At 37.1% G+C, this 221,774-nt stretch overlaps 1 protein-coding gene across 1 annotated transcript; it reads left to right on the forward strand.

The window, feature by feature from the left end:
• The first annotated feature begins 87,884 nt into the window (after nt 1–87,884).
• gpc6a (glypican 6a) lies at nt 87,885–217,578 on the forward strand. Its single transcript, XM_072380756.1, has 10 exons — nt 87,885–88,314; nt 115,228–115,386; nt 152,649–153,040; nt 167,571–167,736; nt 186,891–187,021; nt 190,618–190,761; nt 193,678–193,707; nt 211,741–211,871; nt 215,515–215,690; nt 216,580–217,578. The coding sequence occupies exons 1-10, from the start codon at nt 88,110–88,112 to the stop codon at nt 216,801–216,803; spliced, it is 1,758 nt and encodes a 585-aa protein (XP_072236857.1). The 5' UTR covers nt 87,885–88,109; the 3' UTR covers nt 216,804–217,578.
• The last annotated feature ends 4,196 nt before the right edge of the window (nt 217,579–221,774 follow it).

The following is a 221,774-nucleotide window of genomic DNA, read 5'->3' on the forward strand; positions in this document are numbered from 1 at the left end:
CCACCCACACTTCTTGACAAGTTCAAATACAAACAGAGAGCTCCGAGGCAGACATTTACGGATGGAAACACAATATTGTTTTAGGCACTGGAATTTATGTTTGTTTCTGTTCTGCTTATTTTATTTAGGAGTTTTATACAAGTGTAATCTCAGATAACAGAGTAGAAGTCAGTTGTTTGGCCTCATACCAATAACCTTCAGGACACTGGTCTGCTTCTCTAACCTCTGCACCACCTTACAGATCGAATTCTCCCTCAAGCCCACCTAATATAGCAGCCTAAAAGTGGATATGGCACAAAGAATTAACTGCAAGGACAATAAATGCAGGTCATTATGATTGCCAACCAGGGAAAGGAATGCGGTAGCTATCAAGCTGGTAACCTTTCTAATTAACTTATGGAATCAGCTGCAAACAATGACTTAATCACTATTACTTTTGTTGTTCTTATGTTTGTCTACTGTCCGATGCTGTAAATTTGAAATGGTCATCAGGACACTGCAGGATATGCTTTTTTTCTCCCCTACATTTTAAAACTTTTTTCTTTTTCTGACATATTTAGTCAGACAAAGTTGAACACTTTACTTTGACATAAGCATTTGATTTTCGTAGCAACAGGCTTAGTGTTATTATTCTAACAACCACTTTTGCAGTAGGATGATAAAAGAACATAACCATTAAAGTCATATCTATAGCGAAGCTGAAATTTTGTTTTAACAATAAATGATAAAATAGGTTTAAGTAATGACTGAAGGTAATAATAAATGCAATTTATTTAAGAACATGAATTGTCAGCTGCATGGAAAAATACTTCCAGCAATACTATGCAGTTAGTTAAATACACAGCTTTATATACCAAAAGCAATTTATTTTCCTGAGTAAAAACCACTGAACCAATTTATAAGGCTACTAACAAAGCATGTCATACAACATATACTATGAAGAGGATGGGTTTTTGAACACATAGTGATTATATGGTCTTTTTTTCTTCATCGCATTTATGCACCTCTGATGTAAACCAGTTTTCTGGGGATGTGTTGCAGACCTACGGAGAGTGATGACATCTGCGTTAGTGGAGAGAAATAAATGAACAGAAGTGCTTGTGAGTGGGCATGAGTGGAATGGTAAGAAAGGTGCTGCTCCTGCTCTGGCACTGCGTGGAGTTGATGCAAATTCAGAATAATGGTGGATCTGAGAAGAAGAGCAGAGGAGGCATCAGAATGCGTCTGCACCTTTTGTTCTGCAGATGAAGACAGGATCAGAGTTGAGTTCAAATGGATATTTAAGTTACAGTGTCTGCTACATGATTTTGTTTTTTAGATTCAAAGGCAAGTGATAGTTGCATCTCAGACTGGCAGTCATAGAATATGTAGAGTGCTGTGTCTGTAAACACTGCATTACAGTCATACATTCAGCTGCTCACTAAAGCTCTGAAATACTCAACATAGACAACATGTAGCAGAATGGTACGAATGTAGCAAGAACATGCAGAATTATCAGACTACCACATACATTTGTCTGTAGAACCAGCAGTTGGATGAAATTATTTTGAATTGGTTTTAATTTCTAATGGCATGTGAACATTGTACACCATATGTGTTTGAAGCTTGGAAAGGATGATAGTGAAGCATGGACGCAGTGAATTTGGCAATTTTTCATTTCATGTTAGGCTATGGTGTTTCATGTAGCTCAAAAGCTCTGCTCATAGTTGTGTACTTAAAATGTTCATAATATCATATTTCAATATGCAACGCATGCTCTGAAAATCTATCCATCTATCTGAAGATCTTTTGACAAATCTAAAGGACTGACAGTTCAAATTATCAAGCAATGCTGAGTGTAAAAAAAGTGCCCTCCTTCATTTTACTGTTGAAGGTCATTTTTGCCCACTGAAGGTGGTAACACTGTGCTCTCCTGCAAAAAAAAGGACATGTGTTATTTGTACTTTATCTGTAACATAACTAGCAACAGTGCCAACCTCTTCTGTAACCTCATTCCTTAATTCATTCATTCATTTTCTATACTTGCTTTATCCTGTTCAGGGTTGCAGAGGAGCTGGAATCTATCCTAGCTTCCACTGAGTGGGAGATATTGTACACCCTGAATGGGTCATCAGTCCATTACAGTGCTTCATTCCTCAAAAATGATTACTCAAAATTCTGCCTTTGTCAAACACTTTACACATGCAATCATTTATCTTTGTTTGTTTTTCTCATATTGGTCAGTCCCGTACTGAAGTTTTCTCTAAGGTTATATATCAGGATATAATGAAAATTTGGACCTGAAAAGGTCTTAAAATGAGGTAAACAAGACATATGACATCATGTCACGACTTATTTAACAAAGAATGACTAAATGCAGAAGCAGTGTGCACAGAACTCAGCGCACCCAGTGATTCAGTAGCTTGTAGAACCAACTTTAGCAGCTTGACTTTGAAGTACTTTTTTGTAGGACATTATCAGTCTCTTACATCATGTTAGAAGAGACAAATTTACCTTTTTCTGCTTTTTTCCCCCCATTCTTTTTTTCCACCCTTTTGTTGGACATTTGCTTCTGTCTTGTTTCATGACCCAGTTTTAGCCAAGCTTTAGCTGTCAGGCAGATGGCCCTGCATTTGGCTCCAGAATATTTTGGCATTTTGGATTTTACGATTGACTCAATGACTGCAAGATGCCCAGGTTTTTGGGCTGCTGAACAGGAAACTGCACCTGACAGCTGGTATGAGGTGTTTGTGCTGATATGCTTAGGTTTTTTCCAAACTTGGGCCTATGCATTCTGGTCAAATGTGTCCACTTTTGTCTAGTCTGTCCAAAGATGTTTTAAAAGCTGGTGGTTTGTTTGGGTGCAGCCTTTGAAAATCTAGGCCTTCATGTTCTTTTTTGATAAAAAAAAAGAAGCTTTAGTCTGTCAAAGCTTTCAAATAAGCCTGTCTTTTTCTTACAATACTGTCATGAACTTTGCCATTCATGTTATCTGAGGCTTGTAGAGTCAGAGATGTAGCTCTCTTTTTTTTTATTTCTTTCTTTTTTTCTCCACCAATTTCTGTCAGTGCTGGACAGTCTGAACTTTGAGATGATCATACTGGGACGTTCATTCCAGTGGTGAATTTTCTTTTTCATTGGACAATGATGCACTTCAAACAGTTTGATAATGGTCTCAGAAGCTAACTACCACCTGAATAACTATCTCCAAATCTTATCAGCCAAAACTTTGCAACCATTGACTGATGAAGTGAATAACATGCATCAACTTGTCACAATACAATATGCATCTGAGCAGCATTTTTGTGGCTGTATAGGTGATAGACCAGAACAAACTCAATAAACAGCAGCACCACCCTGCAGCCCACAGGGATCTTATGGATCATCAGCGTTGTTTGAGTACAAACCGTGCCCACACAGTATGGTGGTTTTAATGTTGTGACTGATTGGTGCGTTTACGACCAGCAGTAAGAAAGAGAGGAACTGTTCCTACTTCCCCTGGGCCACTATGACCTGCAGATCTCAAAGCTTATCTTAAAAGATGAATCAGCATTCCGCCTCAATGTATTACCATCTTGAGTGTGTGGGAGGACCATTTCTGATCAAAGACAGAACGACACAACACAGATAATTCTAGTAAAATGACTTGTTGTTAGTTTCGGATTTAATTTGTGCCCCATCCCAAGATAAAACCTGATCAAAAATGGGCCGTACACCCACAAATGACAACCTGTGACAATGAAACAGGGAAACGGACATGATCTACCATTTGTACTAGACTGTCACAAAATGAGCAGGCATCAGGTATTCTGTTGCAAAACCATATCATTTCAAGTCAAATACAAAATAACAACAAAACAATCAATAGGTTGTCCCACTTTTAATTGTGTGGTATATTTGATTGTTGGTTGTTAGTACCAGAAGAGTGCTTTTGTCTCTTCATAGAATAATTGGGTGGTTGCTGTGCAAGAATACAATGACCCAGTTGGAAAAAAAAATTACTCCACTGGATATCCATGTAAACTATCCATGAATATTCTCATTTCACATTTTGGGATAAATAATTTGTATGTGTGGTTTTTACTATTGTCCACATGTAAATACAGTTTTGGGCTCTGGAACTGAACTTCTTGAGAGACACCTTCCATGGTGAAGATTTGCACTGACTACAACTGTGATGTTCACGTGTGAAATGGTCAGATTGTTTGCTGCTGTCTCCTTGTTTCACCGTAACAACTATGCAACGCGCTGTCCTTTGCTTCCATGGCAATGATAATCTTTGGCAAGATGGCTCTGGTGCTAGTGATCCTAACAGACTTTTGACATGTTTTGCACATAAATGTATAGTTGCTGGCCAACTGTGTTAGGAAACACAGGCTTCAGAAAGCTTTACGCTGCTACATAACAATAATAATAACAACCCAATGTAAATGTTGCCCATTTTGTATCAGTACAAGTTGGACTTTGAGTTTGGAGAACAACAGAACTATTCTTTGACTATATTAGAAAGAAATATGCTTCACTGTCAAGTCATTGTTAACTAGAAAATGTCATATTCTGCCAGCTTTCTTTAAAGCCACTGGTCTATAGAAGCTGTCACAGCACATCCAAAGTTGAGGTAGGAATAACCCTATCTGGAATTAACTCCTGATTCAATCTTCTCAAAAATCCATTCTCTAATTTAACAAGAGAAAGTTTACATGAAGTATTATTTCACTGTACGTAATGTCAGAGAATCAGGTCAGTAAGAAAAGATCATTTAAAAATAATGGTGCAGGACAACTACTATTGATGTTAGAGGATGAAAGAGGAATTTTAACTGGATTGACTGGAGTCTAGACACTGGTGATGGTGTATAGTGGTCTCTGAGACAGAGTCTTCAAATCATGATGACAGGGTGGAAATAAGGAGGAGGGTTGAGCCCGAAGACAGTATGGAAACTGGTATTGTTGAAGAGAGTCCCAGGAAAAAGACCAATTAAATTAGCTCATTACTGAAAAATGGGTGCAGTCCTGAGACATACAGAATTCCATTGTGTTCCTGTTGTGCCAACAACAGTTTGAACACAATGTACAAACTGGTGTAGGTACACCAGTTTGTAAGAAAAGGACACAGATGAAAATAAACGTTTTCACCGCACATTCTATGATGCTTTTGACCAAATCCATATAAATGGCATCATAGTCTGTTGATTTCTTGGCCTTAAATGATTCAACTAATAATTCAATTAATTTACATGCAAGAGATTTAAATGTAATAGTAACTTCAGTGAAATATTGTGATAAATAAACCACAAATGTATCATTTCTTACTGTGCTCACTCTGTAGAAAATGAGATATGTAGTTTTCTTTTCTTTTCACTTACTAACTTTAGATGTAAAGATTGTCAGCATCCAGCTGATGCCAATCATACAAGCTAAGCCAGCACATAATTTTTTTAGGAACTGTACTTCGTAGTTGTGCCCAGTCAGGAATTAATGGACCAGCCAGGCCATGCCAGTAATGTCTGTTTATCTGATAATGTCTATTGATTTCTCTGAAAAGACGGAACTGTAGTAAAACAAATCAAGGATTTTTAAATGGGCTCTCTTATGGCTCTGAGATATAAAACACCATATATCTGACAAAGTGACAGCAAAAGGAAAGTTGAAACTATAGCAGAGTGGTTGATATTGGCTTCAATAAAGGATTTATTTGAAGCTTTCTTCCAAGATTTTTTTCTTTTTTAGTCTAGACCACCATTGCTAATGCCTTGCAATTTTTATGAATCAAGGTAAGTTTACTGTAAGTGTGAAATGTGTCTCTGTGCAGCAAATGCAAATTCTCTCATATTTCATGAGTGTGGATGAAGATGATTCAGGCTCAAATGCCTCCCACAAAGCAGGATCTCTATCTGTTAGTTTGCTTTACAAAACCTAAAGTTCCAGTCCGAGATGATGAGTTATCGATTTTCCTTGTTAAACCAAGCTTTCAACTTCAGGCTGTGTGCAAGCTCCCAGTAAAGTAGCTCTTCGGTACGAAAAGCACCAATTGCCTGTCACTTTCTTCCCTCAAGAGCAGCAGGTTGCTGTAACTGAGAGCTGTAAGGAAAATATAAAATTGTTCCTGAAAAAAGCAACACCTCCACTGAAAATGAGTCAAGAGAAGGATTCTAAAAGAAAACAGATTTTGGACATTTTTAAGTTTATGTTCCCTTTCTTTTTTTTTTTTACCACTCAGTGCCAGTTTATCATAACATGGCATCAGTCCTATAGAGGTCTTTAGCTTTATATTTGATATATCTAAACATAATACTCTAAAAGGGCATTCATATTTTGTTGATGACATAGATGACATCTATGTATGATTTCATGTAGTAGTTCATGTAAGTGCACAGAGACGTTAATGCATTTTTCAGTTTAACAAACTGAATTCATAATTGTTCCCATTGCCGTGTGACAGATGTAGCATTGTAAGAGCACAGATTTGCATGTGTATGTGTAACCCGTAATGGATATGAGCAAAGTAAAAACAGCACAATGTGTGCACTTTAGACACAAAACACAATAAATGGGGAATAGAAAAAGTAATTATCAGTAGGTCTGAAATTCATGGAAGAAGTAAGTGCACTTTTCCAAGTCTTTCACCTTTCTTTACGTATAAAAAACACACAGCCCCTAAGTGTTTGACATTGTAAGAGAAAGCATCAGTACCTTAGCTTGAGCAAACACAAAGTGCGAGTGAGCATGAGACAACATTAAACCCTCCACTGTACAGTAATCTCAATATTATATTAAAAAAAAGTCAGTTAGGAATTCAGCCCGTAGCCTCGTCCAACAGATATCTGTACTTTGGAAGTTTGTTCTAAATTTACATTCACAAGGAAAACTGTTAAATTAACAAGTTTAGTTGACTCTTATAAAGTATATTATAAGTGTTTCGAATGTTCACAACCGCTGAGGCCAAATGCATACACACAACAACCATGTGTACACATTTTTCTCCTCATGAACTGGTATTTATAGAGGAAGAATGTGAGCACCTCGGATCTTGTGTATGCTTTCACAAAATTTCACAGACATTGCTCACTATGATAGTAATTTATTTTCTTTATTTTTTTATTTTCTGATTATATTTCTGATCATCGCATTTCACAATAGTCTGTACTTTGGAATAATTGTGAGTGCTATAGATATCTGCTGCATAATGGTGCCCCCGCCAATGACACTTTAAAAACGAATATTGAGATTGTTTGTATTTTCTGGCACAAAACTGTCTCACAGAAAACAACATACCAAGATGCATCTGGACATCTCTGTCTCCCTCCTGATCATAAACTGGAAACTACACAGGCTGAATGTAAATCGGTTGAAAATAAAACAGAAGTTGGGCCCCTCTATAGTCATGATGTGATGTGTGAACTGACGGGTGTTTCGCCACTTCAGATTGTAAATTAAGTATGTCCTTTTTATCTCTGCAAAGGCATCTGTCCTTTGCTCTAAATTTAAAGGACTGATAACGTTTTACTTTTTAGATTTCCATTTCCTTTTCTCAGTGATTCAGTGATTAGTGTTTCTGTTTTACATTTGGTAAAACCATTTCTTTCACTAACTAATTTAGTCGTGGCCCAGACATGTCTTACTAGGCAAATGACAAATCAGGGGAGTTTCTACAGCCATTTATCTATTAAAAATGGGAGAGGAATCCAGGTGCATTGTTTTTTGATAACTGAGATTTATATAAAAAAAAGAACCATAAGTAGACACAGCTTTATAAATCTGGCTAAAAAAAATGTGTATTGAATACAGGTAGTGTCTTGTGCCTGTATTCAATGTAAAAAAGTGCATCACATGAGTTTAAGGAAATAAAATATTTCAATATTCTAATGCTGTAGCAGCAGTGTTTGTACTTCTTATGTAGATTGAAAATTCAGGGACTAAGATAAGATACATGAGATGTTTATCAGCACAGAAAAAGATTAAAGAGTACCACTCAAAATACCCTTTCTTAATTCTATGAAGCATTCATGTCTATTCATGGCTGGTTGTTGCTCAGCTGGTAATGTTTGTCCTTGAGCTGGAAAGTTGGCGGTTCAATCCCCAGCCACTCCCCAGGCAATGCAGTTTGGGATTTTAGAGAAGAAGTGCTGAACATATGGCATGCAAATAAATGATAAGAAGCTTTGTGTGAGTGTATATGAATGGTTGAATGTGAAACACACTGCATCTCTTAACCTTGTTTGTTGGTTTCACAAAGCTCTTTGCAATCTAAATCCAGACCGTGCCTTTCCCATTGGTCTGAATCTTTTAATACCTTTCATTATGAAGCAATAGGGCTGCTTAGACCCAGAAACCTTTCTGAGAGTGTCTCAAGTGCTTCATTATTTTGAAGTCTTCGTTATTATTTTGTATTTTATTCATTTGTTGTGAAACGCAGGGATGCTTTATTAGTAGCTTGCAGTAACTACATGAGTGAGCATAGATTATCTAACATCCGATAATGTCTCATCTGTGTGGGTGAATAGTTATGATAGAATAGTGCAAACCGAGTGCTGCATATATATAAAATTAGACAAAATAATCAGTGTTAATACGGACAGTTACCTGTTTAGGTTTCATTTGTGCAAAAACGATCCACTAATAACTGCAAAGGACAGACATTTTTTTGCATTAGACACTAAATTTGGTAGCGCTGCTTAAATCTACATCAAAGAAACAACATTTTTTCACTCTCATCTGTAGCCGTAACGATAATTTAGTAAAATAAAAAGTACTTTGTGGAAAAAGAAAGGTTCAGTCATTTTTTGATGAATTAATTTTAATAAAGAGCCCAAATAAATAATTTCCTTATTATTTAGGATAAAACTAAATTGCCATTACATTACCAAAGCCATTATCAGTTATGCAATGAAGATGACTTAAATAACAATGTGTTAAGCTGTACTTTGTGCTGACTTCAGTAAACTGACGATCACCTCCCAAACAAAGGGAATGGCATTTTTGCAAAGTCACACTGGTGTGCCTAATTATGAAGTATGTACACACTTCTTCAAAGAAAAATAAATTAATTAATACATTGACTTAAAAGTCTGTGACGGACTGGCGACCTGTCCAGGGTGTACCCTGCCTTTCGCCCGATGACTGCTGGGATAGGCTCCAGCCCACTCGCTACCCGGTTAACGGATTGACGGTATAGAAGATGCATGGATGACTTAAAAGTCACAGTCTGGAGCCCTGCTTTAGATTCAAATACAAAATATTAAGACATGAATATTCTCATACTGTCTGGTAGATTTGCAATGCAGAATAGTGGCATTTGTCCATTCCACTGCCTCAAAATCGAAAAGGTTTCAGGTAAGGATACAATGTTCAGGGTTTTGGTAGACTGATAATACAGTACGAGTCACATGTTTCTTTGGAGTGGAAGCATCAGAATTCAGAGAAATGGGCAGGGAGATCACAGTGGAAGCAAAGAGCCATTATAAAGCCATTTACCAGACAGCTCCCTGCACAGTAGCAAGGTAATGAACAGGGTTTAGCTGAAGAGCTTCTTCTCTGAGGAGTGCTACATTTACTGCTTCCACTGAGACTGATGGAAAAACAAAGGATTACCCAAGATTCAGCTGAGACAGGCTTCATTTTATAGCATGGTGTGTCTCCCTTTCTGCTACTACAACTCATCCTTACTAAACTGAATGACGCCATAGTTATGTATTTGTCTCAGCAACTGAAAATGTTTTGTTGAGATCTACAAGCAGAAAGGACTTAATATTAATTAGTGTACCATTTGTTGAATAAATCTTTTTAAAAGGTCATGCATTCACCCCATTATTTTTCTTAAACTTTCTTTCATGCTTTAGGACGTTGTGTTGATATTGAATGTCAGAGAACAATCCATGCGCTCCAGGTCATTATCATTCCAACAGTCTTTTCAGGAAATGTTTTTAATCAGGTAAATCCGTTACTTTTGGGGATTTAAAAAAAAAATGCATTAAGGAGTTATTTCTTTGTCTAAAAATTGTAGCTCATGCAAATTAGTTATACACCGGACCTCATTACTGTTCACAAATCAGATTCTAATTAACACCTTAATTTAATGCCAACAACAGTCTAAATTGCTGAAATTTTTTTTTTTTGTCCTATGACTAACTAGAGCATTGTACGGCCTTGAAATCTGAGACGAGATCGTGAATTATGTATGACACGGGGTTTTCGCTCTGACCACACATCAACTGCAACACATTCCCAGCACATCTTTAACAGCTGCACCTTCTGTCTGTGTCACAACATGCTTCCACAGTACGTTCAGTTCCTTCCAAGTTTCCTTTAAAATAAAAAGCTGCCGTAGAATAGACTATTATAAATAAATGATATAATGTATGATTTACAAACAGACCAGACACTATTTGATATAATAAGAGTAATGCTTGCAACTCTAGCTCTTAAGTTAAAGTATTGTAATTGGATTGACTTGCTTGTATCGCGTAACTACTAGTTTTCATAATTCCACCAGACACGCACTTAATATTTGTCTAGCAGGAGGTCTGTCTTTCCAAAAAAGCCGCAATCTTAGAATCTCACCAGTTATTTCCATCCTCTCTTGTCTCTAATGTGTTGTAATATTTTCCACCTGCTCTTGGTGGGGATTCCATCTGTGGAGGATCTGGGGGCGTCTTCACACTCATCTTGCTGCCTCATCCCACTGTCAGCTTGAAAGCCTACAGCAACCACTGCCTTCATTTCCATTTCCTTCATTTCCATTTCAATCTCTCACTCAACCTTAGTGTTTCAATTGTCAGATTTAGCCAGACACGGCGACACGCATGCTCCAGGCATTCAAAATGAGGTGACAGGGGTACAACAACGCAGCTTCATATATAAATAAGGTAAAGCATGTACCTGGTCTAAACTTGATATATGAGACTCTCGTTGTGTACTTTGTGTGGCAAATAACCTGGGTAATGTCATGAATATATAAGTGAAATAAAAAAGATGATTTCACAGTTAAACTGAACCTGAAAATATTGACTGCTCTTTTTAGTTTGAGAGGTCAGGTATATATTGAGCATTTTTACGGATCACCTCGTGCTCTACGTAAATGCCACTCAATGCAGCCGATATTTCCAATGAAAACTTTTGTATTGGTCTTGTTTAACTCTGGAAGTTGAAGTTTGTATTCATTCTGCAGTTACAATTACATTTGTTCTTCTAACACTTTTTCAGGATTTTGTTCCAACCTTAGCCTTGGCACAAAGTAGCTCCCCCATGCATTTCACCACTGTGTATAGGAATGAATATCGAAAACGCATGTTAAATTGGTATTTGTTTCCGACTGGGTGGTACCAAATATGTTTAAGCTCCCTGAGAAAAATTTGAACATTTAATGTAAGTAGTATATGTAATTACTAGTTTCTCTGTATGTGGTAATGAAGTTGACCTTTCAGGGGATTACATTTGAGTTTATATTCTGTTCTTTTCTGGACAGAGCCAAATGTTCTAAAGTGCTGGCTAACTCCCCGAAATGTAATGTAGATTCGGAAAAAAAATGCATAAAAGATAGAAACCCAAGTTTGACAACAAACACATACGCTGGTGCTTCTCGAACAATACTTAAACACCATCATTACAGACGCCTGAAAAGAGATGTGATGAGTCAAATTTGGAGAATGGAAAAATATGCAGAAACAATAGATGTTTCAAAATTTGTGAACTGATTCTAAATCTTAAAATAAGAAGCCTAATTCTTACGTGAATTGATTCATGTATGTATTCATTTATTTTCTCTCTAACGTCCATAAAACGCTGCAACCATTTACCTTTATAAATCTAATCAATGTAGAACCAAGACTAGCTCCTTTTTGGATTGAGCAGATAACCTAAAGCTTCATGAAGTGTTCTCTCCATGTATCCAAGTAAATAATAAAGCTAATTTTCAAGCAGGAAATTGAACTAAAGTTTAAAGTGGAGATGTGTTGCTGAATTAGGGGATTAAGAGTAAGACCTCTTATGAGATTTTAGAGTCATATCTCTTTGTGTATATTGAAATATCAAGAATGTTTCAGTAGGAAATTCTGCCACTAATAAATTCAAATGTTAGTATGTCACATACACCTGCTTAATGTCAGTTTAAAGTCTTTAATTTGTCTATGTGACATGTATCATCTTTCACTGGACTTTGTCATATGAGCAGATTTTGCAAGAGTAAGTATTCCGCATTCATTTTCTGGTTCAGATGGGAACTCATTTGATCTGTCGCATTGATTGCAGAGTGGGTCACATTACAAGTATGGATGCTAAAATATGGCTGTATCCGTGTGTGTGTTTATTCACATACTGTATGATAAAATTCATAAAATAACTGTTAAGCGTAATTGCATTGTTTGATGTTTATTTCAGAAAAAATTATTGTGAGAAATTAAATAAACTGTTGACTGTAGGGAATTAGGTTACTCTGGGTTACAGTCTATGCAATTAAAAAGAAATGAGAAAACAAAATCAATGCAGATCACTTACACTGTAGTGACAAAAGATTCAACAGGGGACAACGCTGACCTAAATCTTAATTAGTAAGATTATTGATGCTGCAACACAAAAGGACAATCCATTGCAGACCACAATGTGCCCATTTGATATTTTTGGAACAAACAAAAAATTAATGGAAACAAATATCTCAGAAGTTAATGAAAAATTATATTTAGCATAAAATTAGCTAAAAAGTTAAACGCTCCAAGTGCTAAAAAAAAAAAGACCATCAGATTTTTAGTCCATCTGAGCCATTGTAACTACATTAACTATATAATGAATAGGCAGCTTCAGCTATTAGCTCCCTATTCTTTCATGAATTGTCAGAGAGGAAATGGTTACCAAGAGAAAAGAGCGTTTGATGGTAGAGAATAGATCAATTAAGCAGGTTTACAGTGAAAGTGCTTGTACCTACTCATTGGCTTGGACTTCTACAGTTCTGTAATCAGATCAGTTCTGTTTTTCTCAAGAATGTTTCTAATCAGACTGCCGCAAGTTGCACAAAATGACCAACTCAATCGATTTTTAGCTGCGATGAAAAGGCTCAACAAGTGCCTTCATCATATTCCAGGTAGAATGAAGAAAAAATCTGTGTGGGATGCATTAATGAGAACTGAGTCAGTCATGTCCTGAAATTTGACATACTTTTGATCTTCTTTAACACCATGTCTACTGATAAAGGTTGTATAATCAATCAGAATCACATATAAGTTTCCTTTTTTGTCATTTTTCCAACAGGTCCAAAAGGTCATGATGAAAAAGTAAAAGTTATTATATATTTGAATTAATAAAAATCACAAGGGATTAAATATCAGATGCCTTTGATCAGAATATCCTCGGGGATTGACAAGAGCAACCTATTTTATATAAACCTTTGGCATTGAATGTGTGCATGTCCTCCTTGATATTAAAATGTGAAGTCATCACTCTCTAAGGTCATAAGAAAAAAAAAGTTATGAAGGCCTATGAAGTTGTTTAGAAAATTATCCACAAATGAGCTAAATGTGTGAAAATATCCAGAAAAACAGTAAAACAGAAATCCTAATTTGGTTTAATCTGTTGGAGGTGTCCCAGTTTTGATCTGTAGGCTTGTGTCTGAAGCAGCAGTTTTTATCCCCAGTCTTTTGATGTTGTGGAGCCTCAGTTCCAATAAAACCTTTCTGAATTATCTCTTGCAGAATGGTTGGTCACTGTATCTGAGAATGTGACATTTGCTGGAGGTTTTAACGGCTTAGGACACACCAGCAGCGTATCGCTGCAGCAGGTCAAGTACTGCCGCTTGCATCAATAGGAGCAAGAGGAGCCATGTCATGAATCTTACCGCACACACAATGGGATGTCAAGACAATAATTAGAAGTCCCCCAGCGTCTACTTTTATTAATTAGTTTGAAATATATAATGGACGGTTATCAGTGTGACTTGATATGAATTTCAACTATAGGTGCAAAATACGCCACGTAATGACTTTATACTACTGAAGTCATTTGTATCGCACAGTGAAATGTTTAGCATGAAACGTTAGTTTTTAACTTCTGTGTGGATTTCTGCTACTTAAATTCTTTTAGTAACCTTAAAGCAATATAGAAGAAGAGCCATTATGCAATGAGGGTGGGGGTGTAGGGTATAGGCTTTAATTTAAAAAAAATTAGGTTTTTCAGCTTGAAAATAGGAAAGTGTTGAAGTGATGTAGGGCACTTTGTCGTGGGGGTGGGGGGGGTTATATTAGAGAAAAAACATAAGAGAGGCTGCTTTGACGTGCATCGTTTGGTGCCAGTGTCTTCTGTCCTTGAGGCTTCTTCAAGGGTGCTTTCTGGATTGTTGACTAGCTTTACAAACGTCCTCTGCTTGTACCGCTCCCACATTGATGAGTTGCAAAAATCTGACAAAGAAGCTTGAGTTTGAACATCTCTGACTAGCTTTTTCTTTCTTTTCTTTCATATTTGACACAGCTATTTTTGTCACCAGACAGTGCGAACCACAGAGTGTGACACTATAAATCCCTTCCAACAGTCACAGTAGAAAAACAAGGTTGTTTATTGTTTTTCTCATATAAAAAAAAATGTATATGTGTTTCTGATCCCCATAATGCAATATTTTTCTGTATGTGATGCTGATATTTTTATTTGATTTCAACATGTTCTTGTTCTGATCAGTTATCACCTCTATTCCAGAAACAATCACCTTATGATTAGATCTATCCATGCTATCTATGCGTTGGGTGTATTTCCCCCCTTGATATTTAATACATTTTTGACATTTTGTAACAACACCATTTTTCAAACGTGAGCAGTTATCGTGAAGAAAAGCAAATTGTGTGAAATGTTTGATCATTTTTGCGATTTTGTAACAATAAGCCACTTTTCAACCAGAACAGCCCTTTATCCTTCTTTTTCTCCAGCCATTTCCTCAGTCAATCACACATACTTGATTTTTAAAATATTCAGACTTTTGCAGATATTTCTATATATTATGTTGATAGGTTTGATTGTATTGACACTGCAAGGTTTCTTGAAAGTGGTGCTGCCAGGTAAGAACTGATGAATAAAGGTTTTTTTTTTCTTTTGGTCTGTAAATTGGATGAATCTTGCTCTGCATAACAGAGAAAACTGAGGTACCCAGTATAATGACATGCAGGGCACATAAAAGACTCAGAGTCTGAATTGCCTGCAGAGCCGAATGTGTTCATCGGTCTATCCCTGTGAGGCAATCGAAGAACCGGGACCCCTACAGGCTACACCCCCTATTATAATCAAAAATCCTGGGAGGGGTCCTGCTTTTTGTGGATTTATTGCATGGCCCAAGAGCCAGAAAGTAATCTGTTTACATGGTAACACTTATCAAAAAAATAATACAACGCAAAATATTTTGTTTTTGTTATTGTAGTAGAGGTCATTATTTACATTAACTGAAACCAAGGTGGAACTTTTTTAAGCAGAAGAATTTTTTAATTGCAAAAAATCAATTGATGCAAGTCTCAACACTCCCACATAGAAACAAATGACTTAGAATAATTATAGATTCTCATTCTAGAAGTAAGGGTGGGGAATACAGACAGGATAAAATGTGTAATTTTTGTGTCTTGATGACAATTGTATAAAGAAATATTCTAAACTTCAACTAAAAAAATAACCTGAGAACAGTTGAAATGACATACAGAGAAACAGAGAAAATTACATACTTTGACCCACACCCACTCAGGAACAAGGAAGAAAAGGAATGTCGAGTAGGTTGAACAGTACATAATTTAGAAACTGTCTCAGTTTGTTAACCTAAAGACATTGAGAACTACATTCATATAGTTTTTTTTTTTTTTTTTTTTTTAAGAATTCTTTATCAAATAAGTTACTGTTGGCCAAAAATATGGTTACCCGGTTTAAAACTGCCAAAACGACAACTTGAAGTCTATAAACCTATATTAGCAAAAAAGAGAATCCCTTAATGCTTCATACAACTGAATGTATCTTTAACTTTAAAAATTTTTTTCACAATGTCATGCTGTTAAACTGGAAACAAAAAAGGGTTTAAAAAGGTTTAAGGCCTCGCTTTCATGTGTTTAAAGGTGCTCCCTGGAATGAAGGTAACCCTCAGAATGTAACATTGATACGGCTTACCTAACACAAAGAGCAGCCCCGTCTCTGAGCCTGATTTTCCTTTAGTGACTAGATTTATTTGGTACAACTGGACCTCCCAGACTGCATTATCTGTCAATGGCTGAAAAGCCAGTGCACCAAAATGTCGCAATCTCAAGGAAATTAAAACTGTCTGCCCACAAGTCTATTTTCTGTTTATTATGGATAGGATAGCTCAAAAGATTTGTATTGTTTCCCATTTTGCCTTTTGAAGGGAAACTATAGCCAAAAGAAACACAATGCAGCATCGTGTTGATATTTTCTTCACTCGGCCTACTGGTTGGCAAAAACTGTGACATTATTCAAACGCTGAAGCACAACCACACAATGTCATTGATCTGGAATGGATTATGTGTGAAATGTAATTCCAACCTCCATAGCAGGAACAATAAAAAAGAAAGAAGAATTTTATGATAATATAAATATTTCAGGTGATTTTAACACATGAAAAGAATTTTATTTTGAGGTGGTCTTTATAGCTTAGTTCAATGAAACCCATTACAGGAACAATACATACATGTTTGACCACATCTCAAATATGTATAGGGAATAATCCCATTAAGTCTCTATGGCATGTGATCATAGCTTTTTTTTCATGGGCAGTTCATTCAGTTAAGCAGGTGCTCCATGCATACAGGTTTGAGGCCTGTACGGACTAAGCCAGCCAGGTTTTGTGTCTTAGCTCGGAAACTTTGCCACGTTTCCCTTTAAAATGGGATAATTAAATGGATAAACGCCCAATTAACTTATTGATGTAGCTAAATGTGAGAATTTACTGTGAAAACATTTAATTCAATTTAGTATGTTTTTGAAAAGAAATACTATACTGGCCATGTATTCTATAGCTTACTGGGACCATCAATTGATATGATGTAAGATGATGGTCAAAGGATGAATTTGTATAAATGCATACAACATCCTACATTACAAGCTGTTTTAATCGTACTTAGCCTTACTTATTCTTTAAGTGTCAATAAAAACAGCAATGCTTATCGTTTGTGGGAATTTTAAAATTGTAGATTTATATTGTAACTAAGCAACTACTACTAACGGGTAGTACATGGTTGAATCAATTCATTTTGTTTATTTCCAGTTCAATATCTTTACAATCCCTATTAATCATTCTGTAAATTAAACTTGCTTTTATGGACACTGTTTTAAGCCAATGGTTGCGGTCGATGATTATGAAGCTTGCTGGCTGATTTACAGTTTTCCTGTCTTATCGCTTACAGAACATATGAACTTACTGATCTATTTAGTAAGTTATGTTATCGTTACTGGAGCCTATCCACCTTCCATTGGTCAAGAGGGAGGCTACACCCTGGACAGGTAGCCATCACATCACAGGACCACACTAAGACAAATGTGACAATGGGAGAAACCAGGAACCCATGCATGTACTTTGAGAACATGGAAACTCAATCAAAAAGGCCCCGGGCCGGGATTTGAAACCCTCTTGCTGTGAGGCGACGGTGCTAATTACCACACTATAATGCAGTCGTGATGAGATCAATAGATGCTGATCTCGATTTTCATTGTTCATTTGCAAAGTATATTTCATTATTTTCATATCCAGCCTATATGAAACAGATTTTAAGAAACTATTGTAATATATTTTCAATTGATACTCTATAATATCTCTATAACATATTATATATTCATTTTACCCCCCGTCCCCCATAAAACACTATTCTGATAAAACCAGAAAGCAGAATACCGCCACTCAACTCAACATGATATAATCAAAAGAACTCAAAGTGGAGGCACAGACCAGTCAAGCTCAACATTCAACATTTCAGCTTTTTTTCTGGGGTTGTAGTATAGAGTCAGAAAAGCTTTTATCTTTTTGGGCTGCCTGGCCTCAGGATGCTTGATCATAGAGTTATCCTAATTGCATGGTGTCACAGACGGTCAATTAGCTTTGGGTTTAATAAAACCTATGTCAGAGCCTTCAGTAAAACTGTGTGACATTAATTTCATAACATTTAATATTGGATCAGGAAAAGCATTGATGTACTCTCGGAAATGGTTATTGTAGTAATATAGAGCAATAACCTACTCGTGATGAATATAAGAGACAGAGGCGCTAAAGAAATCGGCATTGCCTTGATGGCAAAAACAAATCTATTTACATACATGTATATATGATGGAAATGGATCATTTATATTTCAATTGATTTGGAATATGGAGAGTATTTATAACAAATAGTCTATGATGCAAGTTTGAAACAGATTTCGATTATTCTGAAATTGGCCACTGTGAAGAAATGGAAGCAATACAGAGTTGAAGAGCACCTGTTTTACCCTAGTTAAGAATGATTATATTCAAATATCATGAATCAAAAAGGATGCGTTCTGCGTGACATTACCGAAAAACACAAACACTGCTTTATTTAAATTTTTTTCACGTGTGAGGTCCACTGGTTTCCTTTACTGTAAAACCTTCTGCGCTGACTAGTAATGGCTTCTTGCACAGGAGAAATTCATACATACCTCTCAGCTGTTGGATGTTGTCTTTGCATTGTGCTCAAGCTCTATTTTGTTTGTCCAGACAGCTTCAGCTATCGTCGCTGTTTCTTTATGTCGGTTTAGTGTATTCGAGTGCTTACAGTCAAAGGTCCCAGTTTAATTAAAACCTTGCTCTTTCTACTTTTGGTGTGGTGTTTGGGAAGTATTCCTCATTTCCATTTGACATTTACTTTCAACATCCACCTCCAACAAAATGAGATCTGTTATTACAGATCAGTTTGTCACTATATGTGACAGTGAAAGGAATCTCTTTCAGTATGTAAAGAAATTGCACATACAGAGAGAAACTAAAGTTTATATAAATCGTCTATAATTATTATTGTGGTAAACATAGATTACTTATACCGTTTTTACACTCAAAGTAACCTGTTCATATGGAATTTTTTAACACGTGGACACTTGCTAAAGCAATCAGATTAAATTCTTTCCCACTTACAGCAAGCAGTAGCATGTTTATCTTCACTGTTTTAGGTATACAATATACTATCTCAACCTCCCAGGTGACAAGCTTGTCAATACAACATCATGCCATTAGAATAGTTGCGGACCAATTGGGAGGCAGCAGTGACTTGCATGTTTTCGTGTCTGAGCTGAGGCAGGAAAGGAAAATAGTCAAATAGAAATTCTAAACATTCAAAATGATAAAGAATATTATAATAGGACTCTATCCCAGATTTATAGCAGTTTATTCATTTTTTGTTGTATCCTGTTGGATTTCTTAACCAAGACTTTATTGTTTGATTTAGCTTTTTGGCACAATTTGTGCTATTTCTATTGATCTGAGTCCAGTAACTATTTGAGTCAGCAATACATGTATTTCAGCTGTGGTGCTGCCCAGCTTATGGCCATTCCTTCTAAATAGAAATCAGCCCAACTGGCAACAGATCAGCCCATCTGGTTGCCAGCTCACATGGCTGACAAGAAACGATCTTACAGCAGACAACTGGGATTTCACTAATAAAATAGAAAAAGGAAACGGCATCACAATCTTTTGGTGACAGCAGAATTATGCAGGACATGTATGTAAAGAGTTACATGAGACAAGCATCCATCTTGCTGTGAATCAGTCCAGGGACTTAACGCTGAGTGACTTTGCTACCATGTTGTATGCACCATAACAGCTCACTTATCAGCTGATTTCTTAATTATGTTGACTGAAATCCCCTACCAAACTATACCTTAAAACTGAAAGCTGTAAACTGTACTTAATCACCGAAGGTTGACTCCATAGCTCTGAAATGAGAAGTTAGAACCTTAAGATTGATTTCCCAAAATATTCTGTGGAGCGTACTATAATGATCATGCAGAGCAGTAGTAGCGTAAGAGGCACAGTGAGCCGTTTTTATTGCATAAGATGTGAAGTTGTGTTGTTTAAGTATTTTTTTATCATTAAAAACACACTTCTTCCACCACTGACACAATCGGATTTAAAATCACGTGACAAACCCGACCTGCTGCTGAAGTGCGGTCTGCCAATTAATGCTATAAGAAACTCCATGCACTGCATATGGGCTCTGCCATGATAGCTGACATAAAATGTATTCATCGCGATTCAGAGTAATGTAATGATTCTGTTGCTCACATTGAAGTTTGCAGAGAGCAGTCATTGTTCAAATCTTCCTGTTATTGCTGTGGTCTCTCCTGTTTCGATCTGCAGAAAACGGTAGCATAATTTCAATTTACTAACGAAAGTGAGATAGTTCTGTGAAACGTGATTGGCCTAAAAACTTGTCAGTCACTTGTTTATGTCCATGCAAGGTCATGCATGCATTGATACCTAACAGGGAAGCTGTGCCCCATATCCAGGTACAGATCGCTAGTTGACCAATCATAAAAACATATTACTCCAACAAGATTATATTGAGAAATGAAGCACCCAGCTTCATTTCACTTCATAAGACATTAAATCACTGTGTGATTTGTGTCTTTTGTGAATCATCTTATTTATGCAGTGCTTTATCTGCTAAAATGGCCCCTGATGACACGACATCACAGTATTTTGCAGAACAATGACTGATTATCTTCAACCCCAGCATGAACAACACACACTGGTTAACTTGCTGTGCAATACCAGCTTGTTGTTTGCTTCCAACAATAATCATTTTCAGAGCAGAAGGACAAAATACAAACCACAAGTAAGTGATGATGGCTGAAGTATTATTGAACCCAATCTCCTAACTAATAGATCATAATAAAAAATGATAATCCAATAACTGCTTTACTTTTTTTTTCTATTAATTTCCTACTTTGTATTCCTTTGTCTGCCTTTAATACATAAGGTCCAAAGTGTAGTAATTGTATCCCTGGGGAATTGGGTCACACTCCCTATTTGTGTGTTGTAATCTCAGCATCTCTGTTCTGTGTTTTGGTTTTAAGCATGTGTCCATATCTCTAAAACTGTCTCTAACGCCACATTCTAAAGGTGAAATGTCAGATTGCAGTTCAACTCCAGATGAACTCTCTATCTTTTCCTTTACCAAAACACTAGTTCTTTTGCAAAAAAAGGCCTCAGGCAGTAAGGTAAAAGTGAACTTTGGTTTGGCATCTTGAGATGTCGAACACTCTAAGCTGCTGGAGACACCATGTTGCTTTTCCTTTAAAATAACAATACAACAATTCCAACCTTAAAGTAGTGGCATGAAAGGGACCTTTGTTTTGGTTAAACTGACTTAAGACAGTAAAATTCAGTATGGCGATAGTATTATGTCACAAATGGGATTAACATATAGTCATATTCACTGCAGAAATAACATGTAAATGGAAACAGGTTTTTCATGTTTTGATGAAGTGAGATTCTCTTTAATTAGCGCAGATTAATAATTTATAAGGGAGGTGACAGGCATAAAAGATGTAACAAAGTTACAGAGAGGGTGGTAGTTTAATATTAAAGGCAGAGCAGAAAAAAAACACATATGACAAAACTAAACAGGTCTTCAGTCGATACATCCCCATAAAAGGAATCCCTTTGAGACGGTGTTTCTCTTTTAACAAGTTTAAATAAACCTGTCTAATGAGACAAATTGCTTCGTTTTTTTCTCTGTGAAACAGAAAACCTTTTCAGGCTTGACAGTCCCACTATATATTCAAAAAGAGGCAAGGAGTGGTTTTATTACTTCAGCTTTATTCTAGTTTTTTTGTGTCTGTGTCTTATAGGCATACATCTTCATCACATCGAGTTTTATCAAGGTTTGTCACATTTACATTTAACCCCTTAATGTTCTGACGGGGGAAAAATTCAGTGTTCTATTTCAAAAGAGACCTAAACCATGCTTTTACTCCAAAGGGTTCGAGAGCAGCTCTAAATCTACTTTGGGTATGATTTTATTAGGCGTTTAAGGCAAAAATTACAGGAATTTTAAGGGGTTAAACCGAGGAGGATTGCATTTGAGAACAAGCCAAAGATGCAAGTAACAGAAAACTAATTTGCAGAAAGTCAGATCTCAGGCATGGGAATACGTCGAATTAACCAAGATGGAAATTTCAGTCTGACCATACAGTGATGTGATTAAAGTATGAATAATTTCATTTTTGCAACTAAAGACAGTGTAGCATTTAATTATCATCTAAGAATGGCTATGGCTTTCCGTTGTTTTCTTCAGTGGAAACAACTTTTTTTTAGGCAAGTTTGCCCTAAAACTGCCCACTGACTTACTGGCATTATAAAAAACTCTTCTTTGCCAATTTCCTTCAGTTGCTCTATGTTGGAAGGTTTTTCTGCATCCACTATGTGTTTTAGGTCCCTCCACAGCACTGAAATGTGATTCATATCTCTTTCAGCCATTCCTTGGTGGATGCTACTGCTCCGCATCATTATTCTGTTGAAACCTCACTTTCACGTTCAGCTCCAACTTTCAAACAAGTGGCCTGACAATACTTCAAGCATGTAGTTCAATGATTGCAAGCTATCCAGTTCCTGAGGCAACGGAACACCCAAGCCACAACATTTCTCGTTTCATCTCCCAAAAAGATGTAATTTGCCAGCGTAAAGCATGTTTATTATTACTAGGTCCAAAAAGCTGTTAATCATTTGTCTTCATTGAGCTCATTATTCCCCAAGGACTGGCCTTATATAGTCCTCTCACATTTTTGACAGCAAAAGCTTTCATGCAGGTTAGATTTGTGGAATCTCTTGTAGAAGTGGGTTGTGACAGCAGGAGCTGCAAAAGTTACCTGCAGATCTGAATTTGGGCTGACTTTGTAGGTAGCTATACGTCGACAGACTGGCAGTTCATATGATATGTACAGTAGGTGATTTTTGCAACTGTAGAATTGTTCATTTCAGGTTCTTAGATCGTTTTAATTCCCTTGCCACACTATCAGGCACCCGCAAGTCTTTTTCTAAAACTGCAGAGATCTCAAGACACCACATGCACTGTATAAAGTTTTGGAGGGTAGTAGATACTAACCATTCAAAATCTTACTGAAGTAGATTAGTTAGCAAGAAAACTATTCAGTGGTTATATACTTAGCAACAGCTGCTATTTCTCTTTTATGATTAGGACATGTGACCTAAAAAAGACTGATTCATCACGAGTGGGAATTTTTCAAATAAAGTTTTACTTGAATAAATGAGTAATGTTACGTGAGATATTTTGGTTAATACTGACAGAGCAAACCGGTAGCAAAGTTTATTGATTTTTGGCTTAAATTTTACAAGTGCACGTTTTATTAGGTTGTTACAGTCTATGTTGTTCCATTTTGTTTATGACTTATTTGCTATGTACAAGCTATAAACAAGCAGTTGTATTTAATTTCCTTGCAATTAAAGTTTCTAAAGCTATGACACTATCAGTGTCAGAGGATCGTTGGATTGATGGACACCCCTATGGTCATAGAGAAAGATTCTAGAGAAGATCTAGAATTTTTATGAGCTACCTAACAGATATCTTCTCAGATTTGATTGAAGCAATTTCCCTGGTATGTATTAAGAATGAGTCGATATTGACTTGAATATGTTAACATGAAACTAAAGTCAGTGCTAAGACAAGTGCAGCAGTTGTTTGATATTGAATGTAATGTGTTCCAAACATTCTAAATCAAAATGGTTTGACTGCTAAATTTAGGTATAATTTCAACAAAGCAATAGGTTAGAATATACCCCAAAACACAGTGCAAATTACAATCCTTGCTTAGAAGAAAACACCAGATACTTGTTGTTCCACTTATTACTTATTATTTGTTTATAAGGTTCTAATTGTAGTCACCTCAACTGTAAACTATATCAAGTATAAATGATAAACTAATTTCATTGATCACAGGGTTTTTTTTCTCATTATCTGAATTAAGAAAAGGTGAATTTCACATGTTTCTGTGTAGGTTACATTAAAGTGAAACGTTTTGAGGAGGATTAAATGCCTGCTTGTGCAAATATGCCAGAAAAGCCATAATCTCCATAATCCACATAATGTAACATGACTATATCTTGAACAGTAGCCCGCATAATCACACACTCACTGCTCTTCATCTGCACAGTGACTCAATGTTCAAACTTAACAGCAGCTTTCACATTGAATTTTACAGTTTTGTTTTATCCTTCCATTGCACAGGAAGATGAATACCATCAAGTTTTAGCTTCAACTGTTGTGACATATTCAGAACTCAGACAGGGATATTTAATTATCCTGGGAAACCATTTTTATGGATGTATCAGTTTAGAAAGACTTCATAAATTATTTCTGTTAAAATGACACGTCTCAAAGTCTCTGCAGTTATCGCTCACAGTACTGCAAGAAAACATCCTCAGGAGAGAAAACAGTGACTGACTTAATGCCATCCGTGCTCTTAAGTGGACAGAAGATGACACTGCTATGAAATTGTAATGATCCATCCTCTTCTGCAAAGAGAAACAGTGACTGTTGAGACCAAAAATGAGACTTTAATGGGACGGTGGAGGCAAAGGCAGATGGACATGAACCCAAGAAGCCATATGCATTCATTGCTCATGGGCATACATCGCATGCATGCATGCTCATAATAGTGACATAAACTGTAATGGTGCATGTCTGTTGGGAGCAAAAGGGAACAACTATATGTGGGAATACAGGCAGCCTTGCCATCACCTCTACAGTGATGAGACTACAGATGTAATGGAAGGATACTGAGATGGAAAGTGACAGTGATAGAGCAACTGCTTGGTGATTGTCTCTCGGAGTCTGTTTAATAAGCTTAGATTGTGAGTAATTTTCTGTGGTTGGTACAGCTGCTGTGTCAGGAATATTTTGTTTTGCTGCAGTGCTTTATGGTTCGTGTTAGTCTCGCTGGCAGGACAGCACTGTGGTCAGAAGTCCCACATGTCTGGTGGTGCATTAATTATTAACACCTAATCTTTAATTACTTGTCTTTTTGCCCATGGTCACAGTTAGATAGAGGGAAATACACTTGCAAACTTTCCTTTTGTGATAAAAGATTAGTGTAATTAAAAGTAATAATGCGGATCAATTCTAAAGAAAAAGGTGGTAAAGCGTCTCATTATTATTCAATACTCTCTGTGACCTTCTCTCTTTTAGTTTTAGAAGATTCCTACTTGCAGTCATTTGCTGTTTAACTGTCTAAAATTAGTCTACAATTCTGAGTCAAAATAATAATGTTCTGGCCAAACAGCATGCCAAAGCAAAGCAACATACTCTAATCCCCTTAAACAGATGTTTCCTTGGTAAAGATGAGTCGGTCTGCAGAAGATTATTGGAACTTTTTCCTCTTTGCCAAATCTCAATGCATATTGATTGTAACTCTGCAGGTATGCTTTTAGATAACAACAAACAAGGCTCACCTCATCCCACCTCCCTGTTGCTCCCTTTAACACACACAGGAGGTTGCACCACACGATGAATGCATTTCTTTCTTCTTTCTCTTTAAAGTAATATTCATATGTCCAGTCTTCCAGGGGGCCAATGGATCTAAATGTAGGATATGCACAGAAATGACACGTGCCTTTTCCTTTCCTCAAACAGGTATTTTCTCTGTAAAAGAAGAACGCAATGTGAGAATCTGTTAACCTCACCCATTCCTCACACAATGCATGCACTTGTTCTAGGAGCAATCAAAGCATGATATGGTGGAAACGGAAAAAGAAACAATTTAACATAAGACAAAAAGCCAACAAAAAAGACTTACTTTTAGACTTTAAATAGTTAAATTGTTTCTTATAATCCCTTTTCAGTGTATACTTATTGTGTGCCGTGCATAACTGCAGCTGTTTGTAATGGTCATGCTGCTCTGGCATTATCATGGACCTCATGCAAACCTCATATGAAAATGCTGATGATTTTAAATGAACATATAGTAAAAACTGAACTGAAGCTTTTTCTCCTTGGATTTTGTGAACACAGATAGATACCTTTCTTGGTCATTTTTATGGTTCAAACCTGACTTATGGTTGTCAAGAACTTTTCAATGATTTGCAGACCTGTTGCCAAATCTGCTCTCGATCTTCCAGCCTCTTCGGTAGTTATGGTATCAGTGATACTATTAAAATCTTGGCGCAACCAAAGACCAAGTACCATCATATTTTCACAATTTTGATATTGACTTAGCAACATTTTATTTTACAAAACACCTGTGTGTCCTTGAAATGTTTGGCCTTGTAGGGAAAGAGAAGGCTTTTTCATTGCAGCTGAGTGGGAAATTGTGGGTCTGAGCTCTTCATTTCTTAGAATACTTCACTGTGAAACTTTTACTCCAGTAAAACTGTAAATTTTGCTGTATTATTTGGGCAGAGAGGTTTGTTGACTGTCTAGAGACAGACATATGGAACCAGAGTTTTCTGTATTATATAAAAAAATCAGGGCCATGCTCTGCACTTTTCATTAAAACTGACTTTCACTGTGAGGCTAAATAGATGCATTCTTTCTAATATATGTTTTGTATCATATAACAATACGAGAAGCATGCAGTTGTACGGTAATTCCTTCTTGAGGCTGTATTCTTATAAGCTGTAATTTATTGCACAACACGGATGCAGAGGAAAAGGTTATGATCAATAATCCCCCATCAGTCTCACTGGTCATTATTCTCTGTGTTTTTGTGTTGCTATAAAAATCAATGCATGTATACTTGAGAACTAAGAGGAGTCTAAGTACTTGCTATCCTATCTGTATGTAAAATACAAGATGGACAAGATTAAGACTTGTATCGGGTTAAATTTCTGCAAAAATCAATGCTGGTCTTGAAATCTTCTTCCATAAAGAAACACTGAAGATGTTAGAAGTTAACTGGTATGCCACATGATTTGTTGTACACAGCTGTCCAAGGAATCCATTTGGGGAAAAAAAAGGTCAGCAAAATTCAGTTGATTGGATGAACTGTTTGTCACTTTCTATACCTTATACAAGTTGGACCAAAACATCCTTTACACCAACAACATTCTTCAGAGTTATTTGTTGCCCTCTCCACTTAAGGCTGATACTGTTAGCATATACACTAATATCTTTTAGAGCTGCCATTGCTGAGTGTCATCGCTCATAAAACTTTGGAGCTGACCTCCTGCTTCTGTATTGTTTTTTAAAGCACTTCCTAGTGGTAATGTCCACCTTTTATTTACAGTCTATGCTCATTTTTGTCTATCATTGTGCTCCTTTATGGTTTAATTAGCCTATTTTTTTTAATGATGATAACTCGAAACATTTGATACAATTCATGAAATGATAAACAATCTAAATAATTATTGAAAACATACCAGTGACATTAATATTGCCTTACTGTTCCAAAAGCTCAAATCGTTCCAGAACTCTGATTTAAAGTGCCTCAGCCTTCCTGTACGACGTGAGGGGAATGTGCATCAGTGTGACAATTATGTAGCACAACAAAGACTTCAAAGTAATATTTAGCAGCATGAAAAGTCCTTTTTTAAGCAGGGTCACATCTCTTGTAGTGATTGAATTGGGAGACTTTTGTGCATTCGGTACATTTTGCATTGCTGTAATATTTACTTTAAATTTCTGTCAGAAACGTGTGTAACAAAAGCAAAAGCTGTGCTTGTGCTTGTTTACCAAAGAACCACATCTTAAACTATTATGTGTCCTATTTATTTGAAAGGAGTTCCAGCCACTAAAAAAATCCCTCACACAGGGAGCAATGATGTTCAACACAGCTTGACATTGTATGATCTAGAATTTGTCTTTTGTGCGTCCCCACCTCCCCATCGTATCCTTGCACACACAGCCAGCCATATTAAAATAAGCATGATTAATAGATGAGAGATTGCTCTGGAAAATGTGCAATCCCATGAAAGACTGCCGGCCTCACTTGTGTAATGGGAAAGCTTATGTACTGTATGTCATCCTTATTAAGTGAAATGAATATATTTAACAACAGTATTCCCCTGAGAGCCTGTTGCAAGATGCCTCAGTTGTCAAGGTCGCTGTGTTCTCAAGAGGATGCAAGTCTGATTGACAAAGCTTTAGTGGAATTTCGTAAAAACTGAAAGCTGAATATCATTGGACATGTGATAAGCTATTTTCAGTTAATTGATGTCATTTTGAGGTATGTGAGCTAAGTTCAGAGTGACTGAGCACATTTGATTATTTTTGAATAAATCTTTCTAATTTGAAGCAGAAGTAAGTTGTCAAATGTACAGATCCAGATAGCATTTTAGAATCAAACAAGTTGAAAGCACATCAGTTTTGGGGGCTAAATTTCATTCATAATGATATATAATGATAAACAATTATCATTGTAGCATTTTTCACACACAAGATACATGACATTATTGGCTTTATCAGTACATTGAGGCAATGCCATCTATTCACAAATTAGTCGCTATTCTAGTAATGCCTGTGAAAGTGAAACTAATTGCCACAAACAGCCACAATATATTTGCCCTTTGAGCAAGATTAGATGGTGTATGTGATTTAATATAATATGGTGCATTCCCATTCAGAAAAATCAACTGGAATGCAAAGGTAGGGTCCCCACTTGTAAAGTTGGAGGTACCTCACCAACCGTGAGTTTAAAAATCCAACATCACAGCCACTCACATGAAAAATGTTTGATAGCTGCAGCTACTCACATGAAAAATGTTTGATAGCTGCAGCTACTCACATGAAAAATGTTTGATAGCTGCAGCTAAACACTGTTTATAATCAGTATTTATAATTCGTCTGTCATCAACAGTACAGTCCAACCTCTATCAATTTACAGACTGCTGTAGTGTTTGCCTGTGCAACATGCAGTGTATTGCATTGTTCTCGGCTTATATTGCTGATAATAAAAAGCCTCATCAGTCAGTATGAGCAAGATTTTTCACACTTGCAACTGAAAAACAATCAACTCGGGTGTGACATCATTTCCAGCTATGACAGAAATGGAGCTCTCCACTAGTCTTAAAAAAATATAGTCTTCTCACAACATGTCAGATGTCCACAACTGTTCATATTATTGTGCTAACCACATAGTGGTTCTGTTAAACATGGCAACAGTGGAATAAAGCAACTGAGAATGTCGTGTTTCTACATGTTGAAGCTGGCAGAACACTCAGTGTTATATTTGTTAAGGTTTAACTGCACTAAAGTAAGAGCGTAGTTGTTAACAACAGTTGCTTTTTTCTCATGTAGTTTTTGCCATATATGTTTATATCAAGTGTTAAACAAAACAGCAATGGATGGGAGCTGCTGATGATATGTACGGTCAGACAGAGCAGAATCTTCAGTGACAGCTCAAACATCTGCTCATTTGGTTCAGAAGCTAAAATAAAACCTGTTTAGTGCTACATCTATTTCCCATAGGTAAGATCATGGAAGAGAAAAGTTTGAACAGTGCTGTTATTATTCTAATTAAAAACACGATCTGTCGCATTCTTCTGAACTGCTTTACATATGTCAAATTAACATACCGCTGCTGTGATTACTTATCAGTTTATATGACTGCAAAAGTTCACACTTGAGCCGTGCTGAAAGTGATACTTATCTGTTACTAAATTTGACATAGAGCTCTGTCTTGAGATGTTACTAAAAAGCAGCAGGGGAGCAATTCACACCTGATACCAACATGATGAGTTACCACCGGTTTAATGGGAAGCACCACATGTGTGAAAGGGGGCTTACTGTATCTAATTGCTTTAAAGTAGTTTATTATTTGGAGAAAGATAGTCCTTGTTGATAGGTTGTGCCATATATTATCTCTTTACTTGTATCTGGTGAACAATAGTTATGATGTTTGCTAAAACTCTAGCATTTTTGCTTTGAACTTTTCAGTCACTGAACAACTAAGTATAAAATCTAAACCGACATAGCAAATGAATCCTTTGGAGATCCCCCAGAAGTTGTAGAGTTCCTACATAATTACAGGTTTCTCCCATTGCTCAGACATAGCTTTTGAATTAGTCTTTTGTCTGAAGTGTTGTATTATGCATCCTTGTATGAAATGTGAAAGATAATTGGACACCTCAACTTGCCTTACTCTTTTGAAACACTTCATCAATTCCTTTTCTTTTACTTCTGATGGCTGCTGACCAAGGGGCAGGCAATGATATATTCAGCCATGTCACATCCTCACTCCTTCACATACCCATAATGAGTGAGTATTCCTCTGAGCGCTCACTTTCTCCCTTCTAACTCCCACACTCACACATGCCCTGATAGAGATGCGTGCTCAAAAAAAGCTTTGCTAAATGTGGCTCTCCATCACATCTGCCACTGTACAGGTCCCTGGTTTCCTCTGCTGGCACCGGGTCCACCCCTGGAGTCTACTGCGAAGCCCTCGAAAAAATCAACAGTGTCAACAGAAGGCCACAGTGAGCCTGCACACTTTCACAACAATTAGTGCTGCACGTTACTTGCGCACGTGAGCTAATGGTCCTACGCTGTGGGTAACACGTCAGGAGACATGAACTGTATGTTGCATTTGAGACATTCAGTTAAGCAAAGCATCTGTACTAATTTCTGGTAATGTTTAACTTTACTATTTATTTCTCTTATACTAAAATTTTTAGCAAATGTTGACAAAAAAAGTAAGAACTGAATCATTCCATTTTAATGCTATCATCCAGTATTCAGTTTTTCTTTTCTGAATGCTTACAGTAAGTCATGTGCTGCATTGCACAGTGGCAAATCTAATTAACTGTGTGACATGACTGACAGCGCTAAATGATTTCTTGCGTTTTAGTGTACATTCTATCATTGACAACACCCTTTAAATATAAACTCATTTAGCAATTATATTCTGAGCAAACATCATTTGATGTCCGTGAGGGGTTGAGAGCAAATGCTGCAGGCAGTTACAGAGAAGAATAGCTTTAATAGAAGTATATAAAAGTCTAAGAGTCTTTCGAGATGAATGAATAACTCAGACCTTTGCTTTTTATCTCAAGGCAGGTTCAAGGTTTTAGTTGAAATTAACAAACTTATTATGAACATAGCCTTCAATCATATCAGTTAGCCGAATGACTGAATCTGATGGAAAAACAGCAGAGGTGTGATCAGACTGCAGAGCCCATGGATTTAAAGAATGAGGCTTTTGTTCAGTCTACCATGCAGTAATAAAAATATTCTATGAGACAAACCATCAGAACTAAGCTCAGCGATTGACCAATAACATCCTAATTAGTTGTGGATCTTTCTTTCCCATGTCATAATCAGCTTTGAGTGTTCGAGACAGAATAAGCTTATATGCCAGAAAATTAGAAATACCAGTGCTCCCAGTCAAGCTCTTTAGATGCTGAAGATTCATTTTGTACCTAAATGCACACAGACCGACTTCTGCCACAGCCATCTTTCAACACTACTTTCCCCTGGTGTGCTATTTATACTTTGACCTGCTCTTCAGTTAGTTTGTATCCCCCCCCCCCCCCCCCCCCCCCCCTCTTACTGTTTGTCTGCAGTGTGGAGGGTGTATTCTTTGCTATCTCTCTTGCGCTCTATAGATTTAACTTCTTCTTAATATGTTTAGAATGTGTTTAGAATATGTTTAAATTTGATTAGAGCTATATAGTATCCTCTGGTATGGAGGACTAGATGTCCTATCTAACTTTTTAGTGCAAGTGCACCAGAAGATCTAGTAGATCTTTGTGTCTAGGTAAGAAATTTGGGACTTCTGAATTATCTGTGCTTTCTAAAAATAATATGGACATGGAGAATGTGAAAGCATTGGTATTTCAGCTACACACGATCACTGCAGATAAACAATGAATAGAATAATGATAGAAATGACGTGAAAGTCAACCTGTATGTAACACATACTAACCACAACTATTTTAGTAGCACACTTATTTTGTATTCTGTTTGAGCTAGTGCTATGAAATGTATTTATGAAAACCCCATACTTGTGGATCAGATCCTTGTGCTGTTATTCCACCAATTCAAACACTGCAACAGTATTATATCACCCTGTGGATGCTGTACATGCTGGTCTTAGGCTCAAGGAAACAGACCGTTATTGTCATCAGTGTAACCCACCATCACCATCATCGCCCTAATTTGTAGGCAGAAACTACAGAAATTATGCAAAAACTACGGAGGCAGTTTTCTTAAAACTTGTTGTTGAAGTGAAGCGTGGCCCCATAGTCTCCCTAATTGCATATGCCAAATTTCACAGCTGACATACTCTTGGATTCCCACTGTCAAGTTCAAAACCTCTTCTTCTTTTTTTTTTCCACTTTTGAACTACTGCCAAAATCTAACCTGTTCTATAATCATGTCCGTTTTCTTTTTTCCTCTGGTTCTCAGTCCTTAGCTTGTTCAAAAAAGTGCAGCTTGAGTCTTGATAAGAACATTGTATCTGATCATGTAGCACCCATTGCCTTGTCTCTCCCTTGGTTGTCAGAGAAAAGCTTTTACAGTTATTTTTTAATTATTATTCTTAAACCATAAGGCCATGTGTTACTTTTTCCACTCTTACTTAAGTTTAAATGAAAAATTGCTTTAGATGATTTGCTTATGATGCCCCTTATCTTTGGAATGGCCGCTGGAATTTAGGCAGACATGATTCTCCAGCCAAGCCTCACAAAAGTTGCAAAAAGCAGTCATCTGTTAAACCTGATTGAAATAGTTGTTAAAGTTACCAGACAGGAAGCAATATTGTATAACCGTAATGTTTTGATCAATCAAAACTAAACAGGACTTTGTTTTTGCGCGCACACTGGAATATTGTAGCGCAACACACTTTTTACCTCATAAGAAAGCTGTGCTCAGCACAATATGTGGAATGTGGTAAATTGCCATGTAAATGTGCGGTGACGCATTACAGATGTAGTTAGAATATTCACTGATATTACACAAATTTATACAAATCTACAATAAATACGTTGAGTATTCTTTGTTTTGCTGAAAATGAAACATCAGCCAAATGAAGCTTTAAAGTTTTCCATTTACAGAATGTGTCATACAAAACTCATCAGAGCTTAGATTGCTATGCTATGTGTGGCGTTGCAGTGTGGCAGTCATTTAAAGTCCATTATTCCGTTAACATTCTTTAACACTTTTTAACAGTTCCATGAATAAATCTCCACAAAACTAATTGGAAGTCACAGTCCATGCCCCTGGTAGAAACCCCTTTGGGTAAACGGCAAGAAAAGGTGTGTCCGTGGTAGAGCTCTTCAGCGAGTGGTAGCAGTGATGCATACACACCACGGTAACAGCTTTACGCTATACAGATTTTATTCCTGATGTAAAGATGCTTGACACCCAGTTATATGGTGCATCTGCTGAACAAGAAAAGAAAAGAATAATCATCCTGAACATGAATAAGGTGTCTGTGTTGGTGTATTCTCAGAAATATTTGTTTTCTACAGTAGAGATTGGAGAATGGAAAAAAAAAAACAGTATTTTATGAATATGATCATGCATAATGTTTATATCAAATAATAGTGTTTAAACACTAACATCTGCCTTGTGCCTGCAAGTTCACTTCATGTAATTAGTTTCTGTTCATCCACCTATGCGATTCAGCATTCAGAAGAGCACGTTCCTCCAACTTACTGCAGAGTAAGATTATTTTCTGCTTCAATGGGGTCGATCAGCAAAGTCATTACTTCCCATTAGCATACAAGTTTTGATTGATTCCTTGGGTTAATGTGAAAATGAAGCTTCATTACATCAGATTGTGTACTTCAGATTGTGTTTTTGAAAATAATGATAACCAGTTTTATTACAACTCCATCAGGCTTTAGGGAAGAATGATTCCACTGAGATATTTATTTTTCTTTTTAATTTTCATAATGTCCCTCACATTTGTTGAAATTGAATGTGACAGGAGATGAAACGGGAAGATAACTTTATACGTTCTTTGAAAAGTTGATCTGTACCAAATAATGTCAAAAGATTGAGATTTTTTTTACTAAATTTCTCAAACAGCTATGACTGACAACCACCCGGAGGTTAGAAAAGAAAAAAATCAAAACATTTTGATTTCCTTATTCTATACAACTAAACAACATTTTTCTGTCTGACTCTGAGATATTCGCAATTTATCAGTAAAATATAGAGAAACTATATTAAAAGATATGTGCCCATTATGTAACTTATACTAGTAGTATTAGTACTAGTATTATTAGTTGTAGTAGCTTTGCTCTTTAAAAAATGCTCTGTTACAATGTCACAACTGGGAGAAAATTTGCAGACTGAGAAATTTATACATTCCTATGTACATGCATACATACAATCACAGATGTTAACGTCCACACAGGCGACATATGTCAACATATGAAAACATATGTGCAAGTGTACACACAAACAGCAACATGCTTTTTTGTAGTTATGTGATACAAACCATAGATTCACCAGATCTGATAAAACAAGAAAAGCTAGCTGCTGTATTTTGGTCCAACTGAGGACAGGTTACAGGTAACTGAGTAAAGCTGATAAATAGTGAGTTCCAGTATCCTAAAGGGGAAAAGATCCAGGGTATGCACAAGAGTTTCCAGGAGGTTGACACGAAGTTGAGGTTTGATTGTTGCAATATTTCTTGAATGGACTGCATGGGCTTCTTAATGTGAAGTTTGAAATTCAAATGTTTCAAAGACAACACAAAGATTTGTAGAGGTTACTTTATGTTGTCAAATAAAGTAACTGACCCCCCTCAGCAAAGGAATACCAGCCGACTGTGGTTTCAGCACAGTCTCACCAGAAAAGTCATAGGTCTCAAACCTGGCTCCTCAGCATTGTGATTAGTCGTTCAAAGCTTTTCTCAGCTTCTCCCTCCTTTTCTAAAATGCTTGTGGCCAAATCAACTGTATCAAACGTGTGCATCGTCATATAGTGAAATGTCGTACATTTTTAGCATTCAAGTTATTATCCTTCAATGTATTTAAAGTCAGACACAGCCAGATGTTGAAAATCCTTATCATCATGTTGCAAGACAAAAGTGTCTGTCTATGATAAAGGAAGTTGGCAAAGAAAACATAGTCAATGCACAATTTTAGATCCATTATTGTGAGACTGCAGTGTTTTGCACTTTGGACCTAAGTAGCTATGAAACTTTTATAAGTTGTAAAATTGAAATGTCAGTCTTGTCAGAGTTTAGATCAAGTAACATTAATACACTTATCGAGCATTTCATTTTTAATCAAAGGAACATCACGTCAATTAATTCAATTAATTATGCAATTAATTTGTGGTGGTTAATTGCCTCAGATACTTGATAATATTTCAGCAGTGGATAAACAACATCTTTGAATTGAATATATCTGCAAATTGTTGTCAACCAGCAACTGAGATGTTGTGTTAATGTCGTGCTGCCTTGACCTATGACCTTTCTGTTGGAGGAAAATGTCACATTTCTTTTATAATAAAAAATGTTTTACCAGTGAGTGCTATCTGTGGCCAAGTTACATTTTCTTAAATCATATAATGGTAATATAAGGGCATTTTATTGAAATAGTGTATCTTATTTTATTATTTTATCTGACCTGTTCCAATCGACTTCTTCCTCCATTCTTTGACCGATCTTTTTATGCGTTTTCAAGGACGAAGAAGAAGAATATAGTCTGAAATAAAAAGCTAAACATACACTTTTTCTTGATTTGCTTTCAAGTAATTTTCAAGTATTTTACAGACACTCCAAAGTAATAGTGTTGCTTCACCTCATCTATCGTTGAAAGAGGAGTCACGTCTGTCAAACTAGAATTTTCTGATTAGTGGGTGGACCAGAGGATAAAAGGTTTTCATTTAAATGTAAATCAGAAGGATAACAAATCCATTATAGTCATTTGAAAATGGAATGTTCTCGTCACCTTCTATGCCATATCTGTGACTATTCCCAGGCAGCATGTTATCCCCCCCCCCTTCTTTTTCTGACCAAGGAGATACCAGTATCTAAAAGCTTCAGTGACAACAAATTATAGATGGACACTGGAGGACAATGCTTTGAAGACTGATTCATTTAGATTTCATAGTTTAATAAGCATCTCTCTGGATGAAAGAAAGGCTGTTATTAATCAGTTGTGCCTCAACAGCTTTGTTCTTAAAAATGTCAATCTATGGGAAATCCATTAGTCTGCTCTACCACAGATCTCATAAACTCTTTTTTTGTGCTGGATTGTGGAAGTTTCCTGTTTGTCCGGTTTTAAATGGGCATTATTTCCTGCTCATGACCTCTATAGATAAATAAGACATAACTATTATAAATAATAACTTAAAGTTAAATACAGTAGTACATTACAGAAAAAAATAAATGAATGATCATTTATATTCAAATTCTCTAAATATCTATTTGTATTATACTTATAGCATTTATTGGCATCTTTATTTATCAAGACATCTGAGTATTTTTGTATTTATTTGGTATTTCGCTATTCAACAGCCCTCCAGTTTTGAAACACTTTAGAATGAACAGCTGTCTGGCATTCCATCATGTTTGATCGATCAGGTAAACAGTCACAACAGATTGTGAGTTACTTTTGAAAGGGGGTGGGGCTTAAAGACTCAGGTGTCTTTCACACAGAAGTTGACAAAAGGTCCTGCTACAATGTACAATGTGAGAAAATCATGATTTCTAATTTAACATTCAAGCATATTTAACCTCTCCTGGTAAAGTTTAAAAATGAACCTGCGAATGAGCATAGTATTTTCCTGCTGGAATAATATACTGGTGTGAAAAATCATGCATAGGGCAATTATTCATACTACACTAAAAAAAAAATTGTTCTGAAACTTTTCATGAGCAAATAATCTTGGTAAAGATTTCTAAAGTGTTCTATACCAATGAGCTCCTGAGTCCATTCAAAACGTCATTTTTTGCAGAACAATCCTGCTACATCTGCAGTTTCTAAAAAACACATAGAGGTGATTGAATTGTTGGTCAAATATGTTAAAGTGCAAGACAGATGTTACTTTTTTTAAGAAAAGCCAAGCATGTTGATTGCACAGGTACTTTTATCCATTTAAGTTCACAGACAAGACCCTTTAGGGAAGCCTCACAAAGGCAGACAGAGACTATTTTCATTTGGTTGGGTTAATGGGGTTACTGATCATTCTGGTAACTGCAACATTTCTATAAACCAAATGAAACACTTCCTCTTTGTGCTTTGTCAGAACAAAACGGCATTTATATTACTTAATTCTGCAAAATCTGATCTGATTCATCCATCCATCCATTTTCTATACTCGCTTAATCCGTCGGTCGGGTCGCGGAGACAAATGAGACAAACAACCACACACATGCTCACACTCACTCCTAAGGACAATTTTAGAGTCACCAATTAACCTAACATGCATGTTTTTGGACGGTGGGAGGAAGCTGGAGTACCCGGACAGAACCCACGCATACACGGGGAGAACATGCAAACTCCACACAGAAAGGCCCCAGGTGGGGATCGAACCTGGAACCCTCTCGCTGTGTAGCCCCTCCTATATTCATATTATCCCATATAATAAAAAATACAATTTGAAATGTGCCGGTTATGTTGCCAGGCTTCTCATTTATCCAGTAGCTTGAATTGTGTCTGTCACGAGTCATAATGATCAAAGCCTTTGGTGTCAGTATGCTACTGTAACAGAATACATTAACATTTCTAACTTACAACAGTTACAACAGTAACTGTTAATGTAGGTTTTCTGAATTACCGGGGGACAATACAAGTTGTGAATTAAATCAAACTGGTGTTCCAGATCAACCATTAGTGATCACATTAGTGTAAAGGAGGATACAAGTCTGCAAAGATAAGTCATCCATCAAAGTTTCTGTTAGTTAAATCAGGATCAGTGACGTCAAAGGTATTGCCTGAGGACTTGCATGCAGACACCTCTTTGAGTTAAACTTCAAGACATCAGAGTTTTAACCCATCAAACTCACTGGAAAGTGATGTTCAGCCTTCTCAAACTGTCAGCTCTTGATCTATGTTTTTCATTTAATCCCTTAGGTGATAAAGGTTGGCACAGCATATAGTAGTGACACTGATAAACTAACATAGGCATGTACAGTTCCAAAAATATGAATATTAATAACTGACTGTAACAATAACATCAGGAAATTATGAATTATTAGCAGACTTGTCATGTTTATTTCATATTGCAGCTAATATGTAGGCTGCTTTTCTGTTTTTATTTGTTTATTTATTTTTTTAACCCATGTTATTTGCACTTGAAAGCACCTCCAAATATCTTTCACAGATTGCATGTATCACAGAGAGGAATAGTAAAAAAAAAGTGGGACTTGATGTAGAAAGAAGCTTGCTTCTTTTGCGTCTGATCCCAGCAAGATTTAGTAAAAAATTATATGACAAGTGCAGCAAAATTGGAAAAGTTGAGCAATGCTTAAAAAAGAAAGACATGAAATAAAAAACAGCACACTATCTAACTATTAATTAGGTTAACTGGCAGCTGGTCAGTAAGATGGTTGGGTTTCAACAAAACAGAACAAAAGTTTAAAAGATTTCATAATACTGTCTTGCAATGTTTTGTGTTCAGTTTTTTTGTGCAGCACCAATTCACAGCAAAAGTCATCTCAAGTCAGTTTAAAGAGAAAGTAAACAAAGAAGTCAATTTAGATACAGTTCAATATAACCCAATTATTATTAAGTTCCATCCAATTTAGCTCATTTTTTTATTATTCTATTGAGAATAATTTGTGAGTGTTATCACCCATGGCACATATTATTAAAAAATGGAAAAAGTCTGGAGAGATCTTGGTGCATAAAGAGCAAAGCTGAAAACAAGCGCTGAAAGGACTTGATCTTCAAGCCCTCAGGCAGCACTACATGCCACGGAAATCAGTGCATGGGCCTAGATTAATGAACTATGTTGTCAGTGAATACAGTCTGCCACTGCATCCACTAATGCAAGTTAAAACTCTGCCATGCAAAAAAGAAAAAGTACATATACAAGGTCCAGAAATGTTGGTATTTTTGTTTGGCATTGGTTTATTTAAGATGGACTGAGGTGAAGTTGAAAGTTGTTTTGTAGTCTGAAGCATGAACAATTTAAATGTGGAAGTTGTGTACACAGTGTCCTCTGGCTAGAGGGGAAAGAGACCATCTGGCTTATTATCAAATCAATAAATCAGAATCCATAATGATATCAAGGTGTGTTAAGCCTAGTTTATGCTTCTGCGTCACGTCGGCGGCGAACCGTGTGGCTGTGTGTTTGTGTGGTTTCACAGGTTATAGCCAATTCCTTGCTTTTTCTTCCGGTCACATTTAACAACAGTAAACACTGACAATCGAGGTGGAGCAGCTGTTTTTGCAGTTGGAGCTCATCAATATTGAAGAACAAATGCTTATATTGCAAATTGCTTATATCTCTCCTTTCGAAGAGGAGTTGTAAAGGTGGTCATATTTCCTGACCTTCTCGATGATTCTGTCTTCTGCTTGGTCCATTGTTTAAAAATGATGGTGTCGGAAGAAAGACTGGAAGAAGCAACTGCCAGAAATTACGTTCTGAGCCGACCAATGCAGCCCTTGCAGTTCGCCTCAATGCAATGCATAGTTAGGATTTTTTGGAAGTGGGCGTCAGGCTACAGCATAGCTATGCCGTCGACGTGACACAGAAGCATAAACTAGGCTTTAGTGCACGTGAAATCTGTAACTTTGACATCTAAGAAGGGAACATTCATTCTAATTGACATTTTCAAGTTTTGGAGAAACATATGCTTCCATATGTTCCATATTATTTTCCACTGAAGGTCTTGTTCACTTCACCAAGATGATGCCAAATCACATTCTGAGTCCGGTTGCTAAACTGGCCACCCTGCAGTCCAGCCCTGAGACCCGCTGAAAACATGTGGATCATTATCAAATGAGAAATACCTATAAAAAAATCATGATTGTGAGAAGCTGAAATCACATTTCATGCAAGAATGAGAAATGATCTCAAATCAGCAGCAAGTGGTCTCAGTTTGTCAAGAAAAAGAAAAAACAAGAGTTTCAAAAGAGGAGGTGATGCCAAATTCAGGTAATAACCTCTTTGGCCAAACCGTTTTCAAACATGTTTATGGTGTCAAAACCCTCTACTATACTATATACTCTACTAACACTATATGTAAACACAATTAGATTTTCTCAGTTTCAACAATTTTGTTTTGTCAGATTCTGTTTACAGTGTACACACTTTTCCTACTTTTTCAGAAAACAGCTGCAGGACAGTATATAAGATATTCTACTATTATTCATTAGAATAAAGGTTTTTTTGGTATGCGATATCATTTTTTGGATAGATAGTTTTAATGCTGCATCTTCCCTGCTTCAGCAAAGGGAACAACATGAGTTTGTTTAAATGAACATTTCTGTTCCAGCAGCCTGAAAATCAGCCCATTCAGTAGCGGCTGAATCAGTCAATTTGACAGTCACCTACAGTCAATAAACTAAAGTCAGTGCTGGCGGGACATCCATTAAAAATTGTCCACCCCACAGTCTCCAGGCGCTTCTAAACCAGAGCCACTGCTGCTGGCTCTCCAGCTGTATGGGCTCTTGTTCTCCATTTGTTCATTAGTATTGACAGATATCATGTTGACATGAATCAATTTTCAAAGACTGTGTCAAATCTAACAGATGCACAGAGAATATCATCTTATCACACGGGAGTTTATTATACTGACTGCTGCTACCAGTAACACTGAAAATGTCACATTGTTATTGTTTATTCAATTATTTATTGTTCATTAAAGAGCTGTGACAAAACTACCAAAGGTCATGAATATTTCAAAACTAGGAAGCGCCTTTGATGTTGTTATTCATGATAACTTTACTGCAAGCAGTACATTCAATTGATCTGCTTGTGTTTTCAAACAAAACAGCACAGGATTGGTTGGGTTCAAAAGTTAATCTTTGTAATTGTTGACGATGCAACTGGAATGAATTTTCTGTGTCAATAATTAAAAGAATCACCGCCTTGTTAATCAAATCCTAATGTTTTTGTAGAGTGTGTCAATACAGTTTTCTTAAACCCATCCCAGATAATTAGTTAACATTGAATGCGCTACAAAGAGATGTTTATGGAGCCTCAGAGTTCTCAGAGTCGATGTAATCCTTGAGGCAAACAGAATGTCATGTCAGCCTTTGTGGAAGTTTTTAAATGACTTTTGTTTTTGACACACAGCCACTGATATCTTTTAGGACCAAAATGAGAAGTTAAGCCTTCAGCGTTGCTTTTAGCTTGATCTTCAGTCAAATTCCATTTAACTGACTAAAAGGCTGACAGAGGGGACATAGCTGTATTGATAGACATCTCGGCTGGCTATGTCTCTTTGTTGCCAAGAACAAAAGCAGCAGAAATAAGTCAAACTACTCGAGACTTTTGTTGAAATGCATTTACTCTTTTTTCTTAATGCTGGTTGGAAAATATGTGGCATGTCTCTGAAGTCTCTGATTGTGTGTCACCTAGTGCTGTAATGATTAATTCATTGCACCGATGATTCAATTATTAATAAAGCAGCTTCACCTGCATTGATCTGCTAAAATAAATAATTCCATTGAATGGCTCCATGTCTTCAGTTAAAATATATATCAGCTTTTTAGATGTCACATTTTCCTGAGTGGGCTTGTGAGGGCCATATTTGCAAGTGTTTGATCAGTGTCAAAAGAAGCTGAATGTTTCAGTTAAAGGCAAAGTTCTGCTGATTAATTGTCATATTGGGTATTGGTTGCACTCATTTTTATTTAAAGAAAACTGTGTTTATTTGGCATTTGTCAAGATTCAAGAAAAACATTTCCTGATGAAACTTTTATTCGTCATTGTGTTGGAAAACATTATTCTAAGAAGTTAACCCTAGTAATATGTCCCCTTGTGCTCCTTCTAATTCATGTAGTCTTCCTTACAAGCCCACCTCATCAAGCTAAAGAAGAATATCTACTATATCACACCATACCCTAAAACTTATTAGGCTGACAGCTTTGCAACCTCTACAGTTCTCTGCAAGTCTAGCAGGAAGCAGAGACTGTGAATGAAATGTGATCCCTGGTTCTGAAGGTGTCATCTGGCCCTGCATGGTTCAGCGGCAGACACACAGACTGCTCATGGCGTGAGGGTCGTGCTGTAAAAGATGTCCGCCAGACACATTGGCAGCAAGAGAGACACAAATCGATTTCCTGTGAGATAACATAGAGTGCCTTAGTGGAGGCCAGCCTCTTTAGCAAAGCTCTTATTAATTAATAGAGTCTCAGGAGAGGATTACATGATCTGATTCCTGCTTCTTCATCACAGCACAGCAGCTAATGATATCTGAGGGAGCTCCTCTGTGCAACACACCTCCAGCCAGCATCGTATATGATCATTACAGTGGTGTGTGCAACACTAGCAGGGCATCTTCTCTTCCTAATCATGAGTCTCATATGGTGTGTCCTGTTTCATGTGTTTCACCAGTTTAGAACGCTAATTAACACAGAGTACGCCATTCAATGCATGCAGTGTAGACATTAGACATTCATTTTGAAAATACATATATCTTTACGTTAGGTACACACCAAACCATTTATTCTCTGCTGGACAGCAGAAAACATGTCCTGTTCCAATTTATTACCCGCCTTCTACAGCCACGTCTTGGTGAAAATCTACATAAAACTTGACATTCTGTGTCTGGTCTACATTCTGATGAGTATTTAAAAAGATCCTGATAATCTCTTGCAGTTCACTAAAGCAGAGAGGGAGATTTCGCACATGCAAACAGTGTAAGCTGTCCTGTATGACATTATTTTCAATTGTGTTTGTTAGAGCCAAAAGGTGGCAATGGGTAGGTTCACATGGAAACAGTATTTCAACCTCGGCCCCATTTAAACCTTATGCTGAATGAAACACCATGTGAACAGCATTTTCTGATCACGTTGACCCAAATATGGTCACATTGGGAGTAGGCTGTACTCAAGTTTAGCTTTATGCAGTATTTTATACACCTTAGCACAGTTTTACCATGCACAGAAATTGCTGACTGCTTTACAACACATGCCCTACTGTGGGATACATAGTGTGTACCTAATGGAAATACTGTATTCTGTATATTGTGTTATTTAGTTTATTGCTTACTAAATGTGGCCAAAGTTAGGACTGTTAAATCCCCCTGACAAAGCCCAGCTCAGCACCAAGTAATGCTCCTGCATAAAGAATTTAATGTTTAATGTTTCATGGTTTTTTTTGTTTGTTTTTTTCATAATGTAAATGTAGCCCTCCATTTTCACAGTAGACATTTAGCCTTATTATAGCAGTAAACACAGAGCACCATCTAATAACATCAGCATTAGGTTTCCCAACAAGCTGTATGTGTGAGTCACCCTCTCATGCAGGGGGCAGAATCTGGCGAAGGTAAATGGAAACCAGCTATTGTTAATCTTATTAAATACATCTTTGGCTCCTGCATGTCGATAAGTCCTCTGAAAAGAAATCGCAAATAGAAACCTTGGTCACAAAGGATCAGTCATTCTTATTCATCCTCCCAGTGCATGTGACATGAATGCACATTTCTTATGCATCAATATCTGCAGATTGTGTGGTACCATTCTGAAGCTTTTTGTCAGATTGATGTGATCACACTAGGACACCACAAGTGTCCAATAAAGGCCTCTGTGCCACCAGTTATGACTATGCTCTTTCATCTTTCATTGTACTAAGAAATGTTCTTTTAAAAATGTGATAACTGGAGAAAGAACACACTCCCTCTAGCTACCCATCACTGACTTTACAGTTGCACAACATAAAATTTTATATCAGTGTTATCGACATGAATATTGCATTTTAGTCATCTCAGCTGCCTTCCTCTGTCCACATTTCATGGGCAGAGGAAAGCTGTGAGCTGCAGCCAGCACACAGGAGAACACATCAACATTAATAAACCATGAAAAGGTCAATTACATGTCATTCCATGAAATTGTTGTGACCATTTATAATCATACTTGTGTCAGACATACTTTAGTCCCCCTATAAAAAAGAATTCTGGCACCATTAGCAGATGAATGAAGGCCATTTTCTCTAATTTCTTGCCCCTCTATTCTGCCAACATCCGTAACCTTTATCTTGGAAGGAGCAGATACTGATTAGTGGTCGGATAGGCAGATAAATTTGGCCTTTCCATTGAAAATATGCTGACATCTTGGGTTCTTCATTCAAAGTAAAATCCAAGTCGCTTAGCTTTAAAGCTGTTGTTTAATCAATCTACAACATCCCATTATAAACTCTGTGATTAGTCACATTAAAGGTCCTGTAAAAATGCATTATACTTCTTTGTTAGTAATGGTCTTCGAGATATTGAATTTTGTTAGAGTTGGAGAAAATAAAAATAAAATACTTGTGAATTAGTTGGCTTCTTTTTTTTTCACATTGACACTTATTCTCAATGATTTTTATAGGATAAATATGTACAAAAAGTTTAGCTTGCTCCTTTTTCACTTTTTGTTTCTTTCTAGAAATATGATAAAGGTTTCCACGACAATGTTAATATTTGGGGCAGGCCGCGCCAGTATATTATAGCTACGCAAATTTATTTGACAGCCCACTCACATTTTTTCATTTTTTACAATCCAAAGTAATGAAATTTACTACTGTAAAGCCACAGGGAATTATATGAAACAGCCACTGCCCTTTACTCTGGCACACACACGAGTCCTGCTTAATGCAATCGTGCGGGATCATAATGTAGTCTCAGAGGCAAAGAGGCACCCTAATGGCCTTTCAGTGGTGTGACAACATTTGATTCGAGTGGCAAAAACTGTTGCAACTTTGTTTTAACAAACACTGATATTCTCTTAACACCAATGTAAGGTAAGAATGCCAATTTATATCTGAAAAAAACAAGCAATAATTATTTTTCTTCTCTTTTGTTGGCTGATGAACAACAATATGAAATAGATATACACTTTTTACATAGGAATTCTACGAAAAGCTGAACGGGCTTCGTTGTTAGTGCATCCATGAAAGGAGGATCAGAGAATCAGAGTTGCTTTCTGCTAGGACTCCAAAACTAACAAACTTACATCTATTTAGCTAGTCAAATTATCAATACATTATTAAAGCATATTCCACACTATTTTGGCTTTGAATCAAGCAAATATCCACAATTACTCTTCCTGATCCCCAAGCTTTTACTAGCTAAGTCATTCCATGTTAGCTACACTGGCACTACTTCTCTTTGGAGGACATTTCATGATAAAAAAGTTAAAAAAGAATTTAAACGCCAATCCTCATGACATTATTTCTGTTCTTGGTTATCCAATCATAGATATTGGAATTCGTGTTGAAATGTGTTTTAAGTAAATGTTTAACTCTAGTTTAACGACGAATGAAAATTCAAGTTGTTCAGGTTATATTTATTTCAAGTGCTAAGTTTGAAAAAAATTAAACAACCAATAATTAGTTGGAATCAATTTGACTGCAACCCAAACTGGACATGTATGTATAGTCAGGGATTGTTTTCTTATGGTTGGAAACTTTGGATACAACTGCCATGTGAATGGCAAATCAGTATTTGTTCCAATGTATAGAATACGTCTACAATAAATTGATCCAGAAAGAAAATCTGAATGTGTATCAATACAGCCTAGAAGATGGAGAAAATATATGTTTTTAACATAAAGCTAGCAGACTCACTGAGTCAAGTGTAGAACTTGCAGTATTCTTTGCAAATGCTGCAGTTCCCAAGGAGTTAGGAGTAAAAAAGACCCACAGTTAAGAGGTAATTGGCTGTGGAGGTGTTTTCATTGCCCTGTTGTTCACTTGGATAAGTTAAATTGCCTTCACCGTGAAAAACATACGTTAAGTTGTCTACTTCATCTATTTGATCAACATATATATCAATTGACAACATCTATCATTTAGATACGTGACCCGATGATCAGTATTCACTGATCTTTCAACTTTAATCTTGTCTGCATCGTTAATCGTATCAGTCGGTCAGATACTTCACTTGACCAACCCGTCAATATTTTGCTGATTTGTTTTTTTGCTGGGCGGGGAATGTACAAGAACCTATTTGCTACGACTGAAACCATTTGTATAGTTTGGACTCCAGCCAGCTTTGCTGTTGAGAGGATTGCTGGATGGACTGAGAACATCTCACAGAGCTTACATGCCATACTAACCAATTAAGATCATTATTTTCCTCCACGGACTGCTTGTTGGAAAAACAACTGGAAAAAGAAAACCTAAACCAGCATTTTTTCATTTTTATCTGATGGCTTGATTTTATTTGCTCATATAAGTCAACAAACTTTTCTAAGGCTCAGTTTATACATGTAATGAAAAGCTTAAAGAATAAACATCCTGCTGGAATCTGTTTAATCAGCTCTTGAGGTGTTATGAAACATGCATCTTAGAAAATGTGTCTATAAAACAATCTGTTTTGTCAATACAATAAAAGAGGATTTCTATTTATTTATAATTTGCTTTCCAATTTCTGAGGGTCACAAAGGTATCCACCATACATCACCACACCGTGACACTCAATAAACTCATATAGACTTATGATTTAGCAGAGCCAGATACAGTCCTCAGAATCACCATGGAATAGAAGGGACACACACACACACACACACACACATTCCTCTTAGATGTCAGATAAAAGATGAGAGTAAGTGTGGCTTTATACCTCTGTCAGGACAGCTAAGAACAGCCATTTAGCTGAATGGGGCTTTCTGACAAACGAGATCCCCTAAAGAGCACTTTCATTACATTAGTGTTTGTTCTATGGGGCTTTGATAGAGTATTCTTCAACTTGAATATTTTTGCTTTCATTTACAGTGTCATGCTCTGCCTGATCATCTCTGTTTAATGTTTGTCCATCGTGTTCAGTGCCGTTGCCACCGAATAGCAAAGATGATGTGCTGAATATTAAATAGCGTTAAGTTTAGGTTTCTTTTTGCTGTTTGTAGAACATCTGAATTAAAAGCATGTCTTTAGTTTCCCTTTAATCTTTTTAATTTCCTTTAATTTCCAACATCTTATTTCCTTTGGATCAAACGAGTATTGGTTTCTGAAAGGGGTCCCTCATTACTCTTGATATGACTTAGGTCTTTAATGACTGAATTCTAATTTTGCTCTCTTTCTATAAGTGAGGTATCTTAGCATTTATTTGATCATCCATTTAATATGTTCTATCAGCAAGAAGTCATATTATATCCACATTTTAGAAACAGTTTCCACTGGCCCCTACAGACATGAAAAAAATCTAGGAATATACATTTATTTATGGATGGCTCCAAGTGACAGTCTGGACTTTTGTCTCCTGAATCTTTCCTGAGCTACATGGACTTATCCTCTTGTCCTCCGTTGGTTAATGCAATGACTGCTGTCAGAAAAGTCTATTTAGTCATGACGTAGAAAATTACCAGCTACAGTCACTGAGAAGAAGCTAAGGAAGCTTTGCACCTTTGACATGTTAAAAGACATCTTCAAACTTTTAGCACCACTGATTCCATAAATAAAGGTGAGTGTATTTACATGTTTCAAGTCTGAATTCAATCAATAATGTATGATGTACAATAATTCTACCTCAAAAAAGAAAGGAAAAAGAAACCACCCAACCTTATTAACAATTTATCTTTATATATTATTTGCAGCATAATGAACACATTTTCGGTGCAATACAGACATTCAGAAGGTAAATTAGTAAAACCTTAAAAAGACAAAGTTATTATTTACCCTCGACATGCTTCCCCTCTGTCACTATTCTGCAGAGAGCAGAGGTTATGAACAACTCGGTGTCCTGGTTACCTACACATTAGCATTTCTCATAACAAATTATTTAGGTGACTAACCAGCTCAGTTATCATTCATCACACTTGCATGAATGTTGTTAGATCACTAAAGAACATGAAGTGAGTAATTTCATAAATCTTTCGAATACCCCATTGAACAGTTTGATTTAGAATGTTCTCACTGGTAACTACAAAAGATCTGCAAAGCCTTTTTTCCACCTGCTTACTGATCAAATGGAAAAGGGTAATAATTTAGTTGCTTACAATTTAGTGTTCTATTCAGGAAATGCGAGTGTTGTGGAGAATTAACTGTCATTGATTAGGGACCATGTGATTTGAATCTGTCCCTACTCCAGATTAGTAGCCATTGATCTGTGACAGCAATTTCAAGCTTGTGATCAACCAATTGACCCGGTCATAATGTGAGATTGGGCATCTTCATGACCTCCTCATTTGTCATAGGGCCACCTACAGTAACATGTACCCTCTCTTTGGATGATGAAAATTACATACACCGTCTTCCATATGTTAGGAATGCATTTCTTTGTTTACAGTGGTCTTGAAAATCAAGCAGAAAAAATTGCAGAAATGTTTGTGCTTAGTATTTGGAGATTGCCTCTGCATATCGGTATTTCTTTAAAAAATGTGATTCCAGCCTGCTGATTTAACATTGTCAAGTAAGAATTGGAAGCTCAGTTTCCTGTTCCCTAGCATAATAGGGTGCCTACGCTGCCTTGAAAAATATTGAAAGGATGGAATTCATTTTCACTATTCTTCTGGATAAAGGCAGGGAGTGAGAATATTTCCCCTTTTCATTTTCTAAGAAATAAGAGAGAGAGGAAAGTAAAACAAAATAAGAAAAAAAAGCATGCCTGTTATTACAATGTCCATACAGAATATGAAAAATGTCAGTTTATACCACTTTTATCAAATCAAACAAAGTAAAATAATCAAGTTGAGCCTGGTGTTCTGGATCTATCATTTGTGATTGTTACTGTTAGATTCCTTAATTTTAAACCACTTTGAATCAGTCTGATAGGCTGTTGTACGATATGGATGCACTTTTTCCATAAATCCCTGCTGTGAACAGGGGTACTCTATCCAAATCATTTTAGATGAGATTTTAATTTGATACAGTGCACAATGTGTTAAAAACTTCAAACTATTTAACTTGTTTGTTACTTTCTTTATCTAACTTTACATCATACTGTGCGGACTCTTTCTACAATCCGCCACATACGTGAAGGTTTTTCAACATAATTGGGGCCAATTGTTGAGGTGTTTGGGGGAAACAAAAATGTCAGCACCATTTCACAGACTTGTTCTGATTACGGAGCTCCACATAGGAACGAATGGATTTGCGCTTGACGTGCATATGTGAAAAAATATGACTAATAACCATGAGCATCAGCAACAGAAAAGTTGTTAACCTGTTAGAGCGGCTAACTGAGCTTTCTAAAGCTTAATTACATGAAAAATAAATAAAACTTTTTCAAAAGTCCAAGTAATGCCTTGAATAACATCCCCAAATCAAGATGAGTTGAAGAGGAGACATTGCTGCTGAATGGGAGCAGAGCGGAGAAGAAGGTGAAAGCGGGTTAAACCATTTGTTCCCTTGATCGTAGTCGGAGGTGTGGGATCACTGGAGGATGGAATGGGCAAGCTTGGACCCCTGATGAGGACGCAGCAGGAATATCAGGAGGGTGATATTATTTTTTTTATCGAGACATGGCTGCAGAGACAGCTCTAGTGCCTCTGCTGAGCTTTGGGGCTGTGCAGGTGGGCGAAGAATGCAGACAGAGATGCTGAACTGTCTGTTGTGAGTTCCTGTCCATGTTATCTACAGAGAGAGTTCACCTGCTGAGCAACAAAAACACCCCAACCCATTTATGACGACCTCTGATGATATCTATAACAATAGCATATCTTTAATGATAATTAATACTGCACCAATATAATTTCCCTCCAGGATTAACAAAGATTATTGAATTGACCTGAATTTTAAACAAAGACCTGCCTCTTGTAAAGGCCTGATACCCTAAGTGGTTAAAGTAAAAGAAGAGCCTTGACCTGTGTTTGAGGGAAACATATTTTCTATTTAGCATTTTCTTTACCAATCACCATCTTAATTTTTGAGTGTGGTTTTAGCTATTAATTGAGAACTCACTCATATATACACATCATACAGCATATGACAATAGATAACAGTGTTTTTTAGTAGTTTGAAATTCTGCAGTATCTGTTTAGTAGTACTGTTCATTTACAAAGGGTAATAACACAACAGTGATAAGTCACCAGAACAACATATTATCCAATAACTATGATTTGAAAACATAGTGGGAAATAATTATCACATGAGTCTTGTTTGCTCAGCGAGTAATTCTTCCTTTCATTTTCAGAATTTATTTGATAGCAAATCTCCTGTTCAGATGTATCAATCAATATGACAAAAGGAAATTGACATCGCTTCAGCAGCCCATTGCTTTCATGGTTTCAGTGAGTGTGTCTGGGTCTGTTTGTCCAAATTAGTGTTGTTCAGTTTGAAATTATATTTATCTGCTGTTCTTTTTATTAATTGGAATATAACATATCATGTGATAAAACAGCATTCATGAGTAGGTTGCTATCGTCATGTAAGGAAATACCACAGCAGAAGGAAAAAAGTTTGAATGTAAGATTCTATTCATCGTCAGCTGAAAACCTGTCTGCTTTATAGTGACAGAGACACAGATATGGTTGGTGGAATTATTATGTTTCTATTTTAATGATGCTCAGCTGTATTCCTGGAGAGACTCCCTTTTAATGTTTGCATGTAGGTGTTCAAACACTGCGCCCTTGGTTAGTTCATTCAGTTTGTCGTGCCAGCCTCTACGTCTAGAAGTTGTCACTGGATAAAAGCAAAGTTTTCTGGGTGCACGCACAGCCTTGTTATACTTCACTGACTCCCAGTCAACTGGGTTAGAGCCACAGAATATGCAAATTATTATTATTTTATTATTTATTTTTTTTGGAGATGCAAGAGACTGATGTCTTACACAGACAAATGCCCACAGTAATGTTATCGAAGAGACGGAAGACATTAAATTGTTCTAGCTCATCACATTCTGACAGTATTTCATGAGTTAAATTGATTGAACTCAGTCTTGGTTTTCATAGTGAGATTACACAGAGGATATTACAGAAAGGCTGTTTTCCATCACAGAGAAGACGCAGAGGCTCCTAAGCAGATGGAATTTTTAATTAACACAATACCACAGACTGTGTTAAAACACTTGCAGCTCCGATGGGAGCAATCACAAAAGAAGTACTGTTACATGCAGTTGATACTCTATTATGCAGTGTGTATGTACAATTATCTGAGATATTTTTCATCTGTTTATTCAGATATTTTAAGCTTTTGGCAAATGAGGTCTCATGACTTTTTGATTACTACATTATACATTGTTGCAGATGGATTTTATTTAAAGCTGGAAAAGCTTTTTTCATGCTTATTACAAGAAGAAAAGATAAACATTGATCTTTAAGGGTAACACACACTTGCTATTTGATGTATTTCATGTGATGTCTGTTGCATTATCTGGACAGGCAGCTGGGCCTAAGGAGACAGGCGTTACAGGTGTTAACATGGTAAATAAAAGTCATGAATTTGCCAAATCACTGTACTTCAACACCTGCAAAAACCAACATGTCCTACCGCAGAAATGGTCATCTATCTGTAGTTTGTTCATACTGTTAAAGACGGCCTCTGCAAGCAGCATGAGAGAAATGCAGCTCATTTAAGCATTTCAACATCATGGCAGACATAATCATCAAGCCTATTGTTTAAAAAGCCAGAAAGTCTTCATAAGGAGGAAGATGCAGCGGTTGGATAGAGCAGCCAAATTCTACGCTTTCAACCATCAACCTTTGTGAAACTTGATATCAAGACCAACTGACATTGCCTTTGTATGTCGTTTTTGGAAGAATAAAGGTCAAATCAGCAGAAACTGATTTTTCTGGCTTTGATAAACAAAACTAAATGAAAAATATGCTTTTGCATTTTAGAATGGGCTATTTTAGCAATCTCATAGACATCAATAACCATGTAGCGATGTACGCTGCCAGGTTCTTCAACATGAAGACATTGCCTGTGAGAAGGCATCTCTCTCAGGATGTCTGCATTTATCTCGGCATCTAGCTACAGACTATTGTTCTCCGCGTTGTCTCCCGTCGTGCTCTGCTAAAAGCAGCATGGATTCTACTCAGCACTTCTGTCAGACTGAATTTGGTGGTTTTGTATTCAGTATTGCCGCTGACATATACACACACGCACACAAAACACTGAAAAATCTGAAATAATAAGGACACATGATGCTTTTGGATTCGCCCTTTCCTTCAGCAACTTTTATTGTTTATGTAAAGTGCCTGCATAGTTCCAAATTTTATGTAAGAGATTCTTCTTCTCTCCCACAAAAGACACTGCTCCTGAATAGCCTGAACACCTAATTCATAGGTCTAGGCTTTTCTTCCAAATTTTCTTCACCATTTATTTGCATAATGCCTGCCTGGTGGCTAGTTTGACATGGCTCAAGCAAAGATTAGGCCAATTCTAATCTATGAATCATGAAACCCTGACATACTGACGTCACAGCTATCGTACTTAAGTATGCAAATTTATCTGAGTTCAAAATGGTATGATAAGGGGAAACACAGTATACACCCTATTGCAATACTCTCATTGTTTAGAGAAAAAATAAAATAACATGATCTTTTAGAAAAGAGTTTAAAATAAAAAAAGTCATCTTTCCAAGTAAGTTTTGCATTCACTGCTTTTGGACTAAGTAAGCAGTTAACATAAATGCTATGTCGACTGAAGACGCAAAAAACTCCACTGTCATGAAATAAATAAGTAGAGATGCGAGTGGGGAGATGCTCTCACTATTATATAGCTGCTTTGTATTTTTCTATGACTGACCAATCAGAGTAGAATGGGCCTTTTATGAGGGGCACCAGGGGCATTAAAGGAACAAGCTTGCCAAAGTGGAGCATACCTGTTAGAGCGTGATGAGAGATGCTGCAGCAACATTCATTATGAGAAAATGAAAGTGTTCTTTGCACACTTTAGCATGTCACCCAAACAAATACAATTGTGAAACTGATAACGAGCATAATATGGGTTTATTTCACCACTGACATATATGAGTGCTGCTGTAATTTCCTTCTACTTTACAAACTCTAAAATTCAGAAATAAGAAATGAGAACTAGATTAATCCTCACGGGGGGGGACTCATTAGCCACCAGTTCACAGCAATCCTGGCGCTAACAATACCAGCTCACACATAATATCATGATAAACACATATGTCACATAAGTCTGAATACATGCCCATTGGGATTCCCCATTGACACAACAAAATGTCTTAGCCCCTTATTGTAACCTTAACCATCAGTAAGACTAAATTTGAATGCCTATGCCTAAACCTAACCATAACCTAATTCTAACGCTGACCCTAAAACCAAGTTTTACCTAAAAAATGTATTTTGTGGCCATGGGTAAAGAAAAAAAAATCCATCCATCCATTCAGTCATCCATTTTCCAGACTAAACTCCCTTTTAGGCTCACATACAGGCTTTTATACCTCTTCCTATTAGACAAGAGATACACCCTTGACAGGGAACCAGTCCATCACAGGGCTCTCATAGAGACACACGGGTCCCTCACTCTTGTGGCAATGTAGAATAACTGGTTGAGCTAACATGCATGTTATTGGACTGTGGGATGAAGCCAGAGGAAAGATGCCAGAAAACCATGCAGGCACAGAGAGAACATGCAAACTCTACTCAAAAAAGTCCCAGCAGAGATTTGAACTGAAAAACTTTCTTGCTGTGAGGTGACAGTGACAGGATGGTAGTGATTTTATATAGTTACCCATCTCTGGAATTTATTTATTTTTTGTTTTCTTACTAAATTTGTGTCTGCTGTACAGCCAAAATGCAAGGTTATGAATTTAAGAAATATAATGTAAAGATATCAATTGGTTTAGTTGTGCAGTAGCTACATCATTTAGCTCCGTAAATTATAAACGTGCACTGAAATCTCAATACTTTGATTACAACAATGTTTGGGCTCATGACAGCAGAGTGACAATGATGAGTTTTCAGTCCCAGATAAGGAAGATGACAGGTCTTACTTCTTCCGAAACACAACTAGTTTCTGACGGCAAACGGGAATTTCATGCATCCCAATAGTGATATTTACATCCCATGATGACTAAAAGTTATTTCTTTTCTCTTTGCTCTCCAGACTATATTCTGATAGATGTTTTTGCCTTTGTGCTCATTTCAAGTTAATGAATATGGTCACCAAAATTACACCACAAATGATCAAATAGCGCACTTGGAGGAGTACTGTAAAACCAACCAAACATGTAATATGAGTGTGTGGGGGATACTCAAAAACAGGCATACATGCTGAATGGATGCTTGTTGGGGCAATAAAGCCCAAAAACCATTTGCTATTACTTTTTATGGATAATACATGCTGTCTGAATGTAGGGTTTTTCAAAATCTGCAGTGCCTTCTGGATGTGAGGCTGAACCTTTCATTTACAGATGCTCAGAAAGTGAGAGTTCAACATAGCTCTCCTAACGCAGAAGTAAACGGAGGGCAATTGCTCAGTGTGAACACTGCAAACTAACTAATCAGCAAAATAGCAGCCTGCCAACCCAAGACAGCAGCCTGGTGTGGTCAGGTCATGCTTTTCAAGAAAATTACAATGAAGAAGAGTGCAATCTGTAGAGCACAACTCTGCTCATCAAAACTGTGCATCCCTGAGAACAAATTGGGTCTTCCCTTGGAACTGCATGCTGTAAACAGATTGCTAACTCTGAAATATGTTAGGAACATGCACAGTTCACCAATTTAAGTACGACAACTGTAACTGTAACAGCTCAAAAATGTCTCTCTAGCCATGTGAAATGTGAGCATTTGAAAACAACAATGTGCAGATCTTTGCACAATAAAAACAAGACTAAGTCACAGGAAAAACTATGTCAGTGCATTAACTTCTGCACGAGTGTGTGATGATGTATGAATCATTCAGGTTCTATTGGACAAAGCTGACTGAACTCAACAAATTGAGTGTGATGTGGTGCTGCAGAGAGATGCATTTTAAAGCTCAAAGGGTTTTTTTGAAAAACATTTGCCACATAATCAGAGATAGCTGGACAACTGACACCAGAATGTAAACTTCTCTACAAATCAGATTAGAGGTCATACCATGTCAGTATCTAAATGCAGTGCATAGGGTTGGCATTAGTATGGTGCTTGTCCAGGAATACCTCATTTCTCTCTCTTGCTCTTTAGTCAACAGTATATTTTTTTAGACTTCCAAGTGGGAAAAAATTTAGAGCAAATGCTATATGCTTGTAGCTTGAGAGAAAGCGATATTACCAAAGTTTGTTGTTTTGTATTCTTTTAGAGAACTCAAATACATTTTAAGGATGCATAAGACCCTGTGGGTTGCATCAGCAGTCAGGGGTGACTGCTTTTTGCAGTCAGATTGATGCATGAAACAAACATGTGTGATCTACGACTAGAAAAAATGTCTTGCTGGTCTCTAATACATGACAAAGATGCTTTCTAAAGTGGAAACAATTTGCTGGCTGTTCTCACTCTTCTGGGAAACAGTTTCATGGCCTGACATCACTTGCACAACAAGCAAACTTTTGAAACTGATTTGACTTGAACTCTGGAGCCTTTCAGTCACCAAAGCAGCTTGCCAGCTTTTACCACGGGAGCACAGCCTATGATGCTGTGATGAGAGGATCACAGTGCTCGCAAGGGCTGTGCGTCTTGCAGAGAGAACACATCTCCCTTACCGGCTTGGCTGAAATTGGACCACCAGATGGCATCTCTGCATCTCTCCCGACACTTGATTAGGAGCCGATGCCTGTGGTCTATCCTCTTCAGAATCACGACTCATGTGGAGTGGAATCAATATTTGATTTCCTCTTTAAAGTTATATCCCCTTCAACATTTTTTCATCCATAAAGATCTTTGACACAGATACTGATGTGTTCAAGGTAAGAGTTTATTCAGGTATCAGAGGCACTGCTTCGGTGAAAAAGTGTGTTAGAACTGCTGTAAACCACGTGAGCCTTGACACTACCATCCCTCTAAAGTCATTAGAGAAAATAAACACACTTACTTCAAAAGTTAAGGTTTTAGGTCTGATGTCATAATTAAAAAAAAGTATCTGGTTCTCACAAGGATCCTATAGGTTAATACTACTATAGATGAACAACAATACATGACTTATTACAGTGTCATTAACAATCAAAAACTTAAAACTAAGCCTAAATGGTTGTTTTATCAGTCTCTGACATTGCTGCTTTAGACCCTTGAGGTTTGCAGGCATTAATTAATGCAGAACTCTCTCAACATCCCACCACAGCATTTCAGTCAGGTTGTGGGATGGATTATAATCGTCTTGCCAGTGTGATTGGCATAATTGTACTGATGACACCATTTTTCTGAAGCTTTATCTGTTGGACAGATAGCCTCAAATTTTATTAAAGTATACAAAGGAGTTAATGGACTCAGTGACTGCAAGGTGTCCAGGTTCTGTGGCTGCAAAACAAGCCCAAATCATCAGCCTTCCACCACTGTGCATGACAGTTGGTATGAGATGTTTGTGCTGATATGCACATATGTGGCACTGTGTATTATGAACAAACACCTCCACTTTGGTCATGCCTGGCAACTACCTTGAATGTTTTACACATGTGAATAATCTTTCTTACTGTAGAATGATGGTCTACAAATGATTTGGAAATGAGCTTATAACCTTTCGGCAGTTTTATGGGCTGCAATAATTGCGCTTCATAAGATCACTGGTGACATATTCACTTCTTGGCATTGTGTCAACACACGTCTAAATGTCACAGATCAGCAAATGGCCAATGTCAGTCACCTTCACCTTTTAGGGACAATACTTTTCTGGCTTTGCTTTTTACAGTTCAAGCACAAATTAAATTCTAGCACATTTTTGTCTCATATTCTAATTTCCAGTTAAAGGTCAAGCACTGTCATTGTGTGCCATGAATATTGCTTGGTTTATTTTGACAACATTTAGAGCAGTGATATGTTTACATACAGCCAGTAATGGAACTCATAATCAATACGAGAGCAACACCATTCTCACTTTCAACGGGTCAGTAACACAATCTCTATCCTAGATATTCAGAAATGGTCATTAGAACTAATTTTTATTCTGTAAAATCCAGAATGAATAAATGGTATTTAAAAATATGTAAAAAGAAAGATGGCTATTATGTAACTTCTCCCCACAAGAAAGGTGTTGTTTTTTTTAATGTCAATTAGAGGATTTGCACAGTAGTTTGTACTGTCACTTCGCAGCAAGAGGGTTCCTGGTTAAAATCCCAACTGGAGCCTTTCTATTTGCATGTTCTCCTTGTGTATGCATGTCCAAAAACGTGTATGTTTTGGGTTAGCAGGTTATTCCAAATTAACCCTAGAAGTGAGTGTGCATGGTTGTTTGTCTCTGTGTGGCCCTTAAATGGATTGGTGACCTGGCCAGGGTGTACCTTGCCTCTTATCCAATGGCAGCTGGGATTAGCATCCATGCGTCCCTTAATTGAAAAAGGAAGGTTTAGAAAATCGATGGGTTGACAGATGGAGCATAAGAAAAAAAGAATCGCCTTATTAATCCCAAAGGGAAGCTATTAAGTTGCAGTATTTTTTAGTATGTTCAGTTTCTTTGAGTCACTGGCTCTGATGCTGCAGAGCAGATTGTACTTTCACAAATTTATAGAAGATATGCAAAAGTTGAAACAGATCTTTTCTTAAAGATTAGTTTAAAAGCAAAAAGGATTTGGTTATGGGAACATCAAGCATTGGGTTAAAGTCATACCACACACTCACCTCTCTGACACCAGAGGGCTGCACTATGAAGTAAGATTAATGGCTTGGAGAGGTATGTCATGCCTAAAGTCAGAGTTTTCAGTACCATGAGGCTGGTAATCTGTGACCCCTTTGCTTTGGGGCTTCACAAATACATGTCTACATGTTATAGTGATTTGCAGCCACTTGGGGGAAGTCTTGAAAATATGTTGAAAAATTTGAGATATGTAATGTTCTTGGTTGTGTTGGTACTTTAGCTTTACACTAAAATCTGCTTTGTGATGGAAATGTTAAGTGATTTAAAATGATGAGGATTCTCCAGTGCAACTGTTGTCAGTGCTCTTCACCTTTGCCTTTTTTTCTATTTGTATTTTTTATGTTTTGTTTGTTTGTCTTAGTTACAACATCTATTGTTGTTGCCTCTCACAGAATGAGCTAACTTTCAGTGAATCAGCATTTTACCAACGTTTAGTATAATATCCAAAGCCTATTTGCTGATAGGTTTTCATAGCATTGCATGCATGTCCATCTATGCTCAAAAAAGATTTGTGCAAGCATAAATGTACCGTTACGCTGATTACATAATCTACTCCTGTACAGTATATATTCAGCAGTTCAGACTAAATTGTCTATGAGAAGTGCCCTCCTCTTAATCAAGTCTCTCCTGCAGTGTATGGCTACATGTCACACTAACATGGACTGCAGTTGGAAAATCTAAATAGGCTATATGTGTACAGCCACAGCAACTGGCAAACATTATCTTAGTGCTCTCCATAATCAAAAATGTTCCGAGTGCAGTTCTCTGATTGATGACAGTATTGTAAGTGAACTCCAATTGGCTTGAATTGGACTATACTATTTAAGTGCTTTGGGATGACATTTGTTGTAATTTGATGCTATACAAATAAAACTGAATTGAATTGAATTAATCTAATTATACGATCATGCAACATTTCTATGGTTTTTATGTTCTTCTCGTCTGTCCAGTCATACAACCTGATCATCGTATGAATGACGTGACACAAAATGTATGCATTTTGTGTGATAGAAGTATTGAATGATGTACTACATCCTTTTTTATGAGAGCGCTAAAGGGAAAAGCCAGGGTTAAAAAATTAGGATCATAACAATTGTTCGACTACACGTTATGTCTGATTTAACTTTTAGATTTGGTAGAATCAGCTAACACAATTAAACCCTGGCTTTGTTAAAGCTACTTCATAATACATCCCATTGGATGCTGAAAATTTAGCCTTTCTAAATCTATAAACCCCCTGCTGATTGGTTCTTACCTGTTATCATGCGGTTTATATGGGATATTCATGATTACACTGGCCTTTAGGATTTAAAAGGCTTTTATTTGCCTCTGGTAACTATGCAAATGCTGCTTAATCATATTTTACAATTTGACATAGTACAACAGAGATAAAGAGAGAACGCCACTAAAATTAAAAGAGAATAGGTCATTTCACAACACGCATAGTGCAGGTTTTCATGGATCTATGCTCTAAAGATGCTGTCTTGATAAAAAAGATGTGGATAGACAGCAGTCTTCCAGCTGGTTTGTGTGCTCGGGCATCCCCAACTAATCTGACTCGAGACTGACTGCGGTTCAGAGCACATTATTGACCGGACTTAAAGTGTAATAGTGGAAACAGTGATGGGATAAAGGAAATGAATGCTCACTGCATTCTTTTTCTATTTACTGGAGTTACACTGGAAGTCCTCCAGCAAATAGGAAATTGTGAAAAGTCCACTTTTTCTTTTTGTGTCATGTCTTGAAGACCCAATATTTGTGATATCAGATAGAGGTCAGTGCTTTTTCTATATTGGTCTGTGGGGCTGATGTACTGTTTACAGTTTCTGATAGTGAATATCCCATGACAGAACAGTTATTAATATGGCAAGTGAAGTTTTTTTCAATTTTAAGCTTTATTTCTGTGATAATCCTCGTGACCAATCACATGGTTTGTGATGGAAAACTTAGCAACAGCGATGTCATACTTTAGTGATATACTTTAGCAACCATCTACATGTACAAACGCTAATCTGAGAAAAATAAGGAAATGTTATATAAAAATTAAAGAAACAAAAATTTTACATCCTTTCATTTAATGAACAAACACTTCCAAATTTGCTCACTGGGAAGCAAAACCAAGACAACCTCAAAGTCCTTGTCATGCTCAGTATGAATATTTAGTCCCCGCATCCCTTTAGCATTTAGAATATTTTAAAATAAAAAAGCTTGAATTAAGTTTAAGAATAATTAAGTTTAAGAAAAAATGCTCTCCTAACTGGTCTCCAGCCTGTACTATGAAACCTCTGCAGATGGTCCAGAATGCGGCGGCGCATCTGGTCTTCGATCAGCCTAAAAGAACACACGTCACCCCTCTGTTCATTGAACTCCACTGGCTACCCTTAGCCGCCCGCATCAAATTCAAGTCACTGATGTTAGCCTACAGAGTGCTTAATGGAATGGCTCCCATCTACTTGAATGCTCTTGCAAAGGCTTATGTCACAACTCGGTCCCTCCGATCGTCCCAGGATTGTCGTCTAGCAGTGCCTACACCACGCCTAAGACAATCCAAACTCTTTTCATGTGTCGTCCCACGATGGTGGAATGACCTACCGAGCACTACCAGAGCAGGGTCTATCTGTCTATCTTCAAGAAACTCTTGAAAACCCAGCTCTTCAGAGAGCATCTCCTATCCTAGCACTTACCTGCCCCCTCTATCTTTGCACTTTATCTTTCTGCACTTCCTTCTATGCCTGCACCCTATCTCTACTCTGTCACCTCTGACAGAGTCAGACTAGTGGGTTCCTCCTATGTAGTTTATTGTTAGCTTTTTATATAGCTTGTTATATCTTCATTTGTAAATCGCTTTGGATAAAAGCGTCTTCTAAATACATAAACATAAACATAATCCTCTGAAGCATTCTTCAAAACAATAGTTTAGTGAGCAACACTATTTTATACTCTCTGAGAAAGTAACTTTTTAGTTATTCTTCACACAACCTTTCTTATCTCCAGAAAGGTGGATAATTCAACCTACATGTCATGTCAATGAAGATCTCCTAATTTAAAGATGATCTCAACATCCAGTTTTCTAGTAAGCAGAGGTGCTTTTTTTCATTCAAAATAAACTGGAGCTTGTAAAGGAATATCACCTACTGTACATGGGATGGCAGAATGAGCAAATGGATCCAAACTCAAAGATCTAAGTTAATAATTCTACAGTAATTATATCTCTATTATTCTGTTAGATATACATATTTTAAGTTTTGATTCATCAACACGTAGACATCTTGAGTTTTCCTATACTTGATAATGTTTCCCAACAGCTATAATGAGGTTAAAGAGGATGGCAGAAGGGCCTAAAAGCTCATCTTTGTGAATTAGCATGGAAAAGATCACTGAACTCAACATAATATTTTCAATGGTCATAACACTTTTTTAATTTCTTACCCTCTCACAGTTACTTATTTTTCTACTGAGGTCTCATGTTGAATGGTTAAAATGAGGCATTAAAAGTTGCTGGCTGGAGTTAGATTTATGTACAGGTTCGGTCTACATGCTACAAAGTACATTACACAGTTACAAAAATATACATGTAATGGCTTACACAGTTTTATATCCATGTATTGCAGTTCCCATGGTGTCACTTGAATTTTGGGCTCATATATCACCATCTCATAAATTAGAACCATGGAGTGTGAAACTGCTACTTATTGGAAAAGTGGAAAAGAAATATGTATTTTATGTTTTCTGTTGGGGCTGAGTTGATTGTTGAGTCAGAACCGTTTACTGAGGTCACATATAAAAACTAGATTTTAAGTTATACAAAAAATGTACTATAACTGGCCTTATTTAGATTGCTAGAGAACATATCTTTTTGTTGTTTCACTCATTTGACTTTTAAATAGTCTTAAGAGCAAGAAAATCCCAAAAAGACAAATAAAGAACATTTTTTTAAAGTTTTGCAATTTACAAATTAGAATTGGAATCCTTCTGGAATTCTACAGGTGCATTTTATGTTTCATTTAAAACACTGTGGCTGTTAATAATATCTCTTATTACTTTGTCCATTTACAGGATTTTGATCTTTTGTGCTCCATTAATGCACAAGATGGTTAGTTCATAATTTACACTTCATCATGTTCCATGCATATTTTTCCAAAATGGACAGATCTCCTGTAAGGTAGCTAAAACAAATTCAGTGTTGTCAGCATTAATGGTAACTTATCCCACTATCCCAACTGAGGCCAAATTTGTGAATTCAAGGCAAACATGAATTTTGAGCCACCAAAAAAACACAGGGTAGTCTGGCTTTCATTAAGTCATAACCTGTTAAGCATATGATCACATTCAGATAATTCACTCTGCAGGGATGAATCAAAAGGGTTAAACTTGTTTGATGCCATGCAGTTCGAGCGAGGTTGCCTTTGATGTTGCCTCAGGGTGCTGAGTAGAATCCACAGTTTAGTATGTGTCTTGAAAAAGCTTGAGGAAAAGGCTTATTTAAGCACCATGACACAGAGAGTGAAGTAGGAGGCAGAGGATAAAGAAGCTAATCTTGTCAGCCCAAAGCCCGCTCCGCTTTCTGAATAACACTGCAGTTTGGTATTCTTTGTCCTGCCATTTAAATGGAAATATTATGAGACTTGGGCCTGTTGAGGAACATTTCACAGCTGTCTCTGCCCTGAGAGAAAGCAGACAATTTGGCATTAAGCATTCTGCAAATGTGCTGCATGTGTTTATCTGTTCTAATGACCTTAAAAGTATGGGTATTACCAGCATACTAATCACCTTTGTGTGCTGTGCTGCTGTTTTGCATTCAAAGGGCCTGTCAGGCACAACTTACAATAAGGCAACGCCACTTGTTTTTATTGTATATCTTTATTTTATTGTTTTTACCCTTATCTATTTCAGAGAGATACAATACAGACTGATACATATTTGGGAAGAATTCCTCACAGTGAACATGGGAGATTCAGCGAGCTAAAGCTCCTGTCATCACCAGAGAGAAGGTGCAATTAGGCTGCTTTGCAGCGATTAAAGAGTCAAATGAGCGCCTTTCTGTCAAATCTTGTGGGTGACAAAAATATGACTCATATGCAGTGTAAGGCAATTTAAAAACCTACAGACTGTTGCTAGGTATAATTACTAAAGCTGAAAAACATTGCATGTATCGTCATTTCGACAATTTTAAATACTGCCTTCTTTCTTCTTTGCCATCTTTTTTTCATATTGTGGCGTAAAAACAAAAGAAAACAAACAAAAGACAAACTTCAACCATGGTCTTTAATTTTTTTTTTTTTATTTCTAAGATATTATCTACCAACTCAGCCATAAAAATGAAATGCTATTCACATTTCTGGAAATATTTTGCACAATATATCTATTTTTCTATTTTGTGTTGCTCTGGCAACAATATGCACAAGTATTTACATTATCCAGTATGAGTGCAAGTCTCAATAATCAAGTAAGCTTTTGGAGTACAGTAACTACAGTAATTACTTGACTTTGTTTTGCCTGACACACTGGGGTCTCTTGCTGGACCATTTTTCACTGTTACTTGTTTGGGTAAGTTTAAGCAACAGCACTGGTTAGGTGTAGGCAGCAAAACAACTTGGTTAAAGTCAGCAATATGACATAATTAGTAAAAAGTTCCGCCTGTCAAAACTTTGAATGGTCATTCAGCATGTTTGCACGACACTTGAAAGAAAAAAATTCTTGTGTTACTCATACTAAAACTGCACTTTTAAAATGCCTGTGAGCATGTCAGTCTAACCAAAATCAGACAAAATCAAAGTGCTTCCCCTGATGAACATCCTAAACAGCAGAAGAAAAGCTAACCACCCAATATCCTTACCAAACGTAGATCTAAAAAAATCTGTAAAGCCCTTGCTAGAAGATGAGTAAAAATAACCCCCTTCTTTATACACCCTGACCAAACAAGTTTTCTTAAAGGTAGACATTTCTCCACTAACACACGCAGGGTAATTAACATTATAGACTACTCCACCATAAACAATTCAGAAATCACAATCATCTCTCCAGATGCAGAACAAGCATTAAATTTGAACTGGAAATTTTTACTGGCAACTCTGCACAAATTTGGATTTGGATCATCTTTTATTAACTGGATAAAGACACGATACACAGGCTCCCAAGGCTTGTGTCAGCACAAATGGTCAAATTTCTCCAAGCTTCAGTCTGCTGAGAGGTACCTTCCTCCCTGTTCGGGGGCTGTGTGGCTGGGCTTGGGGATGGTGGGTCTTGGACTCAGGCCAATGTGTATCTTTGTTTGAATGTAAATTGAATGGGAAAGTGCTTTCTTGGAGGTGCGGTGTAGCTCTAGGTTCAGGCTCAGTGGACCCAGAGTCATTCTGCCCAGTGGAGAATCACAGCCAAGTCAAGCTATAACTGTTGCTCAAGTCAACTGTTCATGTCACCATGCAGGCTACAGATGGAAGCGACACCAAGCTATTTATGCTCAGAAGCAGGGAAATTATACATATCTGTGGAATGGAAGTCTAAGAAACAATAATATGACACGTGTCCCTGGTTTCTACAAAACTCTGGTCACTGGGCTATTTACACAGTAAAATATTTTCAAGGCACTCTCTCTGCTACCGCTATTAAAAATTAAGCAGGGTGGAACCGTTTACTACTTGCCTTCTGTGAAATATATGTAATTCAATTTCCTTCCTCTGCATTTTGTTCCATCACTCAGTCTTCTCTGTATTCTCAGTACCACTTTATAAAAGCAGCCCTATACAAAAGTGGTCAACCACAAAAAAGGCAAACCACAGGTCCATAAAGAATTGCTATAAAACAGTGCCAACAGAATTTTTAATAACCTCAAAGATATATACGGCAGCTATTGACACACCATTTTATTTTAAGATACTGCAACATAGTCTTGGCTAGGCATGTATTATTCAAACATTTAAGCAGCACAATAAGCAGCCGTAGATTTTGGGCTGCCAGTCATTGGCAGTCTTTAAGTGGTCTGGCTGCTCATTGAATGGGAGATACATGAGGGTGGGGTGCTCCATCACTGCTTTCCTCGTCCACTAAAAGCCTCTGACATATCTCCCTGGAGTCCTACAGCCAGCATGATGCCCTCTGTGCACAATTTAATGGGTGCTGTCACTGCACAGCTCATCCATGATATCCCGCACTGAAACAACCCAATTACTAGGTTTTGGACACCATTCTGAAATAAGAGTGCTTCATTATGGTATCATTATGGTATATATTCCAAAATATTTTTAGAGCGAGAATAAAAAATAGTGTATAAACATTACAGTCCAACCAGTACAATTTACATCTGCATTTAGGCCTTAAGCCCTAATTGTAGTCAGGTGTAAGCTACTGAAACAGTAGCTAGGTAAGGAAACAGTTATTGTTGTGTGAATTCTCTTCACTTGTGCCTGTTAAACGTAAAGAAAACCAACTCCCCAAAGCAGGCCTTATGAGTATCTGACTTGTGGTATTTCAATAGCAGAATAGTTGTCAGTATTTGAGCTGACAATAAGTTTACAGTTACCCTTCACATTTGTGCAAAATGCTTGATGAAACTACAGAAAGTCACATTTCTGTCATTGTCTTACACAGTTGTAGATCCAGTCAAACTGTCTTACACAGTTCAACAGGACTCTTTCTAATTATGTTATCACATCGCTTTCTTCTGTTTTTTTTGTTAAAGGCACCTCAGTAGACATTTAGTGCTACCAAATGTTGTTCCTGGATGGATGGATGGATGGATGGATGGATGGATGGATGGATGGATGGATGGATTCATCACTGGCAGGGAAAATGCAAAAAAGTGGCTAATTACACCATTGTTATAAAAAAAATAAAGAAAAGAAAATGTGAGTTCTAAGTTCGGAAAGAGACATGTTCCTCCGGATAAGAACTCCAAAGTAAATACCTTCATAGGTTGCTTGTCTTGTCATGTCAGATGTTGACCCTATTAAGCATTTCTGAAATGTTCACTAGCTTTTTCACTTTCAAAAAGTGACAGAACGTCCCTCTAAAAATGTCGGAGTGGCTGGTTGGAACAGGTCGTGGAAATTAAAAGCTGGGGAGTTGACTTTGCAATCACTTTGAGACTTCTTTTGGAAATATATTTTTGTTTTCACCCACTGTTTACTTTTCACTTTAACTTGCTGTATGGTTAGGTTTAGGTATCTAAAATACTAAGTTTAGGATGGGTCAAAATTCTGACTGGGGTTAAATTTCAGCTCTATGCCCTGGTTGTCCTGCTGTCCAGTCCACCAGAAAAGACAATGTCACTGAGTGTACAATTTGTGTACATTGAGCAGGGTTTTTTTTAAACATTTGCTGGTTTTTACAATAATCATAACAAAACAATATCATTACACCAAAAATAATATTCAAACAGGTATAAGTAGATTTTTTTGTTTTATGTAGTTGCTGTTTGTAGGTGGCCTCTCAACTACACAGAAATCCCAGGCATTATATGATCAAAATGAAGAAACTCCTAGTGTCTAGTCTTAATTTAGAGCAATATGCTGTGGAACTATCTCTGTGCTCTCCCTTAAAATAGCTGTCTTGGGGACTGCTCTGTACTAAATCAATATCCAGTTAATTTCAGGCCACACTCTTATCCCCCTACAGGTATCCTCTCTGGAGGAAAACTGTCAATGAGCAGAATGCCTGCTGAGGGTATTGGAATAGATCAGAGCTCTGGACAAACCTGCTGCTGGTTTCTACCAAATGAACTGGTCTTAGCCTATTTTCTGTCATTAGCCTATTACTTTGCTGAACAACTGATTATTTGAAATACAACATACTAGGGTAATTGCACTGTAGAGAGACTTTCCATGGTAATCTTTTGAATTGCAGCGCATTACATTGTTTATAATAGAATGTAATCCTTGGATGTGAGATTTGAATTATTAGACTGGAATAATTTTGTTATCAAGTTAAAAATTCACCAAAATGTTTTTTTGTAAGTTCTCACAGTAGGAAGAGCCAAACAGTTGCAACGCCTACACTGAGAGGGCAAAAACATGTGCCACTTCTTTCTCTACCAATCTCCCTACCGGTGTATTTGCAATAGAAAGTGAGTTCTATCAAAAGGTTTGTCTGAAAGGAAGCACTTAGGCAGTTAAATTTTCTTCACTATAATTAATGAGGGAAATCCATTATTTCTGTCTTTACAGTGCAACTCATGGTACCAATTATTGCCTCTCATAACCCTAAGGAATGTTGGTGCTCCTCAAGCTTTGAAATTCATTTGCTTTTCTTAAAGGGCAACTCGACTCAACAAATTGCATTGGTTTGTTGTTACTCACACCTTAACTTGTAATATCGGTTTTCCATGAATATGAGCAGTTCTTTAATTTTTTAGATGAAGCAGCTTGGAGTTAGACCGCAAAATGGATTCATAAGAAATGTTTTTGAATGTTTAGTCTTTACAAGACAAATATTAAATGCAACGTGTGACAGTGACAGATATAATGTTAAATAGACATTTTATAAGTTTCTTTGTATTATGGGCATGATGATATCTTGATTATGTTTTGAGGCTCAAAGAGTAATAAATTCAATGATAATGTTTAATTTCTAAATAAATGTATGAAATGCTGCTTAAATCTTCAAATCAAATGTAGTTTTACCAAAATATTTCTCATGCGTCTGGATGATTATTAAAAAAAAATTCTGTTTTTAATTCAATTGATTTACTTTGAATAACAAGATTTGTTGTAGAAATGTTCTTATGTCTTTTATGTATTTATTTCTAGCAAGAAAGGTCTTTCAGTCATACAGATAGCATGGCCATCTGCAGAGTGTGAGACAAAAGGGTTAAAGCTGCAGGGAGTCTTCCAAAAAAAACTAGAAACATCCAGCGATCCAAGAAAGGGGAGTCCACAAGCAGGAATCAGGGTCAGGTCCAGAACAGGAACGATAAACTGAAATTAGGCTCAGGCGCAGACTGGTGGAGAGTTGCTAACTGAGGTCAGAATAGCAGACAATCTGGTAATGAACTGGGCTGGTAGATCTGCTTAAGAAGGGAAAGGAACAGCTGAGACTGATAAGGTAATTAGTGACTGCTTCAGAGAGCAGGAAATGAGCAGAGTGAGAGGGGAGAAATGACCACAACAAAAAAAGATAGGCTGTTGATTGTAACAATCCAGGTGCTTCACTTCCAGCATGTAAAACATTTATTTTTGACATTTGTAAATCCATCACAACCAATGCTGTATTTTCCAAATTTTACAAAAGTGTTCTCAATCAGTTCCAGGAATTAAGATGTTTGTATCTTTTTACCATGCGCAAACCTATGAAATATGTTTCAGTCCATTCCGTGCATTTAGGACAAATGCAAATGATCATATCCATTCGTTCATTTTTCCCTTTTTCCATACTTGCTTCTTTTATGCAAGGTTGCCGAAGCCTATGCCAACTAACATCTGTGAGAAGCAGGATGATAGATCATTCAGAGCAATAAAAAATAGAATATAGCACATTATAAGTATAGTCTGTATATACATATACCATATGATACAAACAGAATAGTGTTACTGTATTCAGTTATGGAGGCCAATGGAGAATTTATTGGAATTTCAAAAGACTATATTTACAGGTTTGTACAAGAAAAACAATCACTACACAATCAGAATGACTTCCTATTGGAGAAAGATATTTCTCGAAGAAAGATTATTTATTCATTTATGATTGATTATGATTGATTGATAATCCTTGTGCGGTGCAATAGAGGTTAATGGAAGGAAGCAGAAAAAACAGCAGGGTAAGGAGAAGAAGCGGTCGAAAATGATGAATGTCGCCCAGCTGTTTGCCAAGGCAGGAGGTTTCTCGAACAATTGTTGATATAAAGTCAACTTGGGCGTCATCCAGGAGAGCTGAGTGTTATTTATGACAACAGCGGGAATTACTCGCTCATCATCAGGTGGAGAAGAACCTCCACAACAAAATTAATTACTTTCTTAACTGTCTGTCCATTGCCTGTCTGTTTTATAAATGGGGTGTTAACAGAACATAGCTTCAAGATTGATTTTTAAAGTTAAATCAACACTTAACTGAATATAACATATTTTATTCTTAGGGATCGCATTAGCTTTTGCTCGGTGTACCTAATAAATAAAACAACTAGTTTCTGAGTGTATATATGTACATGTCTACAGATCTCTCTATGGATGCAAATAAAAACATACCCCATTTCCAGAAAAGTTTTATAGTTTTCGTTAAGCCAAATACCAGTTAAACCAGTACTTTCTTAATAATTGAAACGTTTAATAAACAGACAGAAGCATAAAGGAAATTGCTGTCTCTCACTTTGCTGACCAACTTTTTTATTTAAAAAAAAATTGGATATATTATTTGTTGCAAGCAACAAGCTCAAAAAAGTTGTGAGAAAGGCGAAAAAGAGAGATTTTAAAGATTATGCAATCTGCAGATTGATTTGTGACAGGTGAGGGTGTCAGAAGCACAAATGAGCATCAACCAGATACTCTCAGTAAAAGATAGAAGAATCTCAAGCCAACATTGTTAATCATTTCTGTCTTTGGACACCTAGAGAACCTAAATCTGTAAAAATATCCAGAGAGTCTGGGGAAATCTCAGAGTCTCAGAGCATAAAGGCCAGGGCCAGAAACCATGGCTAGAAATGAGTGACCTTTGAGCCATTAGGTGGCACTGCACGAGAGACTATCATGTAATCAATATAGTCATGTAATCTCAAGGAGTACCTGAAACAAATTTTACCTGAATCCATATCATACAAGGAGGAAGCTATTTATTAACTCAGTGCAGAAAACCCAGTTCTCTGAACACAAGCTCATCTCCGATTTATTTGTTCTATCATCAGTTGAATTCAGCTTTTGTAGGTGAAATGGATATCTGGCTCTACATACCATCAAGACCCTACAAGCTGTTATCGTTAAAAGGATGAAAAACATTGTTTGTCATGTTTGGGATTCATATGTGGCCATGGATTGGATTACAGGAACGAATATTTGAATTTTGGTGATATGTCCTGCCATCAAGGTGATGAAAGTTTGTAATTATTTCAACAGGACAATATCAGTGTTGATTCTACATGATTTGGAATAGCACAATTTCATAGAAACACATCTAAGTTATTGTAGGCATCTGCTTTTACAGTCACTTAGAAGTGCCTCTCCCAGCTAATTTCTCACCAGAGGAAATGGTGTTATATTCATGAATTTTGCTCGGGAGGGGGTGGTGGTGAGGGGGGGTGGGGCAGCAAAAACATTCTCAACTGAGCAAAAAAACTTTTTTTCAAAGATTAACTTTTTTTTCTAGTTTCAAAATATGCAGAAAAAAAGCCATTGATGGGTACGGGATTGTCAGTACGGGATTCTAATGATAGGTTGTCTCCAGCTGCACAGACAATAAAATTACAGTGATCATGTTAAACTGCAATGTAAAATAATCTACATTCCTCATTTTGACCACCTTTAAATCCATTACTTAGGACTGTCCTCGAATGACGTGCAAAAGAATCATTTAGATTTATTTTGCAAGCAACAATCATTTGTGAAACATGATGCTTTCACCATGTGTGATTATTGTATGAGAAGTACTTGCAAAGTGCTTTTGTGAAACTGTCAACTCTAAAAGCATTAGAATAACTTATTTCTATTTGCTGTACTGTTTGTTTATGTGTTGCCAAACCCAAAGTAGTGGAGATGATGTCCATTGATAACTGTGGTGACATATAACACATTAAGCACTCGGTAAATTGGATTAGCTTTTCTCGGATGGTGCTTTCCGATGATGGTCCTCTGGATTCATGGGTCGGATGTTCCCTGTTATGGACCTGTAATACAATCTGGAGAAATACAAACACTTACAATGTTTTATTCCCGCAATCTTTGTTTTATTTGGTACCATTAGATTTTTTGGAAAGTAGTTGTTGCTTTGCAACATCTTTACGAGTGAAAGATATGATTGAGTTGGCAGAGACAAGACGCATGCAGTCCTCTTCCCAGTTTACCATTTACTTTAGTTTTTGTTCAGAAAAAAAATTATAAATACACATTACAATATACAAAAATTTAAATTCAGCACAATATTAAGTTGATCTGCTTGTTCAGATTTAAGTAATTTATAATACCTCAATGGATCTTTCTAGCAATGCAGTAAAACTCTTATCTATCCTTTTTTAAATTATTCTAATTGCTTACAGCAGCATGCTCTGCACTAACAGCCATGACATAATCTTCTCCTTAAGCTTAGCTTCCTCAGCAAAAGTTGCCTTGTATTATCCAGAGCAGATACTCTAAATCCAAACTGCCCTGTTGATCCATGATATTACAGCTTTAACCATAAATTCTTGAGAGTAAGCAATTCATTATGCTCCTTGTTATATCTTTGTTGTTACAAAGCAAGTAAGAAACTATATCCTCTCTGCAAACAAGGGTAACTCAATTACCTCACTTATGTTCTTCCCTGTGAGTGGTTAGGGTATTCACACAGCTTTGGATGTAATTCTGTGTAACCCCTATAGCTATTTTTGAATTCCATTATCAAGTCTGATTTGAAGCTTTTTGTCACAAATTTGGCACTGCTTCAGGAGATTTATGAGGACATTAAATGTTTTGTTGCTGTTGAGAAAAGATTTTTGTGCCCAAAGTTTAGTCCAAGCCTTGACTGAGTGTCTGCTGGACAACTGGGCCAATAAACTACATAGTATTAAAATAAAGGTGGAAATTTAGTTTAAAATTTATTGGCTTGTTCCTTAATCACCTGGCCGACAGTGTGTGGTTAATGGGCCAATTTAGCCTGGAAGTGGAGGAACAATTTCATATAGTTTGTTCGAACTGTTTTAAATATCTTGACCTTGTAACAATTTAACTTCTTCCTCAGCCCTTTCTTCAGGCTGTAGCTAGTCAGTCAGATAGATGGAGATATACCGTGGGTATAGAAAATGGATGGATGGATGGATGGATGGATGGATGGATGGATGGAGGTGAGTGAGTGAGTGGATTAGTATGTTTCTTGCAATAAACAAAACATGTACAAGTTAACTATCCTCTACAACACAGTACCATGGGCAGTGTTGTACTATTATATATGTCAAGTAGACTCCACAAAATTGATGGCTCCAAATCTCAGTGGATCGATAATCTGATGCATACACTACGCTTTCTTTTTTTTTGCCTCAATCTGCCCCTACAATATAGTGAATATATCAATATTGTATGTATATATATATATATATATATATATATCATGTTAACTACCAAGGAGCTCAAAGTGATTCATTTTAAGTTCCATGCAGGAATCTTACCTCCCTTGTTCCATCTTTAAAGGTCAGTGGAATATCTAAAGTCCAAGAAATTATTTAATGCATGACTTTTTTTTTTCAAGTTGCACAGTAAAAGAAAGGTCAACCTATTCATTGGAAAAGAAGATACAAGACTAAATCCTTTCAGGTGAGACTGAATTAAGAATTGGAGATGGCAAGGACTGAGACTTGATCCCCTGGTGGTATTTACCCCTGGTGATGAAGGAAATGCTAGTTTGGTTGATGATGGCGGTTTTATGGTTCTTATGGGGTAATTTTGAATAAGTAATTCATAAATAATTCATTCAATCATTTTTTTTCAACATTTATTGTTAGTGGAAGTGAAACTGTGGCAGTGGAAGTAGACAAACAGAGAGAAAACAAAACAAAACAAAAAACACGAGCAGCAACAGCACCAGCAGCAAGTACATATAACATAACTGTGGATACGGAAGATTTGAAACCACAGGACAATACAATACAGCAACTGTATGATAAGCATGTGACTGAGTGAATGCATGTGTCTGTTTGTATGTGTATGAACATGCAAAATATAAGGTACAGGTTTACATGAATTGTCCTCAGTCATGAGTGCAGAGTCAGCAGTGCAGTGCAGTAGTCCCCACGGAGTATAGAACCTGGGCAGCACACTGCAGGGACAAGCACACATCCACCCAGAAGACAGCAGAGGAAGCCCCCGGACAGAGCCTCCAAAGCCAGGCAGAGGCCTCCTGGGAACCTCTAAATGCATAATTCAACATATTCAAACAAATGTTTCAGGTTTGAAATTAAAATCAAACCAGTAATTAAAATATCCCAGAATTGGTACTTGCTGCTGTACAAAGTTGAGGTTTTGTTAGTTGGAGAACAGTAACATGAAAGGGGAACAGAAGGCTGTCAAATCTTTTTTTCACAACACAATATACAAGATAAGAGTTCTGAGTTATATACTCAGTAATGAATATATTTAGCATATTTAGACTTTTTAGAAAGGTTTTTTTTTTTTAAAGTTAGACAGACTCACAATTCGTTGAAACAAATACCTTACATGCAGAGTCTTACAAGACTGAAAGACAAACCACAGTCAAGACAAACAATTCCCAAGTGTAGTAGTTTGAGTGACAAGGTGACAGTGCCTTAAAGGCTGAATAATAGAACTGTGAAGTCTGACAGAGAGAATAAAGGATGAGACAAGTTTTACAAAAAAATCACTTGTCATGTTAATAACAGCAGCAACATGTTAACGCTGCCATCATTCATCTTTCATTTACTGCAGTGCAATGCTTTCTTTAAAGAAAAAAAGAAAGAGTAATACCTACAATTACAACTACTACACTTACAGATATACCAATAGAATCGAATTGACTTCACTTTGTTAGCTTTGTAAATCTTGAAGTAAGTTCACTGTGAGTAATAAGAAAACAAAGTCAAATTCCTTAAGTGCACTTTGCTGGCTTGTATCCTAAATTCAACCTGGAATCATGAAAGATATATTCAGTTACCACAGCTTAAAAGAGGGTGACATTTCTTAGTGTCCTTCAATCGTTATACTAACAAATGTGAGTCTCGATATGTTCTCAGTTTCTCCTTTTGTTCCCAAGTTATGGTGTTAACTGACAAAAATTGTTTTAGCAGATTATTATGATGTCACAGTGGCATTGATCTTGGAACTTTTGGATAGAAATTTTTATATATACAAATGATAATGAGCTTAAACAATGTGTTTTTTGGAGAAACACGCAAATTACTTATTTACTTTACCAGGCTGTTCCAAGCCCTCAAATTATAAAACAATACCCTTCGTGAAATAATTATTGCTTTTCCCAAGAGCAGGCATACCTCAAGATACAGCTATGCTTTGTAGGGCAAGTGAGCTGAAAAGTGGCCTCAAACCAACATGGGAGGCTGATATCAATCAAAATTTGGTGATGAAGAATGGGGTTTTATTCAGTGAAGACTGTTAAAAAATCCTCAAGGCAGACTAGGCCTATAGACGAATATCATATAGTTTAAAATTCTCGATAGAGTGTATTGGACCCTGGCAAAGTTAGACAGGGTAGAGTTGTGAGAAGATTGGACGTGCCATGGATGTATGTAAGCAGTCGGTGCCCTTGTTCATCTGTGTTGTCTCTGCCCCATGTTCATAGATTGTGGACAGCAATTTGTGAGAATGTTGAGCTGATCTTGGATCATGACTCTCCATTTTTAGCTTGCCAATGAATATTGGGGTGCTGTGCCTCAGAGGGGGACCCCTAAACAGTCATCTTGCTCGATAGGTGGCAGCCAGTAAAGACATGACTTAACCGGCTCGATCTGTACTATACAAAATAAGGGAAACTTATCAGTGCTGCATGCTTGATGAGGCATATTCCTGTTGGAACAAATTTCTTCTGCTATACATTTTAACCCTGGTCTGTTGAGTCGAAAGTTGAGATTGTTATGAAGCATCAAAGCTTGATTTTAGAATGACTATGGAAGTTCTCAACCCCACGTACTCAGATGCTGACATGTAAGTTCATAATCAGTAAACAATTTTTGTATATTTTTTTTTTACAGTAACCTATGTATTTGTAGTTTCTCCCAGCACAGTCATTTCCCCTTGATATTTTAGAAGGTGAAAAAAACAAGGAAATTTAGATAATTAGAAATATCAGAAATCTCTGTGGAAAAAAAAGTTCATAACAATAGTGAGCACATGACACCAAAGTGATCTAAACCTTTCATAAAGAAAAGTTAAATCAGTTCATCTCTTGTGCCAAATTTGAGGAAATTCCCTGGACATGTTTCTGAGATGTTGAGTTTAATAGGAAAGGGACAACTGGATGTACAACCCAAAAGCATAATGCACACATAATGCACCAATGCTGTCCCTGACAAAGAAGCATAAAAATAATAACGAATTCAGCAGTAACATAATAATGATGCTTTTAAAATAAACCATTGCTATACCCATATGTCGCTTTTTGTTTCACATTCGCATTCATGAATTCTATGAAGGTGTGAGTTTGTTTCAGTCAGACCCCCCCCCCATTTGACAAGTGGAGTGTGAATTGTGACGCTCAGAGAAGAAAATCAAATGCAAATGCATCAACTGCCACATTCTCCTTGTCTTACAGAAACCAGCTACATCAATATTGGGAGATGTGTTAAACTGAACAGATTCCCCAAGTAAGATGTTACCAGAGGTTGCCTCACATCCCACCCAAGTATTTCCCCTCACCAGAGGTTTGTTTTATGATTCATTGTATCTAACAGATTTTGCCCATCTTGTTGCTGACTACGAGAGGTTGCACCACCCTCAGGCGGCTTCAAGTCTTATTTTGTGATTTCCCAAAAGTCCAAGCCCAAACTCTAAACACTGCAACTTAAAGATCTAGAACAAAGGAACCATCTTTCAACCTGACATTTATCCTTTATCCATTAATAAAACACATGAATTAATGTACAGACAGAAAATCAGTTTTGATAGATGAAGTGCAGTCAGACTCTGTCACTGTTGTGAACATTTAACTGCGCAATTATACACCTTAGGAAAGTTAATAAAATCTGACATTTTAGCAGAGATTCATCTGCCTGTGTGACAAGTTAATGGCGACAAATGGCTCTATTTATGTTTATGTTCCATTGGCACATTGAATTGTTGCTTCAAGGCTGACCAAACTTCTCTAACACTGTAATCCTTGGAGACTTTTTACTTTTTTCAGTCAAATACTCATTTTCACAATGTACAGGGTGAACACACATCCACTTCCTGAATGATTAGGAACATCTACCATCACTTACAACTTATTAATTATTAGAAATGGATATTTTCTGTTTTATTGTATCAATTTCCCAATTTGTTCAGCACATCATTCAGGTCTTATCTAGTCTGTATCACCATACTGTATGCAACCTTTTTCACACATTCTCTGCTTTCCATTAATCTGGTGGGAACTAAATGCGTCCCTGTCATTTGGGAGTGATCTCTGTGGTGGTTTTCCTCAACTCTTTGTAAAGGCAATCAGACTAGGTCGGACTTAAAAACACATACGTATAATTTTAACCGTGAACTGCTGCAGTCACATACACAGGCAGGAACGCACACCAACTGTCGGTTAATTTGGCTTCTGATCAGCAGTGAATCCAGCAGATCACAGTACTCAATAAACAAATAACAGAGCTGTCCAAACTCCCTGTTGAACATGAAGAGCAGACCAGACCAATGACTGAATAACTGAATGCCATTTATGTTACCAATCTTGTGTTTCAGAAGTGCTCGTCAATTCAAACATGAAATAATGGTTGACTGCTTACAGGTGAAAAAAAACATCATTTTAAACCTTAATACAGCATCAGACAACTGTTTTCTGAAGATATAATGCTGTAATGATCACTTTACTATGGCTTAGAGCCTCTCTCCTTCTGTGTGCCTTCTATAAACTTTTTTGTCTTGAAAGCCAGGATGTTCGTGAGCACATTGTCGCACTGTCGGAATGAGGGAGATTCTTGTTTTCCTTTGCAGGAAAAAAACATGTTTTTGAGCTAAAAAGGCTCCTACAGTGAGTGGGAAAAGATTAGAGTATATATTGGTCTGTTTTATCCAAGAAGGAGATATCTTCGAGCCTTTTGACATGCTCCACATCCGCTCGCTCTTTTGATATTGGTTTTGAAGTTGCTGTTGCTCAAGTGTGACACCCAGTGGTTTTCCAAGGCCGTATTGCCCTTTTAACCATTTAATGTCTGCGCTAAGAAACTAGAAGTGGAAAAATGTTTAGCTTAGTATTGTTTGTTTTAAATTTTGAAAATCTATTGCCATAACTTATACTCACTTTGAGCTTTATATACCTAAACGGAGCAATAGAGATGGCCCATGCATTCTTACTTTCTACGTTTTTTATAAGATAAAGTAAAGCCAAATTTTCTATACCAAATAGCAGAACAAAATATTAAAGGGTTAAGAGTCACCAGTGAAACTTGCTCAGAGCATTAAAATATTACTCATATTGTTGATTTCACCTAATTGGAAATTTGAATCTGCGAATTGTAAGTGTGAGTGACAGAAAAGGCACTATTTCAAAGCCTGTTTTGCTCTTATCCACTAAGAATGCAAGTTTTCTGGAGGGCACAGCCTTTGCCTTGTTGCAGGAAGTGTTAGCCTCGCACGCCTCCACCTCGCATCAAATTTCTTCTGCAGCACTTGTCACTCACGCTGATGAGTTATTATCTCTGAAACGGCAGATAGCCTGAGGTGTTTGGCATCTGCTAAGCTCATATCAGGCGTCACAAGTTATGAGTCACAAGTTATTTACCCATGTTCATTTCTTTAATGATGATACATAGTGAAACACCAGTGCCAGTCAGACACTGTATGGGTAGTTGGCTTTATAGACCTATAGTTATAGTTATTGCTTTGACCTGTGCACTTGATTAGTCTGTACCAACAGTACAAGATGTGTAAAACACCAGCATTTAAACCTACATTAACTGGATATTTTATGCAAAAGGATCATGGGTAAAACACAGATTAATACTGCTTTGCTTCTACTTGAATCCTTTTTGGTGTAAAGTGGGGAATAAGGTTCTGTAATAATTGTCCCGAGAAAATGTCAGTCTACTGTGTTGGAGCGAGATAATACAGAAGAGTGGCTTTAACTTTGCTGATAATGCATTTATCTTACAAATACAGTCTGGTTATGCAAAAGATGCAGTCAGTGTCTCGAACCCTAATCCGGATATGTCCAAAGGTCTTTCTAACTTTTTTTGACTTTTCAAAATTAAGTTAAAGTCTTTCTCTTACTGATAGTCTAGCCTGGTCTCAGCAGAAAACTCGTAAGAGGTATATTTGTCCCCATCTCCAAAAAAATATAGTAGCATTACAATCAATAGTTAGAAATTGTGAGGTTGTAATTGGTGTGAAACGCGTTGTTTGGTTACATATGGGGAACCCCAAATCACGAATAGTAAAATAACTACCCTCTAACAATTTATTTGTATATGCCTAATCCTAACCATTTGTGAATAAGAGCAAAGTAGTGAAAGTGAAAGAACTGAGAAAAATGTTGTCAGGGGTCTCAAGCTTTGGGCTTAAATTAGCTAAAGTGAATGGGCTACTTTTTCCCAGTAAAGTGTACTTTTTTTATACATTTGTGGACAGAGCCAGCACAGCCATCAAATAACTATATGTTGTAGATTTGAGTGCTGTAGTAAAAGAGACTTCAAAATTTACTCTTTAGAAAAGAAAAATTACGACAGTATACAGCAGAGGGAAAATAAAACTAAATCCTTTTCACATCAGTACATCTGCTCTGTACACTCTGAAATCTACCTATGGTGTCATCAACTGTGTTATTTTCCCCTGAGCCAGGTAGCCCTGGCTCAAGGTGTTTTGGTATTTTTTGTGTCTCTGTCCTGTCCTCTCACCCTTGAACAAAGACGCAATCACACACACAGTTATTAAGTGTAGACTTGTGAGAACAGGAAAGTTTTCAGTGTACTCTTAAATATAGACACAGTTAGAATAGACCTCAGATCAACAGGTAGTTTGTTCCACAGATCTATACGATAGTAACTGAGAGCATCCTCAGAATTTTTTGATTTAATTCTGGGAACAACTAAAAAACCTGATGATCAGGTCAGGAGCAGGACTTGTCTTGGACTGTAGATTTTCTGTGTTCATTTTTTTTTTCACATCAAGACAGTATTTTAAGAATTGACATTATAATATAACACAAGGTATTTTAACTGAGTTTACCTGATTTGACTTAAACAAAATTAACTTGGATTGCACTGAATTTGATGGGCTAAACTGAGCTGAACTTGTTTGCTTTTTTTGGAAACTTTCTTGAGATGAATTCTGTTACAAATTTTCATCATTTAAATAAATCTGAACTGAAATAAAACTTTGAAAGCCTAATTGTGGAGTACCCACTCGCAGTTAAAACAACATGTTTGTGTCACCGCTATTTTTCCATGATTATGACTACAATTCTGTAGATTTACTCTAAAAATCTCTTCCTTAAAAATTTTACATGACTAATGTAAGAAAGGTGATAATCATTGCTGGTATGTCATACCTACACAGAGCACCGCTGAATAAATATTTGTGGAAAGAATACTGTTAAAGTGGACAACACTGATTTTGTATCCTTAGATGTTGTCCTCGATTTAGCACTGTGTGATTAAAAGTGATGCAGCAGTGACAGAGATTTATTTTAATTCTGTACATTGTTCTTACCTGTCAAAACCTTGGACTCAGCTGCTGTCAGTTTGATCAGAATTATATGTGTGCTTTGCTCATGTCTTGCTTCAAGCAGTGCTAATACCAACAAACCAGTATAACCAACATTAACTCAAATTGACATCACATGAAGCAATTAACTGGATTTCATGCAGCTGCAACTATAGTAGGCTTTACACTTTTCATTAGAACAAAAGTATTATGTGTATACTTGTTAACAGACTCTAGGTAAAATTGTTGGAGTTTTCCTACAAAGGAGTACAACTATATTCCAGTCAATTGCACCCTGATAAAAGTGTTGATGCTTTTGAGTTTCTCTTCAAATATTTGTTTTAAATGATATCTCGCGGCCAATTCTACAAAAGAACATTTTGCGTGTTTGCATGAATAAAATGTCGCACCACTTCTGGTGTTTCTTTCTTAACCCTGAACAAAGAGTCATCAGCAAAACAAATTGATTGTCTAAATATGAATCAACAGTATAAAATAACACAGTAATAAAATACCAAGATGTGATTCGTAAACACCCTTTTGGGGATTCAAATATTCAAAATAATGTTTCACAATGTTACTTTTACCTATCTGAAAGATTCTTATGTTTGCTGGTAGTTTCTGACCCTGCTGTACTGTATGTGTTCAAGCTCCTCCATGTCTTCGTATGTCAGTGGCAAGGTTCAGCTTTCTTAAATGAGTTTTATATGGGACCTAGGCTAGGAGTCATTGCGGATCAGTTTGAAACAGTCAGCCTTTTTGTTTCCAACCATTATTTTGTGCAGTTGCAGTATTTCTAAAATACCTAGGTGATGATTTGATTTAATCTTGTATTTGATTTATTCAGTATTGGCATCAGCAAAGCAGCCCCACAGAATGACTGCATCTCCACTGTGTAGCTACTGTTCATGTAGATATTTCTTTTGTTGCCTGTAAACAAACTGATACACCATTTTACCAAAAAGCTGTGTTTCGGTTTCCATTGATTAGTGAACATCATAACAGAAAGACTCTTTGTTGACGATCAAATTTTTTGCAAACATTTGTCTCGCCCTTTGAGCTTTTCCTTTAATCTTTCGTTGCCCCACGGAGCCCTACTTGGCTCAGCGTGTTCTACGTGTGATAGCTGATGTCACCATTCCTGACTGAGTCACTTCGACCTGAAGCCCTTTAGATTCCTCTCCTTTTTTAATTTTTTTTTAATTATCTCTCACTATTGCAGGAATTCTTTGTACTGTTGAGTTTCCTCTTAATGCCAAGATCTGGGAGCACCTTGAGGGTTGATAACATTGCAAACTGTTGAAACATAAATTTCCACAGATTTCCTAGGTACCTTAAAGCCTTTGGAATTGTTTTCTGAGAATAGAATTTTTGATGCCCTCAGACAGCTCTCTTGTTACCCATTGCACCAAGAAAAAGAAAGTAGAGATGATAATTGTCCTTTTTCCTTTAAGCAATCTTTCACTGGTTTATTCAGGTGAAATGAACACCAAAATTTAAGTATGTGGTTTTAACTATGTATTTATCTGTTGATGTATTTATTGAGATACTAATATTATGTCTTCAATAGACCACCATTAATTGTGTCAGAGATTGTGTTGTCACTAAATGAACGCTGCCTTTGTTTTTTTAATTTACATTTATTTCTAAATGTTCCAAATTCTCTGCTTACAAAAAAATTATTTTTTCTCTGACCAGGACTGTAATGCACAATGTAACATATAACAATTATGAAATTTCTATTTGAAAAATAGAAGAAGAAACTATCCATAGCCATGTCAATAATTGATCAGATCACCAGCTGGAACAAGCTATTAGTCCGTCATGGTCAAGACACCAAAATACAGGATATTACATTTCTCATATTGCGAATGAGTAAGTTTCAGTTTCTGATTACCAAGCCTTAGGACACTATTAATGAGCTCAAAATGATTTCCATTCCATAAAAACAAGCACCTGAAACTGTTTTGAATTATGTATGATGCATAAAAGATGATTCTCAGTGCTATCATTTGAATGAATTATCAAGGTCTAAAGGCTTTATCAAAGAAAAGAAAAGTTTTCTGTCACGAATAAGAGAGAAGAGAAGAGATCACAGCATGTTGCACTTGCAGCAGTATAGGATACATGTGGGTCTGTAAATACTTTTTGTTGAGAAGGGCTAATCCAAAACCAAGAAATCTATTGAAATAATGAATCAAGGTTAGCTTGTTTGATCTAATTAATGCATGCCAACAATAGATTGATGCCATCCTGACATGACCTTTTCCACATTGTGTGAAAATGATTTAGAACCAGACATACTGTGATTTAACATTTGAGCCAGCATGTGGTGTATCGATTGTGTCCTCACATCTGTAGTCATTAGCCAATGCAGGCTCCTTGGAATACATCACACTCACTTTACGTTCACTTTGAGTATTTTTTTTTTTTGTACTTTACACACCAAAAAGCAAATGTAATTTTTGGTCAGGGCCAGAAGTTTAGAGCCAATATTTCCCAGTGTGAGTGCAGTTGGAAACCTGTGACACACATTCTTACAGCAACTGCAGTCTGACATAAAACTGTGCAAAATACTCTCTATGATGGGACATTGGATCTGAGTTATACTTTCAAATTTTACACCTTGAATATTTTATACAGTATGTTGAACTTTCACAGCAAAACTTTGATGCTAAAATCCTTTTATATGGTTTAATCTCAGCATGGCTTTACAGCTTTGGGTTGTGGCTGAACAGACAAGATTGTTTTGTTTTGGTTCAGCCGCTGAATCAGAATGAGGAGAGCTGAGCTTGCTTATCCATAATTTCGTGAAGGGTTCTTTTGAGATTATTCTTTTAATGTCTCAACAACTGCTTTATGTGGACATTCCAAACATATTGAACAGGTAAGAGGCCCAGGGACTCACCAGAGGTATAATATATCGGGATTACAGCATCTGGGAATGCAGATATCACTACGGAAAGACTGAATGACATCACTTCAAGCCTCTCTGTTTAGTTTACTGCTATGACAACACGTTCTCGGACAAAAAGAGTAAAATGGATCGATTGATTGAAGAGCAGATGGTCATTTTCTGAAAGATAGGATACTCTCAGGCGGTAACTGCTATGTTTGAATGTGTCTGACAAACACAAAAACCTCTGTAAGTACATGGTTTCTCAACACTTTATTTTGTTTGCTCTTGTATTTTTTTCCCAGTATTGGCACAAATAATCCAAGGTCTTCTGTGTAGGAAAACAGAGTTTTACCTCTTCACAGGTAATTGCACATATTTGTCTTAAACATCTATGAATTATAAATAAGTGATTAATTATTCATTTCCTTGCTTGCTGTGCTAATGTGAACAAAGTGACCTTATTCTTCATCCTTCTACAGTCTACCTCATGTTTCAGCGATGACATTGCATTATACTTTATTCAATGCAAGCTTTGATTTGAGATTGCAAAGAAGACTATACCATTGCGTTGCATAGTGTTGTGAGTTTTTTTTTAATTTAAAATATTTTAGTTGTTAAATACTGGGTGGGGGTGGGAGTGGGGGCAGTTTCCTCTGATTGTAATCTCTTTAATCTTTGGCCTGTAGTGATGATGAAAACATTTCCTCTATTGGTAGATCCTTGGTAATCCATCAGTGAGCTGTCTTTATCCATCCAATCATTCATCCATTTACCAACAGCATAAAGTAATGACTTCAGTCAGCTGTTAGTCTTGCTGGCAGCTCATGGGTGGACTATCTATAGATACTGATCGATTGGTCAGCCTATCTTTGGGTCTGTGTATCAGTGTGCCTGTTTTGCAATGGATTCAAATTTAAAATAAAACTCTGGAACATTAATAGCTCATGAAATCACAGTTCTGACAATTAACACTGTTCCGTGAAGCAGCAGGCTTGGGTGGTGAAAGCTCATTTTTCCCTGCTGTGCACTGAGTATGAGTCATGATGAACCCTGTGCTGACTCCTCGTGGGGAGCTATCGATCCACCACTGGGATCACCTTCTGGCCATCATCTCTAGGCCTCATTAGCAAGGGCTTATTAGGTCTATTATAATAGCGTGAAGAAGAAACCAATGGTAAATGGGGAGAACACTTTTAGTATTAGACTCGCATGCCTGACTGACAGCACCTCATTCTAAAGAATAAAAGATCAATTGAAAAAGCCCGAAAACAGAGAAAAAAACCCCACCACATCTGGGTTTAATGGGGTTTGTCACCCAAACCAAATCAGATAAACCAACACTGCTGCAGTCACTTGTAGATCATAAGTTGAGAGATTTAAAAAAATACTGTGTGCAGTAAAGGTACAGCAGAGACTGTGATAGAAATATCCTGAAGGCATTTAAAGCATTTCAGTTTATAAAAGAACATATAAAAGAAAAAAAAATCATTATTGTACATCTAAGTAAAAAAAAATCTGAGCACACAGCTATGATATATGTATTTTTTTCAATTGTATTTCACTTGTACCGTCATGTCCATCATGATTAAACATCCAAAAATCTGTATAGAAATCATTGAAAATATCATAAAAACTTTATGCTGAAATCAAGACCAAATCTATGTAATAATATTAGTTTGTACATCCAAGAGTGCGTTGCAAAAAGCAACAAGTAATGGGCAAAACAGTGCACTGTTAATGAAGCCATTCAATATGATAGATGCTGTATCACTGGGCTACTGTCAGTATTCAAACTTTAATTTATTCTCTTAATACCCAAACAGAGAAAAACAAAACAGCCCCTTATTTAACACAGAAATAAGTTACATAAAGTTGACAGTAGCTTTTCATAGGGAAGAAATATTGAAATGAATTAATTCACACTAATTCACTGTGCCTTTTCTAAATTATCACCAAATGTTCCATTTTCAGTCACTCTTGCTCTTCACAATCAAACGTGGACAAAAACTGATTTTCCCCTTAATCTTATTAAACAAAGGCCTTGTATAAAAAGAGTAATGTGAAACTAAATCAATTTAATTTTCCATTTCATTTCAATCACACAAACGACCGACTCTGTCTTCATCAGCGGTGCCACGATTAAGACAGAGTTCTAACACAGAGTGGTTACATCTCCTTACAGATAGAGATCTCTTGTTCATGATGTCTTGCACTGAAGTTTTACAAACAGCAGTAATTAGCACATTATTGACTTTACCTCATATGTATGTGTTGATTAATTGTCATGAATCTTACATTTTTCATGGAAAAAAGAGGTTTATAAAAGTGTGCAAATGAGTGAACTTACTAAAGCTTTAGCATTTCATCATGGTCCCGTTTGTTGCTCATACATTTAGCCTCTCACAGTGTTCAGATTTTTATACTTGTATTGATATAATTATTTACACTTTTGGTTCTTAAGTATGTATGGTTGTGACCTATGGTTACCATAACCAACTCCTCCTGCACCCAGTTTGACTTGTTGGGTCAAAGGATCAGAGGGTGTGGCTTCTAAAGTAACTTGGGTGTTGGGTGACTTGGATATTGGTGAAGTCCAACTCCATTTTCTCACAGGTGTAGTCAGAGACTATTTGTGGTTCTGGGGATGCTTTTAAGAATTTTGATTAAATCAGGCTGTCATATTTTGCAGTCACCATTAAACTGCTAAGACCTGCCTTATGCGTCTGCTTTGAGTTCTAGAGTATGGTGGATTATAGTAGTTATTGACCTTAAACTTTATTGCTTTTCCAGTTTTTCAGTTGTTTGTTTTCTCCAGAATATCTTCCCATAGTGATTATCTAAACAATAATAGAACGCCTTTTTTTGCGTAAATTCTGTAATCTAAGTACTGCACGCGCTCCATGGTTCAGTCTTTTAGCATCCTTTTGTAAAAGCAGTCAAGAAAAACAGTCAGGAGTAAGTGAATATTCGTACAACTGAATTCCCAGTAGAATTCACATATTTTTCTTTCTAATGTTAGACAGCTAAACGCTTTAGAATTTGGATGAATATCAGCCCATTAAGACCATCAACTTAAAGCATTTAAAGACTGACACTATGCTGTAATAGAATTTCTTATCCAGCGTCATCAGGAAAAATATCATCAAAAGCGTCAGACATACTTCAGTCAACAAATTGATGCGTGCATGAATACTGAGACAAGGACAGTAGCCCAGCTAAACTCCCCAGTCAAGCTGTAACCGTAGCTTAACTCAACTGTGCTTGTAACTGTGCTGACTGCTCAACTTTGCCCTGGAAATTTGCAGCTTACTAAACCTTTGTAAGAGAAAATATCATACTACCGGATTACAAACTCAAGTGACAGTTTTCATTGATCCAATCAATATTCAATCATTACCAACTTTGAGAACTTTGACATTGCAGAGTTTTTGGGGACTAAATGGATGGCAGTTTTGAAAGACTGAGAGTGAATGTACCACACCAGTAAACCATCTTTGTGCATGATTGGACGTATAAGCAGAAGGTTTATTCTTTATTACCTTTTTGTAAAAAAAAACAAAACAGTGAAACTAGATAAATGCTCTAAGGGGAGCCTGCATCATCTTAACATGCAGCTGACTGTTCAGGTATATGGTCTGATAATCTACTTTAAAACTGTTACGCCTGTCTCTAACTGATCACTAAAATATTTGCGATGGCATGCATGTATTTACATAATAATTTACAGGGAGATACTGGCAGTATCTCTCTGTAAATTATTATGTATCATACTGGGATGCGTTGGTGCCCCAGGGAGATGAAGGTCCCAAGTGTCAAAACTGTTCCTTTGAGATAGAGCTTTTTTCAACAGTGACTGCTCTGACTTTCTGTATCTCCCAAAGCAGGATTATGTTTTGAATTACTTTCTCGTTTTTTTCTCTCACAGTGCTGCATATTAGAGATTCATCTTTTTAACTGAGGACAATTGCTTCTATGTTGCTTTGCAAGATCAAAATGTCAAATTGTATGAGTCCTCAAGGAATCCCAATGTGACGAAATCCTCAAGTTCATGTGTTTATCCATTGCTGTAGCCTGGTGCATCGCTGCTTTCCAGTGTTTTTCCTTTACAGCTCACAACCCTGAGTTATGGCTCATTGCACTTTTACACTGCATTTTAAAGTAGATTTTAACAAGCAAGCACTAGCTCTCAAAACCACAAAAACACACTGTGGGAGTGTCATATGGAATCTTATGAGATGCAGTCTACTTTTACACTCTCAAGAGAAAGCATTTCATGACGAGATACTTTTTCCCCCTTATTATTCTAACAGAGGTCCATCATTGTTGGAAGCAGTTAAAAATGACTTTGCTGCACTTTGGTGTTTGTGACTGATTAAGTTAAATTAGCTCAAACCACCTTTGTGACTATAAGACCCACAAATACCTCTGCCATAATTAAAGCATTTAAGGCTTTGTATGAAAGAATAGTGTGGAAAAGAGCATATTGCAGCCAACAAAAGGCAAAGAAAGAAAAGACCATTAGAAGGTAGGTCATTGAAGTACTTAATTACTCAGTTTGGAGAAGCAGAGATTAGTCTTAATGGGTGAGCAACAACTAAAAGCCTCTCAGTGAGTGGTCATAAGAAGAGAGAATCTTTCGCCATCTGATTGTTTGTGATAGCACGCAGGTATCTGTTTGGACTGATCTCATCCTACACAAAGTGAAGGATTTGGGTGTTCAACCAACAGTGGGCTAACTTGAGTGCAGCCCTCGCCATGAGGGACCAACAACAGGCAATTTCATCATGAAGAGGAGGAAACACCGAAAATAATCAATAGCAACAGCTGTGCTGGACAATCTTCATTATTTCAACACTTTGCTCCACTCCATCACAAAGCCGATCTTTGTTTACTTTGTCTTCTATGATTTCCACAACAAAGCAAAGCTAAAAGGACCAAGACTGGCACAAAAGCACTACCAAGAGCAACCAACAGCTCAAATGGTTCCAAATATTTCTGAGACTGTCTCCAATTAGCACCAAAATCTAGAATAATTAGACAAGTTATTTTAGTTGGTAAAAAAAAATGGGCTAAGGTGCTCTGCAGAAGCTCAAGAGTACCATATTTCCCATCTCTTTATATAAATAGTAAACCATAAATGTATATCAATACAGCTACAAGAAGTATATCAAGAATTGTGACTGGAAAGCAGCCCATGAAAACTATCAACTATGTATTTCTCTGTGGGAAATCATTGTACATTTATTATTTTAACAAGATAAAATGTTCAGTGTTTAACTTCTGTGTGCCTGTGTATACACTGTAATATTTGTGTATTGTATGTTGGAACATACATTGTTTTCACAGCCACGTGACTTGCAGACTTCATGCAAATTCTAATTGTATACAGTAAATTATTGAATATTTTCTATAAAACGTGCTAGGTTTAGGCTAGGGTTATAGTTTCTTGGAAATTAAGTCGATGTAAAGTCCTCTAAAGTGATATGAACACTGAGAGCGGGTCAGAAAGTCTTTACTGAAAAATCTTAACATCTGGAGATGAAAATATTTCAGCTCCACCAAAAAAACACGGATTAGTGGCTAGAAGTTTGGTGTGTGTTTGAGCAAACATAAAAACAAAATAAATTGAGTGTGGTCAATCTGTTCTTATACTCCACCCACACCACGGATCCAGCATCTCTGTATGAGCGCCAACGCGCAATAGTAGAGCATTACCGTGAATGCATAAAGGCAGAGGACAGTGCGCGCCCCTGGATGCAAGCTGCTGAAGTCGCAGTCACTCCATTTCATGTTTTGCCCTGCCCTTGTGCGCTCTGCCCACTGTGCAGCGTGCGTCTCCTTTGCATTTCGCTTCCCCCTCACTGTCATAAGCGCACGGGGCAGCTGTGTGTGCGGGAGAAGTTATTGACACGCTGAGCACCAGGTAGCTTCTTCTTAAGGATTTGTTCAAGCTTGGAGCAGTCGGACTCGTCTTTCCTCTTGTCAGAGGGACGATGTGGTGGACGCATCAGTATCTAAAGTGAGGAGTGATCTTTTTCTCCCTTTATCAACATCAAACATCGCGCTCATTGGAGAAATCTTTTAACCAGCCCTTTGGATTTCTTTTATTCTGATGGAGCTTTTATTTCTCTGTGAAACATCACCCAGGATTTCACTGATGTATGCGATGTGGAGACTGCAAGTCGCCTTATGTACTCTGTCGGTGCTGTCCCTATCATCTGCTGGTGAAAGCAAAGCGCGGAGCTGTAGCGAGGTTAGACAAGCTTATAACGCTAAAGGATTCAGCCTTCTCAATGTACCTCTTCAGGAAATATCAGGTAGGCGACACTAACACCTAATCGCTGCGTTTCGCCCCCAAACACCACGTGTCACGTCTGATCTCCCCCATAAATTAAACAAATTGACAATGAAATGTGTGATATTTCTTAAATCTTTGAACATAATTGCTCCTGCGTTAAATCATGCTGTATGTTAAGATTCAAACAGATCCATCAAGTCTTCATGAACAGTATATTTTGTGCAGTGTCCCGTTTGATGTGATCGACTTTGTGAAGCCTTTGCTTGAAATAAATCTGTGCATTACAGCTAATGCAGACTGCACAAAGTGCTATAAGTCCTCTGCATGCAATTGTAGGCATAAAAAAGGAGCTATAGCTGTTTATAGCCACTAATTTGCAGTTTGCAAAAGTCCATCATTATCATCTGAATTTTCTCATTGATCAGTCATGAGTCATTGCAAGCTGAATTTAACTGATCCTCTAAGTTGACACCAAAAACTGGATTTGACATCTAAAATATATCTGAAGTGATCCACCTGCGCAAAAGTATCATCGGTGTAGCTCATCACCGTGTGGAATAATCATCAATGCAGTGTAAGCATTTCTTTTAGGTGTCATACATTTTATGTTTTCGAGGCCAAGTTCAGTTCAATAATAGCAGTTAAACTAAATGTACACAGAACTGGCTAAAAACCTGCTTCCACTTTTCCTCTTTTTAAGCCTTTTTGAGCCTTAAAATAATATGTCATGCGCCTAAAGAGGTAACTTTACCCAGAATTGATACAAAAATCTAACTTTTGTAATCTGTGACACCTTAATATGCTGCAATCAGCCCTACTGCACATCATTTTGAAATAGAGCTTTTCAGCCAGTGAAAAACTGACTCGGTAACAGTGGCACACAATGTGTTTCGGAATACCTGTTGCTCATATTCAACAGAAGATCATGGAGCTTGTTGTCTTGGATTTGGCTAAAAAGTGAATGGTGTTTACCAGTAGGGGGCTGTATGCACTCAACATGAATTGCTTCTTTTGCTGTGTTTTTTTTTTTCCATTTAGATATTCCTCAAGGCTACAGCCTGGTTTTTAATTCATGCTCTTTTCAACAGCGGAGATATGGGGTTTTATTATCTCTTGTGTGGAGCTAATCACATTTATGGTCGAAGCAAGAAAAGAGATTAGTCAGTAAACATAGTCTGCTTCATGAGAGCAAAGAGGAGAAGCAGAGGGGCCTGAAGTTAATGCCTCTGTTGTCTCTTACAGACAAAATAAAGATGTTGTTTTGGTAATTGGCAGCATCAGGCAGAATTGATCATAGATCTGCCTTTTCTGGTTTTAACGTGGTTATGCCATGATGGGAATGTGGTAGCATTGTCAGTGGTTGAACATGTGTGTGCATCTGTGGCTGTCTGTATCGCATGCTCTCGCGCGTGTGTGTTTCTTTGACATATGTTTTTTCCTCTTGTTTTTCCTCTTGTTATAACAACAAGTTTGATTGAAATACTCACACAACCAAAAATATAAAATGTTGTAGCTGTACTGCCTGCGCTCCAGTTGCAAACTGTGCTCCTTTTCACGTTAGAAGAACTCAGCAGACCACTTAAATGAAAATATCAGAAAATGTTGTCAGAATTATTCAAATGCAGGGCGTTTTGTCTTTTCCTCGGCATTTGCATGATACACTTTTTGAAACTGCTCCTTCCTTTTTTTTTTCTATTGTTCATTTCGGTCTTCGATGACAGGATACTAAACGGACACAGTGCCCTATTTCTCTTTTGTCAGCTGGAATCCAAAGTTATGACTGAACCCAGCTTTGCGCAGAGGTCAGAGATGTTAAATAGTCCTACGTGTCATTTCTTAGTACTATATCAAACAGTGAACTTTTTTGGTTATATGATGATTTATGTAATTCATTCAGTCATGTTTGATTATAATCATGCAATCCAAGGCAGAACTTGGATGTTTGTGCAACTGCTCTTATTTACTTTGACAGCTCTTAGGGGAGTAAAAATCATGAAGTGCTTCCAGTATTTGACCACAGAGCTTTTGTTGGCCTCCACACCGCCACTGGACGGGCTCCATTTATCACAAGAAGAATTCAGACTATGTCAAATAGTTTCTATAAGTAAGTTTGAAATACGTGGACTTGGCTTTACTTGATTATGCAGAGTTTTATCTTGCACAATGTTTCTCCTCTGCCTGGAATTTAAAAAGTCCAGGCAAAAAAGTCAGTTGGCTGTATTACCGATCAAGATGTTTTGAAGGCTGTGACTGACTCTTTTTTTTCACAATGTCTGTACAGCACATACATTATGTGTAATTTATTGTCCTCAAACAATCTCCATATGAATACAAGAGTTTTTATTAGATATGGGCCTCAGGAGATGGAACAGTAAAGCACTCAATTATCACTTATTAGGTATGCATATACAAACGTGTGAATAACTGCATGTGTTACGTTAGCAATCATGCCTCCATTATTTGCTTTGCCGTGCCACTGATATGCCTCTGGCTACAAAACATAGAGGTTTAATACATCTGTAAAGGTTAGTACCTCTGGTTGTAAGCTCTCATTAACATAAGCTAATTATTTTACAGTTCTTTGCCGCTGACCAGATGAGTTTCATTATTTAATTATTGTACAGGTGACAAATGGAGATAAGTTTATATAAATGCAATGCAATTTCACTTTTTTTTTGAGAAAGAGGCATTTTTCCTCCATCCACACAGCTAATATCTAAAGCGGTGACTGGAGGTGTCTCATGGGCTCAAGGGTTGCAAAACTTATCCAGAACTTAAAGAAATTGGAAATCCATCAGAGCAGAAACTTCAAATTAATATTTCAAGAATTATATGAGGCTGCTTGGTAATTATTCTTTCAGGCTTTTTCTATTTTTTTCATCTATGTCTTTGAAATTGTTTGACAGTAGTTTATGCACTTTTTTAATGACGGAGTAGCTTGGCTAATAATAACCTTCCATAATTACCAATAGCACGGCGATGTGCAGAAGAGACATTTGGTGTGGGGTATTTTGCTGCCTTTTAGACAGTCAGCATTAGTGTGCGTCTTTGCCCTGAAGAGATTCAGCAGTATCACTTCTCATATCACTTGCTGTGTTGGCAAATTGTCATCTTTTATAATTTTATTCTTGGATTCAAATAACTATTTGGCACTGATGCAGACAATAAGTAAACTGACTGAGTTGGCCAACTTCAACAGAGGTCAACCACTTCATTGATTGCGGGATGGCAGTGTCTCTTTTAGCTGAAGGACTTGTTCAGCTGGTTTACAGCATCGGAGTAAGGAGAGGTGGAGCCCAGTGAGAAAAATCTCACCAGCCCTAGTTTTCATACAGAGAAAAGTGTGAAGATTGTTTGCAAAAAAGGAGGTGCTGAAAATACAGTATACAGTACTGTACTGTATCACACAGAAAAAATACCTTCATTTAACTCCACCAGACTGAGCTTGTGATTCCTCCACTCTCGTGTCCATGTTGCTGATGCACCGTCATCAGCCTTGTGTGTTATAAAGTAGATCACCCCCATGCTTGTGTGTGAGATGTTCGATATAGTGCCGAGCACACATTGCTTGATTGTCAGCCCTTTGTTCATAAACACAGATGTGCCTGAATGTTTCAGTCAGGCCTGCCACGATGCTCGTTCTCCGAGGCTTCCCAGTTAATATCAACATCTTCTTAGAGAGAGCAGCTGGGATTCTCATGGGTGGACTCTGCTCTTTGCTATGGCTTTCAAATAAAACCGTTCGATGCGTTGGGGTTCCTATTAGTGCGTTGCCCGAGTCTTATATTTCCTTTCTCAAGAATAACAACCAGCTTTGGGGTTGATCCATGGAAATTTCATTTGAGTTCTCTTAACAGAACAGTTATAGGCTGTTATAAAATACACCATATTTTTTCCTCGTGTGAGTTCTATATGTTTCCTCTCTCAATGTTTATTGCTGTGATCTGTGCTTGCATGTTTGCAGCTTTGCAAGTCGTACATCCTTACACTTCCCCAATTCCATCAAACACAACCCAACAAAGATCTTTGCTGCTTATATTTAAATGGATGCTTGGCCCCTTATAAAGCTTTTGTGTGCCGTGCAGTTTATATCGTTTGTATTTCTTGACATAGACTTCTCTATAGCTCTTGAAATAAACCATTTTACAACACTTAATTAATATCTGTATAATAATTAAAAGATTATCTCATGGAGTATTTACTGGACAGGCATAGCAAGTTTAAGATAGACCCTGGAATTTAATTAATAGTAACAACAAATTATTCAAGAAAATTAAGATATGAATATATTTTAGCAGTAAACTGAAATATAAATAAATAAGCTATATATATATATATATATATATATATATATATATATATATATATATATATAGAGAGAGAGAGAGAGAGAGAGAGATTATCTATATGTATATACTGAGCAAAAATCACGTTTGTACAGTTGAAGGTATTTGGACAATTCTGTGCCAGTACTCACAGACAACCTCAGTGCCTATAACTGGAATTTTAGACAACACAAGAAAAGCACAGAAATTGTGAGACTCTTCTGTCATCACAATTCCTAATTCTGTCGTAAAAGTATGTTGTCAGCATTCTTGTTGTGCCACTGGTTTGTTTTCAATTTGTATAACCTGTAGGGTGAGTATGCAAAATAAATTTGACAGCAATTTCATATGTAATCACTAAATAATTGAATGACATCAGTGACTAATGACATTTAGCAAAGTGTGGGAATACCACTGTCAAAGCCCTTGCCCAGTAAACATTCATATAAAATTTCTGAGGGGCTTCTTTTTTTCAAAGCCCATTAAGATGCTCTCGGCTCTGCCAAATTGGAAACAAGTCTCTCGCCAGCCTGTATACATCTTCAGAGAGAACAGTTAATGAGATGTGAGGGAGATTAGGCTTTGTGTGTGTAAGTGTGTGTGTGTGTGCTTTTCTTTGCTGCAGTTTAGCCTCACTTTGCGAGCCTTTCTTTTGCATTGCATCTCTGTTGTGATAGAAAATGACAAAAGTGCTTTGTTTGTCATTGCGGGAGACAGTTTGTGTGCATGGCACATCCAAATGAGCTTGAATGCAAATCCTCTTGTGGTTCTCTTCAGATCCACTAAAAGAGAATGTCTGACAGTTGTCCTGATCTGAAGAATCTGTTTACCCTCTACAGGCATTCAAGCCTGAAATGCACAGTCTCCAAGCATCCCCGAACCATCCTCAGCACCATGTATGGTGCTTTCTAAGTAGTGTGAAAAGCCTCCGGATAGCGTAGGAGACAGCTGAAGCACTTTTTCCAGTTTTCAATCAACTGCTGGCCTAAATCAGTAATAGGGGGGGGGGGATTAAGAATCTCTACCCTGTCAAGCGTTGTGAGGAACTAGAAAATAAAAAGTTAAAAGAAGGATGTGATTCTATGTTTAGGGATTAGAGGAGCGAGCAAAGAAAATAAGAAGTGAAACAAACTTTCCCTGTAGGCGGGAACATTTAGGCATATGAGAGCATCCTTGACTAACCAAGTGTTGAAATTATGACTTGAGTGGTAGCATTGTGAGATTGGATGAGCTCTGGGGTACAAATAAGGAGTCAGGTAGAAAACAATCCATCTGAACATAAGGGATTAGTGATCAGACTCTGTATTTGTGCTGCTTGGAAGTATTACAAGCTTTTGCACTTATTTAGAAAAGAAAACCATTTAGTAGTCCTTCTTTTATGAATATATTACAGAGAGGAAAAACTCTCAAGAAACAAGAGGAAAGGTCCCATGCAGCACTCCTCCACTGGGGAAAGACTCCTCTGGGATTTCTCTGTCACTAGGGCTGCAGGAATGTTATTGATGTTGAGGGGGTCACATTGTCATATAATTGTTCACACGGGGAAATAGTGAGCATTTATTCAGTATTGTACAAGCTGCCTTCCTTACTAATGCAGAAGAGATGCTTTGTATTTGACTTAGAGCCTTTTAAAGTATATTGTTTATTGCACAGAAAACACCTCCTCACCCTTCAGCCAGGCAAGCATTTGTGGTTTTCCTTGTATTATTTACTGTGCATGTTAGACAACTCCATGTTTATTACTACAGTCAGTCTTTTGCCCACAGAGCTTTTTGCCTCTGGTGGAAAGCCTCTGAATAGAAGTCCCAAGCCTGACACCAGCAATAGGGCTCAGATAGATGAAAGCCACTCAGTGCTGTGGGAAAACTCACATGGGTGTATCATATCAAGGTGTCAAGGATGCAAATGCATTTCACACTGGGGACTTTTTATTTTTGTTTTTCAGACACAGATAAGTGCACATGGCTGAGGTGATTTGCTGAATAAATCAACCCTCAGAGACTTGAAGTAAACAAGCATTAAGTATAAATAAACATGGTTTACCAAAAATGTCATGGCAACATCGGATGCTGTCAACATCATGGAGACATGGAGAAAACAGCATGGAGAAAACAGTGGTGTCATTGGCATCACAGACTTGACTATGACACTGTTGTTGTGTCGAAGAAACATTGACTGTTTGTACCCCCTGAAAGGCCTCAGTGGTTTCACTAAAGCAAAGCCGCGGCAGGGTTTTGATGCATCCAAATCAATATTGTAGGTGCTCCAGCAGCCAGACTTTTTTTTCTATGGAACAATGCCACAGATGATTATCTCTCTGAACTCTTAGATATTTTGATGTTCTTGTCATTGAATGGTGAAAAACTACAAAAAATGGATACTCTAACATCATTGACTCGTTTTTTTCTAGCAGTTGAAATACAAAGCAAGGGTTGGAGAAATATTGCTTCTTAAAACAACAAAACGTTGTTTTATCACATAGAACTGCTTAAAACAATAATGATATCAGAAAGGATAAAAAAAGAACAGAGCTTTAGCCTGTTCAGTCAAGCCCATTCAGACCTGATGCAACACACGTGTATTTCTTTCTGGTTGACCCAGAACAATGTTCGAGTGCTTTTACCTGTCAAGCCTGATTTGATGTGAACGTTGCATCATCTTTTTCAAAGACTTTGTTCAGTGACTAAGTTAAAAGAAAACAATAAGGTTGGTCACATTTTTAGAAATAACAGGACATGCCACTGAAGCGCTGAAGATACTTTTTTCAAGTGTTTGTTGTCCACAACAGTAAAGCCCTAAAAAAGCACAGAGGAACAACGAAAGGTTTTATGCACACCGAACCAAGACAAAGGTACTACAGAGGTGCTACATATATGTTGAGGATTTACCATTTACTCCACAACCTGTAGTATCAGGCAATGAGAACCTGATCAGCTCTTCATTTAGTAAATAAATCAGCTTCTGGCTGCAAATCTATGTATTTCATGCATTCTCTTGACTGCCACTACATCTCCGATGGTCATTTAAGTGGCAAATAGCTCATGCACAGTCGTTGGACCTTATTGGGCAGTTTTTCATATTTATCATGAAGCGCTTTACTGAAATACAGTGTATGTGTAACATACCCAGCAGCTACGATGAGACTATGGCTGCACAATAGTGACATAAGTCATTATTACAATTATTTCGACTGATGGTGAAATCACGATTATAAAAGGTGGCTATTTATTTGAGGATGCTTGTGTTTCTTTTTAACACTGACTTTGAACTTTAAGCATAAGTCAGCAATAAATGAAAATGAATAAATGTGAATACATGGGTATGTGAAAAAAAAACAGATACATAGCTGCTTATCCTTTGTGAGGTTCAGTTTATGTTATTCTTCTAGAATTTAATGATTAATAAAAGAGTTTTGGGCTTACTGTAAGCTGTATGTCTAATGCTACTGAGTCTTGTTCAGACTCATATTTTCTGATTCTGTACATACCTCATCCTGTTCAGGGTTGTGGGGATGGGGACTGGAGCCTGTAACCCTGCTGTCAGAGGCCAAGGGGCAGGGTACATCCAGGACAGGTCACCAGTCCATCACAGAACAACTGTAGAAATATATGGTTCACCTTTGCCACATGTTCACCCTCACAGCTGAAAGCAGGACTACAGTAACAACCCTAATATTATCTCGCAGCTTAACTTAAAAGCATTTCAGAAGTCTTAACAAGTCTTAACTACATCTGTGTATCACTCAAGTAAATGGATAATTGTGGCTCACCAAGCAACAAAACAATTGAAAATGTGCCAACCTTGCAATGCTCCTGAGGATTTGATGTAAATTGTGTTTTCAAAAGGCAGTAGTTATTTGCCAGAACAAGACATGCAAGGAAAGTATGTCACGGCAGTTGTAAATTAGGAAATTTGTGCTAATTACAGAAGTTCATGACCGAGTTTAATGTGATTTCGTCCGTGGCTTTGAGGTGGAAAGACTAATTGGAGATCCTTATTATATTCATGTTAATGCAAAAACTTAAAGGGCTGATCTTAACCCTGGGTTACATTTGTGGGCTTTAATTATAACATTAAATAATAGGCTTTGCAGCAAAATGGCTTAGGGGATGTAACGACGCACAGGTACGTTTTATAGGTCTGTTCTATGTTCCTTAACCGTTCATTGTATTATTTTCAAATTATTTCTGTTTATGTGAAATGTGACAGACAAAAATAGATTTTTTTTAATCATTTCCTGCTAAGAATGCACATTACATGTAAAACATTGACAGTATCAGAGAGGGAAAGCTAAAAGATGGTTTGAATTTTTCAGATTTTTAAAAAAAAGTTTCAAAAATCTTAAGCTGGTGCAAAAAAAGAAGAAAAATAAACCTTATGATAATGGTTTTGCTGGTAACTGCTGTTAACTGCTACTATTTCATAATGGCATTTCTGTGTAGCTGTCTGTATTTTGCATGTAATATAGCACAGCGTCATTTAAGTTTTATCCTTTTCTTTTTAAAAAAATTGGCTGCAAACTAGTCACTTCGGATGTAAAACCCGCAACGTGTTAATGACATAAGCATTCATCTGGAACTAAGGAAGTACGGCAGGGATGAAACAACAGATCATTTGAATCACCTCTGCTTGTTGCGTATGAAAATGTGGAGCAGTGTTGTGGAAAAGATGTCCAGGCTCACAAGGCTCACACCGCTGACTTGAATGGGGCCACATAATGCATCTCCAGGGGAGCCTTGCCTTATGACAAATGTGACAACCTCATATGGTATAACCTTAATGTCAGGAGAGGCCAGCTTGAAATTCTTTTGTAGGAGAAATGTGGATGAAGCTTGAGAAAGAATGTATCCAGCCTTCAGTGTTTCAGTTTTATTTGGCCCGTTTCAACAGAGGCGCAGTCATTTTGGTGAGGCTTATTGAGATTGACATCTTATTGAGCCTTTGTCCAGTGTTTACATCTTTTGAATCCTTTTACTTCTTTATGTGTTAGAAGAACCATGTGGTGATGTGATACTTGGCACATCCTTGTTCTTTTGGCTGCTGCAGGGTGCAGGAATCTGAAAAGAAGCCAGCCTCATCTTTTGCTCCCAGAAACCTGCTGTTTCCTGTCCCCTGTGTAAGCTGCTGGTAAATGAGTGGGCTGGTCATCTCATACCCCGGGGCTTTACTTCAGGCTCTTCAGACCACCAGCTGTTGTGTTTAGGACTGAGTCATGCACCAGTTAACATGATGAATCCAGAGAAGGAGAGTAAGGCTTTAACCTCACCGTATGTGTCTTTCTCTTCCCTCCTACCTTCTAATATCAAGCAAGTGTGATGAACTGCACTGACACTCTGAGACGGAGTACATTAGTAGAATAGTTTCGACCAAACTTTTTCAAGACCAGAGGGACTTCCTTCTAGATGATTCATTTCAGTGATGTCAGTGATTTATCATGATCAACTGAAACACAACACGTGCAGTACAAACACTTACCCTGACAGAAGATGGAAATCATGGGCAACTTATAAATTAAATCCAGCGAGACCATTTAATAGACCTAGTTATATTTAAGTAATTTCTGTTAACGTCAGAGTTAGAAGGTAAGGCTGCAGCTAGTTTCTGGAAGGTGTGCATTCACGTTCGTGTTTATCTTCTGCCGGTAGTTTTATTCAGTCTCACATCAGCTGGGTTTCCATCCACTTGGGCATCCTGAAGCAACCTTATGAAAAGATGCAAAAAAGAAATGTAAACCACAGATGTTTCTATGAACTGGTTTTAAGCAAATGCACTGAACTGTGTAATGTTTTAACACCATTTAACATAGATATGAAAAATTTTCTTAAATATATATTGTTTGTTATCTAAAGACAACATCCCCTGTTCTTTCACACATTAAGCAGCCAGTTTGCTAAATATTTACCAAACAGAGAACGATCGCTGTGATCTTGATTTTTGCCTGTGCTCGGGCTTGCCTTTCTGTTTCTCTGGATCTGTTTTGGACTTGAACCTGTATGACTTGATTTTTTTGTTTTGTTTGAATTACTGTAGGTATTATACAGCTTGTGTACATCCCCACAATGACAAGAGAACAACGTAGTGCTTTCAAACTAAGATCTTTGAATGTAAAGCTACTCCAGCGTAGTCAAAGAAGACGTTTCTGTAAACGTGCATCATATGTCCTTGAGAAATATTTAATGCAGAAAAAGCATGTTAGGTTAATCACAGTAAGTAATAAATGGATTCCCACTATAGTGAAATATTAATGAATTAACTCCCACATAGCTTGCATTTCCATCATTCAGTCAAGGAAGTTGATATTAGAATTAGAAGACTTTTCCTGCTGAATTTAACAGTTTGATATGACATTGATGCTCCAACTCTTATACTTTAATGAACTTTTAAACATAAAGATAAGGAGAGGGTACAAATAAGCTCTGACTAGTCTGGGATTTTCCCTGTATGATTCAGAAATGACTTGCAAGGCCATATACAGCACATCTTCCCATGGCAGTAATTTAGGAATTCATTATGTTCTTAATTCGGACTGGCGACCTGTCCAGGGTGTACCCCGCCTCTTGCCTGGATCCGACGGATTAAGCGGGTATAAAAAATGGATGGATAGATGTTCTTAATTCTTCATACAGCGTTCACCTCAGACTCAGGTGTAATTGTGATTTGAAGAATTGGTCACAGACAGAAAATAATGACAGAGGTCTGTTGCTGTTCAGCGTATTTCAGGTCTGCTTTAATAGAGAGTATGCATGAAAGAAGCTCATTGCCATGAGCTCCTCTCAAAAACAAAGGCTTGACTTGTGACTTGATGGTTTATCATTGACATTTACGACAGCAGTCTCACACTGCTGGATCCAGATAATATTGAGTCTTCCATGAGAATGATGGGTTTTTATAAAACCCTAACTTTAGTTTGTTTTGAAAATGACTTTGGTTGTCATTTTCTGACTTGTATATGAGTGATGCTTACAATTTTCAGATCCCATCAATTCAAATCAAGTCAAACCTAATGTAGATTGACATGGTGTTATATCCTCAACACATAGCACTTATTCCCTCACTGATGGATGAGACTAATCATTCTGTTTTTAATTGTTAACCATTATTGTGGTATTCACAACATTTATCAAAGAGTTTTACTAGCTTACCAAATATTTTATAATCATGCTGCTTGTAAGGAGTTTGGTATTTTTGTGAATGAGAATAAACTTTTCTTTTTGCATATGAATTAGGGTCTCAGCATCAAGCCCATTTCTTACAGTTGAAGATATTGCTTTTTCATATTTCTAACTCAATAATAGCTTCTCATTTAGCCAGACTGCTTTTTTTAGTATGAAACCTGGCCTGTGCAGATCTGCCATTGTTAGAAAATGGAAATGGTCCCAGTTCTTATCACTGATCAGTAAATTCAGCAATGAATATTCGGGGAAGATGGAGAAAAAGAGTAGACATAATTATTTAGCTCTTTGGGAGTTTTGCTTACACAAAACATCCATATTGTGTCACGTCAAAGTAAAAACACCTCTTAAATAAAGACACGCTGAATGTAATGTAAATGCAATTAACTCCTCTGTCGTCTTATTATCTTTTAGCCATGCTTTCAGTTGACATTAATGGAAGCAAGAGATAACAAAAAAACAAAAAGATGTGTTTAATAACACCCACACTGCTGTCATGTTTCAGGCACGCTGTTCATCAGGCTTAAAAGGGGACATGAGAGACATGAGATTGCCAAAAGCGCCGCACAGTTATGAACTTAACGAAATGTCTGATTATTTTCAGTGCATTAAGCCTGACTTTTCTGCCTCACACCTTTCACTGTGCCGAATATTTATCAGTGCATTACTGTCATAGAATTTTCCAACTGCAAAGTTATTTGAAAGTTTTTTTAGCCGTCTCCAAGTATAGCAGCATATGGCTGGAGCAATTGTGGGAATTATCTGTGTCATCTTGTTTGGACATATTCAATTTGGGTCTCACGCCCCGGTGGAAATAGTTGAAAGCGGGTGATTTGGGTGATGGAGAGGAGATCCAGATGGCAGAGCAGCAGTAAGATCAATCGAGCTTGATTCATTTTTCCCACTTTAACATGCAGACAGATGTGATTTAACACAGTAAATTGGGTTTTCTTCCAGCTTGTGGATTTCTGTTGACAAGTAATAACACCTTAGAAAAGATGTATAAACTCGCCTATGAAAACTCTCGAAGGTGCATCATTTCACAAGTCGATCCATCATAGTTATAGATTATCATCAATAATCCTACTGGGTTTAATAGGTAATAGAAAAGACACTGTTTATTGTTCCTGTTTGCACGCAAATGTGTACTAATTGTTTTTTTTTTCTTAATTTCAATAATAAAGTGAAGAATATTGGGGCTCAGTTAGCTCCTTGACTATCTTTGTCATATAAAATCACAACAACAAAAATAAAAATTTGGTGTGGTCATTGTAATGAGAAAAGATTGCTAATTTCATTTAATTTTTTTTTCTTTTTGTATAAAACGTAACACCTAAGTTGACAACAGTGAGGAGAAGTTGCAAGCAACTACAGCTTAGCTTGTTGCTGAAACTGTAAAATTCTACACTGGATTCCACTACTTAGTAATAATATCGGCTCATACTGGTAAAAAAGAAATTTCATAATTTCATGCCTTGTTTTGAAAAATGCTGGTATAAACTAGAAGTGTTAGTTCACCACACAACCCTTTCTTTGAAGCTCAAAGATGGCATTTCCCAACAATGTCTAACGAAGAAAAGCTTTTAGTCATGACATGAACAATGACTCAGATGTTGAAATTACTGCACGTTTACTGTTACTTATAGACAGTCAGTATCTTTGATGGTTTCAGCTAATTTCAGCACAGTTTAACCAAGCTTAAATCTGTTAACAGTTTCACCTCAATGATTTCAGTTTTTCAAAGCTTGCTCATAGCATTGCGCATGTCCTGCTAAAGAAAGCAAGATGTTTGACATGAATCAAATTCCCCTCACTGAATGCAAGATATTTTGAAAGTGCCAAAGATAATTTCTCCCTAGTCATTTCAATATGAGCAGTGCTTTAGCTTTGCATTAATTTGCGAGAGTCTGGCAGTCACGTTGTATTCTTCATGTTTGAGTAGAATGAGTAGCAAGAATTGATTGAATATATGATGTAGTTTATCATAGAAAGCGAGATTTACCCAGATAATCATTCAGCAGTTGGTAGCCTACTTTTGCTTTGCATTTTAAATATGGTTTAGATGAAAATTATGCTCCATTACGTCCAGATTGCCTTTGATTGCAGGAATCTGTCATTATGCTAATTTTTAACACATCATCTGGGATATTAAGCTCACCACTGTGACACTTTTGGCTCAAAGTAATCTTTTTTTTCCTTTTCATGTAATATTACTATCTGTTCATACAGTTCATCTTTCAACAACCTTTAATCCTATTTGTGAATGTGATTGCCCTCTAATCTAGGTCATGTCAGCTGAATAAAAGGGCCAATAAATGTGCTTCAGCCCAAACAAAGAAAGGACAGTCACGGCCCAGATGTGAGAGACGGCCTAAGCTGTACCTGAGTCAATAGATCTCAAAGATAGAGGTGTCAACCTTTTACAGGGACATGTGGCTCATGCAGCCTTTTACCAATTACTGTCCAGTGTGCTGAACTTGGCTTGAGCCATTTAGTAAAAAGAGGGGGTGGGGAAGAAAAATGACCTGTACTGTCACAGAGTATCATTTGCAGAAATTCTCAGCGTTGAGGTGTGTTTATGTTTATCCTGTTCTGTTTCTCCATACATTTTGTTATGAAACTAACTTTTCAAAGAAAGTCTGGTTTATTAAAAAATATATATTTTTCATGAAAACATCCTTAATGATTTTCTAATTATGCTTTGGATGAACATTAATTCACAGAAGGTGTGGGATAAAATAAAGCACTGCTATGACACTTGCGTGGGTGTATGGGCATCTTCATCTTTTGCTTGAGGTATGTGTAGAACGTAAAAAGGTTTTACCGGTTTACCCCCCCCCCCCCCCCCCCCCCCCCCACACACACACACACACACACACACACATCCACAGCAGAGGTCATCGGTTTTTAAGTGTTTTGACCCCTCCACTGTGGTGATCAGTCATTGTGTGATGGTGGTAGGTTTTCAACTAGCACTATCTCCTCATCCTCCCCCTTCAGGATTCCCAATTTCTTGACAGTGACATCCTTTGTGCTGCTGGTCTTTTGTTCCTCTGGTCAACTTTAGAGCTCAATAGAGTGTTGAAAAGCCTTGCTTTTCCACGCGCACTGGGAGTAGCCATGTCTGCCTGCCTGTACCAGCTTCATTTGCATGTGCATTTAAAGTTATATTTACATCACAAATGATTACATAAGAAGCAACGGGAAGGTATTTATTATTCAACTCACATTCACATCCTTGTCAGCTGTTATGTTGCTTCATGTTCTTTCAGCCACTCACTAAACAGACTCCTGTCAAGTCTATTTCAACCTCTGCTTGGTCAAATGAACTGCCCCTAAGTTTGCCCGTGTTACAATCATTTCAGTAATTGATTGGTGCAAGGTCTTACTTCTCTGTGGCAGCAGCAGGGAAGGGGCCAATCTTCCATACACATAAAAAAATAGCTTAATTAAGGTGTGTTCAAACGGTTGCTGGATTTTTCACAAGGTGTTTTTGTTCTTTCTTGTAAATCAAAGTTGCTTAAATGATTTGAAAAGTGTGGGAAGCACTGACACATGAATTTCTGACACATTTTTGTGCAATGAGTCGGTCTCTTTTGGGAAGCTGACAATGTAACAGCATTGTGACATGAATGTTACTGTAGACTTGAAAAAAACAAGTTAGTATTTAAATAGATTCTGTGCTGTATTCATTATTCACATATATCTTAAAATAAATCAAGGTTTATTCACATCAAGATAGAATAATGTATAAAAGCGTAACTGTCACAGTGTTTTTTGAATCCAGTGGCTTCTTGGACTTCTGGTTTAGTTGGGCCATGCTTTCGCACTGTGTGTGCCAGATATCAATATTCCTGTTGGCATATCGGAAAGGAAGTAATGACTTGAAGTGAATCAGCCTTAAAATTAATTGAGTAATGACTATCATAGGAGACCTATTGGGTCTGTTTTAGGTCTGTGCCCTCATTTGAAAGCAATGAGTCTATGTGCACATTGGTGCTTTGTGGCAGTAGCGCTATAAAAGGAGTGAAAAGGCAATATTCCAGAGGCAGCTCTGAATAAGACTGGAACAGGAAGCTGGTGCTAGATCAATGATGATAAAAGTGATTAACTCAAGATGGTGCTTCCCAGTTATTGAGCATGGCTTTGCTGTGGATGATATCCTAAAAACAGATAAAAATGGAGCCTGATCTCAGCCTAAATGTGGGTTACTTGCACTGTATACTGTATAAACTTGGCTCATGTGGGCTCTGTCTAGTAAATTGTTTCAGGAAAGAGTACAATAGATGTTTCCACGCTCAGGAGAAATTAATTTAATTCACTGCATTGCATCTTTTTTTTCATGATTTTTTCTCTCTTGACTTCAATATCTGTTGGCTTGTTTGGCATGGAGCTCTGGCAGGAATGTCCTCACTTTATAAATGTTGGCAAGAGTGGTTAGGAAATGTACCAGATGGCTCCGCCCATATGCAGTGTGCCCTTTGGCCAGGTAGACTAATGAATCCTTGTGGGAGTTAATCTGGCATTAGACCCTCTATGGGGAAAGAAGCCACTCTTTTCCCATAGCTACTCTGAAATAGTGTGGAGCTTTTTACCTGTAACATATGTTCACAGTTATGGAGAAAAAAAGTGTTTTGACCATTTTATGTTACCCAGAAGATTATTGGTTAAATGTCTACATTCAAGTACATATGAAATTCTTAGATGATGGACCCTCCTGTCTTTGAGCTGAGCTTTGGTGATCTTATTATATTTGAACTTGGCTTATCAGAAACAAGTAATTCAGTAATTATAATTATAATCCAACAGCATATAAATGTGTTGAGCTCTTAAATGCCTTCTCAATAACTAAAGTGGCACAATAGATCTGATCTTTTATACAGACAGTAGGGGCAAAGATGTTTGAAACTCATGCTTTGAGAAAAAATATTTGAATGTAGCACCTCCTCTTGACCTTTAAAGTTGGATGTAATATAACCCACCAGCTGTAATTATTATGATTCAAGTAGTCAGTGTCCAATAAATTATTCTAATACATTTATAAAAAAAATTAATGAATAATTACATAAACTGTCACCTGTCACAAATTGTATAATCTCTGAAAGGCGCTACTTTCCCTTTTTCTTTTCTTTGATTCTTTCCCAACTTTAGTTAAATGTGCATTTAATTCTAAATTTGGTTACATATTCTGCATTTTATGTTGGCCAGTAAAGATACAGGAAAATTTTTTTTTGTTTTATGCTTTATCTACTTGAACATAAGTTCAACAAATTTTAGATTGAGAATTAAAGAGATACGTTTTTGTTGCCGAACACTACCAACCATCAAATGTAATTTCAGTGCAAAAGTTTTGAGCTACCTTTAATTTCTTTGTATTTTTCTTCCAAGGAGCCAAACCTTCATAGACAATTTAAAGTGTTCTTGAGTAATAGTTCTGCAGACAATCTGAAGGTTTTTCAAAGTTTTCTTTTTGACTTTGGTTGCTTTTTCACTCATTATTCAGTCCAGTCCTTGTGTCTTCATTGTTTTTTAGAAGTTTTGTCAAGTCACTTAACACTTAACTATGAATAATTCAAGCATAAAAAAGACTCCTTAATCAAGGGCTGAACTAGTGTTGTGTCTACACAAAACAGACGATATAGCAATGAACCAATAATATTTTCTTTTTTATCTTTGGGCACTTCCCCCCCTAGCAGTCACAAAGATATTATTTGTCCCTAATTCTTTTGTTGCATCCGTGTAAAATTACAAAGATTACACAGTTTGACACACAGTTAATATATTTGATACAAAAAAGTGATTCCCAAAGAGCTTTAACCCAAAAGCTTGAAGTATCACGGCAGCTGCAGTGTATCCTTATAATGGTTTTAGAGGCGCTGCACTGGCGGCAGCCTACTGCAGAAGCTCTGACCATATTATGTTTTACAGGTTTTCTTTTTCTTTTCTGTAAGAACACCCATTTCCTTTTAAGCTGGTTTGGATTATGTGCTGTTCAATAAATTCTGCTGGTATTTCTGGCACTATCTCCTAACTGTTATGATGCATAACCATGGCAACTGTAAGGTTGTTTGCATGTAGAAGCAGCTGAGACTATATAGACAGACTAGAAACTGCAGACAGTAAAGGAAGAGGGATTGCAGTGGTTAACATAAGATGGTCTCCACACCCTGGATTTTGAATTGTTGACTGTGAGTTTCTGTCCAGTTCTTGTGTCATTTGGCATAGCTCAGCCTTTTCTCCCTGTTTCCCCTCCATAAGAATGGCTTCTTGACAGCCACCCTTCCATGGAGACCTCAACATTATTGAAGCAGTGTGGGATCATCTTGACAGAGAACCGAACAAAAGGCAGCCAACATCCAAAGAAGAGATTTGGGATGTTCTTCAAGAAGCCTGGAGAACTATTCCTGAAGATTACTTAAAGAAATTACAAGAAAGATTGTCTAACAGGGTTCAGGCTGTGTTGGAGAATAAATGTGGTCATAGGAAATATTGACTTTCAAGCTCATTAATTCTCCAAAAGTCCTGTTTTTGATTTATAGACTGCATTTCAATTTACTTTTATAAATATTTAGATAAAATACTGCAGCTATTTCCCATTTTCCCATGTATAAAAAAAATGAGGGGTGGCTCATATTGTAATACACCAAACAGGTGTTGTAACAACTGTTAAGGAGTTATCAGCTTATTGTTCCATTTACGCTTCTCTTTGCTTGTCAGTTGAATTTTTTAGGGGATTCTTTTGATTAGCTAAAGAGAACAAGATGCTTGCAGAAGATTATGGTTTGAAATTAAATGGCTATGGTTCAGATGAGTATCAGATTTTTTTTCAGCTCAATACGCCATCTTACAAATTTTACCAAAAATTAATACAAAAATATAAAGTGTCTGGAGAGTTGTTTGTAGAAAGTGTAGACGGCAGTTTTTTTTAAAAATTGTGTATAATCGAAGCTACTGAAATCTACTTTAGCCACAAAACTCTCAAAGTCACAGTGACCAAACTGTTTCAGAAACCACAATGGTGGCATTAATAAAGATTGCTTTTACTTTCTGTAATGAAGAAATAGTTGCAATTGTTATCAGGAATAGTTACTATGTGTGGTGTTCATTTTAACATCAAAATATCAGTTTTTGTACTCCACTTTAATGGGTGTGAAGACTTTCCTAACACAGATTCTATGTGTGTTTACTGGGGAATGTGCCACAGTTGTTGAGCTTTGACACAACATGGCTGCATAGCAAACTGAGTTCTGCTGCCAGTTTTAATGATTCACTGCTGGAAAGATTAAGAAATGTGCTATCCTTTTTGCCTTCCCATTAGACATGAGTGCTGCATGTGCCTGAATATGAAACCTCACACACTCCGAGTACATACGACTTTGATATCAAGGGATATGAAGCCAGAGGGAACTGAGACTGAATACAAGGAATATGTGGGATGAAGCATACCATGTGATGTTAGTGCTTTAATCTGCATGATCATACCTCAAGGACTATCCATTTCTTCCCAATGACCTATATATGGCCAACACCATTAGTAAGCAGATCAGAATGTGTGGTATGTTAAACATAACATATTCCACATACAGTATAAAATAATCTTGAAGTCACATTTATAATGTATTCAAAGAGCTTTGAATTTTGTGTGAGCTGGTGTATCTGAATGGCTGATTGCTTGTGTCAAACGTGCATCTTTCATCATGTTTTCTCCTCTAATTCATCAGCATGTATGTGAACACTTGCAAACGAGAAGGCAATTTCAGGTAATTGCAAAGTACAGTTCAATCAAGCTTTGGAGTTTGTAAAGTTAGTGATCCAGACGATCCAAACACATCTGTGCCTCAAAGAAACTGAACAAAACAAAAATAAGTGATTGCATTTAAAAGCCAAAACTTACTTATGCCACACTATTTTTGTCATGAAGAAACATCTGAGCTAATGTGAGAAAATCACCAAAGAAGATTAGCATTTGTCCCGCCTTGCTTTCCGTAATTACTTACAATTAAATCTCTGATCAGTTAATTCTGAAAGCTGAACAGCAGCACCTTCTGACATCTGGGCTCGACGCAGCTGCAAAGACAGAATGGTACATTAGTAAGTTGGACCAGGTTAAGCATATGACAGCATTTATCTGTACAAATCCACAGTGTTTACATAACTATTTGCTTCCAAATTAAATGAACCTGTGAGTAAATAATATATTATGTATGTGTGTATGCGTGAGTGTGGTGATCCATGAATTTGTGATCATGTTGGGAGTTTAATGAATTATGAATGTAGGTAGATGTGCCAGACTTAAAGCTCAAGTCTGTGTTTTTTCACACCTGAAATGGAAGTACGTTTTTCTCTATCTCTCTGAAAAATCTCAGGTTACACAGGTGTCTCTTTTTATTATATTAGTACTCCTAGCAGTGCTGCTACTCATAGCACTTGAAAAATGTGTTTCATTGTGTTTATTGAAGTGGAACATAAGATTCTTTTTTTTTTACACTGTCTGTTATGTTGTCAAAGTTATTATAACAAATTACCAATAAGGTAACACTCATTTAAAGTTTAAAAAAGCTGAAAAGTTTCAGCAGCAGAAACAGATTTGTTAGGATTATTTGGCAAGCTATTTTAACAGATGCCATGTATATCCACTGTTCTAGTTTCCCTTTTGCCTCTTTTCACCTGTGCTTTTCCTTATTATCCATCATAATGTCACAATAGTAGATGTTCACATTAAAGTAAGCCAAAGTTTTAAATTAGGCAAACATGTGTAAAGATGCTCGCATCATGAGACCAATGAATGTTACCTGCTGTCAGGTACGGTGCAAATAAGGTAGGACCCAGATGCAGTTCTTTCAAAAATCAAAAAGGTTTATACCAACCAAGACAAGGAGCACGAACAAAAGGAGCGGCAGAGCCAGATCATCAAAAATACTTTGAACTATGAAAAACAAAAAAAGGCTATGAAAACAAGACTATGAATAAATACTTTGACCAAGACTATGAGGCAGGAAACCAGGCTTAGCTTTCTCTGAGAATAACATGAAGGGTTGGTGAGGATTGTGCCATGGACATGAGTGAACCAGGAAACTAAATACTGTTGTTACCATTTACCAAGGAGAGACTGCTGTGGAGAGGAATATGAAGCACGAGAATAAATCAACAGTTGTGAAGTCATTATATCCTCTTATCTATGTGTTTATAACTAACCATAATGTTGTTACGGTAACATAAATCGGTGAATGATACATAATAAATTGAAAGGTTCAAATAGAGCCTGTGATTAGTATTGAATGAACCCACTCGCAGCAATCTGACATCACTGACTGCCTCTAAAAATCCTGATCAGAGCACCTTGAAAAATGTTTAAGTACTACCTGTCAGTGTAACACTGCATCAGATAGCTATGGATGTGACTTACCAACATTTTCCTAACATCTTTTTTTTTTTTTTGTGGCCATTTACTTAATGCCAAGCAGGTCCATGCTGTATAGGCACAGCTCACAAGCACTGGGTGTTGCTCCTCAGCAAGCTTCTGACAGTTTGCTTATCAGAAGACAATTGTTTTTTTTTTTTTTTTGGGGGGGGGGGGGGGGGGGGGGGGGGGGTGTCTTGAATAGAGAGGCGCTACATTATCTCGTTTAAGACCGAGGATGCATCATGACTCATGCAAGGCGACTCCAGTGGAATATCACAGTAAAATACTAAGCTGTTAAGGTAGATAAAAGGTCCCCTTTAACAGTGTTGTTTTTTTTCCACTCAATGACTCCAGTGAAACCTAGCTTTTCTGCAGCAGGCACGTATTTCAGTGCCTCTTCTCTGTTCAGTCAGTAAGGGACGATAGAAAGGGACAGTGGCCAACACTTATAGAAGAGGTGTTTGGACATGTTATCTGTGTGGTTTACCGAGAAGACTGCTGTGCACTGTGTGAGAAAAAAGTATATAAGACCTGATTTTGTTTACCCTTTTTCTTTCTTTCTTTCTTTTTGAACTTTTTTTTTAAGATCAGATTTATTATTATGCACATATATATACATAAACGACAATTGTCCTCCGCTTTGAACCCATCCAGGTTGGCACCTGTTGAACACATACATGCGCATGCACAGGGTCACACACTCATAGAGACAGATGCCATACGCTGGAGCGATGGGCAGCCAATCACAGCATGGGGGTACGGTGCCTTGCTCAAGGGCACCTCGGCCGTGGCAAGGAGGTGGACTGACACCCCTCCAGCTGTCAGTTCCACCAATTTTTGAGTGGCGAGAGTGGGAATCAAACTGCCAATCTTCCGGTTACTGTTTGATTACAACCAAGGATCCTGAGTCTAAATAGTTATATTTGGGACAGCTGAAACAAACTTAATGTTCTTCAAGTATAGTTGTTATAATATATAGGAGGAAATTCCAGGACCTCATATTTATCACTTTCTATCTTACGTCTTTGAGAAAGGTATAAATGTGGTTTTGTTATTATTATTTTTTTTTTATTATTTTTTTCAATTCAACTAGCTTTATTCTTTAAAAACCCCTTGATACTTGTCAATCACTTAGAGCTTAATTGTTTCAATCATTATATGTCTCCGTTTTTATTGACACTGTTAGTGTTGTATCTCACAAGCTTAAGATACAGAGTCTGTGCAAGGGATCTGGCACGGGGTGCAGTGTGTTGACTTTGGTTTTAAATTTCATCTCGGGTGCTAAGCAAGCAAGTAGAACAGAACAGATAAGATTTAGATTTGAGGACGATAAGTTCCTTTGCTCACTGAGGCTTTTATCTTTGTTTTGTTTTTAGAAACAAAGCTCACAATTTAAAAAAGAAAAAAGGGAAAACATTTCAGAAATTATATAGCATAAGTATAATATAAATATATATTTAAAATGTTTGTTGTGATTACTGTGCTATTTTGGCATCACTAGTGTTTGTTTTTCACTGTTTAGGATGGTATCTGTAATATGGATAGGAGCCTGAAAAACACATCAGGAAAGAAGATGGGATAATGTGACCAAGTAGGGGTCACAACTTCATAAAAATGCAGCTCACACTCATGCCTGCTGCTTACAAAGTCCTGTTTCATGTTGGTTTATTCAGTAGTGGCATCACAGTTTTAAAACTAGCCAAAATGCCTGTATATGTTAGATTATGTGTTTATAAAAGAAATAAGACTGAAAGATGAATAGAGTGGTGCACAACCTATGACAGCTTAAGCACCACAGATTCCTTTCAGCTGTCATTCACACTTAAGGACAGCTTTGCCTTTTATAGTTGTTTTTTTTTCTTTTTCTCTTTCTTTTGCCAAGCCCTGGTGGTCAACAGTGGTATTCCACCTACTCCAACAAGTTAAGGCAATTTATTGGATCAGCAGAGACTTCAAATTGAAAGTGACATACAGCATGTCAGTCGCAGGCCCCTGAATGCAACAAAAAACTGTTTTCCTTGACTTATGCATCATTATGACAACAGAGTGCAGGCTTACTCTTGTGCCAAGTTCTTTCTTCTTGGTCAGCTGTTTTAGTCAGCTTGGAAAACACGGTAAACGGTTGAAATGAGGTGTTTTCTATCAACCATCTCATGCCTGCCAGTTCTAAACTAAGTCAGCTTTAATTGACTCCTGAAAATAAACGCTCCTCCTTGGAAAACAAAGTGTGATCTGGCTCATTGCAATATGCGTGATTTAATGGTTATTTTGTAAATACCTGAAATAAGATTATGAACAGTAAGGTGTATAAAGTTTTATCAGTATGCTTCACTTGATTTATAACCAAGAAAATGTTGTTTTCCTCTGCAGGCAGGTTTCGAAATGATCACTGTTTGGAACAAAAAGTCACTCTCATTGAGGCTCCACATCAGTCATGTGTGACGGTTGTTGTTGCATTAACATTGCAAACTTGTCAATTAGCAGAGAGGGAAAAAAAAAGAGCCTAAAGAATCACCAAAGAGAAAGTGACTGGTGCATTTCGGCTTACTTTATGTTTTTAGAGAATTTGGCCAGAGGCTTGAGCATTTCTCCGGAGAAATGGGTTTATGTTGAACTGTTGATGGTGCACCTCATTACTGGAGCTTGGAGCCTCTCTGAGGACTGATTACGGATTAAGCACGTTTGAAAGTGCTAGCACGTACATGCTGCATCCTCCTTGTTTCATTATCCATACAGAGTTCCTTCATCTATAGCTTACTGTATAAGAAGGGAAGTCATCGATGTGTCTGACGGTTTCAGCATTGTGTGCTGTTGAAGGATTCCTCAAAAAAGCCCCAGTCTGCTCCAAAACACTCCCCCACTCCTAAAGTTCAATCCAACTTTCTCAAATATCAATAGACAGGACTGGAAAACGCAAATCTGTCATTTGACTGTTGGCCAGACTAATCTTTGATGGTGTGTGATGCTCTCAGTTGTAAATGATGTACAAAATGTGAATGTGACACAAATACATTTGCTATATTTGAAAGTATTTTTAATGAACCAAAGACATGCCTATTTCCCAATGAATCCAGACAACTGCTGTAGATGCTGCTGCTCTGGATGACATCTGGCAAAAATGTAAAACAACACATTTTGACCATTGAACTATCAGTGTTTGACAGTAACCACGACATCAGTGTTTTGTTGAATTTGTTCTCCAATGAGAAAGCCCTTCCAAATCCTTCTCATGAGCTCCTTCTGCTCAGTTAAAAGCTCATAGATACGACTTCACACTTACGTGCTTTTTTATATATTAGAAATAAAAATAAAATAGGATGTGAGAAAAAAAAGCACTTTTAATCCCTTTACTTTAAAGAAAGAATGTTATTTCTTTGGAAATTAGCACTTTTTGTCAGCAGAAATGCTCTAATTTATTCTGGAAGTTTGCTCACTTTAATTTCCTTTGCTCTCTTTTTGTTTTCAGTTGTCATTTGTGAATATTGATGTTATTAAGTCTCTTTATCGCTGGACTCAGTCACTTTGGTGCAATAAAAATCAGTTAAAAACAGCAAAAAATGAGCCAGAATGTGAAGTTGTCTGTTGCTTTGTTTTAAATCATCAATGTTTTCAAATAATTTAAGATATTTTGCAGTAAAAGCAATTCCAAGAAAATATTGTTCATAGGGGACTGAGAACAACCTCAGCTTATGTTAATATTAATTTGATCAAGTGACTCTGCCATAGTCTCAGACATTTATCAGCTTGAGCTCAGATCAACATTGACGGGAACACAATGCCCAGGTGCACAATGAGGTCACTTGTGGTTGTAAGCAGGTTACTTTTTTGTAATCGAAACATATGTTTATTGACCACAATAGGTCAATATCACTACTGGCAATAGGAAAAGATTATACTTACTTTTGTAGAGGTGTAACTATGGTTAAAGAACCCTCTGAAATATGTTACTCGGAAAAATTGTTTAAGAAATTTCCAATGGCCACGTGAGAAAGTGCATAAAAAATTTGCACCTGACTTGTCAACCAGGCATCCATGACAAGTGAGTTTTCTTACGTGTCACGTTGAGCGACATGCAAAGGCATACTTTTCCTAACCCTAATACGTATTTTGTTGCCTAAAGATAAACAGGTCAATTAGGCACCTAAACCTAATCAAACAGTTTTTGCAAGTAAACAGTGAGGGAAAACTAAACACAAGTGCAAAAATAAATTGAAACAATGACTAATTACAAAAACCTCCTAAAACTCAGGACTCCTTTTCATCAGACAGTCAAGCACCACTCCTCCTGCCTCCATACATGGAAACACTTGTGGTATCAGAGATGCTTGTGCAGCTTAGATCTGATGGCAGGGTCAAGCAAACCTGTAGAGCTGTTTGAGTTGTAGGACTTGATGTTTATTTGCGTGGTCCCTTTAAATCCCTGTGGTCAAAGTAATTAAAATGTTCAATTGTTAATGATTGTGTTCAGTCAAGTAAATCAATTGTGTCTTTTATCTGAATTGAGCATAATAGTTGCCTCTTTTCACTTGAGGAGAGTATTGCATGAATTAAATTATATGAATTATGAGCCTTGTATGTGCAGTATTATCGAAAGCAGAATTATGGAAAAATAAATAATTTTTTGCCAGTCAACAGAAAAAAACCCCCACAGGAAATAAAGCAGCTTTCCAGACATATTTTAGCAATGCAACTTTTTTTTATATGTGTATTTGCAGACGTAAAACTTACTCAAGTTGATCAGTTAAGTCATTTTATTGGAATTGCCACTACATGACTATTTCACTCCTTAAACTGTCATAGTTTTATGTTTATTTGTTTTGAAGTAAAAAAACATCATTGCACTGTGTTGCTACAGGAATCTGTCTCATGTGCCTCATATCATCATTCTCTCTAATCTCATGTGCCTCCCACACCCTGCACTCTTGTGACGCCAACACGACACCTTAAGGTGTGTCAAATGAATGGTCGGTTCAGCCAGTCTGTGTCATTATGGAGATGGGGATACATAGAGACTTGAGAATCTTGCCTTTCGTGTAATTTAAGACCTTTTACACATTCAGCATTTTGATGCATAATTCACAGATACAGGAGTAAGGCAGGGTTCACATGTATGCATTCCAGGCATAAACAATCCTGCTTCCCATTCACTTTGAATGGAGTATAATGTTATTGCCTCTGGAAATGATTCTGCTCATCTCTAACTGTGTTCACTTCATCTTGCTTACAAACTGTAACACCAATTCACAACAAAATAATTTCATGCCACTTTAGAAAATAACACCACAAATTACTTTTCAGCAAGCACTTGGAATCTGTTTTAACTGTAACTATTCTCGTCGTCACTGTTTCAGCCACAGAAGATAAAAACCAAAGTGTTTTTCAAAACTAACACCGGACCCAGCTTGCAACTAGCTGATGAACATGGTGACATATTTAGCACCTAAAAGCCCCATGGAGAGTTCCATTCATTGCTTCTCCAGAGAGTCCATGTGCATGCTGATGTTAGGTATCCTGTAAATGAGTAATTAAGCAATTGTTTCTGTAATATGTGAATAACATTATAACTAGTTATAACTAGTCAGTGATTTGTTTACGGCTTGTTGTGCAGGCATCGAGTCAACAAAAATAAGTTAATGCACCCTCACCCATGTTGGTTGGCTGATCTAAAGCAGGCCCCATGTATAAAACTGACTAGACTCAGCTCTAAAAACTAGAATATAGTCACTAATCCTTTGCCTTACATCTGATATACATAACGCTGATGTGAGTCATTGTTTCAGTAAGGAAAAACTGTATGAGCCATGGGCTCTCCTGTATCAAAGTTACTTTCTGTTTCATTTGATGGCAGGTGACCGACAAATATTATCCTTTCTGATTTGTTACGGTCCGACCGTCTTTGATAGCCTCCGTGATGAGAAGCCGAAAATCACAAGAGATTTTCGATCAAAGACTCAGCTCAGCCTTTTGAAAAATCCAAATGCTGTGGCAGTGGTGTGTGTAAAAACAGTGCTCCGTGTCTTTGTCTCCTTCAGGTGAGCACCTTCGTGTCTGTCCTCAGGGATACACCTGCTGCACATCTGAGATGGAGGACAAACTCAACCAGCAGAGCAAACAGGAGTTCGAGAATATGGTCGAGGAGAGCAGCCGCCATATGAGGACAACATTTATCTCAAGGCATAAAGTGTTTGATGGTAAGTTAACAAGTTTTTACCTTTTTAACATGCATAGATTGTTATACATACTAATTAACACCATTATCACCTCCACCCTATGTTGAATGTACTCAAGAAAAGCACGGTCAAACTTTTAGATGCATACAACTGATGCCACAGTTATCTATGTACGTTATTAATGTATAAGAACATTTGCTGATTTTTGGGTTCACTTTATCCACAGGGCTATCTCTCCAGCCATCACATCTGCTCATTCACATTCAGACACCATGGTGATATCATGATTTACTGATAAACCGAAAAAGCAAACACCCCAAATAAGATAACCATCTACATTGCAACTGTATAAAGAGACGCCAATACTCTTTTTGTTATATGAATATTTTTGGATTTGGTCCTAAAAACATGACTTTGGGGGACAGAGAGCCAAGAAAATGCTTGACCAAGTTTAATTGGAGTCACTGGGTTGAGATGGATACTTGACAAAAAAATGTAATGTTGGTGGCTGATAAGTGGATATGAGAGCTGTGTCCAGTCAGGGTGTGTGAGCAGGATATCAGACAGGGTAAACGGAGCGGGTGTGTAGTTTAGTCCAGGATATTGTGGGAGAATAAGCTGGGCAGGCAGGCAGATGGACGAGTCTTAGAGTGAGGATGCTGGTAATCGTTGGATGAGTAACATGCAGTAACTAAGCACTTAGAGCCTTGAAATCTGAGGCAGATACAGGAGATGATCTGCTCAAAGTCAACAAAAAGCCGTTGGTGAAGCACTGAGCATAGCACAATAAGAGTGTTAACTATTAAGACTCGGGCAATGAGAAGAGTGTGGACCTGGCTCTGTACTGTGCACATCGCATCAGTTGAAGAGTTATTCATGTCAAGTGTGGTGGTGGAAAGGAGAGCGCCACACCCAGGTGACACACAAAGGACAAACAGGGAATCCAAACAAAAACAGGAGCAAAAAGAGTTAAAAGGAGAGTGTTTGTGACAGGGGATATATTTACTTTATATTAAGTTGAGAAATCAGCGTATTAAATCCTTTTTATAGATAAAGGATTTACAAAAAATAATACAAAAAAGAAAACACTTTTGTAACCTTACTCAATACTCTTCCTGTATCTCATTTAAAGTGTGATAGTGTCATTAGGAATTAAGACGTTTTTCTAGATTTTTAACTTAAATCGATTTCTCAGTTCAGAGGCAAGCGGAGAGAGGAGAGAAAGAGGCACAAAAAGATAAATGAGAAAAGCTTGTAAAAAATGCATTTACTATGCTTTGAAGAAAAATATATACTTACATATTTAAAACATATTATATATATATATATATATATCTTTTGTATGTCACAAATCTTACACAGTTTAACAAACTGTGTAAGATTTCTTAGATTTTCTTGCAATTTTTTTCATAATAAATCTGTGGTGTAATTTAAAATCCTATTTGTTATGTAAAATACAAGCATCTCAACTTCAATTAATAGCATCTTATGCTTGGTTATGTCAATAAAAGCTTGCCTTTACTGAACATGCTATTTCAAAAAAGATCACTGGGTTGCAGCATCGACCCCATTTAACAGAGAAATCAATGAGCCTGTTTTTTAAAAATATGTTTTCAGTTTTGATATCTGTGTGTTGGAGGTAGGAGGGATGCAAGTTCCTCCGTGCAAAAAGAGATGCTAATGAATCGTGAATCAAAATATTAAAAAAATACAACAACATTGTTTTCTGCTCATGTGTTACAACCTCAAAACTGCCTGCATCGATCAGTAAGTGTGAGGCTGGAATAAGACAGATCAATGTGTCTTTAGGTCCAAACATACTAAGAATTTTTTAATTATTATTATTTGTCTCGGTCAGACAATACACTGTCCTCCTGACAAATTGGCAATACCTGCACCAATGTTTAAATTATTTGCTATTATTATTTGTTTAGTCATACAGTAATTGCTGTCATCTTTAGTCTCATTTGTATCTATATGCTACATAAATAAATTCATATGTATATGTAAAAATGACCACCCCCCCACCCCACACACACACACACACACACACACATCCAACCCTGAGTTGGATTAAGCAGGTATAGGAAATGGATGGATAGATGGACTGATATAGTTTCAAATCGTAAACCATACCAAGTTACATTAGTCATCACTAATAAGACTACATAACGAGTTGTCTGATTAAAGTGCTCTGTGCAGCATACTCCTCTTCTGTAAAAGAGTGCAATTATGTGGGAACACACTACTATAACACTACTGTACCAGCGCATGAGGACTGAGTGAAAGTTTTAGTGCTACTGTTTTCTTTCTCACTTAAGCTAAGCAGCACTGAGGACAGATAAAAGTTACACTGTGCTCTGACGGCAGCAAAAGAAAGTGCCACATTTATAAAATCAGTAACTCACAGCTTTGTTCGCAGTGACTAACCATTTTTAAAAATGTGTGGAATTTATAAAACTGGTCATTTCACATGTCCTGATGACAAAGTTATTACCCTCAGATGTAGAAGGAACTCAGGGAGCAAAATGTTTTACAGCTTTTCTGGGGAACGGGTGTAATAGACAGACATAGAAGACAAAAAGGATTGATCTTTTTCTCTGTAACAACTCGCCTCGTTGCTACAGGTTATTCAAGATTCTCCAGGCTGTTTGAAATGTGTGACAAATTAATTGTAGGACTTTAGTGAAGTTGCCTCCAGAATGTCCGAACTGTATATCAGCACATTCGATTGTAACACTTGTGCAAATGAGCAAAATCGCAACACCTGTCAACATCACATCCCTTTTCCTTGCGTCAAATTTAATCATTGGGTTTGAATCATCCCTCATTAATTTTACAAAGCCCTCATTTCTGTCCTCAGTTATTTATAGTCCAATATTATGAAAACCTAAACTTACTTTTTGATTACTGACTGCTTCCTCTGGAGGCATGTGGGTTTTGATGCATTATTGAGCAATCCTGACTGTTGCACACCAGAATTGAGGCTTGGGTATTCCAAATGTCCAATCTTCTGGGTGAGGACTCTTTTACTCCAACTCTCAACCAGCCTCCATATTCTGTGATCACAGCCCAGCCCAAGTGATACACAGGATGGAAAAAAGCTCTTAAGCAACTATGCAGTACTGCACCTCTGCATTCTTTTGGCTCAGTATGATTACACTCCCCACAGGCTTTTGGTTTTACTCCCTGCAAGTATCACTGCTTTTTGTGGTGGCCCAGTAGGTGCTCTAAGGTAACATGAATCAAGGCCAGGGAATGTGATAAATATTTCCAGTCTTTATGAGAGAGCATGCTGGAGAGACTGAGATAAAGATTCTGTTTTCTTTTCTTTTCTGTCTTCTTTCTTCTGGTCTTCCTGATATCATATATTTGTATTGTCACGACTAGTAGGGCATAATTACCTAAAAAAATCAATCTGTGTCCTAAATCTGAGACATTGATTTTAGGTCCGCTAAGTTATACATTTTTCATTATGATTAATCAAAAATTAATTGCTAATTTATTTTCTCTTCTAATCTGTTGAAGTTTCACCCAGTGAAATATTTTGAAAAGCAAATGCTGCTTATAAATGTGTTTATACTAGCCAAGTCTTTCCCATTAAGAATTTTGCCTTGTCGGCATAATCTGCGTGTGCTGATGTTTTGGCAAATTAACGAGTAACCAGTGGAGAATCTGTGGCATAGAGCTGACAGAAGAGACTGCATTACTTGGAATCAGCCACTAAGAATCTAGATGATGTATAATAATTTCAGCATCTCAGAAAGGGAAACAAAGACCCAGTTGTCCAAAGTTATCTTATTATCGCTCCTCCTCTTCTTTGGTCCTCAACACTATCAGGTAACTTGTGCAATCTGCTGGGGGTTTATATGTTGTTTCATACTGAGCCCATGATCCAAAGAGAATGTTTGACTGATTTCACCAGTGTCAGTGTACATTAATGGTATTGATTCTTTTCATGACATTAAAGTTAGATCGCAATTTCAAATCATTAATGTTGAAAGTCCTAATTGATAACTGCGACATATCACTTGGAAATAGATATCAAATACCAAATGGTATTATGATACAAAAACAAGTTTCATATTAGGTACTTTGACTTAATGTTCTACCTATACTCAGTGTACCCAAAATTTATTTTGGAGAGTCAGAAAGGTTTCCAGAAGGAAAGCTATTCAGAGCAGGGCCACAAGATTTTTTCTTAAGTTAGCCATAGCAGTGTGTGCTGCTATTAGCTGTCTGATGCAGAAGTGACTTGGCCTTTGAGGGAATACAATGTTCACAAAACAAGCAAAAAAATGTAAAAGGATCTTCTGTTGGACCTGCTTCAAGGCAGTGAATACCCTAAACAGATTAATAATAAATATATTGCATTTCTGCCTATAGATCCCCCTAAATACTATTCAAGGACTTTAATCAGGCTTAGATTAGGTTATTGAGGAAGTTGCCTTACTGAGATTATAAATCGTTCAGAGAGATGCTCACTGTTGAAAGCTTACCCTTAAGAGAGATGTAAGACAGAAGAGACCCTCTTGCTATACTTCTTTCTTTCTTGCCTTTTTTTCATGAGAATACATATGTCAGTAAGCACTGTTTTTTTATTTTGGGTAGAACCTGTTCTCTAGCAGGCTCAAGCTAAGCAATTCCTGCTTCGTAGTAATGAACAAACCACACATTAGTACAACAAATGAGCATGCAGGGCCTGTTGCAACTCAAACTACTAACAAACTAGTTTACAAGATAATTCTAGTAAGTTATAAGTACTCTCAAAGTCAAGATGATTTATTCAAGAGATATATTCTTTTTCTTGGCTTCTTTCTCATCACAGTTCACAGATGATAGACTTCTATTTTCCTTCCATGGAAAGTCATATGAAAGTGATATGACTGTAAAACTGCTTTTTATGACACCAGTATTAAAATTAATTGAATGCGCTTTCATAGTGACACAACAATTATATAAATATGTTGGTAGTATTTTCTTTTTTGTGTGTGTTAATCATATAAATTCAAAGTGGATCACTATTTGAAAAAAAACAATAACAGTTATATATCGCACAGATGTACTTCAAATACAAATCAATTGATTTTAAGTGATCTGACATGCTGACCTATGGACATGATGAGACTTTCATCTTAAATTCTTTATTTCCTGCACATCCAACCGGAAAACATTTAGTCCAATCCTTTGCACAGAGCATCTTCAAATCTGGGATGTAGGAGGGTTTTCTCACATTAAACTGTTTTGTTTCATGTCCTCCCACAACATATCTGTTGGATTAAGGTCAGTAATAAGACTTTGCCATTAGAAAACCTTTTCTATAACCATTGTTCAGTAGAACGACTTGTCTGTTTAGTATTGTTGACTTGCTGCATGACCCACTTTCTGTTTAAATAAATTTTATGCACAGATATCCTAAGATTTTACCGGTATAAATCAGAATTAATTGTTCTATTAATGATGGCAAACCACCTTGGACCATATCTAAGGAAAACCGTGATACTACCACTACCATGTTTCAGACGGGTTACGGTTTTTATATTTAAATATTATCTTTTCTCCAACTATAATGCTTTTAATTTTACCCAAGATGTTTCTACTTTGGTCTCATCTGTACTCTAAGTATCTTTTTCTAATAGCATTCTGGTGTGTTATCTTTGGCAACTATACAGCATATTGGTGTGGTGTTTAGCACTGTTGCCTCACAGAAAGAAGGAATCTAGTTCGAAACTCAGCTGGGGCCTCTTTGTGTGGAGGTTGCTTGTTTTCTCTGGGTTCCCTGGCTTCATTCCACAGTCTAAAAACATACATGTTAGGTTAATTGGTGATTATAAATTTACTCCAGAAGTAGGTGTGAGCCCCCGCATCTCACCGATGACTGCTGGGATAGGTTCCAGCACCCCTGCGACCCGACCAACGAATTAAGCAGGTATAGAAAATGAATGGATGGATGGAAGTAGGTGTAAGCATGTATGGTTGTTTTTCTCGGTGTTGGCCCAATCATGGGTTGGTGACCTGTCCAGGGTGTACCCTGCCTCCCACCTGAAGGCAGCTGGGATTGGCTCCAGCCCCCTTGCAACCCTGAATTGGATTAAGCAGGTATAGAAAATGGATAGATGGTCTTTGTCCCTCACAGTCGTTTCATACACTTTATTATTGTTTAATGTTCTGCTGGTGGTTATTCATGGAATTCAAATTGAGCCATTGTTAAATAATCTTTTACTTGCTTAAAAGGTTAAGAGATGCAGTCACCCCCATTCACACAAGACTTATGCTAAGACCGACTCAAATACAACACCGAATTCTCTCTTATCTGGCGTCTCAACAGTTCACAAACCCCTACTGGACTGAGTAAGATGGCTAACACACAATAAAAATTCAGTTAATTCACACATTTGTTGCGGGAAAGCGACTCAGACTTGGAAAAACAACCACTGTGCATTTTTTATAGAAAGTAAAAGAATCCTTTTTTTTTTTTTAAACAGACAGAAACAGATTTTCCGAGGCTATTTATAGATTAAAGTTTTGATAACTCTTCCATTAATTGTTTAATTTATTAAAGCAATTTCTGCTAAGAACCGCTTACATTTTTTGTGCCCAACAGTGCAGTAAATTGGACTTAAAATGACTTACTCTTCATAGTCAACATATTGATTCTCTGTTTTATACTGTGGCCCTTTTAAGAAATTGGAGGGAAAAACAAAGCTTTGGATAAGAAACCAGAGAGTGATGAGTCACAGTCAGCAGAGCACTTCAGAATCAACCTCATTAAAAACAACAGAGGGAAAGATGGGAATCTGTAAACCAGCATGTTGTTAATCATCATCTCAAATGTCTCATGGACTAAGGACAGTTTTCTTTCAAATTAGACACATTTAATTCTCATTTAGTCAAAGCTGGAATAATTCAGAGCATCCTTTATTCTTTCTTTGTTTTTACTGTATATAATTGTGAGACAGATTTTTAGCTTTCTAACTGATAGTATGATTTGGGAGAAGTTAGACCTGATTGATGCTGCGGGACCTTGGAAGGACAGTCTTATGATATATGTGGGTTCAGAGAAAACATAGGACATGTCAACATGGCACCACTATGTCTGGTTATCAGTAAATTACTTTTTCTTAGAGAAACAATATGAAGAAAATAACACCTAAAGACAGACGTGTTGTTTTGCACAGACCTTAGAGTATAAATAGGACCTGGTTTCCTTGTTCGAGGTCTTATCTCTGATACATGCGAGTTGTATGACCCGGTGTACACCGTATTAAAGAATATTCTCTACTTCTGTTGGAGTGATGAGGGATAATCGTTTAGGCCATTTACCACTTTGCTGTAGCGGTATAAGTTCAGTTTTAAAAGCCTTTCAAAGTGAGGGACTGCCCCTCTCTTCTCCATAGCCCGTTTTTGAGTTTCCTTCTTAAAGAATGCCTTGCTCTCTTCTTCACAGAGGGAAACTATGGTAATTTCAGCTCAGTGCTTTAAGGTTTTTGTTATAGGAATGTGGCTTTTATAAGCTGTTTTCATTAAATGCAGTATGTTGACAGCAAGGCATTTTTTTCACAAAGCTGACCAAATTCAAGTCAATAGTTTCATCTGACTGACAGCAAGTGCACACTACTTAAAAAAATATTTTTTCTTCAGAAATATTGACTTAAAAGTCTACATATCCAAGGCCAGTTTTCTTCTTCTACTGTATGTGGATATACAGAAACTCTGTTAATTTACCAACTTCCCCTGACATCACAAACTCAGATTCTTTACATTTATTATTCATGCTTGACATTCATTGAAGTACTTACCAAGTGAAATTTTGAAAATGCCCACAATTCATAGCTGACATCAAATGGTTACATCAAAAGAGGATCTCAAAGGTCCTCATTATATTACACTCGCTCCACTTCAGTGCTGTAGTCAGGAGCTGGAATTATAAACACCATTTTTGTCATTACAAATATTGTGATCTATGAGGAAAGTAAACTATTAGTTCACTTAAGATTTTGAGAGCTCATAGTTAATATCCTCATTTTAAGAAGCTATGTCTGATTTGCTTTTGAAGACTAGTTTGATGGGTTGAGCACAATTAATTACTCCACACAAGCACCACTGTTGCAGTCCTTGATTTTGTGGACTGATTTGTAATTCCCATTATCCTTTGTGCATAATATAATAGCCACCATTATTAATTTATACTATGAATACATTGAATAAGGAGGTTACGCGTGACACAGTGCAAGATTCTGATTTAGTTTGGCCTCATTTAGACAATAAACTCTGGTTAAAAGTTTGGCTGCTGCAGCCAGCAAGATTCTGAATTGGTTTAGGTAAACTGAGAAAAAGTCCACTCACTTAGAAAAAATAACTGGTATAACAAGTATTGCATAGTTGTCCTCAAATATATTAATTCAAGAAGTGTATTTGGCTTTATTAGCTTTATGTTCCTCCCACCATCTTCAGCTGTAGACATTTTTATTTTTCTCATCTATTTGCAGAAAGTAAAAAATGTATTAAGTATCATATCCAATACATTGTATTGTACATTTATGTAATAAAACTCATCTCTGTAAACCTGTGTGTTCAGTAATTGAGCATCAACTCAGGTAGCATATGATTAAATTATGTGTTACCTATCAAACCACATTGTGTGCCCTCGATGTCCACCAAATGCTTTTCTTCCTTCTTTCCTTTTCTGCCTTCAGCAGCATGTTGCTGCATCTTTCTACATTCTTGCTACCTGTAGATCAATGGAATACATGAAACCATTTTCCACAGTGTGTACCGTGTCAGCTGTATACAATAAGTCCTCTAGTCAAAAAAATCATCTATTACACTACTAGAGCACTCTGCAGATTATAACTCTCAACTATCGAGTAGTGACAAATTCATTGCAAATATGACATATTAGTTGTTTTTCAGATGACGGTACACATTGAGAACATTTACAAACTGTTCCAGTTCTTTTTGATATTGTGTAACGAAAGGAAAAAGAAAAATATACACACTTTTTCCTCAAGGGGCTTAAGTCATACACCTTAAATCGCCCTGCATCATTACTTTACATGAAAACTGTCCATAAAAAAGTGTGAAGAAATTGAAGAATCTATGACCATGACACTGTGACTTAGAATTCTACACCTCAATAGAGAGGACATGAACACAAAACAAATGTACGGGACACAAAGGACACCACAGGACTCTATAACCTCTATAACCTGACGATACGAGGCCTTCATTACACAAGAGATGACACTGAATTACACTCAGGGCACAGCACTGACGCCATTGATTTAACCCCTACAGATGAAACCTCTCTGACAGCCGCATGTCCATTTCTGATGAAATCTAAAACCATGTGGACACGCAGTTCCTGGAAGTGTTCATAAATAAATAACCTCTGTTTTGGTGTCCCTGTGTTAACCTAAGTGAATGTCGGGAAGGCTGCAAGTCTCCGAGGACTATGTAGAATGGGGTCTCTCTGGCACTGCTTTAACAGAGAGTTGGTGGCAGCCTCCATCATCTGGCACAGGCTGCAACCTGGTGTCACTTCTGTACTTCAGGATGGATGGCTCTGCATGGCCTGGACACCGTTAACTCTGTCCCACTGGAAAGCTTCAAGGAGAGACTATGTGAGGCATGTCTTTCCACAAGCTTGTGTCGCAACAATGAGAAGGAAATCCACTAGCCATACAGGGCAGTGTGATTCTTCTTTTCAATATATCTATTAGATTTAAACTTTATGTCAGATATTGAAACTCATACACTGTGAAAACTCACTTACAAAAATTCCATCCATGGGATATTGAGTTTGCCTGGTCTACAGCTGAGATCATGCCTTGTGCTGAGACAGATGAAAAATATTACTCCCCTCCTGCAAACGTGCTGATATGACTCCCTCATAGATCCTCACTGTTTCTTCTTCTTTTGATTTCCATGCATCATTTGCAACTGACTGAATGTGGTGACCGTGAGGTTGGCATAATTTTAGCTTAGCATTCACTTGAGATGTGACAGTGAGTAATTGGCATGTCATGCCTTACGAACAACTGCAACGAAAACGATTTGGCATCAGGAGTGCTGAAAGGAAAACAGTGATGATCTTGCATTGCTTGGTCTTTCTTTAATCTTTCCAAAATACTTTTTGCTGCAGTGTGTATTCAACCATTCCGCTGGCGCATCTATTAGATTGATCATAAATTCTCCTGTTTACACTTTATATTGAACCCTGTGGTGAATATCTAAAGGTGAAATCGACTTAAAAATACACCAGTGGCACTTCTTTACATAGTACAATGATAACTATGTGAGCATTTTAAGAATCAGTAGGAATGCGGTTACATGTGAGCCAACAAAGACACAGACCTGGAAAATCTTATATCCCAAATGAGCACTTTTTTGTTCCATACCAGACTTTCAATTCAACTAAGGACAATGACAGAGCTCACTTCCATCACGTGTGTGTAGCATATAATGTTTTTGAAGACACTGTCATGTTGTCATAGTTTTAATTATAGAGCACTATTCAAATTGACATTTGCAAAACCTGTGCAAGCTCCAGATCTTTGTGCTTGCCAGGCTTATGACTCATTACCAGTTGAGTACAAGTAAAGGTAAAACTGAGGAGCAAGCAGATTTCCAAGCAATTTCTCAATGTCTATAAAAGTTAAGTAAAGGTAAATTACTTTACCTTAATATTTATCTTAGACTCAAACAAAAAGGGAGTCAATACAATGTGTCCCACATCAACACTTTGAAAAGAAATCATCCACACAGGACTTCCTTCTTGTAAACCAAGTTCACAAGTAACACATTTTAATTATATGCCGGCTGGGTTTATTCTCCATTACTGGACACACAGATATGCACAAGTGAGTTTTATTACAATACATTTACAGGACAACCTTCATCCTCTTAAATGTTTGCACACCTTTTTGGATTTTCCACTTTCAAATATCCCCGTTGCCTATGTGTAATATGCCAGCAAAGATTTGCAAACAGTGCTATCATTCGTGAAAATGTACGACAGACAGCATATAGCACGTAATATATTTTCCTACAACTTCTCCTAAAATCCTTGAATGTGTGGATTAGTCACAAACACAACTGTGCTGTGTCCAGCCATGGCTATACTCTTGCTCCAACAAAAGTTAACTGTCATTTCCAAATGACACAGTAACAAGGACAAAAATGAACAATACTCTCTTTTTATTCCCCCTCACCCAACCCTTCTGAGAACCTCAGTATTCTCAGTCAGGCACAGGAAACACTCCGCAGGATGGATTAGTCTGACAGAGCTCTGCATGGACGCTTTCACAGGGAGAGGCACTTCAACAGCCAGGTTGAGACAAAGCTGCTTATCCACAGGGTCACTGTAACGTAATGGTGTGTGCAGCCAATTTGCTCCTTTCTATTCAAAGACTGAATATCATCCTAGGGAAGAAATCACTTAGAATTCCTGAGCCTTGCTAATTGACTTCTCCAGTGCTTCCCAACACTGAACTCTGTTTCAGATCTCAGATGATGCCCTCGGCAAAGGTAGCTTTTGTCAAAAAATTAACCGAACATATAAGAGGAACTTGCCCCTGAGATTTGGAACAGAACAGAAGTCTGAAAGTAGTTAACTTTGCTTTTGAAAAGCATATTTGACTTATCTGATTCAATTATTTCAGTATTGTTGCTAAAAAAAAAGTTCATACTTTGTCATTAGATAGGAAGGTTTATTATTTGTGCCCTTCGCACCACTATGGATTAGATATTAACAAATTATTATAGTGTAGCAATCATATTACTATATCTAATATGAGAAATATTGCAATATATTATGAAAGTAAAGAACTTGCAGTGGTGCCACCAAAGATGTAACTGCAGTCAAAGAACTAATGCTGCTGCATTAGGTCAGCATCCTAGTTTAGCTGCATGCAATGATGTGCAAGGCTATCTGTACATATCATACATATGTTGTCTGGTCAAAAAAATAAAAATAGTCACACACTCTGTTCCATGTACCAGTTTTAGCTTTGATTATGGCACTCATTAGCTGTGGCATCATTTTGAGTCATTTATGCAAACACACAACATTCATTTCCACCAAGATTCACATTATTATATTTTCTTAGTTTATTGGATTGATGATGCGAGTGTTAGACAACTGCATAATTCTCTCTAGTTCATTGCAAAAATTCCCAGTGGGTTTAAGGTCTTTACTCTGCGGTGGCCAATCCATGCGTGGAAATGATCACCATCCACCACTATTTCTCAATTTTAGCCTTATGAACCCTGACATTGCCGTCTCTGAATGTGCCTGTGTCTTCAGGGAGGAAAATAAAATCTATTGATGGATAAACTTGGTCCTTCCGTTTATATAGTTGATCCAATTGTTTTGGGCACTTGAACTGAACTTGAATTTGACCAAGTGAAAACAACTGCCTCACAGGAGTGTACTGTAGTCACTGGGCATGATGGATGTAACACCTCATCCTTTATTTGAATTTCTTACCTTTTCTTCATGCACCTATCACTTGTGAAAAAGGGTGAATCTGGAATCAGCAGACCACATGACACTTTTACCCTGCTGCTTCAGAGTCCAATCTTTATGTTTCCTAGCAATTTATTATTATTTTTTTAATTAGCCTCACTGATAAGTTATTTTCTTGAGGGTAGCAGTTTTGTCTCAATTCTTTTATATGGTTTGACATTGCTTGTAGGAAAATGATTCTACTTTCTCTGTGAAACATTGCTGTGTTCTGCGTTTGATTTCCTTTAATATGATTTCACCAAACCTTTGTGAGCCCTGATCACAATAATTTCTTCTGATCATATTTCCTCCCCAGATAGTGGCTCACAGCTGTCCTTTATGTTCAAATAATGTGTGGGATAGTAAACTAATGTTAGTTGTAGTTTGCTTTGTGTGCTTGATGTAGACCAATCATTTTGGCCCCTCTGAAACAAACTATGTCTTCTGACATGGTTTGTCAAGGAATGAGAAGCTATTTACTGCATCAGTACATCTTACCTTTACAACCAGCCTCAAACACTGAGTGAAATCCATCCATCCATCCATTTTCTATACCAACAATCCGTCGGTCGGGTAGCTGGTGGGCTGGAGCCTATCCCAGCAGTCTGAGTGAAATCCATTTTATTAATTAATTTAGTTTTTCTATTTTTGTTTTAATGTATGATTTGAAGTTTAAAAATGTGGAATATTGGGTCATACTAGGTAATTACAAGCAGGAAATTGTGCAACCCCATTTCCTCAGCAGACAGTGAGACAGACACTGATGAACAATGGCATACAAAAACAATAGCGAGTTTCTGAAGGGAGCAATGAAAGAGACAAAAAGTGACTGTCTGCCAGATGAAGCTAAAGGATTTAATAGACAGCTTAGCAAAGTAGAAATCCCACAGAGTGCACCTGTAATGTGAGTTGAACTTTTGTTTTTGTCTTGATGCAGACAGCTGTGCTTTAACTGTCTCTGATCTCCCCTGTGTCATGCACTGCCGCTAAGTCTGTTTTTATCTGTTATGACGCTCTCACCAAAAAAAGATTATCTTGAGCAGTTTGTTACAGGTCCACTGCTGGTTAATATGCTTTGATCTGTGTTAAATGTTGACTGGCAGCTGGCTGGGAAGAAATCTTGTTGGATTGAAGATAGACATTTTTAAAACAAAAAATGATTGCTTTCTTCTTCCCAGTCAAATTTCGATGTCTACAATACACTATATGTATTTCAATCTGAGATCTAGTTGTGTCATGTTAGTTGCATCTAATGGTTACTCAAGTCACCAGTCAAAAGTAGAGATGAGGTCTTTTTTTTTCTACCCATTCTTTACTTTCTTTCCTTCATCTTTCAAACCTGCAGCTAAAGGGACAACATGTGAAAAAAAAATCAGTCAGACTTTGTGCAGCTCTCTGTGGAACCACAAATGTTTTACATAATGTAGGACATTTTAAATAGCCAAGTATGTATTTGTTTTTAGTATATCTATGTGTGTAGTGTGGTGTTAACACTGTTCATTGAAGATAGTGGTGAATACCTATCACAAGCTGCGCAGTAAGCTCAACTGAACTCAGATATTTGTATAAAGGGACCAGCAGCAGTCCTGAAACATCAGTATTCTCTGTATGTTCAGTCATAGGGCCATCAAAGACCATCAAACACAAAGTTCAAATGGCTCATTGAAAATTACTTATGCATGCATTTGACACCACTCAACAGCGATTTTTATCTTGTGCTAACATAGAGCATGGAGCAGTCTGACCAAAGAGCAGTAATTACATTGTACGTTCTGCATGCAGCAATATGTTTGAAATGTTGCACAGGTTTGCTGAGTGAGTCAGTGGAATTTTTTTAGACAAGCTTTTGTTTGGCACCCGTTATTTAAAAAAATCTGCATTCAAACAAACAAACAAACAAAGAGACACTTGTCTCTTCTTTAAGTAGTTTAATCTTAGTTCAAATTTGTCTTTTTGTATGAGGAATTTGCTCATGCGAGGGGCCAAAACTGCTTCAACTTTCCACCACTCTCTGTTCTCATTATGTGGGCTTTTATATAAGTAAACACTTTGAAATAGCATTGGAGTGATTGCTATAGGAATAATATTGCAGTGTTCAATGAGTCAGGACAGTGGTTGGTGTTTGTGAATAACTTTCCAGGCATTTATTTCTAGACATTTAAACAAAAAAAAATGAAAAAAGCGAAATGCCAGTCGGATATGAATGTAAAACGTCACAGCATCACTGGTATGAGTGGGTGTGTACTTTATATGTGAAAACTAACAACCTACCTGACTGAAGTGTGAACTGTCGCCGCCGTTGTAATGTGTCACTTTGTTTTTGTCCCAAATGCAACTCGTCTGTGAAATGCCTTGAACATTTCATGGCACGTGTTAATGTAGCTCTACAGTACTGCAGTTTTTTAACACCCTCAGATTTACAGTGGTTTTCGTGGGAGTTTGTTATTTTTTTGTTAAGGGCAAACTGCCTCCTAAAAATGGTAAGTTGAGTCAAATGAAATCAGACAACAAAAGCAGTGCTTGATTTCAAACAGAACGATAATTTGAAAGTCAACTCACTCATGTTGAACAAGGTCACATCTGTAAATCCCAGACATGTTTTGGTTTACCGGCCACCTTCATGTAGTCTAACAAATATAACGGAGGCCGAGGTCCTTTTCTAATGGAGTTTCACCAAAAGGAATTATATTGTCTATCCCGTTTAAAAAAGCACCTCAGACAAATTCATCCTGAATTCAAGCTAGCGCCTCTACATAAAGCAATAATTTGATGCTAATCTCACTGATACTATGCTCTTTTTTCTGGGGACCAGCTATGTATTCTGCAGAAAAACAAAGTGAGATCTTAAATCTGTAATTCTAAAGGTGTGTCAATCAGCCTTAAATCTTATCTTTCGTTTTTTCTGTAAGCTCTGAGCCTCCCATTAGGCTTCTGGAAGCACCCACGCCACATGCTTTAAATGTTTCTGTTATGGGGTTGAACAGACCCGTTTTTGATTCTGTACTCTGTATCTGTCAGTATTCAAGGTTTGTCACACCATATGCTGCTGTTGTCTTTTATTCATTTATGTTTTGCTTTCACCAGGTTAGGTGAAAAGTACACAAAAAAAATGCTAGTAATTAAAGATAAATGTAACGTTACCACATTTTTCAACTATCAACTGGGCTTGAAGCTAAATCAATAATCTTAGGCCATCAGTCAAGACAAGCAACAAAAGACCGACAAGCAGCAGTTGGTTATTAGCCCTGATTTTTGTTATAGATTGGGAGGAGATCGAGAGCCAAGACGCAGCTAGAAGACAGGGTTTCAGCCTGTGAACTGACAAGAAGAAAAGTCAGATCTGCTCTCCTGCTGATTACGCTACAGCAGAAAAAAAGAACAAACAGATTGGAGTAATGTTTCTTTAGAGATTCTGCTTTATCCCCTGTCAACAACTAAATTTGGACACATTTCAAAAGCATTCAGTTCAATCAAATTGATACCTGTTTGAGAATTCCAATGGAAAATGAACATTTAAAAATAAAAAAGTAATTGAAATGATTATGAGAATTTCTGAGCTGTTGTTTCAACATCATTATGCAGTATTGCCTAATGCCGTTTGTTTGTTTTAAATATTGGAACATGTTTCCTCACCTAATACTCCCAACTGAAATATATTTAACAAGATGGACAAGCGCATTTAATTAAACAATCTGTAAACATTGGCCGTTGAGATACGTTATCATTCTATCTGATACATTCTGTATCACTTTTTCATCTGTCGTTGTTCATTCTTCCATCTCTATTTATCCTGTGTAGGGTCGTGTATACTGGAGGAAAGTTTCTCAGCGTACATTAAGCAAGAGGTGGGGAACACCCTGTATTAATATTAAATGTAGATCTTAAATTTCTCCTGGCCTCATGTTTCTGCCTTACAGCATTTATTTCAATGCCCAAATATGCAGACTGTGTCTCATTAAATCTGAAGTATGACCTTGTGCAGAAGGAGAACACTGTCCATTTCTCGCTGAAAAAGTGAGGTGGGAGAATATGCTCTACTTTTTTCATTCCTGAAACTCTTCAAGCCTCATTAACTCGGAAAACAAGCCAACTAGCTGCTGTGACTGTTTTGTAGCGTTTGCTTGAGCCAAGAAAAGGCTTTGTATCTCGCAGAGGGAGACAAAGTCCCTGCTGGAACGTGCAGGCAATCAGAGTCAGACAATAACGGAAAAAGTTCCATGTTTTCTTTGGTGTCTCATGTGCTGAGCGGTAAGGTTTACAATTCACTACAGTGTGAACAGTGACATGTGCTGTTTGCTGTAAGTTGATAACTGTTTTTTACATCATTTCATTATAAAGTAAAACTAGTTTTTTTGAGGGGATATTTTAATCTTGATTCTACAATAGTAGAAACTGCCACCCCAAGCTGCTCGGGTGGGCCTTTCACAAGGCACAATTTGGAACTGAGTTGAATACCAATCACCGGACAGAATATGCTCACAATGGCATGCTAGTTTTAATCAGATATAAACAAATTAATTGTTTTCAGGTTGGTAGTTGTTGGTAGGCTTTTCTCATAGTTTTTTATCTTACATGACAAATTCTACATCATCAGAGGTGGTAGTGGCTTGAGAAGAAAGCATTCCGTTAAAATAAAAACAAAACACCAAAGTGCCATCAATAATACCTAAAGATAACTTATTTGTCTTTGTTGAAACATCAAATATGATTTAATGGGAACTTTAATGTGAATGTTAAGGTATCATTGACACCTTTTCATACTTTATTAAAGTCTCTCTTGCATTCATGTGTTAAGACCTGCGTAAAGACTGCTGAAAATGATTAAACTTTTCACAATTTATTAGGAAGTGCTGCTCTCTGGCAGTCTTGTACACACATGCCAAGCTCATAAAACCTCTCATCTTATATTAGATAAAAGCACCACAGCCCAAGAAAGAAAAGCATCATTAACAGCCCTCAATAGGTAATCTCAGAGGTAAGAACAGACTAACATCTGTTTATCTGTGCCTAAATATCGGTTTCTCTTTGCCAGAAAGCTTATCAAATCTTTCCTTGATGGAGCTTGCGGGCTAAGTTTGTTTACTGTGAATGAATGTGTGTTGCTCAGCTCCATAGTGTGACTCCATTGTTTTACTAACAAGCTGTCCTCTCAGGCATTTTAGGTCTGTCTCTGAGCTTTTAAATCAACATTTTCTTCAAATTCACATGCGTGCTTTCGCTGCTTAGCAGCTGTATTGATGCATTTGTTTGTTTTGGGTTTTTTTTTAAGTTTTTTTATTTGATTTTTTTTCAGTGGTTCTGTGGAGAGACTGGTTTCTGGAGGCATATGAATTGTGTTTTGTGGATGAGGGAGTGAAAAATAGGTCTGCATGGATGAGATGTAATGCACAAGAAAAATGAAACTCACCAAAGGTTAAACAGGCCAAAGAAATGTCATCAAAATGCCACTTAAACATGATTTGGCCTTTTGGAATCTTTCATCAGATCAAACTTTGTGCCAGTAGTGTGGCTTGAATATGAGTGAAAATGCAGCATGGTTGTCTGAAAAGGTCGATCAAGATCTAGTTTGAAATAAACTTGGACCCAAAGATAAAACAGAGCAATGCATTTCATGCATGAAAAAATTTAAAAAGAAAAATATATTTTACAGTTTCATCACCTGTCGGTGAAACTGAAATATAGAATTAGGTGTGCCAGCTGATATGAAAAATTACACTTGTGACATTGATAAAATGCAAATCATTACATTGTTTATGAATTCCCTTGGAGGATATGTTTTTTTTTACTTGCTGATCAAGTATAATTCTTACATATCAGAGATGTGATGTGAGGAAACTGGGTTGGTGCAGTTAGGCACATGACTGAGAGGCACTCAAATGACTTCTTAATGAAATTATCATATGCTGTGTACTCATGGTCACCAGCTGAATGCTTTAATTTTCTGCAATTAATTTCATGATCTGCTGTAGTTGACCTTCTGTTGTTGTGCGTTTCTAAGTTATAGTTGCATTATTTGCTATATTATATATTTGCTGTATTTTACATGTGACTAATCTACTGATTCTGATCTTGCCTGACCGATTGTTACTGTGTTTCTTTTCTAAAAGCTGGAATAAACAAAATGCACAAACATTTTTGGAATATTTGGTTGATGGAATATTTTACTTTTTTGAAGGATTATTCTAAATAACTGTCCCAAACTGCCTCATGTTACAGGTTCTTCCTCCCACTCTTGCTTAAAAACACCTCCAGGTTATAAATAACATCCAACATCTGTTTAACTGTGAAAATGTGGAAAAAAATGGATGATGGAAAAGGATTAGAATTCGTTTGTGGATCTGTATTAAGGACAGATTTTTGTAAAGAATATACAGCAGCATCTCTTTTAGTGCAGTTGTTGCTCTGGACACTCAACAAAGACAGAATGTCTACAGCAGCTGCAATAAATGGCAACGACTGTCGACCTCATTGATGATCCCACCCACACACACACACACACACACACACACACACACAGACAACAAGTGAGTCAACGTTTTCACTGACATTTTTATGGACATAATGAACTTATCGACAGTGGAAATTATGCCCTCACTGAAAGCAAGTCGTGGGTCCATATTCTGTCAGACAGTCTATCATACCGTAGGAGCTACCAACTTGCTGCTATGTTGTTACTTACTTCAGCTCCACTAATGTTCATCATTTCAGCAGAGCCTGTGCTAATTAGTTTATGCCTGGCAGTTGTCCCTAGCCTAGGGGCACCTTGGCTATATCTCACCTTTATTTCCCCTCAGATTCCAGACACAATAGTCACTGAAAGTGAGAGATTTCACCCCTCCATTCCTGAGCCTCAGGCTGATGGACGCTATTCACAACAAATAATAGGATCAATCTGCAGTATATGTTGGTGCACTGCAGGCACTCGCTGCTTTAAGAGGCAAACAGGTCAGTGTTTATAAGCCCGTTTTCTCCAGCCTTGGGTAAAATTAGCTTTGATTTGCCAGCTCGGTGTGGTTGAACTGTTTCAAATGTATTTTGAAAATATTTGCATATTCTTTTAAACTTTTTGTATCTGTAGTGTCCCAGTGTTTTTCACCGTTTCAGTGACAGTCGTGCAATTCTTTAATTCGGTGCAAGTGGGAGCATGTATGTACAGCAGCTATTTGGTGGGACTGAAGCTCATCAGCCAATAAACATCTCATGCTGACCTGTGCATCAAACTGACTCAACTTTCCTCAGCCTTTTTATAGGCAGACTGACACTGTTTTTCAGGGTTGAGGAGAACTTTTGTGATACAATACAGGTAAAATTCTTAACTACCTTAACAGCTACGGCTGCTAACAACATGATTCGTCTCAGCCTTCATCATCTTTTCTAGGTCTCTGAACAGTAATGCACTTAGCTGTCACTGATTTTTTCACCTTTCTAGTTTCAATTAAGGCGGAAACTGCTGCTTGTTTTGCAAATATAAACAGAGTAATATGCAAGACTGAGATGATTATACACTTTGGTTGCATAAGATAACTTAGAGGTGTTTTTTTATTTATTCATTCGATTAACTTCTGAGAAAACAAAGGATCTGTTCATGTACACAAACAAGGTGTGCTCTGAGCAGCTCAGAGCAGCTCATAAATTCAGCTGACTGAATTAGCCTGAAAAATGAGGGATGGTGGGGGAGATGATGCTACTTCAGCTTTCATTAACTAAATCACATTCCACACAGTGTACAACAGTGCACAAAGGTAATTAATTTCCTCAAGGGCAATTATTTTAGTACTTTGAGATAACGACAAGAACTCCTCAAAGTTCAATCTCAGAAGATACTGTAGGTGGTTTCGATGGAGAATTATCTCCACAGGCCTATGCTGTTGGAGTGAGTACCAAACCTAGTTACAATGCAGATTCAGTATATAAAAACATTAAGTTACACACTTTTAAAGAAATACAACAATGAAGAATAGCACCACATCTAAGGCTTGATCTGTGTTGTTTCTCCTGTTGTTGACCATTGTTTGGTGCTGTACTCAGTCTGGTTTTTCTCTCTGTTCGGTGCGCTGATGCTTTAAAAATGTTTTATATTGTGCAGTTATGATATCACAATAAGCTGACGTCAACTTTCATTTGAATTCTTTAGATTTTCTTTCCCACTATTGATTTTCAGGTTTATTTTGTTTTTCTTGAGCTTTTAAACATAGAAATAGAAATACCAGTAATCAAATTTGAAAGTTTTTTTCTTCTTTTATCCCCCAAACTTACTTTATGTTTCATTGTTATCAAACATATTTTGTGATGTTGCCACTTACAGTACAGAAGGGAATTGTTTCAGATTATAAAGAATTTGTTCTATGTAGAGCTCCCTCTACATAGTGTACTTTTTGTAGTACACTATGTAGTGCATTTTACGTTGGAAGGTACTATCGAGTTAAGGCTGCTTTCACCCAAGAGAAAATAGATGTCCTTGTCCCGGAGTTGCAAGGCATGAATATATGGCACCTCAGATTTGCTGCCACAGGCAGACAGTGTTCAGTTTTCACTGGAATTCACTTCTGTGAAGGTACTGAAATCCCTATCAACCTTTCCTCACCAGGAAAAACCACAAAAATGTTTTGTTGTTTGTTTTTCAGAGGCCCTTGCTTAGGGTTAGAATTATGGGGATGGGCAAAATGGGCATGGATAGATTTAGATGCTTATAAATACATGCTTGAGGTTAGAAAACCACACACTTTCACAGACTACACAGTTTAGTACTTGTTGATGTTCATATCACATGACATGATGCTGCCTTGAACAAAATAAGGACTGACCAAAACGCTATCTCGAAATGTTTTCCTGGATTGTAAAACTTCTGTGTGTTGGATGTGTGGACAAACATTCCTTTTTCTGGATCAGGAGATGCTTATATGATCTGCTTATAGAACAGTTATGATGAATTGAGACTGCTCCCTCCCCAAAATGCGCCCTCGTGGCCTTTGTTCACACCGGCAGAGATAGCCGTTAATTATATTCAAAGTATATGCCACCTCTTGCATGTGAAGTGTAAAAGAAGTTTTGATATCTTACCCTAACCACGCGATGTTACTTCCTAAAGTGAACAAGGCAGGGACACATTTTCTGTCATAGCGTTGGTATTTTTTCATGTAATCATGGCAACTATCAAAATCACATTCATGAGGGTGTTCATGTTGTAAAATAATTGTATTTTAGGACCAAAATCTTTTTCTTACGCTAACCAACTCCTGTTAATGTCTGCACCCGATGGCTCTACTCACCCCTCATCCTTCCTTCTTATGATAACTTTTTGGCTATTCAAACGAAAGATTAGTAGCGTCTAAGCAGCAGTAACATCTGCTTTGATATGAGTAGCAAGGGCGGTACTTTACACGACGCCGTTATGAGCCATGGTGAAGGTTATGAAAAGAAATATCGATATATAACAGTTTCGGTTGAAAGACAGCGCATATTGCCTGTAGCATACTGTATCTGTATGACTGCATGAGGGTAATTATATGTAAGATTTCTGACTCAGCCAAAGGATAACTTAATTATATTACAACAATTTTAGCACAGGCATTAGAGGAAAAAATAGATGGAACAGAGCGAAAAGCGTCCTTCTATCTGACTTCCTGAAGGTGAGAGAGGAAAGAATCTATGGCACAGGCAGCTGGACAGTGTCATGTCCATAGATAGTGCAGCTCTTGTGATTCACAATGAAAGGCTAATGTAGCATCCACTCGTATTGTTCCTGCCTTGACATACAACATGCAGCTGATGGGTAGCGGGAGTGATGAATGAGGGAGCAGATTGCCTCTCTCTTTAAAAGACGAAATTAGACTTTTTCATATTGACACAGATCTGAGACAGATTCATACAAACGGACTATAAGGCCAGCCTCCACAGCCATCTGAACCACTTTCATCATTCTGTATGCTGTATTGTCTGTGCTTCCTTTTTAATACTTTCTACTATCTGGTCGGTAGTCTTACTGCTTTGTTGGCTTGCTGGGCTTCTCTTTTTGATGATGTTCAGGCAGAGAGATTGAATCACACAATTTGTGACTATAGCTCAGAGATGACACATTTTCACAGAGAAAACACAAACAAATGGAATATAGTTTAATGTATTTGTTTTTTCATTGCATACAGGATGACATTTAACAGCAAGTGAATTAATTGCTATGGTGTTGTTCTGCTAAGTTGAAATGGTAGAATTCACATGATTCTACCATCTAAGTCAGAGTGGCTGGAGAAGAACAATGTCTACTTGCATTTGTGCTTAATGACAGATCAGTCAGTAAGACTTCCTCCTTCTTCTTACCCGCCGTCTTCTTTCATTATTACTCCTAAGAAGCCAGAATCCATGCCTTCTGGTATCAGTCTTCTCTCATAATTTACCCCCATAATTTATTTAAAAGGCAACTCCCTCGTTGTTCACACCATCATTCAGCAAGTCTTAAACTATCGCTACTGTGTCTTATCTACACTGGAGGCTATCACAAATCACTCTTCCCTTTATATGACTTGGTTGTTCTTTTTTTGTGCCGCCTGCTGCTTCTTATAACGATATCAAAATCACTCCATTATTCTCCCTGGAGCCAATTTCAAATCTGTAAGAAGAGAAAAGAATCCATTCTCTTTTTCATCTTGTTTGTTTTCATTCCTGATAATGGAGTTTGGGCTCCAATGTTTTACTTTATTTCATTACATTACGTGTAAAAGCTTGCATTCTGAATCGTTCTCAGGTAAATGTCTGTTGGCATTATAAATAAACATTAAAAGTAAAAAAGTAAAAGTACCCACAATGCAACCAAAACAGATTGGACCAGTAGTACATTATTATATGTTTTATATGTATTATATGTACTGTTTCTGCTCGAGTGTGAGAGCTCAGGCAAACATATATAATCATTACCATTTGTTTGTCTGTTCCACAGCATCATTTTGCAAAAGCTTTTAGAGAGGTGGAGCATAGGTAAAGGAAGAATATACTAAGTTTCTGTCCAAGTCAAAATCAGTTTATTAAAACACATCATTGACTTCAGAGGTGCTCTCTATATGCCCTTCCAATCATTGGCATTATGAAATGATTATTGATTCCTTATATACTGTTATCCTATAAAGTAACTGTATGATAACAATTTATACTGCACAAAAACTACGAAAACATTTATCAGTTTTGATGTTAAGATGGAATAAATAATAATGTATTGAGGTGCATGTTGACATATGTTAATTGGTTTACAAATTTACATCTGAATGGCTGAAAAAGAAAAAAATAAAGGGATTGCAATGGTTCAGTCAAAGTCCAGACCCCAACCTGATTGAAATTCTGTAGTTGGACATTAAGAAAGTAAAAGTAAGAGGGCAATGCCTGTGCCAAATGCCTGCAAACATGAATGAACTGAAGCAATGGTAAAAGAATAGTGGGTCAAAATGCCTAAAAAATAATGCAAAACTTAAAATGCCATGAAAAAGATGATCAAGTTAGATTGCAATGCAGTACATTGTATTGCCACTAAAGGTGACACAGTGTAATATTTTACTTGTTACTTTTCATATGAGGTTGTATTTACCTCACTTTATAATCTGGTAAGGGCTATGTCCTGTTATATAAAACCTTAGAATAGAAAGAGGTCATGCTTCCTATTTCTCCTCACTGTATGTTGCATGTTATTACCAACATACAGTACGAATACAATGATTTCACATCAGGGAGAAAGGCAATCAGCAAAAGAAATCTATTTCCTCCACCAAGGTGTTCTGTATGTACAGATATCTGATATTTTTTGCCCCCACTTATAGTCACAGAGTGTATCAGAATGAACTGCTGCTGGAACACACAAAACATTCAGCTAAAAGAAAAGAAAAAAGAACATCACAAAATTTATTCGTGACAAAAGTTGTCTTAATTATCGGAAAAATAAAAGTGCTGTTGGCATACAATTCATTGTGTTTGTTTCTACTCAGATAATATGAGATAATATGAATTAATGCTGCCTAACAAGCTAATACAGTAATCATCTAAAACACAACAGCTGTATCACACAACACCTTTACCAGCCACACATTAACATTCATAATACTGATGAGCATGACGATCATTCCTGCAACCTGACATTTATCAACAGTAATGTAGAAATAACTAGTCTAGAATATTTGACTTGTGTAAAAAGTTATCTTACTTTCAGTGAAGCATTGCGTGTATCGAACCAAGTCAGAGCAAGACACAAAATTAAATGAATGCAAAATACATTGCTGATATCGGCAGTGTCACTGGGATTGCCAATCATTCCCTGTCATCGGGGAGCCTTTTTAACATACGGTAGCAGTTACAGTATTCCTGACGTGTGGCTCTTCTGCGTCTCTCACAACAACACAGCACAGCAAAAAGACTCTTATTGAAGCATTTCAGTGATTTGCCCCTTGACTTAGATGGAGCATTTTTCTTCCTCCTCATGAGGGCTTTACATTTGCAGGTTGGAATTTAAATTCAGGGTAAGAGGCATCAGGCTGTAATGACAGCAGTTCCTCATGTGAGAAATGACAATGCCTGTGTGTGCCTCCTCAGCGATTACACCTCAGTGTGAATCTTTCACTCTCTTTAAGTTTGTGCTCTGTCAGTGTTCAAAGAGCCTCTTCTAAGGGGAATAATAAATTGTATTGCTGACTTCCAGTAGGGTATAATTTGCTTTGCTTTGAATATATACGGAAGAACTCTACACTATTATAGTGTATGACGGTAGTAATGTCGGAAACTGTAGCAGTTGTGTGTACAATATGCCACAATAGCATGAGGTGGCTCTTTTGTTGATTCTAAATAATACTAGAGTTCTCCTCTTATTATGTACAGTATTTTCAAAGATGTATATGATAGCATCCCTTCTGTTTCATTTATCAAATATAGATGTTCTTTCAAATTACTGAGAAACTGGCATATAAATCCATTCATTGATTCGCAGAGCCAGACATATTTGGATGCAATCTGCCATCTTTAATACAGCAGATGCTGAATTATGAAATATCTCTGCTTTGCCTAGTTGGCTGTGCACCACTCTGTCTTAAAGTCCATTATCCAAGGCAAATATTTGACCCCCCGATCTTCTGCTATCAGAGAGCATCAAGTACAGCCAGAGTTATTTCTTTGAGGAAAGAGGACGGGCTCCTTCTCAATTCAATCAGTCAGCTCTCTGCATAAAACATTTCTACTCTCAACCTTTCTCGGAGAGATTTCAGCAGAGATTCACTTAGCTGTCAGAAAACAATTGCTCTTTGTAAAAGGTGGTGGCTGGTGCAACTTTAATTTTAAAGATGTTTTAAATGAGCTGCCATGTGTGATTGATGTTCTGTGAGAAGCTTGCCTCCCGCTCTTCTATATCCTATAACAGTGGGCTTTAATTACAAGTCCCTTTTATTGATGCTGTCAGCTCCAGTGTGATATGCATCATGTATGTGCAGGGAAGGGAGTTTGCCACCTGGACGGCAGCTCTGTGCAGCCTTTCTGCACACAGTGTCAGAGAAAATGCATCGTCATCAATGTGGACCAATATTACTTAGGAATCAAAGCTTTTGGTATTCATTTATTCGCTCATCTATTTGCTTTCATTTATAGTATAAAGTGAATTTGATTATGATTGATGAACCACCAGGCAACAACTGACCGACAATATTTCCCTTTTTATTTGTCTGTTGCAAACAGAGGGTAGATGCAAACAGAGGTTCGACACAAACAATTGGTTCTCAAGTGGCTGCGCATCTTATGAAAACAAAAAATATGTTCACACAGAAAACAAATTTGTGAAGCCTACAAATTCATGCTGGCAGTTTTATTCTGCCAACACAACCAGAATACTGTGAAAGCTGTTATACAGTGGGTACTCCAGTGGCGTAAGCTTTAAATCTTCACATGTCCTGTGAAACTAATTTACTTTGCCAAATGTAAACAACATCTCAAGAATTCAGTCACTAGTCTGAAAACATCCCAGGTAGATATTAAATTACAGACAAGCATGCATGAATTTACAAACATAAGTCAAACAACTGCCAAATATTACAAAAAAGCTGTTACTCCTACTGCTTTGACTGACTGAGAGATGGATTTCACAAGACCTCTGAATGTATTCTGAACCAGTCCTTGTTTTTCCTCCACACATGTTCTTGATCAGATTGAGATATGGAGAATTTGCTGGCCAGGTCAGTTCCATGAGTTCACTGTAGTGTTCCTCAAACCATTCCCGAGTCATTTTACAGAAAGTATAATCGAAAGTTAACAGGGCAGACATTTGAATGAGACTTTGCTGTCATGGAGATGGCGCTGCAGAGAGAGGCCACTGCCAACCAGGCCACAAGGGGATGTGCGTCATCTGAAAAAACACCAACAAGTAAAACGGCCAAAATTAGGGGCTAAAAAGACAAATTAATTATTACAATAGAGCAATGCATATCTGAGCAATGATCTCAGCGTGGCTGAACAAAAAAAAAATTTTGGCTCCTCCACTGCAAAATAGCATGACACTCTAAGAAGATGAAGGCATCACACCCAAAGCAAAAAAAGACTCTTGCCATAGTATTTTGATTAAAGAACACAAGAATCTAGTGAGTACATGTACTATCAAAAGAAAACTGTCTATCTCAGCTCAGAGGATGGTCTTTAAACATTTTGAAGTCTTTTTTAGTCATAGGTTCTGCTTAGAGATTTTTGGCAGTAACACTGGAGCGTGTGTAAGGAGACGTACAACAGAGAAGCTGTGTATTTTTGAGTAGTTTGGAGGTGAATACCTGCAAAAATTCGACTGCACCGTGTTAAGTCAGATGTAGCACTCAGAGAGACGTTTGCAGAGACGAGCTACTTCCTCTGTTTTGCATCTTTGCGGAGGAGGAGTGATACCGCAGCAGGATAATGAGCCCAAACGAACCTCAAAGCTTTGAGCAAACTATTTGAAGACCAAAAAAGACAGAGGAGGGCTGATTGTCATGGGCTCTTCATGGCCTCAACCATAATGAAGATTCATGGAGGCACTCAGAAACATTCATGCATTATGAGACTTTTTGGCAAACAGTAGCTTTAGTGCTTCTGCGTGTCCAGGAAAAAAGGTGGCAGACAAATGCAAATATTATGAAATCAATGTACCCTTTTTAGAGATTCAGCTCTTCTATGAAATTCTGGTTTGATCATTTATAAATCATAAATGTTGTGTCAAATTTGAGGCATTTGGAAACTAGAGTAGTTCTGTGGCTATGTGAGACTTTATGACACCAATGAGCTGTACAGAAAACATTTACCTGTAGTGTAGTATTGTTTGATGATAGGTGATATACTCTGCACATAAAATTATTTAGCCTCCGCATTTTTATGTCAAGAGTATCTGATAATTCATTAATATTTATTGAACTGGGGCAATGCACAAACCTTAACATTTTGCTCTTACAATTGGCAGTCTAATGACTTTGATCCTGACCCAAAATGCACAAAAATAAAATTTTGTGCTCCAAATATTTTTACATCTTGTAAAGATTTACAAGATGGTACATGTTTGTCCTTTGCCAGGTTGTTCCATAAAGCAACATCCTGGTAACCACATTGATTTTTATAATGTCTCATAGTTGTTGTTTGGGATTTGGGATTTGGAACCGTATGTTGCAGCTGATCAGCAGGATACACTTGATGCTGAAAAAGTTGAGTCGATTTTATGAGGACACTTTTTTAATAGAACAGTAATTTAACATTAATCTTAATAGGTGGGTTTCTATACATGCTGTCCTATGATTAGCTGGTTCCAAGACAATTTTAAAAAAATGTACTCTTTTACTTTTACTTTTATTGTGGTCCATTTTCTCTTTTACCTGTCTTTAATGGGCATTTAATTTATTTCGATTTTGACATTGAATGGAGCTGAAATTGTTATATTTGTTGTTTTTTTCAAAGGGAATATTCATTACCTATGTGATTTTGTTCTTTTTTTTTTCTTTTTGGAATTTGAGACTTTTGGAATGTTAAACACACAGATCTGACTACAGGGTGCAGTGAGACCAAGTGGAGATTCACTTTCTTTTCTTTCAGTTTCCAGTTGACTTGGTTATTCTCTTGAGTCAGTCAGTCGGTAAACAGTTTATTCATTAGGTGTGATGTTACTTTTCCCACATGGAACAAAATGAGGATCGAGAAATGCCCAGCAGCAGTTTGGGCGAGCTCATTGATATTAAATGTCATCAGTTGTCAGTCAGTAATGCCTCTGCTGCAGATTGTTTACATTTAGGCACCTCTTCTTACTTATTATTTGTTTCTTTCATCAATACATTGGTGGTCCTTTTAATTACTAATATGGGTGTTCTCCACTGACTAATATCTTCTTCCTCATCCAGTTTCATTAGGATATGTTAAATCATGTCATAATTAGGGTGCTGCTGTCACGTCTTTGTTTAATGAATGATTTTGAATCATCAACAGGAATACGAATGAAACCAGATGTTTCTGAATGTATAATGAATCAGGCGGCAATATTAGTCAGGATGTTAATGTACAAGGAAAACATTACATGAATTAGACTTGTTTTATTACTTCTGTAGCTTAATGTCTTAGAAGAATTCATGTGCTTTATTAAACCTTTTTACATTATGACGCTTTGCTCTATTTTGGGGTGCTACATGATAAGAACGTCGTTCTTTGGCTTAAAGTGAGATCTGTTTATAAGGTGAGAGAAAAAGTAGTCAGTTTTTCAAGAAATATGCAGTGATAACACACACTGCATATTTCTTGTCATTTTTTCTAGTGAGGAGCACAGTCCTGTGGGCAATGGACCGTTATTGTATCATACAATGTATAACTATGCAATGCCCAACCATACTCTGAATATTAATTGGGCTCCTGAACATTTGTTGTGGAAATAATTGTTGCCATCAGTGTGCTTTGGGGAAAAAATGGAAAATATCATACCTCACTGTTTCATAGCGTATCATTGTTTTTTATTATTATTATTTGATTTGTCCCCTAATAAATAAAAGTTAGGACCTGGCCATCCAGAAGAGTTGTCTAATCCGCCAGGCTGTTCAAGGTAACAATCAGGACAGAAAACAATATTATCTTAATTGGTTGAAAGTGTGCTTATGCATACATATAATACACCCACAATAAACTCTCTAGGGTCTTTTATATCTGTTATGGTTATGAATATTGAATAGAGCTAAACAAAGCTGTCATTACAAGGATCTGATTTAAAATGTGATATAAGATAACTTTAAATACAAAAAGATGCTCAAATATACAGTTAGTCTTTGTTAATATGTATTAATCATTGTGTTTTTTAACCTTGTAGAGATGAGCACAGGGTAAAACAAAAATCATTTGTTCATCTGAGGCTTAGTGAAAATCTCTGTTTCTCTTATTCTATGGTCCGTATGCCTCTGTACGTGAGTGCTGTGTGTGTTGTGAAATCAAAGGTAAAGAGAGGTGTTGGTGACAGTGCATGACAATCAAAATGGAAGGACTTTTTGTAGGTTTCCACTTTAGTTACATGACATGCTCCATCTCAGTAGCAGCTGCAGCTGGCACTTTACTGTTACTGCTCTCCACCCACACATGAAAGCAAACACTGATAATTAAGACAGATAATTTGTATGTTTATGATGTTTATAATTAACAAGTGCTTTGAGTATGATAGGATATCTTCACAACTATTCAAGTAGCTATGCTGTACGTATAATGTTGGATGAAATATGACACCTTGTGCTTTACCGTGGAATATTGAACAGCAACCGTGTCTGCAAGGGTATCTGCATCACAGGGACTGACAAGATCAGCAGTGTAAATACATGCTGGTCCTGCACAATTTACTGGTCAGCTCTGAAGGTGACCATTGTATTTGCTCTATCATGTATGAGTAGTGTTTTGAATAGTCATTAAAGATTTATATATTAGATCATATCAGCGATCAATCATCTGGGTCTAGTCAGTGTACAGTTACGTTACAAAGGAAAACTCTGGACCTGAAGTAAGAGCAAAACAGAGAAATCTAACTGAAAACAGTTCTATGAACTTCGATCACATACATTTGCTGCTGCAAATCCAAATGCCCTCTAGGATAGATGGCTAGTGCTGTAGAGATCACCCTCAAAGTCTGGGATTGTGTGGACTTAGGCAGTGTTGCTTTGAAATGCTTACAATGGCAACACTAATAAGATTATTTTCTGCAAATATATTGTTTTTGAGTGTTTTTTTTTTAACATGTTGTGATTATACTGTTTTCTACACAAAAGGCTAGTTGACATGCCATCAGTCCAACATTTACACATACCTCTTTTTTAACGAGTAGTTGACTTGTTCTGCATGAAGTCGTAAATGAAAAATTTGAACAGTTAAATGTTTACCTATATGTGATAGCATGTATGACCAAATAAATGATCAACATAGTTGTTTCTGTACATCCTGTAAAGACCAGTGTGGCGTATTTCATGAAAATCTATCAAATAGATACCCATCTTCTCTAAAAGTATGCCAGATGTCAGTTCGGCAACCCAGGTTTTTAACTTTTGCTTACCTTTCATTGCAACCACAGCCTCTTGTGGCCATAGCCTGATGGAGGTAAAGGAAGCAGTAAGTGGATATACTGGAGTTATAGATCTGCTAAGTTGGCACAGAGAAGAAGTCGGATTGATAGGCAGAATGGCAAAACATTAGACTTTACAGCAGAGGCTGCTGTTAGTTTCCAATTTCAAACACATACTGGTCACATTTGCTCCCTTGGTTATATTATATGCACTGAACTCACTTCACCTTTGTGCTTTCAGGTTGAGAAAATCCCCACAAGATTCTGCACCATTTACAGTAATTTGAAACTGTACTTCCATAGATTCCAAGTAATCCACTGGTGAGAAGCTGATTAGATAGGTACTCAACACTGTTAACCTACAGATTAGAATTCATTTGAGTATAGTTGTTACTAAAACTTGCCCCATTAGCTTATGAAAATAAATCCAGTTTCGGAAAAATCGATAATGTTGTCAGATAGATTGAAAAGTCGGGATCAAAATGAAACGTAAAGTTAGGCTGACACAAGACTTGGAGGTTTTGTGGTAACAGCCTCAGATGGTGTATGTTCCAGGGTGATTTGATATGTTTATAGGGGTTAAACGATATATATGCTTGATTTTTATCTATTGTATGATATGCCATAGTTATTTCATTAAGGAACAGTCAAACCTCTGGTCATTATACTGAAAGCTTGATGTCTCTCTGATTCCTCTCAAAATGCATAACATCACCAGGATGAAGTGTATCCAATGTAATATTATTTGCTTTGTACAATCACTACCCACTGGCCATTCAACACTTTAAGACCATTAATTGAAATGTGCTCTTAATTAACCATACTCAAAAATGAGAAATTTCATTGCTCGAGGCGGTAAAAAATGAGCGAGTTTTCAAAGAGCGCAAAGTAGAATTGATGGGTGAGTTCATGTTTCCTTCTGTGGATAAAGTGTTATTATCAGAGCAACAGAAAGGTCACCTTTATTAATCATGATAATTATTTACAGTAATTAGGGCAGATATCAAAGGAGTACTTTGCACTGCTCTCAGAGAAAATGGATTTTTCACACAGAACTACTTCAAGGATGTGAGCTCAGTGTATATTTAGTCCATCTGTAGTTATGATCACCGCTTGTGTGAAACCTCTTCTTACGTGCAGTTTTTATGGCTTATTTTTCTTTGCGGTCACTTTTGAGCGATAGCCTGAGGCTAATCACACGACAGTGATAATAGTGTTATTTATTATACTTTACATAACAAACATTTTTGTGCACTTTACACATATTAAAGATACTGTATGTTGAGTAACTAGGACACGTTGAGGAATCAATAACAAAGAAAGGAAAGGTTACTGTTAAAGTCCTACACAGACTTTTAGAGGGTTGTTCTAAAAGTGTTGAAGTGTTTCTAACTACTCAGCCAAAACATGAATGATTAAACAAAAGTCAATAGAATTAGGTCTTAAATAATTAAAGAAAGGAGAAAATGATGTGGTCTTTGCTCTCAGATGCTGGTGGCATGTGCCATAAAACACCCTGATTTACAGATCTTGAAACAGCTCAAATTAATGGCACTGACAGGTTAAACAGAGCTCATTTAACCATTGCAAGCTTCTTCGATGCAGAATCACAAACACAAAATGCAGATATGAAATATCTCAGTCAGCTTTGAACCAACTTTGTCAAATTGTGCTTAAATTCCTACATTGGGTACATCCTGCTAAGGATTGAGCCAAAATGGATAGAATGACCAGTTACTCCCGAAACTTTAGTTCCCTGAGTTGGCCTGCGACACTCAAACACCCACGTCGCCCTGCTTGCTCTTCACAAAATGAATTCAGTGCGGAGTTAACTCGTATATCCACATTCACTCCTGTGCACACACAACCATGATACGAGATCATTAACTTGTCCCTTCAATCCACTGGGCACCAAAGCACAAATCTGATTCTCAGCGTGTTGCCAGGTCTGCAGTGTTGCCACATTTCAGCTTCACTCATCGTAAAATCGATCCAGTTTTTCTTTTTCTCATAATTCATATTCAGTTTCAAGTTTGGAAAATTCTGGCCTGCAGGAAAGGTGCATTTCTGTGATGAAGGCAGGACAGTTAGCCAACTGATTGCTAGTCTGGGGCTAATAACTGATCTATTCATAATGTTCGGGAGGAGGAGGTTTTTTGCTAATCTTTTACATACTCAATCCCACTGCATCACAGATTTATGATTTTAGACCAGCCCTAAAAATCCTCAACAAAAATATCTGGTGAAAGTACAGTACAACTGTACTCCTCAATTCAATTAAACACAGTTCTGGGCCTTTTAACATGTTATATGCTTCTATTGTGCAATGCATGTAAGATGTTTTTATACAGAAATCAGAACTTTACTTTGCTCTACATTTAAATTCAGTTACTTTGTATATCCATCTGAACACTTTTTTGTGTAATTAGCTTCTTTCGGGATTTGTTGAATTAGTTTAGCTTAGTTTAGCTCTGAAGCCCTCATAAGTTCCTTAGCTTGTTTTTGTTTGTTATATTTCGACGTCCCTATAATATTTTCTACATAACATACTATATCTTCATTCATCTAACCATCAATGTTTAAGGGAGTCATTCGTTGGGATCACTTATATATGAGTAAGATTTATAGTCAGTAAGCAAACAGCCATCTATTGACATGTTTCCAAGTGTTAACACCTGGAAAGTTGGGCTTCTAAATGTTATCCAAGGTCAATAACGCTCAATGATAATTCGCTGGCAAAATATGTACTTTGGCCAGCTGAGAGCAATTCACTCTTGACGAGTTGGCAAGCTGTAGCTGCTATTTCAAACTGTAAGCGCAGCCTGCTTTCCAGGTATCAGACCTTGAAATGAAACATAACTACCAACAGTTATGTAAAGGAAAGGGTAGTCAATATTTCAGCACACCTCATGTACTCATTATATCCCAAACTATTGGGTTCCAATCTCATAATTTTATATTTATCATTTGCCAAAATTGTCATATCATTTGATCAACATTGTTTTTGTGCCAAGGTTCATAATGGTATCAGCTCTTTGGTCTTCTTAAATTGAGTGAAAATAGAAGAAATGCTAATTGGATTCTGCATTATTTAATCAAAAGAGAATAGGCTTTAAATACAATCAAAGAAGTGCAGAAAAATGTGTTTAAATGTCCTACTACTGGCATCAAGAGTGGTTGCTGCACCTCACACCCAGCAGGATCAATCAGCCAACTCTGCCATCATTAGACTTCAGCTCCCCTGTTGTTGGCATTCAAAACAGACAGTCTTCTGCATTTTTGTGGAGATCTATCGTGTTGCTCTATGTGTAAAATGGAGTCACGCGTCTTACAGTATTATCCAAGTACAAAAATATCATCTTAACACAGCTCCTCTTAGCTCTCTTTTGGCAGTGTGTGTTTTTCAGGGGAATAATAGAAACAGATATGCTAACATCAAATAATTGTCCCATTCTTTTATGTTCAGTTTCTTCTGAGACATATGAGCATTGCTTTTATTCTCCTTCATGGGGGAATGTGGGTTGGTGATTCATTTTATTTCTCAGAGCTCTGCAGGAGAGGGGATTTACAGTGGGTTTTTTTTGTTGTTTTTTTTTAAGTGCAGAAATTTCAAAAAGAAGAAAGCATGTAATGATTAAGATGAGTTTCACTTCACCCGCTACCTCCTCTTAGGACTACTTGATCAACAAATTGTCAACTTTGTTGTCAACTTGACTGCAAAGTCTTTCATGGCAAATGTTCAGAAATGTTTTTGAATATATTTAAGTTAGTTAAGCAACTTAAATGTCACTGATATCAGTATGATACAAACAAGGTGGGTGAGCTGTTGCTTTACCATATTCACCCATCTTGCGTGCACTTTAAATGGTAACATAGACAGAATATAGCCTGCTCAATACACAGGGGGTTACATGTCCTTGATTCAGATCTAATTGGAAAAATGGAATGAAAAAGCCCCTGTAGGCTCTTAATATTTAAACAAATGTTGGTGTAATGGCAGGTCACTCAACTGCAAAGAAAGTAGAATGAGTGTCCAGGGACTGGTCTCCTAGCTCTTTTAGGTGTGGTTTGGCTCGCAAAAAAAGTTACAGCTACAAATCTGGTCAAAAGGAACAAGTAAAGATGAACTATACCTCCCTGCCAATGTTGGACGTTTAGAGGAAATATAGTGATACAATATGGAATGTTTTTTAGGTTCTCACGCTGGTGAATTATCGCTCAGGACTGTAGTGATCTCAAACAATTCAATGTATATTAAGAGCAAGTGCTCCGATCACTCCCTTTGATCCGGTCGATGGTTCATTGTAACATTGCTTTTCCCTAAAACATTCTGAAATACTTGCAATTTGTAAAAATGATTTATGTAATGCACACGGCAAAGAATGAATGTAATGTATGCAGGTGTTTCTAATTGTTTCATTTTTAATCAGCTTTATGAGTAGTTTAAAAAAAAAATCTTTTACCTACAAAATAAGGAATAATTGCAAATTTCTATTATCAAAACACAAAATTATGGTAAAATGAATGAAGTATTTATAATTTTGCTATTATCCATGTTAATTAAATAGTTGAGATTTATATAGAATGTATTTAAATAGTTTTCATGATTTTTAGATTTTTTTCTTTCCTTTTATTGCTTATGGCACAGTCCAGCTTTAGTGTGCTTAAAATAAGCCGCACATGAAATGATTCATCGTGATTTCATCATTATCAGAGAAGGGAAATTCATATTAAAAAGGGACATGGCCACCATGTCAGGGGGGATCTGCTATCTTTAACAATTATAAGACATGTCAGCCAGCCTGGAAAACAGCATTCAGATGGTTTATTAGCAAACATGCTATGTGAAATGTCTGCTGCATGTTTGTTTACGAAGCATGGTGGAGGAATATTTAACATTTGTGCTTAGAGAGATGTGTTATGATCTTCCCAACATTTATGCCTGTGCGCTCAGGAACATGGGATCCTATTAGCTAGGCTTCAGTGATACTCCCCTGCTACTTCTGCCATTTTATTCTTTCTATTTTTCTCTTTGTTGACTGATTTAACACTCAAGAGAGCAGGTAGTCACATGGAAGAAAGCAACTTGCTCAGATGACAACGAGACAAAGATTTAATTGCTGTGAAACTTAAATTTGAATTGTATTATAACTCCTGTTCATATTGATGTCTGTGTGCTTGGTCTGCTGTGGTAATCAGCACATTCTGCATGTTAAAACATCTCTGAAGTGCCATCACCAAAAAGAAAGATATACTGTATGAATTCTATTTTATTTTGTACATATCACCTACATTACTGTTCTCCATGAATAGAAAAATTTAGATCAGGCTGACAGTGTTGGTGCTGTTAATTGAATAGTGCCCTATTTGTGTGGGCAGACACATTTTAATCACAAAGAAAGTTACTGAGTTTGTGAATCAACCTTACTATTCTGTGTCCCAGCTGGGGTTTGATCGCTTCCTACTTAAATCCACACATATGTGGACCTTCACACTGATGGGGTTTCAGGACTGCACATTTCATGTCTCATGTGTTTTTTGTGGCAACATCACACTGGGATTGCAAGCTTCACCCAGATCGATCAATCTATTTTATTATATGATTCAAATTTTCACATCTAAAATAGATAAAATTCTATATTTTTTAATTCAGAGAGCCAACTCTGTAAAGTTAACACTTTACGATGGTAAGTCCAACGACTGAAAGACAGGAGACGTTTTAATTTCTCAGAGAAACCTTGTAACGGAGTCTTTAGCCAACTCGATTTTGGGCAATTATGGGCCCAGTTTTAATGTGCCCAGGATGATAACGTATACAAGTGTCAGTGTCTAAAACTCATGAATATTTTGTTACAGTATGCAGTCAGGAGCTTTACATTAATCATTCATGTTTTTTGTGGCCCATTATTTCTTCTAATGAATTATGAATGCTCGGCATATACTTTCTACACTCAACCAAGTGCCTATTATTGGCTGCTGAACATGTTTACTGTATGTGCAGACAGGACCATAAAATGACACATTAAATTAAAGTAAATAGAAAAAGAGTTATCTAAGCAGATTAGACATATGCTCCTATTTAGAATCTTTTTCTATGTTTTAGTGGAAATGCATAAAGGATAGGAATTTTTCTATCATTTTGTACGAAAAGTCAGAAAAGTTAAAGTGTAAAGTGTAAAAATCTGCATAATTGACTCAGCTGCTTGTTTTTCTCTCTCCCCAAAACATTCATCCATGTAGAGTTTTTCTTGGAGCTGCTGGACAACTCAGAGAAATCGCTCAACAGTATGTTCACAAAGACGTATGGGAACCTGTACATGCAGAACTCTGAGCTGTTCCAGGACCTGTTCACTGAGCTGAAGCGCTACTACACGGGGGGAAACGTGAACTTGGAGGAGATGTTGAATGACTTCTGGGCCAGGCTGCTGGAGCGCATGTTCCAGTTACTCAACTCCCAGTACCACTTCACAGACGACTACCTGGAATGTGTTAGTAAATGCATAGATCAGCTAAAGCCGTTTGGAGATGTGCCCAGAAAGCTGAAGGCTCAGGTCACCAGAGCCTTCATCGCAGCACGGACTTTTGTCCAAGGGCTAATGGTGGGTCGGGAGGTGGCCAACAGGGTCGCTAAGGTGAGTTTAATTTTTTTTCTCATAATCTGGCTGAGATTTTGTCTGTGCTTGATTGTTTGTTGTTGACTTTTAAGATACAGATATAAGCATCGCAACTAGCTTCTAGCAGCCTGTATTGGATTTAGTGTCCTCTGTTAAACTGGATTGTGAGCATGTGAACATAAATGATATATTATCCTTGTCATCTGACTCACAATTTATATTTTTCGAATGGTTGGACAGGATTTCTGGCACAGCATTTCAAGTCAATGGGTATTATGACTATAATTATGATTTTTCAACATATGGTCTTAACTGATTGCTTTCTGTAGCCAAGTGTTTACTGCTCTTTGGGCCTACATCCTTCAGAAATAATTCCACTATTCATACTTATTTGAAAGCTGTTCTGTGCTCTTCATAGCCTACTTCACTTGCAATCCTTCTAAATTATTTATTACACCTTAAGAATTGGTCAGTTTGAGACATGCTTTATGTGAATAATGGTGAACACACATTTTGCTTAACATTTCATTGGAATCGCCAACGGAGATCTGACATTTCTGTTCGACTTTAGTGTTTTCTTTGCTTATGTAATTTTGTTACTTTTTGATCAATAAGTGTAATGTTATTCTTGCAGCTAAATACAGGTTAATGATAATGATGACTTTTTGGAAAATGGTTGATTAAAACAATGTGCCTATTTTTGTGTGTTATCAAACTGTAAATACTGCTGAGGTTTTTTAGAAGCTTAGTGGACAAGTTTTCTAACTCCATATCAAACACAGATTTTAATGCGAGTCTAAACTAAAAGAAAACCACAGCTGCTTGTTTTTGATTATTTTTCCAGCCCCTGAGACAAACTGCTGCAGAGTTCTGCTGTATTCGTCTGTGTTAAATGGATGCAAAATCTGACAATTTACATTCACCTCTCCCCATTTAGTTTTCCTTCAAGTTTAATAGGTTGATTTCTTACAAAAAAAATGTAACATTGGATACAAATGTAAAATAAATAAAGTGAGGGTTTAGTAAACCTAACAATTCAAAAAGATCAGAAGTCAGTTGTCATCCCATAAGTATCACTATCACAACTGATTTTTTACATTGTTTTACACTTCATGGACCTTAGTTACAGGCCTGCTGATATATTTATGAGCATATGTAATATGGGAAGAAAGTCAGAGAAGAAAAAGCTTGCAACTTTATATCTTTAACGATGGCCAGCCGTGAATTTAAAACAGAAACTTTATCACTTACTTGTGCCTGACATTCATCTAATAATTTGTTACTATTACTGATGGCAAATGGTAAATTAACTGTTTTGATATATTACGTTTCTATTCCAGTGGACCTCTCAAATGGCTTTTACACTACAAGCCACATTCACTCAATCGTGAGCATGCATACATCACGTCTCACTAGTATTACAGGCTAGTTAGTGCTTTTTTTTCTCTATCACACACAATGATGAACCATAAAGACAGATATAGTATAATGTTCCGAAATCAGCTTGCTTCATTTGCTCCAACATTTTATAAAATTGTGGGTTTTCAGACATTCATTCATTTCAGACAATGAGTTTTAAAGCTGTCTTTAGACCTTTGCAGCGATAAGATTCATTGTGGCTGCTTCGTAGGTTGAAACTCGCTGTTCTGTTGAATTCAGTCGAGAGACAAATTGTAAGAAGAGCTAAGAGTAAAAAAAGTAGGAGCAAGAGTGAGATGGAAAAAGAAATGAGATGTTCACAGTTTGATAAAAAAGTTTAATCACATCAATGTTGGAGTCTTAACATCCTGTATTAAGTGTAGATCACAGAAAAAGGGAAGATTTTGCTAACAGAACTTTTTCAACCAAATCTTTTCTGTCAAGCCTTTATTAATATTGTGCAGAGTAAAAAAAAAACTTTTTAGTATGTACATATGTATTGTTTGGGTATCGTAATTGTCCTTTAGTGATAGTGATCATATTTTGTTGGTTTGCATTCCTTGTAAAATCAATTATATTACTGTACATACCTCACGACAAGGGAAAAGTTTGCGACAGACAACCATGACTTGAAATATGAATAATAAATTTAAATATTCAGACATGAAAAGAGGACAGATTACTGCATTCCTCTTGTTCTCCTCCAAATTGGCAGTACTTGCATTTGTTGGATTGCGGAGTTGTTATTGGATGATATTTGGGGGCTTTAGCATGCTTACTTTAGCCTTGCCATAAATGATCTCATAAGGGTGAGCCATTTTAATGTTCATATGAAATGAGCAAAATGAGCTCAGATGAGTGCTTCTGTACAATTTGTCCTCGGCCTGAAAGGCACCACCATTCTGGATCAAATCCCATAATCTGAGCTTCCCCATCAATTATGAAGTGGTGCCAGGAAGCCGAGTGGCTTTGCTGTAGGCTGTCAGGCTGGTGAACGTCCTGCAAAGTCTAGGTGAAAAGTTGCCTGACATGACAAATCTCCTTGACCTTAGAACCTGTCCCTGCACTTGTTGTGCCAAAAAGCCATTAGCTTAACATCATACTCTGGCAACACACAATACATTCACATATTTTAGGTGTAAATGTATAACCGTTTATAGAAAGTACCGTTCAATTCCATTCCATTTCCATAAGCAACATTCATTTGTTTATACTTTATAGGAGGAACTATACCATCATAATTCAGATTTTGTCTTTAAGCGGTATGAGTTATTTTAGCTGCTCGCTTGTGAGCACAGGGTGTTCAGGAACACTAAAAAGCTTGACTGTTGTGACAAACACATCATCTGTCATGATAGTGGAATACTTTGTTTACACTGCTTCTTATTATGTAGAGTAAGCTACGGTGGAACCAACTCAGTTTTAGAGAAATACTAAACTGATCACAACATCTAACATTATGTGGTGATTTCCTGCAATATGTTGAAATGATAGACTTCCTTAGTTCTCAGGTTCACTTGAGGTTGTGTAAGGACAAGATTACACGCATAGAAGCAGGAGCAGATCGACAACCAACAGAGGGATTTCGTAAGCTTCATAAGGGATAAGTTCATTGTCATGATAAATAAAAGATCTGATTTCCACTTAGCAAAAAAAGTTAAATATGTAACAAGCATGAGTGACATGGTTGTTGTCAGGCCAGGATTAATGTTATATTACCTTTACTGAAAAAGGAAAATGATTATGTTAATGTTATAATCTGTTGGTTATGTATTTCATAAGATAGTTTTAAACTTGATAATGGTTTACTCCACAACACCAGCTGCTCAACTGTGTAAACAATGAAAATGGGGTGTGCTCTACTAGAAAAACTGAGACCATCAGAAATAGCCCTAAAAGCAGTTTCTATATCTTTCTTTCTTATCTGAAAATATAAATGTTGATACAGTATATCTGTAAGAGTTTTAAATCAGCCATTAATCATCCGACCGCTAAATTCTTCCACCTCAATTTAATATTCACTGCTTTTTGGCTATTTGTTGCTTTGGCTCTGTACTCTTGATTAGATATTGGCAACAAATCTGAACAGGGTTAGGAAAAGACCATCGCTTGGGTAGGTTGACGTCGCCTTGAATAAAATCAAGTGTTCTACTGTGATGTTTTTGTGTGTCTAAAATCTCTGTTAAAGCTTGCTGCTTTCTGTGGTGCTGACACATAATTGAAACAGATACTTGTTTGCAGGCTCAACAGCATATTTGATAACCCATTAGCCAACATTAGCATGAAAGATTGTCAGATATAATCCATTTAGGTGATTTCCACCCTTCAATGCTTTTGCAAGAAATTAAGCTTTCTATCCTGAGCAAGACATTAGAGAAAAATGGCTGTGGTGATGATGATTTTCTACATTATCTTAAAAGTCGAGGCTGAAAGATACTTTTTACCACTTGAAGATACCAGTGTATGATGAATAGTATAATAGATTGCCACTTGTCTTGTGCTCCTGCAGACTGCATATGGCCTCTGGTAGGTGAATCAAACAAGTCATCATTAAGGTTTCAACTCAAATAGCCAGATTCATTGCTCTCCAACTCTCCAAATAAAAGTCAAATGACAAAATGTCCCTTTTCCATCAAACGGCTGCTTATAACCATCTGTCGTTTGAATTCTCCACATTACTCTAGCACAGGATGATGCGCTGACCACGATGAGCCGTACATAATTACAGCTAACAGACAGCTCTGCATGCGGCGAGGCCAGAACAGGGAAGATATCTCTCCATAACTCCATAAAATGGGATTTCAGTTGCTTTGCACTGAACAGTTTCCTGGACCTATATCCTGGATTAAGAGGAGGATCTCTCTGGCTTACACTTTACGATGACCATTAAGAGTTTTATCCTGGATGTACTTAAAACACAGTCCAGCCACATTAAGACCTGCTCAGAAAAGATTGCAGGGATTTGGACCTTTTTTAATGGTTTAAAGTTCGAGCATTTAGAGGACTCATCACTCACTCTGCATACACATGGGAAGCTCGCCTTGTCCTTTGTGCAACAAATCCAACTTGCTTCTATCATCATGACAAATTATGTACAGTTGGATTTTTTTCTCTGATGGTTTACAGTGCAATGTTGATCTCATTATACACTCATTTTCAACCACAAACTGTCATACAATATCACATTGAATTCCAGGGCAGTCTCTACTCTTTCCATAACATTCACCTAAGATTATTACTCTGACAGATTGCATTGCTGGCATGTAAAATATATCATCATCAGTGATATGTGGTTTCCACGAGATTTTTATGTTATTTTCATTATGATATCACTTCATTAGGTAAAACATTTTACCCCAAAAATTGTAATGGTGTTAAAGCTGTCGGGTTACGATGGCTTATGTGTGTGTTCTGTTTTTACTTAGTCTGTGCATAGTCATATCCAAATGAGTTAAATCTTCATCTTATTGTAAAGTGAGAATAATGTCATATGTTTTATGTATTCACTTTTGTTGCTCCTTTTTTTCCTGCCACAGAAAAAGAAAACTTCCGCAATTACTGCTCTCAATGAATCTTCCCAAAAAAAGAGAAACCAGTCTCTTTTGATGCCGTCCTTCATTTTTTTTCAATATATTTGTTTTCTTCCCTTTTGCGGTGGATGACCTGCCACCACCTGCAATTTATCATTATTTTTCTGGAGCTGTGAGCAGATATTTGGTTTGATTTTCATGGCCGTCCAAAACATTTAAACAAGTGATTTTGAAAGTATTGCTCTTGGAATAGCACGCAGTGCTGAAATAAAAGAAAATAGAAAGTGTGCTTTGATACACCTTCGGTGTCATTGCATGCTTGTATTGGTGTCCTGCCTCACAGCAACAATGAAAACCACAACTCACCTGACAAAGTATTCAGATGTATTCAGCTATAATATTAGACCCAACACTGAAGAAAAGTCAAATAAAGAAGAATTCAATTAGCAACCTGCTGTAGTCATTTTCTACAGAGTGCCATTTTAGTCAGTATTGAATAAACAAATTATTAAATTACTATGAATAGTTGAAAGCTATATATGAATACACGTAGCTATGAAATACATAAATGAAATGCATCCAAATATATCAAGGAACTGAAATTGTAAGATAAAGATAAATGCAACAGAGTCTCAAGTTTCACAATGAAGATTCAAAAATTGTTAAATTACTACACTGTTGGGGTTTTCAAAATTGTTATATGCCCGTTTCTGTCATAAAACATAAAACTGGCATGCATGTTCAAGAATTGTAAGGTTAAGGCAATTCCAAAGTTCCAAAAATGTTACATGCCTATGTTTTTCCCTCCAAATTATAACATGCTTACATTTTGTGTAACATGAAATTGTCACGATGTTTATATTGCATATCGGGGATGTCTACAACCAATGAGGGAGGGGGTGGATGGTGATGTTACGCCATAGACTGTCAGGGAAGATAACAAAGTTCAAGTTACCAACCAAAAATTGTTAAATTGCTACACATTTGGGGTTTTTGGCAAAAATTGTGCAATCACTTTTCCCTTTTCAGCTTAAGTCGTTAGTCATGGTTGGTTAAGCATTCTGATAAAAAATATGTTGTAAAATATGGGATATTAATAAAAATATAGTTAAGTTTATAGATTAAAAGCACATGGTTAGACTTAAATCTGAATAGATATATGATTTCAGGTTTGTATCAGTTTGTCTGTAGACATCCTTATGTTAGATAACCAAACTATAATTCTCATATATATATATAAGAAGTTCCATTCCTTGGTTTATTTACTGACTTGTCAGACAAATCAACAGCACCAAAGAACAGCCCAGGTTCACTCCAGCAGAGCTGTATGCTGCAATTATGTCAGAACCCCTGGTGTGCAGAAGGTAGAAGTCATTGTCAGATAAAGCACCATGTAAACATAGTGAAATTGTCTATTTCCATGTCATTATCTGATACAATGGATGTATCTAATGAAACAGTGTGTTTAAAGGCAGACTGCAGAGACCTGTTGAGTTAGATGGCAAAGACTAATCCAAACTAGGATCAACAGTTTGACTGCTTGAGACAAAGCAGAAGTATCATGTAGAATAGCCAAACCCATTGATTTTTTTTTTTCAGAACTGTTTTTTTTTTTTGATGACCAAAATTTCCCTCAAGGAGCAATTTGACTTTAGAATAAAAAAATGTTGATGATGTAACCTTCAAGAGCAAACAAAGCTGTTCAATATACACAAATTTAGATGGATGATATAGACTTCACCCTTAGGTGTCCTGATGTGATTCTACAAGTTACATGTAACAGTATCTATGTGGTCACTGATCTAGATTTTCACATAGCCGAGTATCAGTATTTGAGAAGAATATTTTGTACAGCCATATAGAGCTCTATTGAAAGATTTCATAGCAGATTTTTCTCAGGGCAGATGAAGTGACTTTTTCAGTAAGAGAGCTTGGTCCATCCGTGTTTGTTAGCTAAGGCCCACTGATACAGATGCACCAGACAAACTTCTCTCTCGCTCCCTCCCTCCTCTTTCCTACCCTCTCACTGGCTCACAGCTCAGACAGCTTGCAGGGGATAAGGCCTCAGCCACAGTGCTGTGACGGCAGATGGCAACTGGCTCAAAAAGGTTGGCACGTCATTGGGAAATGTGCTGCACCAAAGATGTCCCTTTTAATTAAAAGATTTTGATCTGTAGTGAACTGCAGAATGTTGGAAAAAATGAAAGACAGCATGTGGTCTGGAATACAAGAAAATTACACGAAGTGATAATATAGAAATGTACGGTATGCTCCTCTGTAGTGTATATGCTGTCGTCTGTTTAATGCTGAAAACTCCAAAAGATTCAGACTCAGCCAGCCTGACACTGAGTGGGTGTACATTTTGAACAAAAATAAGGATGAAAATTGTCAGAAATTGAGAAAATATATCCATCGTACTTCTTCTCCATCTGTCTTATCCACAAGTGAAAATATGTCAGATTATCTGAGTGTAGCTGCCTACTTCACTCATACAGCTTTTTTGCACCTTGATTTAAAGTGTATGGGACCACATCTTTATTTAACAAGCACTCAGTGAAGGCTGTCACCACCAGTGTTGTGACATTTGTCCAGAGATTTCTTGGCAGCCACCAAAGACATGTTTGCCCCTGACATTCAGGCTGGGCTGCAGACCTTTAGAGGTAGATGGATAGAGGGTGAGTGCTATGCTTTAATTCAGGAGGCCCCATGGCAGATGGATATCAGTGTAGTGTATGAAATTCTTGTACCCACCAGAGATGAAGACTGGCTCATGGTGCACTGTGCGAGTCATCTCACTATGCGTGCTTGGCTTTTAACGTGTTTGCACTTGTCTTGGTAAATTACAGAAACAGTCCCAACTCCTGCTCCAGACATGCCACATAACATGGTGCATGTCAGAGTAGATCAACTGCCGATCCCAGTGCCTCAACAAATTCAGACACTTGAAATGACTCCTGGGGGTCGCAGGGGCCCACCAAGTACCACAGCGTTGTTTCAGCAAGGCAAGGCTGCTCATATGTGGATTAATCTGTCACTCTCAGGCATTCATTGATTTGACAGCAGCTGATTTTAGTGCGGTCTCTCTGGAATTGTCTTGGTTCCATCTTATTTTTAAAATCCTGAGTAGGAGAAAGCCAAAGTTCATGGAGAAGCACAAAAAGGAGGCATGATTAGTGAAAGTACAAAGTGCTACAGACTGTTTTATTTTAAATAACATCTTTGGTGCATAGATGGTGTCTAGTTCATTCATCACAAGTTTACCCCTTTATTTGTCCAATCTACTCTTTCATTCTCTAAATGTATATTTTATTTGGAGTGTCTGAGCTTTACCATAGCATTAAAAGCTCTCTGAGAGAGCATCTTGTACCAAGGCCATGGCTGTTTTTAACTATATAAATTAATCCAAGCCAGATCTGTACCAAAAATGAATGTTTTCTTTCTTTTCCCATACTTCACCTCTTTGTCAAGCTTAGGGAAATTTGGTATGGTATTTTTTTTCTTTTTCTTTTTTAAACAATGCTAACACAGACAAATGTTTTCAATTATGTCACTCCACCTTGGTTAAGGAGATATATAGATGGAATCCACATCTGTAAGTCCTGCTTCACCTCTTCACAAAGTTAGGTTTGACACTTAGTGTTTACCCCATCCTGCCTAAAGACAGACAAACCAACAGCATCTATCACATACCCTGGCTTTTATTTTTGCAGAGGTACAAAGTAGGGCATCTGTTAGCACCTTCCACAGAGACCCATATGAGAATTTTCTGCTCTGGCAACCTTCAGATTAAGATGTGGCGTTGTTTAGACAGCTAAAACAACTGAGTAAGGTCAGATCACCTTCATGGTCAAATAAACAATATACTTTTCTTGAGAGGAGCCAAGTCATCCATCACCAAACTCCTTCACATATTCCCATAAACTCTTTTGGTTGCCTCTTTAATAAGACATTTTTTTTAATGTGTGTGCATCATTAATCATGTTTTTTTTCTTTCATAACTTTGATTTGATAATCATTAACAATAAAAAGATACAGTATACAGTCAAATATACAATGTATGTACTTATCAATTAATTAATTTGCTTTTGAAATGTTGAATCTGTTTTGTACCAAGCACCAAACCAAAGCCATAGAGAGAGATGTTGTATTTGTGTATAACAATAGAACTGTTTGAATATTTTCTCCTACCAGAAACAAGTACAATTACACATTCAGCCATTTGCTTTGGAAGAAATGAGACCTTAAGTGAACTTCTCATAGTGATTTGTAAAATCAGGCACATGTTACTTTTGGTAGCAGATGGTAGTCTGATTTGCACAGTGATAGATCACTCATATTGCCATTGGCACTAATAGCTGTGGAATTGAGTGGGGACGCTGGGGTAGCAATGCAGTCATACATCCTTGTCCAATCAGTGCAAAGCAATGCAACCTGTCACAATAATTATGACAGAACTATGTAGAGATTTTTTTTAGCTACAGACTCTCTGTCCCACCAGCATTCCCTTTGATTGGCCTTGGTAGCTTGCAAAGTCATTGTCATTTCTCACAACTTCATTACTTGGTGGCACAAAGCAATTTCCATCGTCTGCGCTCTTCCCACTCTGTTACGCCTAAAGGGAGTTCACACCATATGCGCATGACAACACCTTGTCAGAAAGACAAGGTAATGTCTTCAAACTGTGTTTTCTGGAGTTATCTCTCATTATAACAGCGAACTCTGTCTTTTTATTTGAATTATTTAGTCATATTTGACATGCCTCATTGCTTTTGATTTCAGGTGAGCAAAATGGATTCCAACTTTGGCTTTTATGCTTGATAGTTGCTTTATTTTTACCCAACCTTTTTTTTTTTTCCAAGTTGTATTTTCAAACTGCAGCGTAAATGAAAGTAATGTGGGAAATTGAAATGACCAAGAAGGTGCGATTTTCCACAGAACGCACACGCTTGACAGTGCTGTTTATTCAAAGCTCCAGAAGCGGTCAAAACAGCATTCCAAGAAAGGTTGAACAAATCAAACACAAAACACGTCATCAAACATCGTCGCCCCTTAAAGGGGGCAAGACCAGTCAACAGTTATACTTATTATTACTAAGAATGTGAAATGTGCTGGTTTTCAAGATGTGGTGAATTATGTACATTGCGGTCACTACAGTAAATTGATTTATCCAACAGTGTTAAAAAGTAAAAATCTGACATTTTAATGCTATAAAAAGTCTTTATAGCAATTTTTTTCTATGCATCATAGGGAATGTACCAACTATCCATGGCTGTATCTTATATTGTTTTTACTGGATATATTCTAAAATCTTCTAAATGTAAGTACACTTTTCCAGATGTAAGGTTTTTGGGGGTTTTCTGGAAAGACTTTCCCCTTTGTGTATTTTATTCTGCAGTGTTGCCATTCCTTCTTAGAAATTTTTGATACCTTTTCCACCAATGCAACACTCACGTATCCATTTGTGCACAAACACATTCTGCATGCAGCGTTATCATAGTACTGAAACATCAGATGAGTTGATTAGCGTTTTAATCTTTCTCTGGATCTGAGGCATCTCGCTCGTGAGTTCTTCCCTCGGCTCGCCGTGAGATATTCTACTACTCAACTGTAAATAAGTGCTAACAAGATTATCAGATTACCCTTCATCCAGGGCAACGAGTGACTGCTCCAAAGTAGAAAAAAATCCCTTTGAGATAATTGTGTTAGGAGACTCAATTTTAATGCAAATTTCCCATAGTCTCACTAAGCTTAAGGGCAGATTGAAACACTTCATCACTTTGCAGTATGAAGTATATTTCTCTGGTTGCCAGTTAAAGGCCACATGGAATATAAAGACTTTTTTTGATACTGGTCTTTAGTTAAGAAAATGATTCCAGAGTTTTTCAGACTTCTTCTTAAATTGTCTGCCGAGAAAGTAGGCCAAGTGTAATTGAAAAGACAGAAGCAGAGTAATCTAAGATTTCTTTTTTCACGTCATTCAATATTACCATGAATTAGTACTACACTTTGTAGAATTAGTCATAAGAAAATATACAATTAGCAATGCATTAAATAATGTAATTGGCCTGTATTAGGTTGTACAGCATGACATCTATAGGTGATAATTAGATCACACAGTATACATGTTATCACGTTAGCTTCTTTTTGTTTTTGTTTTGTTACCTGATGGTGGCTCAAACTCAATTTATTTCCCTTAGACAGGTACAATTGCCTGGAACAGTCTGATCCAACAGAGAAAACAAATGGCAACGGCCCTCCTTCTCTTTCCTCAGAAAATATATTTCTATGCAAATTAGCCAGTGAAATCAAATGATTCAAGTAGCTTTATGGGAAAATGCTATAGTTTATCTGCAAGAGTTGAGTCATTGATGTGGGACAGGGGTAGAAAGATTGCTGGAGATGCATAAGGAAGGCAGTGGGAGTGGAAGTGTAATCTTAAAACTGTCTACTCCCTGTCTTACTTGTTGCAGATTGGTAGAATGCTTGTAGTGTTCACACTGTTGATTTCTGTGTGAATTTTGAAGAATAAAGCACAACGAAGGCACACACAGATCTAAAGTTAAATTAACTGTCGCTTGCAACTACTTTACAAGTTGTGCTTGTGAGTAACTTTGACATCTAATGCGTTTAGTATATGCTAGAATAAGAATATGTATGATAGTGAAAAATCCCAAAAGTGCGTATTTGGCAGAGAAAATCGGAGAAATGAAAGCTTGTTCTCTCCAAGGCAAACACAGTGATTGGCATGGTAGTTAGTTGTTTCTCAGTCCAAATGTGATGACGGCACCTGTCTGTTCCCTTTGTTTGTCTTCTAGCTTCTTGTCCAGTATTCTGTCCTTCTGTTTAATCTGTCTCTGTCTCTCTGATTTGTTGGTGTTTGTTTTTCTGCATTTTTGGCTGTGGCTGTGGCTTTGGCTTTCTCTTCAGTCTGTCCTCTCTCTGTTTGCTCTCTTGTACCTCTTTTTTCTAGTGTCAGCATATGGATCAGAAAGTCTTCAAATCAAATTATAGCCAATGTGTCATGTACTAGTGAAGGGTCAGGGTAGGCCAGAAACAGACAAAAAAAGAATAGATACATGAATATGTAAGTCACTGACTTATTGTGCATCCTCAAATAAAGGAATGAAAATATTAATAAAACACCAGCAAACCACAGCAGATAAATTGATGTCTCTTTCTTTTTTTTCAGTAGCATTATGTGAAGTACTTATGAACAGTCAGTGTCTTGCCTGCAGTAAACAGCTGGTCGATTGCTCTTAGCTTACAAAAGCCAAGATTTTGTGTCAGTTCAAGTGAGAGCTATATCCTGGATTTCTAAACCTCATCATTTATGTTTCAGACAGTTATTTACTTTGTGACTATATCTTCTCAACAAAAATATCCGTGTAGCAATATGATTTTAGAGGAGTTCCAAAACTGTCTGGATTGCAACACCATGTGGCATGCAAACCAACTCTGTGTAACTGTCTCATGCAGAAGTGAGGTGGTGTGAAAATCAATGATAGCATTGATGCAATGCTTGATCGCGCTGGGAAATTTTTGATCTTTGAGTTGTTTTAGTTTGTGTCTTCACTCTGAGTAGCTTTTAGCTCCAGCTCACCAGCCAGGAAACCATCGGATTTTCCAAAATCAGAGCACTTTGACTATTTCTACAGCAGGTAAAACAGTGACTACTCATAAGTATTCCACTCAAAGAAACTGAAATTTGCCTTTTAAACAACCTAGCTAATGCTGCGTAGGTCCGTTCAGTAACTAAAACAGTTTTCACCCATGAGGATGCGCGATGGCAAATGTTTTTGTTTATGTGGTTTGTGAGGTGGATCCTTTAGGATTTGGGAACCTAATTCAGTATGTCTCCAAGTAATGACTGCCAGGGGTTTTCTCAGAAGAACATTACTACGTAGTGGGACGATCGATGCGATTTGCTTTTATCTTCACCACCATCAGCATCTAATTCTGCACTCATAAGCAACATGCAACTGCAAGATGAGGCATTTTGGATGCAGAAGCTTCCAGACTGAATTAACATTGATGTAGTGTTGGGATTAATCTTTAGCATTTTTCTAATTCTGACTCAAACCTGTTGTTGGACCATAATTAAAAACTGAGGATCTTATGATTTTAGCATTTTGTGACATAATCACTCAGAATCCCAACTCGTGAGTATGTTCTAATGCTATATGTTATGTATGCTAATGAATATGTTCTAAAAAAAAAACAAACATGTTAACTACACTCCCAGAGAGATATAAACAATTTACAAGAACATGGCAGATTACATGCAGCAATGGAATTGACAGCAACCAACCTAGTTTAATGGCCTTCTTACAAGAAATCGCGTAATGTTGGTGGCAGATTGCAAATGTCAAAGATGGTTCATTTGATCCTTGCTGCTTGGTGCCAAGCAAGAGTGGAAGCTATTACATTAATAGGACACATCTCGGCCGCTGCTTCCTCTGTGTCTCTCTACCTTTGCCTTATCTCATCGCATACCACTCAGCTTTTTTCTCCCTCACACAAACATATGCACACACAGGTGGTCTTGCCATCACATCAACAAAATCAGAGAGAAAATGAAAAGTTAAAAACAGTCTGAATAGGAAAGGGAGGCTGAATGTGGAGTCACCTCAGAGCCTTTGATGTTGCCATGGAACTACAAAAGTGCACTAATGTATTTTTTTTTCAGGTGCCTTTATCTTTCTTTTTTTCTTTTTCTTTTTGTTCGTACTGTTTTTCTCACAGTGCTTGGTGCAGCTTTGCTCTCATATTCATTTAAAAAAAGTTCAAGTCGCAAAAATGTTTTGAGAAATGAATGAAAACTGTAGATATATACAGTTTTTAATACCATGTTAGCCATATCATGTTATTACTATCTGCACAACAATGTGGTTGTGTGGATAGTAAACCTCATTAAGTTCTGATTTAAATTTTTTGCCATATATAATTAAAACTAACGCGTCTCTGTTAGATGAACATGTTATTAAACTGCTCAGATCTTTTTTTTAAAGTGTGTAAAAAAATTCTGAGTTTTGCCATACTTGAATTTCAGTCTGTACCGGAGACTGTAGTACACTGCTTCACTGACCAATCTGCAGTTTCACATACACATACACCAACTCTGGAGTGTGAGTGCTGGACAAAAATCTAAAGTCAAGCTTGAATACAGAGTCTGACAGGCCAATTATCTGATGTACTCTCCGTTCTGCATCCCCACCTCTGAAGGAAAGCAGATGTGAGAATCCTGTCACTTTCACTCAAGCTGATACAATGACACAAACCAACAACAAAAGGCACAGCTTTCACAAGGAATCGTGATGGACAGAGTTGTAAACCTTGTATTGTGACACAGTTTATCTTGTGGGTTGTCACATTTCAAGCTTTGGAAAATCCAGTGATATATAGTAGACATAGAGGGGATCTTTGTCAAAAGTTAAAATGCGTCACACTCCTCTTCCTCTTGAAGTTTCAAATGTCTTTTTTTTTTTTGCTGTGTGTAATTACTTGTGTCTCCTTTTGATGTATCAAACAACGTGTCCTGAAACAAATAACCTAGTTTAATTAGACTTGACAAAACTGAAGAGCATCTCTTTGCTTTGTAGGTGAATGTAGTTCCAGGATGTGTCAGAGCCTTGACCAAGATGCTGTACTGTCCATACTGCCGCGGCATGCCTGGGCTGAAACCCTGCCACAACTACTGCCACAACGTTATGAGAGGCTGTTTAGCTAACCAGGCAGATCTTGATGCTGAATGGAACCTTTTCATTGGTAAGAATCAAATTGAGCGCCCATGTTCCTGTTTCTCATTTTCTCATTGTAGTTTTTCCTGTCTGTCTGTTTGAAAACTTGAGTTTGTATTTCAAAGTCTGCATGTGTCTTTTCCAAGGCAGTGTCTTTGAATAGTCTCGGTGGGAATTCAGTAGGATGTGCTGTGTAAGATTCAGCTTGAAAGGATTTACAGAGACAAAACTGAAATCTTATTTGTGCAACCATTTCCCATTTTTTCCTGTCTGAAATGTTGTTTGCTATTGCTGGAAACCCTGGCATAGTGCTTAAAGCTCTGGTCCCTGCTGTTTGGGATTGATAAAGGAGAGTAGATCCAAGGCAAACACATATTCTATAGTGTTTCCAGCTGAGCTTGGTGAGTAATATAGCACTTCAGTTAGGCTGTAAGTAGCTGGCCACTGTAAGCCCTCCTGTTAAATGGATACCAAGGATGCACATAGAGTGCTCCCTCTGGATCTTTTGTAGGCCAGTGCTTTATTTGTTATGTACCCCAATCTCATCCTACCACCCACACTAAAAGATTATTTTCAAATGAAGCAAGCTTTTTCAAGACACTTCCCTGAAGACTATGTGTCAAGTGAACTGCACTCCTAAGCTTTTGGCTGTTTGGTGACAGGTCTGTCATCTGAGAAACCGCCAGATGATGTAGCATTTGTTTTCTCCAATGGCATGTCTGAAGTCTCAGATCAACATGGGCCCTAGTGCACTGAATGAGATGTCTCGCAGCTTTATGACATGTGTTAAAAAGTTAGTGTCTTGTTTGGTTGTGAAGAGGCAAATCTACGGCCGCAAAGGGACGATGTGGTTGACAGCAAGTAGAAGAGTTACTGTTTGTTGCAACAGAATGATGAGCTTGGTTCTACCAAAATGCCTTTGAGGTGTAGAAATTGTGGATTTTTAATTTAGGATGCTATTTTGTACAGACAATTTTGTTTTACCCTTTGGAAAAAAAAACAAAACAATGTCATTGTGAGTGTCATGAATAAATATGTAGAACCCAAGGGATGTTTATTTTTGCCATTAAAAGCTCTTTCTTTTTTTTGTTGGCTGACAATTTGTATTCATTACCTGTTCCTAAAGAACTTTGATTTGCTTACTATGCAGCTCACAAGAAATATTGATTTTTCTTTCAGAGACAACTTCTTAATGTATCATAGGTCAATTCACACAACTGAAGTACATCTTTGCATTTAAGAAATGTATAGATTGAGCTTGCACACTGTCTGTCATTGTCATCTCTGAAATCATTACATATTAGAGAAGGTTTGATGATACGTGTAGACTTCAGTTTTTAAGAACCCTCAACGACATTCACCAAAGGACATAGCTTGTGCTTAAATGTCACTATTGATACAGATGATTGGTAAGACTTCAGGGGAAGGATTTTTTATTTAGGCTTACAATTCCACAAAAAGAAAGAAAACATATAGGGTGTGTTTGCTATGTCCAACAAAATCAGGGGTATTTATGGAATAAATAAATTTGCTTCATTTTTATTTTTTTTAAAAAGAGTACATTCAGAGTGCCATGATGCTTGTAACATTCATTTTTTCATGTGGGGCATTTTGAAATGTCATGGCTGAAAACTGCACATTTGCAGTTAATCACATTAAGGTGAACTGGTCCCAGAGCCTTTTCTCATGCACATGTTGCTTTACTGTCTGGACTGAAACTGAAATCAGAATTGTCAAAAGTAAGAATCTTGTACGCCTGCTCTTTGCCAAATGAAAATGTGACCTGTAATTAGATTGAAGTGGATAAGAAAAAATAAAGAGGAGAAATTTTCTTGGAAACTAACTAAATGTAGCAAGATGGCTTGAAAGAATTTTCTTCACTTTAAGGTGAACTGCCATATAATGATCGGCAGTGGCTGAAATGAGGTAAGCTTCTCTAAAGGAAGTCCTCAGTTAATTTCAACTCACCTCAATCAAACGTTTGGTCTGAGAAATATGGTCTAAACTGATGTCTTACTGTATGATGTGATCCTCATTTTCTCTACAAAGAGATTTCTGCTTAAGAGGTATTTATTAGTGTTAGAAATTATGATGTAATAACCAAGCTTTGATGAAAAAATTTAATGTTATTACAGTTTAAAATTCAATGTCTAAATGGTTCTGGTAAAATATGATTTGATCTTGTATCTATAAGTTGGTGTTTAATAAACATGGAGCACACCAAAAGCCCTGTACTGAACTGTGCTCACTAATTAGCATTCCCCAAAGACAAAACACACAATGACATCAGCATTCTATTTTATTTATTCATTCATTTTAGTTTTCATTTTTTATTATCTATTTTCTGGCAGTAAACGTTCTTTATGTGTCGTTGTCTCAACAACAGAAACTTCATTAGCATATCACCGTTTTTAAAGCCCCAAGAAATCTGTGCATGAAAGTAAATACAAAGCCAGATGAATATATTGGATTTGTGTATGTGAATTTTGTGACAGACAATACATAAAAAGTACACCATTTGATATGTTTTTTTAATCCTAAAGCATTTTACATATTCATGCACATTTACATAAAAAATCCATGTGTTCAGTTATGTGTAAGCATTTTTTAAATATATAGCCATGTCACATAATAGCTTTGGCTTTTGATTTTTTTTGTGAAAAAATAAATTGATAACAACAGGATGAAAAAAATTATAGAAATTGCAATGTAATTTTTTACTGTGAGCATGTTGCATGCATGACTTGCTTACAAAACCTTGATTTATTTATTTTTCTCCTTTAATATTTCAGCCTGGAGTATTTACGGAGATCAATCACCAAGAGAACTATATATGAACCATAATTATGTTTTCAATAGTGTACAGTAGCATGGAATAAAATTGCTGTGTTTTCACTACCGTCTAATAAGCCATTTATATCTACAGACAGCGTGAGTGTGCATCTTTGTGCATTGAGTTTGTGTTGTTTCACTGTTATTTTTCTTGCTCTACAGTAAAATAACCAAACACTGGTTCTACAGCTTTTTACATTGTTCGCATTTATTCACCGTCTGTATTTTCGCCCTACATGCAATGAGGATGAGCGTGAGGAAGGGGAGTACCCAGTTAGTTGCAATCCACAACTTCTAGAGATGTCACCCTGACACACTGCTCATTTCAATTTTCTGAATTTCCTTAAAGGCTTTACAAATATAAGATATCCTTTAACATTACCTGAATGGTAATAACAAACAAATCGAGGCACCTTGATGTTAAAAGTAAATGCTTGGCAGTCCAATTTAGAGCCTGTACCTGTAGAGCCTGTAGAGCCTGTAGCCACTGATCATTAAAGTATGAACAAGAAAATGAATGCAGATAAGTTGGGTACGAAGATGTCAGTATCACACTGTGGCTTTAACAAGCATTTACTTGCGAGAGAGACCAAAAGTGTTCCACTACAATGGTTATTCCTGAAATATGCAGAACATTGAAGCGATTATGACCTTTGATGTAGCCTACATACAGCTCCGGTCGTGAGGAAGAGTGATGACAGCATCTATGTCATACATTTAAAGTTACAGTCACAGGGTGATAGTTTACTGTGTGTAAAGGTTACTGAAATGACTTCATGCCTTCCAGGCTGAAAAAAGGCACACTGTCATTGAACAATGAGGATAATCTTGAGGAAGGTTGTGATTTACCTGCTCGAACTGGTGTTGAGTGATTCTAGCCACTCTGACTTTTAGTATGCGTGTGTGTGCATATGTGTTGAAATATTCAGAGAAAGAATTCATGGTTTGGGCATTGGATGATACCAGGCCATCAGTCACCTGCCACCGTGACAGATTTACCTAGCTCTGCTTTATGACAGACACATCATTATCATTTTTCTTGTCAGCACCTTGTTAAAATGTCCTCAGAGAGACAGAGAGAGGTCTCGTGGTGTTATTCAAACACTACTTTAGTTTTCAGGCTTACACTATGATCAACACCTCTTTTGACTGGCAAATGACATGAAAGTAGCATCATAATTTCAGCTACACGCGACCAAAATGAATGACAGATGGTAACTGACTATGAAGTCACTCCCTGTTTTCAAACAGTGATCTTCTGATCATCATGGTTTATGATTTGATTTTTTTCTTGTACCTGATGTAGAAAAAGTAATTGCCAAAAATTTCATTTATTTTTAGGAATGCTTTGCAAAGCCAGAATGTTAAGCTGTTCAATTAAAAAGTTTGGTTACATAACAGTGATTTGTTTGAATGAGCATTCTCCAGGAGTTGTGATTCAATATTTTTTTACCAGGATTTTTAGGAGGAATCCTGGGCTCATAAACATAATTTAGTTACTTCAGTTAGACATTTTCTGTATAGTGTTTCCTCTTTTTCCAAATGTGAAGCCCACAACCACAGCTAATTATGCAACTTTATATGTCACAAGACCTTGCCAAAAGTCACACTGACTAAAATGAAACATATTTCTCTCAAATTGTTTACAATGTAGAATTGTGAAATGAGGTCACAGCGTACAAAATGACCTGGATCAGTTTTTATTGGTTGCAATTTCATAAATGCTGTGAGCTATTTTTCTTCCCTTGAGCATCCTTCTACCCATCTATTCAAGTAGTTTAATAGTGTTTCAAAACTACATCAATTATTATATTGTTGTACACTTACAGACAGAGATTACCTTTCAACCCAGTCACAAAGAGAGTTTTTTTTTCTACCTTGAATGGTCTTATGCATGAATACGGTTTCATCAAATACATCATTTCATCTTATCAGAAATAGTTGCACTCCGCTCATTCGGTGACTTTAAAACATCCTGGAAATATTAAAAGTAAGCCATTGCACTGAATTCCACCACTGAATGAATTGTGCTGTGGCTGCAAACTCATGATTTCTCCTAATTAAGATGTGGGCAGCTGTTGTTCTTTTGTGAGTCTTCTGACACCACAGTGTAAGTGACCCTCATTGATTTTATTTGTTCATTTCTTTTTAATTGCATGGATTAAGTTCTCATGTAACTGAAGCTCCCCACAATCCCCAAGTTCATGAGAATGTATTTCTCAACTCTAAAGAACTGCTACTAGTGAGATTACAAAGATGAACCCTGTGTAAATTAAAGAAACATCTTGCCAGAAACTGTCAAAAGCTGTTTACATTCAGTTTTACTAAATAGTGAAACCTTTAATGTGTCTTCTCCCACTGTCTTTAGCTTCTGGCAAGAAACATTCTCATTAACTGAACACGGAGTTTAACTGTTTCAAGAGCCCTCCAACACGACCTTAAGTAGTGAGCCCAGACATATAGGCTACGGTTCAGATTGCTTCTACTGTCAAATGTGGCCCAAGTTAGATTTTTTGCTCATATCAGACTCAGATCAGATTTTTTTTTATTGACAGTGTGAGTAGCACAAGTCACATTGAATCCGATTTTTATCAATTCCAGTTTGACCCATTTCAGTGTGTGGTCATAAACTGGGTACAGATTGGATATTTTGCAATGCATCCTCAGTCTGTATGAATCGAAATTCGTATGAATTCGACTTCTACAGATTTCATGGAACTTCTACGTCACTCACTAAGCATTTGGGAGGATAATTCCTGTGTCTAGTGATGCTTTTGTATATTTGTAATTTTTGTTGTTTATTGTGCACACGTGGGCCTGTTAAGTATAGTGAACCGTTCACACTGAAATCTGATATTGGCCAACAAAAAAGCAGATCTGAGCAGTAAATTAGATGTGAGCATTAAGAACTGCAGTCTGAATGTAGTCATAGACATAATGACACTCACAGCGACTCGTTTTTGAACATGATGGTCTAAGTAACAGACATGTCAGGAACAAATAAGCAAGCTTGTGGGTTTCTGCCTTTCAGAGAGACTGGATGACGCTCTTAATCAAGTGGAAGTGGTCTTCATATCCTCAACATCAAATACCAAATTAGACTTCTTTTTTTTCTAACTGATAGTGACTGTACAAACTCTATAAAATGCTGCTTCTTTGCATTCTTCAGCAAGAATGCCGACACAGCCACTTTTTAGATGCTCCTTATGACACTCTGCATTTCCACAGATAATGGCCAACTTTTATTGAATTGATTTTATTGAAGCTTCATTAATGACCCCTCTAAACGCCCCCTTTTTTTAAGACTTGTTTCCTTATCGAAAAGACATAGTGTTACGCATTCTTCAGTTTTACACAATTATACTTTTTGTGCTTTTGCCTAATCAGATCGCACATATTAAAGAACTTGTTTGAAATGTTCTTAAAATGCACTTAATTGTTTTCTTGCCAAAATATGAGATGACTGATAGAGTCTCAAGAATGTACAGTAAACATGAAACTATTGGCAGTGACCTCATTGTTTAAGAAGAATTGAACATGGAAAAACAGCTAGTCTGACTGTCTAAAAATATCTGCCTAGCAGTGTTACTAAAGTTCAAGATGAACACATTAGATCTTATTTGTTTAATCCATAGAATAACAGTTCTTCATGCTAAGCTCAGCTAAATGCTGACTCTTTGCGGTTGTATGTAAGGAAGATCCTAACCTCAGACTCCTTGCATACTCCTTGCATATCTTTTTTCAAGCGTCAACCCATTCCATTAACTTCTTTTATTTTAGAAATACTTTCAGAATGTGCGCCTTTGTTTGACAGTACATAGTATAGATATGCATGAAATGTGTTGAGAGTGCAGGCCAAGATTCAAACAAGGAACGGCAAAGTTCATTCACCTAACCACTCACTTATCAATTTTCCCCAAATCATTTCTTTGATCTTGCTGACAAACATATTCCAAATAATATCTAGGCAACTGCAGGGCTGCATCAGTGTCATTAATGTGAGACGTGTACTTGACTGTTTCATACTTGAAACGCTGTGATGGACTGGCAATCTGTCCAGAGGATGCCCTGCCTCTCACCCAATGACAGCTAGGATAGCCCTCCCGGCGGATATAGTTTATGAGTCTAAAGAAGAGCTTGAATAAGCATATATATCCCAGCATATGTATCTTAAAGTCAGTAAAACTGAAAAAAAAAACTATCAAGAATTCACTCCAGCTGTAAGTACTTGGGAGAAATGTTTTGGAGACTCCCCAAAGATGCATATATTTGCAAGGTTGTGAGATTCCTCCAATTGATTCAGCACTTGGAGCTATACACTAGAAAATATGTCAGTGGAAACTAACTGACGTCTTTCAGCTAATAGTTTTGGCCGAGTAAGACATTACTGTTTAAGTGGGAGAGAGATGAATTGAGGTTAGTGAGTTTGTGAACACAAATGGACCTTGAACAGCTGTGAAATAGATTGACAGAGGCAACGGATGTACACTTCTTCCGAAATCACATTAAGTGATTTGTAAAATAATGGGTTATTGACTTGGCCTATTAGGATATTACAGAATTACCTGACATATATTTTGTTCTCTATTTACTAAGTGTTTTCCACATGTTGCTCTTTTCATGACATCATGTTGCTGCAACCTTATTTCTGCCATGGTTAAATGCCACTCAGAAGGGAGAATCCCTTCCAACTGCTTATCTTGAGGCACTCTTGAACCCAAATGCAAAAAAGAGCGCCAAATAACTTGCTGGAGGCAATTTGTAAGCTTGAATCCACCACTGCATACAGTTCGCCAAACTTGAAAATACCGCTCCAACTGGAGCTCAAAGTTATTATTAATATTATTGTTTACATGACATCCCTTCTGCACTTTTGAGGTCAATGTCTTAAAGACTAAAACAATTTTAGTTGTTATCTATATGTTAAAATATTTTGTTATCTTGTTTTGTTTTACGTATTATTAAACTATTGTTTGACTTATGAGGTTAAGCAGTCATGATGTGTTTAAAAGTGACAAATTGTTATGTCATCTTAAATTAAATTTTTCTAACACTAATCACTTACAGAAACAAGCTGATTTTAACTTTACTTTTAAACTGATAAACTACATGATAAATTTTATATAATTTTGTCATTTTGTATCTCGGCTCAAAAATGTAACTGTACTGTAATGCAGTGACATAATGTGTTTGTAATCTCTTATTGCATGCCTGTGTGTTCCCATTAACTGAGCCCTTCAAAGAAAGGTCAGCATGCTCTGTGGTCTGTTGGGACAAAAGTTAATCCATCACTTTATCCCTGTTAGTCTCTGTAGGGCACTCATGGGGTATATACGATGTTTAGTAATCATCTGCAGGTTCCCTTGTTCTTTGTTGATTCTACAAGGAGTATTCCGCCAGTTTACCATTGCATCCTTTAATACAGCTGGACTTTAAAAATCAGATAAGAACTACATTTTTGCAGGCACCCCACTTATGAATTCTTAGCAGCTCCCGAGAAACACCTATTATATGCTGTCCTAGACTGCACAAAAGATATAAAGTGTGACAGCAGCAGCAAATAACACATCAAAGAGTCATATGGTTGTGTTTGAGAAAAAAGTTTGTTTTTTTTCTTTCAGTTTGTCAAAATAGCAAGGTATGACAAGGAACTATGTCCCAGAGCATGTGCAGTGACACGATGATGTCTCCCTGACATGGAGGTACTCTCCCGATTGAAGCTGAAGTTGTCAGTTTTTTTAATATATTTATCTTAACCTGCCAACATCTTTAGGCTGCATACCAAAACAGGCTATTTTACACAGCTGGTTGTGCAACTTCTAGATCACTGGTCTGCCAAATAATGACTAAGAGAGCAGCAAGCACAACTCAATACGTATAAAAAAGGTAACATGGGTGCAAGGTCTTATCTAATGATAACATGTACAAAATACCAGCACTCACTGACATATTGTCAAGTTTAATAAGGTGCAAGAGTGAACACTAATGGATTTCAGCAATAAGCCTTCATCAGGGTACAGCAGCTGATGAATCTTTCCTTGTTTCTCACAGAAAATACTAAATCAATTGCATTGTTGGGTTTTGCTACTGTAAATTTCATCTATCTTTGCTTAAATTGTTACGTTATTGTCTTTTTTCGATCTTTTTCCTTTTCATAGTAAATAATATCCTTTATAAAAATCACATTTCCTATAGTGTGATGGTAACAACTCTATTTAGGGTGAAAAGTAAAAATATGACATGGATGGTGTACCCTTTAAACTCTATATCCCAGTGTTGTGTGAAATCAGTTCTGACCTGTGGACTATAGTGAGATTTTTTTTCCAGCATGGACAAAGTTGCTACCACTTAATGCAACTGTAAGCACTTTTAGAGAGCAATTTAGTTTTAACAATACCGGAGACATTTTTAAGGAGCTGAATTGAACTCTAATGGTGTTGAAGTAACTCTGCAGATTGTGCTGTATACTGTATCTTTATTTCATTGGAGAAACAGATCTAATTTATGCATTGATAATCTAATCTAGTTGAGGCAGTTTGTGAAAAGTGTCATCAGCTTCTATTGTTAGATGCACTTTGTTTCTATGCTGACATTTTTTCTGCTTTACATTAACAGATAGTGTAACATAAAGTTAATCCTTTCATTTTCATCACTGTAACTCTAAATCTTAGGGCAGATTTGTATTTATGTGCACAGGGTAGCAGTTCATTGTGTTGTGTTAATCATTTTCCCTACAGCAGAATTATTCCTCGGTTGATTTGTATCAGTGCTGTAACTTTGGCAATGTCAACCCGATAACAAATGATAACTTAAATTTATACTAGAGGCAAGTTCTCTTGTACTAAATTGTAATTACTATGCATGATTGATTTTTAAATTACCTTTAATTTTAAAGAAAATCCCTGCTTTGTTTAAAGTTGAACTATTCAATGTGAAAAAAAAAGAATTCCAGCATCTTTTGAAGAAATACATGAAGGAAAAGACTATGTGGCTTATTTGGAATAGTGATTTGTCTCTTGATCTTAAAGACCAGGGGCCAGAAGCATAAAACTCATGTACATTCATGGCTAAAAACAGAAATGTACATACTTATTTCTTTCTACATATTTCTAAAACTGTGCATATGTATGATTCTCTATTATAAATCTCTGTCAATGAAAAACTATATGCAAATGCACAAGCCAGAATTCTACTCCCATTTTTAGCCATGAATGAGTGTGTGCACTCCACTAATTTATCATTTGCATATCAAGACATTGTTTGTACAACAACTGAATTAGCATGATGATGAAAGCAACAGTAGTGTAGGAGCACAATTTTACCAAATATAAAACTGAGACACTAGTCAGTGAAGCAGAGCAAAAGAAAATGTGGTCATCGCAGTTCTGTAATCACAAAAATAAAAACTGCTCAATTAAAAAAGTAATACAGAGCAAAAGAGGCAGTGTTGTGCATGAACGCGTTAAAATGAGTGTTTTTAACTGACAAACATGGATTGAGTGCAGCTCTCTGAGCATGAACAATGTTCTTGTCAACAGTAAATGTCATGAATTGTACCTGCATGCATCCCATGGGTGTGCGCCCCAGCAGGTGATAATTACAGCACCAGACAAAGTGTTGATTTCCATTTATACAACTAACGCAACTGCATTAGGACAATGCAGATGTGTAGTTACAGATGTGCAGGACCACGCAGCACCGCTCCTGCAGTAGAACGCAGATAGAAACTGACAAAAAATTGTAGAAGACTCATAAAGGAGTTAGTGACGCAAGCCATCTGTATCTGAATATGTTATAGCTGACTTTGCACAGCAGGGGGTCAGAGGAGAACACCTGTAAAGTAGGTTTAACTTAATTTGGTCTTAAGTGCGAACTGTCCTGCGCATTGACTCTGTCCTCACCTGTCCTGCACTGCCACTTTTTGTCTGAGGTGGAGCTCCCACAACAGATTTGGTCAAAAAGCTATAGGTCTATATCTTTAGTTTCGTTCAGGCGTATTTGGCTGTCAGCTTATGTTAGTGTAATATTAATTGTGCGAGCGACTAAAGCATTTGTCCCTAGCCCGCTGCTGGCTAAAATGCTTCAGATGCACTGTGATGGGCAGGGGTCGCTTTGACCTTACTGTTGTGGAGCACAGTGCTGATTCCTTATTCCACTAGCACCAGAATACAGTTTAAAAAGATAGTAATTCAATTGCTGTATAATGAATATGAACTGTTTAGCTCTGAAGTCTATGATCATTTAGAGCCACTTATGTTTTATTGAATTTGACAGAAGCCGAATTATCATGAGTGATTTAATGAATGTGACTTAAGGTCAAAGTTGTCAAAGCTTAAATGTGCTCTGTCAAACTCAGTCAAATAAACAAGGAAAATAGACAAGGAAAATAGATAGATGCAAAATTGTGCGGGCATCAGCTCAGATGGATATGGTGCCTCTGTTCCAGTACTTCATTAAACTCTATAACACAGAGCTCATGAAAAAGTGAGAAATTAACGTGAACCTGTTCGTTTTAAGGACTGTGAACTTAGTTAATCGTTTCAAATGGTGAACTAAGAACTTGAACTATATTGGGGTGACCTTACACAACAGTGGCCAAAACATGCATCAGTTCACACAGCACATCGGTGCAACGGTAGAGGACTGACAAATCCTGTTTTATCTTCAACGGATGAATGCACAGCTTGTACAGTCAACAGTCTAGGTGGAGATGATCAGGAGGGAGAGACAGAAGTACAGATGGATCATGGCATGTTTGCTGTTTCCTTAAACAGCCCTGTGGAGCCTATGAGAAAACCATGTGGCGTGTGAAAGATCTTTAGATATTTGTTTCCTTTTCAAAGTCTCAATAGAGAGGTCTTTCACTGCCATTACACACGAGCAGCAGTTATTCATAGTACCCACATTTTCTGTAAATAAGAGTGTATTGTGTGCATGCATAATTCATGCATCTCACCCCAGGTCATACAAGATGAATATGAACAACCTCATTGAGCCATTTCTATGGGTTTACACATTTAGCTTTACACTAGTCCTCACTTTGACTCCAGAGCAGTCATGCTTGGTCCACTTAGAATTTTGTGTTACATCTTTTTTTCCTTCTTTTTTAAAAATCCCTTTGGGCCAGTCTGACTTACGTGGTGTGAAACAGTAAGATATTTTACCCAAATGACATGTGAGAGTGATGCCAATGACAGCAATTATTCAACTAAAAGTGAAATAATTACTGACAACCCCAACTCAAGATAGAGCTTTCATCTACAATGACCGTGAAATATATATAATTTTTATCTTAGATTGTGAAAGCCAGTAATGTGTCAGTACAATTAAAAATGAGGTGAAGAGGGTCACAGTTGCCAATGGGTGAGACCCTTGACAGATAGCCAACCTATCAGAGAGACAAATCAGACAATTAACCTAACATGCATGTTTTTGGACTTTTGGAAGAAGCTATAGTAGCCATGAACCATTGTATGTGTAAACTCTTCACAGAAAGGCCCCTACCCTGATTTGAAAAGAGAGCATTTTCCAGCCAATTCACCACCACTACACACTACACATATCATCAGTATGCAATGCGGTATTTTAGAATATGTTTACCTACAATGAGAATAAATTTACAAGCTCCTAAATGATGAAGTAGCTGCTCAGGATGAATGCAGTAGTGTTTGGCAGAGAATGGGCTCATTGTGGTCATACTTATTGATCTTCCCTGCACATCTCACCACATCAAAGTTGGATTGACTTTGCAAGACAAAAGTAAAAGAAGTCAATTTGTTCAACCAATTACATGGTAAACATGCAGTAAAATGCAGTACCTGTTAATTGAATTAAAAAAAAAAAGAATTCTGCTCATGAGTAGGACTGACCTTTAATTCTTTCTCGACATTTGGTTACATATTCACAGATGTATGACTGCTTTTTCCTCCAAGGGACTCTGCAGGTAGTTTGTTTGATCTTCTCCATATTCTACAGGGAGAGACAAAATCTGAGTATTCCATTAGGAAAAGTCTGCAGCCTGAAGCAAAAAAGTTTTTATTTTTGTAAAGCTGGCAGCATGCGGCCAGTAGTAAACAACACAGCTCACAGTTTAACCCAGTGGATAATCAATGAATGGTACTATAAATCAATCTATGATTTTTATAATGCAAAAAGAAAATGATTTTTATCCATGATACGCCTCTAGATCAATATCGGATAATGGCAGCAACAGAAAAGTTTTTTTAAATCTATTTGTTAAGGAAAATGGTCTGTTGGGCTGCACAACAGAACTGCCAGGGGGATTGAATCCCGGCAGGGGCCTTTCTGTGTGGAATTTACATGTTCTTCTCGTGCATGCTTTGTTTCTCTCCAGGTACTCTGACTTTCTCTCACAGTCATAAATCATGCATGTTAGGTTAATTGGTTATTCTAAAGTGACCCTGGGAGTTGGCCCTGTGACGGACCGGCATCCTGTCCAGATTGGACTCTGACTCTGGCTTCATGGCAGCTGGGATAGGCTCTATGGGGTAAATAGAATAGAAAATACTTTATTCATCCTCTGTGGGGCAAATTCAAATTATCATGCAGCTTAATTCAAATATTTACAATGATTGTATATTAGAACAAAAACAACAATAATAAAAAATAATCAATAAATTAATAAATTTGACAAGAACATGTTAGCAGTCACTGTGAAAAAGCCTTATGGCTGTGGGGACAAAGGACCTCCACTTTTTCCCAAGTCACTAAAGACAGCTGCCATTAAGCCACTCCTAAAGAAGAGAACTCTAGATGCCTCCATGATGAACAACTACAGACCTGTCTCTAATCTCTCTTTTATATTCAAGATTATTGATAAAGTTGTATTTAACCAGCTCAACAACTTTCTGAATGAAAGTGGAAGTCTCGATAACTTTCAATCAGGCTTCCGACGTCTTCACAGCACTGAAACAGCTCTGGTCAAAGTGTTAAACGACATCAAGTTGAATACTGATTCTGGTTATGTTTCAGTCCTGGTTCTGTTGGATCTCAACGCTGCACTTGATGCTGTAGATCACATAATCCTGTTGCACAGGCTGGAAAAGTGGGTTGGACTTTCTAGAGCGGTCCTTAACTGGTTCAGGTCCTATTTAAAAGGTTGACGTTATTTTGTTACAATTGGCAGTTATGAATCTGAGCGAGTGGCCATGACTTGTGGAGTCTCCCAGAGGTCAATAAAAGAAAAGAGGAAATACAACAGAACCTCACTCCGCTAAGAGGAAGACAAATAGCTAAGAACTGCAAACTCAAAATCACTCTATAAGGAGGAAATCCAAACTCAGTACTAGAAAAACTAAATATAAAGCGCTCCTATACTGCATATACTATACTAACACTATACTTTTATTCGTGCTTACAGTTTTCATTGTAAAAGTTTGAATCAAATGAAAGCCGTTATCCGACATCTAGACATCCAGTCTCCAGTATCAGACTTGCATTTTAATCGTGGCTACATGAATACAGAAAGCACAACTGATGCAGAACAGGGAAGTGATGCTTCAGAACCTGGCACTAAAGGTCACTTGACCAATCAAAGAAATAGATTACATCAATGGAAATCTGATAAGCTATGAAGTTAGTATTTTATCTGCTTTGTGTCATTTTAAATTGAACTAATGAGTGCCCTTGTTTGTAATGGCTGTTTTGTCAGTTTGTTACCATAAATGTAACTGTAGAAATAAACGTAAGTCATTTTTTGCCCTTTAGATTTTTTTTTTCATCAAGCAGTGCTTTATCTAATAAACTGGATAAGCCGCCACCTGTGGGAGTCATGAGGTAAATAGTGTGCAAAATATGGTCCTCAGCCTTTCAACGATTTTTTATTAGAACAGGTCATCCACAAAATGTTGCTCATTACCAGTCCATCATTTCTTGTTTCTTCTTTTCTTTCTTCTTTTCTTTTCTTAGAGAAAATGTATGTGGCATTTTTAAAAAAGTTATTAAGCATGTAGAGGTAACCCTTCCTCACAGCAATTCACAAGGCTGACTCATACTCACAATCCATCAAATATTCATTAAGCTATATGAAAAATAGGTTGTCAAACCTCCACTGAGGATATCATTTAGGTCTTTGAGTCTTTTATGGAATGAGTAACAGAATTGCTGCCAATTTCCCATCTACTCTCACTGAATTCCACCGTGGCTTTTATTGCATGAGCATTAGAGCCACACTCTGATAAACATAGGCAACTGAAGACCTCACAGGACTTGCGTTGGCCCCATGCGATGACCTCGGGTCAGCCTCTGATGGAAATCTAACCACGCACCATGCTCCATTTGAGACTCAAGAGTAAACAAACAGGCAAAGGAAAGTCAACTAACTCTCTGTGGCTCTGTTCGATGAGCACACTTTAAATTGCAAGCCTGATACACACAACCAAGCACATGTTCATGTGATTGAAAAAATTGAATTAAATATTTAGTGTAGACAGAATATTACAGGTTCAAGGAGGGTCAATTGAAGTTTAACATTTTGATTACTGTTCGAAACACGCTGTACAAATGTTTTCTTGAGTAATTTTGATGTATTTTATCTAATTGAAGAAATTAGATCATAATAAATTAGAACAGATTTTACTCCATGGGTGTGCACAGCCGAGCGTCCTAATTGGAACAACAAAATCATAAATGAAATATAATAAATATGGTACTAAAGTGCAAATGTTCTCCAGTTTGTTCAAAATCTGGTCTGTGGAGTCTTAGAAACTGCATATGACCTGTGAGCATGTCTAATTTATTACATTTAAATTGTCAACGCAAAAACAGCCTATCACCACCACTTCAAATTAAAAAGAGTTTTTTAACTTCAACATAAGAAAGTGTTGGACCAAATGGAGTGTTTGCCTTGGGTTACTGCATGGCTTGAAAAGGATTATCAAGCAAAGTAAAGAATTTATGTTTTAAATGCTAATGTGACTGTCAAGTGGAATGCAAATGAAGGAATATTCCACAATGCATAACATTAAATATATTTTTTTTTCCAGAGGTTTTTCTGTTGTCTCTAATGTTTTCTGTTGTGTTTAGCATCTTTTATCCGTAGTATGTCCTGTGTGAGCACAGAATTACTAAACCCATGAGATTTGGGCTTTCACGACTTGCTGACCTCCAATGCAATGGTATTTTATTACTAAAAAGCACTTGGATTTCCTGTGCTCACCACTAGTTCTTCTTCAGGCACAATGATTGTTTAATCTGGCCAAATCCAGTTCTAATTCATAATCTCATCAAACCATCATAGTGCAAACATCTGCCTACCAGATTTCAGCAAAATCTGGTGAAAATATTTTTTTGAAGTCTTTGCCAAAAATATATGTTTTAACTTTAATGCTACATTAAAGTACAAAAGTACCAGTCTTACATACTTGATTATAAGTAAATGCATCTACAGTGTATTTCTACTTGCTACTTTCTCTACTGGGTTTTGGTGAAGCTGGGTTTCAGTGTAGCTGTTGCAAAGCTGTGTTGGACTGAGACAGGAACCCTTAAAACTATTTTTTCCATCGTCTGTACCAGCTTTATGGAATAATCTTCATGTTTTAAAAGCACTCCAGCAAGCGCTTTTTCTTCCGTACTGACCTCTTCTCACACTTACACGCCTTACTCATGCTGGTGAGCTTAATATCCTTCTCTGTCAATCGTAACAGAGAGGAAAGAGACTTTGTTTCCTTGGTCTTATGACAGCCACCCTGAAAAGCTGGCCTGAAGGCAAGAGCTTAACACATTCAGCAAAAGCTGGTAAGGGCAGTCTCAAAGTTACTTTTTGGTCCTTTATTTTTATTACTTTTGAAAGAGGGGAGAGAGGAAATCGGGAAAGAGCAGGGAGGACCCTATGGTAACAGTCTTGAGTGGCATTGGTTTTCCTTAGCATAAGTCTGTTGGACTATAAATGTGAGAACCAAATCCGATTTACCAATTGATCTTATTTGTCAAATTTACAAAAGTCCTTAGCTTTTCTTGCTCAGCTTTGATTCAAATTAAAGTTTTATTATAAGCTGTATACAAATCATTAAAAACAGTTGAATGAGTCAAACTCTGGGAGAGTTATGTACAGCAGTTCACATTCCTTTTCTGACTATTTCACTTCTTTCTCTTTTTATCGGAAAGAAAATACACCTTTAGAGTAGGCGGAAAACAACATAGATTTACAATAAATTAAATACTTACATAACCTGCATGTTCCTAACCATCAGTATTTCACAGGATTTCAAACAAAACAAACTCTTCTTGCTGAGGAATGTACACAGGACATGGAGTTTTGGTTTCCAGAAGTGTAAAATGGACTCAAATGTATTATAAAGTCGTTATCTTTGACAGAAAACAACAGTGAGTCAGTGATGGTTTGCTATAACTGTAACAGCAACACTGTTGCACCAAACACAACAAGTCATTTTTGATGCCTAAAGATAACCACACCTGAACCACAGGGGTGTCTGAGCAGACCTCATTAGAGGCCACTTAAAAATGATGCTGATACAGAAGACACTGACAAATGACCTGCTTTTTCATTCTTGAATGAGCACTTCTTGTCCTGATTGTGTTGAAGTGAACTGCCATTAACGTGTTGTTTATCTGACAGATTACACATTTAGTAGTTTCTTAAGGCAGGAATTTCTTCATAAATAATAGTCAGTCTTATCTGACAATATTTTTGAGTTGCCAGATTTTTTCCTAACTCTAGTTTCTTAATTGATGCTTTTTGTTCACTTAGTAATGTTTGAGGCTATTAAAGTGCTGCAGAACATAATTAAGGTTTTAGGAAATCTTTGCCTCAGTTGTGATAGAGACAGGAATCCCATTTATAGTATGCAAAGTGTTCAAGCTGAGTAGCAAACATATCTACTGTGTATGAAGGAACTATCACAGAAGCTAAGATATGTGAATATTTAACGGAACCAAACAGATGGTGGTTAAAAGAAAGTTTACCAAAATATTTCAGCAGGAAGCCTTCATCGAGCTCTCAAATTAAAATGCAAACATGTGTACCATAAATCATGGCTCAAATTGTCTAATGTCTTGTTGAATGAAGGTCGCCGCCAGCAGCAACATTTACATCAAAACTGAACATCTCTGAGATCTAAGATAAAGTATCTGTCATCACAATGTAATGTGTTACAAGAAGGCCAAAAAAGTTCTTCACTAAATCGGCATAAAAGTTTACAAAAATGTAGAAGAGGAACATTAGTTTGACCTGCAGAGCTCTGAAAGTCTCTTTGATGGAATGATGATGCAGTGCAACTGTTTGCATTCATGATTCGTGGTATGTCAGATGTGGGAAGGAAAAGACCTGCATGACGTCAGCTCAAAGGTAGTTCTGTCTCATTGTTTAGGTGTTTAACAGCTTCAGGAAATGGTAAACCATGCAAGTGTCCTCTTGGATAATTTCAAATATCAGGTCTTTTTGAGGAAGAATATGACGCCTTTAGGATTCAAATGCGGAGATCCCAAGTATCCTTCCAAGTCATGCCAAGTCAAGGAGTCATACCTTTTAGGTAAAAAAAAACATCGTTCCTAAGACTAATCATTAACATTTTATATATTAACAGTCTGATCAAAGTGTCCCTGATACCACTATCCATTTGTACATTGATGATAATTTAATGTAAGGTTTTGCAGGTGATTTGGATGTTATTAAATTTTTATGTCTTTTGTTTAAATGTTTAAGCAGTATTTCACTGGCAAACCTAGAATGTATTTCAGGATTAAGACTTGAATTATTTAATTAAACTTGTCCTATGTGTCTGATTTCATAACCACATGCAGTCTTTTGCTTTTAATTGATACATAAAGACAAAGTTAAGTGTCTGTGTGCTTTACGGAAATCATGTTTGATTAGAATAATTTAGAGGATCAATTTGTGTCTGAGATGGTTATGAAATTCAATTACTAGCATAGCATATTGATTCATTAATGTTCTTTGATATTTTTGCATTAGAAATTTGAATATATCGTACAAATAAATCAATTTTGTAATTATCCAGATTCATTAGCATGTATGCAAATCAAGAAGCTGTTTTTCTGTAAAAGCCATTTGTAAGATTAGTGCAATGAATTTAATTCATACTCCATGTTTTACTTCAGACTTTTTCTATCTCTATCCATTTCTCGAAAGGAAATGAAGGACACCATCCTTTTTGTGTTTGTAAATGATGGTTGTTAACCCATAAGAGGAGACGCTGTTATTTGTACTCTTTCTGTTTTGAAGAATATAGTTAGAAAGGTAGGAAGGTGATGTGGCTGTTAACATAATGAAACATGAAATGTGTGCATTTCATTATGAAATGTAAATATTTAACTTCTTTGAACTGATTTGTAACCTCTGTGCTATGACAGATGCCATGTTGCTGGTGGCAAACAGACTGGAGGGGCCATCCAGCATTGAAACAGTTATACAGCCAATCGACATCAAGATCTCTGAGGCTATCATGACTCTGCAGGACAACAGCATGCAAGTGTCAATAAAGGTACCGTATCCTCAAGTAACCTTGTAATTGGTTTCTAATAAATGTTTGCTTTAAAGGTACATTTGAAGAAATTCTGATTTAATTCTTTTTTTTAAGTTTTTATTGGGCTGCACAGAGGTGTGGTGGTTAGCAGTCTCACCTCAGAGCAAGAGGGTCCCTGATTAGATTCCCGACTAATGCCTTTCATTGTGGAGTTTTCATGTTCTCCCCGTGCATGTATGAGTTCTCTTCCGGGTAATCCTGCTTCCCCCCACAGACCGAAACACGCATGTTAGGCTGATTGGTAATTCTAAACTGACCATAGAAGTGCATGTGAGAGTATGTGATTGTATGTCTCTGTGTGGCCCTGTGATGGACTGGCGACGAGTCCATGTTGTCCACCACCATTCGCCTAATGGCTGAACTGAATTAAGTGGGTATGGGAAAAGGAAGGAATGATTAAAACGTTTAATTATTATTTTATTGATTTGTGCAAAAGATATAATTCAACATCTAACAGTTTAAATTGTCAGTATAATGGCTGGGATATATGAGCCAAACTCATCTTATCTATGTCTTATTGCAGCAATTTATTTTTAATCTCATGATGCAAGTGAACATACAGTCCTTTCTCACTGACTAACAAAATTTGAATGCCTTATGTTCCTCAAATAAGAGCTGAGGATACTTGGCCTTCATTTCTTATTATAAGCGTTATTAGCATCACCTGCGATATACTGAATAAATATCTTCCAAAGTGAAGTCTGGCACAGTGCACATTAACACCACATGTACGTCCACATTAAAGTGAACTCGCTATTCATCTAGGAATATCCATAATCTCAATAACCTCTAAACTGGCCCTCCTTTTTTTCCCCTTATCTTGAAAAATTCCAACTTTATCGTAGATTTTGCACACAGAGTGTTTCGGGCAGTTGGATTTACAAAGTAACGAATAGGCTAACAAACTGCTAACTCAACAGTCAAACTGATTGCTACATTTTGAACACACTCGAGTTAAAGTTTACAGCTGTATTTACTCAATCACTACTGAAATGTACACAGACTGTATGCCTTGTGGTTAATTTTGATCTGTGGATATTTTCCCATCGTATTTTGCAAAATTGATTACATACCAGCAGAACAAGCTCAATTAGTGTCTTTCCCTGTATTATTAGTATTTTTCTGTTGTGTTTCATTCTGTGCACTTATTAAAAAAGCTACTGAAGACAACTGATATGACAACTGAAAAGTTGCCTCTCATTCGTGTTTCCTTCTTTGAACACTAGAGGACTTGGTCCAAAGATTGAAGAGAGTTGTACAGAAAGGAACAGGATAACAAACTCAATGACATGTTCTGCAAATGAGGTTTCTAAATTCAGTTGTTGCTGCACATTTAACACTGTCTGTATTGCATTAAACTAGAATTGTTGCTGAATCTAATCAGACAGAAACCCTACTGTTTTTAGCAGAGTTTCATTGTTACACATGTGCATCCTGGCTTTTATTTCAGGATATACGGTTCACTATATGTTGTAAATTGTAGCAATACTCAATACACATTTCTGGTTCCTAAAAAAATGCATTTATATGTTAAAAGCAATCGTTTTTTAAAATCATACAATACCATACAGCTATATTTTAATGAAGTTAATGATCACTTTTTATAAACTATGTTTTATGTTAACTGCCAGTGATCACTTGTTTCTCCTATACAGTGGGGGTGCAGGACAGTTGAATGTGCAAGAAACTTGCAAAATGATGTCTCAAGACTTCAAATAGCTTTGTAATTTTCTAAATAGCTAACAGCACGACCATAACACCACAGTGAATAGTTATTCATGTCGCTTCGTTTCAAAGGCTGGTTTTCCACTTCAGGTTTTTATCCTGATCATTTTATGTATTCTGGTCTATTCTCAAGAAGGTGTTGCAGAGGCCAGCGTGAATTAGATGTCCCATCCTTTTCCCATATTGAGAGGGCTTCAGTGTGCAACTTAACCTATTGTCTGTGCCCTTGATGCCTCAATCTTGTAAGGTTGTGCTTGGGTGACAGATTGGTCGGAGATTACAATTTTCCTTACGTTCCCATTTTAACCTAATGCAATCCTTTCCCAAGTTTTGTGCAATATATCAGGCTATATTGATATGCAACTTCTCTGCTGCATGGATCAGTTTAAAAGCACTTAGCTTGTGTTGTGTATAACATACTGAAAATGTAATTATGGTGAGAAATGGATACATATTAGAGAAAAGACATCCTCTTGCCATGACAGCCACAAAGCACATTAGAGTGCTCCATCACATACTGAACCAGGGGCAAGCAGGCAGGTCAGAGAGGAATGCTAATGAGCTTTGCTGTTTGGGGGTGTGTTGTTTGGGCCCTAAAAGCCTGGGAGACCAAGCCATCTGAAAACAATCTGTTATCGTATTTTTTTTTTTTTCATTTATTTGACCTTTATTTAACCAGGAAATAAATACTCTCAAGACTTAAGATTTCTTCTTCAAGAGTGTCCCGTCCAAGATAGGCAGCAGCTCTGGTCAGCATTAAAAAAACTAAATAATATATATGTAGATATGATTTAAGGAAATGATAACACATTAAAACATCAAACGCTTAAGACACCAAAACCTAATCTAACCTAATGTTATCACGATAGATACTGCATGCTAAATAGGGTAGAATGGTCAAGCGTAGCATTTACAACCAGACATATCTGCTTCTAATACATTTCAAATTCGCTTAGTTATAGTGACACCGGCTCTTTGGGATTCAAGTGAGGTAGCAAATTTCTTCCTGACAGGAATGTTTTCAACATTAAGTCTTGTATGAGCTACACGCTGACTGATGTAGGGTTCAGTTAGTAACAGATCTATACTTTTTCTCACTATACAGGAAACAAACTTTACTATTGTATTCCATGCAATTTTAAAATGTTGTCTTGTCAAAATCCAGTGTTTTTCCACGAGTCTAGTGTTCTCTGATAGAACAAATGTTTCCTTTGAATTGTTGAGCAGTGTCATATCAAATGTTTTATAAATGTTCCTCAATCAGAATTGTTGTTTCCGTCAATTCAGAATAACCCACCTGTCTCGATCATTAATAATCTCATACACCTACTGAACACGTAGGAGAAAAAACAGGAGATGTCAAATTTATTCATTCATTTGCAATTTCAAATTAACTTTTCTGAACTATTCTGAACATTTTCTTTGCAAACGTGTAACAAAGACAAGTGTTGCTTTCGATTTTTCTTTTTTCAACCAATATGACGCCTGCACCTGAAAAAGGAGACTTCGGCCACAGACATTAGTTGCAGGCTTTATTGGTTTGTCTGTGGTGCGGGGATAGTACAACCTTGTTGGGAAAAAAATGGCGTCTGTGCTTCTAAGAAATTACCCTGGCTCGGTGGAGTTGATAATGCAGCTCGCTGAGAACCTACAGCAGAACTTATTCAGCAGTTTAGTGAGAAAAGATTCACATTTCATGACCATGAAATGATGTGTTAGTGTAACAAAACAAGTCATTTACATTCTACACACTAGTCAGCCTGCATTCTCTTTTCTATAGTGAATAATCCTTCTCTGTGGCAATTTTATCTTCTTTTGTCCTGTTATAGGTTTTTCAAAGTTGTGGCCAACCAAAGCCGTCAGCAAAAGGCAGGTCTGCACGGGGCATCTCCGATGTGTTCAGTGCCCGCTACAGGCCCTACACCCCCGAACAGAGACCAACCACAGCAGCTGGAACAAGTCTGGATAGACTGGTATGAACAAAGACAAGATCACAGCACTTGCATCACTAATATGGATATGAAAAAATACAACTTAAAATTGCGATAAAGACAACAATTAACTGTAGAATCTAAAGTGATAAAACAAGCTTTTTTAATCGAGAAGTATTTGTATGAAGGGACCAATGTATTCCTTCACCAATGCCCCACATTACTATTAGTTTTCACAAAATCCAACTGATAGTCTTTGTGTAAGCCTACAGGGAAAATAAAAGACCGACCAACAAAAAGACGAACAAAATTGAAAAAATTTTGGAAAATGATGCTGAACACTCATGCTTTCTCACTTATTTAAAAAAACTCAACTGATTTTTTCAGAGCTGCACAGAAGTGAGTTCTTGATATATCATTGGTAGAGGCAGACTTGGCGCAGGCATGCTGTTCTTAAGGTCGACTTACCGGCCCGTTAGTCCAAAGGCCAAAATAGAGGCTTGCTCATATACTCCATATAGCCTCCAGGTGCTGTGTGACTTCCACCACTTCTGTACTCTGTGAAATATTTCCATTTCTCACACTTACTGTCAGCAGAGAACTCACAAAAGAACAAGCATCTCAACATAATCAGCCTGGACGTGCATTCCACATAGTGTTGTAAAGGCATGATGGTAACAAAAAACCCTTCTAACAGATTAATGAATTTATTTTGTTCCAGAAACCATCTATACCTCAGCCTGGAATTTGAATTGTGTTGATTAATAAAGAGGCTTTAACAGATTCACCATCCTCCCACAAAACCTCAAGATAATAGAAAAATCCCAAGGCATTAATTGAAGCTCGTAATGGGCCTATTGCTCCACCCTTTGCTATTGAAATACAATGTGTAGGAGGCTGACAGTGTCTGGCTTCTGTATAACACAACTCAGAAACCCTCACGTTGACATGATGTTAAACAAAGTCTCACAGCCCACGACTGTTCGTCGCTTCAGCTTTGTTCTTTAAAGTATAGGCTGGCAGTGTTTTCATGAGCTCACAAGTGCATGCTTAATATTACAGTGTAGGTAAAATACCATAATCTCAATATGTCTTCCAACCGATGCGGCCATGTAGGTTGTTGTCCTTAATACTCTTAAATATGATCCATCCTGTAAAGCAACCCCCCTACAAATATTAAAAGGAAATACAATAATATGAGCGTTTCCACATCAGAGCATATTTCATTTTCAAGTCTTTTGTTTAAGAAGCAACAAAAGCTTTATAAAAAAGGAAGGAGGGCAGTGGATGAACCAGTGCCTTGAACCATATGCCCTCATGTGGTACAATCTCAGAACCAGCATAACCAGCACATTTAGTCAAAAAAATACACCACTTATTTATTAAATTGACTTTTGTCACTTCCCGACTGTGTTTAGCCAATAACATTACCAAATAAAGACATTCTTTTTGCAACACTGCCATCACCTTCATAGACACCAATTTTCTGGTTGCCTTGTTTAACGCAGCACATTACAATGAAACATTGTTAGTTCCTGGATGGCATAAAATCCCTGTGTTTAGATTTGAGAACATTTATAGTTAGAGATATAAAACTCTTCATGCGACCACCACCACTATGGACATCATTTTTACACTTCACGTGCAGCTGCTCTCGCAACAATAAACAGATGTGCATTCTGTAAAATAATATGTGCCTGCTTGAACGTACAACCCATAATGTACCTTTTAAGATATTTTTTATCAGAAGTTTAAATGAATCGTTGAAAATTAAACCAAACTTATGTAAAAATAAGCAGTTGCATAAGGATGACAACAAATCTTCAAATGCTCAGTTTAATGAAAAGATCATGTTGCTCAATCTTGAATTCCTTCAAATTCTACTGAAAGACATTTCACTACTCTGCAGTGTGCGAGGGCTTGGGCCGGATGTTCGTAAGCCACATCTTTTGCATGCCATGACATTGTCCTCTAGTTGCTCCATTAAAAGAATGCTTCTTTATGTAATCCACCATCTAACTGGTAAATCCATTTATCAAGAACATTATTGTCCTTGTGAATAAAAGGTACTGTTGATAATCTCATGCTCCATAAATTGTTCAGCAGGATTAAAATGGAAAATATGCCAGAACAGAAAAGCGATTAAATGCTGCAGTGTATTGTGACAGTCTTTATGAGTAGTCTACACTCTTAAGCTGCAATTGTAAGAAATAAATACATTATGTACACTACAGTGGTTGCATGAAACATGGTCTTTCAAATGTCCTAAATGTACCATATGTTTATAGAAAGCCCATCTTTTAGAAATCTTACTCTTTTACTAATTTACTACTAATTCTTTTATTATTTTCATAACATGTACATAAAAAGGTGGGTTAAAGCACATTTGAACATACCCCACCAGTTTCTCTGTTTTAATAATTTATGATTAGATACACTCATGCCCACTGTTTGTCAAAGATGTTAAAAGATTTTCACAGAAAACTGAACTGGGTTGCTCGTGATAATACTACGGAATGTACAATTTCCTTGTGTAAATACCAGGTTAGGTACAACACTGAAATATATAGCCTCTGTGGTGCACACCTAAGTATTGAGTATTTTCTATTTGGCTAAGCTCATTTAATTGAACTGAATCTGATTAACAGTTTCTATTGGACCTCCTCAGACTAATTATACACACTGTGCTTTGTGTGTAGGTCTTGATGGATGCATTGATCAGATTTGATAGCAGCAGATTTTAAACTGATATTACGCCACTTCATTGTGAATCAAATGGTACGAGGTGCGAGAGCTCAATGGCTGGTGAATAGAATATTTCACCAGCATCATTTATCATTTAACTTTTTGCTTCACTAACTAATAGAGCCTCTTTTGCTCCTTTTCTATCTCACAGTCTCTGTATTTCTTCGATGTCCAATTAAATCTCTTTCTTCTTCATTTCTCTGCTGCTCCCAGAGGGTTGTCTGGAGGACAATGCAACACAGCGTAAGCCTTCCATTCCTCCTCTTGCTTTCACCAAGACATCTGTCTTGTGCTGTTTCTTTAATCAAGTTGTCCATTGCACTTCACCTATTTACATTATTCAACATTTGGCATTGATTGCTTGTTTCAGACATGACTATTTATTTTGCTTGCATTATATTAAGATACATAGAATTCTGTCTCTTGTCTAAAATACTTTAGACTGTCTACATGGTGGTTCTGTTGTTCTGTAGGTGCCCTACAGCAGAAAAAATTAGTTTGAATCTCTGCCATCATTCTTCCTGTTTATATTTTCTATTTGGGTTCACTTCAGGTTTCCCCACTATTCAGGGAAAAGCTGCTCAGGTGGATTTGAGGCTTCAAATATTTTGCCTGTATTGTAGGCATGATGAGCATATGTTGGTGTAACCCTTTGACAGGATAGCAAATAATCCAGTATCTTTCCTTAACTTCCCCCTCAGTGCATGCTGGGAAATGCTTGTCCACCTTGGGTTACGTAAAGAGATATTTTGTGTTGTTTTTGCTTGAAGTTTTGCATGATTGTTATGGTTTCCATGTATGGGAGTAGGCAGGCTAAACAGATTTTTTTTGGCCTGTCAAATTACTGTTGTTCAGGAGAATCTGAAGTTGTTTTTTTAGCAAGATTCTGGAATGTTGTACATGTGTCTGGTAGTTCAAAACTGAGAGGGTTTTGAATAAAAGAGACTAAATTTGATATTGACCAACTTTCAATTAATTGTGAGTTTAAATTATTTGCAAATGATTATAGCTATTTGTTGCACTCCTGTAGATTTAAGGTTTTCTACACAAATGTTCTTAGCCTCCCTATCCTCTCTCTTTCACACACAGACACATTTGTCAATTACAATTTCCAATTTTGAGGCTTTTTCCAGACCCTTTCGGCATTTCTTTTTTCTTTTCAAAAAGGTACCCGCTGAATAATGTTGCAACATTTTTAATGAACATTATTTATTTTTTGTGTTGGACAGTCCTTCTCTGCCCCTTTCTCTTTCAAGTACAGAGATTTAGACTTTGTATTGGTACATTGCATAATGATAAATTAGGCACGCTGCAGTAGTTCAATAAACAATAAGCCTTATGACAGCTAACAAGGACATTAATATAAGTGAAAGAAAGGCAAATTATGAAATTGTGTTGCTTCTAATGTAATAACAACATAAAAATATATCAAATAAGCTAATGACAAAGTACCGACATCTTACCCAATAACAGATCAATGAAAATTTAGGTGATGAAGATTTTTTATGTCAGTCAATGAATTGTCGACTTTTAGGGTCACAAATCATTTCTCTTGTTAAACTGTCTGACTACAAGTTAATTTTGCAAACTGTATGACAGCAGATGGTGAAAACAAAGTTGAGCGAGCCAGGAGACAACCAATCAAGTGTCAACATTTCCGGTATCGTCCAAACCAGTAGAAAGTGGATACGCCATCATTCTTACGATTCCAAATATATGTGACCGCATATGATTTAATTTTGTCTCGTCGAGACTCTTTCTTTGGTTCAAAACAGTGCTAAACAGAGCATGAACAGTAAAAGAGACTAAACAGGGCAGGCAGTGTCATCAGCTGGTGGGCAGAGAATTGGTTGGATCAAATTAGCATTTTTGTAGCTACCCACACAATGAATTAGAAAAAAAGGTATCATCAGTCATCAAGACATTTTAAAGCTGTGAGAAGGTTTTCAGCTTAAAAACTTTTAAATGTACAATTTTGAGAAAAAGTGTTTTAGGGGATTAATAGCTACTGGAGTGACGTTAATCTTCTTCTTAAAAGTGACACAATTGATTTGAAAAAAAAATAGTGTAATCCAGGAATTCTGTAGGCAGAGTACGTAAGTAAGCATGTAACTCCAATCTGTATCTCTTGTTGAGATAAACCGCTGGTTTAGTATAAACAGTAGTTTTGCAACATTAGGTCCAGCGTGTGTTCTATGTTGACATGATTTTAGAAGGGTTAGAAGACTGTTATTGGATCTACAACAACTTTTACATGCTATATTTATTCATCCAATTATTAGCACATGAGTGATGGAAGATTTCTGAGAGAAATTATTCTCTGCTTGGTCACTTCAGCAAATTTTTCTGAAAGTACATTACTTTCAGTTTCTCAAATGCTCACAGCAATGGTGCGATGGATGTCCTGAGGGGATTCAATCACTGATTCATTTGACTCTTTTCTAAAGATCCTTAATGGGTTGTTTGTTGTTGAGCATGGTTGAAATGGGGATGCAGTTGGAAAGAAAGCAAATCGGTCATTAGCAGTAGCCAGGCCTTTCTCCACACTCCATTTAACTTTGTTTTAGTAGGGGGCCAGGGCCAGGAAACGATCTGGCAGGAAACATTTTTTCTCAGAAGAAAAACTGTTAAATGAATTACCAGTGTCTTCAATCAATAACAGTAATCCTGTGCCACCGATGTAAAGCCCACTTAAGAGTTTATATGTTATTATAGCCACACTATACTGAAAGGACTAAACAGATTAAATGAAAAACACCGTCAATCTGATTGCAGTAAGAAAACCGAATGCTGAACAGCTTTCCGCCTGTGAATGACTGTCAAAGTTATTGTTCCCATATGAAACTTTCTTCTGGCCAGAATAATCAGTCATAGAGCAATTGCTCTGCTTGTTACGTCTGCAGACACCACAGCCAATTATGATCAGTGGTAGCACAGTCAAATTGGTTGAATCCATGAGTCATGCCAGAAAATGGATTCAGTTACTGCTCTATTGGAATTCTGGCATATAATACAGATCTTTCTCAATAGTTTGCTCTTTAATAGCCGTCGAAAGTGCAAATCAGCAGGCAGAAAACGAACAAGTATTAAGACTAGTTAATCACACTGGCATGCTAATTCAGTATACTTGGCATGCAGAGCTGACGTTTTAGCAGCAGTAGCAACCATGGGGCATGAGTTGCATTTCTAAACTCTTCTAAATTGTGCTGACGTAGATAAGGGGGGGATTTTAGAGCTTGGCTTCTTAAACAGATCAACAAGTAACAACAACACTGACTATAGCTGCAGCTATGCCATCCAAAAACTTGGTGAAAAAGTGTATACTTAGCATGTTTAAAAGAGACATGTATGTACACAATACCTTCTTTTATGTGTCGAAATTTGCATACCGTGTACTGGATAAGATGCTGTTTTGAGGTATTTACCACTGATACAGGGACTCAAGCCAAATTTAGATTACATGATTGTCAGTGTCGTATTCTGCACACCTAATGACGTACTTGTCTTCAGGAGTTTTGAAGTCTTATTATGTTCACTTTACATGACTGATCAGCATCTGGGGGGGGGTCACATATCTCAAGGTTTGTTACCACACTTAACCCCTGACTTGTCTGACTGACTTTTTTGAAGCGGTTATCTTATCATTAGTGATACAGTGACACATTAGTGATACATTAGTGATACAGAAGCATGAGTGTTCTCTTCAAATCTCAACCAAGTCCGGACTGTGTTATTGAGCCTCACTAATCACTTCTATGAAGCAATTCACACATAGCGATTGGTGACTGCCAGTTGGATGCCGATTTGCCTGAGAGTGAACTTGGCTTTACAGGATTTCTGCTGATAAAATTTAGATTTGAGAGATCTGACGTAACTGCTACAAATTGTACTGAGATTTTCTGTGGATTCAGTGTAGTGTTTTGGTGGCCATAGATGGGGGGCACAGGTTGTTTCTTTTAGTCTTTGTTCTTTTATTGTTGCAACACAAATGTCTGTTCACTGTGAATTCAATTAAAAAGTGGGCTGAAGAACCAGCTCATCTCACAGGGCCTTTTTACATCTTCATTTGATGCCTTTTAGAAATAAGCTTATAGAAATTGGATGGTATAAAATGAGTTTTCTCAGTATTAACCTCCATGGCTAAATAGAGGGTAGTGAATCAGTCCATTCAGAGGTAATTTTGTCTGTCAAAAGAGATAAATTTGTGACAGTGACTGATGTGTAATTAGCCATGCTCGCTAGACAGAAACCTTTCTCTGAATGAATATAGATTAATGTAGGAGGAACACGGAAGAGGAGGGTGGCTGCCTGCTAATTCCTTATTGTTTGATAGCAACATTTTTACTCTTTATCATTACATCCATGCCTTTCCTCACACATAGTTCTCTGCAGTTAATTAGGGGTGGATTCTATTATATCCTTTGTACGTTTATCCACCACCTCTTTAGCTCTACCTTACTATGTCTTATGCTCAGCTGTACACAATAAACCCTCTGCTCACCATTATTTCCACGCTTTGCTCAATTATCAGGTCACACTCTAAATTGTTCCTCACAGATGTGCTTGCTGGGAATTCTACTGCTCCAGCCTCACAAAAAAATACAATGGAACAAAAATGAAGTTTACAAAGATGACCAAGCAGCCGTCTGTGTCATTGGAAAAAAAATGGGTTTGACACCTGTTGTGGTGGGCAGCTGTTTGGGGAAATGTGCACAGTATGGTGCATGCTGCAGGGAGGAATGCTGTTCAATCACAAAACTGCGGTAATGTTTTGTTGTCTGGTAGTTTGCAGGGGCCTCGAGTGTAAAACACTGTGCAACTTTCATACTGCAAGAGGGCTTAGTTACAAAAATTGAGAAGGGTTAGGGATATGATATGAAATATCCATATGTATGAAAATGTGCGCGCACCTGATCCCATGCACTTTTCATTTTTAAGTGCCTATGAACATGAAATTGATGCACTTGCAAGTACATGTGCATTAGTTCTGCCCAAAAATGACAATGAAAATGATGATAATACACGCCTTTTGTCACCTATTGTCCAACTAACAAGAGCAAATCCCGCTGCCAAGAACAAGAGGATCACATTTTTTGTTGTTTATCCTTTGGATCAGTAACAAACAGAAAATACTGAAGTGGTCATTGTTGCATTAGAGACAGCTGGCTGAGAGAGATGCACAGATAACATAATGTTTAAAGAAAAAAACTGAGTCTGACTTAAAAGTGGACGTCAAAAAAGGGTATACAGAATGTTGCATGGCAGACCAGTAGGAAAGCTAGATCTGACTACACATGAAGAGACAGTGGCTGTAATTTTGCTTCTAATTTGCAAGTAGAAAATGTAACACAACAGTCATACAAAGGTGACAATTACTGTCATAGATTATGAAGTGGAACTAAGGAATCTGGTACCAGGGAGACAGAGCTACAGGCCCATCTTAGTCAGGCAGACTCAAAGAAAAGAGGAGAGGGGGACCAGCAGACTGTGTTGTTCTCATGGGGACCTGCTGCAACCTTAGTCCCAGCGGGGGACCGGCCATCTGGTTGACTTCTCACAAATGCTATAGCAGAGCAAAATGAATACCAAGCTATGCAAGGCAATTGTAATTAGTTATAGAGGAATGATGTATTTGGAAGCATAAGTAGTCCATTAAAGTAACTAGTTAAAAAAAGTCATGCAATCATTTTTTTTTTTTTAAGATTGTTTATATCATATCCTAAGAATAATAGCGTCTAGCAGCTCCATTTGTCGGGAGGTTTGCTTTTCTCGAGAGATGTAGTGGTGCACCTCACCTCCTCTTCTGCGCCTTGCCAATGTGTAGTCCTTCACGAATATTGTCTGACAAGCACGATTGTGGCAAAAGAAGCCATCTCCGCTGTGAGAAACTGCATTCAGCAGGTTATGGAAGCAAGTTATGGATAGTGTGGATGAAGTGGAATTTGCCTCCATGCCATCCTTGGAAAGGATGATGCCAGGTGAAGTTTGACTCTGATGTTAATCTGAATTCTTGTAGATTATCAGACCAATTGTGTATTTGCTTACATAATTAAGATTTTGAGCTAGACAACAGTTTGCATACGGTTTGCACATTCATGACAGCTCAAGACTTTGCTACTCTTAACACATTCTAAATAATAGCTCATTTTGATACATACTGAACTGTGTGTGGAGGCTGATGCATGTAGCCTTTTATAGATGAGGCCTCATCTCCTCTGCCTGATTTCTGTGTGACCCCATTTAAGCTTTGCTGCTACCTTTTCTGGGACCTCTTAGACTGCAGTGCAAGAGTGCTGCATGATAAAATCTGAGAAAAAAAAAATTGCGAAAATCCACGGTTTTCAAAATGCTTTGAGATGTCTCAACACCACGCTGTCATATTTCCATCTCACTGACTGTCAACTGCAATGAGCATCAAAGACAGCTTTTCACATGCAGATAATTAAACACCCGAATAACCAAACACAAATTTGAGAAATGTGCATCTCTCACATTGATTATTTTAACTTTAACCACTGCGATGGGAGAAAAGACTTTAACGCGCTGCATCTGTGTTATCTACGGACATTTAATGATGAAGCGCCTTCACAAAATTCTTTTTAAGTCTAGTACTGTGATCATCCAACACTTTTCATCAAACATCATTTGTTGCATTTTAGATCAAATATATCTAAGAAGAAAAAACATTAATCACCATGATGTTTCATGTTGATGACATGTATACTGCTCAGCAGCACTTTGGTCAGTCAGTTTGGACAGTCTGATTAATTAAATGAGCATTAGAGTCTATCATGTAGCAGCGATATGAAGTGTTCTCGTGATCTAATCCTTTGGATTGCCAAAATGCAACATGGCTTCTTCATTCACTGGATCCAGTTAATACTTTATCATGACTCACCCTTCTGAACTCACACCAGAATTTTTTTTTACTCCCTGCAAACATTGTATTTTGTCTGGTTCAGTGTAAATGAGTCATTTCCCAGCTCAAGGTAAATTTAGGCCCAAACCGGTCTACAAAACCAGGTTTCTTTACTCTCTGTGCAGCTTGAATGAAGATGCTGCCAAAAAAGCCATGACAAGCACTGGGATCCGCCTTGGCTTCAGCCTCTGAGCTTGTCATCAGACTATTTAGCCTGCGACTGTTTCCCTTGACGCTGTATGGTTATCACACTGCCGAAAGGTAGAAGGTTTCTGCCTTCATTTATCACAGCAGAACCATGAGAGCTTAACTCATCAACATAGGTAGGCATGCAAGCTAAAATAGATCACAATGTGTTCAAGAAAATCCTATTTAATGCATTATTCAACGCAGCTAATCACAAAATGCAGGGCCATTGTGCCTAAAGTAACTTAACCCAATTGCTGTAAGCATAATAAGGAAGTGACCATTTATGCTGCTTCCCTGAGGAGATTTTGTTACTTTTTAAAAACCTGCATCATCTACGTTTTGTATAGTTTAAATACCCTAGTGCAGAGAGACAGGTGATCCCATAAGCTGGTTTGCCGGTACATCAGAACTATAGGCTTGAACTGATCCCAGTCGGTCCTTGGATATTTATAAGTGTTACATAACAAAATTTGGGGAATTTTTACCACAGTGGTACAGTAGCAGCTTTGTTCATGCGATGTGTCTGTTTTGGCGCATAAAGTTAAAAAATCTTAATAGAGCAGTGTTTTGTATTTCTGTTTTGCTTTTGGATTCTGTGCTCCGAAGACAAGCGCCTTCACCTGTCAGATTTTTGCACAGAAACGCCTCGTGTTTCATTTCTAACATTCGAAGTTGCATCACTCAAGGGTTCAGCACACTGGCAGCATTACGCATTAAATTAATTTGTTAGTTTGAGTTGCGTTTGTAAATTTACTTTGCAGAGGAGCATCTGGTTGTAAACTTTTTTTTCCTCCCTCCCAAATGCTATGTTTACCCTTGGGACAGGACACAAAACCAGCTGTGTATGAAACTTCCATCTGTGCTTACATTAGTCAGGTCACGGTTTGTTTAGCATGAACGTGCTGTACTAAAACTGCTTAGCGTCTGTATCATTTGAGGTTCATTTCGTCCCTTTTCAGAAACATGACTTAAACTTTAAATAAACCAATATGAAATTATACCGTATAATGTTTTGTAAGATTTTCAGTCCATTACAATGGTTTTGAATCCTTAGAATAACTATATATGTTTATTATTCTAATATGTATTAGTCATTTTAATATTATCAAAGTTGTTTATGTGTATTTTGTGTAATTTTTCTATTGAATGTGACAGTTTTTAGCGGAATAACAGTTTATGTTTAAACAGTTTAAACCAGGAAGCCCCTCAGCAGTGGAAGAGGGAAGCATATAGCATATTTTGTAATAATAGTTTTTTTGAGTAGCTTTGTTAGGGGAATAATGTGACTCTGGTGTATCTGGTTTAAAAATAAGAAGCACAAGGATGTCATCTTGGACTTGCTTGAAAAGTTTTTTTTTTTTCATCAACAATAACTAGATTCCATGTTTTACATATCAGGGTTTGTTACTTCATATGCTTCAGTTATATTTTAACCGTAAGACGCTATTCTCAGTGTAAACACAGTGATATTTGCAGTTCTATTAATAAATGTATGGAATGCACATTCATGCACACACACACACACACACAGTAGTGTAAAAACCACAGTGTTACTGGGCAAAGCTGTTGTCATGCAGCTAATGTGTGACTTGCATGCCAAGAATACTTCTGTATCATGTATACAATCATTACCTTTTACAGGTAATGATTCACTGGCTTTTACAGCCAGTGACTAGTGTTTATACATGAAGAAGAATCCTTTGGTGCATCTTTGTACACCTCCCCCACAAACTTTCAAACTTTAGAAACCTTATCATAATTAAGGGAATAATGTTGTTTTAACTTGTCCAGCAAAGTATTATTGCCAATGGAAAAAAGTTGAAATATGTCATTTTGAAGGAAAGTGGAGCCTTAGAGAGACTTTAAGTGCAAACTGATCCTCTACCACTTTCCTTATTACAGCCACTCCTAAAAGCAACCCATACTGGATAGAAATGTTGTTTTCCACGTCCACTCAACTCAACATCTGTTTGTAGTAGCTGCTCTTTCGATAGAAATGAAAATGGCCTGTTCTAAGGGCCAGTGGACTCTTGGTCTTGCTACACTACAACAGTTGACAGGTTGGACTTCCCTCTCCTTCCCCTTCACCTGTGACACTCCATCTGCAAAACACTTAATATTCTTGATGATTGCCAGAGTTTCAGGCTCTTGGACTTTTTTATATTTCTGTGCACTTATGTATTACCTTCATCCTCTGTGTGCTTGTCATAGCGTGTGCCAGCTGGAAAATTCTGCCTTTAAGCACTGTGATGAGGACCTAACTATTTTCCCTATTCAAGGCATTTTCCCTTTTCAGCCATCACTAGTGATTACTAGTGATTCCTCAACTAGAAATCACAAATCCTGTATATAAAAACAAATGAGGGCAGTAGTAAAAAAAAAAAAAAAGGTCTAAATTCCTTATGAAACATTTTAACCCACTGAACATACGCGAGTCTTTTGCAAGAACAACCAGACAACACAGATTAGCATGTTTCAACTGGTAGTATAACTATTGGTCATGAATTATCCAGTACTTCACTCTGATTGTTATATTCAATTTGGCATATCCTATGTACTTAATTAATTGCACAGTTTACTAAGCTTAATATGAGGCCGTTTCTGAGGATTTACAATTGTCAATAACCTTTTAAAAGCTTTCAAAAGTCTCTTGTCAATTATGTTTTATGACTTAAGGTACTCAAAATGTATACTCAAGCAACAGATATTTTCGACTAAACAAGAAATTATGATAATACAATAATCAGATTTGATTAAGAGCAGCCTTGCAATATGAGTCAGCAAACCAAAACAGATTTCAAATTTTCGTTTTAAATAGCAAAACTTGGATTGTTGCCCCAACGTAAATGATATGGCTTTTTAAAAAGAGAAAAAGAAAAACAAACAGTGAGTAATTCAGCAATCTGTCAAATATATCCCTAAATAAATAATACTAGAACAAATGCAGATTTGTTGAGTTAGAAAATGCCCTTTTGGCAAATTTGAATGTATTGCTTTTGCCTTCATATATCAATTAAAAAAGCATCACATTTCAGTTCATATCAGCTTGTCTTGATTGTTATTTCTGTGGATATTTTCAAGTTGAGTATTTCCAGAATGTAGCACTTTAGGAAAAAGCCGCAGTCAGGCTTCTACCTGCATACAGAAAGAGTAAACACATTATTTCCTAATTTTAGCCTTCTGACACTGGCTTCCTCTTAAAATCTGTATAGATTTTTTTTTAATCAATAGTATTTAAACCCTGTTCTGGGCTTTTAATTCAGCATGAGCAGACCTTGAAATCTTGCACAGCTTATGTGACTGTTTGGACTCAGATCAGAGGGTTAGATCTGTTTGAGCTTTTGGAAGTCAAGTTACGCCACGGTGTGATTTTTTTTTAAAGCAAACGTTGCTTTAATTTCACTGTTTTGGCTTCCAGTGTTTGTGGGGTTTTGCTTTTATTCTATTTTATGTTTTATGAGTCATTCGAAAGAACTGACGAGCAGGTGGTGAGAGCTTTGCTTGAGATTGATAAACACCTCTCAAACACAACGAGTCATTGTGAATCACTTGGTTTCTGTTGATTAAATTGATTAAGATAGGCCATGTTAATGGTCCATGTGTGTCCGTAGACAGAGAATCGTTCTTGTTAAAAGAGACGTGAGCAGAGGCCAATCACGGCATTTAATCTTTGCTACAGTGAGTTACAGCTCTGTCTTAACTCTGTATACAGCTCTCCATGGTGACAGCCAGGCACTTATTCACAGAAAGCACAGTACTTATTCGTAGCACTGATCATCATTCAGGGGTAAACACTTCTGATGTGCTGAGAGAAAAGTTTAACACAACAATCAATCATGAAAAAAAACTCTCTGTGTATTACTCTGTTAGATTCTATCTAGCATCAACTGTGTAGTTGTAGCGAGTGGTTCTGACCTGTGAAAGGTTTAATTAAGATTAGTGGACACACATTAACATGCATTGCTTGAGTTTGCCCTACTTGCTGCATGCTCTGAATGCTCATCAACCACTTGACACCACTCCAAGGAACCAGCACACCCAGAATGAGACACATTAGGAAGAAGCTTTTTCTGAATGAAAACTTCCATTTAAGTGGTCACACAAGGAAATGAGAACATGGATTGGAACAGTAAAACAGCCCTTGTTTTTTCTGCATGTTTTATTTTTTCACAAGGTCTTTTCAGCATTGGCATATGGGCTGCACATAAATTGTTCAATCTAATTTCCAATAAATATCTCCCACATGAAACTGTTAACCTAAAAATGACCAAACGATTAGTTGAAAGTAAAATGCCTTTTAAGATGATTTTTCTTTCCCATTCTCATGAAACAGAGTTTAAAGGTTTCTGTTGTTAGTCGCCCTGTCATTCAGCATGTGAAGAGATGTCTTTGTAAATCGATTTCAAATTGGAAGTATAACTTATAATGGCCAACCATGCTCTCATTACCAATTAGTCGTGTAAATCCGTGTCAGACTTGAAGGGTGAATGTAAGCACAGGCACTTTGGGAGGCTTGGGGGCTAATCAGAAAATTGTTTTTTTTTTTGTTTTTTTTTGCAATAAGCTCACTATCCATGTGTGTTTTACTTAGAGAACATACTGGATTATTCAGGCTTGCAAAGCATTAGTTTGACTGCAAAAAAAACTTCTGGCTCTACAAGTAATAGCATGTATTGACTGTAGGCTTTTCATGATCAAATCTGTTTGGTAGATTGAAAAAGTGTGAGTTCATTCAACTGTAGGTGATGACATAACCTCAAGGATGTGAATGTGACCGGAAACTCTGCCATCTTTGTTATAAATTAAGTATCACCTCATTTAGACGATGACAATATTTGCAATGCTAAAGCATGTATTTCACATTGTGGATTGTAATGAGATGCTGATCATCTCTTAATCTTGGAACTATAAATGGAAATATAAAAAACAAAATGTCTTATTTCAATTAAACATTAATGCATTGAGTCCACAGGCCTTCATCCAGATCTGATCTGATATTAAAGATGAAGTTGTTTATGTTATTTTATCCACTTGATTTATATCAGTTAATGTAGACTAAAGACACATCTCATGTAACTTAACAGTTTAACAGCACTAGAGACAGCATCCTGCAGGTAAAACACCAGTGAAATGCCACTTAACAAAACAGATCTTAAAGTTATCATATGTATAGTATATGAATTCATTAGTTGTTGTTTTGTTTTTTTATCTCAATCACCTAAATCAATGTTTTCCATTAAACATTTGTAAGAAAAAAAACAATAAGCCTTAACCAGAGCCATCAACCATCTGCTTCATGACAGAGACAGAGAGAAACACAGTAAAGTTTCATGTTGGACTGCTTACTGTATGTGATCAATCATACCACTCTGTAATACTTTTATTGGAATGTGTTCCAACATGAGTCATAAATGGATTAATTTACATATGTTTATATTTGAGCTATCCTTTTTTCCAGTTCACCTAAAATATTCCTGCCTATAGCTGCCAGAATGGACAGTATCAATAAGACATCACCGTGTTATAATTCTAAAAATTGAGTAAAATAACCAGACACAATCTGGTCTTGTCCATATGTTGCTGTCAGTGCCAGGTTGCTGTGGGCCATGGTGAGTCAGAGCCACACCACTGTGTGTTAAACCTAACCAGCTTTGGTGTCTCCATGACAGGATTACCACATCAAATGTGAGGGCAGTCTCCTGCAGTGGCATCCTGTTATTACAGGCCCTTTCATGTCCAGTTAAGACCTGAGGCTTCACTGTATGCACTCTCCCAAATCCCTGTTATAACTGGGACATGATGAAGGTTCTGTTTGTCTGGACATAAGCACAAATGTGTTCACTTGTGGCCAGTTGTAAATGCATATGCATGTCTCCTGGATTATGTCCTTTTTATTTATACGTTGTTAGTGTTCACATGATCAGGACAAACAAACAGGATGTTGTTCACGAATCTCACAGTGACATTGTTGTAGACACAACTAACCAAAACTACTTGACATGAATTTGCTTTTGCCTAATTTGTTTATCTCTAAATAAAAGAACAAAGCAACAATTTAAAGATAGGGCAAAATGGAAAAAGGCAAATTGGAAACGAAGAGAATGAGTGTCAAGCAATACCCGCTTGACACTGATTCTAACTTCAAAGTGTGGCACATCCTTATGCATATTGAATTTCTCTTATTTTCTTTGCGTTTCTGTGGTTGAAGAAATATCAAACAACTGTAAGTTTATTAGGCATAATTTGATTTATGTGATCGTACGTGTAAGAAAAAACTGCTCATGCACTGGCACTTTCGTTTGATGCTAAGAACAGCTTTTGCACTGACTGAAAATGGCACCGGTTCCATTACTCACTACTGACTGGTTAGAGGAAAACCAAACAAATTATCAACTTTTTGTTCTTTCATACTTGTTCTTAAACTATAACAAAAAATGCAGCCAAGCCCGAACACCATAAAGTCAATTTGAGGCAAACAAAAACTTAATAAATAACAGTGACCTGACTGTGAAAGCGAACATGAGTAGACCCCACAGAGAAAAAAAAAAAACAAAGTACAGAAAAATCCACAAACCCTTACACAATTAAGGAGTCTTCTTCAACTAATAGCTGCCTTAGCTTTGCATTTTCCATCGTAGCATTGTGCCCAATGTGTGTCAGAATAACCTCTGTGTATATGCTGTTAAATCAAATGTTTGTTCAGACCAATAACAACATAGTTTCCACAACACCAACAACATGCAGACTCATCATAAACTCTTTATTAAATCAGGGAAGAATCCCCCCCCCCTCTCTCTCTCAAAACCCTGTGGGGAAAAAGCACTGAAGGGGAAGTGGAGGGAGTTCAGTCTGAGCTGTAGGTGGGAAAGTAGTAATTGCACTACATGAACAGAAAGTTGTAACAGTTAGCAGAAATCCAAAGTACTGCAATGGGATTATAATTGTACAATAGGATTACAACGGATCTAAGACTAATGTAGCAAATACAAGAAAAAGAAGGCCAAGAAGATGATTTAAAAAAAATATGAATCCATATGAGCAATTTTAAAAATTCAGTTGCTCACATGACTCAGACGCCTTGATGTCAGGGATTAGGGGAAGGGCTGCCAGGTCCTTTCTTAAAGGAATCAAATGATTTAATTAAACGGAAGTCAGCACATTATTTCTTAACATTTCCTTATAAAAGTTGTCTTTCAATCACAGTGAGGGATGTTTTTACAGAACAACAGCTGAGATGTGTAAATGTTTAAACTACACACATACATAGTTAGCAGAATTAATATAACGTTCTATAACTTTTGATGTACCATTCTAGGTTCCGTCTGGAAAATCAGAGTCAAACCATGTAATGCATGCATTTAGCCTCCTCGGCCGTGGCATTACTGAATGAAGTGCTGCAGCCTGACGCCAGAGCCAAGATAAAGAAATGTTGCTGCTCAGTGTGTTATTACCTCAGGCTTCGAAGAGATAACTTGATAGCTGCTGCTTCTTCTCATCCCTCTCTCCACCAGCCTCAAACGGCAAATCACTCCAGAACTAACCACTGACCACAGTGTTTGCTGCATGTCTCTGACTCACAGAGTACACGTGAGTTTGGAATTGATAGCTTTAATGGCTAAAGCCATTCATTCCTATCTAGATACATGTATACCAAAAAACTGCTGCATAATCATAATGTACTGCAGATGTATTTATTTTCATTTTGTTTTCCTTTTGAATAAAGAGTTGTAATTGATTGTTTTACTATCTGTCAGCATTACGTGGAAACGCAAGCATCACATGCTAATAGTCTCCAGCGCTGACACATGTGGATGCTATGTCGCTACAACAGAAAGTCGTTAGTGTTTAAAGGTTTAAAGGTTTGAGTTTTCATATTTCCACCAAAACGCAGATTTAACAGCGACAATAACTATCAGCTCAAAGCAACTGCAAAAATCTGCCAACAACAGCTAAAGGTGTTGGTAGCATTTAACTGTAACCTCATCATTTCAACAGTTATTGAAAGTAATAAATGTCCTCTTTTTTTTTGAGACTTATGTTTGTTTTAACGATGCCAATTTTATTTAAGGTACTTTTTAAGGTACTTTTTTAAACTTAATTGCTGCACAAGCAAAAGTAAACAAACAGCATAAAGTAACAACCCATGAAAATACAGTAAAACACAATGTGTGAAATCAATACAATATAATAAGTAGACTAAAAGTTGTGTGCAGTATTCCATATAAACTCAATGAAATATAATGGATAATATTAAGGTGTCAAGCTCCACTCAAGTCAAATGCTTAAAGGAGGAGATGTTTTTTTGATAGAGTCCTAAAAATTTCCAAAGTCAGAGCAGTTCCAATATGAAGAGCTTAGCGGTTCCACACATTAGGTGCTGCTACCACAAAGATACAATCACCTCTATTTTTATGTCTATAATGTGCAAAGTTCTGCCACAAAAGCATCTGGTTGCTTGTCTTCATTGTTTTAGAGTGTGATGAGTATGATGGAATCTGGAGTCAGACTGTTGAGTCTTTATTAACACTTTATTCAAATCAATCCTATTATAAACAGGGAGCCAACCGAGGGAGGCCGACACTATTGAAAAGTTCCAAGCACATTTTTCATTTGAACATAAGAAATAGTTTGGCAAAATACCTGCTACTGATAATGATAATATTTGCCTTTTCAAACGTTTTCATATCTTATTACTGGATTTGTATTGAGATGGAGTTTGTTTAGTTTTCATGAAGATTAATCAGATAAGGTATGAGCTCAATGCCGATTATCATTCCAAACAATATAATAGTGTTTCTGTCATAAAAAAAGAAAATAAGAACATCTAATTTGTGTTTGCTATAAGGTACGATGTAACAGCTAAGTCTGCTGGTGTTGGTCACTGCCAACAACTCGCCTACATCAGCTTGTGTTTTGTTTGAATGTACTCCTCAGCTTTTGTTTGAATATAGTCATGGGGGATGGCCACATAAATTCAAGAAAACAATTAACGGTTTGGAGGATTAGTGTACACCCCCAAGTGCAGGATTAGTTACTTACATTTTGTCTTTGTTTGTTATTCTATACCTGAAAAATAATATTGAAAATACCCAAATTACTTCTTTATTGCTCGTGGGCTAGCTTCTGGTACTACAAAAGTAGTCCACGAAACATGGAAAAAAATTCAACCACTGAATTTGATATCACGCCGATTTTAAAAGGAAAGTCTGCCCACTCAACATCTATGTCATGGGTCTTGGTTTATGTTGGATCAGTACTGAGCTTGTGTGTCGGCAGATTCATCTTCATGTCACATGAGGAAGCTGCTCCATCTGTTCATGAAGTCTTTCAACCAACTGAGAGAGATGTGAGATAAAAGTCGTTAGCTTGTGTCAGTCACTGCTCACTGGTTAATTAATGGGGTTGAAGTAAACACGAGTGAGAAATTCCTTTGAGTTTCTACCACTGTGTTGCACATAGACTTTAATCATGTGAGAACTCCTGACTGTGCTGTGTGTTTAACTGCATCTTTAACCATGTGGCTCAAAGGCTTCAGAGAAGGTAGCAGCGATTATAAATATCACATGGATTCATCACGAAGGTTAAACCAAAGTATACATCTTTGTGTACTTTGGCATCTCAAGTGCAGTATAAGTATTTGAATGGAGGCTTTGGGCATTGCTCTCAATCAAATGTTGTTTTTAACAAAAAATGTGGCTGTAAATTGTATGAGACAGATTTTGCAGTCTGTGCCTTTCAAAACCTTGAACTATTCAGTAGCTGAAATTGGTTTGAGTCCAAAACAATTTACAGACAGAACAGCAACACTGTTGAAGGCAATGCAGTTTCACAGAAAAGGCTGTGACCTGTCTACAATGTGCTTTCTTTTCAAAATATATATTAACACACACACACACACACATGCAAAAGATTAATGTATCAGCTTTCTCATGAAGGTTTTTTTTGTGGTTTTACTTTTTATGAAAGCAGGATAGAGTGATATTATATATATATATATATCTGAATCCTTCAGAATAAGTTGGCAGTCTATATTAATTCTTTCGAACCTAAGTCATAGACAAACAAAGCATATTTAAAGTATTCACCAAAAATTTGCAGTTTCATTATTCCAAATGCAGGTACAAAAGGAATGGGTTCTTAAAAAGCAACCTTAACTCGAACCAGTCAACACAGATCAGAACAATTTTAAGCTTTGTGCTCAGAAAACCTAGCTCTGCCATATTCCTGAAATATCTGCTGTGAGAGGCTCCCTTGAGGACATTCCACAGTGTCTGTTGTGGGTTGAGGTCTGGAATTAAAAAGATGGGTAGTCTTTGTCCTTCTGACATGAGCTTTAGCTTGCAGATAACCACCCTGACATTATCTTGTAAATCACTTGATGAACTTGTGAATTGATTTTACCGTTAAAAATGGAAAACTGTGCTGGCAAACCACCATCACACATCATAGCGCACGCACACACACACACATTCTACCATTTGTAACAGTGATAGGTGTTAGGTGTTTAAGTCATTAAATTATAAACATAGTAAGTCTTTTTGTCCAAATCATTTTCACTCTATGTCCACAGATACGTAACTTTTCTTTTTCTGTTTTCATGAGTGTTATCAACTATATTGAAATGACAAAAACTCAACACAATGTGTTGGATGTGCATGAAAAGCCCTTTTTTTTCTCCCATTTGATGATCACCCGCTCAAACTTCTTGCTGAGTCCAGATGGAATCAGCCGGGGGTGACCACTTTTGCCAAATATCAGATTTTAAACCTCAAATCTGTCTTGTATGAATCAGAGATGAATAGAATATGGATGGAAGTGAACAAAAAGAAAGAGAACTCTATGTCATCCAATAGCACTTCTCTCCTTGTGGAATAAATGAACAGAAGGACTTGTGCAAGTACACAAACTGGCTGCCACATAAATGTTTAAAATCACAGTGCACATCACTTGTATATAAAGATGGACCTGTCTGCAGCAACATTTTTCATTTGTGTGCAGTTTATACTGCCCATATTAATAAGAATGTTTCCCTTTTTGTGTTTAGTAAGATTATGAATAAGCTTTTTTTACTGAAAGTGTTCATATTTATATTCTTCTTGACAGTGCTTCTCACATTAACAACTATTCGAGCTCTGATATCTTCTGTCCAATGTTTTGGTCAATGGCAGGTGATTGACATCAAAGACAAGCTGAAGGAGTCCAAAAGGTTCTGGTCCAAGCTGCCAGATGACATCTGTGCAGAGGGCAAACTCACAGAGTCTGATGAGGAGCAATGCTGGAACAGCCACACAAAGGGCAGGTGAGGACTCGATAACCACAGAAAAAGTCTCACAGCTCTTCTGTTATCGCATTTTGCCTGCCAGGGATTCAAAAAGCCACACTATGTTCCAAGATTAACACTCTCTCTGTAAGTACAATGGTTAGTACTGATATGGAGAACTTCTGCAGAATATAAGCTCCGAGGCTCTAATACTCAGAGGACGGCGGAGTTTCAAACTCTGCTCATCACCAATGCAGCTTATAGAGCAACACTGAGCCGTAGAGTATGTTGGTCGGGGAGTTGTTATTTTCAGACAGTGAGCCGGAGATGCTGCTGAGAACATATATCACTCCACTGCATTGGTCCTCTCCAAGTAATAATATCACCAGATGGTTCAATAAAAGATATATGCTTGTGCCAGTACTATTTTTAAGCACCGCTCTAAATCTGGTAGGTAATTCGATAATTAAATATCCGTATAGACTGTGTCAGGGGTGCTTTATGAAAGCATCAGATTCTCCTGTTATTTTAGCACAGACCATGCCCTCATCTATTTGCATTACAGTTACTCAATTTGATACATATGAATGGTTAAAAGGTAAATAATTATCATGTACAGCATGCACAGCAAGCCTAAAAATGAACAAGATGTATGACACAGATTCCTTTATTCATGTGAAATAGTGAAATATGTTTATTGGACTTATGACATTTTAAAAAGTAAAACATAACCATTTGCAGGCTTTTAGCATGTTAAGGGCTTTCCTTACTGAAGTGCAGCCACTTCCAACATGACCACATTAAGGCTAATTATACACTTAGGGTTTATCAGATTTAATCTTCTGTTATTAAAAGAATAGCTCTTATTATTCTGTCTGATATCAGTTGATCTGCTTTGTGACTTATCAGCCTGTTACCCAAGAGATAGTCACACATAAGATGAAATTCCCTGTCAATTTCATGAGTTGTTTTACCAGCAATATTCTCTAAGTGTTATAGATTTTTAACAGAAGGAATGTGTTAAAATTGAGCCACACATTTGAACTGCCGCCAAAAACAAACAAACAAGCAAGTTCATTTTAGACCACTGTATTTTCTAAGATTAATTTAGCTTTGAAAATGAAATTGATATCCTCATAACCTTCATCATGGAACACAAGAAGAGAGAATGCTCTTCTAGAGGGTCATGTTTAAAAGTGTCAAGTTTACCATTTAAACGTTTGACATACAAAACCTTGAACATTAATATAGTAACAGTGTAACAGACTGATGATAATAATACTAGAGAAAGAAGCAACGAGAATCCTATCACACGAACACTAAGCTGTGATGTGGGTCTGCAGGTCTGAAACCAGATGTTCAGTATTCTACAAAAACATCTTTAGGTACTTTGTCTAATCAATTTTACCATGTTATTACACAGAGGCTATTCCAAATATATCATGCTAGTATAATACGATATGGTGGGAACAATATAAAATGTTACCTTATTATTAACATGTGTAATTACGAACAGAAATAAAAAGGCACAAAAGTGAAATATGAATAATTAAGGAAGCGCTGAAGCTCCTTTCCTTGGAATTGAAAATAACAATTAAACATCTATTTTCATGGCTAGTATTAAGATACTTCCCAATCCTTTTACTCGGTTAGGGATCTTCCAAAGCAAAAGCGACTATTCGACAGGACCAGAATGGTTTAGACTTTTGGACAATCCATAGAAAGTTACTGTGGGATTTTAACAAAATCCCAGTTAAAAAAAAGTGAGCTGTACTTTTGGGCATAGAGGACCAGATTTATTCATCTTCCGAAAGAGACTCCCATTCAATTTAGCAGTTTCCCCCAAAATGAATTTTCAGTCATCAACTCCAGTTGCTGTTTGTCAGTGATAGCACCAGTTTTATATTATGATGTTCGTGTGATGATGATTATTTCGCTTGAAGTTGGTGAAGGTAATGCCATCATAATGTCATCACAGCAGCAATTAAATTAGGCCGTTTGTTTTTTCTCCATTCATTCAGATGGTGGCAGGCTACCCACCAGCACACCAACAGAGACTTAAATCCATTTATATACTCATAAGTGTGAAAGGGGAAGTTAGTTTTTTTTAAACATGGACCTTATTTTGGTACACGTCGATGAAGTCATCCTGCTAGACGCTGTGTAGAAAGCACGGCAGCTACGTTTATGAAACGTGTTTCATGCCAGAAATAAGGTCCAGGTTTAAAAAAAACTAACTTCCCCTTTAAGTTCAGAGGGCTGCAGATCATGTAGATGATGATAACAAAACAGTTAGTTGTTAAGTTCACTTGTAAATAGGAATTATAGCCTCAACGGTTCAAATGTATACAATGTAACAAATGTATGAACCTTGGTTGGGAACGTAAAAACACCCATAATCATGTATTGACCCTTGATCCCTGTCAAGCTGTCAGGTTAGAGACAAATTAACAAACTAATTTAGACTGCATGATATCATGAAATAAAAATTCAAATTTACAATTTTACATGATTTGAATTAATTCAAATTTTTTAGTCATCGATCCCTTCATACCTTTTTTTTCCATAATAATTTTGTATGTTCTTCACTATAAGAACGTGTTCCTCACAAAAAAAACATACAGTTTATTGTATGCAGAACAGTCTAAACACCCCCATTTATGGTGTACACACAGAGCCTGAAAAGGAAAACCACGATTCCCATGATGCCTCACTTGGTGTCATAGTCTGTGGGTTTTTGTGTCTTCTTTTAGTTTACATTTCATCAACACTTACCTCTTGCACCTTATTTATGTCCAGTCCATGTCATTAATCGGGTTTTATTTTTCTGATTGTTTCACAACTGCCTTGCATTTGTCATTAGTTTTCCCTATATAATCTGCCCAGAATCTTTAGTCATCATTGTAGTTGCTCCCCTTTGTCCTTTTGCGTTCTGTATGTTAAACTTGATATTCAGCCCATTGATTCTCTGCTTTGGCAGTGCTTTTTGTTTAGTTTCATTAGAGCTTCTGGCTCTGACACCTGCCTGGCTCCTGAATTTTTTTGTTTTGCATTTGGGTCCTTCACCTCCACTCATCATGCCTCATGATATCAACTTGTGCAAACAATGCCCAGTTATGAGAACCTTCCTCTGATCAAACTCTGTTTTGCAAGTGAAAGGAAAAAAAGCTGAAAAAGGGGGCTGATTCAATAACACACCAGCAAACGACAACAACTGTATCACCTGTTAACCTCTGTAATGTGATCAGATTGCTGCGTTTAGAGACCAAAGCAATTGGAACACAATTAAATGAAGAGAGTATCCACACAGCTTTGACAACGCACTCTGCATTTAAAAAGAAACACTGCACACAAATATGAGAGCCATACCCTCCTTTTTTCACTGCAGATACGTGGCATGAATTTACATGCTTTAATTGTGTGCCGTCAGTAAGATCTACCTACATGTGTTTTCTGAATTTGCAGTATGTTGAACGCTGTTACCCACGACACAACAGACTCCCTCTGATTCCGTGCAGCGATGTCACTTGTTTACATAATTTAAATACTATTACTTAATTCCTTGCAGAATTTGCTTCACATCTAAAAACAATTGCCATCACAGCTCTTTTTCCAAGTGCTTCCAGGGATACAAAATGGAGATATTTGATGGCACAAATTTTTGATTTGCTCTACTGTGTAGATATTTCCCTGAGGTGGTGAAGGAGGGTCTAACCAACCAGGTGAACAACCCTGAGGTGAATGTGGATATCACCAGACCTGACACACTGATTCGACAACAGATCATGGCTCTACGTGTCATGACCAACAAGCTGAAGAACGCCTACAATGGAAATGACATCTACTTCCAGGACTCCAGTAAGTTCTCCTACCTCCCACCTGTTTGGATGTGGAGGTAATTAACAGAGAGAAAAGTGTTTTTAGTCATTCCTCCTGCTGTATGTTACTTTTTATTTGGACATATCTCAGCCCCGCAGATACATAGCCTACAGAAATAAATTAAGCAGACAGGAAGTAGACAATGAATTAAAAATTTGTTTTGATTCATGGCTAAAACAAGGTGAAAAGATCCAAAGAATTAGGTTAACATGGACATATCATGTGAAATGTGAGCAAGATATTTACATTATTACTATATGAATACAAGTTCATGTGTTGGAAAAAATGTGCATTTGTCTTTTGGTCATTCACGTCAAATATATGTCCAATCCTTGTAGTCTCACTTATAAAGGTTGAGGCAAAAAAAGAAACCAGGAACAGGCAACAGTCAACACAAGAAATAAAGACACTACTGGCTGGAATATTGGAAAACAGAAATTCAAGTATTATCTAGCATGTGAGAAACAAGAGGTCTATGGTACAGTTCTCTATATAGTTTGGTGAATGACTGCTGATTAAACACAGGCGAGGAACAATTCATAAAGGTGTGTGTAAAATCAACTGAATTGCATAAAGTGGGTGATTTCAGTAAGTGAAATGACAGAAACAACACCCAAAGCCAAGACAACTCAGTCAAGGATTTGTACTCAACTGAAGTGAAGGGGCTAAATCAGCAGATTGCACCTATTACAGAGCCACAGGGAGTCAGAATCAGTGCAAAGGCTGACAACATAATGATTGTGCAAACTATAGTCATCGGCCGTTATTTATATTCGTTTCATCCTTTTGCATTGAGCGAAATTATCGAGCTACAGCCAATGATACTGTTTGCATGCAAATTTTAATTGGTGTGATTCTGTTGCCACAGGTGACGAGGGCAGTAGCTCCGGCAGTGGCAGTGGCTGCTCTGATGGCTGCACCACAGAGTTAGTGTTTGTTGGAACAGAAGCTCCTGTGATCGGAGCTGACAGAAGCGATGAACGTGCTGCAGCTGCAGCCGCAGGAAAGTCACTTTCACGTGGACCCTCCATAATGCTGGTGGTGGCATCCCTCACACTCCCGCTCTGGGCTCTGCAGACTGAATGGAGATAATACGGTGTGGCCTGATCGCTGACTTTTATGCTGTTACATAACAGTATGGTTTACAGCAAGTTCTACTGCTGTTCCCTCACTGGACTTGTAGAACCTCCTGGAAACATGTCGAGAGTGACTGACTATGTGATATGGTAGGATTGGAATTGAGTGCAGTGCTGCATCCTGCTTGTCCCCCAAAGAATGCTTGGTGCCATCAGTGAACCAGCTTTCACATCTATGAAAAAAAAAAGAAAATGTGGTGTTTTCTCGTCATTCTAAAGTGAGCTTTGAAAAATATGCTTATCTTAAGGTGGTTCTGTCACTGATTTTTCAGATGAAAGGGAACCAATTTTATTTTGCTTTTGTATTTTGAAGTGGAAACAAGACAACACCTGTTTTATCCTATTTGTTCTCTCCCCCTCTAAAAGAAAGTTTCACCGTGTGCATGCATGGATATGATATTAACAGACAAAACATTTTTGAGGTTCTTTATGCAGACTGCACAGTTTGGGATTAGTTGGCCCAGGACTGTATGTGGCTAGCAGTTTACCTGGTTTCCTGTTCGGTCATATCGATGTGGCTTCTTGAAGCAGCAAATCTTACAGCCACTTTACTGTTGCACATTTGACTATCTCTGAGAAAGTGCTGGTGTACTGCACGAAGAGAACTACTTTGCACAGATTGTTTTTGTTGGCTTCATGTGTTTATAAAGCTACAGTAAACATCCATCACATAGAGAAAAAGATCTATATTTTCAGAGCATTTAACTGATTATATTGTACTTATAAGCAGTTACAGTATATAGTTCACTGGAAGGTACTGTAATATAATCTTACTCGTTTAAGTAATATCTTTTTTTCTTTAAGTTTTTTTTTTTACCTTTTATTTCATAATTTGTTAGAAAAAAAAGTGTTTCAGCAAAGACACTAAGCCATTGTACTACTACTGCTTGCTAACACCTGATTTCCTCTCCTCTGTTCTGGTAATCAACATTCACTTACATCGTTCTTTTCATTCTCTGAGACAAAAGTCAGATCTGGTATATGCTAATTAAAATTCAATTTTGTGTGTTTTCCTAGCACCCACATTTCAATAATTTAGGATAATGGTTCATTTTGTATCCATTTTGTTAACTTATTCCATGTATGTAATATTATTCATCACAAGCAGCTCTCTGACATCTGCAAGTCATACACACATCTCGTGTTACCATCCTTAATTTTTCATGTTCTTGTTTGACCACCGAGAACAGACCCTCCAGCCTTGCAGTATAACAGGTTGTGTAGGTGGTCATGTACTTCTTCACAGCATGTTTAATGTCTCTGAGGGGTGCCACTCTAAGAAAGCTCTAACTACTCCTAAACCTTACTGTACACAACCTTCAGGCTGTCTCCTACAGGCTTCAACCTTTAACAGGCTTTAGAGGCTTAGGGTGCAGATCAATAATTTGCCCTCCAATACAACACGATGGCTGTGACCCTTTGTCATAGTAAAAAGGTAGGCTCCAAAATGTTTTGGCTTCCTGTTGAAGTTATCACCGGAACAAATGTTCAAAAATGTTACGAGGCACTCACCTTCATGCTGTCTGTGCCTGTAGGATCCAAACCAACGAGCTCGTAAGCACCTGAAATGTTTCCTCCATATGAATAACTCTCATCATGACAGGGACCTTCACCAAATGCAACAAATTAACAGCTGCCCTGCGCTTCTCAAGGAGACTGTGAGTTTTGCAAAGCACACTTAGGCAAGCATAAGACTGAAGAGTTTCCCCTCTCACTGTCACCTCCAGGCAGAAAGAGGTGAATGTGAAAAAACGATGAAGCTCAAAGTTAGTTTCAGCATCATGGCTGTCTTCACACAGAGCACCAGAAGGTAAATTTGTCCTCATGTGACTCTCAACAGAGACTCTGAGCACCACAGGATGCTCCCACTGTACAGCAGTTGACCTCTAACACCTCACTGCACGCAGAAATCGCTTTAGAAGAAGGTGACTGAACAGCAGCAGCCCACCACTACCATGACAGGATTAAATAACTGATGCATAAACATTAATTGTAGAATGCAACAGGCCAAGGCCTTAGGAAAGACAACACTGAAGTGATTAATATAAGGTCCTCCCCAATGTCAAACTGTCCAGTAGTAAATTAATACACAGACTGATAGAAATCCTTGTGCCATCAGTTTTTTTTTACGTGCAGAAAACAAACAAATGACCGAGATGAGATGCCAGAAAATAACAAGACAGATTGCTATTTGGCTATCGCAGTCTTTGAAACATTATGAGCAAGGGTTGATCTATCTGAGAAGTACAGAAAAGTATGCACATCCATTGGGTAGCAGATTGTCAATCATAAGGTTTTGCTGCCCTCATCCATGTTATTCTAAATGGGAGCATTGTTTACTAAATTAAGATCATGCTATATTGTAAAAAACGTAAAAAATCAGGGCATGAGATTGTGATCTCTATAAAATCAAGACTCATTTTTGTAACCAAAAGAGTCGTCCCCTGCTGATGTTTAGATAAAATGCAGGTTTGAAGTATTTCTACTCTGTTTAACTTTTCAGTCCCAGAGGTCATATTCCTTACTTTATAAAGTAAATACCATATTTCTATCTCGGTTTCTATATATTATTTGGGGTGTCAAGGTTTGACATGCAACTGGAGCTTTAGGCTTGTCAAATATTTTTCTCAGTTCCCACTTTCTAATATTCACTTGTCAGTAGTGAATTAATTAAATAGCTTTTTTTTCTAGATTTACTTAATGTATTTAATTTTAATTTACACACACATGCTCACCAGAAATTCTAAGCCACAGCATGACGAAATGAAGAGTAGTGGAAGACTTCTTTTTCCACTTGTACAAGTGGTAGAAGTCATACCTTAAGGGTCTGGGCTTTACAAAAGGTCAGAACCATCTATACCATGAGTGAAATCTATCCACACATCACACAACTGATACTGGAGCAAGGGAGAGAAGGCCATCTTCAGCCCACCAGTCCTGTGCTCCTATACAGTCCATGCAGTGAGAGAATGCAGTGAAGCCGAGCACATAATAATGACTGACCCACCTCTCCAAAACTAAAAGTGATTAAGCAGATGTTACACTCTATTGCACTCATATTCTGTGACTTTCCTATCACATCAAGCTATCCATACAGGAAGAAAGAGATCCCACGACCGTGCTGGGTTAGACAGCGATAAGACCAACAAATCTAAACTCAATATATCGATGAAACCAGCAACTGGTGCAGTTACAATTGGTCAGGCAGATGAGACAGATGGAGGAATGTTAACCTGAAACTCCATAACATGCTGAATGTTGAATAAACCTGTCATTCCCAATGTACACAACCAGTTATTGCTGACCGAGGAGCAAAATCCTGGAAACTACGGTGAAATAGGTTTCATGTAAAAGTCAAGATCTGTTTCATGAAGCTGCTTGGCTGATGAGGTGAAACATTTAGTTTCAGCTTTTGAAGTTTACATTTCTCAGAGAATATATCTACACTTGATACATAATGTATCAGACTTTTAAAAGAAGAGAGAAACTGTTGTTTTGTCATCACTTTTTAATATTTAGTGTGTTGTTACCTTGAATGGGTTTCAACTGGACAGTAACAACAGTAAGTTGTGTTCAGGTACTCGCTGCGCTTTAATTGCTTAAAAATTGGCAAATTTAAAAAGTATACAGCCTACAACTGGAAGTTTAAAAGAAATGTTCATTTGAAGTGCAAGTTATTGGATAATATATTGCAACAGTGAAACACAGTCACATAAATTCAGTTTTAAAAGGCATACCGAAGGTGGATGTTTCTGAGTCAGGGTCGGTAGTGAGGCGGAACAGTCATTGTAGTGTGCGCTTGATAATAAGACAGGAAGTCAGCCATGTGGATTCAGATACTATCATTGTTTAAGCTTCAATGCTGCTGTGGCTTTACAACTATGTTTTCTCGCAGTGTAAAAACTCTGTAAGCATCTACAGCCTTACAAAGGTTGAATGCACCCATTAGAGCCTCTACAAGGTCTATGATTGCAGAGTTGTGGATGAGTGAGGATAAGGCAGGTGTTGCTGAAACACAGTAAACAAAAAAAAGTGAAAGTGAATTAATAAAAAAACTTTTCAGAGGTTGGTTCAGTTTTTCCAAAGAGCTTGTATCTAGTAACATCAGTCGTTTCTCATTATGATTTGCCATTTTTCCCACCACCTGGTGAATTTCCCTCTTTCCTAACAAGCTACTTTACCCTGGGCAGACATACAGAGTGACCATTTGAAATGATTTGGTACTTAGCTTAATTTATGTGTGAGACATATTTATTATTATTTGTCTCATTAGTCCTCTTTGGCGTTTGAAAAAAAGGGAAAAAAAGAAAAATCATGGTTGGCAGTGTTTTTTACTGAATGTTTAGAACAAATCGTGTTATGCAAGGTCCTCTCCATTTTGATGTGAATTGTTTGCTGCACTTTTGCTAAAACATATGCTGTGAGTGTGGTACTGTTGTGATTTGCTAAATTGGATAACTAAGGAGCACATTAAGATTATTTGGAACTGTCAGTGCACGCTGTTTAAAGTGTTTTGGGGGAATTGAAGTTGATGGTTATACAAGCAGACATGCCTTACCATTTTTTAAAAAATTAAAACGGATTGCTTATTTGGCTTTTGTTACACATTCTTGTATACAGAAAATAATACAATGGTAATAATAAACATTTTATTAAGAAAATACTTATTTTCCTGCAGTTTTCTTTGGTATGCAATCTATTTTGTGGAAACCATGTATCTTCGCTGTTCAGATGTTTGAGAAAAAATGACTTTTTTTCTTAACTTTTATCGTTGATCTAAGTTGTAACCTTGCCAATCATTTTCTGCATTGAATGGGAACAATTCACATGTAGTACGGATGAATAGTTTGGAATGTATTCAGCTTGCATTGTCTAATTCAGTTTTTCTACATTTTTCACCTACAAAATGTTTTTGTTTTTATTTTTT

This window comes from Leuresthes tenuis, unplaced genomic scaffold (genome assembly GCF_036924035.1).
Source record: "Leuresthes tenuis unplaced genomic scaffold, fLeuTen1.0.hap1 SCAF_2, whole genome shotgun sequence".
In the NCBI taxonomy this organism is placed as follows: Eukaryota; Metazoa; Chordata; class Actinopteri; order Atheriniformes; family Atherinopsidae; genus Leuresthes; species Leuresthes tenuis.

Bases quoted from the DNA above. Each gene is read 5' to 3' on its own strand.
- gpc6a (XM_072380756.1), top strand. From the start codon at position 88,110: ATGGAGCTTTTATTTCTCTGTGAAACATCACCCAGGATTTCACTGATG. The intron at 153,041-167,570 runs GTGAGTTTAATT...TTTGCTTTGTAG, and splicing joins TGGCCAACAGGGTCGCTAAG to GTGAATGTAGTTCCAGGATG. The intron at 211,872-215,514 runs GTGAGGACTCGA...TCTACTGTGTAG, and splicing joins AACAGCCACACAAAGGGCAG to ATATTTCCCTGAGGTGGTGA.